Here is a 288,358-nt window from a genome sequence, read left to right as displayed (position 1 = left end):
GCCCCCTCTCCACTAATGGCATTATGTAGAAAACAGGCGACAATTAAAAAGTTTTAGAGGAAGACATAGTATTTGTTATTGGTTCAATTGTGTTCCCCCCAGAAAAAGATGTTGAAGTCCTACCCCCCGGTACCAAGGAATGGAGCTTCTTTGGCAAGTAGAGTTGTTGCAGCTGTAACTAGTTATGGTATGATCACACTCAAGCGGGGTGGGGCTCCTAGTCCAGGGTGACTTCCTCAGGTGGCCATGAAATACAAGGAGAATACCACGTGAGGATGACGGCAGAGACTGGATTAATAAAGCTACACACCAAGGAGCCCCAGGTTGCCAGCAAACCACCACAAGCTGGGAAGAGGCAAGGAAGGAATCCTTTACAGATTTCAGAGGGAGCATGGCCCTACTGAAACCTTGATTTTGGACTTCCAGCCTCAAACTGTCAAGACAGTAAGTTTCAGCTCCTTTAAGCTACCCACTTTGTGATGTTTTTATAGAAGCCTAGGAAACTAATACAATACTTCCCCTCCCCAGACTTTCAAAAATACATTGCTTCAGCGGCAGAAACTTTGATAAAATAAGGCAAGCAGGCAAACATATACAAACACACCAGACCATGAGAAAAATCACCTGTAGCCACACACTGCTTGTATCATAGTATCTCTCTTCTTAGATCCCTTGTCCTCCACCCAGTGCCACCTTGACATCTGCCAGGGCTGGACATGATGTGAGCAGTACACTCTCCATTCCATGGACTTCCTCACCCTTCAGCAAGCCCTTCCCAGGCCCCGGGGTGGGGGGAGTGGGGGCGGGGGGCAGAATCAGACTGCAGTTGGGAAACTGGCCCTCTTTGAGTGAGTCAACACACTTTCCAGCAACAATATCTGTCTAGTTTTCTACTTCTCTTTCCATCTAGTATTCAAATTCCGGAAACTGTGTATTTGTAGCATTCAACTCAGATATTACAAAAAGAAGTCACTTCTCTAAGTGACAATACTATCGCTCAAGCCCTGATATTTATTCCATTCACAAGACGATAACAAAGTGATGGGGCTCAATCCCCCTTTTCCTGCAGTGCTCCTGGGCTCCTAAGTACCAGCACCACTACTGTGTGTGGGCAAATTTCCCTTCCAGCCCCAATCAGAAGCTGAAACTCCTCCCATCTGTTTAATGGGTTATGTACATTAGTAGAAGAGAAAAGTACACTGCAAGGTACTTCTACTAAAAGTTGCTGATCAAAAAAAAAAAAAAAAAAAAACCACTAAATTAATTCCTTTAAGGAAATGCTATGGCTGGATACACCAAAACCTAGATTTCTTTTTAGAAAACCCAGCTAGGCTTCAAGATCTTCCAAATTCAACAAATATGTTAAGCATCTGCTCTGTACAAGGCTTTGTTGTATTCCCTGACTTAGGATGATAAAAAATGAATACGACACTGTATCATCAAGGAAACTACAATCTAGAACAGGAATAAGAAACACACAAGAACTATTATGTAATTGTCATAAGGAATTATCTTTCATAACACTATGGAGCCAGTACTTCGCTTACTTCACCAAGACTAACAGCTTACTCATCAAGGCCAGCTGCAAGATCTCACTGCCATATGCCCACAAAGTGCTGTGCCCAAAGCTCTCATATCATAAACTGCCCAGTCTCAAAATCTGCCTTAAGATCATCCAGCCCAGGCCTGAAAACCTGAAGTCCTCCTTCTGAGACATGGCTAAGACTCAAGGTGATGTCCCTCCCTCACTGCAGTAAGCATAAAGAGCTTAGCTCTGCTCAAGCAACAGATTGTTCAGATGATCTTTTCAGGATACAACAGTCGACACCCCTTTCTTCTGGCAGGAGGAACCCCTCTTATCTGGTATTCATCCATTAGCATGTGGTTGAGCCTGGAGATTTCCCTTCAAGCCCCCGGCAACGGTGGTTACCCTAGGGATGGACACATGACCTGAGCTGGTCCCAACAAAGTCCTGATAAAGAGTCTGGTACTTGGGATGGGATGTTCCAACTATCTAACACTGAAATACAGGACCAACTAAGTAAAAATGAGAGGCAGAATAGGTAGGATTCCCCATCATTATCCTTACGCGAGAAGCAAGGTAGCTGATGATACTGCTCTATCTTGGAACTCAAACCCTTCAAGCCAGTTCTTTGGGAGAAATGACAGAAACACATCAGGATCTTGGAATTTGTTAGCTACTTCTCAATAGCTTCAGTAGGTATTTTAAGAAGGGCATAAGCTGCTGGCCATGCCAGCCCATTTGAAGGTATATAGAAAACAGCCAACAGCTCTGGTAGTCGTAACAGCTCATCTTCACTGAGCACTTCACATGGATTTCCTCATTCAATTTGCACAATAATTCCACAGAGTAGAGACAGTGGTCATCCCTACTTTACAGTTAAAAAACAAGAACAAAAACAAAAAAAAGCCCCAAGGCCCAGGGAGACGCAGTTACCTGACCAAGGCTATACAGCTAGAAAGTGGCAGAACTGGGAAGCTGACTCAGCCAGTCTTCCTCTGTTGCCCAGGCTTTTCACCCTTCTGCCTGCAGCCAGGCAATGGCAAAGGGTCAGATAGTGTGTGCCTTGCAGAACTGCAAGAGCCAGAGCCTCTGTTTCCATCAAAGGTGCATGAACGAACAGGAAAATATAGCAGGACTGGGCCTTCGGAACAGGCAAAGAAACAGAGTGGGAATTCATGCCCAGAACCCCTCCCAAACACCTCCTGCCACAGAGAGGCAAGCATTTCTATGAAAGCAGCATTCCTTGGGATGCACCCTGGCAAGGGCAGACCCCTATTGTTGTAGGTTTTCCCAAAGCTGAGGAAGAGATTGGAGCCATTAAGCTAAGGGTAAAGAGTATGGGCAGGAAGACAGATACCACAAAGATGGGCTTCAAGGTTAAAAAACCAGGCCCCACTAGATCTGGGCCTTTAGCGCATGGAGTTGCCAGAGATCCAGATCAGCCAAGCTCTAACCGGGTTCTTAAAGGGGTTTTGTTGCCAAGGAAATGTTAGTGGCCTGCGAAGAGAGGATCCCCCAGCCTCTACAGAAATTCTCAGGTTCCCTCCACACATCACCCCTTCCAATAACCATTCCAATAGGAAGAGGGCTACCGCATGGGCAGGCCCCCGGAACATCCTGCTGCAAGGCAGAAGCAAGGGTTCCCAGATTAGCTGACCAGGCACCCACTCCACCTTTGGAGCAGGGCGCTCTTGCTAGCCCTTAACTGCAGGAAGAAGTATACAGTTTGGACCAGTGACTGCAGTTTTTCCTTCTCCCTTTTCCCAAATAGGAATGTGTGACCTGCAGTGCCTCAGGTTCCCCGATTGCAACATGGGATAATATTTGTATTTACCACATGGGATTGTTGTGAGGATGAAATCAGTTCAATTTTACAAATGCTTAAGAGTTCCTTACAGAGTAGGAGCTCAGTTCATGCTGAGTGTGGTTGTTTTCGTGTGTCTTGGGTGTGTAGGAAATAATCTGAATTATTCATGACAGATTGTCAGAACTGAGTGGTCACCCATGGGGGTTCCGGATGGACATCCCCTGACAACCCTGGACTTGGGATGCAGTGAGCTGTGATGTCACCTTTGGATGCAGTGGCTGGATCTGATTTTTGACTGCTTCCCTTGGTGTAAAGGTGGGTATGTCGGGTTTCTTATGAGGTAGCAGGGCTGTTTTAAGTTGGATCATTCTTAAAATTGTACATATAAGGAGGGCATGTGTGGGCAGGTGGGTTCCTGCATGTGGGGCAATCAAAGGATGGAAGGGAATGGACATCCATGGGATGTCATCTAGTAACTGAACCCCATTTTGTGATGCTGCCCTGAACCCCAGCTACTCCCCCTACTCAAAAGAAGTTGTGGGGCATCTGGATGGCACAGTTGGTGAAGCCTCCTACTCTTGGGTTTGGCTCAGGTTGTGATCTCAGGGTCATGAGACCAAGCCCCACATCGGGCTCTGCACTACGCAGGGAGTCTGCTTGGGATTCTCTCTCCTCTGTCCCTCTCTTCCCCCTCCCCCACTCTCTCAAACAAATAAATAAATCTTAAAAAAAAAAAAGGCAAGGAGTTGTGTGTTCCAGTTTTCCTGGAGTGAGGGGTGCTTAAAGGAAACAGTGGGAAACATTAGAAAACAGGGTGGAAGAGATCATGGTGGGCTGTAATTACTGAATGGCGGGATTGAGACTGCAGAATTCTAAGGATTCAGAGATCTTTGTCCCAGATCCCTCTCCTCCAAACCCTAAAGGCTCTGGCACCCTCTGCTACCCCATTTGGCCCATCTTCCAACAGGACTACCGCCTCTCTAGTTGGTTCCCAGATGCTAGTCCAGCCCTCCCAGTGAGTCAGGAGCCCCCCACCTGAGGGACCCATGTCCTCTCTGCTCTGGCACAGCCCTGACCACACAGCTGGTACATGGTACCTAACGGACAACAGTATGGATTGTTAAGATTTTGAACTATTTTATTTGAAGAGATTTTCTTCTATGGTTCTAGTTATAAACACAGAACAAATGCTATTTGAGTGAGTGCATCATAGGCATCATTGTATTTGAATGAATCATACCATAATGTTTACATTTTAAGCCACACTTGAAGACACAATACAACCTTTTTAACAAAGTGTCGGTCATAACAAAACATAATTGTTCATTCTACAGACTATCAAATTTCCTAAAATGACCACTAGATATGAAAACACTGTAGAGACATCTAAAGAACCCCCTAAGATTTTTCTTAGAAAAATGACACAATAATGCAAATTACATTTTCCTTTTCTTTACTAGTAATAAACTACGACATCCATTTGAGAAAGTACCAGCCAACACTACCAAAGTCATCTCAGTGGCCTTTTGCTCCTCAAAATTGACCATATTTTACATTTAATGTGTCCTAGAGGGATGGATAAAAATAGTTATGTCAGGTGCAGAAGTTAGCATTATGTCAACTGGTGGGTATTTTATATCGTGTTCCTAAATCAACACAAGAAAATGAAAAACAGCAAATATTCTTACATGAATGAAACATAAGAACAGGAAACCACCCTTTGATAGTGATCACACAGGCAACATCAACTGACTTTCAGTCAGGACTAGTGTCTTAATGACCATTTAGTAATGCTTTTTATGGAAGTGTTTTAAAGGCATAGGTACAAACACACACGTGAACAGCTCGCCTCTCCCCCAATACTCACCTCCCTGACTTTGCTCCTCCTTCTCACGGGATCAAGCTGCTGAGCCCTTAGCCAAATAGGCTGTGTGCCTAGTAATTATCTTTAAAGCAGATCACATATCATTTTTTTTGAAAGATGAAGTACAGAGAAGACTATGAAAAGTAGTGAGAAAAAAAGCATACCATTAAAACAGAAACATAGGTTGTGATGTTCAAATTTAGAGAAAAGCTGGTTCATTAGAATTGTTAGTAGATCATGAAGCAGTGGACAGATTGGGTCAGGACTGAAGAGACGGCCAGGCCAGAAAGCCCCAGTATGCCAAAGGTAGCATCTTTGAGGACATGGGTTATAATGATTACGGCAAACATTTTTACAAAGCTGTAAGCTCTTCCAGATCAGGGACATGGTTCATTTACGTCTATCTCCCTAGTTCTTAATATTGCCCTGCACACAACAGACTTTCAGTAAGTATTTCTGGGAACCAGGGAATGGAGCTGAATCAGCTCAGTGCTTTCAAAGCCATTCTGGGTGGTATCTACTCACCTAATTCATTCACTCTTCTGTCTAAGGCAGGATGAGAAAGAGACTTCATTCATCTCATTCTGATGGATGGGCAATGGATGCCCGGCAGCACTGATGACATGGACTGTGGGGCCAATTCCTAGCACAGAGGAAAGGAGTACTACTCATTCATGATGCCACCATCAGAGAATGGTGGCACACATGTTACATATTCCCCAGCCCTGGTCTAGGAAAAAGGCATCCCGACAACTCACCCATATTCCCTTCCTGTCACTATGCTGCCTCACGAGTGCTCTGCATTAAGCCACTGCTCATTAGATGTTGGTTGATCAAGAAGGCCAAGGGCCTTTCCACTCGATTTACCTGTGTGGCCAAACAGGTATGGTCATGACTTTACCTGGAAATCTGAAAACATGGTATTTACAATGCTCATTAAGTAAATCTTTACTGAAAGAAAACAAGCATTTCCTTCTAATTCCCTTCGGAGAGAAAGGGCTTTGTCCATCTCAGTACAACTTTAATTGACATCATTGACATCTAAGGCATTTGCAATTACTTGGGATTTTGGTTCAAAAAAACATGGCCAAGATCAATTCTCTTTGGCATTCATGCTTAATCTATTTGTTTCTTAATAGAATCCATAACCTTCTCAGTACTTCATTGTTATGACTTAACTCACACTGTCGAAATAATCAACTCCTACGCTTTCATCAGAAAAACTTTCAAGGATGCTAAGGGGAGAGGCCTCTGAAACCAAGGGTGTTAAGAAAGCCAGGAAGAATGACAGGGAGAACCAACCTCCCTCTACCAATCCACACTCAGGACTCACTCTGCCACTCAGACCATTCTTCGTAAAATAGGTTGCTTCTGGCAAGGTGGCTCCCCCTAGCAGGGGTCCTCCCACGAGCAGGGGTCCTCCCGTTAACTCCCCTCACCATAGTGAGAGATTGGCACTCCTCAGAAGCATGTCAGAAAAGAAGGATGAAGCATTTAGAGAAAGGAAGAAAACAGAGGGATATTATCAAAGAGTACTATATTATACACCTGAAACTAATATAACATTGTATGTTAACTATACTGGAATTAAAATACACACTTAATTGGGGAAAACAAAAAAAAAAAGCAAAGTCCTGGGGGATGACAGGGGATTTTCAAAACAACATTCCCTCATTATAGGTAGAGTCTTCACTACAACATTGGCACCAACATGAGAACACAGCTAAATTAAAATTATCCTCAAAATGCCAACATAGCTGATGTGCACAGCAGGAAGGATGATGACCCAAATCCACAGATCTGTTCCTATTGCACATTCTGCCTTGCCCAAGTACTGCTGGCAGTCCAGAGTAACAAAAACTTTGTTAGAAGTCTGTGTATCTTAGAGATATAATATGCCAGGATGCGCGTGCATGCACACGCACACACACTCACACACACACAGATAATAAGCACATACACACACATCAAACCCGGTTTATAAAAAGAGCTTTGTGGATCAGAGTATGCCTTCACTTGGTCCAAGAATCTAATTGTTGGCATGAGGAAAACAGACCCAAAGAATGTAATCAGGAAGAGAACTGGTAGGCAGCAACAATATTACATTTTATATGATGTGGTTATTTACAAGCTAAGGTCTAATTGTCCAGAACTAATTCAACTGGCTAGAATCTTCTGAATATACAAGGTTAAGCTTTAAAAAAAAGTTAAGATCTGTAGCAATAAAAGTTAACACTATCTAAAATAAATTAGATTTTTAAATATATGCAGTGAAATTATAGGTCACTGGAAATTCAATTCCATAATGAATATAAATTAATATAAATCTATTATTAAAGTACCATCCCCAAGAAGATTTCAGTTCAGAGTTTTAAAAAAAAAAAGGCTAAGTATTTGAGAATGAATGGTTATGGCTTAGAAACCCTTAAGTAGTGTAAGTAGAGTACTGATATGATTATTTGGTGACAAGATCCAAGAGCTGTCTCCAGGTGCACAATAAAGGCTTGCCTCAATTTACTTAATAGAAGTATTCCTGAAAAGTTGTGCAAATAGAATTTTTACAACCAGACCCTGAATTTCACTACTCGCAGGCCATGATTGTCAAGAAACCCTGTAGTGACCTTGTGAGAACCTGGGGAACTCCACTGAAGTGATCAACCCTCTGCACCACGTCTACGCAGCAAATGCCTACAGGAGGTACTGGATACTGTCTGCGGGACACACAGATTTGCCATGATCACTTTTTTTTGTTGTTGTTCTGCGGACGTTCTTAAAGTGAGGCTCACTGTAGCTGGAGTGTTAGAGCAGAAGGATGGACTCCAGCTCCCAGTTTCACTGATTCCATTACAAAAGATCAGAGAAGTTCAGAAAGAATAACATTTCTGTAAGTATACGTTTTTAAAGGGATGGAGCTAGGATTGGCAGAAGCTTTTTATTCATGTCAACTGACTTATTGACTACTGCTGGAACTGGGTTCCATCTGATTCAATGACCAAGACAAGTAGAGCACCTTACCAAATTTCAAAGATACCACCAGAGGCCATTCCTCTTCTAACGAGCTCCTTCCCTCTCCAGCACCAAAGTTCCACAGCTATCCTCACCTTCCCTCATAAAAGCAAAGCATGAATTAAAAGGCTAAGATTAAATTAGAAAGATGGCTGATCTAAAGGTGATAAAGTTATCTATTTTTACCTTATAAACAGAACTAAGTCAAATACATTCATTAAAAGTAACCTTAAAGGCAATTTTTGTTCTTATTTGGTCTTTCCTTCCCTTCTCATTTAAATCTAAGACTCGATTTAAAAAAAATATATATATATATCCATCCTTCTAAACAATATATCCTCTTTTAAACAATACGGAATGCCCAGCAATGCAACTTATCTGACCACATAAATTTGCAATCTGCCACCTAAATGAAATAAGAGGTTACATCTGTCTATTCAGTACACATAATTGCAAAAAAGTTTGGAAAAATAGCTGAGAATGTTTTTAAAAAAGGTTTTGGGAGGACTGGATTCTTGCAAGGACTCACTGTAGGGCTCCATCATTGTAAGTTTCCTGGAAAGCAGTGTGCAAATAAAATAATTAAACATAGAACCCTATTTTTAAACCACTGGAAGTATATGTGGGTATGAATAGGGGAGAAAAGGGGTGAATGACAGTGTTAATATACATGTTTGTCAAGTAAATGAATAACAACAATAAAAATCTCTCCCTTAAGGTATTAATGATATTTCAAGTGACCTAAATAAAACGGATTTTAAAATGATCTTTACCGTTCACGTCAACTATTGACTTTGGCCCTTTACTAAAGCAGACACAGTGAATCTTCTTTTTGATGATTAGTTTCAGTCACTGGCCCAAGGGTACCATATTTGGAAGAAAATATTATCATGGATTTGCTCCCATCATTTAAAAATCAATAATTAAAAAAATAATAAAGTTGGTCTCTTTTCTCCACAAGTTTTCAAGTAATTAGTTCAAGTAAGCTTATTTACAGCTATTGTACATGTGACCTACTTCAACCCACGTTTTCCTTTTAGAAATCGGCCTCCCTGGAAATGGGACACTACATTTTTTTTTCTTTTTCTGCCTTGAACCAGGTTTCTTTTAAATCCTAAGTCAGTTCAGTCATGTCTCTGCTTTATTGGGCAGATAAAGAGAGGAGACCAGCAAGTTGTGTCCAAAGGCTGGGAAACGCCTGAATGCTTCCCAACTGTCTGAGAAGATGTTGTACTTGAGGAAAACTCGATGTTCCAGGCTGGTGGACAGGGTCACGTCTCTGCTCATGATGTAGATGCCGTCGTTATGAAGCGCGCAAGTCAAGTTAAGACCTGATTTGGACGTGTTCTCTTTGAGGTAGAGCCACTGCCGCGTGACCGTGTTGTAGGACTGCACGGTGAGCATGTCCTCACTCTGGCTGCTCCTCCGGTTGGGCCCCAGTTCGTGCAGACAGCCGCCCACGATGTAGATGGTCTCCTCAACAGATACCATCTGCTGCTTACGAATGTGGACATCACAGGTTTCCAAGAGTGTCCAGATGTCGGCCGAGGGGCAGTACTGCAAAATGTTCATGTTGCGGTCTGAAAGGAAGAAAGAAGCCAAATGAGGACACGGCCACAAGGAATACCACTGCCCGTCTACGCTGTGATAAACATCTGCCCCCACCTGAATCTTCTGGTCACACAGAGGCAAAACTATTCCAGAGAAGCAGAGGTTGGGACAACAGTTTTCCAAATGGCTGGGAGGAGATCTGTTTAGAATCATCCCCCTTATCTGCATCAGGTGTGTCCCCTCCCTGGGAGGCCCTCGGAATCAAGAGGGCCAGGCCACGGTCCTCTGTGATTGGAGCATTTTAGAACCACCAGTCCAAGGGTAAAAAGAATCAGAGCCTTGGAAATCTCCTCAATAGCTCAGAATTACTGACTTCTTAATACAGATGACAGGCAGAGCCCCAAGGGGATCTACTCTTGACAACCAACTCTACTAAGTAAGACAAATGAGCCACGCAAGATCTTCAGGGGCTAGTCTAAAGGAAATAACACACAATTCCAAGTCAGGAGAAACCCCAGAAAGTCTCACCTGTGGCCTTCAAGCCGTGGAATCACTTGGCAATTCCATGTCCCAACTCTAACAGCAGAGACATACTCACAAAGGCCCTTCCCTCACCCCCTCTCCCCGTGCCTGCTTCCCAAGAGATGGCTAGTTCTTGTGTGAATAAAATCAGAAAGTCGATCAAAGCCTCCTTTAACATTATCTTGAATTCATAGCTGCTTTAAGGAAAAATATTGCCTACTCTCATTTTGAAAAAACACTTGGGAAATTTAAAATATCTAGTTTCATTTTTCCTTTTTTAATTGTTCTTTTTTATCCTCTTCTCCTCTAGGAAAGAATAAGTGGCATATTTTAGCCTCAGCAGAAGAAAAAAATGCTCTGAGTTATCAGAAAGAATGAACTTTCTGTTTGTTGCTGTTGTTTAAACAAACAACAAAATCCATCAGCATAAGAGACAAAGTTAGCTTGGGAACAGACATGGAACTAAAGGGAACAACGCTTCCTCCTGACACAAAAGGACCCACCCGAAGTTAGCAAGGCTGAAGGAGCTCCACCACCACCTCTGGTACCAAGTCAAGAGGGCACAGAAAGAACAGAAAGGAGACTGAACCCTGTGTGTGCACATGTCCCCGTGCCTGTAGAAATTTCAGAATTGCTACAGCTTTAGGAAACTGTCCCTCTCTTTTCCACCCACACTAATACCTCCCTGTATTTCTTTTTATTGTAGCTATTGTAATAAAACTCATTCCGGAGACAGTCCAAGGGAGTTTGGTTCCAGCTGATCAAAAAGTGCTCCTTAGTAACCCGGCTTCCCACCGCACGAATAAAGGACTTATTCTAGTGAGACTTCCCTGTATTTCTCAGTTCCAGGTCTGAAGGTCTTCCCAGGTCTTCTGTAAATGTTTTCTCTCCTCACCCAATAAGGGCTCAGACCATGATGAGGTGGTTTGAGTTGGTGGAATAACCTTTTTGCTTTTACGTTGAGAGGTGATTCTGAACTTTAACAAATCACCCTTCTTCCCTTGAGTGGTTACTATTGCTTTCTATTGAATTTCTTTTAATTTCCTCGTGCCTACTATGGAATTAATATAATCAAACAGCTACCATAAAAATCGTGAAGTATTACTTCCTAAATTTTTAAAAGTCTACCTAACTTAAGAAGTCAGCAGGCCAAGAACCCAATTTGAGCCCTGCATTTTGTTTTATGACAATTATGATTCCTTATTTTAAATCCAGGTAACTATTAGAAAGTGCTGGGAAGATCCCACGCAGAAGAAGAGGGGTGTTTCAGAGTACAAGGAACTGTCCCGCCCTCTCATCTCAGAAAACCCATTTTCAACCCTTACACAAACATCCATCCATCCACATCACCCAACCATCCCATCACAGGTATTTGGCTTGGGGAATCCAGGGCAGGAATCACCATGGGTGGCCCAAGTGAAGAAGGTACATTAGTAGTGGCTTGAGAAACTAGAAAACACACAAGCAAGGGTTTTCCAGGTCAAATCTAAAGAACATTTGCTCAGCCAGGGTCATGGAAAAACTAGGAAATCTACCAGCAGAGTACTCCTTGGGTTACAGTGCTGCCTGTCAGTGCTTCCCAGCCCCTGGTCACAAGAGAAGCCAAGGGATATGTGTGCATTATGTCAGCCCACAGGGTGCATTCTGTGTTACAAAATCGAGGGAGGAATCAGAATTCTTAGAAATGTTCAAAAGTAAATAACTGTATTTACTTTCCTAGGAGAAGAGGCACACAGACACACACAGAGGTACATATGCACACACAGGAATTCTCTGGGGGCTATGGTTTCATTAAGCACATGAAGTTGACCACTGTACCCAAACACCAAAGTTGAAGGTAAAAGAAATGGCTGCTAGATCTCTCTCTCTCTCTTTTTCAATTATTTGTCACCAAAAAAAGCTGGCAATTATCTTATCTTCAGTGGAAAGTCACTAGAGAGGGGCACTGGGAATAGCTCCACAGGGATGAAAACCTGAGGGTATTTTAAAAAAAAAAAAAGCTCACTGCTTCCCATGCACTCCTCCTGGTCACTGCCTCTCCTTAAATGCATAAACACAGCACCTGTACTGAGTTCAACAGTGGCCCCCCAAAAGATATATCTACCCCCTAACTCCAAAACCTTTGACTGTGACCTTACTTGGAAAAAGGGGCTTTGAAGATGACATGAAGTTAAGGATCTCAACATGAGATCACCCTAGATTACCCAGGTGGGCTCTAAAATCCAATGAGGAATGTGTCTTTATAAGAGACAGAAGCGGAAAAGACAGAGGAGAAGATGTGTGAAGATGGAGGCAGAGCCTGCAGTGATGCAGCCACCAGCCAAGGAGCACCTCGAGCCACCAAAGCTGGAAGAGGCAGGGAAGGATTGTCCCCCAGCGCCTTCAGATGGGATGTGACCTCCCACACCTTGATTTCAGACTTCTGGCTTCTAGAAATCTGAGAGAACACACTTATATTGTCTTAGGCCACCAAGCTGTAGTTGCTTGTTAAGTCGGCCACAGGAAGCTACAACACCACTCACCATCCTCTCCACCACAGCAATTGCTTAGAGATACTCTAAGAAGTGTTACTCAGAATCTTTTGCACACACAGTAAATTGGATGCTCATAAAACACTTGACATTTAACTTCTTCCTCTAACATAAATCCCCCAAACAAGACACCTTTGGGGAAAAGATTTTTTGGCACCTACACTCTATTAGCATGTGGATTTCTGTCCTTTACAAAGTTACATATCAGCATCCTTTCTCCATACTTATTGTCAGCGGGACAGTAGCTCTGTCCTCCCATGTTGTACCATAAAGGAGAGAGAGGTTATTTCACTATGTCAGATATAATGGTAACTCTACTACCTCAATGTGACTAAAAGTCCTAGGCGTCCTGTTATACCTTTTCTATAAGTTCTGGGCATTTTACAGTCAGATAAACCAAATTAAGAAATAAATTTCTTTGGCCAAGGGGGATCTGGGTGGCTCAGTCAGTTAAGCGTCTGCCTTCGGCTCAGGTCATGGTCCCAGGATCCTGGGATCGAGCCCCGCATCGGGCTCCCTGCTCAGCGGGAAGCGGGCTTCTCCCTCTGCCACTCCCCCTGCTTGTGTTCCCTCTCTCGCTGGGTCTCTCTCTGTCAAATAAAAAAATAAAATCTTTTTTAAAAATTAAAAGAATAAATTTCTTTGTTTAAGAGGTAACTTGGACACAAGTGGGGGAGAGAGATAAAAGGAAAGACACACCTCTTCCTGGTGGCCCACCCCTGCCTCTCTCAACACAACCAAGCTGTTTATTATCACTATCATGTGAGATGCTTCCTACCAAGAACAGCAGTATAAAACCTACTGGAGAAACTTATCTCCAAATTATTAATACGAAATACCCACCAAAAAAAGTAGTTTAATACATAACACAACCGCCTCCCACCTCTGGTCAGGAAAGAATTCTCTTACATTCATGTCTCTTATAAACCTCTTAGGATATGTGTACAACAGCCTCGAGGTGAGTTTCTGGAAACTGTCTGATATGTTTGTGCTCAAGAAGGAAGAAAGTGAAAACAAAGATCCACGAGGATGTCCTGGCCCTACATTCCATAGTGTTAAATGTGTTTGGGAGAAGGATGGCAGTTACCCAATCAAGTCACAAGACAGCTGGTCACAAGGCTGCATTTCCAGAGCAGAAAGAAAATACATATTCTCTTCATAGCATCCTCTACTCCGTTCGATTTTCATGCTCACACAAAGGCATCAAAGGTCCCTCCTGTCCAAACCACCCCTGTAATACACAACTCTCTTCCTTCCAGATATGTAAATATCCAGTATATAATGTATGAAATTACAATATGTACACCAGAGTGTTTCCTTGGCACCCTCCTGCCCTTCCCCAGGCTGCTGAAGCTCACATAGAAAAGGATCACTTACTTGGCCCCTTCACTTACCTCTGGTGGTATATCCTCCAATGACGTAAATTTTTCCCTTACACTCACACGCAGAGAACTCAGCCAAAGGATTTGGTAAGGGTGCCACAAAATTCCAGGCATCCTGCTCGGGATTGTAACACTCAACATTAGAAACGGCCTGCCCACCAATGGCATAGAGTTTTGAGTTAACAGCCACAAGTTTGAAGTTAGACCTGAAAGGGAGATACAAAGGCCCAGAGAGTCAGTTTTTTTAACTTGACTTTTTCTTGACTTGACATTGACTTGACATTTCTGACTTGACAAGAAGGCAATGGCATGAACTGCTAAAGCAGACTGAGGAATGTGCTGGATATCTAAAGAAAATTAGCTCTCCAAGTTGGGTGCCATTCTGCCTGGGGACAGAGGAATGACCAAATGATATCTCAAATTTTACTCCTACCCTAGAATTCACAAGAATGATGCATTTTCCAAATTTTAGCAATTGGAGATAAGCAATTCAATATAACCAAGAGTAGTCTTGCTTAGCCTTATGCCAAGAACCAAAGATATTTTGTATATAGTAGGCTTAATATTTCTTTCAGCAGTGGGAGCAAGTGCAAAGGGAAGAATGCATAACCACCTCCCTCCCTTGTCTCTCTACTCAGAATGCTTCCCATTCTTCCTACCTAGTGGGTAGGCTCTGTGTTAGGTACACACTAGCACCTCCTACACAGACAGGCATATGCTAAGGGTGGTTGCCAAAGGGTAGTTCAAAGACCCCTTTACCACAAGCATACCAGGCAGATCACTTGCCCCCCGCCCTCCCCTACTCCATAGGAGGGCATCTTTATATTGTTTCACAACATGTAACATACGGCTACATAAGCACTGAACTAAACATATTTTGATCCAGCACTCTTAGGGTGTCTACACATGTTAACTCAACAAATACTTAAATCAACAAATGCTCATTTATCATAATGGAAAATAACTTTAGGGGGCCTGGGTGGCTCAGTCTGTTGAGCGTCTGCCTTCAGCTCAGGTCATGATCCCAGGGTTCTGGGATGGAGCCCCATGTTAGACTCCCTGCTTAGCGGGGAGTCTGCTTCTCCCCCTCCTTCCCGCTCATGCTCTCTTTTGCTATCTCTGTCTCTTTCAAAAAAATAAAGAAAATAATTTTAAAAAGAGAATACACTGATTTTAAGCCCCATATTCAGTAATACAATTAAACACTGCTCATCAGCTTCAGATGCTAAAGTCTCATAACTTTTGAATTGAAAAGAAAAAATTAATTTGTTTCAATGTAGTGCACAGAGATTAATGGACTCCTTGAAGACTAGACAGGATACATGTTTAGGCCAGTCTCCCTGATCGGTGCAGCAGTCCCAAGTTTACAGGACTGTGAGCAGAGCACGATGCAACAGAAAGACCTGAAGCAGCTCTCTGACCCTAGCCCAAACACCCCCACTTTGCCATCGCTGGTATGGGGATAATAACCATCACAGGATGGTCAAGACAACTACAGCCAACAGTTTATGAGTAAGTACTACACTGAGATAAGATACTATCAAGATAATTTCTGAGTTTTCTAGTATTTGAAATAAAGAAAGTAGACCAGGGAAATTTTAGAGACCACATCCACTGCCAACACAACAATGTCTTCAAAAGTAACAATATCCTAAGAAAGAATGGGGGTAGAGGCCACATATGCACTTAAGAGGGTAGATAAGGAAGAAACAGGGAATGAGTCGTCCATGTGTGATCTCCTGACAGGTGTGTCTAATGAACACTGATGCACAGTGACGTAGGACATGCTGGGAATAGCCAGCTACTAAAACAGTAAGATGTTTTCAAAGGTGCCCGTAATGTGTACATTTAAATGAGTCTCAGTTTTGTTTTGTTTTTCCAATCAGAGAGTGAACAGAGCACTCTTCAACAAGAACCTCATATTGTCCATTAAACCTAGCCAGACATTCATATTTCATGCCAACAGACTTCGCTGGGGTGGCAGTTACTGGGGGGTCTCTGCTTCATGTTGCTTACTTTTCCTGCTGCCAATGGTCCTTAAAATCTGACCATGGTGCCCTCTCTGTGTGTGCAAATTTGGGGGAACCAAAGGAAATAAAACTTACAAATAAGCACTAAATTTTACCAGCCCGCTATTTGTTTTTGCTCCCCAAAGGTACAGATAGTAAATTTTGTAAGATCAAAACAGTTTTTAATATTCATCCAGCATAATCATTTGTCCTAAGTAAACATGTAAGGGCTGAATGAATAGGCAGTTAAAAGTAAACAATTCCATCTCTCCAGAGCCCAGCATGCTCAAATTCACTTGAAGAGAAGAAGCTTTTCAATATTGAGTTGAAGATGAAATTGCCACCCCAAAACAGACCACTTAGTGAAGAGGCATACTACTAAGGATTACGAGCCCAGGCTTATACAGGGAAATCTCAGCCTCACTACCCAACTGTTATGTGACCTTGGACAAGTCACTGAATCTCAGTTCATCTGAGGCTAAGTTTCCCGCTCTGTGAAGTGGGGAAAAGCACATATCACACAGAGTAAGAGTTGAAAAGCGGAACACTTGCAGAAAGGGGTCACGAGAGGGAATGCTTTTCTGTATGTCATAAGCCTAAGTTTCTTAACTCTGAGTCTGTCTCATTTGTTAACTGCAACAGTCACTGGCTAGAATGTATTCTGGAATTACATACGAAGTGCTCTCTCATCCATAAATTCTCACCATGTAGCACCTCATTTCCTACTCTCTGAACTCTTTCACTCTTCACCTCCTGAATGGTGAAAGTATCAATCCAAGCTATTGATTTTTTTAAAAAAATTATCATCTCTAGTGTTTTCTTGATATTGATCCCTGACATAATACCCTCAGGAGGGTAAAAAGAATTTTTAAACCAAATAATGATGTGTTGTAGCTATATCCTTGACTTACAGTAAATAGAAATAAAAGTGAGGGGGGAAAAAAGATGCTGATTTAATTACTACTTCAGTCCGAGGAAATAAAGAGCTCAGTAAATCCTTAAAAACCAAGTGACATGAAACATGCTGAGCACTGGTACACAGATTAAGCGTAGCTGTATACAATTGTAGGGTGGCAGGTGACACAGAGGTCTGAGTGGCTTCAAGTGCTGACCCTATAACTGTGCAAGCTTATGAAACTGAGCCTCTGTTTCCCCTTTGGGGTGATGGAGCCAATAATACTTATCCCAAAGAGATGTTGTGTGCATGAAATAGGAAGTGACATCTAGAACAGCGTCTACAACCTGCAGCCCAGAGTAAGAGCTCAAGAAATAGAAACCATTGTTACAGCTTGCTATATAGAAAAGTTTGTTGCCATTAGAGTAAACATCAGAGAGAAATGGCAAGATCTTTTCTCACATCTTTTCTCAACCACTCAGAAAAGGCTGGTAAGGTCTGTGGAGCACGGGGGTCTTTGTGTCCCCTCCTTCCCCTTCTGCTGCCTACCTTCTGCCCCTTCCCTATGGATTAACCTCCCTTGGGGACCAGTAGGTTGCTACCTACTAGGTGTCTGAGAGACTAGAGCACACAAAGCAACTACCGGCCAAAATCAGAGACAGTGCGGTGGTAGTGTGGGGGGGGCGCGGGGGGGGCGGGTAATGAATAGACACATAATTTTCTTTCCTTCACACTATTCTCTGGCTCCACTGCAACCTTAACCAGAAAGGACAAAAATCTCTCGAGGGTTCCATGACTCTAGAAATGCCCTAAAATACTAAACTTTGGCTCAGAGAAAAAGGGGACAGCTAAGGCTGACAACTGTAATTCCATCTCTGCCAGGAGACTTGTTTAACTCTCTCCCGGCTTTGCTGTATTCACACACAGAACAATTGCAGAGCAAAAGTGCCGGGCAATCAGAGAGACGAGAGACGTCAGAAATGGAAAAATTAATGAACGGATTGCTGCAATAGTGGCCAGTTCCTGCAAGTTATCACCAATTAAAGTGAGGAGGGAAGGCAAGCAATTTTGTGGGCACACAGGCTTCTACATGCGACGAGTTATGTCCTGACAACTCCCGAGATCAAATCCACATGCAGACCACTGGGCAGTGTTGCATCCCTGGACTTCAAAGCACCCTCTCAAAGACTGCTATGTACTCATACTGCTATTTTCAAGTGTGCGGGCAGAACACTAATATCTCTTTCTTCCCTTCTTTCTTTTGGAGGGTGGGGGAGAGCATTATTGGTCATATAGCACCATTTTTCTCCAGGGTGCAAAGGGCTTTACAGCATCTCTCAATCCTAGTGTTCCAGCCTGTCCCTTACTATTTAAGATTCTGAGATCAGCACCCGATTCAGTCACTGGGGAATGTGGGCTGCTCTGCATTTGACCACTTTGTCAAAGTAAAACAGTACAGGTACATCACAAAGGCAGTGAATCAAGGTAGATGTGAAATGCTGTGTAACCAGAGGCCCAAATCTGCTTTTCCTCAAGGTTCTAAGTCTCCTCTGGTGTTTCCAGAAACTGTGTTAGACACATTATCCGGGAACAATCCCATTCTAGGTTTCATTTTTACTTGTTTCATCATCTAAACTCAATTATAAACTCCTTGAGGACCAGAACCATGTCGTCTTTGTTGTTCGCCCAATAGTGACTAGAAAGATGCTAGACATAAAGGCTGTGGTGAAGTTGAAACACACATAATGAAATTTTAAAAAGCAGCACAGCACCACAAAGTATTTGCACTCCACTTCCCTAAAGAAAATAATTTTTAAGAAAATTTTAAAAGTGCACATGAAGATGGTCACTGCCAGTTTATAAGCCAAATTGTAAATACTCTAAATGGTTATATCTATTCGATGGATATTTACATTTTGGTTACTCTACTTATTACACGCCTTAGCAATTTGGTTAACTTTCTATGCCTCAGTTTCTGATTCTGTAAAATGAGAACCTGCCTGATATAGTCTTTGTGAAGAATAAGTGAGATAATACATGCAAAGCAGTAAGAACAGTACCTAGTACAGAGTAAATGTTCAATTAAATGTGACCTATTATTTTTCAGCTATTCTAAATAACTATAATGACTGTTACAAGATAAAAATATTCACGTTACATTTTTAAAAATAAAATCATATATTCACTTTTATTACAATAATGTATGATATATTCCATAATTCAAAACAGTGATGCATTTTAAGCATCTATTATTTACTGGACACCATGTTAGCAATAGGAGTATACAGAAGCACTGAGTTGGACCTGATTGGAAGAGAGAGAAACAAACATAAGCAGAAAATTTCAATTCAAGGTGGAGAGTGTGCTAGAGAAGCACAGAATTTGAATATTTAGTCCAATTGAGAGTTCAGGAAGGGACTCCCAGTTGAGTTGACGTCAAATCTGAGTCAAAGTACGAGAGAGATAAAGAAGGTTACAAATTCCAATATGGCATCCAATTTTAAAATTTGGTGGGTAAAAATATCTGTGTAGAAAAAAAAAAAAGTAACTCTGGGGTGCCTGGCTGGCTCAGTCAGTGGAGCATGCAACTCTTAATCTCAGGGTTGTGAGTTCAAGCCCCACCCTGGGCCTAGAACCTACTTAAAAATAAATAAATAAACAAAAGTTATTTAAAAAAAAAAGAAAAAGAAAATAACTAGAAAATACCTGAGAATAACTGCAATAAAAAATATACAGACTATAACAAAGATAATAAAATAAACTTTTCCTGAAGGACCAAAACACCTAAATACATGGGAAAACAAACCATTTTTCTAGCTGCAAAGTATTATGACACTATAAATCCTCCTCCAGTTTAATTGATAAATACAATGTAATCCCAATTAAAATTCCAACAGAACTTGACAAGCTGATTCTAAAGTTTTTTGGTTTTGTTTTTTTTTAAAGATTTTATTTATTTGACAGAAAGAGACACAGCAAGAGAGGGAACACAAGCAGGGGGAGTGGGAGAGGGAGAATCAGGCTTCCCGCGGAGCAGGGAGCCCGATGCAGGGCTCGATCCCAGGACCCTGGGATCATGACCTGAGCCAAAGGCAGACGCTTAACAACTGAGCCACCCAGGGGCCCCAAGCTGATTCTAAAGTTTATCTGAAGGGGAAAATGTACAAAGAACAGCTAAGAGAAGCAAAATAAAACAGAAAAAAAAAATGGGTCTCCGTTCCACGAGACAACAAAATAGCTTACCAAGCTACAATAATTTAAAAGTGTGCTATTGGTAAAGGAATGGCCAATCTGTCAATATGGAAACAGGAAAATTAGCATCTGATAACTGGTTGTACAAATCACAGTGAGGATTGAGGCCACCAGGACATTTAGAAAACATGTTATAACCTTACATTATACCTTACATAAAAATAAATCCCAAAACACATTCAGATATAAATGTAAAAAGGCAAAACCATAAAAGTAATATAGATTATAAGACAAATGAATATTTGTATATTCTTAACTTGTAGAAGCCTTTCCTGTGCAAGATTAAAATTAAAAGCTAACAGGATATACATGACAAATTTGACTCCAAAAACATTTAAATTTCTTCATGTAAGAATACATGATAACCCTGACGTCCAAAACTGGAGGTTCACAATGCCGGTGTTGTCCCACGATTTGTTCGGTCTGCAAGGTCTTTGTTATTGTTGATGTTGGTTTTTTCAATGCAGTAAGTTGCCAGCCTTTATAAATCAGGGCATCTGGCTGTCTGGCAATGCCCTTCCTCACTTCTAGGGGGCAGCAACGAGCTGTGGCTGAGAGAGGAGGGGCCCTCTTGTGGTGGGGGTGGTAGCTCTCTGGTTCATCATCACTCCAACCCACCCCTCTACTCATTGACTTCACCAGCCTGGTCACTTTAGGGATTTCATTTTTGAGGCCTTCCAGTAAAATAAAGGCAGGGGGGAAACAGTGCAACACTGCCTAAGAGACAAGAGATTAATTCTACATATGTAAATAGAATTTCTAAAAAAGAATATGAAAAAGATAAACCAATTTTCTTTTTCATCAGCAAAGGCCACTTATAAAATATATACAAAAAGGCCAAAAGACATCTGAGAGGAAAAATTTCTCTTCCAAGCAGAGTCACATCAGTGTTTGCCCATTGGATTGGTAAAAATAAAAAATGATGATAATATCTTGTCTTGGCAAGAGTACAGAAACTGGCAAGCTCAGACACTGTTGATAGGAGAGGAAATCTGAACAATGTTTTAATGGGCAATTTGGCAGGAGCTACCAAAATTTAAAATGTATATACACTTGGGCCCACCTATACAGGGATTCCAGGAATTTGCCATATAGGACTACTGATATATGCCTGCTAAGATAGGCACATATATGCCAAGACGTTCAATATGGCATTTTATTTTAAGATCTTATTTATTTGAGAGAGAGTGAGCGAGTGAGAGAGCATGAGTGGGGGGAGGGGCAGAGGGAAAGGGAGAAGCAGACTCCCTGCAGAGCAGGGAGCCTGACACAGGACTCGATCCCAGGACCCAGGGATCATGACCTGAGCCAACAGCAGATGCTTAACCGACTGAGCCACCCAGGCATCCCAATATAGCATTGTTAATAATGGCAAATAGGAGCAACTTAAATGCTTATTAATAAGGGAGGGGCTGATTACATTATGGTACAGCCATAGGCTGGAATACTATACAGCTCTTAATAAGAGTGAGACGGTTCTACATTTGTTGATATAGAAAAAACTCTCCAAGTGGAAACATTAATGGTCATAATAATCAGCACAGTCTAATCAACTCTAAGGTAAAAATACATATAAGATGCATACACACCCCTACATGTACATGCATACGTACATTTTTCCCAGCTAACAATTATCAACATACTTATGTTTATATAAGTGCACATTTACAACATATATTTACAAATGTATAATATATAAATATATATCAATAGATACACATATCTTTTACTCTGTGGTTTTTCATGTCATTCGCAATTTTTCTAAGCATGTATTCATGCATTACTTGGATACCTTTTTTTTTCCCCCGAGGACAGAAAGGATATTCCTATATAGAAAAAGAAAAAAGAAAAAAAGACTACCAAGGCTTTGTAAAGAAAGAAAAGGGGACACCTGGGTGGCTCAGTTGGTTAAGCATCTGACTCTTGATTTTGGCTCAGGTCATGATGTGTCGCGTCATGAGATGGAGCCCCGCAACAGGCTCTGTGCTGGACATGGAGCCTGCTTAAGATTCTCTCTTGATCTCTCCCTCTGCCCCTCCCTCCTTCTCTAAAAAGGAAAAAAAAAAAAAGAATTCTGTGAGGTGTTAGAGTTCAAGCTGGATGGGGGGCGGGGAGAGCCTATTGAGCACCAGTTGATACAGCTGGAGACGTGTGTAGAGGTGACAACCTGTTGGGCCTTCCACCCCCAATCTGAGTGCCATCCATAACCACTGAATGGTCTTTGTTACTTCAATTAAAGCTCTTAGAACTTGCTTTAAAAATAACACTTCTGATGCCAAATCTTAAACACAGTATCATCTCAGTGGTATAAATAATACACTAAAAAGGGCTTGGAAGAAAACATGCCAACCTGCACACGGCATTGCCTCTGTGAGGGAGGGAGTAGGAGTGATAGTCTGTTTCTTGATTCTTTTCCATTTTTCCACTTTTCTAGAATAATTATGTACCATTTTCATCATCAGAAAAAAAAAAAGAACACTTTCCTGAAGGAATTTTATGTTATCGTAGAAATAAGGCCACTGTTCCCCCCTGGCCTCGGGTACCCATAAGTCAAGTAAGTATGTGTAACGGTCTTCCTATTCCTGTTACGACCTTCTTTGCCTGGTGGTGAGTCCCCCAACTACTTGCTCCACACTTCAGAGTAGGGCCCATGTGGGGGTTGAGATGGATACAAGTGGACCAGGAGAAAGAGCAGTCTTGTCCTTCTGTGGGTCACACTGATTCTTCTCCCGACTTGGGTGTGAATGGCTCCAGGCCGTCTTGAGTCCTACCACCTTTCTTTCCTACCATATCTCCCTGTATCTGCTCTGCTCTTCCCCTTCCTTTTCCTTTCCTAGCTCCATTCCCTACTCTCCTTCCCCCTTTTCCTGTCTTCAAGTCACCCAAGGGCATGTTGGGAGGGATCTGAGGATGGGAAGGGAGAAGTCTGGGTGGACTGAAATGTTCTAATTCTGTAGGTGACCACTGCCAGGCTCAAATTTTGGATCAATGACGAAACTGGGAAGGAAGGGAGATGCAAAAGAGAGGACACAAAATAAGAAAGGCAATCCGATGTACAACTCTAATGGTTATCTCCTGAGCACAGATTGGGGCCCCAGTGTGGAAAGCTTCAAAGTCAATAACAACAACAAAATCTTCCCAAGACAACATTACAGGTCACCGCCCAGTGTGTCACTGTAATGAGGATTAGAGCCTAAAAAATAAAAAAGGTAAAAATGAAAGCAAACTTTAAAAAAAGTTTTCTTTTAACGTATCCTTTTAGGAAACCACAGACATCTTTTTTTTCCCCCACTGGGAGAGAGGCAAAATAAAATAAAATAATAAATAAAATAAAATAAAAGGCAGTTTGCCTCAAAGCACAATACCTGCAAGGAGACTACTCAGCTAGCTGACCTCACAGGGACCACTTCTTCCTCGCAAGTTCTCAGTTCCTTGGGACCTTTGCCAGAGTCAAGGCCAGCGACACTCCTGAAGATGTCATTCCCACCTCAGCACAACCTCCTGCGACTGCCCAGTAAGCATCAGGGGAATGAACTAATGAGCAAGTGAATGAATGGGAACGGGAAAGAAGCAGCACGGCTGGGTGCTTACCTCTTCTGGTTCATGGAGGCCACCTGGAGCCACTCGTTGGTGCTGGGGTTGTAGGAGTGCGCAGCCGAGATCTCCTGGCTAGTGATCCTATACCCGCCCACTATGAAGAGGTAGTTGTCCAGGATGGCGGACCCGTAACCCCTGACGTTCACCAGGTCGGGAGGAAGGTTGTTGGCCAGCGGAAACCAACGTTCAGTCATCTCCTCATACCTGAGCATGGACGGGGGCTCCCCTTGGTAGGGGTGAGGGGCCAGGGGCCCCCCCAAGAAATCCCCCAGGGCTACGAGGACGGGAGTCCCGGTCATCCGGGCCTCTCTCAGCCTCTGCTTCAGGCTGACATCCCCGGGGGCTTGAGGAGGAGCCCCCAGGAGGTGGAACTGGGGCTTGCACAGCACCTCGTGGAAGTGGACCACCATGAAGCGCAGGCAGGCCTCCTGCAGGTCGGGCAGCCCGTACACCTGCGCCAGGCGGTACAGCTCCAGGCAGTTGGTGAGCCGCACCTGGGACAGCAGCAGCTGCAGCAGAGACGTGACCTGAAGGAAGGAGGCCGCTTCCACCAGCTCCGCCAGCAGGCTCACCTCGTCCATCTCCTCTTCCTCCTCCACCCCACCGCCCTTCTCCGCCCGCGGGCCCAGGAGCCAGCCTTCGCGGGCCCCGCCGGCGTTGATGAAGTCCAGCACCAGGCGCAGGCCCGGGGCGCTGAGGCCGCGCAGCTGCTGCACCTCGGGGCCGCCGGCCTCCTGGCTCAGGGCCTCGCGCATGCCGGAGCGGTAGAGGGCGCGGAAGTAGTCGCTCTGTTCGATAAGCTTCCTCTTGCTCACCGGGTAGCAGCGGTCCTCCAGGCGGATCTGCACCATCTCCTCGGCCGACATGGCTGGGGGGCCGGGGGCCGCGGGGGTGCCCGCCAGCTCTGCGCGCTCGCCTCCCCGCCCCCACGCGCTCGCCGGGTTCCGGGTTGGGCGCGCCGAGGGATGGCGCCGCCGAGAAGGAGGGAGGCGACGGGCCGCCGCCCGCTCCCGCGTTCGCCCAGCCTATCTGGGTCGCGGCGGCGCCCCCGAGGCAGCCCCTCCTCCTGGTCCCGGGGGCGGCGGCTCAGCCTCGCTCCCCCAAAAGCGGCGGCCCTGCCCGTCTGCTCTCCCTCAGCGCCAAAAAAGGCCCGGCTGCCGCGCGCCGGGCGTCGGGAGGCGGCCGCCGTCCTCGCTCGGATTCTCGGGGCCGCGTCAGCCGCCGAGGGGATCCCAGCCCCCAGCCTGCAGCCTCCTCCCACGCCTCGCCTCTCACTTCCGCCCGCAGGACCCCTGCTGCCCGCCAGACCTGCGAGCGGGATCCGGCTTTCAGGGAGGGCGGGCTGCGGGCCCCGGCGCCCGGGCTGTGGCCGCGTCCGCGCAAGCCTCCCCCGCACGCCGGGCGCAGTGGCTCTGCGGCCTGCGGGGTCCGCGGCGATGCGCCGAGGGGGGCGGGGGGGACCGGAGACGAGGTGAAGCCAGTCTGCTCTTTCTTCCACGCTGCTTTACAAGCGGGAAGAGAGAGAGAAGAAGAAACAGGCGTGGGGGGACCGGGATGAAGGGAGTCTGGGGTCCTGGGAGTCAAAATCCACATCTGGGATCGCCCATCTAGCCCAATCCGGCATAGTGTCCCAGGGGGGCTGAGGCACCTAGGCCGTCTCTGCACACACGGGTGACACCCAGAGCTGATTCTTCGCCATGGTCATGGTGTAGGAGCCATCTTGCAGAAAGAGGGTCCAGGCAGATGGCAGCAGGTTCTGCAGGGCTCACTGGGGTGCACAGTACAGCAGATGAAAAGGGTCGGGAAGCAGAGGAGCTTGTATTTGCTGCTGGGGCCTGTTAATCCTCTTTATGCTATTAAAAGAAAGACAGGAGTGCAACTCAATTTAAGTTACTTCAGTTTCGTTGGGCCAGCCATGACCGAACGTGATCCTTTGGGCAGAAGGTCTGGCCGCTTTTGGTCATACTGGCCTACAGAGGTGGCTTTTCTTGCCACTCTGTGTTCCCCTGCCCATGCCCCCGGCCGGCTGAGGACGACTTAAGGAGGGACTACTTCTTCCCTATCTTCTCTCACTGAACGTTGCAAAGAAATGCATAGAAAGCGCACCCCAAATAATGAGGACCTCGTGTTGCTCATGCGATATGAATTAATCTTAGAAGGGGGTGAGGGGGATACGGTTAGTTTAGCTTTGGGTAGATGGAGGGATAAGGATTGGGAGGGAGCAGGCACTTATCCTACAAAAAAACCTTGAAAATTTTCCCAGACCAAGATTCTTCTATCATAGTCCTCAACTTGGGGAGAAGATGTGTTTGGGCTTTATTTTCATTATTACACGCTTCAGCTGTCTTCTTGAATGGCAAGTTGTTAAATGACACCTTCTTCATAAGTACATTTCCACTTTTTGAAACAAGATACCTCCTACAATGCTGATTAACGTTTTACTTTAGGAAGGGGGAAGGGTTAAAAACCAGAGAAGAAAGTCGTCTTGGTAAAGCATGAAATCCGTTCAGCACCTTTTTGGTTAATTTGTGCTTTTCACTAGGTAACTTAGCTGCCTTATTGTGAGGTGTTGTCCTCCATTATTTTCTTTATAAAACACCATGAATAAGGAACTAAAATTTTAAAGACATAGGAAAAAATCCTAGTAGATTCTGACCTCCCTGAGAAAAGGGAAGGAGACAAGGATGGATCTATGACCTGCTTCATTCATCTTTTTTTTTTTTAGCTCTGTGAACAACTTTTACCTTTTTGCCTTGTTTCACTTGGCCTTTAAATCATTACTGATAAAACTCCATTCTCAACCAGTTTCTCACACTTCTGTTTTCAATAAGGGTACAGTCAAGACATTCTAAAGTTCTTAGGTGGGGAGTGACCAAGAATTTAGCAACCTCTTTAGGAAAGTAGTACCACCTCCCGTATTAGGCCTTAAGCGGGGGAATTTTGTTGGAGGGCACACCCTCCATCAAAGAGGCTTGGACTTGGGATTTATTTGTACCTCCATTCGCAACAATGCCAGATTCAGTGGGTCAGCCAAGAACAGGCTCTTAGTCTCTTCTCTGTCCTTTTAGACTCTTTCACCAATGGATGCTTTTGTTTCCAAACATCATAGATATGCCTCAGGCTGGTATTTTCTTGCCTTCTAAAAACAGACCCGAAAAATCACACTCAAAGAACGATGCACATCAGAAAGGCAATTCACGCACATAATATTATCAGAGTAAGATTAGCTTAGGCAGGGAATCTGGGGTGTGAGTCTGACAATAGCGGGCACTGAACCTGTAAGCTCGTTTGGCCCTGATATGATAATAATGTCATTTAGGATCGGAAGTATCTTAAAAGATCAAATCACTTTTGTAACTCACATAGTAAGCTTTCTGTTCAGCTGGGAATGCAAAGTCAAAGCAATATAAACTCATTTACAAAAGATCTAAAGTATTATTTCTAAGCCTCATGAAAATATTGCTTATATATAACTGGTGGTATAATTTTATAGATCTGTTATTGACTGAACAATGAATAATAAAAACTGGCCTTTGTGGTACTATGACTCACTTCAGACACTTTATATTATGATCTTTCTACAAAAGACTACAGTAGGAGTCAGACATAGGCTGTTTCTTTAAGAATTTATGGAAAATACATCTTATGACGGAGAATGAAAAAAATATTTAAGTACAAGATGTTTATCACAGTGTTGCTTTTAATAATAAAAAAATGGAACACATAATGTCTAATAGTAATAGTAGCTAACATTTACTGAATGTTTATTATATGCCAGGCACCATTGGCAGTGCTTTTCATGGATTACAGTATTTTTTTATTCTGTTTTACAGCTGAGGAAGCTGAAGTGCAGAGTAAATTTTGGTACATGTGTAGAATGAAATACTGTAGAGCCATTACAACTTTGGATATACATGTAGATCTTTCTTTAGAAACCCTGAAAAATATAATTTTACACTGGATTTTTAAAAAACAGTTTCTGGAGGGGCATCTGGGTGGCACTGTCGGTTAAGCATCAGACTCTTGGTTTCAGGTCAGGTCGTGATCTCAGGGTCATGGGATCGAACCCCAAGTGGGTTCCGTGCTCAGTGTGGAGTCAGCTTGAGATTCTCTCTCCCTCTCCCTCTGCCCCTCCCACTCCTGTTCTCTGTCTCTAAAATAAATAAATAAATCTTTAAAAAACAGTTTCTGGAACAGTATGAATCCATGTATGTAAAATGGTATATATGTATCTATTTTTTACAGAGATGTCTAGAAGGATGTTAACGAAAGTGTTAAGACTATAGGACTGTAGGGGCCTCTGGGTGGCTCAGTCGTTAAGCATCTGCCTCCTGCTCAGGTCATGATCCCAGAGTCCTGGGATCAAACCCCATATCGGGCTCGGCAGGAAGCCTGCTTCTCCCTCTCCCACTCCCCCTACTTCTGTTCCGTCTCTCGCTGTGTTTCTGTCAAATAAATAAATAAAATCTTTAAAAAAAAAAGACTATAGGACTGTAGTTTTTATTTCTTTTTGTACTTTTCTGTACAGTTTGGATTTTTAAAGTGAAATATACATCAATTTAATAAAAAGCAAAACATTTTAAGAAAAATTATGTCCTTTCCAACAAGCAAAACTGAAATATTTTCCTTTCATGAAAGCATATGGGACAATTTAAATGAGTTTATAAAGTAGCACAGTTCTTTAAAAATGGCTCAGGGGCGCCTGGGTGGTTCTCAGTGGGTTGAACATCCAACTTTTGGCTTCAGCTCAGGTCATGATCTCTGGGTTGGGACAGGAGATCCAGCCTCCTTCCACTTTACACCCCCCCCAGGTCAGGCTCCCCGCTCAGCGGGGAGTCTGTTTTTCCTCTCCCTCTTTCTCCCACCCACCCCATGTGTGCATTCTCCCTCTCAAATAAATACATCTTTAAAAAAATTAAAATGGCTTATATTTAATTCAGATTGAGCATCTTCATGTAAGCAAAACTTCTATTTTTTTTCAGTCAGTGTTATGTCAGTGTTTTCCAAACATCTTAGTAAATCACCTGGGACAATTAGGAGAATTCTGGTTCCCACACTAGAGCAACTGATTCAGGCTCTTGGAAGAGAAGACAGATTTTTAAGGTAAGAATCCAATTTGTGAACCCCTCTCAAGAGCACCCAGTTGGAAATACGTACAATATATCACTGCATTGCAATAGTGTAACGGTTCTGAATATTTGATAAAATCTATACAAAGGCTATATAGCAATTTTTTATTCAGAGTTGGAATTGCTTTCTGGTTTCTGCAATTTCATCTCACTTGGACAAGTTTTGAGACTGGATATTTCTGGGCCACAAATCTCAGCCCATTGTGGATTCCTCCCTCTGCCCCTGCAGTCCAGTTTCTATCTCCCCTTTTCAGAATACTTGGCTCTAGGAAGTTCCTGGTTTCCAGACTGAATGTTTATGCAATCACCAAAAAAAAATTGTTTTAAAAATTTTAAAGCATGCTTTTACATCGGAACTTGGAGATTCTTTAAAGCGCAACTTTGATCTTTACTTGAACACCATTTGACAGCAAAAGGATTAAGCAATTGTGGGTTGTTCCATTATCCCTGCAGGATACATGAGAACTTCAAGGAATTATATATCACAGGAAAGAAACGCATTTACTGTGATTGAAAAACACGGAGGTTAGAAGGTTAGAAAGCCGACTTTCCGGTTTATGTCCGCAGGGCATGAACTAATTGCAATCTCTATGGAACCTCATTGAGAAACAGGGAGTAATCTTTTGTTCCTCACCTGTTGCTTGCTTTGCCATTAGGAAACCTCTCTTCCCTTTCCCCTTGGAAGATCGAATAGTCTGATTATTTGCAGGTAAGCAACTGAAACTTGCTTTCTATGAGAAGTTCAATAGAATAACATATTTATCATTTTTAGTGTATTTTATGTGGCTTATGCAAGGTTAGGAGTTAATCCATGTTATAATTTTTGCTTAGGAGAAAGTAAAATATTTTGTTTTTAAAGTTATTCAGCCTTTTGAATATTTTCTTCTTATTGATGATTAAATTATGTCTAAAAATCAAAGCATATGTGATAGGCTATTATTATGAAACAGGTGGGAAAATGAAAATTCAAAGAATTTTGAATTCAAAAAATGTTAACATTTTTGTGTCAAGTGAATGAGTCATTGTGCAAAAGGTATGAAAGAAACCCAGATCACAGGTTAGAAAAAACTTCATTTTTAAAATTTTTTTTTTTTGAAAAGAGCAGTTCAGCTGTACTCTATGCCAAAACCTGATTTTCACTTATGCTTGCTCTAAAAATGGGTACAAAAAAGCAACAGTTTCATGCTTTGAACTAATTTGTCATCTTGGACATCATCATGGGATATAGAAACGACAATCTTCACAAAAGTGAGAGGCCATTTTTGCTTCCTTTAGTATCTTTTCAAATGTTTTGGCATTGCAATTGAAGTGATTTTATTAATATTTAGAAATTTAAAACCATTTCATCATTTCTCTAATACACGTTTCTTAGCAACTATTTCTGCTTCAATCAGAGATACTATGCCTTTTTGTATACGCTTCACAAAGAAGTATCCTTTATAACTTGCAAACATGAATCTCAGAAAACAGATTAGATAGCACCCATTTTGAACTTCTTCACAATTTTCACTGTAATGCTTTTCATTTGCTGTGGCTGGCCTTTTGGGGCGGGGGGTCGGGGGGAAGAAAAATGCCTGGCTCCAAGAAGTGACCAGGATCCATATATCCACATTCAATGTTTTCAAAATCACTGCAAAATTAAAATTTAACTTTTTTTTCATTTTCAGTTTTCATTTACTTTCAAGGTTTTTTGTGGTTATTTTGTTCAGTTTAGTAAATACAAAAAATTTAAACTCGTGCACAGACTGGTTCTCTGGTGAATGTAAATACCAGAACTTAAATTCACAGGAAAAAAAAAAAAGACAATTTAAAAAAATCTGCAGTCACAGGTTCCTTTGAAACCATACATCAGCCCCTTACAAAACCATGTCTTGTTTCTGGTGAAATGGATCCTTCCTTTATCTGACGTCAAGTGACTAATTGTTTTCCTCAGAAAGACTCTTGGCTAGGGTTTCCACTTGTCTTTATATTTACTTAGTAAGAGGTGTCTGTGACTATTCACTTTCAGAAAAAGAAAAGAGGAGAGAATCCGTATCTTCAAGAGGATAAGGGACAGTGTATCAAAATGGCCTGGAAAATGTTCAACATTAACATCAGAAAGTCAAATGTTCACCTAGGGCTCAGCTGGGAAGAAACAAAAGAAAAATCACTATGCAGTCAAAGAATGGCTTCATTTTTCTAGAAGGTGACCCTCCAGGAGAGTCCCTTAGCAACAGTCTTGAAGTTCCAGAAACTGTCCTAAACCCTGATGGTCAGCTTCGGCGTCTGTCTGGAACTCGAACTTCTTGCCCGGTCTTTCTACCAGGGAAATGCATGTGGTGGTGGTGGCAACAGCCTTGATACTGCTCCTAAGCATGGGGCGGACCTCAGACTCTCTCTGCTCACCCACCATTTTTTACAGAGACTGTTGGATCCGTCGCTTCCCAGGGCTTCTGATTGACCTGGAGGAGTCTCAGAAGCTGGGAGCTCAGTTCCTGAAGTATTATTCTGAAAGCACCGGCCAGAAATGCAGCAGGAGCTGCTGCCTTAGGAAGGATGGTAAGTATTAATGATATGCCTGCGCAAAATCAGGAGAAACTTATAAAATGAAGACCTAAGTAAGGAGCCCTAGGCAGAGGTTCCAGTGAACAAACAGATGAACAGGACTAGGGAAGATGAGGGAGAGACATGGGGCTGGGGGAGAGCGGGAGAGAGATTGAGACTGACTTTGCGTTTGGATCAGTGCTGGCACAGTTTACAAATCTGGTAATGATCCAGAATGCCATGGAACCTACAAGTAACAGAGAATCTTCGTCTCTTCACTAAAGTGCTACCATTTCCTCGATGGTTAACTAACAATATTTCCATAGTCCCCAAATATGGCATATTTGATTTCAAAAATATTTATAATAATTTCCTTTTCAAAGTTCTTTTGGTGATATTGGTATTTCAAATTTTTGAAATGTGCTTGCTTGTGTTGAGCAAATGCGGTTGCACTGAGCAGGAATTTTGATTGTGACTGATGTTTTGAAAGACATAGGTAGATATATGTCAAATAGCAAAAAATAAAGAAAAGAAATATATATATTAAATATTCCAAATTTTTTTGTCCGAAATCCAGAACCAGAGCATCATCCATGTAATATGATCAAGGCTTATAATGAGGAAAACATTTCATTATTGCAGAATTTCCAGTTACAATTGTCTAAAGGCTTCTTTCATTTGTTTTTCATTTTTCCAAGATTTTAAAGCTACTTGGAAAGAAACAGAAAAAGCAACACAACACTTTAAAATAATTCTCTTGGTTCTTCCACACTTTCTTTCCATGGTTTGATACCAACTTATTAATTGCCAGTGCCTCCTATCCAAGTCTGCATGGAAGATTTCTGGGATGCAGATTGAGGCTACCGGAGGGTGTAAACCGACCACAGTGTGAGAAGCTGCCCCAGGCTAAGCCCTCAAAAATTAATCAGGCACACAAGAGAACAATTAATTTATTAAAGGGAAATTTTTTTTTAAGAATTTATTTATTTGAAAGAGAGAGCACAAGAGAGCACACAAGCAGGGGGAGTGGCAAAGGGAAAGGAGAAGCAGACTCCCCGTTGAGCAGGGAGCCCAATGTGGGGCTCGATCCCAGGACCCTGGGATCATGACCTGAGCCGAAGGCAGAGGCTTAACTGACTGAGCCACCCAGGTGCCCCTAAAGGGAAATCTTTTTGAAAAGGTTGCCAATCCAGATTTTCACCTTAGAGATGCTTCTAATTCCCATAAGCCTTGAGGAAGGTGGGTGAGGGGGGGATACCTTTCAGCATTTTCCCATGGCATCAATTTACCTGACTGTCCATCACAGGGAAACTTTTTTCTCTCGACTTCCAGGGATACTATAAGCATCCAGTAGAATTCCATGATTTTAGAGCCTCTGTAGCTTCCAAGTTGTGGTTTTCTTCCTCCAAAAGAAAGGGCACGAACACACGTCTTTGTTTTTAGCTGGAAGCCAGAACTTTAAAAAGCCACAGTCCTGCAATAGCTAACCTGTTCGGAACAGGAACTCTAAAGTATACACAAAGAGGAATATAAAACATCTTTTAAAATTGCTCTCTTTACAGCAACTATTTTCTTATCAAAAATTTAGATGTCTAAATTTGAATATTTTTTAGTCCTTTCCCTTGAACTTGACAGCCCAGTCTTTAGGGAAAGCATTTGTAATCTAAAATGTATTAGCAATGTATTATTAATTGAATTCTGCCCTCTTCTTTATTCTCCTGGATGCCCCAGAAGTAACGGGGCGGGGGGGAATGCAGCTCCCCACAGTTAACCTTACACAGAAGCAGCAAAGGTTTTGCCAACCACAATTCCACAACAGCTTTAGGCATACTCTGAGGTCTGGTAATTGTATGCTATTCCTCTGTAATCTTATTTTATTAAAGAAGTTGATACCTTTGGTCAATGGATATTTCCCAGCACATGGTCCCTGCTACACTGCAGCAGAAGGAAAGCCTGTTTTGCACTTTAGGGAGGACAGACTGAAGACTGGCACTCAGCAAATCACACTTCAGGTTTTCCAGAAATAACATAGTCCATTTTATGGAGCAAACTTATTTGGTAGAAGGGGGATGGCATCAGTGATGTACCCCTACCCATTAGAATTCCAAATGCTCACATCCTTGTCAGTAGACTCTCTTCCTCTTTAAAGGACACTGAATAGGCTTTTCATTGGATGTGTGATCTGCAACATGGGACTAGTGTTCCCCTATAATCAGGATCAGGGTAGTGTTCACCTGGCCTGCTGCCTTTCCACCATCTGGGCCTCTCCCAGTAATTGCAGTTTTTGCCTTCCCATGACTCCCTCTTTTGTTACAACATCTGTCACTTTATTTTCGTATTTCTTTCTCTGGTGAACTACAGTGCCTTAGCATTCTGAGAGGGCACTGCAACTATAAATCTGATAAGCCCGAGGGGCTTCTGTAGCCAATTGAACTTTTCATGAACATAAAATACTGGGATTGGAAAATGATTCCAGGTAATCCTGTGTGGAATGGAATGTGTGAAAGATTAGAGAAAAACAGTGGATAGTTTCTTTTAAAAGGGCATTTTCCATATTCAGGGAAACCAGTTACTGTAGTTCACAATGTTCTGTAAGATGTCTGAACATAGCCCTGCAATATACTGCTGTTAATCCAATGTTCTGGGGGAAAGAAATATAAGTTACTCAGAGCTCATCAAGCTGGGAGAAACCAAAACCATCTGCAGATGCACTTTTCCTTTTAGTTTCCTGTAACGTGGCTGTCTTCTACCATGATCCTATTCATGACAATGTCAACTGCCTCCATATTCACTGCCCCACGCTGGAGAGCTGCATATTAGAGCCCGGAACCAGTGCCATTTTATACAACATAACAGAAGGTAATGATTTAAGTATTTTGTATTTATGTTGAAGAATGTTGGTAATGCTCTAGTAGAGATGTATAACGCTAGAAACTGGCTGGCAACAACCTGAATCATTATTTTCCAGCGATCTCTATCTGGAAAAGGTTTGGGCATCCAGGGCAGAAAACTAAAAGTAAATTCGCTTTAGTTTGGCATGCTCGGCAATGATGAGTTCATTCCAGATGATAACAAATCGTATGTGATTGAAGAAGAGCTTAAGCATTACGTTTATTCCAGGAGCCCCCAGCAAGAGCCAAAAAAGGCATTTCTACTGCAGGGGCTAAGGGTGCTACCAGGAATAAAGAAAATGCTCAATGGAAGTTTTGAGGTCCATGGACACTGCATACAAGGATTCTACAAAGATGGATGTCAAGGACAAGGAAATGCACTTACAAACATACATTAGCATACCAATGGTCCCAAGATAACCAAGATATCCATTATTTTAGATAAATACACTCAAGTGTCCCTTGCCCATGTATATAAACTCAGGCTGCAAACTGGTAAACATGAAAGAATAGATTGTTTTTAAAGATTTTATTTATATATTTGACACAGAGTGAGACAGTGAGAGAGCGAAAACAAGAAGAGTGAGTGGGAAAGGGAGAAGCAGGCTTCCCGCCGAGCAGGGAGCCCGATGCAGGGCTCGATCCCAGGACCCTGGGATCATGACCCCAGCCGAAGGCAGTCGCTTAACCAACTGAGCCACCCAGGCGCACCGAAAGAATAGATTTTTGCCATCCAAATACAAAGGTGATAAATTTCGTTATCGATTTGTACTTCCTGAACATCTAATTCAGGCTGGGAGCAGCACTGCAGAAGATGGCAGCCATATCTCTGCCCTCGAATTTCTTACAATCTAGTTGCTGTGACAAATCTCACAATTAGTGTAGAATGTGTAATTGAATACCAAAGTGTGTGATACTGCCTCAAGTACAAGCACTCAAAAGAAGAGGAGACTAAAGAAAGCAAAATTCAGAGGCAGCTTTGTGGAAGAGGCCTGGCAGAGGCAAGATAAAGGAGTTCTGTGTCACACCGCTGGAAAGTAAGAAAACAGGTCTGGCTACAAAAGGGGCACTTTTGGGGTTGCAATGAAAATCTGGGTAAGATAGGGTAGGCCAGGTTACAAAAGGGCTTTGGACAGAGCAGTATTTTGGTTTGACTTTGTCAGCAATAGAGAACCAACAAAGGCATTTAATGAGAAAATGCCATCATTAAAGTGATGAGTGTGGTTGTCTTTAGTCTAGGAAAATTATATGTGGGATGCAAATTAGAATATCTAGTCAGGGAGGCATTAGATCTGGAGAAGGTGACCATAACTGCAAATGAAGAGGAGGGATGACTACCAGCACTTTGGGAGGGAACTGGATAGGACCTAGTTACTTCTTGGATGAAGGAAAAGAAGAGAGAGGAGTCAACGATTCCTCTGCACACATACAGATTCCAGCATGGATGAGGGAAATTGGTGAGGTCACTGAAAGAGACAGAGAGCCAGACAAAAGGATTTTGGCTTTGTGAATGTTCAGTGATGACATGAGATGTCAGGACCCTCAGGAGAGCACAGGAGAAATGAGACCGGAGACCAAGAAAGAGGAAATAACTGGTCATGTGGATTTCAGTGTCACCGATGTAGGTGGTGACAGTTGATGAGGATACTCATGTGTGTGTGGTGAATGGGTGAGATGAAGGGAAAATTCAGCAGAAGACAAAGGACTAAAGATTGTGGAAAGCACACAACCAGTCTGGATCAAGGAGAGAACGAGCTAAAGAAAGAAAAAAATGAGAAGCAGGCAGTCTGAGGTAAAGTGCCAAGAGAGTCTGTGTTCCAGGGAGTTACAGAGGGGGAATTTTAAGGAAAGGATGGCCAGTAGTACTGAGGATAAAAGAGAAGTCAAAGCAATGAGGCTGATCAGGAAATATGGAAACTACTGATTACCTCAGAAACATAATTCTGACAGAATATAGCAAGGATGGAACAAGATGGCAGAAAGCAAACAACAAAGAAAGGAAATGGATGTTGGTGTGTCTAGAAGGAGAGAAGGAGAGAGACAGAAACTGACAGGAGAGACAATTGAAAAGCTGTTGAGAGGTTTTTTCTTCCCCTTTACAGATGGAGCAATATCTGCACGTGTCTGAAGTCAGAGGGAAAGGAGTTCCTTTACAAGAGAGAAAATAGTGAAGACAAAGTCAGGACCCCCAGGGACTGGGAAGGGAGGAGACGGAGGGCTTTGCTCATGATTTTGAATACAGTTACACTTCTGTATTATTCATTTTTTAGAACTTTAAGATGCTATATATCTCAAATGGTTACTATCTTTTGCAATTCTTGCACTAACATTGGCTATTGTTACCCAAAGGCCCGGCGGACACAAAGAATCCTCTATGTTGTAGCCAAAGTTGTTTATAACAGAAAGTGTTCTAGAAAGTTAAGATAAGTTCAAATGTGGTCAGTATGTTTCTAAGCCTTTTTAGAAGTATGCAATAGAATTTGAACTTAAGCTTATTTCACTAACTCACTGGCAAACCCAAGACTTCTCCAATCTGTTAAGTTCTCTCCTTGAAATAAAAAATAAAATGAATGATGCCTTATTTATCTTTCAGGTATAGATCCAGATTTGCTGATTTTTGAACAATCACCTCCCACATATCTAAATACCCGTTCTTCATCTAACACATGGGACAGACTAAGGATTTTAAAAACTACACATTTAGATAAACAACAAACTACTGTGATAAACCAAATGCTACCATCAACAGAGGCACCATCATCAACCCCACATCAAGATTTGTTTGTCAACACAAACAATACCAGGTATTCCAAGGAATTAACCACAGATTCCTGGGCAAGACTCGTTTCCCTGAATGACTCCATTACCACAGAGTTAAATATGGTGTCACACAGCACTGATTTCATCAATAACCCAGATAACAAGACTATTTCTCCTTTCTTTGTTCCCATAGACACAAAACTTTTTCATAGGCCTATTCCATCCCAAGTCAACAGAAGCAAGCAATTACTAAACAAAACCAAGGGGTCCAACAGCAGAAACCACACATGTGAGAATGAAGACATGACACCTGAATGGGCATCTGTGACTTCAAAGATGTGGCTGGCTCCAGTGGCCCTCTGTACCTCTGTCATCTTTCTTTGCTGTTGTATAATCATCCTGGTGTCTGGATGCTGTAGAAAGCAGCAGGGCCAGTATAAGCCAGGACAGAGAAAGTCAGGATCCAGGCATATTAAAAAATTTAACACTCTAAAGGAGAACTCTTAATAGTAAAAGTTACAGGGAGATGGTAAGCTTTCAAGAGTATCATTTTTAGTTTTCTGTAAGACAAGGACTCTTTGGTTAAAAAAAAATAATTGCACAGGATGCTCACTCCTACCAATCTTTAAAAAAGGCCAAATGCTTGATAAACTTAAGTGCTTTTTTGGATTATTTCTGTTTTTTGAACAGTGTACCCTTTGCCAAATTTCCAAAATTCTGACCCCTGCAGTTATTTAGCACTGCATGAGAGATATGCTTCTAAGTGCTGTACATGTATTCACTCATGGATATAATTTTATGAATTAGGTATACTTTTATTGTACAGATGAGGAAAATGAGGAGAGGCTAAATATCTTCCCTAAAATCACACATCTAATAAGTAGTGAAGGCAGGACTTAATAGGTAATCTGGTTCAAAAGTTCATGCTTGAAATCAGTTAGATTAAAAGCTTTCATTTTCCCAAAAAGCATGGAAAAAAGATACAGAGAGGAAAACACCATTACATCATATTTATCTCCTGTCAAGGTCAAATTATTGTCATGTATGTTAATAAAATCTTCTGGTGGTTTGGACAGAAGAGCAATATTATTACAGTTACTAACCCATGTGCAAACGCTGCCTTTTTTTTATACAGTTTTAACGTTCAATTGATTAATTCCTTTTAATCCGAAACCATCTTCATTTTTTTAAAGCTGACATGGCTTTAAATAACTCTGGTACTGCAATCTTTGAATTTTGTGTTATCTCTGTTGAATAAAGCTTGGGAGTTTTAGTTTACATCCCTCACGCGTGTGCATTGTTTTCCTAAGTGCAAATATTAGTTGTAGGTATTTGAGCTCTGTCCACCCCCACCCTGAAGTGCAGACACTTTAATTCAGTCAAGTCTCCAGTGATTTTAAACTTTAGGCCCTTAATCTAATCCTTGAAACTTTTTAAATGTGAGGACAGATATTAAAAGACAGCAAATAAGCATGAAGAACAGATAAGAGGAAATCCTGTTATAGGATTAATAAAATAGGACTGTTCTCTCATATGTTAAAACAAATTGTCCGGTGGCTTAAGAGCTGTTTCTGTTTCTTTCCCTAGTGTTGATACTGTGTGGGGGAAATTTCTTTTTTTAATATAAGAAAGAAATACACAAAATATCAGTAGAATATTAGCCACAAATAAAAGTCTGAATTTAAAAATTTCATCAATTTACCCTTATTTGCTAGTCATGATATTAAGTATCATAAATTTTATCAGTTTCCTTCCTAATTCATTAGGGGGAAAATGCTCATACTATGTAGGGAGGATATAAAGATTTAAATTAACCTAAAATTATATTTAAGTAAATAATTCAGGAAGGAGTCTTTAAAAATTATTTGTACAGTCTTTTAAAAGATTATTTTTCTTTAAAATATATACAAGTTACTTAAAGGTTTCCCAAAAAACCAGGGCTGCTAGAAAAAGGCTTTTCTTCCTTGGGGTTTCTCAGAATTTGCTCATTTCCCAATATTGATAGTTTTATAGAAATGACCATAATTTGAGAAAACATATTTACCTTTGTAAGAAAACAAACTCATACTCCTCTTCTTCAGCCACTACCTGTGACCATCAGATAAACTGAGGACGTTTATTTGACTGTAGACACAACCAGACCAGAGTAAGCCAGGAAGCAAAAACTGCTGAGCCTAGAAACCATGTTCTTCCTGGAAGCCATAAGGACCAAAAGAGAACTTCTGAATAGAATTTAAAACTTTCTTAAGAAACAATCAGAGATTCTCAAGGCCCAGTCAACAACCAAGGCCAAAATTGTTACACTCAATTGCAAAGTAACCATGACACTGAAATCTTCCCAACATTGTAACTGGCCAGACCTCTTTTAAAAAGTGTAACTGTCCAGTATTATGAAATACTTACCAATGCTGGGAAGGCTATATGCAAAGAAAGAAAGAACTATAAAGCATGCCACAATTAAGGAAACAGACTTGTCCTATTTCTTAGTTGCCTACGTGTTTAAGCAACTTCTGAGTTTTGTAATTTTAAGAGTTTGACGTCAGCAGTGAATTTGTATCAGTGCAGCAAATATCCCTTAGACTCGTTATAAGGATAAATATGATCATGTTCATTGTATATATTGGCTCAATTAATAGTTTAACGGATAAAGATCTGATTAATGAAAACCAGGGCTGTTTATTGCTAAAATTACAATGATCGCAACTGCTTTCCATTTGAGACAGATCTGTATTATTCTCACAGCTCTTAAGATTTTGCCACTAGGTGTCAGGGCTACAGCCTGTCTTCAGGTCAGTTGCCTGGAGATAGCCAAACTGCAAAGACTAGAGGGTACAGTGCTCTACAAGACAAGACCCTGAGTATAAATCTAGAGCGGGGAGGTCTGTCTGAAAACCACCCTCAGGTCTGATAATTCACTAGAATAATTCGCAGAACTCAAGGAAAGCTGTTATACTCATGGTTATGGTTTATCACAGGGAAAGAATATGGATTAAAATCAGCCAAGCGAAGCACATAGGATGAAGTCACAGAGGGTTCCAAAGTCATAGCTTCTGGTGTCTTCTCCCCCTGGAGGCAAGATGTGTTACTTTTCCTGTACCAGTGTATGATAATATGCCTCGAGTATTGCCAACCAGGGAAACCCGCCCGAACTTCAGCATTCAAAGATTTTATAGAGGCTCTATTACACGGGTATGACTGAATGATTACCTGGGTGGTTGATCTCAGCTGCCAGGTGGACTGATCCCAGCTGACTCAGTGCCCCTTGCTCTAAATCATATGGTTTTTGTGGCATGGCTAAGACTGCCAGGTGTGGCCAGCCCCACCCTAAAATCCATTGTGACTGGCTCTCACCCTAAACAAAGATATTCCTATGAGGTATGACATAGATTACCTCCTAGAAGCTGCAGGCAAAGGCCAGACCTCTCTTTGGGCCAGGTCAGATTCTTTATTATATATCATTACTTCCTCTGCTTTCATCTGCACTGTAATATTACTACAGGACAGAAGACACTAATCTACCACCTATTTACATGTTCCTAAATGATCATTTCTCCTCAACCTCTATTTTCAAAATGTTCCCGTCTTCAATCCTGTTTCTGCATCTGAATTTCCCTAAACTCAATGAATTTCTAAAAAATACATTTCAACACACGTAAAGTATGCTTTAAACCTGATCTAAAAGTTACTTAACTTTGCTTTCCATTTACTATTTCTATGCAGTGGATTACAATGTATCTCTTTTTTCAATCAAGGTCATATTATTGTACTTAATAACATACAGATTCTTGGCCTTGCTAATACCAAATCATACCTTCATTTAATGTAAATCCTTTGGGTAATTGTTTTCAAATTCTTTCTGGCTTTATGTTCTCTGTTAGGCAAAATAAGAGACAAGTAACAAACTCAATAATTCCTCTATTTTAATTTAACTTAATCACAACTTTGGAAGTGGTAAGAAATAACATATACTTTAAAATACTGAATTGAGGGGCACCTGGGTGGCTCAGTCAGTTAAGCGACTGCCTTCGGCTCAGGTCATGATCCTGGAGTCCTGGGATTGAGTCCCACGTCAGTCCGGCTCCCTGCTCGGCGGGGAGTCTGCTTCTCCCTCTGACCTTCTTCCTTCTCGTGCTGTCTCTCATTCTTTCTTTCTCAAATAAATAAATAAAATCTTAAAAAAAAATACTGAATTGACAGCTAAATTGAATGGAATCTTTCATAGAACAGTTCTTCTTTCGTCATTTGCTCTAATTAATTTCAAGGTCCTTATACCTCATCTCTTTTCTGAGCTGCAGAAACTCTAACTGGGGAATCTAAAGAGATGAATACCAGTTAATCTCCATTTCCACTTTTGTGCAAGTGTGGGCTTGGAGAAATGAGCCCCAGAAAGCAGAAAGGAGGATGCTAAACAGAGTTGAATTAACATAAAGTGAAACCAAAAGAGAGGAATGGAGCAAACTTTTCAGGTTAGAAAATACTTCCAAGAACCTGTTTCTAATCAGAATTGGCATCTGTGAAAAATGCATTGGGTAGACAGCAGTTATGTAAAAAAGCACTGAACTATATTCAGGGGATTCTTCCCAAATAACCAAAGTCATTACAGCTGGTCCCGACTTAGGACTCAACTTATGATTTTTCAACTTTACAATGATGTGAAAGCAATAACACATTCTAAGGAAACCACACTTCAAATTTTGAATTTTTATCTTTTCCCAGACTAGTGATATGTGATGATACATTTTCATGATGCTGGGCAGCGGCAATCAAAGCTCCTATCCAGCCATGAGATCTAAAGGTAAACAACCGGTATACTGACCACCACTTTGTACCCATAAAACCATTCTTTCACTTTCAGTACAGTAGTCAGAAAATTATATGAGATATTCAACACTTCATTATAAAATAGGCTTTTTGTTAGATGATTCTGCCCAACTGCAGGCTAATGTGAAGTGTTCTAAGTATGTTTAAAGTAGGCTGGGCTAAGCTATGTTTGGTAGGTTAGGTGTATTAAATGTATTTTCAACTTACAATATTTTCATCTTAAAATGGACTTATTGGGACATAATCACATCATAAGTTGAGGAAGATCTGTATTCAGAGGCAACCAATAGGTGTTAATTTGTAGGGAAAGAAACAAAATAATAATATATATATATGAATATTAAAGTGACGGCAGAAATAAAAACTTTCAAACCAGAAGTAATCACACAGATCTTCTAATTAGTTCTACTGCCATATTGTACAAATAAGAAAACTGTTGAATAATCATTGCTATGATGCATTAATATGAAAAAATATTTTAAATGGGATGTGGCTTCTGGAGTTAACATGGCAGAGGAGGAGAGGACCCTATGTTTGTTTTGTCCTTGGAATTCAGCTAGATAATTATCAAATCATTCTGAACACTTGCAATATCAACTGGAGATGTGATAAAAGAAATGCTGCAATGCTACAAATAGAAAAGCAGCAACTTTTTGGAAGTATTGTTGTCTTTTCTCTCTCTTCTATTCTTTTCTGGACATAATGATGAGTCGGAGAAACTTAACAGGAGGTAGCACTCACTGCCAGGGATTTAATCAATATGGATATAAGTAACAGGTCTGAACTAGAACTTAAAATGATTATAAAGATACAAGCTGGGTTTGAAAAAAGCATGGAAGATAATAGAGAATCCCTTACTGTAGAAACAAAAGAACTAAAATACAATCAGGCCAAAATTAAAAATGCTATTACTGAGATGCAATAAAAAATGGAGGCTCTAACAGAGATGATAAACGAAGCAGAAGAGAGAGTCAGTGACATAGAAGACAAAATAATGGAAAATAAGGAAGCTGAAGAGAGAAAGACAACTACTGGATCATGAAGGAAGACTTCCAGAAATCAGTGATTCCATAAAGTGAAATAATATCCAGATAATAGGGGGGGGTCCCAGAAGGTTAAGGGGAAGGAGGTGCAGAATGTAGATTTGAACACATCACAGCCGAGAACTTCTCTAATCTGGGGAAGGAAACAGGCATTCAAGTCCAGGAGGGACAGAGATGCCCCCTCGAAATCAATAAAAAGAGGTCAACACCTTGACATACAATAGTGAAGCCTGCAAATTTCAGAGACAAAGAAAAAACCTGAAAGCAGCTCAGGACAAGAGATCTCTAACCTACAAGGGTAGAAACATAAGCTGGCAGCAGAACTGTCCACAGACACCTGGCAGGCCAGGAAGGACTGGCATGATATATTCAGGGTAACAAATGAGAAAAATATGCAACCAAGAATACTTTATCCAGCAAGGCTGTCATTCAGAATAGGCGAGATAAAGAGTGTCCAGGTTAAACAAATCTAAAGGAATTTGTGATCACTACACCAGCCCTGCAAGAAATATTAAAAGGAATCCTTCGAGGGAAGAGAGAGCCCAAAAGTAACAAACAGTAGAAAGGAACAGTGACAATCTACAGAAATAGTGACTTTACAGATAATACAATGGTAACTAACTTCATATCTTTCACTAATTACTTTGAATGTGAATGGACTAAATGTTCCCATCAAAAGACAGGATATCAGAGTGGATAAAAAAAAAGACCCATTGATATGCTGTCTACAAGAGACTCATTTCAGACCCAAAGACACCTCCAAATTGAGAGTGAGGGGGTGGAGCCCATTTATCATGATAACGGACATCAAAAGAAAGCTGGAGTAGCCATCCTTATATCAAACTAGATTTTAAACCAAAGACTGTAATAAGAGATGAAAAAGGACACTATATCATAATAAAAGGGTCTACCCAACAAGAAGATCTAACAATTGTAAATATTTATGCCCCTAACTTGGGAGCGGCCAATTATACAAACCAATTAATAACAAAATTAAAGAAACACATTGATAATAGTACAATAATAGTAGGGGACTTCAACACCCCCCTCACTGCAATGGGCAGATCATCTAAGCAGATCAACAAGGAAACAAGGTCTTTGAACACACCAGACCAGATGGACTTAATAGATATATTCAGAGCATTTCATCTTAAAGCAACAGAATACACATTCTTCTTGAGTGCACATGGAACATTCTCCAGAACAGATCACATACTGTGTCAAAAATCAGGTCTCAACTGGTACAGAAAGACGGAGATCATACCATGCATGTTTTCAGACCACAAGGTGTTAAAACTTGGAACTCAATCACAAGAGAAAATTTGGAAGGAACACAAATACATGTTGGTTAAAGAGCATCCTACTAAAGAATGAATGGGTCAATCAGGAAATTAAAGAATTCAAAAAATACATGGAAACAAATGAAAACAGGACAGTTCAGAACCTTTGGGATGCAGCAAAGGTGGTCCTAAGATGGAAGCATATAGCAACACAAGCCTTTCTCAAGAAACAAGAAAAGTCCCAAGTACACAACCTAACCCTACACTAAAGGAGCTGGAAAAAGAACAGCAAATAAAGCCTAAATCCAGCGAGAGAAGAGAAATAATATAGATTAGAGCAGAAATCAATGAAACAAATAAAAAAAAAAACAGATCAACAAAACTAGGAGCTGGTACTTTGAATTAAAAAGATCGATAAACCCTCTAGCCAGACAAAAAGAAAAGAGAAAGCACCCAATAGAATCATGAATGAAAAAGGAGTGATCACAACCAACACTGAAGAAATATAAGAGAATATTATGAACAACTATATGCCAACAAACCAGGCAATCTGGAAAAAATGGCTGCATTCCTAGAAACATATAAACTACCAAAGCTGAAACAGGAAGAAACAGAAAACCTGAATAGACCCATAACCAGTAAAGAAATTGAATCAGTAATCAAAAATCTCCCAACAAACAAAGAGTCCAGGGCCAGATGGCTTCCAGGGGAATTCTACCAAACACTTAAAGAAGAATTCATACCTATTTTTCTGAAACTGTTTTAAAAAATAGAAATGGAAGGAAAACTTCCAAACTCGTTCTATGAGGCCAGCATTACCTCGAACCCCAAATCAGACAAAGACCCCACCAAAAAGGAGAACTACAGACCAATATCCCTGATAAACATGGATGCAAAAATTCTCACCAAAATACTAGCCAATAGGACCCAACAGTACATTAAAAGGATTATTCACCACAAGGGTGGTTCAATCATCCACAAATCCATCAGTCAATCAATGTGATACACTACAAAAAAGACCGTCTCTTCAACAAATGGTGCTGGGAAAACTGGACAGCCACATGCAGAAGAATGAAACTGGACCATTTCCTTACACCATTCACAAAAATAGACTCAAAACAGGATGAAAGACCTAAATGTGAGATAGGAATCCATCAAAATCCTAGAGGAAAATACAGGCAGCAACCTCTTTCACCTCAGCTGCAACAACTTCTGCTAGACACGTCTCTAAAGGAAAGGGAAACAAAAGCAAAAATGTACTATTGAGACTTCATCAAGATAAAAAGCTTTTGCACAGCAGAGGAAACAGTAGACAAAGCCAAGACAACTGACAGAATGGGAGAAGATATTTGCAAATGTCTTATCAGATAAAGGGCTAGTATTCAAAATCTATAAAGAACTTACTAAACTCAACACCCAAAAAACAAAAAATCTGTCAAGAAATAGGCAGAAGACATGAACAGACATTACTCCAAAGAAGACATACAAACGGCCAACAGACACAGCATCAGGGAAATACAAATCAAAACCACAATGAGATACTACCTCACACCAGTCAACATGGCTAAAATTAACAAGTTAGGAACAACAGATGTTGGCGAAGATGCAGAGAAAGGGGAACCCTCTTACACTGTTGGTGGGAATGCAAACTGGTGCAGCCGCTGTGGAAAACAGTATGGAGGTTCCTCAAAAAGTTAAAATAGAACTACCCTATGACCCAGCAATTGCATTACTATTTATCCAAAGGATACAAACATAGTGATCTGAAGGGGCACATGTATCCTAATGTTTATAGCAGCAATGTCCACAACAGCCAAAATATGGAAAAAGCCCAGATGTCCACTGACAGATGAATGGATAAAGAAGATGCTAAGTGAAATAAGTCAGAGAAAGACAAATACCATATGATTTCATTCATATGTGGAATTTAAGAAATAAAACAGGTGAACATAGAGGAAGGAAAGGAAAAATAAAATAAGATGAAAATTGACAGGGAGGCAAACCATAAGAGACACTCAACTCTAGGAAACGAACCGAGGGTTGCTGGAGGGGAGGGGCATGGGGGAATAAAGTAACTGGGTAATGGGCATTAAGGAGGGCAACTGACGGAATGAACCCTGGGTGTTATATGCAACTGATGAATCACTAAACTCTACATCTGAAACTAATAAAAAAAATCTTAAACATGTGAAACAATGGTTTTTTTTAGCAAATTTATATAAAATGAGATAATGATTACAGATATATCATAAAATTAACAAATCAAGGAGATTTTTCTAAATAAATCACATTAGATTTAATAGTTTCTTCACTGATTCTTTGTACTGAGAAAGGGTATTTTCATTGTCCCCCTCGTTCTTAAGACTAACAACAGACTTTTTGTATTCTTCAACTTCTTTTGTAGCAAGGAGCTCTTCTTTATTTACTTCCAGATTTTTCTCAGCAGCTTTCATTTGGAGAAGTGTTTCCAGGATATTTTTTTCAGAGGAGCTATTGTTCCATACATACTCTTCCATGTCTGCTTCAGTCTTATCTTTCTCCCATTCTTCGGTTTTCTGAAAGGAAAAAAATGAGTTCTGAAATCTGAGAAATACTATCCAAAAAACAAAGTTTTGTTTTTGTTTTAGGGAAAGAGAATCTGCAAAACGTGGAGAGTCCCTGTCGACACTTTGCATGTAAACTTTGATTTCCCTCCCTTACAGCACTGCTATTCACCTGCACCAACTGTTTCAGGACCCCACACTCTACGATGTGACTACTCTGTTACCACTCACTAGTTCTGCCCACAGAATTTCTATCTTATCTGCCTTGCAAATTTCACTCACAACCAAAACTGTTTCCCAAAAGATACAGAAAACTCATTTTTGCAGCTTTCTAATCCCTAAACTCCAACACATCAACATTTCACATTTCTGAGGTTAAAAATAATTAAGAGTTGAGAAGAGACTGTATTTATCTTTGTAACATGCCTGTGGGGATGACAAGGAACACCAATTATTATAATAAAATAAAAAATATAAAATATATGTGTAATACATGATTTTTAGTCATAATGACTTCATATATTCTGGAATTTTATTTTGTTATTATCTTTATTTTCTGTTCCTTATAATGGAAACAGTTTTTGTTACTACTTGTTTTTTCTTACAAAAATTACTACTATGCTATTCTAGGGAACACTGTTAGGTTTTATAGTAATATAATTCAGATTTATGATTTAGTTGAAGATATAACATTCTATGAAAAATCAAGGAATGCAGCTAATAAATAATATGTCCTGGTTCAATGAAGTGCTGAATGCCAGACACATTCTTTCCGAACTAACACATAACACATTCTGAGCTATAAGCTATTATAGAATCATCCAATATTCCTAAAACTTTTGAAGGTGGTAAACCCCTCAAATTATAACATTTTTGAAGTATTAAAAGATTTGTAAGGCTGTCAAAAATATTTTCTCTCTGAAAACTCCTCTTGAAAGAGACCCCAACTTGAGTAGACAGAGCTCCAAGCCTGCTTAGAATTAAGTGAGACAGTGTCCGCTTCTGCCTCCCTCTCGTCCCCAACCTCACTGTTAGAGACCATGAAAAGAGAAAAAGCACTGGAAATTTGTCCCTCAACTGGTAAAGAGGAGCCCTGCCAACTGCAAACAGGCCACTGGGTGTGCCATGGACTCAGCTAACCCCATTCAGGGTCACTGGAGGCCAGGAAAGAGTCTCCTCCACCACAGAGAACCACAAGAAAAAGAAATCCTCTTTTAATCCTTCAAACTGAGTATCCTTTCCTTCAAGATAAACCAAAAGGATGTGGAGTGTTTCCCCTGACCCTCAAATTCCTTAGCCAAAGTGGGGTATCTGTACTCACAACTCCTTACATACTGTTTGCCCCACCTCCCGATCCTGAGTTTATGACTGAGGAAAATGTCTCAACTAATGTTCTAGAAATATATTATCTGGTTGAGAATCAACTCTATACCCCCCCTTTTTTTTAATCTGGTAGTGAGGCTATAGGCGTGGCTGGGGGTGGGGTGGGTGGATAATGTGAAACAACTTCTTGTGCCCTGTGTGTACAAGCCTGTTGCAAATAACTTTTAACGGCCAAACTCCGAATTTTACATTAAAAAGAAAACTGACAAAATTATCCTACCCCACCTAATTTTTCTGTAATATTTGGGGAAGAAATAAATGTCAGCCCCTTAAAAAAAAAATGCCCTAAATTAAATGTATCCTTGGTCCTATCTACTCTTGGTAGGGCTTTAAATGCTAAGACAGTATCATAGTTTCTTAATAATTCTGACAAATGAAGTATCTTTAAGACGCCAACAAATACATTATATAAGCATTAAGTAAAACAGTCAATCTACCTCATACTTTAAAAAAAATTCCTAATCTACTTCATTCTTGACTGCTAGAAGATAATTAAGAGAAGCAATTAAGAGATTAACTATTTAAAAAATTTTAACTTTCACCTAGGTTTTGTGGATTTTCTTACCTACTCTGAAATAGATACTTAAGAGAAAGAGGTAACCAAAGGAAATTCACTAGAAATTTCCAACATTTCATTTATCTTCTGCTTACATTTGGTATTTGCAATTCTAGACTGCTCTGCCAAAGCGTTACAGGTGCACCATGATATTGATTCCCTCAGCCCTCAGGCACCCAGATGAACCTGGAGGAGCACGAGCACCCTCCTCCTTCATTCATCTCAGTCAAGAATTTTCTGTGTAGTGACACAAAAAAGGTTAGGAAATCCTGCACTAAGGGATAACGTACATTTACAGGAGAAAATTACTACTGTTTCAAATAGTCAGTGGTAAGTGAAAGTAACTACATTCTGTAGAAGGCATGGCTTCCTACTAATCCTATACAGACACAAAGCAGTGTCAGGCTTCAACTGCAAGCTAAACAAAACCCATGTTTTCAACAATTCTAGTAACTTTAGTATCCAAACTCTGCACAGTTGAATATAAATTCCAAGATAATGATAGTAACAATACCAGTAAATTAAATACTTATATGCCATGGACCTTAAATGCTTACATACATTATTTCACATAATTCTTATTAAAACCTACTGGATTAGATGTTAACATCTCTACGGAAAGAAAATTAAGTATTATGGAAGTTAAGTAGGGGGCCACAGCCACCTGGGAATCTTTCAGATTTCAGAATTTTTTGTATTTTAGAAAATCAATACAGTGCATATACCATATATTTTGTGACATTTCCAGAGAAGATCTACCGCAGGACTCCCTAAATCAAATACATAACCATTTTTGCAGCAACGTGTATGCAGTCACACTAAATGGGATAAACAAAGGCTATAAATAATTTTTCATCCATTCAAGTCTCGTTTTGCCACCAAATAGGTTATGAAAAAACTAGCAATTTCCAAAGCTTTTTGGGTTTCAGAGTTAGGGGGTGTATATGTGTGTTATGCTTAGGATCACACAGGGAGGTGGTATGATACAATATTTAATATGGGCTTTGGTATTTTACGGAACTCAGTTTAGATACTAATGTCATCACTTACTACTATGTAGGCTTGCATTTCTGGAAGTGGCTCCAAGGGTTGTTCTGTGGATTGAAAGAGATAAGGAATATCCATGTACTTAGAGCACCTGGCTCATAGTAAACACTAAATAAAGGCTTGCTACTAATAACACAGCTTATTAAGATGAATGAAAGAGAGTGGGATTCAAATCCTTGTTAGCCTACCTACAAAATATGTTTCTATGTCAAGGACATCACTACCCCTATCAAAGAGTAAATTGAAACTCTCAACGTGAATATAAACACACACCAAACTGTCCAAATGTTCTGCAGTTATTCGCACTCATAAAATTGTATCCCTGATTTTTATAACGTTTAGCTAAAATAGTTACAGAAACAAGAGGTCTTTATTTATCACTGATATAAAGGTAATGTTTTTCATGATGCTTGTTACTTCATGTCTTTTTAATAAATGTTATCACTGATTAAATTTTCCCAGTTAATTGCCTGTTCTTAAAAATAACTAAGCTATCTCCAGTTTTCCTGCAGTCTCCTTTGGGTATAGGCTTTTTATGTCTAATCGTAGATTAGAAAACACACACACACACACACACACACACACACACACACACACAATAGCATTCCTGTCAAAAAAAAGAACAATTTAAAAAAGAAACTCATTTTTTTGAAGTCCTATGTTAAGAGTAAGAAAATATCTTTACAACATCTTTAGAATCTCTGTTTCAAGCAGGAAAAATAAAAACGAATTATTATTAATATATTTTTTTTGAGGGCAATCTTTTCTAGTCAATATATAAGTTTTCACAGATGAGTACCAACCAAATCTTGTCAGTGAAGAGAGAACGCTGGTCTATAAATGATATATTAGAAAGCTATTCTAAAACATCTTCTAATCTTTGTCAATGATATAAAAGCAGTAATACTGTCCACAGTGCTTGTCACGTTAGAATATTTTTCATTTCTGAGAGGTATAAATACGAAATTCTTGGGGCGCCTGGATGGCTCAGTCAGTTAAATCCAACTCTTGATTTCAGCTTAGGTCATGATTTCAGGGTCCTGGGATCAAGCCCTGAGTCGGGCTCCCTTCTCAGCGGGGAGTCTGCTTGGGATTCTCTCTGTTCCTCTCCTTCTGTCCCTCCCCCGCTCTCACTCTCTCCCTAAAATAATAAATAAATCTAAAAAAAAAAAAAGATATCAGACAGTTACAGAATCAGTGATGCCTAGATGAATGTGAATTCCAGGCTGCAAGGATATAAGGAGGATCCTTCTGAAAGTTCCCATTTTCTTTCCTGAGTGCATTTTCCAATTCTGTGTAGGACTGGCCACTTGGCTCATGCACGATTCTACTTGGGAAAAAGAGAAATAAGTGAAGTTTGAGCTGTTCCCCCGGGCTTTGTAAAACAGACTGGAACTGAAGAGCCCCAAACATGACTGGTTTTCATTCTGGGGTTATTTATGGGGAAGTTGGGGAGTCAGAATCAGGTCTCTAAAAAGCACAGTAAAATCCCCCATAATCTCATAGTGTTTAGGAGACAAAGTCCCACTAGAGGAAGTGTGTTTTAAATGTACAACCTATCTCCCTTTTAAAACCTGCCAGATTTTGCTGCAAGGTTAGAGTTACCAAGCTAAGCTCAAAATTTCTGAAGAGTACAAATGACTCTTCAGCAGATGTGGAAGCTGATTCATCAAGTTCCCAATCAAAATCCTTGAAGGTTAGGCCTAAGAAAAAGGAACAAATCAGAGCTGGACTAAATCTTACAAAAACTGCAGCCCAGCCCTGGTCTAGCTAAATCATGACTGGATTAAAATGCTAAATCCCTGAACCTCTCTGCCTAAGACAAAAAAAGAGGAAATTCTTTCTGATGGATGACAACAGGTGGAGCAACTGTGTAAGAGTTGTCCTCCCAAGATTTGTTGAAACTTGTTAAGTAGAATCCCTGGGAATCTTGGAGTTAATTAGTAAAATATAAAAAAGATTTCAGAATCTCATAGTTATAATCCCATAGTACAGATCTGATATATGTAACTATACAGTTTTGTGTTGCTCTGTTTTTGCATTTACTAATTCTGACTTCTGCTGTATCTAGACTGTTATTAATCCCAACCAATGATTTATTAATGTCTAGCATGCAAGAAAGTTACTAGACATCTGAAACATTTGAAAAGAAAAATGTAATTAATAACCAAGGGAAAACAAATAATAGCAGAACTCCAGATGATCCAGATAATGAAGTTAGCAGATAAGAACTTTAAAATAACTAAGAATAAATGTGTTAAAGAGGAAAAGATAATCAATATGAATTAAATAATGAAGAACTTCAACACAGAATTGGTATCCATAAAGAAACAGCAATTAAATGAACATGTGGAATTGAAAAACACAATATCTAAAATTAATAAATCACTGGATGAGATTAGTAAGTCTAGATACAGAAGTCAGAATTAGTAAATGTGAAAACAGAGCAACACAAAACTATATTGTTACATATATCAGATCTGTACTATGGGATTATAACTATGAGATTCTGAAATCTTTTTTATATTTTACTAATAAACTCCAAGATTCCCAGGGATTCTACTTAACAAGTTAAAACTAATCTTGGGAGGACAACTCTTACATATATCTTATAGACTGAACGCTTGGATCTCCCCACTCCCCCCCCTCCCCATTCTTGTTAGAATGAACTTCCAAAGTGGTGGCACTGAAGGTAGGGTCTTTGGGAGATGTTGAGGTCATGAGGTGAAGCCCTCATGAATAAGATTAATGCCCTTATGAAAGAGATTCCAGAGAAAGCCCTTGCCCCTTCTGCCATGTGAAGACACAGCAAGATGACAGTTGTTTATGAAACAGGGAGCCCTCACTAGGCACCAAATCTGCCAATGCCTTGATCTTAGATATCTCAGCCTTCAGAAAAGCAAGAAACATATTTCTGTTGTTTATAAACAGACCAGTCTATGGTATTGTGTTGTAGCAGCCTAAATGGGATAAGACAATGTCTTATACAAATAGAAATTAAAACTTATTTTTTAAGTTTGCAATAACAGATTTTGGGAAATTTAGTCTGGATAAATAAGTTTATTTAAAAACCTATAATTTTCACTATCAAAAATATAATTTTTCTATAACTTCTAACTTAAAAAAGTTATGGTGCTAAATTCACAAAAATCATCAGATACCATGTACTTCCCGGTAGAAGAACACAATACTAATTATGCAGTTTAAAAAAAATCAAAATAGAATTTGATTAAGCCTCTAGATCCAACTATCACTTTAAAAAATTACACTATGGTGATACAATCAGCAAAATTCAAATGATGGGAAAGCCAACAGCAAACAAAATCCCAAGATTTCTTCAACAAATAAATTGCAAGGAAAGAGCTCAACAGACAAAGCTCCCTTTTGGTTTGTGACTGTTCCTGGGTACTCTTTCAAAAAACATTTACTGAGAACCTACTATGTGCTAGGCAGTACTAGGAGAAACAGGATGTCTCTAGGTACCCTGGCTAAAAGCTAATGTTTTCATATCCAAATATTTTAGAAAAAGGGTACATATGCTTGATCGTATTAGCCATCTGCTGAAACTCCCCTTCAGATGAAATAAAAAACAGGGCTGGCAAAACCAAAAAATACCTCATTATTCAAATACAATAATACTGATAGTGGAACAAAATCCAATTTATAAGCTAATCCTTTTCTTTTTTCTGATCCAGCCTTCCTTCCTTCTTTCCTTCCCTCCCTCCCTTTCTTCCTTCCTTCCTTCCCTTCTTTCTTATAGAGAGAGAGAGGGCATGTGCTAGCAGGGGGAGGAGCAGAGGAAGAAGGACAAGCGGACTTAGTGCAGCACGGAGCCCAACTGGGGGCTCAATCCTATGACCCTGAGATCATGACCTGAGCCAAAATCAAGAGTCTAACACTCAACTGACTGAGCCACCCATGCACCCTAAGCTTATCATTTTCTATGAGGCTAAATACATTTTGTTTTTGTGATTTGAAGGAGTCTATTACAGAAAATTTCAAACACATACAAAAGAGAATAGCACTATATAAACTCTCATGTACTCATCAACCAGGCTCTCTCTCTTTTTTTTCAGAGATTTTATTTATTTATTCGAGCGAGGGAGCGAGAGAGAGCACGAGTGGGGTAAGGGGCAGAGGGAGAAGCAGACTCCCGGCTGAGCAGGGAAGCCAATTCAGGGCTTGATCTCGGGACTTCGGGATCATGACCTAAGCTGAAGGCAGACGCCTAACTGAGCCACCCAGGCACCCCAAGAGTTTCTTCTTTTGAAGTGTAGTTGCAATGTATTAATTTTAAAGTATTAATAATAGCATATTCAAATAACTGGGTGGCAATTAAAAATACCACTAAGCTCAAATTGATCACCATTTAGGCAAAGAGTTTGATTAACCTGTAGACTCCTATTTTAATACTTTAACCACTAAACATTTATAACTTTAGCATTTAATTGTAAGTGTGTGTATATAATATATACACATATGTCTGGGCTCTCTTTTCTTCCCTGCCTACAATGAGAGAACCTGCTCTGACTACAATCCTAGAGGAAGCAACCTTCTATTCCACATGATCTGTTTTCTTTTCTACAATTGGTTCAATTATTCATTCACTCAATAAATATTTATTGCACAACTGTGCCATCCTGGAACTGCCAGTCTAGTAGGAAACCTGGAGGTGAGTAGGAGCTAGTCAGATGGAAGACTGTGATCCCAGCAGAGAAAACAGCATCCACAAAGACCTGGATGTAGCAAAGAGCTCAGTACATTCAGGGAATCGAATGAAGGCCAAGGTGAGGGAAGTAGCATGGGATGAGTCTGAATAGCTATTAGAATACTTACTTTGGAATGCTATGTATGTCAGCACCTTACATACATTAATTCACTTAACTTCCACAACAACCCTATGAGGTAGTACTATTACTGTTTTACAGACCAAAAGACTGAAGCCCAGAGCAGTTAAATAATTTGCCCAAATCACACTGCTTGTTTGTGGTAGAACAACATATTCCAAGGAAGGGAAACACTGTAAAAAATATAAAGACCTGGGGCGCCTGGGTGGCTCAGTCGTTAAGCGTCTGCCTTCAGCTCAGGTCATGATCCCAGGGTCCTGGGATCAAGCCCCACATCGGGCTCCCTGCTCCGCGGGAAGCCTCCTTCTCCCTCTCCCACTCCCCCTGCTTGTGTTCCCTCTCTCGCTGTGTCTTTCTCTGTCAAATAAAATAAAATCTTAAAAAAAAAAAAAAGAATATAAAGACCAAAATAATTTAATTGAACCTATCACCTTCCCCCCCCCTTTTTTTAAGATTTTATTTATTTATTTAACAGAGAAAGAGACAGCAAAAGAGGGAACACAAGCAGGAGTAGTGGGAGAGGGAGAAGCAGGCCTCCCACGGAGCAGGGAGCCCGATGTGGGGCTCGATCCCAGGACCCTGGGATCATGACCTGAGCTGAAGACAGACGCTTAATGACTGAGCCACCCAGGCGCCCCTGGTCAGTGTATTCTGATGTAACAGAAGGCAAAGAAATAGCTGTTCCACTGAACACACAAAGTTGTCACCTTCTACCATCTTATTTACAGCTCCCTTTGCCTAGAACATGAATCATAGTAATATTCCACTTCTCATGATTACAAGTAAGGCATTGTGCTATATGAGGAAAAACAGTTTAACCATTAGAAAAAATCCAAGTTATTTGAAAAATCATAAAAAATAAGAAGAGAGGTAAATATCCATAATGGATTAAAAAAAAAAAACCCGCCAATTCTTTGTTACCACGGCCAAATGTTTAACTGAATATGTCAAGGAACTCAACTTAATTCAGATTGGTTTTTAAACAATTTACTGAGTGCTATCTGGCCAGACATTGTACTAGGGGTTGGGAATACAATGATAAATGAAATGTACAGGCCTTGCCCTCAGCAATCTCAGCAATCTCAGTCTGACAGGGTCAGCCAGACATGCATACGGACAATGAGCATGAAAGTAGTAAGAATGCTAACAGGAGGAGGGAAAAGGGTGCACAGGTAACTTCTAAGACAGGTTACATCTGAAATGTATTAAAGAGATTCCTATGAATTTGCAAGGCTGATCAATTTGAAAAAGGGATCATAAGCAGAAAGAACAGCATATGCAAAGTTATAAAAGAACACATTATGTTCATTATGGCTGAGATATAGAATATACAGCCTATATTTCCTGAGTAACTGGTAATGAGGTGGCAAACTGTTGTGAAGAGACAGGCTAAGTAGTTCAGATTTCATCCTGGGTAAGAGCGAACCACTCACTGAAGGATTTTATAAAGGACTAAGACACAACAGACTTGCTTTTTAGAAACAATTCCTTTAACAGCAATCCAGAGGACGGATGAGAGGGGAAAAATCAATAAGGCTATTACAGTTAAAAGATGATGAAGACTCCCATTAGGGTGGCAGCAGCAGCCACCAAGAGGAGAAAATAGTTTTAAAGGATGTAATATGACGTCCTGCCTGACAGCAAAGAGATGTAAGTGTCATCTTCATTGTACCACCATCCAAGAACCTAAAACACCTGCCTACTGCCTGAAACATCAAGTCAAAAAAATCTGTTTGTACCCAGACAAATTTTCTGGCCCTTCTCATTCTAATTCCCATCCTGCACCCTTAGCTCTGATACTAGGTACATATACAAAAACCGTCTTAAAAGAGATACACCAGTCTTCTAATTAGTTTCTTTATTAACAAGACCCAAAGACTGGGGAAATTATTCACAATCAGAACTTACATCAGACTCACTTGTGGAGAGTTTGAAACAAAACCCTCCCGAGTCTCACCACTAGAGATTTTAATTCTGTAGCGTTCACATATCTGTAGTTTAAAAAAAGCTTGCCAGGTGAGTCTAATGCAACCCCCAGCTGAAAACAGGTTACAGAGATAAATTTTCTTTCTTTCTTTTTTTAAGGATTTTATTTATTTATTTGACAGAGAGAGAGAGCACAAGCAGGGGGAGCGGCAGAGGGAGAGGGAGAAGCAGGCTCCCGCTGAGCAGGGAGCCTCATGTGGGGCTCAATCCGAGGACTCCGGGATCATGACCTCAGCTGAAGGCAGACACTTAACCGAATGAGCCACCCAGGTACCCCTGGAGATAAATTTTCAAATGTCAGTTGTTCAGTTTGAGAAGACAGTAAACTAGCAGCTAAAGTTCAGGTTTGATTTCATCTCTTATTTCATAATCTTTTTAATGGAAGTCAAAGTTGAACAACACTAAATATGATACCATGGGAAGAAAATGAAACTTTGAAGCTGCAGTTCAAGTCTTGGGTCCCTCAGCTAATAAACTCTGCAACCTTGAGCAAAGTACATATCTCTAAATCTTGATTTCTCAATTTATATCATGAAGAGGTTGTAACAGATAAATCTGATTCCTGACCTTCAAAGTCAGTACTAATTTAAAATGGGTGGACACATTAAACGCTTTTGTGTTCAGAAAAAAGACAGCATTTTAAAGCACTTTTTAAAAATGGAGCTTCTCCGCTGTGAATTGTGTAAGACTGATGAATCACAGACCTGTACCCCTGAAACAAATAATACATTACATGGTAATTAAAAAATAATAGCAAATTAATTAATTTAAAAAAAAATGGAGCTCCTCGGAGCACCTGGGTGGCTCAGTCAGCGAAGTGTCTGCCTGTGGCTCAGGTCATGATCCCAGGGTCCTGGGATTGAGCCCCAAGTCGGGTTCCCTGCTCAGTGGGGAGCCTGCTTCTCCCTCTCTCCCCTGCTCATGCTCTCTCTCAAATAAATAAATAAAATCTTTAAAAAAAAAAAAAATGGAGCTCCTCTCCCACCCCTCACCCTTTTTTTGGTTTCCTTTTTATTTTCATCCAAGGTGATCATTTGGAAAGCAGAGGTAAAAAAGAAAGTCAGAGACACAGGTGACTCTCAGAGCAACACTAAAAATTTCTTTTAAAACAAAGGCCAAGGGGAGCCTGGGTGACTCAGTCAGTTAAGTGTCTGACTCGTGATCCTGGCTCAGGTCATGATCTCAGAGTTGTGATATCAAGCCCTGCATCTGGTTTGGCGCTGGACGTGGAGCCTGCTTAAGATTCTTTCTCTCTCCCTCTGCCCCCTCTCTAAAAATAATAATGATGATGATAACAACAACAATAATAAAATAAATAAAACAAAGGCCAGATGTGCTATTTGGAATCAAGGAAAAGGTAGCAAGTAAGCACTCTTTATTGCTACTGGTCTATCACAAATGCTCATACTCATCATGGGAATTCAATTAATGTGTTTATTTTTTCTTTAATAAACACTGTAATATTAGTTTATGCATAGATTACACAGTTTATGCATAAATACATTTCACATGAAAGAGATGCACCCTGTTAGAGCAGCCATTATTTTTCTAGGATATAGAGGATATTGACATTGTCAAATAAAAATTAGCATCAGGAAATAAACTCATAGAGGGCACCTGGGTGGCTCAGTCGTTAAGTGTCTGCCTTCGGCTCAGGTCATGATCCCAGGGTCCTGGGATCAAGCCCTGCATCGGGCTCCCTGCTCTGCAGGAAGCCTGCTTCTCCCTCTCCCTCTGCCCCTGTTTCTGTTCCCTCTCTCGCTGTGTCTCTCTCTGTCATATAAATAAAATCTTTAAAAAAAAAAAAAAGGAAATCAACTCACAGAAGCAAACATTTGTGGAGAACTTCCAAAACAATGAAGAATTAAGAATACTTTTTAAGTATTTGAAAAAACATAATCAAATGAAAAACAAACCTACATAATAAATCATACATCCATGAAAATTAAGTATCTCAAACTGTTACAAAGATATTTTTATGAACTGGGCACAATTATGATTGTTGATTATTAATAATTTTATTAATAGAGAATTATTAATCTATACCAGTAAGCTAATTATTGCTAACATCTAACAAGTAGGCTACATTTTATATTACTAAAAAGGGAGTTGGTTACTTTGTCACCTTACTTTTGAAGATGAAAACCTACTTCAAAAGTCTATGGAAATCTAAAAGAATGAACAGCTGTTTTAAACATTTAGTGTTCTTATCTAGCAGTGACCTAGATACTCTGAAGAACAAAATAGAGTAAGATTGGATACATGCTAATGAGGACCTTATGATTAGTTAGAAGGACAAAACAAACATGGAACAACAAAAACACACATGGAAAACAGTCCATGGCACAACCATCTGTAGTCAAGGGCCGCAGTAACCAACATAGAAGAGTATAACTTGCTATTTATATGAAGTAGGAATTACACAAAGAATAAGAGGCTCTAATACACCTGTTGAGTTATTATCCAAAATATATAAAGAACTCATAACTCAAGCAGAAAAACAATTTAAAAATGAGAAGATCTGAATACCCATTTTTCCAAAGACATACAGATGGCCAAAAGACACATGAAAAGATGCTCCGTATCAGTCATCAGTGAAATGCAAATCAAAAGCACAATGAAAGAACACTTCATACCTGTTAAAATGGTTATTCTCAAAAAGACAAGAAATAACAAGTACTGATAAGGATGTAGAGAAAACGGAACCCTTGTGCACTGTTGGTGGGAATGTAAACTGGTGCAGCCACTGTGGAAAACAGTATGGAGGTTCCTCAAGAAATGAGAAATAGAACTATCATAAGATCTAGCAATTCCACTTCCGGGTATAATTCTGAAGAAAAGGAATATAATTCTGAAGAAAAGGAACATTAACCTGAAAAGATATCTGCACCCTCAAGTTCACTGCAACATTATTTACAATAGCCAAGACATGGAAACAATCTAAGTGTCCACTGATGGATAAATGGATAAAGGATTAAGTGTGTGTGTAAACATACATACATATACACTATGGACTATTATTCAGCCATAAAAAAGAAGGAACTCCTGCCATCTGTGACATCATGAATGTCTTGAAGGCATTATACTAAGTGAAAAAAGAGAAAGAAAAAAAAAAAGAGAAAGATAAATACCATATAATCTTATTTATCTGTGGAATCTAAAAAACCTAGACTCATAGAAACAGAACAAATTGGTAGTTGCCAGAGGTTGGGATTAAACAAAGTGAGTGAAGATGGTTAAAAGATACAAACTTCCAATTATAAAGTAAATCATGGGGATGTAATATACACCATGGTGACTGTAGTCACTAACACTATACTGTGTATTTAAAAGTTGCTAAGAGTAAATTTCAAGTTCTCATCACAAGAAAAAAACATTTGTAACTATACGTAGTGATGAATGTTAACTAGACATACTGTGATCATTTCACAATATATACGTATTGAAGCATTATGCTTTATACCTGAAACTAATATAATGTTATACACCAATTATTTCACAAAAAAACAGGCTCAAAGCAGGTATCAACTGAAGCCTTGAAGGATATTAAGTAGAAAAAATTAAAAATTAAATAATAAACTATACAAAAACACTTCTGTAATATTTACTACTAAACCTTATTTCTACTAGTGTTCCTCAATGGAAAAGACAAAGTCTTCCTCTCTATGTATTAATCCCCACATGCAACACCACCAAGCAAATAATAGGCAACCAGTAAATATTCACCCACCAATCAATAAACAGTTCATTTTAATGAAAGCACACCTGACACTTGCCATAGGGATGGTTTACTATTTCATAAACATTAAAAAAGTGAAAGAGGTACCTTTTCAAACAACTAGTAAAATGCTACCTCGGCTCAATTTTGCCCTCTGGATACAATTCTACACTCTGTAAATAAGCTATACAACCTGTTCACAATCTGGCTCTGACTTGTTTTTCTAGTCTCACCTCTGCCCTGTCAGTCTTACACCCCAGCCACACCAAACTTCTGCCTGCTCTCTACATCAACAAGGCAAGAGTCCTTCACCCACTTCTCTAATACATACTCCTACTTATCTTCCAAAACCAGTCACCACTTCTTGAGAAGCTTCCAGGGAGAATTAATCCTCAGTGGTGCCTCTCCCACCACTGTGTTCCTACCTTCGTTACTGAGTGAAACAGACTGTATTAGAACCATTGGTTCTCTCCAGAAATAAAGGTACCTAAAGGCAGAGGCTCTTTCATTTTCATAGTCCGAGCAATACCTATCACTGTACCTGGTACACAAGAACAAAATCATTGTTGAACGCAGGGAAGAGTAAACATTACAAACATCATTCAAGAGTTCTTTAATATAACCTGGAAATGTATGTGTACGTGAGCACACACAACACAATGAACTCATAAACCAACAAATTAAATGGTGATTATGGAGCTGCAAAAGGACTCTTCATTTTTATCAGATATATTTGCGATAAGGTCCCCTTTAAAAATGAACTCTTTGTTTAAAAAATTTTATTATTTGATAGAGAGAGAGGGAAAAGCAGGATCCCCACTGAGCAGGGAGCTTGACATGGGGCTCAGCCCCAGGATCCTGGGATCATGAACTGAGCCAAAGACAGACACTTAACCTACTGAGCCACCCAGGCACCCCTGAACTCTTTACTTTAAAATGAACTCTTACTGAGTATGAAATTATCTGACTCAGAAGTTTTTGTTACATGACTTTTAAGAACCTATTTATTACAACGCTAGATGTATTTTTTTTTTTTTAAGGCTTATTTATTTGACAGAGAGAGACACAGCGAGAGAGGGAACACAAGCAGGGGGAGTGGGAGAGGGAGAAGCAGGCTTCCCACGGAGCAGGGAGCCTGACGCGGGGCTCAATCCCAGGACCCTGGGATCATGACCTGAGCCAAAGGCAGACACTTAACGACTGAGCCACCCAGGCACCCCAAAGCTAGATGTATTTTTGACTGGCAATAAGACTATCATGGAATCCAAATAAGACAGTCGAATTCAAATTTAAAAAAGGAACTGTTAGTAATTAAATCTCAAAATCATTCAAAAACCCTTGGAATTTGATTTCAGATCTCTACATTTTCTAAAGTGCTTTTTTTCTTCCCCCAGTGTCTATCTTTTATGCAAATCATTTTGCAAAATGTTTCATGTGATCATTTCTTAACCAAATTACTTATGGAAGGTTTTAAAGAATATCATGCAACAATGTTAAAATTTAGGAAGTTTTGTTATTATCAGTCATATCAGAATGCTGAGTAGGATACCTGTTCTAAAAATTCAAATACAACAGGGCACAGATCTGATTACCTAAAATCTCTGTCAAGTTAAATGGGAATAAATGAATTTGAAATCTGAAGATAAATCTTTCTTCCTTTTAGTATTAACAATATTAATAGCCACCATTTACTGAGAGCCCACTACTTGCCAGAAATTTCATGCAAATTCTATCCAAAAACCCTTAGGAGAAAACTGAACCTCAGAGGCCAAATGGCTGGACAAAGTTACATAAGTAAGAAGTAATGGAATTCAAATCCATCATATCCATCCAGGTCTATCAGGTTCCACAGGATAAAGCTTAATTCACTTCTATGCTAACAACATGTCATACTGAAATACTGAAACAAATTTCTAAAACTCTCTTTGCTTTGAACTGCCGAAGGATAAATGGTCTAAAATATCTGTCTCTTACCACCTCCTAGCAGTGCCATAACCATTCTTTAACTCATTGCTTGAAGTCTATGGTATGTGAAATCTATGCTTTTTGAAGTCTACTTTGATACTTCCAAAGTTAAACTGTTTAGAATAGCATACAATAGTAAATTCCTTATCCTGAGGTCTAGATGAACATGTTTTCATACAAGTTTCCAAATTGTGTGATACATAAAACTACCAACTACTTTTCCCTCAACACTTAGAGGTAACCACCAAAAAAGGTTAAAAAGCCAGAAAATCAAGAGCAGCTTACATTTAGGTATTAAATACTCTGAAACTAGTTAAAAAATAAAGAAATGGATTAAAAGGGGGCTCTCAAAATATTTGATTAAATACCAGGTGGTAACATCAATTTCAAGTCTGAATTTCCAAGAAAGGAAAGTGAAGGAAAAAAGAACTTCAATTCAACAAAAATTCTGTTCCACCAACTCTGCAAAATTTCACGGCTCATCTGCATTCTCTTAAAGCTTCTACACTGATGGTACTTATTTAGAAAGGATCAAGAGCCAAGTTTAATATAGAAATTCTTTAACTATATCTGTTTAGGACAGATGTATGTGGCTACTTATTCTGGCATCAAAGTAATTAGCATTAAAGATCAAAGACTACTTGCGTGAATCCAAACTTGTTTGGAGTCTATGTCATGGAACCACAGAAAGAAACCAGTAAGTCAACTTTCACTGAATTTATTTATGCCTGTCATTTCCTTTGGGGCAAATTCATTTTACAGGCTTCTGGCAAAAGAGATTCAAAACTGGCTGGCTTTTATTGTTTGATATTAACTCTTTCAGGACCAGCCATAGAGCTGTAGCTAATTCAGCCATGTTGCTGGTTCAAAAGAGAACTTAATTATGTTAAGCCAAAAAGGCATTTATAAAATCAACTGACAGGAAAGAGAGATTAACTGCTATTATGATGTTGCTCCTGAAGCCAGGAACTAGAAAATCCGGATGAATTATGATAATTAGAATACCTCAGAAGAAGAGAAAAGCTACCAGCTACTTTTTGTTCTTTACTAACTTGGTAACAAAATTTTATTTTCTTTTATTTTCCACTTATGCTCTTGTGCTACAGTTTTTACTATTAATATGAAGGGAATGCTGTGAGCAGTCTGGAGAATGGTCGCATGTGTTCACTCAATTGTATTATCTCTGGGATGGCAGGAGATTCCCAAGGGCATCTAATCCAACTACCTATCCAAAGAGAGTGATCCTCTCACCATCATATCCCCACTAAGTACCCAATGGATGGAACGTTCTCTACCTATTAAAAGTAGCCCAAGGATGCCTGGGTGGCTCAATCGGTTAAGTGGCTGCCTTCAGCCCAGGTCATGATCACAGGGTCCTGGGACCGAGTCCCACATCGGGCTCCTTGCTTAGCAGGGAGCCTGCTTCTCCCTCTCTCTCCCTCTGCTTGTGCTCTGTCAAATAAACGAAATCTTAAAAAAAAAAAAAAAAAAGTAGCCCACTCCATCTTTAGAGGACTCTCTTAGAAAGTTTGTACTCAGTGAAAAAGTCTGTTTCCCTATTGCTTCTATTAAAACTCAATAAGCCCAGACACAAGACTATTTTTAATACTATTTAAATAATTAATTGCCCTTAACTGTCCCTAACGTATGTAGTGAAATGTTCATACAAAAGGCTATGTATTAACTAAAAATTTTAATAAATAATTAAAATACCTTTCTTTAAAGTTTTGGGGCTTTGTTATGCAGTTTATTTGAACAGCAGGATGCATTCTAAATTCTCAAGTTACACAGATGAACTCTCTTCCATAACTTTGATAACTTGCAGTCAAAGTCAAACAGAAGAAAAAAAAATAAAAAAATTTAAATCTTCCAACCAAATACAGAAACTGAATTTTAAAGGCATTTAGTCCTCTGATTTCTGTAAGGTCCAGAGATGGACTGTGTAATCTATTTCAAGGTCCTCACTTTCAATGTCAGTAGAAGTTATTTATAACATTTCATACATCCGTAGTTTAGTGGTTCATTAAACCCTCAACTGAGTACTTGCCACAGACTGTTTTGAAATGTTAACACCATCTAAATTACACCGACAAAATTATTAAACATTCACACACAATCACTTACCCAAGACTCATGGTATAAAACTGTTAGCAGATACATTGCATAATCATAATTCTGTCTCTTTAAAGGGCATCTGTAAGAGAAAGAGAGGGAAGTCAAAATTTTAAAAATTCAGTACATAAAATAATTTGCAAACTACACAAATACTAAATACAAAGGATAACTTATATTCAGGTATTCCCTATCTTCAGGGAATATCCTACCTTTAGGAAAATATTGTTCTTGGACTAAGAGGAGTCTACATCAGTCACACTTCAGGTTATTGAAAACTGGTGTTATTTTGTATGTATTTTTTTTAATTCTCTTTGCTTTCATCACTAATGGAGCTATATGTATCTGATAATAGTTTTATACTATTTTTAATATGACTGTGTTCAATCCAGGTGCCCTTTACAATCTCAGGGCTAACAGTCTGCTGGACAGCGTGAGTGTATCTACTGAGTTCATTTTAAAAACAGAGATAGACTGATGACAGATGCTAATCAAAATGCTCATCTTGATTTCTCCAGAGCCAAGTTTTTAAAAAATGAGCTACACTATTCAATGCTGTATTGAAGTTGTTGTATGTAAAATGGAATTAAAAGACCTAATATTAGATAATCTAACTTCTACATAAATATGAGATGGCAAGTTTAGCTTTTAGATTAATAAAATATAGAAAAGGAAATCATTAATTCCAATTTCTTTAAATATAAAATAAAACCATCATATGACAGGGGCACCTGGGTGGCTCAGAAGGTTAAGCGTCTGCTTTCAGCTCAGGTCATGGTCCCAGGGTCCTGGGATCGAGCCCCGCATTGGGCTCCCTGCTCCATGTAAAGCCTGCTTCTCCCTCTCCCACTCCCCCTGCTTGTGTTCCCTCTCTCCCTCTCTGTCAAATAAATAAATAAAACCTTAAAAAAAAAAACCATGCGACAAATGACTTTAATGTTACTCTTATTCTATACTTAGGTTTAATAGTTCTCTAAATAGTTGCTACTATAAAGCACACACACACTGACACTTGAAAACTTAGGGAAAAAAAATTGTCACATATTTATAGAATTTCAAAGAGCAACATTTTAAAGGTATTTTTAAGTCGCACAAACTAAAAAAGAATATTACTAATATATTTCAAATCTGTTTTCCCCCATACAGTAATAATCTGAAACCAGGGTTCCCAAGCTCTTTCCACCCCTACATTGTTGCCATCATTTATATATGCCATGCTTCTTCTTCCCACCACTAAGGAGGAGGATATAAAACCTAATTGATATTGACACCTCCAAATGCTTTGAAATTGGAATAGGAAGGGAGAGAAGATTGATCTCCCACTTGCTTTTCTCTAAAGGCAGGTCTTTATATTTTGACATAATTTAGAAACAGCCAAATATAAGATAGAAATAAAATAACCCTGGGGCACTTGGGTGGCTCAGTCAGTTAAGTGTCTGACTCTTGATTTTGCTCAGGTCATGATCTTGGGGTAATGAGATCAAGCCCCGTGTCAGGCTCCGTGCTAGGCATGGAGCCTGCTTAAGATTCTCTCTCTCCCTTTCCCCTCTGCCCTTCCCGCCTTCTACAAAAAGAAATAAAATAACCCTTTTGTAAAAACATACCAATAACCCATCTTCACCTCAAATGACCTAATTTATAAATTTAATACTGTCTTTATGAAGTAAATTCACTAAAATTCTTATTTACAAAATTGCCTAGGTAAATTAAATTTCCGTATTCAATCATTTAAATTTTGAACTGTAAGATCTTTGCCTTTGTAAAAACCTGTTTAAACCTTAATCACTAGGAAATCATACTTTTGTTCTCTTCTAACATCTTCCCTGGGTCTTACATGCATGGATATATTAGAATCAATACTGAAAAATAACAATAATTTAACAAGGCAGTTAGGCAAGTCTCTCCATGTCCATAAAGAGGATATCAACAGTAGACTAGTGTGAAGATATTAAACACATAAATTGGACAACTTCACTGACCTAATACGTTAATGAAAGTTGATATAAAAGGTTACCCCGATTTTCAATGTCATTTCTTAGGAAAAGGACTGCCAGAAGACAATAAAACAACACAATGACCAATCTGCTGAACTTTTTTTTTTTTTTAAGATTTTATTTATTTATTCGACAGACAGATAGAGAGCACAAGTAGGCAGAGTGGCAGGCAGAAGGAGAGGGAGAAGCAGGCTCTCCGCTGAGCAGGGAGCCGGACGTGGGGCTCGATCCCAGGACACCAGGATCATGACCTGAGCCAAAGGCAGCTGCTTAACCGACTGAGCCACCTAGGCACCCCTCTGCTGAACTTTTCTTTACCTGTCTGTTCTGATAGTAAGTACATCTGTAGTCTTGCAGTATCGCTCTCCCACAAGTTTAATAAGTTTCTTCTTTGCATGATCATCTAAATTCAAACTGGAAAGTTTAACCTTAAAAATACAAGAAAAAGTTATTTGAAAAGAATTATTTCAGATACTTTGTTTAGTGAAAAAAAAAAACCAGTAGCAATATTATTTATATTAGCGTGAAACCAACCAAAAAGAAACTTTTGCAACGCTGCAGCTGCACTCTTGTCTATATAGAGTTAGCAACTGGCATGCGTTATGAAGCCTTATCTTACTTATGGGAAAAAAAGAGAGGCGGAGTAAACTGTTTCAAGTTCTTCGTAAGTTTTGGGCATTAGCACCTTTCCTGAAAGAACCAATAACAAGTCTCTTAAATAAATGAAATTACAGCTTATGAGTAGCACTAAGAATTAAACTCAATTAGTATTAGTAAAGCTGGAATATAAGAATAAATGGATAAAACAAAAAGGCTTTAAGATATTTCCACCATGCACTTATGAGACCTTTCTCACTGCAACTAGTTTAGGGGTATTTATTTTAAAAGGTAGAGATATCTCATGGAAGCTGGAAAACAGCATTCATGAAGGATCAAAACATTTGAAATAATTCAGTTCAACATTTCTCAAAATGTTAATACTAGTCCCAGAGACTGCCAAGAAGAATTATTTCTCTAAAAAGTCTATTTTTGTTGAATACATTCAGAAAATATGGAGTTAAATTGGGTTCTTTATAGAAGGATTTCTTAGAAGAGGTAATATGCTAATGAGCATTCTGAAATTTCAAGATGCAGGGTTCTCATGTAACAATTCCCAAATTTATCTGACCCCATATTCTATTTGTCAAGGGACAGTTCATGGAATCAGTCTTCCCTAAAATATATTTTGGAAAATGCTGGACTATATGAACACACTTTTTAATTTGCAGAGAATTATGGCATGGGCTGAAGGTATCTAAAAGAGGACTTAAGTTAGGTACTAGAATACAGTTAGATAAGGTAAACCACAGACTGTTTTTCCATGGACAGCATTAAAGAATAAGAAAGATCCACAAGTATATGAAGAAAAAAAAAGGTTACTAAGATTTTAAAATCACATCCACTTCTCTCTAGCTTCAATAACCCTGCACTTCCCTCAAGATTTTATAGCATAAGAGCTTATTTTTCCATTTTTCCCACTAGACTGCAAGCCCTTGAGGATAAGAATGATATCTGTCCTATTTTTGGCAATGGCCTAGCACTTAAAGAACATACAACATGTATTTGTTGAATGAACAAATAAATAGAAAAAAGAAAGGATATTTTTTTTAAGCACCATGAATTTTTATTTGAACTACAGAAAATATAGGAAATAAATAAATAAATATAAATACACTTTTAAAGAACATATGCTGGAAAAACATTGACTCTTAAGTATCAACGCAACAGAATGGTCCTACATCCACGCAGCGCAAATTACCACAGTCCCCTGGAAAGAACATGTATCAACAACCAGGTTATCAGCTTGAGGGATAAAATAAGAATTTCTATAATTCTGATTATTAACAATAAGAATTACTTATAGGAAAAAAGTAAAATGAATCTACATTATAATTATAAAAATATTTGTACATATGCATGCATACAGATACAGTACAGAGAAAGAATAGTTCTTCCATTAGAATAAGAGAATGGAATGATTTTTTCCTTTTAAAACTCCCTTCAAGGTAATCGTGTTCAACAATAAATTTAAAAATTTACCATTTAAAAAATTTAAGTGTTCTAGTTTTTTATGTAAGTAGTCCAAAAAATGGCAGCAATGCTAATTAGTGTAACTGCTTTAAAACTTACATTCACATTAACATTTTAATGTTCAAAAATTATATAGAGTTTATGCCAGAAACTCAAATATTTTAGAAAGAGCTATGTGGTACACTCACGCCACCTGCTAGCACTGAAAGGCACTGCAAAATTGTAGTCTTTAACCTAAACTAATAGTCTGACTCTGAAGTTGAGCAGCATTCACTACCATTCTTTTCCCAGAATTCAAAAGAATCCTTGGACTTTTCTTTTTTCAAGTTGCTACATTTTAAAGAATCAATACTGTACTATTAACATTATCCCCAAAACAACACTGACATTTCAAATCATAGGAGGTCATGGTTATGTGTATTTTCAAACGCCCATATTTAAAATCTACATACACTGAGAAATGTCTAATTGTGTTAACTATCTTCTCTATTTAGAAGCACAGTACAGTTAAAGAACTATAGTTCTACACAAAAGACAAGACCTGTGTTTGATTTCTAGATTTGCTACTTTATTTGCTAAGTGATCTTAAACAAATCATTTGATCTTATTGTCTGTTTCCTTATTTACAAAACAGAAGGGACTCACAGGACTTTTGTCAGGAATAAATGAGAATAAACAGAAGAAAGCATTTTTAAAGAAGACTCCTACACAAATATTAAGTTGTTTTGAATTCTGAACTACCTTTGAGTATCAAGAAAAATATGATACCATCTTTCTTTTTCTGAATTTAAAAATTTGAGTATCTCTTTATATAATACTTTATAATATTTGACTGGCTTCACAATATTACTTTAAATCATGTCAGGGGGCGCCTGGTTAAGCGTCTGACTCTTGATTTTGGTCATGATCTTGGGGTCATGAGATCAAGCCTCACATTGGGCTCTGCACTGGGCATGGAGACTGCTTGGGATTCTCTCTCTCTCCCTCCCTACCCCCACCCCCACCCCCAAATAAATAAAAATTAAAAAAAGTCATGCCGGAATGCACATGCTTTAGTCCCACTGTTTTACCTACTTTTACCCTTGAACTACGTGACACCATTCAGGACACCACCACTGAGCTTTAACCATCAGTGGGGAGAGTGAAAAGAGTCCAAGAAGGGCAGACATGAGTCAGGGGAAAAGAACGCAAAGAAGTGATGAAGGTATCACATGGTAGCATAAGACAAAAAGGAGACAAGAGAGGATGGTGGCCTGATATGGTAAATGGTATCCTGTGGTATATATACTTCAAATAATGCAATTGGATTATTTTTATGTAAAATAAAATAAGCAAACAGAACAAGTAGGGACAGATGTCTATTCTGGTACTGAAGACTAAGGCCCACAAAAAGTAAGGCAAAAATCTAGATTTCCTGATTCTGAGTTCAGAGATCTTTTTATCACCTAACAGAGAGCTCAACAACAGTTGTTATTATTATCACTATTATTAAAAAGAGGGAACATTTACTAAGTTATTAAAAATATATCAGGTATTAATTATCCCAAAGTACTTAAAAAAAATTTTTTTTTTAATTTTTAGGTAATCTCTACACCCAAGGGGCTCAAACTCACATCCCTGAGATCAAGAGTCACACGCTCCTTTGACTGAATGAGCCCGGCACCTCACTCCCCAGATACTTTATATTAACCTGTGGGGTGTCGGCCAAGCAGAATATTAAGGTTTTTTTTTTTTTTACTTTTATCTAGATTTTCTAAAATTTATACAGTAAACATGTATTGTCTTTTGTGATTTTAAGTATTTTAAATTGCTCTAAACACATATATCACTATTTAAACTATTCTAGGGAATAAAAAAAGGCTGACAAGCTTCGTAAATTTATTTCATAAAGAAGGCACAATCCTGATACCAAAACCTAGCAAAGAAAGAAAATTACAAATCAAACACTGATGTATCCCTGAAAAATTCCTAGAAATTAAAGTTTGTCTATTTGTTACCTTATAGTGTAAAAATGGTTGCAGAGATTGTCAACATATTTTTACAGTCCACACGGAATGGTCCTTTTTTTTTTTTTTTTTTAAGATTTTACTTATTTGAGAAAGAGAGAGGGGGAGGGATGGATAGAGAGAGCACGCATGAGCAGAGGGAAAAGCAGGCTCCCCACTGAGCAAGGAGCCCGATGCAGAACTCGATCCCAGGACTCTGGGATCATGACCCTAGCTGAAGGCAGTCGCTTAACCAACTGAGCCACTCAAGCGCCCACACATGGACTGTTCTGATTTGAAATACAGACTACATGGAGTACAAAAACTAATCTTTTGAGGGTCCTGGAGGCATCTCAAAAAGGGGGCAGTCATCCTCCAGAATAGATGAATCAAAAGTACGTTAGTCAAGGCTCCCCAGAGAAATGGCTGATTCTAGGACTGGGATACGGAATGTGTATTTTAAGCCTGGAGCATTTTGTGGTACCAAAAAATAAAAAGTATTTAAAAAACAAATGATGGAGCACTGCAAAGTAACAGAGTAGCCAACTGAAAGTGTTATCAATGGCCAAAACTGGAACAATTTGAACAACAAAATAATGTATTATTGGATTATAATCCAAATGCTAAAATAAATAATCTATGAGTCCATACTGATATAAATGGTTGAATAAACGGATAAATGGAAAAAAACAGACGAATCTCCCATATGGAAGAATTACAAACAATTTATGTGGTATTTCTCCCTGCAGGAGGTGTAGCATAACTGCTAATTCCTCTGTAACTATGGGCTATGCGTAGTGACTTCCTTCTAAAGGGTACAGTTCAGAAAGAAAGAAAAAAAAGAGCACTTTTATAGTGAAGAAAACTTGCAAACAGTACCTCAGCCAGGTGATCAAGGCTTCATCATTAGTAATGGCATGTTAGGAGCCTCTACCCTTGCTATGATGTGATGAAAATGGTACTTTACTGGTGAGGTTTTCCTCCCCAAAATACATACCAGTCTAAGCATGAGAAGAACATCAAACAAATCTAAAGTGAAGTACATTCCATAGAATACATAACCAGTACTTCTCAAAACTGTCAAGGTCACCAAAAACAAGGAAATTCTGAGAAACCACCACAGCCAAGAGGTGCCTAAAGAAATCTGAATAGGGGCTCCTGGGTGGCTCAGTCCGTTAAGCATCTGCCTTTGACTCAGATCAGGATCCCAGGGTCCTGGGATAGAACCTGGTGTCAACAGGGCTCCCTGTTCAGTGGGGAGCCTGCCTCTCCCTCTCCCGTGCCCCTGCAACTCATGTTCTCTCTAGTGCATGCTCTCTCAAATAAATAAATAAAATCTTTAAGAAGAATATCTGAATGAAGTATGAACTTTATTAATATATCAATATTGGCTCAGTTGTAATAAATGTTACCACAATAATAAAGATGTTAACACAAGGGCGCCTGGGTGGCTCAGTTGGTTAAATGACTGCCTTCGGCTCAGGTCATGATCCTGGAGTCCCAGGATCAAGTCCCACATCGGGCTCCCTGCTCGGCAGGGAGTCTGCTCCTCCCTCTGACCCTCTTCCCTCTCGTGCTCTCTGTCTCTCATTCTCTTTCTCAAATAAATAAATAAAATCTTTAAAAAAAAAAAAAGATGTTAACACGAGAAATTTGGTGTGAACTATCCTTGAAACTTTTTTATAAATCTAAAACCTGTTTTAAAAAAAAAAAACCCATCAGGTAAAACGCTCTATGACTGCTCTGTGAGAAAGCTATGCCATGTGGCTCAAGACTCTTACCGGAGAAAACCAACAGTGGTTTCAAATACTAACTTGGAAGTTACTACAGCAAGACACCTGGGAGTGCAATGGTATGTGGCATGCTCTTGATGAGAAAGAGCGGAGATTTAATGTTTCTCCAAAGCAACATGAGATGAGGACAAACAATCCTAAATAAAATGCTAACAAAGCAAATCCACAGTAAAGTAAAAGAATGATATACTATGAAATAATCAGGGTTCAGAACGCTTCAGTAATTGAAAACCTAACAATATAATTCATTACTACAATAATTCAAAGGAGATCATTTCAAAAATGCTATAGAGACAGGACACATCATTAACATAGTAGAGGCTATTATCTCAAGCTGAATACCAATTTATACTTAAGAGGCTAAAAACCAGAGGCACACCCACTGAAGTATAGAACAGCATAAGGGACTACATAAACATTATTTTAGAAATCTCATCTAATGAAAAAGACAAAAAGAAAAGAAAAAACAAACTACAGATATTTAGAAAGGGGAATTAAAACCACTATTATTTATCATTTATTTCCTAAGAAATCTCTGAAAAGAGTGAAAAGTCCGAACTTTCAGATTTCAGTCTTACTATATATCAATGTTCACCCCCAACCTCAAACACTCTCTTAGCACAGAAGAGATCCTGATTTACATGTTATTCTATGTAGCCATTAAAAATAATATTAAAGAGGGACACCTGGCTGGCTCAGTCAGGAGAGCATGTGACTCTTGATCTCGGGGTTTTGAGTTCAAGCCTCACACTGGGTATGGAGATTACTTAAAAATAATTTTAAAAAATTAAAAGAATATTAAAGAGTGATAACTTTGTATGATGATAGATGGTAACTAAACTTATCATAGTGAGTATTTTGTAACGTAATTAATTGTCACTAGGTTGTACACCTGGAATTAATAATGTATGTCAACTAAACTTCAATAAAAAAATTAAAGAATGTTTAATAACCTTGGAAAATTTTTAATTCATATTGTTAAATAAAAAAGAGCAGATAACTAATCAAATATAGTTATCATCCTATATTAATAGGATGATAATAATACACAAAGGTAGACTATATATACTAAAATGAACTCCAGTCATCAAAGTTATTTATAAGTGGTAGAATTATAGGCAATTTTATTTAATATTTTAAAACTTTCATATTTCACAAATTTTCTATGATAATATCAGTTTTATAATCATACATACAAAATGCTATTTTGAAATAATGTATTATAATAATTCTTACTTTTTAAAAAATATTTCTTACCCTTAAGGTTACTACTCGTGCTTTGGGGTTTCGAATAGATGGTCCAGCTGAAACATAATCGGTTGTGTCAATTTCAATGGGAAAATGCCTCTCGCATTTCTCATCACTGTCCAGTGCAGCTGGCCACTCAGTGCAGAAATCTGAGAATTAAGAAAAATTATCTCAAGTATAGTTTTGCCCAGTAAATTCTCATTGCAATGTGTGCTACCAGACAAAATCAAATTATTGAGGGAGATGACTCTAGAGTTACATGAAATGAAAGAACAGACTCCCTTCTGCACTTCACAAACACATCATCATCCTTTATCCCTTTTCTTCTTAGACGAATCCTAATTAGGGAATGTAATTAAATGAATGATTTAGATAGCTTGAGTTTGGTGGGGAGCAGTAAGTTAGGTTAAAAAGGAACTATGACTTAATGGAAGCTTATTATAGCTTTGCACATACCCCATTATGGGACAGTTTAAGTCCCCCTCACCAACTGTAAGCAAACAGTTCATAGTGCTCAGAGCATTACTGTTTTTGAAAAAAGCATCAGTTAATAGTAATTAATTCCCAAATGAAAGTTACCAAAGGTCTACTGAGGGGAACTGAAAGAAGCTCTGAAAAAGCTCTCAGAACAAAGTGACATATGGTCTACATTCTCTCAGAAATTGAGTTGAATAGGGCCTCAAACTGAACAGGTACAAATGTCTAGGGCATTATTAAATAGATCCTTTCAGTAATTCATGTTTCCTCTATGTGACTTCTGTGCCAATGGGGCTCAATGTAAAGAGGAACAGACTTGTCCTCATATTCAGGCAACATGACTAGCCTAGAGGGGAGGCTGGACTGGCTCTGAGAACTGGGCCACAACAGGAAGTTCCAAGCACTGTGAACAAGAAAGTGGTGCATTATCTACCTCCACAGCACAGAGATATAAACTCAGGCCTCAAGTGGTGGGGAGTAGGGAAGATGGGACTTAAAAGGAAAAGAGCTCCTAGCATGTCCTACAGCTATCTGTATTGAGGGACTGCATAAGGTAGCTGATTTCATTCTGCCCTATTCCTATAACGTTAGTGTGGTAGAGGGCTCTCAGTTTGAGACGAAAATTTCTGGCACTATCGGGTCCCCACCATGGAAATTTCACTCGTTAAAAACCTTATTCTAAGGGGCGCCTGGGTGGCTCAGTTGGTTAAGTGACTGCCTTCGGCTCAGGTCATGATCCTGGAGTCCCGGGATCGAGTCCCGCATCGGGCTCCCTGCTCAGCAGGGAGTCTGCTTCTCCCTCTGACCCTCTTCCCTCTCATGCTCTCTACCATTCTCTCTCTCAAATAAATAAATAAAATCTTTTTTAAAAAAAACCTCATTCTAAGAATACCTAAAAGGAATTGGTTTCTTAGGTCAAACACATTAAACCTCATGGGGTCTGTGCTTTCTCCAAAAAGCACGACTGCAGGAGAGGCTGGTCACAGGCACAGGCACATGCGGGAACTCTTCCACGTGATGATGTAAGGGGCAGTGAAAGGTACTTTGTCAATAACACTTCCTAGAGATAACAATTTTCTTAAGCAGGTACTATATTTAGCTCTCTTTTAGGCTTTAATATCAGTCAGCAAAATGTCATTCTGGGTTACAGAGACTCTCCAAGATCTACAACTAAATATATGTTAGCAAATTAAGTATAGCTCACACCATTCCCTAAACACCTTGCTTAAGAGAGCAATACTCACTTTGAGGGGAAAGAAGTATCTCTGCAATTAAGAACATTCTGACATTTAAATAAAATGAAAAGGGCATGATTACTGAAGTTAAATTTTATTCCCATCATGGAATAATTCCAATATCCTGCACTCTAAGATGCAACACTGCCAAGCACTTTATGAGAGAGACTAGTTTGGAGAATTTTATGAGTTCTTGGGTTTGTACTGGGTCTTTTATTTTTTATAACTTTGAATAAGTCATTTCAATAACCAGATGATAATTACAACTTTTAAATTACCGGATTATATGTCTAAAAAATACAGCCAACTGGAAAGTACATAATAGACCCCTATTCATCCGATAGGTAGAGCAATAGACTAGACTTCGGAAGACCTTGGTTTTTACTTAACTTCTACCACTGATTATTAAAGTTTGGGTAAATTACCTAACTTTCCTGTGCTTCAGATTTTCCACTTGCAAGTTAGATATAAAATCTGAACTGACCTACTTTGAAAGAAAATTGAGAAGAAATAGTTTAAAAGCCTTTGAGTTATTTGGAAGATACAATCTAAATCTAGAGGCTGGCAAAAGTGTAAAGACAAAATTAAAAGAAAGATTAAAGCACTTACTTAAATTATAATGCTACTCTTCTGAATGTGCTATATGAAAGCCTTTAAGAATTATGAAGTATTTTAGAAATACCTCATTAAAAAACCCAGTTTCTAGATTATAAATGCACATTTAAAAATAATGTTTAAAAAGGAGAAAAATGAGATTTATCACAGTGTAATACATTCCTTAACTGGCTTCACAAAGGATCAAAAAGTGACACATGGCTTGTGCCAAACAGGGTACAAATTTGGAATAATGATCAGCGTCAGTCTATCACCAGGCACCAGTGAAAATAGAAACATACAATCTAAAAGGACAGAAATGCACCCTTCTATCCAAAAAGAAGACCACATACATGAAAGGAGATAGGAGAGATTGTTCTTCCCTCATTTGAAGAGTAAGGTCATTCTTCCTACATTTTAGGATTTTTTTATCTCTTCCTTATGTTTTTCAATAAAAGGCCCTTCCAAAAGCTCCAATTTCATCATAATCATGATCACTATACTATCTCTCCTTCTAGCATTATCAGGCTGCCTGTCAAGAGTTTTTAGATTTCATTTTCTTTCCTGAAAAGCCCTAACAAGTGTACTGAGCATTTATACATCTCCTTCTTAATTAGCATGAATTTAAGAATTCATCCAAAGGTACTAACTCTTGAATTAAACTACACAACCAATCACTAACAGCTGTGAACCTAAAACAATTCCAATGTCCTTCTTCTGCATGTAGTCCAATGCAAATTAGATCAGAAATTGAGTCAGAATATGTATACATATGAAAACACTCATAAAACCATGAAAAAAAAAGTTCTTTGCCTTTACCTCTGTGCATGTGGGAAGGAGAAAGAATAAGTGAGTGAGGGGTGTCTGGGTGGCAGTCAGTTAAGCATCCAACTCTTGGGTTTTTGGCTCAGGTCATGATCTCATGGTCATGAGATCCGAGCCCCCTGTGAGGCTTTGCACTCAGCGCAGTCAGCGTGAGTTTCTCTTGACCTCTCCCTCTCTCCCTCCCCTCTGATCTCTCTCTCTCAAATAAATAAATCTAAAAAGAAGGGAATAAGTGAGTGAAATCTGTTTATATCTAGGAATCAATAAATATGGTTCAAACTCAATAAATTTAGACCTGGAGATATAATCGTGGTCTGGTGATTACTTCCATCTTACACATGTATATGAAAAAATATATATACAATAGGTAGGGGGCGGAGCAAGATGGCGGAGGAGTAGGAGACCTGGATTTCATCTGGTCTCAGGAATTCAGCTGAATAGGGATCAAACCATTTCAACACCTATGAACTCAACAGGAGATTGAAGAGGAGAGTAGCAACAACTCTCTGAACAGAGAAGCGACCACTTACTGAAAGTCATCTTCCATCCCTTCATTGTATCAACCCTTATTCTGTACATATATGTCTTTCTTCCTTCAAAATTTTAGAAGGCACTTTTTTCTAACAGACCAAAATACGCCCAAAATCTAGTGTGAGGCATTGATCTATACACTACCCTGATCATATTTGATCATATTATGCTTTTTTGGTATTGTTCTGTTTTTGTTTTTATCTTTTCTTTTTTTTTTAAAGATTTTATTTATTTATTTGAGAGAGAGAATGAGAGAGAGAAAGAGAGCATGAGAGGGGGAAGGGTCAGAGGGAGAAGCAGACTCCCCGCCGAGCAGGGAGCCCGATGCGGGACTCGATCCTGGGACTCCAGGATCATGACATGAGCCGAAGGCAGTCGCTTAACCAACTGAGCCACGCAGGCGCCCCATGTTTTTATCTTTTTTTTTCTTTTTTCTTTTTTCCCTTTCTTTTCCCCTGGTTTCAGGTCTTTTCTGATTTGTATAAAGTATATTTGCTGGGGACGTTGTTACCCTGGTAGCATTTTGTTCTCTCATTCATCTATTCTCCTCTGGACAAAATGACAAGACGAAAAAAATCACCTCAGCAAAAAGAACAAGAGGTAGTACCGTCAGCCAGGGACCTACTCAATACAGACATTAGTACGATGTCGGACCTAGAGTTCAGAATCATGAGTTTAAAGATACTAGCTGGGCTTGAAAAAAGCGTGGAAGTTATTAGAGAAACCCTTTCTATGGAGAAATAAAAGAACTAAAATCTAACCAAGTCGAAATCAAAAAGGCTATTCATGAGGTGCAATCAAAAATGGGGGCACTAACTGCTAGGATAAATGAGGCAGAAGAGAGAATCAGCGATATAGAAGACCAAATGATGGAAAATAAAGAGGCTGAGAAAAAGAGAGAGAAACAACTACAGGATCACGAGGGCAGAATTCGAGAGAGAAGCGATACGATAAGACGAAACAACATTAGAATAATTGGGATCGGAGAAGAAGAAGAAAGAGAGAGAGGGGCAGAAGGTATATTGGAACAAATTATAGCAGAGAACTTCCCTAATGTGGGGAAGGAAACAGGCATCAAAATCCAGGAGGCACAGAGAACCCCTCTCAAAATCAATAGTAAGAGGTCAACACCCCGACATCTAATAGTAATACTTACGAGTCTCAGAGACAAAGAGAAAATCCTGAAAGCAGCTCGGGAGAAGAGATATGTAACCTACAATGGTAGAAATATTAGATTGGCAACAGACCTATCCACAGAGACCTGGCAGGCCAGAAAGGACTGGCAAGATATCTTCAGAGCACTAAACGAGAAATATATGCAGCCAAGAATACTATAATCCAGCTAGGCTGTCATTGAAAATAGAAGGACAGATAAAAATCTTCCAGGACAAACAAAAACTAAAGGAATTTGCAAACACGAAACCAGCCCTACAAGAAATATTGAAAGGGGTCCTCTAAGCAAAGAGAGAGCCTAAAAGCAGCATAGATCAGAAAGGAACACAGACAATATACAGTAACGGTCACCTTACCGGCAATACAATGGCACTAAAATCATATCTTTCAATAGTTACCCTGAAGGTAAATGGGCTCAATGCCCCAATCAAAAGACACAGGCTATCAGATTGGATTAAAAAACAAGACCCATCCATATGCTGTCTGCAAGAGACTCATTTTAGACCCAAAGACACCCCCAGATTGAAAGTGAGGGGGTGGAAAACCATTTACCATGCTAATGGACACCAAAAGAAAGCTGGGGTGGCAATCCTTATATCAGACAAATTAGATTTTAAAACAAAGACTGTAATAAGAGATGAAGAAGGACACTATATCCTACTTAAAGGGTCTATCCAACAAGAAGATCTAACAATTGTAAATATCTATGCCCCTAACATGGGAGCAGCCAATTATATAAAGCAATTAATAACAAAAGCGAAGAAACACATTGACAACAATACAATAATACTGGGGGACTTTAACACCCCCCTGACTGAAATGGACAGATCATCTAAGCAAAAGATTAACAAGGAAATAAAGACCTTAAATGACACACTGGACCAAATGGACTTCACAGACATATTCAGAACATTCCATCCCAAAGCAATGGAATACACATTCTTCTCTAGTGCCCATGGAACTTTCTCCAGAACTGACCACATCCTAGGTCACAAATCAGGTCTCAACCGGTACCAAAAGATTGGGATCATTCCCGGCATATTTTCAGACCACAATGCTTTGAAACTAGAACTCAATCACAAGAGGAAAGTCGGAAAGAACTCATACATGGAGGCTAAAGAGCATCCTCCTAAAGAATGAATGGGTCAACCAGGAAATTAAAGAAGAATTAAAAAAATTCATGGAAACCAATGAAAATGAAAACACAACTGTTCAAAATCTTTGGGATACAGCAAAGACAGTCCTGAGAGGAAAGTATATAGCACTACAAGCGTTTCTCAGGAAACAAGAAAGGTCTCAAATACACAACCTAACCCTACACCTAAAGGAGCTAGAGAAAGAACAGCAAATAAAGCCTAAACCCACCAGGAGAAGAGAAATAATAAAGATGAGAGCAGAAATCAATGAACTAGAAACCAAAAGAACAGTAGAACAGATCCACGAAACTAGGAGCTGGTTCTCTGAAAGAATTAACAAGGACTGATAAACCCCTGGCCAGACTTATCAAAAAGAAAAGAGAAATGACCCAAATCAACAAAATCATGAATGAAAGAGGAGAGATCACAACCAACACCAAAGAAATACAAACAGTTATAAGAACATATTATGAGCAACTCTATGCCAGCAAATTAGATAACCTGGAGGAAATGGGTGCATTCCTAGAGATGTATCAACTACCAAAATTGAACCAGGAAGAAACAGAAAACCTGAACAGACCTATAACCACTAAGGAAATTGAAGCAGTCATCAAAAATGTCCCAACAAACAAAAGCCCAGGGCCAGAGGGCTTCCCAGGGGAATTCTATCAGACATTTAAAGAAGAATTAATACCTATTCTCCTGAAACTGTTCCAAAAAATAGAAATGGAAGGAAAACTTCCAAACTCATTTTATGAGGCCACCATTACCTTGATCCCCAACCCAGACAAAGATCCCATCAAAAAGGAGAATTACAGACCAATATCCTTGATGAACATGGATGCAAAAATTCTCACCAAAATACTACCTAATAGGATCCAACAGTACATTAAAAGGATTATTCACCACGACAAAGTGGGATTTATCCCTGGGCTGCCAGGTTGGTTCAACATCCGCAAATCAATCAACGTGATACAATACATTAACAAAAGAAAGAACAAGAATCATATGATCCTCTCAGTAGATGCAGAGAAAGCATTTGACAAAGTACAGCATCCTTTCTTGATCAAAACTCTTCAGAGTACAGGGATAGAGGGTACATACCTCAATATCATAAAAGCCATCTATGAAAAACCTACAGCAAATATCATTCTCAATGGGGAAAAGCTGAGAGCTTTTCCCCTAAGGTCAGGAACGCGGCAGGGATGTCCACTATCACCACTGCTATTCAGCATAGTATTAGAAGTCCTAGCCATAGCAATCAGACAACAAAAAGAAATCAAAGGCGTCCAAATCCGCAAAGAGGAAGTCAAACTCTCACTCTTTGCAGATGATACGATACTGTATGTGGAAAATCCAAAAGACTCCACCCCAAAACTGCTAGAGCTCATACAGGAATTCAGTAAAGTGGCAGGATATAAAATCAATGCACAGAAATCAGTGGCATTCCTATACCCCAACAACAAGACAGAAGAGAGGGAAATTAGGGAGTCGATCCCATTTACAATTGCACCCAAAACCATAAGATACCTAGGAATAAATCTAACCAAAGAGGCAAAGGATGTGTACTCAGAAAACTATAAAATACTCATGAAAGAAATAGAGGAAGACACAAAGAAATGGAAAAACATTCCATGCTCATGGATTGGAAGAACAAACATTGTGAAGATGTCAATGCTACCTAGAGCAATCTACACATTCAATGCAATCCCCATCAAAATACCATCCACTTTTTTCAAAGAAATGGAACAAATAATCCTAAAATTTGTATGGAACCAGAAAAGACCCCGAATAGCCAGAGGAATGTTGAAAAAGAAAAGCAAAGCTGGTGGCATCACAATTCCGGACTTCCAGCTTTTATTACAAAGCTGTCATCATCAAGACAGCATGGTACTGGCACAAAGACAGACACATAGATCAATGGAACAGAATAGAGAGCCCAGAAATGGACCCTCAACTCTATGGTCAACTTATCTTTGACAAAGCAGGAAAGAATGTCCAATGGCAAAAAGACAGTCTCTTCAACAAATGGTGTTGGGAAAATTGGACAGCCACATGCAGAAGAATGAAACTGGACCATTTCCTTACACCACACACAAAAAGAGACTCCAAATGGTTGAAAGACCTAAACGTGAGACAGGAGTCCATCAAAATCTTAAAGGAGAACACAGGTAGCAACCTCTTCGACCTCAGCCGCAGCAACTTCTTCCTAGAAACATCGCCAAAGGCAAGGGAAGCCAGGGCAAAAATGAACTACTGGGATTTCATCAAGATAAAAAGCTTTTGCACACCAAAAGAAACAGTCCACAAAACCAAAAGACAAGTGACAGAATGGGAGAAAATATTGGCAAATGACATATCAGATAAAGGGCTGGTATCCAAAAATCTATAAAGAACTTATCAAACTCAACACCCAAAGAACAAATAATCCAATCAAGAAAGGGGCAGAAGACATGAGCAGACATTTTTCCAAAGAAGACATCCAAATGGCCAACAGACCCATGAAAAGGTGCTCAACATCACTCGGCATCAGGGAAATCCAAATCAAAACCTCAATGAGATACCACCTCACACCCATCAGAATGGCTAAAATTAACAAGTCAGGAAACGACAGATGTTGGCGGGGATGTGGAGAAAGGGGAAGCCTCCTACACTGTTGGTGGGAATGCAAGCTGCTGCAACCACTCTGGAAAACAGTATGGAGGTTCCTCAAACAGTTGAAAATAGAGCTACCATACGATCCAGCAATTGCACTACTGGGTATTTACCCCAAGGATACAAATGTAGGGATCCAAAGGGGTACGTGCACCCCGATGTTTATAGCAGCAATGTCCACAATAGCCAAACTGTGGAAAGAGCCAAGATGTCCATCAACAGATGAATGGATAAAGAAGATGTGGTATATATACACAATGGAATATTATGCAGCCATCAAAAGGAAGGAGATCTTGCCATCTGCAATGACATGGCTGGAACTGGAGGGTGTTATGTTGAGTGAAATAAGTCAATCAGAGAAAGACATGTATCATATGACCTCACTGATATGAGGAATTCTTAATCTCAGGAAACAAACTGAGGGTTGCTGGAGTGGTGGGGGTGGGAGGGATGGGGTGGATGGGTGACAGACATTGGGGAGGGTATGTACTATGGTGAGCGCTGTGAATTGTGCAAGACTGTTGAATCACAGATCTGTACTTCTGAAACAAATAATGCAACATATGTTAAGAAAAAAGAAGATAGCAGGAGGGGAAGAATGAAGGGGAGTAAGTCGGATGGGGAGACGAACCATGATAGACGATGGACTCTGAAAAACAAATGGAGGGTTCTAGAGGGGAGGGGGGTGGGGGGATGGGTTAGCCTGGTGACGGGTATTAAAGAGGGCACATTCTGCATGGAGCACTGGGTGTTATGCATAAACAATGAATCATGGAACACTACATGAAAAACTAATGATGTAATATATGGTGATTAACATAACAATAAAAAATTAAAAAATATATATATACAATATAACTATACATATATAAAATAGAGAGAAAGAATATAAATATTATATAGAAAGAGACTATATGGAAAAATAAGCAAATACACTCTCAGCAAGTAATTATCAGACCTAAACAATGATTAAAATAAAACACTTCTAAAACGAGGGGCCAGGTGGGAAAGGAGAAATACAAGATTATTGCTTTTCAACATCAGCTTTCTTCTACTTGATGTTACCACATCTATGTATCACTATGAAGTTCTTATTTTCAACAATTTCAAGATAACTCTCTGCAAAGTATCCCATTACTGACTATTCTACTGAGCATCTGTCTACATTATCTCCAGTTTGGATTATATTGATTTCTATCTACTGGCAATACTCTGCAATATTTTCTTCAGTCTTTTTTATGTATGTGCTATCTATAATGTAACAATGAAGTCCCTAACCTACCTGAACAAGGACTATGATTTCTGGTTCTATTTTTATTCATAGCCACTTGTAGAGTAGTCTGCAAAAAAAAAAAAAGAATTTGCAGATTTGACATCTTAACAATTCACTGAAAACTTGAAAATTTTTCTTAAAAAAAGGGGAAACTAGCAATGACTCAGAATATAAGGTGATTTAATATACTAAAAATGAGGTTTTGTTCCTCCATCTTTATTGAGATATACTTGACATAAAACATTGTGTAAGTTTAATATATACAATACGTTGATTAGATGCACTTATGTATATTGCAAAATGATTACAATCATAATACTAGCTAACACCAGTGTCATGTAATTACCCTTTCTTTCTGTGGTAAGAATATTTAAGATATATTCTCTTAGCAACTTTGTTATATAACACAGTATTAATAACTATAATCACTATTCTGTACGCTAGATCCCCAGAACTTATCATAAAACTGGACGTTTGAATTCTTTGACCAACATCTCCCTTCCCCCTCACTTCTCAGTCCCTACTGAGTTCAGCTTTTTTAGATTTCACGTGTAAGTGAAATCATAACCTAATTGTCTTTCTCTTATTTCATTTAGCATAACACCCTCAAGGCCCATCTATGTTGTCACAAATGGCAGGATGTCCTTCCTTCTCATAACTAAGTAATATTAAACACACACACCACTTCTTTATCCAATCACCAACTTAGGTTGTTTCCATTTCTTGGTTGTAGTAAATAATGCTGCAGTGAACACAGGAGTACAGATTATCTCTTCAATACCTTGTTTTCTTTTGTTTCTTTTTCTTAAAGAATTTATTTATTCATTTGAGAGAGCGAGAATGAGAGAGAGAGAGAGAGAGAGAGAGAGAGAGAGAGAGAGAGCACATATGAGAGGGAGGAGGGTCAGAGGGAGAAGCCGACTCCCTGCTTAGCAGGGAGCCCGATGTGGGACTCGATCCCGGGACTTCAGGATCATGACGTGAGCCGGCAGTCGCTTAACCAACTGAGCCACCCAGGCGCCCCTCTTTTGAATATATATATATCCCGTAGCTGCTATACCAATGTACATCTCTAGCGAACAGTACAAAAGGGTTTCCCTTTTCTCCACATCTTCACCAACACTTCGTATCTCTTGCCTTTTTGGTGATAGCCATTTCTAGCAGGTGAGAGGTAATAGCTCCTGTGGTTTTGATTTGCACTAATCTTTCCATGATTAGTGATGTTGATCCATCTTTTCATGTGTCCACTGATGATCTGTATGTCTTCCTTGGAAAGATGTCTATTCAGGTCCTCTGCCCATTTTTTAATCAAATTATTTGGGTTATCTGGTGTTGAGTTGTGTAAGTTCTTTATATATTTTATATACCCCTTATTAGATATATCATTTGCAAATACCTTCTCCCATTCAGTAGTTGCCTTTTAATTTTGTTGATGACTTCCTTCATTGTGCAAAAGATTATTTTGGTGGTCTCAAGTTTATTTTTGCTTTTGTTTCCCTTTCCAAGGAGACATATCAAGAAAAATATTCCTATGACCAATGTCAAAGAAATAACTGCCTGTTTTCTTTAAGCAGTTTTATGATTTCAGGTCCACATTTATGTTTTATGTATACTTTAATGCATTCTGAGTTTATTCTTGTGTGTGGCATAAGAAAGTGGTCCAGTTACATTCTTTTGCATATAGCTGTCCCATTTTCCCAGCATCATTTGTCAACGAAACTGTCTTTTCCTCATTGCATATTCTTGCCTCCTTTGTCATAGATGAATTGACTATTTAAGAGTGGGCTTATTTCTGGGCTCTCTCTATCTTGTTCCATTGACTTAGGTGTCTATTTTTGTGCTGGTATCATATTGTTTTGATTACTACAGCTTGTCGTATATCTTGAAATCTGAGACTGCGATGCCTTCGGCTTTGGTCTTTCTCAAGATTGGTTTGGCTATTCAGGAACTTTTGTGGTTCCATACAAATTTTAGGATTATTCCTTCTGGTTCTGTGAAAAATGATGTTGGTATTTTGATCCAGATTATATTCAATCTGTAGTTTGATTTGGATAGTATGAACATTTTAACAATAGTAATTCTTCCAATCCTCTGCTTATTTTTTTAATTGGATTGTCTGGGATTTTTTTGCTATTGAATTGCATGAATTCTTTCTATATAGAATTTCTATCTATATCAGATATTAACCTCTGACCTGAGGCTTGCAAGTATTTTCTCCCATTCTGTAGGTTGCCCTTTCGTCAATGGTTTTCTTTGCTTGCAGTAGCTTTATAGTCTGATGTAGTCCCACCTGTTTATTTTTACTTTTGTTGCCTTTGCTATTGGTATCAAATCCAAAAATCACTGCCAAGACCCATGTCAAGGAGGTTTCTGCCTATGTTTTCTTCTAATTTTGTTTTGTTAATGTGATATATCACACTGACTGATTTTCATGTTGGACCATCCTTGCATCCCTGAAATAAATCCCACTGATCTGACATGATCCTTTTAATGTTCCGTTGAATTTGGCTTAGTAATATTTTGTTGAGGATTTTTGTATCAATGTTAATAAAGGAATTTGGCCTGTAATACTTCTTATAGTATCCTTGTCTGGTTCTGGCCATCAGGGTAATGCTGGCTACCTAAAATGAGTTTGGAAGTGTTCCCTCCTCTTTTTTTTTTGGAAGAAGTTTTCTTTAAACAAGATTTTATTTATTGATCTGAGACAGAGAAGGAGAGAGCATGAGTGTGTGGGGGGGAACAGAGGGAGAGGAATAAGCAGACTCCCCACTGAGCAGGGAGCCCAGTGAAGGGCTTGATCCCAGGACCCCAGGATCGCGACCTGAGTGGAAGGCAGATGCTTAACTGACTGAGACACCCTTTTGGGGAAGAATTTGAGAAATACTGGTACTATCTCTTTAAATGATTAGAATTTGCAGGTTAAGCCATCTGATCTTGGATTTTTTTGTTGTTTTGGGGAGGTTCTCTTTTTTTCCTAAAGATTTTATTTGAGAGAGAGAGCAAGAGAGTACAGCAGGGGGGACAGCAGAGGGAGAGGGAGAAGCAGGCTCCCCACAAAGCAAGGAGCCGGATTCAAGGCTTGATCCCAGGACCCTGGGATCATGACCTGAGCTGAAGGCAGACGCTTAACCATATGAGCCACCCAGGCCCCCCTGTTGGGAGGTTCTTGATTACTGATTCAATCTTCTTACTAGTAACGGGTCTGTTCAGATTTTCTATTTCTTTTTTTTTAAGATTTTATTTACTTATTTGAGAGAGTGAGTGAGTGAGAGAGCACGAGACCAGGGTGAGGGACAGAGGGAGAAGCAGACTCCATGCTGAGCAAGGAGCCCAACGCAGGACTCAATCCTGGGACTCCAGGATCATGACCTGAGTGGAAGGCAGACACTTAACCAACTGAGCCACCCAGGCACCCCAGATTTTCTATTTCTTCATGATTCAGTCTTGGTCGGTTGTCTGTTTCTAGAAATTTATCCATTTCTTCTAGGTTGTCAAATTAGTTGGCATGTAATTGTTCACAGTAGTCTCTTATGATCCTCTGTATTTCTAAGGAATCAATTGTTAACGTCTCCTCTTTCATTTACAATTTTATTTGAGTCCTCTTTTTCCTGATGTGTCTACTTAAAGGTTTGTGTATATTGTTATCTCTTCAAAAAACCAGCTTTTAGTTTCATTCATCTTTTTTCTTCCCTTTTTAGTCTGTATTTCCATTCTAATCTTTATTTCCCTCCTTCTACTAACTTTGGGCTTCTTTTTCTAGTTCCTTCAGGTGTATACGGAGTTGTTTGAGATCTCTTTTTTCTTAGCGTACGTTATCAACTTCCCTCGTAGAACTGTTTTTGTTGCATCTCATAAGTTTTGGTATGTTGCTTCCATTTTTATTTGTCTCAAGATTTTTTTTTTTAACTTTTCTTTTGATTTTTTTCCTTGAACCAATGGGTTTAGGGACATGTTCAATCTTCATATATTTGTGAATTTTCCAGTTTTCTTCTTGTAATACATTTCTAGTTTTATACCATTATGAACAGAAAAGGTGCCTGGTATGACTTCAGTATGTTACAATTTGTTAAGACTTGTCTTTTGGCCTAACATATGATGTGTTCTGGAGAATGCTTCATGTGTGCTTGAGAAGAATCTGTACTCTGCTTCTTTTGGATGGAATGTTCTGTAAACATCTGTTAAACCCATCCAGTCTAACATATAGTTTACATCCAGTGTTTCCTTACTGATTTTCTGTCTGGATGATCTATTGTTGAAAATACTGTATTGAAGTCCCCTACTCTTGTATTGCCATCTCTTTCTTCCTTTAGTTCTGTTAGTCAATATTAAGTTCATATACTAAAACAACCACTTACCTTTAAGAGCTTCACAGTGCTTTTTAATCGCTACCGGAGTTAAATGCAGAAAATTGGGTATCTAAAATAGAGAAATTTAAAGGATAAATTAGCCTACTGTCTCAAAAACATAAAAAAGAGTTTTTCATAAAACTAAATCCTAGGCACAACAAACCTTATAAGTAAAATCTAGTTTTTACAATATTAATTTATGTCACATGTGTTATGAATTCAATAAATGAATTCCTTGAAATACAGATTCATGATGCTTCTTATGATGACCATAGTGGGGAAAAATAAATGCTGTTTTTAGAGTACTCTTCTAGCCACAAATCTATAGGTATACATATTTTCCTTATGAAACTGAAAGCACTTAAGGAGAGATTATTGTTTAATCATCCTAATTTTCCTGGGAAACAAAAAGAAATAAAAAGTATTCAAGGTCCTACAGTCCTAACACCTTCGTTAACATCCTTCTAGACATCTCTTTAAAAAATAGATATATGTGGAGGAGGGCGGAGCAAGATGGCGGAGAAGTAGGAGACCTGGATTTCGTCTGGTCTCAGGAATTCAGCTGAATAGGGATCAAACCATTCTGAACACCTACGAACTCAACAGGAGATCGAAGAAGAGAGTAGCAACAACTCTGAACAGAGAAGCGACCACTTCCTGGAATGTAGGATATGCGGAGAAGTGAATCCGAGGTGATATTCGGGAGGATAGACAGCAGGGGAGGGGCCTCCATTGGTCACTTCTGGCAAGTGACAGAGCCGCGGAGCACAAAATCGGAACTTTTAGAAGTTGGCTCCGCTGAGGGACGTCGCTCCAGTTGCTAAGCGGGGGCTGGAACCCTCGCGGGACAGTGTGGTCTCAGGACCCTCGGGGTCACAGAAAGACTCGGGGTGCCTGAGTGCGGCAGAGCTCCCGGGTATCAGAGCGGGGAAGCCAGCTGCAGAGACAGAGCTGAGGAGCTACCTCTCAGCCCAGGGTTGCCACAAACTGTGATCCGCAGCCCAGTTGGGCCACTGCTCCTCCAGCAGGGACCCAACAAGCGGCAGAGCTGGGGAGACTCCCCTTCCTCCCCTGGAAGGAGCGGCGCGGGAGTGCACCACAGGGATCTGCTGGGTTTGGAGACTCCACAGGGGCCGGGTGCCAGAGATAGAAACACTCGGTCACAGGCCAGGTGAGCACGGAGTGCGGCCAGAGACCGGGGAGACTGGAGTGACTGCTTTTCTCTGGGGGCACACTGAGGAGCGAGGCCCCGAGTTCTCTGCTCCTCCCGGCGGGGATTGGGAGGCCACCATTTTCACTCTGGTCCTCCAAAGCTGTACCGAGGGCTTGCAGGGAACAAAAGTTCCTGAGAGCAAACCCGAGCAGACTGCTTAGCCAGGACCGACAAGGGCAGGGCAATTCCACCTCCGGCAAAGACATTTGGGAACCACGGCAACAGGCCCCTCCCCCAGAAGATCAGCAAGAACAGCCAGCAAGCCAAGACCAAGTTTACCCATCAAGGAGAACGGGAGAACTCCAGCGTTAGGGGAATACTGCACATAGAATATATGGCTTTTTTACCATGATTCATTAGTTTCTCAAAGTTAATTTTTTTAACTTTTTTGTTGGAATTTTTCTTTTTCCCTTTTTCAACCAACATCTTACCAATCCCTTTTTTAAAAAAACATTTTTTATTTTTCATTTTTAGAGTCATATTTTATGCCTTCAAAGTAGTTACCCGTATTTTGGGGATATATATATAAGTTTTTCTCTCTTTAAAATTTTGAGATAAAATATACCCTAAATCACTAGTGTATGGCTTTATTCTAGTCTCCTGGCTCATCACATTCTCTCCTTTTTTTTTCTTTTTTTTAAATCTTTCTTTTTTCAAACAACTTCTTATCAATTCCTTTTATAAAATCTTTTATAATTTTCATCTTTACAGTCATCTTCCATCCCTTCATTGTATCAACCCTTATTTTGTACATATATAACTTTTTCTTCCCTTAAAATTTTACGAGGCACTTTCTTCTAACAGACCAAAATACGCCCAAAATCTGGTGTGTGGCACTGATCTATGCACTAGCCTGATCATATCTGATCATATTGGTTTTTTTTTGTTTTGTTCTGTTTTTGTTTGTTTTTATCTTTTTCTTTTTCTTTTCTCTTTCCTTTTTCTTTCTTTCCCTTTCTTTTCCCCTGGTTTCAGGTCTTTTCTGATTTGTATAAAGTATATTTGCTGGGGACGTTGTTACCCTGGTAGCATTTTGTTCTCTCATTCATCTATTCTCCTCTGGACAAAATGACAAGACGAAAAAAATCACCTCAGCAAAAAGAACAAGAGGTAGTACCGTCAGCCAGGGACCTACTCAATACAGACATTAGTACGATGTCGGACCTAGAGTTCAGAATCATGAGTTTAAAGATACTAGCTGGGCTTGAAAAAAGTGTGGAAGTTATTAGAGAAACCCTTTCTATGGAGAAATAAAAGAACTAAAATCTAACCAAGTCGAAATCAAAAAGGCTATTCATGAGGTGCAATCAAAAATGGGGGCACTAACTGCTAGGATAAATGAGGCAGAAGAGAGCATCAGCGATATAGAAGACCAAATGATGGAAAATAAAGAGGCTGAGAAAAAGAGAAACAACTACAGGATCACGAGGGCAGAATTCGAGAGAGAAGCGATACGATAAGACGAAACAACATTAGAATAATTGGGATCGGAGAAGAAGAAGAAAGAGAGAGAGGGGCAGAAGGTATATTGGAGCAAATAATAGCAGAGAACTTCCCTAATGTGGGGAAGGAAACAGGCATCAAAATCCAGGAGGCACAGAGAACCCCCTCTCAAAATCAATAAAAATAGGTCAACACCCTGACATCTAATAGTAAAACTTACGAGTCTCAGAGACAAAGAGAAAATCCTGAAAACAGCTTGGGAGAAGAGATATGTAACCTATAATGGTAGAAATATTAGATTGGCAACAGACCCATCCACAGAGACATGGCAGGCCAGAAAGGGATGGCATGATATCTTCAGAGCACTGAACGAGAAATATATGCAGCCAAGAACACTACATCCAGCTAGGTTGTCAATGAAAATAGGACAGATAAAAATCTTCCAGGACAAACAAAAACTAAAGGAATTTGCAAACACGAAACCAGCCCTACGAGAAATATTGAAAGGGGTCCTCTAAGCAAAGAGAGAGCCTAAAAGCAGCATAGATCAGAAAGGAACACAGACAATATACAGTAACGGTCACCTTACCGGCAATACAATGGCACTAAAATCATATCTTTCAATAGTTACCCTGAAGGTAAATGGGCTCAATGCCCCAATCAAAAGACACAGGCTATCAGATTGGATTAAAAAATAAGACCCATCAATATGCTGTCTGCAAGAGACTCATTTTAGACCCAAAGACACCCCCAGATTGAAAGTGAGGGGGTGGAAAACCATTTACCATGCTAATGGACACCAAAAGAAAGCTGGGGTGGCAATCCTTATATCAGACAAATTAGATTTTAAAACAAAGACTGTAATAAGAGATGAAGAAGGACACTATATCCTACTTAAAGGGTCTATCCAACAAGATCTAACAATTGTAAATATCTATGCCCCTAACATGGGAGCAGCCAATTATATAAGGCAATTAATAACAAAAGCGAAGAAACACATTGACAACAATACAATAATACTGGGGGACTTTAACACCCCCCTGACTGAAATGGACAGATCATCTAAGCAAAAGATTAACAAGGAAATAAAGACCTTAAATGACACACTGGACCAAATGGACTTCACAGACATATTCAGAACATTCCATCCCAAAGCAATGGAATACACATTCTTCTCTAGTGCCCATGGAACTTTCTCCAGAACTGACCACATCCTAGGTCACAAATCAGGTCTCAACCGGTACCAAAAGATTGGGATCATTCCTGGCATATTTTCAGACCACAATGCTTTGAAACTAGAACTCAATCACAAGAGGAAAGTCGGAAAGAACTCATACATGGAGGCTAAAGAGCATTCTACTAAAGAATGAATGGGTCAACCAGGAAATTAAAGAAGAATTAAAAAAATTCATGGAAACCAATGAAAATGAAAACACAACTGTTCAAAATCTTTGGGATACAGCAAAGGCAGTCCTGAGAGGAAAGTATATAGCACTACAAGCGTTTCTCAGGAAACAAGAAAGGTCTCAAATACACAACCTAACCCTACACCTAAAGGAGCTAGAGAAAGAACAGCAAATAAAGCCTAAACCCACCAGGAGAAGAGAAATAATAAAGATGAGAGCAGAAATCAATGAACTAGAAACCAAAAGAACAGTAGAACAGATCCACGAAACTAGGAGCTGGTTCTCTGAAAGAATTAACAAGGACTGATAAACCCCTGGCCAGACTTATCAAAAAGAAAAGAGAAATGACCCAAATCAACAAAATCATGAATGAAAGAGGGGAGATCACAACCAACACCAAAGAAATACAAATAATTATAAGAACATATTATGAGCAACTCTATGCCAGCAAATTAGATAACCTGGAGGAAATGGGTGCATTCCTAGAGATGTATCAACTACCAAAATTGAACCAGGAAGAAACAGAAAACCTGAACAGACCTATAACCACTAAGGAAATTGAAGCAGTCATCAGAAATCTCCCAACAAAAGCCCAGGGCAGGATGGCTTCCCAGGGGAAATCTATCAGACATTTAAAGAAGAATTAATACCTATTCTCCTGAAACTGTTCCAAAAAATAGAAATGGAAGAAAAACTTCCAAACTCATTTTATGAGGCCACCATTACCTTGATCCCCAACCCAGACAAAGACCCCATCAAAAAGGAGAATTACAGACCAATATCCTTGATGAACATGGATGCAAAAATTCTCACCAAAATACTACCTAATAGGATCCAACAGTACATCGAAAGGATTATTCACCATGACCAAGTGGGATTTATCCCTGGGCTGCAAGGTTGGTTCAACATCCGCAAATCAGTCAACGTGATACAATACATTAACAAAAGAAAGAACAAGAATCATATGATCCTCTCAGTAGATGCAGAGAAAGCATCTGACAAAGTACAGCACCCTTTCTTGATCAAAACTCTTCAGAGTACAGGGATAGAGGGTACCTACCTCAATATCATAAAAGCCATCTATGAAAAACCTACAGCAAATAACATTCTCAATGGGAAAAAACTGAGAGCTTTCCCCCTAAGGTCAGGAACGCGGCAGGGATGTCCCTATCACCACTGCTATTCAACATAGTATTAGAAGTCCTAGCCACAGCAATCAGACAACAAAAAGAAATCAAAGGCGTCCAAATCGGCAAGGAGGAAGTCAAACTCTTACTCTTTGCAGATGATATGATACTGTATGTGGAAAATCCAAAAGACTCCACCCCAAAACTGCCAGAACTCATACAGGAATTCAGTAAAGTGGCAGGATATAAAATCAATGCACAGAAATCAGTGGCATTCCTATACCCCAACAACAAGACAGAAGAGAGGGAAATTAGGGAGTCGATCCCATTTACAATTGCACCCAAAACCATAAGATACCTAGGAATAAATCTAACCAAAGAGGCAAAGGATGTGTACTCAGAAAACTATAAAATACTCATGAAAGAAATAGAGGAAGACACAAAGAAATGGAAAAACATTCCATGCTCATGGATTGGAAGAACAAACATTGTGAAGATGTCAATGCTACCTAGAGCAATCTACACATTCAATGCAATCCCCATCAAAATACCATCCACTTTTTTCAAAGAAATGGAACAAATAATCCTAAAATTTGTATGGAACCAGAAAAGACCCCGAATAGCCAGAGGAATGTTGAAAAAGAAAAGCAAAGCTGGTGGCATCACAATTCCGGACTTCCAGCTTTTATTACAAAGCTGTCATCATCAAGACAGCATGGTACTGGCACAAAGACAGACACATAGATCAATGGAACAGAATAGAGAGCCCAGAAATGGACCCTCAACTCTATGGTCAACTTATCTTTGACAAAGCAGGAAAGAATGTCCAATGGCAAAAAGACAGTCTCTTCAACAAATGTGTTGGGAAAATTGGACAGCCACATGCAGAAGAATGAAACTGGACCATTTCCTTACACCACACACAAAAAGAGACTCCAAATGGTTGAAAGACCTAAACGTGAGACAGGAGTCCATCAAAATCCTAAAGGAGAACACAGGTAGCAACCTCTTCGACCTCAGCCGCAGCAACTTCTTCCTAGAAACATCGCCAAAGGCAAGGGAAGCCAGGGCAAAAATGAACTACTGGGATTTCATCAAGATAAAAAGCTTTTGCACACCAAAAGAAACAGTCCACAAAACCAAAAGACAAGTGACAGAATGGGAGAAAATATTGGCAAATGACATATCAGATAAAGGGCTGGTATCCAAAATCTATAAAGAACTTATCAAACTCAACACCCAAAGAACAAATAATCCAATCAAGAAAGGGGCAGAAGACATGAGCAGACATTTTTCCAAAGAAGACATCCAAATGGCCAACAGACCCATGAAAAGGTGCTCAACATCGCTCGGCATCAGGGAAATCCAAATCAAAACCTCAATGAGATACCACCTCACACCCGTCAGAATGGCTAAAATTAACAAGTCAGGAAACAACAGATGTTGGCGGGGATGTGGAGAAAGGGGAAGCCTCCTACACTGTTGGTGGGAATGCAAGCTGCTGCAACCACTCTGGAAAACAGTATGGAGGTTCCTCAAAAAGTTGAAAACAGAGGTACTATACGATCCAGCAATTGCACTACTGGGTATTTACCCCAAAGATACAAATGTAGGGATCCGAAGGGGTATGTGCACCCCAATGCTTATAGCAGCAATGCCCATAATAGCCAAACTGTGGAAAGAGCCAAGATGTCCATCGACAGATGAATGGATAAAGAAGATGTGGTATATACACAATGGAATATTATGCAGCCATCAAAAGGAAGGAGATCTTGCCATTTGCAACGATGTGGCTGGAACTGGAGGGTGTTATGCTGAGTGAAATAAGTCAATCAGAGAAAGACATGTATCATATGACCTCATTGATATGAGAAGTTCTTAATCTCAGGAAACAAAACTGAGGGTTGCTGGAGTGGTGGAGGGTGGGAGGGAGGGGGTGGCTGGGTGATAGACATTGGGGAGGGTATGTAGTATGGTGAGCGCTGTGAATTGTGCAAGACTGTTGAATCCCAGATCTGTACCTCTGAAACAAATAATGCAATACATGTTAAAAAAAAAAAAAAAAAGATGGCAGGAGGGGAAGAATGAAGGGGGGAAATCGGAGGGGGAGACGAACCATGAGAGATGATGGACTCTGAAAATCAAACTGAGGGTTCTAGAGGGGAGGTGTTGGGGGGATGGGTTAGCCTGGGGATGGGTATTAAAGAGGGCACGTTCTGCGTGGAGCATTGGGTTTATGCACAAACAATGAATCATGGAACAGTACATTAAAAACTAATGGTGTAATGTATGGTGATTAACATAACAATAAAAATTAAAAAAAAAGAAAATACAGTCAATGATACTGTAATAGTGTTGTATGGTGAGAGATGGTAGCTACATTTGTGTTGAGTACAGCATAACACACAGGTTTGTGGAATCACTATGTTGTACACCTAAACTAATGTAAAATTGTGTGTTCACTATACTTCAATAAAAAAAGTGGAAAACTGTTTGTTTATGACAATTATACTTATATACGTATGTAACATGAACCACCTAAGATATGCATTCTCAGGCTAAGCATATTCATAGTTTCTTTAAAAAGCTTATAGTTCGGGCGCCTGGGTGGCTCAGTCAGTTAAGCGTCTGCCTTCGGCTCAGGTCATGATCCCGGGGTTCTGGGATCGAGTCCCGCATCGGGCTCCCTGCTCTGTGGGGAGCCTGCTTCTTCCTCTCCTCCCCACTTGTGCTCTCTCACTATCTCTGTCTCTCTCTCTCAAATAAATAAAATCGAAAAAAAAAATGTAAAAAAAAAAATAAAAAAAAAAAAGCTTATAGTTCACAGTGCCTGGATGGCTCAGTCGGTTAAGTGTCTGCCTTCAGCTCAGGTCATGATCCCTGAGTCCTGGGATCAAGCCCTGCATCCAGCTCCCTGCTCAGCAAGGAGCCTGCTTCTCCCTCTGCCCCTCCCTTCCCTGCGCCCCCGCCTCCCCCAGCCCCCACTCACTCACGATCTCTCTCGCAAAAATAAATAAATAAAATGGTTTTTTTTAAAGATTTATTTATTTATTTACTTGAAAGAGAGAGAGAGCACATGAGAGGGGGGAGGGTCAGAGGGAGAAGCAGACTCCCCGCTGAGCAGGGAGCCCGATGTGGGACTCGATCCCAGGACTCCAGGATCGTGACCTGAGCCGAAGGCGGTCACTTAACTAACTGAGCCACCCAGGCGCCCAAATAAATAAAATCTTAAGGAGAAAAAAGCTTATAGTTCATAAATCATTATAGATGCTACCAACTGAAGCATTTAATATGACATATTTTGCTTCAAGAAATAAAGAAGTTTAAGGGCTATAACAATATTAAATAATATTGTACTTTTCTGGATAGAAAGTTTCAAAATCTCTCTTTTAAAAGTAGATTTCAGGGACCCCTGGGTGGCTCAGTTGATTAAGCGTCTGCCTTTGGCTCAGTTCATGGGATCGAGCCCTGCACCCTCTGCCTCTCCCTGCCGTTGGTGCTCTCTTGCGCGTGTGCTTCCTCTCCCTCTCTCTCTCAAATAAATAAAATCTTTTTAAAAAAAAAAGTAAATTTCAGCCCCCAATTCTCAATCTCAAATTAGGTTATTTCATTTTTCCTAGTTCCACTCGAAAGATACAAGATAGAAAAAACACCATAGAAAATGAAAAACCAAAAGGGAAGCCATAGGACCAACTGATTATATTCTTAAATGCCCAGGACTCTTTGAGTCTTCTTTACCATGGACAATCAGAATATATCATCCATTACTACCCGAAAAAAAAAAAACTTAAACTAAAATCCAACAAGCTGCTGCTACATACTGAACCCTGAAGTACAAGGCAGGGTAGGAGTGGGAAGAGGATCAGCATTTATTTAGATATAAGTCTCAGCCAATGAATCAGCAATTTATCTTACCTTTAAAAGTTCTAGATTTCCCTCCTTTGCCATGGGCACCCCCCTTTTTACTGGATAACCCATTCGAATGGGAAGAGGTACAGCAGAGGGTTTAAATGGTGCTGCAACAGGATAAACACTAGGCCAATCTTGGTCAACAGTCATTTTCTCTGTCCTAGGAGGAAGTGCCTATGGAATATAAAATAGTTTAATATTTTAAATATGAACATGATCTTTAATTTTAAAGCAAAAAGAGCTACAATTAAAAGAAACAGAAGCAGAATTGCAACCTACATAAAATCTGACCTCTTATAAAGTTGTTGCTATTCAAATGAAAAAACACCAAACCTACGTTATATTTTTGCACTGTTTCTACAAACCCCCTGTTAAGAATCCCCTTTAACAGCACACTTCCTTCACTAAAAATTTCTGTGGATTTAGACTTTTAGCAAATTTTTTATATTTTGTGGAAGAGTAACAATGTATTTTGAAATACAGATCCTCCTCAACTTATGATGGGCTTATGTCCAAGTAACAACGTATTCTGAAATACAGATCTTCCTGAACTTACAATGGGTTTATTGGAACACCGAGTGTTTACATTGATTGAGTGTCCCAATAAACCCATCGTAAGTTGAAAACTCCCTAAGTCAAAAATGCTTTTAATACACCTAACCTACCAAACAGCATAGCTTAGCCTAACCTGCCTTAAATGTGCTCAGAACACTTACATTAGCTTACATTTGGGTAAAACCATCTAAAACAAAGCCTATTTTATAATAAAGTGTTGAATATATCATATAATTTACTGATTACTGTACTGAAAGTAAAAAAAAAAAAAAGAATGGTTATATGGGTACAGATTTGTCGTTAAGTGTATTGGTTATTTATCCTCATGATTGTGTGGCTGACTGGCAGCTATGCCTAACTGCCACTGCCAGGCATCGTGCAAGTTTCATACCACATAACGCTAGCCCAGGAAACGATGAAATTCAAAATTCCTAGTACGGTTTCTACTGAATGTGTACTGCTTTCTCACCACCATAAAGTCGAAAAATTGTAAGCTGAACCACTGTAAGCTAGAGACCGTCTTTAGTTTTTAGAACTTTTTTGATGGAAGTCAGTACATGAGGGGACACTGAAAATTTGGAAATAAAGGAAATAAGAAATAAGTAAATGAGTTAAACTAACTGAATACGTACATAATGAGAAATTATGTCTCCTAGTTCCAGAGAACAGCTATGTGACAGTTTAGTCAATCACATTAACATACACTTTTTTTTAAAAAAACTGTATTCATTAGAAGGGGATGGCCAGAATACAAAAGTAGGGCTTAAAGAAGCAAAATCTGGCAATGACCAACAATGTGATATCAAAACCAGTGTACTGTACGCCCTGGAAGAAGGTAATATTCGTGTGAGAATAACTACTCTAGATAATTATAATTTTGTACCATTTAACTTCCATCTAATAATTTGTCTCTGTTCTGACTCCATCCTCAACAAGTGACCTTAGGATTTGGATTCTTCCACTGACTTGCCTACAGTGTGAGACCAAACTAGTGAGATTAATACACACATCCCAGGCTTCATGATTATTAAAAGCATCATCAAAAATAATTCTAGGGGTGCCTGGGTTGCTCAGTCATTGAGCATCTGCCTTCGGCTCAGGTCATGATCCCAGGGTCCTGGGATCGAGCTCCGCATCGGGCTCCCTGCTTAGTGGGAAGCCTGCTTCTCCCTCTCCCATTCCCCCTGCTTGTGTTCCCTCTCTCGCTATGTCTCTCTCTGTCAAATAAATAAATAAAGTCTTAAAAAAAATTCTATATTCTAGTTTAATATACACTTATTTCCCAGGCGTGTGTGAGTGAGTCCATCTCTTAAAGATGATCCATTTTTTGGGGTACTGACAAAAACCAGTCAAAGACTAGAGCCAAGGCTCTGGCAGTCACCAAGTACACATCCCCTTGTGAAGCCTTCTTGGGCAGCGCTCTTCTGCCTGATCATGAATATCTGCCTCACTTTAGAACTTCAGACAACATTAAGATAGTATAGAGTACATTAATTGTTTACCTTTCTTCTCAGTGGTCTTTCATATCTGGATGTTCTGTCTGCTGTACCTAAAAGACAACACAGTAGGTAGAGAGAGCTGAATAATGTACAGTTGTTCAACACTGATCATGATCCCATAACTCTCAGATTGTTTCGGGTATTCAGTAATACAAAAATGAAACAATAATCCATTTTCTGTAAGCTCTGGGACTAAATCATCTTAATGAAAAGTCAGAAATAGTTAAAAGTCCAGAGTTATATAAATGTAAAGTGCAGGGATGCCTGGGTGGCTCAGGCGGTTAAGTGGCTGCCTTCAGCTCAGGTCATGATCTCGGGGTCCTGGGATCAAGCCCCACATAGGGCTCCTTGCTCAGCAGGGAGCCTGCTTCTCCCTCTGCCTGCAGCTCCCCCTGCTTGTACTCTCGCTCACTCTCTCCCACCCACGCTCTTTCTAGCAAATGGATAAATAAAATCTTTACAAAAATAAATTAATTAAAAAAATAAATGTAAAGTGCACTGTGATTGATGATATAGTGAATTTATCATCTAAAGAAATATTTCCAATGAATTTTAAGGTTCATAGTCAAACTCACTTTCCCAAATTAAAATATTTAGTTAGAAATAAGTATTTTACATCTTTAAAGATAACCGATTTGAAATATTTTAACTATAAATATACTTCTCATATTTGGTTCCACCAAAACAAAACCCTTGTTTCTCCTTCTGTATTGCATATTAGAACTGTCAATGCTACAATAATGCCAGTAATAACAAAAATCACTGCCATTCCTAATAAATCATATAACTATAGAAGAGAGTAAATTAGGGGCGCCTGGGTGGCTCAGTCGTTAAGCGTCTGTCTTTGGCTCAGGTCATGATCCCAGGGTCCTGGGATCGAGCCCTGCATCCGGCTCCCTGCTCCTCGGAAAGCCTGCTTCTCCCTCTCCCACTCCCCCTGCTTGTGTTCCCTCTCTCACTGTCTGTCAAATAAATAAATATCTTTAAAAAAGAGAGTAAATTATTTACATACAGTATATACCTTTCAAAATATTACCTTATGCCCGTTTTGCTACACTACAGTAACAATAGCTATAATTATTCAGCACTTTCACATGCCAGACACTGTGCTACGTGCTTTTCATTATCTGAATCTTATTGTTCACAATAACTGTAAGTACTATTTCCTTAGAGGCCATTTAGAGCCAAGAAAACTAAGAATCAAAGAGTTGGGGTGACAATAGCATTGCATATAGGACTCTTCACGCTCTGAACCACTTTTATCTCTAGCTTCATCTCCCTTCACAGTTAAACTTCCAGTACTAGAGCCTTTGGACTGTCTCCAAACTTACTGTTCTCTCTGCCTGGAATGTGCATCCCTTCTATCTGTCTGGCTTCTGTCCCCTTCCGCCTCCCCATCTCATTTCTTTATCTGACAAATTCTTATTCATCCCCTGATAGTAATTCATTTATTCACTCAAAAATCATTTGAGTGAGGGTGCCTGGGTGGCTCAGATAGTTAAGCATCTGCCTTTGGCTCAGGTCATGATCCCAGGGTCCTGGGATCGAATCCCGCATCAGGATCCCTGCTCGGAAAGGGGCCTGCTTCTTCCTCTCCCTCTGCTGCTCCCTCTGCTTGTGCTCTTTCGCTCTGTCAAATAAATAAATAAAATCTTTAAAAAAAAAAAATCATTTGAGTGATATTGTGTACCAGAAACAGAGAAGGCAGCAATGAGTAGGAGAAACACAGACCTTGCTTTCACAAAATGTAGTCTGTCAAATAAGATAACTATTTAACAAGTAATTTCAATAAAGAGTCGTAATATTAATGGCAACATATAGCAGGGGAACAAACTTAGTCAATTAGTTGGAGAAAATCTCCCTGAAGAACTGGACGTTAAGCCTAAACCTTAAGGATAAGCAAGAGGTAGCCCTGGGAACAAGCAAGTGAGAAAATTTCTACAGAGAAAAGGAGATGGAAAAATCAATGGGAACAGTTCAGTATGGCTGAAATTTAAGACTAGAACAGAAAGAACACTGAGAAAAGAGGTTGCAAATATTTAATAAGCATCTCAACTATAAAACATCCTTGATAGAGTTCTTGATATTCTTCTTCCAGTCTTCCTGATCCCTGTAAATGACACTGCTATTCATCCGATTACTCCGGATAAGAATCTAACCTGCTTCCGGAGACTTTTCCTCATGCCCCATATCAAATCCATCAGTAAGTCCTCCCACCTATACCTTTAAAATATATCCCATATCCAACCACGCCACCTTCTCTGCTATTACCTCAATCCAACTCACCATCATTTCATTTGGACTACTGCAAAAGCTTCCAAACTGATCTCCTGGATTCCACTCTTACCCCACTAAAGTTGGTTCTCCACACAGTAGTCAGTGATTTTTCAAAATATTTTATTTATTTATTTGACAGAGAGAGAGAGAGCACAAGCAGGGGGAGCAGCGGGCAGAGGGAGAAGCAGGCTCCCCACGGAGCAGGGGGCCCAATGCGGGCTCAATCCTAGGACCCCAGGATAATGACCCAAGCCTAAGGCGGCAGATGCTTAACCAAATGAGCCACCCAGGTGCCCCAGTGGTCAGTGATCTTTTAAAAGTATAAATCAGGGGCACCTGCATGGCTTAGTCGGTTAAGCATCTGACTCTTGATTTCAGCTTAGGTCATGATCTCAGGGTCATGGGATCAATCCCTGTGTCAGGCTCCATACTCAGCACAGTCCGCTTGTCCCTCTCCCTCTGCTCCTCCCCAACCTAATAATAAATAAATAATTTTTTAAAAAGTATAAATCACATTATATCACTTCCATGTTCAAAACCTTCCAGTATAATCCCAAACTTATAATAAAATCCAAGCCAAATGCCTAAAAGCCATTGTGAGATCTGATCATTACTTATCTTTCCAACACCTTAGACTACCACTCACCTATGTTCACTTACCTCCAAGTTGACTTTGTTTCTGTTCCTCGATCACCTCCCCAAGCTTGTTCTCACTTCTGGGCCTTTGCACTTGCAGATCCCTATGCCAACAATGCTCTTCCCCACCCCGCCCCCCCGATCTTGGCATGGTATATACCATGGGCTCTGCTCAAATGTCACTTCCCCAAGGAGGGCTTTCCTGACTACCCAATTTTTTCCTACTCTGTAGCCAGTACCCCTCCAATCCATCATTCTCAATACCTGCTTTATTCTTCTTCAAAGCACTAATCATCACCTGACACTGTACTGACATTGTTTTGTCTGACCTTCCCAAAAGATTGTAAACTTCAGGTGAGAGACCTTGCCATATCCCAGTATCTAGAACACTACCCAGCACACAGCAGGAGTTAAGTATTTACAAAATGAATAAAAAACTGACAAGATACAAGTGTTAAGACTACAAAGGGCCACTCTGACAAATTAAGGAATTTAGAAATTTATCCTATTTTAAAGCAATGAGAAATCATTCGTAGATTTTGAACAAAAGAGTGGCAAAGTAAGATTCGCTTTTTGAATACTTCAGTCTGGTTGTGAGAATTCAAGGCAGGAGAGCAAGAGCAGAAATAGGGACCAGTGAAGAAACTATCGTAGAAGTGAGAGATGGTGGCCTAGACTGAACTGTTTGCTAATACGAAGATTAGAGATGTTACAGAAGGTAGCATGGACAGCACCTGGTGAATGACTGGACACGCCCCCTCTTTAACGTGGCTTTCCCTGACTCCCATGGGCTCTTTCTCAATGTCCCTGTGTTACTCCATTCACGCTTCCCTTACAGCACCTCACACTGCATATAGTGTGACTCCGTTAACTCATCTGTCTTGTCCATAGACTCTTCCAAGGCAAGAAGAGCATCTCGAATGGAGCTCATCTCAATAATGCCTGTTGAATGAGGGTCATCCCATTTGGTGGCATAGCTAGGGCTGGAATTCAAAGCTGCAGTTTGTCCCAGGACAGCTGTATGCTTCTCTTAACGTTCGAGAAAACCCATGGTTTAACACCGCCCAACAAAAATGACCGGGCACCAGTAACTAGAGTGACCCCGTGCCAATGGCCGCGTAAGGGAGCACGAGAAAACACGGGTCACTGTAAGGGGGTGGGGGGAGCAAGCTCACCGCGCCCAGAGCACCCAGAAGCAGAAATCGGCAACTAGAAACCCGGTGACACGGGCGCAGAGAAGAGACCCACACCTGCGGCTTTCCTACCGGGAGGGCCAGCGACAGGCTGGCAGAGGACACCCCAGCTTCCCCCAGACGGTGCGGACTCCGCCACCGCGGCGGCCATCATGGATTCGGTATTCCGCCCTCTCACCTCCCCCAAAGCCCGGAGGCGACGCGACAGACACTCACGCGGCCTTGCTATCGCAGAGCGGGTGGCCAGAGACACGGAGGTACAGAAGGCACGCAGGGTCCTGGCCCCCGGCTGCAGGGCGAGGCACGCGGGCAGCGCGGCGGCCGCCATGGCGGCGAAGACGGCAAGCCGGACGGGACAAGCGCAGTCGGGAGTCAGGGGCGGGTCTGACGCCGCTACCGCGCACGTTCGCCCCGCCTTGCCCCGTCGCTAGGGCGGAGAAACAGGAAACAGGTGGGCCTGCAAAGTCAGCGCCGGAGGCAAACGTGCCAGAAGATAGCCCCCAAATAGAAAAAACTAATGAAAAGAAAACAAAAAGGTTAAAAAAAAAAAAATCGAAGCAGTGAGTCCAAAGAGGACCATAAGGGATGGGGGAAATGTGGCTTACAGAGGGCAAATGTGATCTGGGTGGGATTTCAGATGACCCAGGAGTCTGGCAGTTTGCCTTAGGGCCCTGCTCCTTCGCAACTGGGGCTTTTCCACACTTTCTCGGTTTAAAGAAGTCTTGAGCTGGTGCAAGTGATACACTCTAAGGGCGAGACAGTATCTGAGAGTAGTTCTAGCCGAACTACTTGTGTTTAAAACTTGACTTCATTTTTTCTTGCCTGGGTTGATCCTAATGAAGTAAATACAGAGTTCTGGGTGTACTATTAGCATGCAGGGAGCGCCCTGTGTGCATAGGGCTGTAACTGTTATTAATGCCTTGGTAGAGCAGGTTAGAATTACAAAAAGTCGGAACTCCTCAGGACCTCGAAAATAATGGTCATTCTTTAAATGATATCTCTTCTCTTCTACCCTACTCTATTTCTATAAAAAGGTGTAGATATTTGTGTCTGTGGAGGAGGTGAGTTCAAGGTCTTCCTACCTCAAGGTATCTTGGATTGGAACCTATTTTGACAACCTCTACGCTAGGATGAATTAACGTACAACCATTAATAAAGTTATCCTCAATTTTTTTAATAGGTACTATTAACCAAAGTACAAAATTGTAGTAACAAGAATAACCGGGAACAAACACGACTGACTCTTGGTAAGCATACCAAGTAGAGCAGGGGGATGCAGATGTTCCAGAGTGGTGTGTATGTATGCAAGCATTCGGTGTGCTATGGACATCAATCAGTATTGGGGGGCGGGGAGAAGATAACTGGCAGATAGGGACAAGTATTTGTGATAATCACCATTCTCATCTTTTCTGGCCTTTTACCATCCCATAATTGTTCCAAAGCAGAAGTACAGTGTGTTAGGTGTACTAGTTTCCTAGGACTGCTGTAACAAAGTACCACAAATTGAGTGACTTAACAATAAACATTTATTCTCTCACCCGTTCTAGATGCTAAAAAACCCAAATCCAGGTGTTAAAAGGGTTGGTTCTGTGAAAATCAGTAAAAGGAAGTATCATTTAAAATGAAGTCTAGAGGCCAGATGGGGGAGCTCTCACGTCCTACCACTAGCCAGCAAGTACAGACCCCAAAGGAACAGAGAGTACCTTGCAAGTCTTGCAAGTTGGATACCGCTGTACTAAGCCCAGGAGGAGAAGGAAGTTGTTCTCCTGCCGCAGCAACAGCCCAGCCAATAAGAGACTGTCACGATTCAGCCAATGAAAAGGCACCATGCCTCAAACTCCCAGTTTACTCCCCTGCATTTTTCATTGGTAACAGTCCCTCCCAACTCCCTTCTTTTCTCTGTAATAAAGCAGTCTTCTCCTTTGTTCTCCAGACTTGCCAATGCTTTGTCCTGAACTGCAATTCTCTGCTAATCCCTAGTAAACCATTTTTTGCTGGTAAAATAACTAACGGTTTTAAGTTTAACAGTTCCTTCTGGAAGTTCTGAGAGACAATCTGTATGTCTCCCTCCCTCCTCATTTCTGATGGTTTGCAGACAATCCTTAGCTTGTATCACATGACTCCAATCTCTGCTTCTGTCTTCACTCGGTGTTCTACCCTCTCCTCTATTTTTAAGATTAAAAGCACAGCCTTTTAGTCAGATGGATGTGGGGTTTGAATCCAGGCTGTTTCTTTGTATTCTGGGGAAAATCCACCTAACATCTCTGAGCTTCAGTTTCATGGAAAATGGGAACAATAATATCTTCCTCAGGCTGTAGTTATGTTGCAGAAGGCGGAATATAAATGGTGGCCATTGAAATTAAGCTCACGGGTCAATACAGAGTGATTTTTGCTCTCTCTGGTTTGTATATTTTAGTACGATGAAGTACAAGACTTATACCATACAAATTTAGGGACAAAAAGTACGAATCCTTATGGAATTAGTTTATATTCAGAGATTTCTTAATTCCTGAGCAAGAAGTTCAGACTTAGGTCCTCACCTTGCCTTCCTGTGTTGTCTTTTTGTCTCCCTAAGACATTAGTGGACAGATATAACCAGAGGAACTAGAGAAATACTTATTGTTTTCCCAGGCATCAAGTACAATAAGGTTCATTCTATATTAAAAGTTAACTCATTTGTAATGCTGTCAGCAGGCAATAATATGTTTCATGCAGTGTAAACAGTAAAGCATGTACCTAAGAGTCACTAAGAATTACAAGATTTTTCAATTGGAAAAGTTCTTAAAAGTGTAGTTGCTCACTTATGATAAACATCTTTTCTTCAATGTGGTATATATATACAATGGAATACTATGCAGCCATCAAAAAAACAATCTTGCCATTTGCAACAACATGGATGGAACTAGAGGGTATTATGCTAAGCGAAATAAGTCAATCGGAGAAAGACAAGTATCATATGATCTCACTGGTATGAGGAATTCTTAATCTCAGGAAACAAACTGAGAATTGCTGGAGTGGTGAGGGGTGGGAGGGATGGGGTGGTTGGTTGATGGACATTGGGGAGGGTATGTGCTATGGTGAGCGCTGTGAATTGTGTTAAGACTGATGAATCACACCTGTACCCCTGAAACAAATAATACATGTTAATAAAAAAAATTTTTAAAAAGCTTTAAAAAAAATCTTTTCTTCAGCTTTCATGACCAAATTATGGCCCAACAAAATTATGTAGCCAGTGCTGTGTGGAACAATTCTAAATATTAAGGGGTTTCATAATGGGTTTTTATTATATCTAAACCCAGATTGGTCCAGTGACTTTCTGTCAGAGAGCTACTTTTAGACAAAACTTTATAAAAAGTGAGTGAACAAAAAGAAAAAAAAATGTGAGTGAACAAAGTTTGTCTACTTACAGGCATGGCAAATAGACAATATCCAGGTATGTGAATGGACTTTGCAATCTAAATATCCATCAAAACAGTATGGCTTAAATATACTATGATGTATACATAAGACATACTACTTGGACACATGGAAACCTAATCCTGGTTGCAGGTTAGAATTATTACCTCAGGAGATTTAAGAAAAACGGTCCTGGCCCTCACTGTGAAATGTATTGAGTTTTTGTTTTTGCTTTTTTGCTCCCAAGTGAATCTAATCTGTAGGCAGGACTATGAACCATTGATGTCAGCCTTAAAGAGGATATAAATCTATTAGCATGGAATATTGTCTACAACATATAGTTGTTCTAAAAAAAATGCAGTTTGTGGATCATATGATTCCATTTGTGTAAAATATTCCTAATATGCAGTACACATTCTGTAAGGCAAACAGCAAACTGGACAGGATGGATATGGAGAGAGGAGCTGAGATTCCTGAGGCTTAACTTTCTATACTGTATTTTTTTACAGCAGAATGCAGATTTTTAAAAATACGGTATTTTTTAAATCAGCAAAAGCTTCACATTTTTATTTTCATGATAAAAAAAGACATGGTAAGTCTTTGATTTATATCTTCCATCTGCTTAGAACATGAATATTTACAATTTGTACTAGTCTTCACAATTTTCCTTAGCTTACAGTTTAGTATGAAAAATGTTATCACAAGCGTTGTCTCCTTCGTATTAGTTGAACTCATTCCCATTTACAGGTAAGAAGATGAAGAGTTAAGTCACCAGACTCTGCTCTTAAGATAATTCAACTCAAACCCACATCTGATTTCAAGCTGAATGTTGTTTTTACTATACTAACCACCTTCTTGATAGCTTCCTCTACACAGCATTGCCACAGATAGGGGTCCCTATTGGCCAAGGAAACATTAATTGGGTGTTTGGGTACCTTCCAGGCACATTCAAAGTGCGTGCCTTTATTTCTTCCCTTGCATCCTTAATATTTAAGACGTTCGGAAAGACAGCATTCTGTGATTTATCTCCTACACTTCATCCAATCATCAGCAAAAGCTGTTTGCTTTACCTTCAACTCTTCCTAGATCTGACCTCTTCACCCCTCCTCCTGTACCACTTTGATCCAGGCCACCCTTTTCTCTCTTATAATAGCTTCCCAGCTGCTCCCATGGGCTCTGATTTCACTCTTTCCTCCCTACAACCTAGTGGCCACCCAGCATTCAAGTGAGTTAACTCTAAGTCTGATCAAGGCCTATCAGTCCCTTTATCACTCACAATAAAATCGAGTCCTCACAAGTATGATCTGCTTGTTTTATTTGCTGGCTACTTCTATGATCTCGGCTCCTATCACTCTCCCCGTGGCTCACTCGGTTCCATTCACACCAGCCTCCTCTGCTATACATCATACACATCATTTCAGGCCCCTTTGTCTTTGCAGCTTTCTAAGCCTAGATCATTCTTTCCCAGATTTATCTGTACTAATGCTCTCCCTTTTCATTCAGATCTCTGGTCAATTATACCCTGATTCTCAGAGGTCTTCCTTACCCACCCCAAATAAAATAGCACCCCCTTCACCCTCTATCCCTTTATCCGTGCTTTATTTTCACATGACACCTCACATTTTTTAAGATGCATTTTAAATATATATTCATATATTTGTTTATTGTCAATCTTCCACCATTAAAAGAGAAACTGTCCAAGAGTAGGGACTTTGTTCTTTTTCCTGCTGGATTGGGAGGGTGTAGGGCCAGGCCTAACAAAATAAGCATTTACCAATCATGTGAATGAATCTTTCATTTACATTCTTAAGCACTTTTTGCTTCTATTAGTTTTCCTCCCTTACAGTACTATTATAATTCCAGCCAGGCTTTTAAGCAAAGATGGTTTTTATAAGTGAATACATTTTACTTACTGCAATTGCGAAACAAATGTTAATCATCATTACAAGGGTTTGCTATAGGGGCCACTGTGTTTGAAGCATAGGGAAAGCAGACACTCCAGCAAGTCCCAGAGTGAATCCTACCAAGAGTCTCTGTGCACAGAGAAATTGGCCGGGGAGGAGGTGGGAGCAAGGGCAGAACTTAGAGGAAGAGGGAGGAATGAGGTTTTGCTTGAGTTGAATTGAAACTGGCATTGTCAATGGAATTAAACCTGTTCTGTAGTCTCCCGTACCACCTTACCCCTACCTGCCTTCCACCCACAGCAGTAAAAATATTTTACACTTCCGGGTTCTAGACTTATAAAACAAAGACGCTTTTTTTTTTTTTTTTTTTTAGCAAATCAACTTCAAGGCTGACTTTATTATTCTCTCCTCCCATTTTTATTATTGAATAAATTTTCCCTGCACTATGGGCTGGGTTTTTTCCTCTCTGTCGTCACGACATTATATGGTTTGACCCAGGTGATCATTTTCTCTCAATGGAGGGTGGATAGAAAAAAAAAAATCTCGCACTGGGATGATGCAAGTGGATGAGCTTGCCGACTAAAATAAAATATTCTTCCTTTTTGCCTTTACAGGCCAGTCTCATTGGGCACATCCAGTTCAGAGGATGCTAATATAAACCTTGTCCACCTCTCTCAGCCCGTCTTTCTTACTCAGACAGTTTCCAAGCAGCTCTCTGATGGAGACACAATCTTCAGTTTCCAGGACAAACTGTGCCACGGCCTTCCGTCCTGGCAGCTGGCCCTGCATGGTCTCACCTTTGACACTGTCCAGGGCCACTCCCCTGATGTCTTTGGGCTTACCCGGCACCCCAAAGATGATAAACAGGCCCAGACAATCCTCTCCTATCAACTTACAGAATTCTTCCAGCTTATCAAATCTACTTCTCTTCCTGAAAGGCTCCTCTGCCCTGGATTCCGGAGGTGAGAAGTCACGGGGCTTAGATTCCATAGGAGGGAGAGAAGACATTTGCAGAGTTTGCACCGCCAGCTGGAGCCTGACCTGTTTCTCGGATCCCCAGAAGGTCCAAATCCAGTCTGCCCCAAACAGTACAGCTTGGTGCTTGGTCATCTTGGTGGTGGTGAGCCACTCGTCCACTCCCTTGTCTTGGCAGAAAGAGACAAAGTGGATTAAGAAGATCTCATTCAGAGTGTTGGAAGCCGGGCACAGATTGCTCAGAGGATCTTCAAATCCAAGATACTCCTTCACTTTCTGAGCTGCATGGACTATAGCCTCGCTGACGACCTCACAGATGCTGGAAACCTCTTTGCTGTCCTTCAGAGGCAACTGTTGTGATGAGTTTTGCCCCATTTTGTCTGCACCCAATCAATACTGCTTCCAGAGATCAAACATGTGAAGCTCATTCAGAATGACTTCTTCAGAGTAAAAGTTTTTACCACGAAGTCACGTCCGTTAATGCGGTCCCAGTTTACCGACTCAACGTTGACCAAACGAGTGGTGGAGCTGAGCACATATACACACAGCTAAACAAACATGTTAGGGGTCCCTGTTTGCCAATGAGGTGTGTTGTATTCATACAGATTTCCTGCTGGTTTATTAGAGATGATTAACTTGGACTGAAAACATCTGTTCTTCTCTAGTGATACTCACTCTACTTCTAATATTGGGCACTCTCTTCCAAGATAGGTTTCTGCTTTCAAAATTTTACTTAAATTAAAAATAGTATTGAGTTCTTTAAAGAACCATACACCTCCTTCTAAAACTAACTTCTTCAGCTTTGCTGGCGAGTCATTTCCCTTTGCTTTTCTAATAACCCCTCCGCCATGATTCCTTACCACACAGCCCAGCTGCTTGTTTCTTTTCATAGAGAAATTCCTCAGAGTCCTCAAATTTCTACCTGTTGACACATGCTATAACCCTCCCCCTAATAAATGTATGGGAGTTTGCAAATTATAAAGTATTTGTGTCACTGTTCTATATACCAGAAATAAAGCCAACTGGGTATTCTGAACAAAGGAAAATAAAGTAACAGACCATAAAAACAGGAGACAATTATCAATTGAGTTTATTTCTTTTCATATGGTAATACCAGCAGTGTACAATGTTTTGTAAATAAAATATATATCATCAAAAGAATTTTAACTTTATCACATATCATCAGTTATGTTACACTGCCCTGAATAAAGAATATTTGGCATCTATAACAGTCTCCTGGTATTTTTTTTAACCAGGTTTGAATAAGAAATTGTTTTTCAAATGGTGACATATGTTCACATTAAAATAAAACACTAATATGTAAGAGCCCAATATCGTTACCAAACGATGAATGGTAGGGAGCAAAAGACTATTATTAGCATCAGATCATTTTAGTCATGAATAAACAGTAATTTGGTATTACAGGCCCTTGTTGGAAAGCTTGGTAACCTGCTAATAGCTTGCAAGATCACACCACTGACATTTAAATATAATTTATAAGCAAATCCACTGGCACATACCGAACCGCCCATCCCCATGCCAATTTGTGAAAACCTGTCTTTATCAAGTTGGCTATCGTGGGAAGTGATGTAGTAGTGAATAAAAAATAGGATATTTTTTCAAATACCCCTAAAAAAAATGATAAACACAGTAAGTTTTTGCCACGGCTCTCTCCTTTAGAAATGCTGTCTGGGCCCTGCGCTATAGAAAAACATGAACTACATTTTCTCATCACAGTATAGCCATTCTAAAACTCATTTTGCAGCCTCAGCGTTACTGAACTCTGAGACAAAATGTTCAGATGAATGTTCAGCTTCTTAACAAAATCCCACTCATTGATAGCCTGAGAAATGTACAATCAATAACAGTAGGTAAATTGTTAGTATTTTGATGTATTGATATATTTAGCAAGAGGGAAAATAAGCAGCTTAATACTGTAAAGGTTTTTGTTTAGGTTTGGTTTCTTCAGAAATCATTTCTACAAATTTGGGGGGAACTTCTGAATGCATTCACGTTAATAGTATTTAAACGGCCCTGGCATTCTTCCTTTTGAGGTGAAAGGATCCAAGATGGAGGTTGAAACTTTTTTAACTCTTCAACATTGGGTGATGTGTCATCAAAGAAGGGGTATTTCATATATCTTAATCTAGTTGGGATGATCAATATTAATATCATTAAAATTCAGTTGTGGAGAAGGAGAGATCATCCCAACCTTTCCAAGGACCAGCTGGTATATGACCATTTTGATCACTGTATTTGCTTTTCACCATCTTCCGTATGTCACAAAATAAAAGTTCTATTTTCTATGTACTAAATATATACACGTATTTAGAAAAATATATAAAATAGGACAATAAGAGGCAAGTGGAGGTGCGGCTGGCATTTAGCGGGCACACTGAATGCGTGAAGAAATCCCACATACTGCTTTTGAAAGCATGTGATGTCCTGCTTTGACGGCCGCAGGGCTGTCACACAGACATGACAAGATCATCCACGCACTGCTTCCCGCTTCCCAAATCCTGCATACTGCTGAATGTGAACGTGAAACGCTAGGTAAAACACTCGTATTAAATGCAACACTTTAAATATATCACAGATTTTTACATTAAATAGAGGAAAGGCAATTATACTCTCATTCACCAGTGTCTCATTTTTCATGGCATCTTCAGAATAGGTACCCGCCCCCCCCCGCTTCCCGTTTCCACTTCTGAGAAGGTGGAATGATAAACCGTATACAATCTGCTGATTGTTAGATCTTCTGCGAGCTGTTTGAGAAATCAGGTGGAGAAAAGACGAGGGGCTCCTCATGCTCAACCAAGTGCTCGGCTTAAACGTTGGAGTCCTCGTCAGTAATGCTGGTGCTGGGGGAACAGGCGGCAAAATCTCGAAACATGTCGTCCTCCTTTAACATGTGCTGGAAAACACGGAGATGGGGGTCACGCACCCTGGGAGCCAGGAGCTTGGCACGACACATCCTCCACTAAACGTGCAGTCCTTTGGGGTTATTTTTATTTTTTATTTATTTATTTTTAAGATTTTATTATTTATTTGAGAGAGAGAGAATGAGATAGAGAGAGAGCACGAGAGGGAAGAGGGTCAGAGGGAGAAGCAGACTGCCCGCGGAGCAGGGAGCCCGATGCGGAACTCGATCCCGGGACTCCAGGATCATGACCTGAGCTGAAGGCAGTCGCTTAACCAACTGAGCCACCCAGGCGCCCCTTATTATTATTTTTAAAAGATTTTATTTTTAAGTAATCTCTACCCCCAACATGCGGCTGGAACTCACAACCCCAGGGATCAAGAGTCGCACGCTCCACCGACGGAGCCAGCCAGGCGCCCCTTTAGAATAACATTTTAACTTCGTTTTACAGACTTACTGTTAGATTGTTGATGCCTTCAGAGAACGCCCCTATCTGTCTCACCGTCCCTTCTGAATCCTCCATCTGCAAAGAACATACCACCACATGACCTATTCGTTTGCATAATTTCAAAGAAAGCACAGCAGAATGAGCAAAAGTCTAAGAGGAAATAATGCAAGTGATACTGAACGGGCTGGGAGCAACACAACACTTCTGATGATACCTCCTTTTGTTACAGCAACCAGATGCTCAAAATGGGACGAACAACACTTTACTGGCACATCTAGCCTAATGCTCTGATGTTGACAATGACATCAAAGGACTGGTGACTAAGGGACAATATTCAAACCCAGGACTTCACACTGAAAAGACTAAATGAGCTGTGTATTTCTGACTTGATTTAATACACAGATTTCCATAATACAGAGACGGTATAACATAGGTGAATAGCCACACTTTGGAGCCGGCCTGGCAGCTTGGAACCCCAGGTCTTCTAGCAGCTCTTCTATCTTGGGTAAGTTACTTAACCTCTCTGTGCCTCGGTTTCCTTCCCTCTAAAATGAGGATAACAACACTCTGTATGTTTTAGGGTCACCGTGAAAGCTGATATATGTTGAGTGCTGAGGATAGTGCCTGGGACATAGTAAGCAACCTGGAAGTTGTTCACTATTATTTTATTATTATATTTATTTTCAGGTATTTGAGGAAAAACTGATTAGTAGACACAGTGCACCAAGTTTCCATTTAGTGTTTCATTGCTGCAGGAACTTTATTTTTATTTTTTAAAGATTTTATTTATTTGACAGAGAGAGAGACAGCGAGAGAGGGAACACAAGCAGGGGGAGTGGGAGAGGGAGAAGCAGGCTCCCCACTGAGCAGGGAGCCCGATGCGGGGCTCAATCCCAGCACCCTGGGATCAGGACCTGAGCTGAAGGCAAACGCTTAATGACTGAGCCACCCAGGCGCCCCGCTGGAGGAACTTTAAATAGGTCTATCGTGTTGCCTTTACCTGCTCTAACCGGTCCAAATCATCTTCGTCATATAGGCGCATGTCCAATCCAGGTTGAAATCCTTTCTTAGAAGTACTTCCTGATGTCTGTCCCAATTCCATTGGACAAACATATTCTTCCCCATCTTCCTGTTTCTTCTTTCTCAGATTCCCAAAATTGCTGAAGGTAAGTTTCTTTGGCTTTAAACGAAGAGCAAATATCCAGGGATTTAATAAAATTCATATGGCAAAGGATTGATAACATGCATAATTCAATTATTCATTCCATCCACAGAGAAAATCAATTGGATAATTAAATTGGTGTGACAAAAATAAAAGCATCCTGGGTATATGATTGATGCACCCAAATGTAATAAATGATCCTTCTTATGAATCTCAGAAGATTAGGCTTGTTCTCCTTATTCACACCAATTAGCTGGGTAGTCACTGTGATAAGCAAAAAATGCCAAGAGCCTTAGTTTTGATTAAACAGAACTTAATGCAATGATATTTCTCAGAGATGATTCCAATTTTGCGAGGTTTCCCCATCTAAGATCAGGAAAAGAAAATGGTCCTGTGTTTTCTTTTTGGGTGAAGCTATGATTATCCATAACGTAACTGGCGGCAGCTAAAGGAATCCTCACTCGTTTGGAGAGAGAACTTGCAGTGAAACTTGCAAGAGAAACTCCATCTTTATCACTGAACAGTCCCTGAGACTATCTGTTAAGCAGATGGTGATCAGGCTGATGCTGAGAATTTAAGTAGAACAGTATCTCTCAGAAGTTTCAAATCTGGCACAGATTTTAAGGGAGCAAGGAAGCTAAAGAGAAAGTGTCAGGCAGGTATAGGTGGTTAAACAAAAATAAAAAATAAAAAGAGAAATGTATATGTATTTATGTATATAAAGAACTTGGTACAAATTTGTGGAGGAGCTGATAAACCCTAACTCCCCATTAAGTTGGTTGCGGTAACAGACTCAGAAGAGTTCAGAGAGAAATGATTTAAAAGAAGGAAAAGTAGACTCCCATCACTGAAGCCGAGCTCCTGAACATGGGTTCTTTCCTGTCCCAGCCTCTGCAGCCCATCAAGGTCCTTGCGCCTCCTGAGGCCACCAACTCTGCCGAGTCCCTGCCCCTCCCTGCACCTGGAGTGCTGACCTCTCCAGCGGAAGCCCCTCTATTTAATAACTGCTGGAGCTGTTGTGTGCTTTCAGGGGCGGGGCTGATAGGGGCGGGAGGGTACGTGTACTGGGTGGCACGGAAGCTCATGAAGCTGGGATACGCCCCTGGTCCAGGGACTATTACGCAGATAAGTCAACGGCATCAGCATTGCTTGTTGGGGTGTAGTCATCCTTTCAGACCCCAAAGGAAAGGTCTTTAGTGTTGACTGAAAGTACTACCTGTGAATTTGTCATCTTCTGTCCATGTCCCCAGAACACCAGAACAAGCATGGGACTTTTGGATGTTCTGGACAGACAAATGGACATTGACAGACTTCAGTTCTGAGGATACTACAAGACTGAAAAGACAAACGTGGGTTGTTATTCTTTGGCCATGAGTGTTGTGGCCGCCTTCTCAGGCTTCACAGGGAACAATAAATCCCTCAGAGAAGAGAACAAGTTCTGTGTCTTATCTGGTATAATAATAAAAAAAAGAAAGTTAAAAAATTTTTAATTAAAAAAAAGAGGAAATGATAAACCAAAAAAAAAAAAAGAGGGAAAAGTAATCTGAATTTGGTATGACCCACGAATCTGGGTAAATCTGGCGATAGCCATTCTCTGCTGGTCTATCTTGAATCGTTTCTTAAGTATCTTTTTCTAACTTGCAAGACTGGTCAGTTGTAAGCCAGACAAATTGAATCTGTCTGAGAAAAAATCCTCCTCTTATACTGTATTTATCCATAGAACAACTGCAATTAATATCTGAGCCCAAGTCATGGACTCTCTGCATTGGCAATATATTGACTGCATCCCAACATCATACTCTTCATTACTTGAAACTCTAATAAAATAAATGATTTGAGCAAAGATTGCCCCAGAAAGACACTTGCAAAAATGCATTTTCTTAATTACTCTTGAAGATGCACAGACCATTAACCCATCCACAAGACTCAGTAAACTCCAGAAAATGGGATAGTCAGGTCAAAATCAAATTGCAGCTTTAGTTTTTGCTTTAACCAATTATTAGAAGTCACAAGCTTGAACCAACCTTCACTTTGGCAGTGGCTGTTAGAAGTACATAATCTGGTAACTCCATGGCATCACGCTTTTGGTGCTGGGCCTCAGCACCGATCAGAAGGTTGAAGTGAGTAGCCAAATGTCTTCGCAAGAGGGTCTTACTTGGTGGGATGTTCAATAACTGAGCCATTGTTTCTACATTAAAACGAGGTTCTAGAACCTATAAAAAAATTACAGTTGTTTAAGGCACCATATATCATACATGTCTGCATTGTGCTTCATAATTTGCAAAACTCCTTCATTTAGTCAACACAAATGATCCTGCAATAGCCCAGTGAAACAGACGGCATGGACTTCAATCTTCAAGCTATATAGCTTTATTTTTCCTAAGCTAGTGAGAAGTAGAGCCATTCCTGACATCCACACATTCCCAAGTTAGGGCTTGTAGCTCTCTGAAGTGGGCCTTTGGAATGCCTTTGGAAGGCAACTCCTTATGTCAATATGCAGAAATATAATCTGTATGTTGCAGGTGTTTCAAAACAGGATCATATGAGAGCCAGGAGTCAGATGTCACACAAGATAAAAGACAATAAACGAGAGACGGTTTTAAATCTGATCTAGCCTTATGTGATACAAATAAAAAATATGGGAAAAAAATACTCAGAAAGTAAAGACTTACTAGAAATGGTACAGGAGGGTTCGGTTTGATGACACTAGGGTTATGACAAGCAAACTGATAATATCCTACTCATTGGACTAATGGAAACAAAATGATAAAAAGTCAGTTTTTAGATTAAAAGAGAGTTTTACCATGAGCCCACCATGGACACCACTGCCTCGGAGATTGGGGGCATATTCTGCCAAGTCCACGGAGCGTAGCCACTCCATCACACGATGGTTGGTCCACTGCTGAACTTCTGATGGGGTGATGCTGTTCTATGAGAACAAACAACCACCAAGAGCTTCAGTCATTGACTATGGGATTCCAAACACTAAAACTGCACGTTCTAAAAAGTCTGCCTTACAGAGCACACTTACTCGACATTCCACTAAGTGTTTACAGAAAGGGTGAAAAGGTGTTTGCTAATCTGAATTTTGTTTTGAGGCATCTATGTCACTGTCCCAAGCTTTTTTACAAACTCATAAAGCAGTGCTTTAGGAAAGCAAGTCTTCAGAGTGATATTTAACTCAGTGGCTTAAGGAGGCAGGAAAATAAAATACACCCAGGAAAGGAGGAAGGGAAATTAAAAAATAATCTTTGACTTTAGTTACACAGGTGGAACCATCATGGGGGTGGGGGGGATGGGAGGAATATAGGAAAATAAAGCTCAAGAAGGTAATGAGGCTGGATTTGAGGCTCTGAGGAAAGCAGAAGCTTTTCCTGCAGGCCCCACAAAGAAACGGGTGTTTGTTTTGCACACACAGCCAGTCACATGCACGGGGAGCGCATGCTGTGTAAATCTCAACCTCAGGTGCTACCTCGTCAGAGGGCCGCCTCCGCAGACAGTTGGGTTCAAAGTTATTGATCCTCAGGACCTGGATAGCCCTTTTGATACTGAGATGGTGTAGCACACTCACGACTTTCAAAGATAGTAAGTCATCCTGTAAAAAAAAACAAAAAACAAAAAACAAAAAAACAAAAACAGGAGCTCACTGAGCTAACCTTCTCAGGGAAATTTCAGAAAACACAAGTAAAAGTAGAAAAGCCCCTCTACCAACAGGCCTCAAGTGCTTGTGTTTTCAAACCCCTTATTTGGTAACAACCTTTTTCCTGTTCTAAACAAAATCTTCTCCAGGACCTCTCTCTTTCTCTCTCTCTCTCCCTCTCTCTCTCTCTCTCTCTCTCTCTATATTTATATATATATATATACACATATATATATATAAATGTTGTGCCAACAGAAGCCAAGTTTCACCTGTTTCTCTCTCTTCCAGACATTTTGCGATAGGATCGTGGTACCCCACAAGCTCTGTAGAACACAGTTTGAAAGGCACCTGCTGGGTCACTGCAAAAAGCGATCCCCTTTGATTTGATGTGATAAAGCAGAGAGCTAAGAGCACGTGATGTTCAGTGACAAGCAGAGCTGGGTTTTCTGAGCTAAGGCACATCACCATTTGGGGGAAAACCAGAAGAGTATCTCTGTTATACTATTCCCCAAGTCTCAAGAAATCTCTAGTCCTGGATTATTATGCTTTATCTAGCAGACACTGAGAACAAGTTTGGGAAAATTGTGTTGATCGATGCAAACTGATTGGTGAGAGAGTTAAAGAGAAAGGAGAAATGAAGAACTTGTAAGTAGCAACATGTATCACCATCAATTCCTCCAAGGTTTAACTTTCGCCAGTCTGTGGTTATTGGGAACATTTCAAACATACCGAACACACCAAAACAAATTATTTCAGAAGGTGATTTGGAGGGCGGTGTCAAGATAAGCACCAGTCTATTTCCAAACACACCCAGAAAATATAACAAGAAAAACATCCATTTTAGACACACCTTACTGATAACACATTTCTTGGCGGGGAGGGGGGGCGGGGAACGACACGACACAACACGGTGCTGGTGGTAATCTATTACAGAAATAGTTTTTAAATAAAAATATTAGACAATCAGCTTAAATTCTTCAAGCTACTGAGCGAAATTATTTCCTGAATTTTTTCTGGATCAATTTCTTAAAGGCAGTGCCCTATGATAAGTTAGAAGGCATTTAACATATTTTAATCTAAGATTGAGACACCCATTCAGAACATTTCCATGTGGGCTATTTTCAACTAAAGTCTATCAGATTAAAAAAATCTAAATATATAATGATTGCAATGTAAACGCAATGCAAATTATTTTAGCTTAAGAGATTTTAAAAGTAGGGGCTGTTTTCTTTTAAATCAAAACAGGTTTTTTTAGCTTTAAAAAAATCTTTTAAGTAATTTTAGATTTACCAAAGAGCCGCCAAAGATAGAAGATAGTCCCATATACCGTTTACTCAGTTTCCCCTAATGTTAACAGCTTCTGTAACAATGATATAGTCATCAAAACTAAGGAATTAACATAGACAACAAAAAAATGATAGCTCAGCTACAGACTTTACTCAAATTTTATGGGTTTTTCCCCTAGGTCCTTTCTCTGTTCCAGGATCCAGCCCAGGATACCACGTTCAAACAGGTTTTTTGTGACATAGAACTTCTAGGGGCAAACTTCCTAAGATGGTTTATTCTTTTATAGCCACAAAAGTTATACGCATTTTTTTTAAGCCTGAATCTTCTCATGTTCCTGCAGGAGCAAACCTATACCTAGACAGGTGGGCAAGTATTTACTGAATTTGTTCCAGGCTGAGCTAGTAAGAGCAGGAATCTGGAAACATCCTAGGTTCAAACACCCTGTGACTTTCGACTACTTTCTAGCTGTGGAAACTTGGTCAAGTTACCCAGTTTCTCAATTTTTTCATTCCCTCATCTAAATACTGGGGATAACAGGAATGCTACCTCAAGGCTTGCTGAGACTTGAGTATTAATAGGAGTACGGAGCTTGAAAGAGTGTCTGGCACAGAGTAAATGTGCAATGTGCCACACATTGGTGTTATTATAAGCAGGTTTACGCTATGTGCCCACCAAGGTATGGACTTTGGTTCAATAACAGAGAAGAAAACAAATCCCATGAGAGGAACCCCACATTTCTTTGACATTGGAAAATTAGCTGTTTGAAATTTTCAACTTATTTAAAGAAGATACTTATGGTAGTTGGTTCCAGAGCCTAGCCCACAAAAGCCTGTTTAAATAAAAACATCTAATGAGTAGTACACTAACAGGACTATGGAATCTAGAACAAGTTCTCCTGGAAACAAACCATCTCTCCCCACTGTTGTAAAGTCCTTCTACCTCTTGGATGGAAGGATAAAAATATGGAACAATAATGAAGGAATCAGAGTCTACCTCGCCCTACTTCTTCAGCTCTGTGACTCTTGCCCTAGCGGAATGGGGCTGAAGAGAGAAAGGAAGCAGGTTTCAGGTAACATTCTCAAGAGTGGAAAGGAGAGGAGACAAGTCTCTAGAAGTCAGGTCAAAAGGATGGTCTCTTCTGAGCAGTCACTGCATATAGGAATGTGTAACTCAAAAACTGCCAGGGCTTCAGAACTCTACATTCTATTTTTTAAACATCTTTAGGAGAGGAGGCGCCTGGGTGGCTCAGTCGGTTAAGCATCTGCCTTCTGCTCAGGTCATGATCCCAGGGTCCCAGGATCGAGCCCCGCATCAGGCTCCCTGCTCAGTGGGAGTCTGCTTCTCTCTCTGACCCTCCCCCTGCTTGTGCTCACTAATAAATAAATAAAGCCTAAAATAAAATAAACATCTTTAGGAGATACAATTCACATACTAGAAAATTTACCCAAAATGTGCATTTCAGTGTCTACATTGTTGAATATATATAAAACCATCTTCCTGGACAGCTGAGTTTAGATTAGGTTTCACACAGCTTAAATCAGTGCTTTCAATTTCCCACGGTATTGCAATCAGCATATCCTCTGACTTCAACTTAACAGAAAATATTCCTGTTCTTCTCAAGTTAAGGCAACACACTGAAACTCTGCTAGAATCATTGTGAAAACAATGTATTTTGCTCACTATTTCTGTGTTTTTCAGAGAAAAACAATTTGACACCCCTTCTCCCAATTCCCAGGAGTAAACCACTTACAACAGTCATGTAATGGAGCATTCGACCATCTACCCGTCCTTCGTCAAACTGGGTCTTGTACTGGGGGAGACCGATATCATCCAACCATCCTACAGGAGAGAAATCAGTGTTGTACTTGTGGTTAAAAAGAAAGAGCAGCTTTATTTATTCATTCATTCATTCATTCATGAGTGAGTGAATTTAAAACCTCTTACTAGTGACCCAGTTGAAATCCAGCTTTCCATGGTTGGTTTCTTCTTCGGACCCCAGGGCTTGCAGTGCCAGCTGGAGTTTCTTTCGATGAAGTGAATGCTTAATTCCAAGTTCCTGAAATAATAAGCAGAAATGCTGGCTTTACCATTCTGTCCATATGGGCTGGATGCCACTGGCAAAAGATGCCAATTCCCCCCAAATGAGGCTGGTGTTAAAGACCGGACAATCACATTAAATCAGCATACCGACTCAGGCTAGTAAAATGCAGCTGCACAAAAAGCCCCTAGCAAGCCAAGACTACTACTGCAACTAGTTTAGTGGTGTACTCTCTTCCCTAGCAGGCTCCTTCCTTGGTAAGACTGGAATGCTACTCTTTTTGTACAAAATGTTAAATAATTAGGAAAACTGTAAATAATTAGACGTAAGATAGAGGGCTCTTTCCTTTTCCTCTTTGCAAAGTAAACTTGAGTTGCATACATTAACACTGAGAAGTTGGGCCAATGAAAGCCACACAATGATTTTGAGAGATACGAGTTTAAGGTTTGTTATTATGCCTATACAATTATTTCTCACTACAATGACCAGTGGCTTACATGCTTCATAAGGAATCACTAAGACCCGGTCCTTCTTGTTAAGTCCATGAGATTTAAAAAAAAAAGAAAAAAAAAAAGCGTGAAACAGAAAACACACAGTTTTTCAAGAGTACTTACTGGCTCCACCCACTCCCCTTTCCAGAGTATAAAACAATCCTACATTCATATTCTCTTTCCCAGTATCCATTGTCTAAACAAAACAGAGAAGCAGTCACCTTCTCCAGATCTTGTTGAGAAGCCTGCAGAAGGGTTTGGCCAGATGCAATCCAGTGCTTGCCAGAATTCAGGTAGGACCCCAAGCCTTGTTCCACAAGCCAATTGCAAACCTGCTCCTTGGTCCATTTGGCAAATGGCATATCCAAGTCACTATAAGAAAACGAATAACTGCATGAAAAACAACTCACAGCCAACCCTGTGGCTTATCGAGGTTGACCAACTGTATACTGAATGGATACGGGAATCCCATGGTAACGCCCATTTGACCGTGAAAAGCTTACTTTTCCGTACATATTTGGAGGAGGAGGAGGTGGTCCTGGTGTTGGAAGTTACCTCGGAGGACCACGGCTTTCATTTCAAATGAAACCACAAAAGATGCGATGTGACTGAGCAAGAAACATGTCGTATGGATGAAAAGCAAATTGAACCAACAAGTCAAGTCACTGTGCTAGTTTCAATCAATGTGGTTTGAAGACTGAATTCCCAAACAGAAAACACTAGGTTAGATGGAAAGAAATCAAGTCTAACTTGAATTAACTGTAGCAGAATTATGGTTTCTCTCCAAATGGGTATCAATGAGAAGAGAGCAACATGCCATCATTGAGTATAGGAAAATGTAATCATAGCAAATTTCTGGTTTTTTACTTTGACACGTAAATTGTGTTCCTCTTTGGGGAAAAAAAATGTGTAGATAAACAAGACTTTTTTTTTTTTTTCCTTCTTCTTAAGCAGCACAAGGAGCTCCTCTTCTGTGTACAAAGAGAATATATGGCAACTGAGACTCTTCATGTGTTTGGAGAAAGCCAGTTTCCTCCTCGATGAAACCTATGCCCAGTCTTCTGCGAGGGTGGGAGGGACCATGTTCCAGAGATTTAGTGTCAGTGATTTCTGCTAGATGTTTGCCAACCCTACCCTTTTCATGCTTAGTAGGTCAGTACAGCAATTTCAAACCAGCCCTAAATTGTGATAAGGGTGTAGGAAAAGTTCCTAAGAGTCTTAACAGATAAGACATTACACAGTCCTGATAAATTTAGGAATTCTGATAGAATTTATGTCTGGAGGTACTTTCACAGAATCCATCAATCGTTAACCTTCATTGAACAGTTACTATTTCCCAGATACTTAACGTGTATTAACTCATTTAATCTTCATGATTACCTTTTGGGGGAATGGGCTAATTAATACCATGGGAAACAGAGGCACAGAGCATGGATGTAGTTGCTCAAAGGTCACCCAGGTTATAGGAAGTGGCAAGGCCAGGAATCAGATCCAAGCAGTCTGTCTCTGGAACTTATGTTCTCCCCCATCTCTCTAGAGCTATGCTTTAGAGTACTTAATGATTTTCTTGGTTATATTTAAGTCCAAGAATCATCCTAGCACAGATGTTGCTGACATTTTAGCTCTGGCTCCTCCCCGGGCTCACACAGCCTTCATCTTCTGCATGATTTTCACCAACCACTGCCAACATGCACTGCTCTAATAAGATGATGGACCCTTCCGCCCGGCACAGCAGTGAGCAATGGAGTCTCCCGTTTAGCCCAGGGACAATACTAACATTGCAGGTGCTCACAGCCTTGACACTTGGGTAGAGGCGTAAAAGTCCATTCGTTAGGTTGTTCTCACCTGTTAGATTGTCCCAAATCTCGAGACCAACCCAGTCGTGGTCCTGCAGTTGCCCTTGTCCCTCCTCTTTTGAATTCGGGCTCAGACATGTCATCTGGGTGGAATGTAGTTGACTGACTTCTCCTAAGCCTGAACAGAAGACACAACACCACATTGCCTTGTATGAGACCTGAGGAGGCCTTAGACTTTAAAGTTAATCAGAACACTGCTTATGTATGGTCAGAATAGACATCTGGATTTACACTTTAGCTGAGACCCAATGAGTTAGTGAATCCCAGATCACAATCTTCCTTCCATAAAAGGAACACCAAAGTCTTACAATTTCATACTCGTTTCCAGCCAATCTTCCATTTATTTCTACATTTGAGCAACATACAATACAAAGCTCACTCCATTTGTCTCCTCTGTTACTTACTTTCCAAAGAGTTTCATGATACCTCTGGATTTCTTTTTGGAATCTGGCGATGGTGGAGATATCTGGAAGGGACTGCTTCCCTGTGAATCTTTTGGCCGGGAAGATACACCAGCCAGATCTAGGTGCTCAGCTGTCTCCTTCTCTGTTTCAGCTATTCCAAGAACAGAATACATACTTGGTGAGTTTTAAATATGGAATGAACATGACTAGATGCTAACCTCCTTGGTTTTAGCAATGGTTAACAAATTCTTCCTCTGTTGGTTTGTAAAGCAGTAATTTACAAACAGCACCCTACAGATATTAAAAATGGAACACAAATTTATGTTCTGCTTTACAGTCTGTTGTGTATCAATTAACATTGTGTAGAATATCCTGTAGGATACTGTGCCTAAATGCATTAACTCACAAGTTACCACCTCTCTGAGATTCAAAGGTGGGATAGGATTGCCACATTCTTTCCTTGAGTGATTTGAATACATAATGAAATTATTCTCGATCTTCCTGTAGCACTTGGTGCTGCTGACTCCCTCCCACATTCTTCAAAATCATCATCTCCTTCGTCTGCTTGTTATGACACTCTCCCAGATCTGTCAGCTGATAGTTTCTTCTCTGCTATAGGACCTGTTTCTTCTTCCTCTTCCACTCTGAGATTCTGTACTAAGTTCCCCCCATAGGATCTCTGGACAAGCTCACCCACTCCACGTCTGACACTAAATGACGGCTTCCCTCATACATAAGCAGCTGGTAGCACAATCTCTGGACCTAATCTCTTTCCCCAGACTCAGGATCTGAATGTCTATGGATATTCACCATTTGGTGTGCCAGGAACATCTTGGACTCAGCAAATCCATCCAATTTTCCAGAGGCTTCTCTTAAATTTTATTTAATATTCCCTTAATACTAATATTCTTCCTGTTACTCCAGTTCATACGCTTTGTCATTTTCTTTTCACTCCCTCCTCTCCTTTGGCATTTACATCAAACCCCAGTTACCAAGTGCTGCCAATTCTTTTTTCAAGGGAGTTATTCCTATTTATAACTTGCTATGTCCTACTGAGAAAAATATGAACTGGATCTGCATAAATTTTTCTTTTGATATAAAACCAGTGCCTGTTGATTCTGCCTTGGAAGAGTAACACCCAAATTTGCCAAGCCCAGATCTCCCAGCATTAACTATCTTAATTCTTTTATCTGTCCCTTAATGCATGATCCCACGCTAACGGACACAACAAAGGGTACCGTTTCCTCAATGTGAGACAACACTTTTTAGGGAAAGTAAGAGTTGTACAAAAATCACAGAAATGGTGTTTCAGCAAGATATAAAAGGTTGACTTTTCTACAAAGCACAGCTGTGATTATAGGTTATAAAAAGCAGCACTTGGCTCTTAGCATTAACAATGTATTTCTTCTAAGAAAGATGCAAAAACATTTGAAAATAGGTGTCTGGATTTTATTTATCCCATGTGTCCACAAAGGGAGACAAGTCACCTGTGTTGACCCACATGAATAGGTATAGGGTATCTACATAAGATAATAAAATCCACAGGGAAAATCCAAAGGAACCTTTCCATCCAAACCCTAAAGCCATCATGGGTACAGGTGTACCAGAAAATGTTGCCTAACTCACCTTCATTTTAAAAGCATCCTATTTTCATTTTTTGTTTTGAGGATGTTTCTTCCCTCCTGTGCCCCACACTTTTAAAAAAGAAAACTGAGCTTCCCCTCTCCTAAAATCACTCTGGGGGCGACTCCTTGGATATCGCAGAAAGCTTCCTCTGGTGTCACTAAACGTCACCTCCATCTTCAAAGCAATAAATGTCAGAAGAATGTTCCCTTAAGAAAAGTCAGTCTAGGGGCACCTGGGTGGCTCAGTCGTTAAGTGTCTCCCTTCGGCTCAGGTCATGATCCCGGGGTCCTGGGATCGAGCCCCACATTGGGCTCTTTGCTCAGCGGGAAGCCTGCTTCTCCCTCTCCCACTCCCCCTGCTTGTGTTCCTGCTCTTGCTATCTCTCTCTCTGTCAAAGAAATAAATAAAAGATAATAAAAAGAAAAAGAAAAGTCAGTCTAAAACAATCATTTGCAATGTCTTCTACCGACTTCCCTATTTGGCTGAAAACATTTCTCTCTGGGGATAACAGAGACATGGAGAAGGAACCGCCAGGACCTGGGAGTTAGCGTGAGACAGGACGGACTGGAAGGGTGAGGAAGCTGGGGTGCACAAACGAGGCAGGAGAGTCCTGCCCTGGACTCCAAGGGTGCTGTGCACTTCTGGGGCCTCCCAGAGCTCCTCTCGAGGTGTCATTAGCAGGGGTTAAAACAGCAGTTAGGCTGGGAAGCAAAGGCTCCCCAGAGAGTCCATTTTAGCAGCAGGTGGAAGGAACTCTCTGGAGTAGAAGACAACATTTTCTGATCACGCCAGCCCGCTTTCTAGAGATCACGGATGCCAAGAGCAAGGATTAGCTCAGTCTGGAGGACAGCACTGGCGAGGGCCGGCATGCAGGGGTGCGATACCTAAGGTGGGTGCGCTGGCACTTCGTTTACGATCTTCCGAGGTCCCAACAACGCACACAATCACACGCAGCCCAATGGAGAGAACACAGGAGAATGACAAAATGAAACACAGATCAAACTCCTACTCACAAAATACACACAGTGGGAGGACAGGCAAGCACCGTGCTGTGCTTCCAACATCGCAGACTCCATTAGCAGGGTCAATATGGGGCCAATCTGCCTACTTTCAAAACAGGTGAGAAGCTGTTTACAGTGAAGTCAGAGAGGGTCACGGCTTTTGGTCTTTCCTCTACATTCCTGCTCCAACACGGAGGGCAGGGTGACAGCCTACACAGAGCTACCTTGACCACTGAATTAAACCCATGGGGGCAGTTTCTTGCGAACTTTCCCCCCAACTCATCCACCTCCGTTACTGAGAAAGAGAAACTCACAGGCCGAAGAACAAGGGAAGGGAAGAGATCGACCTTGTCCTCACTCTGAGCGAATTAAGGTGAAGGCACGTTGGCCATACGTACCCAAGTTTGGTGCACTCGCAGTCCTCTTGTTATTTTTTATTTTAAAAAAGCCACGCCCAAAGGAAGATCTAGCTTTCCGAGTGCCAAAAGGGTTGTCGTCCACGGAGGCATCATGCCCTGGAGCTTTCGGAGGGAGGCTCCCAAACGGGCTGCTTTCTACTGGAGCTTTATCCTGAGAGAGAAGTAATAATAAATGGAACACGGCACTGCTCTGCACGATTATGAGTACGTGCCGGGCGCAACACCTGCTATGTTACACATATGATTTCATTTAAAAGAATCATGGAACTAACAAGTTGATTATGAACATCTGGCGCCATATTAGAAGCCTAGAAAGTCAATTCTGAAAGCTAGTTAAGAAGCAATGGCAGCAGCAGCAACAAAAACATGCTCTTCACTGATCTATAACCTGTACATGTGCTTAGGACTTGAAATATTTAGGATATAGAAATTCTTAAGCTTGGGGCACCTGGGTGGCTCAGTCGTTAAGCATCTGCCTCTGGCTTAGGTCGTGATCCCAGGGTCCTGGGATCGAGCCCCCCATTGGGCTCCCTGCTCAGCAGGAAGCCTGCTTCTCCCTCTCCCACTCCCCCTGCTTGTGTTCCCTCTCTCGCTGTGTCTCTCTCTGTCAAATAAATAAATAAAATCTTAAAAAAAGAATTCTCAAGCTTTATTTGAATTTTATTTGCCTCATTCCCCCAAAGACATGGAAATAAGATATTACATAACCAGAATACCAGAAGACTTATTTTTCTAACAATTACGACACAGATTGGGCTATAATACAGTTTGCAGTCTTTGTACTGTAACTGCATCAGTAGAAGCCCAACATAATATAATCACTCTGCAAAGCAGGCATTAGCCCCAAGCTTCTACACCAACAGCAGAAAGAGATTCTACTCTAGTTATTTTAAATATTCTTCTCAAGGAATTAGTAGTCAAGTGAGGACACAACCAGTGACTGTTAAACATTTTTCTTTTTTGAAAGGGTGTTCTGAGATATTCATTATCTTGCCTGCAAGTTACCCAACACGGATCACCAATTTTCAAAGACTGTGATACATTCAGATACACTTACCATCAAAACTAAACTTGCTATAATTAAATTTTTCTTCGTTGATTCAGAAGACACTTTGGCTGTCTATAATATTTCAAGGTCTTTATTGAGAACCTTAACTGTAATTAAGTTATAGTTCTAAGTACTAAACTGTTTACTTTTTAGCTTTCTCGTTATTGGAGTTTGCAGTTACAGTAACCTGATCTATTATACTGTTTTAGTATGACCCAAAGATGCTTTTGCTTGCATGCTCTCATTCCTCTAACATCTCCTACCCTCTGTTTCTTTTTTTGCAGAGGTGGACAAAGGGGAGAGGGGGCACAGGCTTTTAAGGTGGTTATTTTATCCTACCTATTCATTGCTCATCATTAACTACAAGTTTATAGATGCCACAGTTTAGTGCTACTATTACCTACGTCTCAATCCAGATGTCAAAATCATTTAATCATTTATTGAACTGGCAAGACCAAAAAGGACAGGGCACGCCTGGAACTACAGCTGCGTGTACGGTCTGTGCCTCATCAGGGATACCTACATTATGACTCAAGGCATTCAGAGCCGACAGTTGAGGGAGAGCATCTGGAAGTAGCCTGTCTACCAGAACGTAGCCTTTACAAAGGTAATGGTTGAAAATCAGGGGAAAGAAGAACGAGAGCCATTCTTGATGAGGTCTTAAAAAAAACAAAACACCAAAATGTTTGCTGTATACAGACAGTGGTTATATTAAATAAATGTTTTCAGATGGGTGATCTAAGGACTTTTCGTGAGGTCTTAGGAAGCCCAAATATGATCACTAAGAACATCAGTAGACTGATTGAGAGTTGGGCTTTATTTTTCCCCCCAACAGTTTATTGAGGTGAAACATAAAAAGTAACTATTCTAAATTGAACAATTCAGTGACATTTAGTACATTCACAGTGGTGTGCATGTGCCACCTCCACCTAGTTCCAAAATGTTTCCAACGTTCTAAATAAAACCCCTTACCCAGGAAGCAGTTTCTCTCCATTCCTCCCTCTCTGTCTCTGGCAACCACCAAGCTGTGTTCTGTTCTACGGTTTTATCCACTCTGCATATTTCACATAAATGGAATCATGTACTATCTGATCTTTTGTGTCTGGCTTCTTTCATGTAACATGTTTTGGAGGTTCTGAGCTTGGGTTTTTTGGACACATTTAAGCAAATACATGTATCAGATGTCTCAAACATTTTTACATTATAATCTGGACATAAAAATTACCTCTGAAGGCTTCTGAACAGACTCCTTTTCCTGTTCAAAACAACAAAATTTCAGATTGTTACAGGAATGGCTTTATATATTCACACTCTGTCACATACAATTCCAGAAATTAAAATAAACTTACATCTACTTCTAAACTACACAATCTCAGTTCCATTTATTTCCAATAATGGTTGAAGTCTTCAGTTTTGATTGTATACACTACTTTCAACCCTTCATATTCATACTTCTTAATATTTACCATTAACCATGGTATCTAATAAATTTGCATTATAGAAACCACAAGCTCTTCTTAAGAGTTTTATTTTTAAGATGGGAAAATGTGAAGGTCCCTAAATATTTTCGTCTCAGGGTAACAGACAGAAAAAAACACAGGACCAACCCCGTCTGATGACTCTTTCTTCAGATTGCCCAGGCTGCTGGACTTGTGCAGACTTGAAATTCTAAAAATAACAATAATAGTAATTAGGATTAATGATAAGTGGCTCTGGTGCTGCTGTTTCTTAGGAGCATATCTTGGAAAGAAACTAAAACTGTGTGTGGGTTGAATCCTGGTCATAAAAGAAAATCTGGATTCAGGCACTCACTTATGTGCTTAACTAAATTATAACGTTGAGTTCTTTTAAAAGCAGAGGTGGTTAACTGTCCTGCCAATAACTCTGAATGTCTCGCACATGTTAGAATAGCTGGAAAAACACTTAGGACTCCCCTTGTGATGTCAATATTTGAAAATAAACCAGCGTTTTTCCATGGACTAGTGGTGCATCCCTTCATGTATACATTGAGACAAGGAACTTTTTTTTTTATTTTAATTTTTAATTTTTATTTAAATTTTAGTTACTATGCCAGGGAACTTCTAAAATACTCACATACTATTTCCATATAATCCTTGTAATTAAAATAAAGGGTGAAAGTGTTATTTTTTAATTCACAAAGGAATCCATTTTCTGAATCTGGCCAAGTACTTCATTTTATAGTTTTGATCAAGGCATACAAGAAAAATCCCTATTGCTGCCCATAATAATTCATTTGCTATCTTTGTAAAGGCAAAGTGACACCGTAAACTTCCAGAGATTCAAGTATATAGGGCTGGTCGTCTCTGAAGGCAGGAATAGGTGACCAGTTTAGAAAGAGAGAGGAAAAAGTAATATCTCTGCTCTAAGAAGTAGAATAACATACACATACAAACAAACCTTTAAAAGGCAATTCTCATGTACTTATATGTACATAGTTGCTAGACATGTCCAATACCAAATAAAAAGATAAGGTGAGAAAAGAAAAGATCCCATCTTTGAGTACTGCTCTAAAAATAGATTTTCCTAACTTAATACAGACTTGAACTTGAGTAAACATAGATATTGGGCCGGTTTACTAGACAGAGAGTGCAAAAAACCATTGCAGCCTCTCTAGCCATCACATCATTCTCTGTGACTCTTTTCTGCTAGAGTCAAAATGCAAGCCAGTGCAAACCTGAAATTCAAAGCATTGCACTTCACATGAAAACTGATGAAGGAAGGCTAAAGACGTGCCACACTTGGCACGAGATAATGGACAACGGTCGATAAGCAAGTATTTCTTTGTTAACTCACAACCCCCCCACCTCCCTCCACATCCAGCCATTACACCTGCATTAATGTATTCAGGCCTCAGTCATGCGCTTCTCATCGTGGTTATTGTTAGTGTAACAGAAGCTTCCTCTCTCCCAGGTATCAATGACATTTTTCACATTCAATAACATAACTTACGAAAGACTATCACAAGGCTCGGTTTCAACAGCAGCACCAAGGATTATTTTTCCATCCCTAAAAGGAAAAAAAAAAAAAAGGAATGTGTGTGCTTCACGAGTAAAAGGCCATATAAAAGACCTTATATATTCTAAGCAAACAGAACTGTCAAAAACAAAAAATCGTGCTAGGGAGCTATTTCTCTTTTAAAATATTCTCTCTCTCTCTCTCTTTTTTTTTAAGTAGGCTCCATGCCCAGCCTGGGGCTTGGACCCACAACCCTGAGATCAAGACCTGAGCTAAGGTCAAGAGTCAGCTGCTAAACCTACTGAGCCTTGTAGGTGCCCCTCTCTTTTAAAATATTCTATTTTCTTTTATTCGGTCTAATTGTAAGATTAAGTAATTGAGAATGTGTTCCCTCAAAATTCTACTTGTCAGTGGAGAAACTATTGTATCCCTGACCTGAATCCTTCTTCCAAACAGCCTCAGGCACAGGATTGTTGCTATGGGGCTTGAGCCCCAGTGACAGCCCCCACCCCCGCCCCGTGACTTAGGACATAAAACCCAAGTGCTCTAAAATCCCTCTCTAACCTGACCATCACACCTCCCCAGCCTCACCTCCTATGACTTCTTGCTTCACACCCTTTATTTCAATAATACAGAACTGACTGCAGTTATTGATTCACACTGGTCCCTTGGCACATGCCTTACTGTTTCTTGCCTCGGGGTAAAACCTATGTCTGTAAATAAATGCAATACACCCTGGTGTTTGCTTGATCTACTCTGTTGAACATTTATATTGCAATGTTGGGTCATAAATGACATACCTTTCTTCAAATGAAGTCTCTGGTTGAGGAGGCAATTTTGCTTTTTCAGAAGCTTCCAAGCCCTTAGATGCTGGCAATGATAAAGGGATTGAAACTTGCAAGATGCTGGTGTGGAACTGTAATGTAATTATAGAAAGTCAAAAATCCATCAAACAAGACATAAGTCACAGAGAAAAAAAAAACTGGTGAGACAATGACATGGTCTATCAATAAAATTTCATACACCTGTGTTTAGAACACTATTCTTATATTTATAAAATGGTCTCAGGATATAAACATCAACGAGTGTTCATCAGAGAAAACATTCTGGAGGAAGGTCATTTTTGAACTTGGTTCTGAATAAAACATAATAAATACCATCAAGTGAGTCAATAGCTGATCCTTGACAACTTTAAGCCCTGTTTAAAATCTTGGTTCTAACCTTAGGTAAGACACTTAACTGGGCACCAGTTTTCTCCTCTGTAAACTGAGAATGGCAATGCCTATCTTGCAGGGTTGTCATGATTTGAGATGAGATTTGGGTAAAGTGCTTTGTAAACACACTTCTGTTTTCACTTTGTTTTCTACCACTAGTCTAACATAGAATGTTGTTCAAACCAGTTCTTTGTGGATATCACTTAAGACACTTTGCTTAATAACAATATTGCAGCAGCAACAACAATAATGCCTAAGACATCTTCCCAAACAAATGCTTTGTGTATCCTACGGATGGAATCTATGAAAGAAATTTTATACTCTGGTGTTGAATAATTTCCGACGACCGCAGAGCAGTACAGTGTGAGAGCCCATCATAAACTAGTAAGTGAAACACTTAAAAAATATTGTGATAAAAAAATAAACAAAATTTACCTCAGTGAACTCACTTTGCCAGTCAACCGATTGGTGACTGCGCCTCCCTTCTGAAGTCAGACAGGAAGGGAGGGACTCACACCCGTGAACACATTTCTAGATGCCAATCAATCAACGACAGTCTCGCCTTTGTAATCACACATCCACAGCTGATGTCAACTCACTCCAGCCTCTTAGAGTCCATCAATCCCTGAGCTCCAAGCATCCCCCACTCCCCACATTTGATCAAAGAGACTGTCCTTGACCAACAAAGTTCACCTAGCTAACTAAATAAGCAATACATTTAGCTTTGTGATTTTTTGTTCCAGTTATTGAGTGGTGGTCTCATCCCTTGACACTAAGAGGTTATAACATGTGAAGTCTATTAAAATAATCTGACTGGGCCCAAGATGGAGTAGCTCGCATCAAGCTCCATGTCAGCAAACGCAAACTTAGCAAAGTTTCTGGGCTCAGCACTCCCAGAAAAGGCAGGCCTCGGTCAACCAGTCAGCACTTGCCTGCTCTGCGCAAGTTACCTGACCCCCCTCCAAGACTTCCCTTTGCTGCACATAAGGAAAGTAACCCAACTTTAACCAACCATTAATGCCTATAGCATGACCCCCTGCTCCTGCCTCCTTCTGCCTAAAAAAAAGCCTTTCATTTGCCTGATTCATAAACTGCTGAATAAAGCCAATAAGGTGTTTCAAATTTACTCTGTTGAATTTTGTTAACAAGTCCTATTATTGTAAAATAGGAGATTACTTCACTATGTTTTTTTTTTTTTTTTTTAATGTGAATCTTTATGATTAGTTCTGGGCAACTTACTGAGCCATCATCCCTGTGTTTTCAAGTTCACAGTAGCTCCCTGGGGTCCTAATCGTGGGGGAGGAAATGGCTCCACTAACAAACTCACGTGTTTTCTTGATTTCATTTTGAACTTTAGGGCTTTAACTCCAGCTCACATAGCAAAGACTTTTTTTTAAGGCTATGAGACTATCTGGGCATATCTTACATGTGACAGCTGCTGTTCTGTAAACAGGGAGCAAGCACACGCATTGGCTGTCAGATGTTATTTTTCCCTTCAGTATAAATAAAACAATCAGGGGATATTTTTTTTCCCCTTCTAAAATATTTCTTATTCCTTAACTAATCCCTTGCCTCTTTCTTCCAATTTTATTGAGATATCACTGACATGCAGTACTGTATAAATTAAAAAAAAAAAAGAGAACACATTTTTTTTTTTCCTTGCGATGAGAACTTTTCGGATCTACTCTCTCAGCAACTTTCCGACATACCAGACAGCAGGGTTAACTACAGTCATCATGTTGTACCTCACACCCCCAGCACTCGTTGGTCTAATAACTGGAAGTCTGTGCCTTTTCACCACCTCCCTCCAATTTCCCCTACCCACTGATTCCTTATGAATGACATCTTGTAGCCCTCTCCTACATTGAAGAGAGAAATGTTACTCGTTTCCTCCTTGAATTCATTTTCATTCAACTTTCATTTTCTCATTAGGTAATTAGCAGGAACAGATACAAAAAGGAAAGATGCCACTTGGTTCCCTCTCACCACGTAGAGTAAAATGTTAAAGAAAAGCTGAACAAAAGAGGAAATGGAAAACATAAGGGAGCCAAGATTGTTTAGTTAAAATACAAAAACAACCTTTCCCATTCCTCGTTTCTCTAGACAGCACACTGCACTAAAATTAAGAAACGTTTTTAGGGCAAAGAGGGAGGTGTGCCTTGGTTAAGACCTCAGGAAGACTTAAGGTAGTGCTGTCTCATTGAAACCTTCCAAAAGATCAACAACTCTAAAAGTAGAGGGATATCCCACGGCAGCGTTACAGAGACTTAAGACAGAGAAAGGCTTATTGTGAAGATATCTACGGGTATGCTTTACCTGGTGGAGTGGATTATAAATTAATTCATGAGAAATTCCAAATGAATAAGATATTACACCATATTAGACCAACAGGGACAGAGACAGCAGGAGGTAGAAGACCCTTGACCTGTACAGACACTTTTTACAGAAAACAACTCATCTGCAATTACAGGTTCCTCCTCCTGGAAATGAAAAGATGACTCACAAGGAAGAACCGAGATCCCAAAGGACTGGGCCCTGTCAAGGAGCTGGCCACATGGGCCTGGTTGGATTTGGAACTGCTATGGACTGATGACCCCTGTGTGTCTTCCATTTTCCCTCTTTTTTTTTTTTAATGGGAATGCCTAGCAGTTATTATGCCTATACCACCACTGTATGTCAGGTGCATAGGGGACAAACATGTCCTGCTTCTTCAAAAGGAATTGAGTGCTACTCAAGAAGTTGTGCCCGCGGAGCTGCACCTACATCTTGACCTGGTCTGGATGACAAGGTCCTGGGATGCTGATGCCTAACTGGAATGAGACTTTGAAGAGGGGATGAATATATTTTGCATGGGAGAGGGATGTAAATGATTGTAGCCACAGAGTGGAGGGGCAGATTGTACTATTGGAATATGGTTGCACGGGTATACGCCATCCCACGTGTTCTTCTTAAATGTGATACTGTTACTTGTCATCAAGAGGTAGGGTCTATGTTTCCTCTCTGTGAATGTGTGTGGATCTGTGACTACAGGAGAAGAGATGCTACATGACTTCCGAGTCATATCAAAAAGGTGATATAAATTTGCCCAGTCCTCTTCTTGGGATGTTCATCCTTAGGATTTAAACACTATGCTAGGAGAAAGCCAAGCAGTCATGTGTATTTCCAGTCAGGGCCCCAGCTGAGGTCCTGGCCAACAGTAGCCCCAACCATGCGATATACAAATGGGTAGCCTTCAAGTGACTCAAGCCCCCAGCCTTCACGCCATCCTGACTGATGCCCAGTAGAGCGAAGAAGAAATGTTCCTGCTGAGCCTTGCCCAAATCACAGATTTGTTAGCAAAATAAATGTTGTCATTCAAGGCACAAATTTTTGGGGTGGTTGTCAACAGATAATGGAAACAGATTTTGGCACCAGTATGATGTGAAAGAAAAGTAAAGGAGTTGAAGACTAAATATTCCTGTCCAGTTGCTTTTTTTCCCCATGTCTAAAGAAGTCAGGGAAATTTTACTCCAGCATTTTTCAGAGGCACTATCAGAAGTGACTAAAACCAACCTCTTTATATAATCTCACTTTATCTCCCTTCTTTTATTCTCTATTTATCCTTTAATAATAAAGATTATTATTATGGAGATTGTAATCTATTTAGGATGACATCTTTCTCCCATGTTTTTCCTGAATAATTTAAACAATTTTGACATTGCCCAAGGTATTTATTTATTAAAGAGAGGGTAAAAAAAACACACCTTTCACATAAAGTCCTATGAGACACTGAGTCTTGACACAAAAATTGCCAAGACTCAGTCAGTAGTCGCACTGAGAAAAGATCCTATGTCTTTCATGCTGTCAACAGCATTTTAACCTTCAATGACACAGTCTCTTCACTATGAAGATAATGTTGAGAGTCTATAAATACCTCTTCCGGAACACTTGTGTTAAATGGGTCACGACTGGGAGATCCCATGACTGGTGTAGGCGATAGACTTTTCTCCAGGTCACTAAAACCCTGCGCATCCAGCAAAGTGGAGATGGAACCGGAAGTGAGCAGATCTTCAAAGTCGCCATCTTGGCCTGGGTAAAGGCAAAGCAAAAGGAGGACAACGGCAGCTTTTCATTTACATTTCACTTTTGGAGGAAGAATACCAACTGAATATAAAAATTTTTCTCATCCTTAAAAATCATAGAGTCAGCTTCTCCTGAAATCCTTAGAAAAATAACAACAGGGACCCTAGGAAACAACATGTTAAATTATGAGCACCTGAGGCTCGGGGGTGGTATTAATAGATACCCATCACAGACTCACAGCATTGAAATTAGAAGTTAATTTGGGCCAACAACCCTCCCTAATTTTGTTTCAGAATTTGGGGCTTTATAAATTTCAGTTCAGAAATAACCAAGCTGGAGAATACCAGTGGTACAATAAACTAATTCTGAACAGCAACACAGTCACCATGAAACAACTCAATATTCACCACTACTGTGTTCTTAAAAAAAAAAAATAACAAAGAAAAGAGGAAAAGAAAAAAAAAGGCAATCTTTTGATTCCTTAAGATGATCCTTCTGTGCCATTTATTTTAAAGCAGAAAGAATAGCCTTATGGACAAATGTAACCACATATCCAGCAGAGCAGCCAACTTTGAGAATTTCTTTTACATCTCCAGCAATGAAAAGGATTAGGTGCTGAACAAACTGTGCCAGATATTCTTTTTTAAAACCAAAAAATGATGCTTAAAACACTATTCTCTGAATAATACAAAATGGCAAATCATATACTCATTTAAAACTATTAACTAGACTTAGCTTCTTAATTTAGATTTTATTATTTATTCTAATTTCATTAAAACGTAGGTATTATTAGCATTCTCTAAGGACTAAGTAAATATAAATCCTAGTGAGAAATCACTGTTTATAAACTCTTCATTAGAACAGGACATAATTTTCAATGGTGGTTAAAAACTACCTCTTTTTGCTACACGTTTTATATGCATTAAAAAAGATAAAAAAATACATGAGGGGTGCCTGGGTATCTCAGTTGGTTACGTGTCTGATTCTTTTTACTCTTTTTTTTTTAAGTTTTATTTATTTATTTGAGAGAGAGAGAGAGAGAGAGTGCATGCGTGCACAGGCCAGGGGCAGAGGGAGAGAATCTTCAAGTAGACTCCCAGCTGAGTGTGGAGCCAAGGCAAGGCTTGATCTCACGACCCGTAAGACCGAGACCTGAGGGGTACCTGGGTGGTTCAGTCAGTTAAGTGGCTGCCTTCGGCTCAGGTCATGATCCCAGAGTCCTGGGATCGAGCCACGCATCGGGCTCCCTGCTCAGTGGAGAGCCTGCTTCTCCCTCTCCCTCTGCCTGCCGCTCTGCCTATCTGTGCTCTCTATCTCTCTGTCAAATAAATAAATAAAATCTTAAAAAAAAAAAAAAAAAAGATCAGGACCTGAGCTCAAAACCAAGAGTCAGATGCTTAACCAACTGAGCCACCCAGGTGCCCCAAGTGTCCAACTCTTGATCTCAGCTCAGGTTTTGATCTCAGGGTCATGAGTTCAAGCCCCATGTTGGGCTCCACACTGGGCATGGAGTCTACTTTAAAACAAAAACAGAATAAACAAAAACCCTCCACGAAACTGACAAAAGTGATCACGCCAGTGCAATTATGAACAATACTTACCCCTTTTCTCTACCTTCTACATGTTTTATAATTACAGAAATTAATGTTTTCCCTTGATTTTTAAATATAAGAATTATAATGTTGAGATTCATAAAATCAAACACTGTTCTAAATGCTATGACTATGTAAAAATTAATTACTTGTGAATTTACAAAATTGTCTAAAAAGAGACACTCTCTTGAAGGTATAGAAAATGTTGAGTGATGGGAATTGCTGTAAGAACACTGGTAAAGGTTCATTTGCTTGCTCATTTGGGTATTTACAAAATCTTAACATATGCTGAACCCTGTGGACAATAAGATGAAGATCCATTTTTTTCCCCCTCAGAAATCCTCATCCAAAATAGGATTTTCTTTCTTTTTGAACTCATCAAAATTGAAATTCCAAAATCTGAGTATTTCATAAGTACCTTTGGAAAAGATTTATTACCAGTGCTTACTTTTAGAGCAAATAACCCCACCTATGCACTGCTAATGAACAAGAAGACTTTCAAACTTCTTAACACTTTTGTTTTAAATGACCCCCAGAGATTTTCCACATTTGAGGATGGCCAACCGGACCATGCATAGATAAAATAATAATACATCAAAAGGCATGACTATTTTTAAGTTTTTAATTCTAATTAAAATACAGTGTAATATTAGTTTCAGGCGTACACTAGAGTAATTCAACACTTCCAAACATCACCCTGTGCTCATCCCAACAAGTGCACTCCTCAATCCCCATCAGAGTGTGACTGTTTTTACTTAGATGGCTTATGGTTTTGCTTTTTTTTTTTTAACTTAACACATTCAAAGGTGAACACAATCCCCCCTTAACCATTTCAATGCTCCCTCACTAGGCTTCTCTATCTTGGTAAATGGAATCATCATCCACCTGGTTTGCTTTAGTCAAAAATGTCAATCTTTCTTGATTCATTCCTCTTCTTCATTCTCATCTAATTCATCACACCACTGTGTTAATTTGAACACCAAAATATATTTCCAATCAGTACCATCATATCATTCCACGTGGAATCCTGCGAGAGTCTCTTGATTGGCTTCTCTTCCTTCCAGTACTGCTCCCTTCTCCCATTATGGTCCATTTGTTACGAAGATGCCGTGGACTTGTGAAAACCCTTCAGTGGATCCCTCTGGGCTGACAGAGCTGAATGCCTCACATTGCCTGACCTGGCCAACACTAACTTCTAAAAGCTCTGCTCATCTCATCTCATTCTCTTCCTGCTCACTACCTTCCGGTCAGTCACAATGGTCTTTTTACTTCTTAAATACACCAAGCCCTTTTCCCCCATATGCTCTTTTTTTTAAAGGTTTTATTTATTTATTTTTGAGAGAGGGAGAGAAAGCATGAGCAGAAGGGAAGGGGAGAAGGAGAAGCAGACTCTCTGCTGGTCAGGGAGCCCGATGCGGGAATCTGGGATCATGACCTAAGCTAAAGGCAGACGCTTAACCAACTGAGCCACCCAGGCGCCCCTCCCCATAGTCTCTTGAACACACTGTTCTTTCTGTCTGGAATGCTATCTCATGAACTCCACACAGAGATTCTCCCTGACCAACCAATCTACAGTATTCTCATTGGCCTACACACCAAGAAAGTGTGTAGAGAACAGATGCCTAATGATACTGTTGAATGAATGAACGAATGAACTGTCTAATTTGGAATAATGGATATTCCAGGAAAATGAAACCAAATGTTAAAGTTCACAGCCACTTAAAATCAAGTAAAGTAGAAAAACCTATAGAGCTACACTACCTTTTTTACCTTGGGTCAGTACCACCGTATCTTGCATTTTCTTGTACCTATTCAGGCACTGTCGAAGATCTTCTATTTTTCGATCCTATTAATAAAATAAATTGTTATCTTTAAATTGTGACTTTAAACAGTAAAAGTAACTGCAACACAAAGAATAGGGAGACATGAATTATTTACATTATTCAAGGAATACTTCTAAACTTTAGTAGAACTGGTAATATCTAGAATAGTTTTCCTACGTACATCAGAGATAGAGAAAAAGTACCTCTAAATTTAGAGATCCTATCCTTCAGCTGCCATCTTTAAAAAACAAAAACAAAACAAGGTAATAAGATACAAAACAAAACAAAAAAACCAAGAAAAAAATCAACTTTAATTATTCTCCTCTCCAACTTATGGGTCAGGTCTTGAAAGAAAGATTTACACCTCTTTATCAGCTGTCATCAATCACAATCTGGTTTTTCTCTCCCCAAAACACTCAGCTAAAAGCTTCGTCAATTAGTCATCACAGACTTTCTATTTATTAAAAATAAAGAGAACTTTTCATCCTTTTTCAAATTTGACCTCTGGTACTTGATTGCCCCACTCTTTCCTTCTTTTCATTTTTCTTTCCACTCTTTGTTTTCTTCTATTTTGATATCTTAATTCCTTGACCAGATAGTCTACTTCCACTATACCCACTATCTACCCGGCCCAGACTATAAAATGTTAGTGCTTTAAGATTTTGTCCTTTACCCTCACTCTGGTGGATTCTAAAAATGGGTTCCCTAGCTCTCCCCTCACTGGTTTTGGGCATGGACATGTGACTTGCTTTAGCCAAAGAGATATCAACAAATGTGGTGCAAGTAAAGGCTTGAAAGGTCTTTGCACATTAGGGCTTGCTCTCTGTCTCTGCTCTAGGAAACCTTGTGAGCACTATGTGAAGCAGCGCAGACTACTAGAAGTCTACTAGAAGATGAGAGATCATTTGGAGAAGAGACGCCCCAGATGGGACCAACCTACGCAAGTCTGTTAATCACTAGACGCGCGAGTCACACCATCCTAGACCATCCAGCCCCATCCCACCCACCAGCTAACTGTAGAGATCAGCAAAGCCAGCCCAGACCAGAAGAACCACCTAGCCAACCATCAGAAGTATGAGAAATAATAAATGTGATTTGTCATGGAGCAAAAGCTAATTTATATATCAACTACAGTTTAGTCCCCAAAAATCTACAATTCTGTATTTCTCCTAAAATTGACGGGGTTCATTCCCTACCCAATCTATAATTATACATTAATCCCAAAATTTAGATTCACTTTCCAACTTTCTATGAGAAATCTCCTTTTAAATGTCCCATGAGCACATCGAAGTGAATGTCTCTAAAATTAAGCTCATTATTTGCCCCTGTTCCTTGAGCCTCTGCTTAGATTCCCTTAACTCTTTGAGGGCACTATCATTCACCTCGTTACTCAAACTAGAAACTTATCCTCAAATCCAAAAAAAAATTTTTTTTAAAGATTTTACTTATTTATTTGAGACAGAGAAAGAGTGAGAGAGAACGAGCAGGGGAAAGGGGCAGAGGGAGAGGGAGAAGCAGGCTCCCCGCTGAGCAGGGAGCCCGATGTGGGGCTCGATCCCAGGACCCCGGGATCATGACCTGAGCCGAAGGCAGATGCTTAACCATCTGAGCCACCCAGGAGCCCTCAAATCCAAAATTTTTAAAAAAAATCTTGTCAACCTCTGTAAATATCAGCTTCATATACCCCTCCACCTTATCTCATTCTGAACTTTCCCAGCATGCACTGGGCTGTTCCGAGCCTGGGTTTTTGAGACATGTTTTGGCTCGTAGATATTTTCCTTAGACGCTTTCATTTTCCTGATGAACAACTCTTGCTTTTCCTCAGATTTTGCTCAAATATGGCCTCTTCGAAGCCTTCTGGAACTACTAAAAACTTATGTCACCCTTGGTGCTCCTAAAGCCGTTTGAACGTCTAGTAAGCCCTTGGTCAACATTGGGAGATTTGTTTGTTATTGATGCTTTTTGAGACAGAGAAATTAAAACTAAATGAGTTTCAGTGATTATTTTTTAAAAAAGTAAAAGCTATGGGGGCACCTAGGGGGGTCAGTTACGCGTCTGCCTTCAGCCCAGGTCATGATCCCAGAGTCCTGGGATCAAGCCCTGCATCAGGCTCCCTACTCTCGGTCTCTCTCTCAAATAAATAAATAAATACATAAATAAAATCTTTAAAAAAAAAAGTAACAGCTACGTGGGCCCCTTGCTAATTAATAACTTTCCTTTTTTTATTCCACAGTGGGAAAGACTAGCAAAAAGAAACCTATATATGGGTAGGCGGATAGGACAATGAGTTTATTTCCTAATAAAGAGCAAATAAAGAGAATGAAAGGCAAAAATATATAGACAAGTAAAACAGAGAAGACAAGAATTAGAGAAAGAAACAGGAGAGAAAAAGATCAAGACAAAGTTCTTTGGCATTTGCTTTTTTTTTTTTTTTTTTACTTCCTTGAAATGACTCTTTTCTTGGGAAAATGCCTTCTTGTTCTATTCATTAAGTAACATGAGGTAGCAGTAGTTCTGATGACAGGAGCTGAACCCGACTGTTGATGCCAGCTGGATATAGGGCTGATCAGGTAGGCCGTGAAGAAACACCTTGCTTTAAAGGTCACTGTTTCCCTGCTCTAAGCAGAATGAAGCAACCAGAGTGAAGAACCTGGAGACCTTGGCATCTGGCCAATGTAGCTAAAACAGAGCTTAGGGCCATATGTGATTTCCCAGTGCCCGTGCCTCTGTTCTCCTAGCTCCCCTCTCAGGAGAACAGAGACAATGCCTGATGTGAAAGAATCCAGGAGTGTGAAGGAAATAATAGGACTAACATCAACCCCATCATGAAGCTGAAGTCGTCAAGGGCCACCCCTTTCAGAGTTCATGTTGGCCCAGAAAGGATGCCCTATGTACGGTATCCTTTCTCTCATTTCCTGCCTGAATATCAAGCAATGATCTGAGGGCTTGTACATTTTTCCAGATTCACAGGAAGGAGGGGGAGGCAGTTCTCAGTGGAGCCAGTGCTGCTGGTCCCCATTCTACACACAGTCACAGTGACAACTGCCACCACCGAGAGCGGGCACACGAGGGCAGAAAGGGAGAATGCTTGTCCCTCCACGTCAGTAGGGTGTAGGGTATGTTCTTCCAAACTGACATATCTCCAGAAAATGCAGGGAATGATCAAAATGGTGGTACACATCCACATAAATACTTTAATTTCATCTAGATACCTTTTCTTCATTTGCTGCCATCAAAGACTCCACAGCCTTTTTCATTTTTTGCACTTCAATATCTGAAAATACCACAACATCACATCAGAAGTCCGTTTCGTTAACATGTGTGACAATAACAAGAGGCTGAGTCTTCAGACTGAAATGTTTTAAGGAAACGTTTACCATCAATATCCTCTTTTGGGGGAAAATCTGAAAAATGAACACTTTCCATGTCACTTGAATGGTCATCACTCCAGAAAGTAAACAGTAAGGGAGAGAGCTAACTACCCTCTCTTGAAGCAACAGCAAAATCTTCATGAGAACACTGAAGGTGAAATTTCAGTGCTATAACCACGAAAACACGGACTTTTCAAAAAAAAGAAAAAGAAAAAGAAAAAGAAACAAAAAACCTAGAAAGCGGTGGGGGGGGAAAGCGACGAACAGTGTACATGATGACATAAGCAGAGAAAATGATGCTCAGTTTTAACCAAGATGGAGACATGAATGGCAAGAGCCTGGGAATGTGGCATTTATAGGAGTAGTCATGCTAAGAAGCTGGTTGTAGGTTCCATACAGAAGGATAATAAGTACTTTGCTTCATCTATAAACATCATTTCCAACACTATTTTAAAATGTAAAAGCCAAAGTAAGGTAAAATGTGATTTTTGCTTAAAATCTGACAGTCAAATACAAAAGCATGTTACTTTAATAATAAAAGAACCAATATTTTAAGATGAAACATCCAACCTAAAATGAAATCACAAATTTAAAAAACTCAAACAAGCTAAGGTTACCTGCTTCTGAGGGAAAACAAAACAAAACAAAACTACTACTTAAGATAATTTTTAAAAGAGTGGTGCATTGGTCACCGCTGATATAACATTTTCAATTAAGGTATATTCTATAGAAACTGCCTTTTTTTTTTTTTCTGATGCCAAATTCTCTTGACTTAAGAATTCAATATCTGGAGGAAAGAGCCTATTAATTAAGGATTTATCTTTATGATATTATATAATCTGGGTTCTGTTAATCAGCCTGGGTACAATCTCTTTTCTAACACTGAGAGGGTGTGTCTAATTCCTAATGTAGAGCTCAGTGAAAAAGTGGCTACAAGACATTGAAAAGTAACTTTCTCTTCTGACCTGCTGTCTCCTGAACTACAAAGAAAATGCTTCCTCACTTCCACTACTCTGAGTGCTCTGTTGTATCCTGTGGAGCAAAAGGGCTGAATCAGAAAAAGAAAATTAGCAAAATGACCTTTTACTCTTTGTTTTTATTGTTTGTTTATTAACCCTCTATTTTGTGCACTCTGAAGAAATGGAGCTTATCGATGAAGCAACTTCACATCTTTGGTGAGAGAAATGTTTTAAAACACATGCAAAAAACAGTCCAAGTAGTACTTTTGGTGAATGTAAAGGCTGATGGAAATACACCAAAACCTTACTTTTGTCTTTGAGCTTCTTTTTAAAATTTTCATCTGTGCAGGAAAACCCATCGAATTGGAAGTTAGTATATACTTACAACAATAAATATTTTAAAAGCAATATTATTTAGTCTTTAATCTAAAATAAAGAAACTCTAACCCTATAAAAACTGAATATTAAACACTATTTTGTGACTTTAGGAATAGTACTATAATACATAATGCTCTGTGTAAGGTTGGAAAGAGCATATCATTCATCCAAAGACCTAAATTTGAGTTCCTACCTCTGTCACTTCATCTTTGTGAACCTTGATTTTCTTGTATATTAAAATTAGGTCTATGGAGTACAAGCACTCTTTATGCTCTACATGGTGAAAATACCATTTGTGATGCTTTGGTTGTTGTTACATTTCTGTTACAGGTCAACACATGGCCCTCCTGAATGTGCCCAGCACACTGCTTATGACACATTAAACTCACCCCTCAAATTCAACGACACTGACACAGTCTATCCCCTGGTTCAATGAGATGAGTCCACTGATCACACAGTTAGATGTTTTGCCAACATCAGATTGCCATGAACTTTCTAAACATTGCTCTCGACCCTTGTATTTATCTGGCTGTGCGTTGGTGACAAGCAGTTCACAGACCAGTGTCCATCTTTGGGTACCACTAATCTAACACATCCTCTAGCCCACAAGTCCGATGATTCCATCTTATTCGTAAAACCCCAAAACATGACCTAACTGTGAATGTCCTTTAAAAACACACACTTCTAAGGGTGCCTGGCTGACTCAGTTGGTGCAGTATGTGATTTTTGATCTCGGGGTGGTGAGTTCAAGCCCCACGTTGAGTGTAGAGCTTACTTAAAAAACAAAAAAACGCACAACAACAATTCTATATATGCCAAAATATACAAAGGAAAAAAAATCCATTTCCTTCAAGGGTTGATGAGTTGAGCTTTCTAATCCATAGGGAATTGCAACTACAGGGATATAAAGCCAGGGTTTTCTAGAGCCAAGAAAGACATCACAGGTAACCTAATTCAACCCCTTCATTGTTCAGACCGTGAGGTTACCAACGTTCATATGATATATAAAAATGTACTAAAGCTACACTAAATGGAATTTTTTGTTTCAAAAGAGTCAGAAGCTGCTCTGGTAGCTTGCATGCCACAGTGATTTATAATAGCAAGGAAAGGTTAAACCGAACCTAGTGTTGTCAGGTGTTATGTGCATTTATATTTCCAAATATAACATAAAAAACACATTCAAGTTATTTTCTATCAAGTATAACGTACATTAAAAATTACATTCCACACAATATTCAAAACAAACCTCAATTACGAGAAAATTTTTTGATAAATCCACGTTTTCAAAAAAACAGAATTAGCCTATTTTTGCTTTCTATCAGGTCGAGGGCTCAATCCATTATAAGAAATTTTCATTGATTTTCCAAAGATGCAAAGTCTTCTCCTCTCTTCTCTCAAAAGGGTAGGAAAGGTTTCTAAATCTCTTTGTGCTATTTCAAGTTCAGTTCAGAGGGAAATAATCCTGGGATATAATAATAATGGTTCCTTTTAATGCTCTCTGTCACTCCCTGGTACCACAATCTGAACAAGAACTCTCTTGGGAGAATTTACAACTTAGTAATCTAAAATAAACACCCGATAAAGTACAGAGTTGCCCTTCTCCAGCTGCTGAAGAGGAAGCTAATAGATCCCCAGGCACAGGAAAGAGTCTCCAAGGAGTCCCTGCTGTCTTGGGCTTAGCTGGTGTCCGCTAGCCTTCCCCCTTCTCTGAAATGACATCTCACTAACACTGGGTTCTTTTGCAGGTGTAAAAGATGTAAAGGAGTAAGGGAGAGAGGGTTGCATAGGGAGGATTCTAACAAAGTAAGAGAACAAATGTCAAATGTATGTACCCACCTCGATCAAGAATTTCCACCCCCTCTCCTTTCATCTTGCACACCAATTTTTCTTGTAGCCTTTTTACTTCAGATTCCTTCTCCTCCAGTTTTTCTTTTAAAGATGTCAGTTCGTCCTACAAATGATAAATTCATTTCAAAACAGTAGATTATGACTAAAAGAGGCTATTCAGGGAGCATGTTAACTCTTAAATCAGTAATTAGTTTTTGGGAATGAAACAAAAAACGATAGGAATCTAGATGCAGACTTCAGAAACCAGACAGTGGCAATGGGAAGCAGGAAGCAAGACAATTAATGAAGGTCAATGTATAATAATTCTGGCATAGTGTTTCAAGTTTCTTTGTGACCGAATTAAAACAAAATCTTTTCAAGTATAATTCGGACCAGGGTAGCCCTAAGGTTTAAATCTTATGTTAAATAAATAAAAAAAAAAAATCTCCCCAAGTTAATCAAGGATGATAATCAAATTAGACACTTAGTGTCATAAAAGCAAAGTAAAACGCAAATTGGAAAATATATATTAAGACTTGACTGAGATTTATTTAGTATTTCGAGATGGCACCCATGTTCCCTGGACAAGGCAGAGCTTAATTAATGGGTAAGGTAGCAGGTGATGAACAATGTTAGGCAAATCATGGGACTAAGTAATTCATCCTTATCACCAAAATAAAAGAACAGAGTCTCCTACAAGAATGGAAAAAAAGATTTAACAAACAGATCTGAAACCCCCCCCTTCTTTTTTACTACATAGCTATTAAAGATTCCAAGTCCAATGTTCTATTTACTAATGTTTTAATTTTCAGTTTAATTTTGGTGAAGAATTAGCTTTAGCACTGAAATTTTGCTGGCTGTATTTACACAGAAAATAAAGCTACGCAGTGCTAATAAACGTACTTTTATATTTCATAAACATTTTATTTTCAGTCTCAAAATGTATGTATTATGGTTAGTACTATGAGAAGATCTCCAATGAAACAAGAAAGCTGGCCCTATACTTTTTACTTATGATAGGCGTGGATCCCAAGTACAAGGAATTTTCTTTCAGTAGCACTGGCAAGAAGCTTCTTTTAAGCAGTAATTTCAACTCACTGCCATGATATAGTTAAACTTTAAGAAAGTCCCAAAGGAAGAAGCAGTCTTTGCTACTGATGCAAGACAGATTTTTTTTCCCCCACAGGTGGCATTTTTGCAACTATTTTACCATATGTTTGGGTCTCGGATACTCTAAGAGGGTGAGATCTAACTTATTAATGAATACTTTTATTATTTTTCATTAATTATTTCATATGTTTCTGAAAACAACATGAGGGATCTCACTGTCCCTTTCATCAGCTTTAAATGTATTTTTAAAAAATAGATGACACACACACGATGAATGCACATGCTACTAAAAACACTATCACGGCAAAACAGCACAAGCCAGAAAGCAAACAGGCCCAGGACCCCAGTACCCAAAGTCTACTACACCTTCAGTGACTCCCATTTTTGCTCCATCCGCTGCTTTTCATACTGCATCTGACCCACCTTGATTTTCATGCTAGAAAGTTTGGCCATTAAAGACTGGTAGAGAGACAGAGGTGTGAAAGAAACCACAGATAGAAAAAGACAAGCCTAAATATCCAAGAAAATAGTATCGGTTTATAAAGGAGGTTAGCTTAACTAAGAGAAATAACAGGTTATATTTTACTAGATTAGTTAAAGCCCCGATTGTTATCCAGAATAATGGTGTTCCAAATTCAAGAAGGTCTCCAGCTTGGGGGAAAATTTCATTCACTTGTAAAATACCTTCTTTATCATCTACTGAGTTGAAAACTTATATTATTGATCGTAGATAAGTGAGTCTTGTGTTTACAAATTTTTGCCTTTGAGAAAACTTACTTTGGTTGATTTCAGCTTTTTTTCATACTGAAGTCTTTCATTGTCCATTTCACTGACTCTTAACCTCAAATCATTGATCTCTTGCATTAGCCCCTGTCAAAGAAGAAACAATGAAATGCGTTAGGAAAGTGGCAACACAGCTATCTTTGCCAAAATAGCAGCTTGGAGGTCTGAAGTCAACAGCGTCTGAGTTCAAGTGGTATGAATTGGATCAGACAAATGGAAATAAACATGTATCTCCTCGAGACCCAAAGCATCTTTCTAGTTAAAACACTAAATTCTCAATGCCTCTGGCCTACAATGATGGGATTATGGAAATAAAAGGTAATTTTTAAAAATTTAAATTAAATTAATTAACATATAATGTATTATTAGTTTCAGAGGTAGAGGTCAGTGATTCATCAGTCTTATGTAACACTCAGTGCTCATTACATCATATGCCCTCCTTAATGCCCATCACCCTATTACCCCATCCCCCCACCCACCAGCACCCCTCCAGCAACCCTCAGTTTGTTTCGTATGATTAAGAGTTAAAAGGTGACTTTCAATTTTGATTAAGAAAGGTAGCTAATCATGTACCATCAATCATCAGCTATTCCTGGACTAAAAATCACCATATAGATTCCATCTTTTTAAATTAACTAGAAAAATTTTCTTTAGTAAAGCCATCTACTTTTAGGGCCTTTCAGTGATATGTGGATTATTTATAAAAACATTTTTATAATTTCTTCTTTTGCCTAACAAAAATATAGATTGTTCATCAACCCAGTCTGGGAGAATAGAATGGAATTTCAATCTTTTTTTGTTTTTTTTTAAATGTGAATCTTTTAAACCAAGGATTCTCAACTTGAGGGTAGATGACGGCCCTGTAATTTACAAATACATTGTCATAATATAATGTTATATTTGGAATAGGAAAAAGCAAATAATCCTAAGGTTTTCATAATACAAATACAGCCAGACGCTTTTTCTACTTCCACTTAAAAAAAAAATAATAATTTGCTTGTAAAACTTGTCTAAGTGTTTTGAGAAACAGTAACATATTTTTGTCCAGAGCCCGGACAATAGGAAAAGGGAATCAGAATGCCACACAATACCAACTTCAATACTGTGGAGAGGATTTATTTTTTACTACAAGCCATCAAGACCCCACCAATGGTTAATGTGTTTTTATTCCTCATTTTTACAAGTCCTCTATTCCTGAGCCATAGCTTAACAGATGACAGAATTATACAAAAATGCCACAAAAAAGAAACAACACTAGAAGAAATAAACCTTTCTTACTAAACGTCTATGCATAATGATTCACACGTAGAGAAAGGGATGGCTTTCCTAATTATATAATTACTTAACAGTAGTGTATCATAATTACTCATTAGTTATTATAATTATTTTCTTTTTTTTCTAAAGAGCGCACACATGTGCACGCACATGGGGAGAGGCAGAAGGAGAGAATTTTCAAGCAGACTCCCCACTGAGCACGAAGCCTTAGGTGAGGCTCCATGAGCTCCTGATCTGAGCCAAAATGGAGTCAGAGACTTAACCGACTGGGCCATCCAGGCACCCCTATTATAATTGTTATTAACACAGTGTCTCAGTAAAGGAACGTCTATTTTCCTTTGAGGTCAGGCACTGTTTGACATCATTTAATAACATTTTAGACGTGTTCAGAATTCAAGTCTAAGGAAAAAGTCAGTTTCTCCCGTTTATTTACCTTCCATTTATTAATCATCCTTGCATACTATGAATTCTTAGTGACTTCCTTCATCTGCCTGGTCTTTTTAATATTTATCTTTCCACTTTCTCATGGTTAGCAGCTTTGAATTCCTATTTGGTATTGTTTTATTTTACCACTTCTTTTAGAAATAGTGACAATTTGCAAAAAAGAAGTAATTGAAGAAAACAGAATTATAAATTGAAATAATTTTTCTCTTAAAAAAAAAAAAAAAGCCCTACCCAAATATGCCTTGTGGCAACACTGTAACTATGAATATAAATCTCCAACCTGAAAAAAGTCCTGTCTTCCCATAATAACTCAAACTGGAAAATCTGAAAATAGCTCCTTGATATAAAACTTTAAAAAAATGGAATTCCAATTATTTCTAACTAATTTCTTATCAGAATTTCAGTTCTTTTTAAAAAGAAAATCCCTGTTACTGTTCCCTTTTCCCTCTCAGAGAAACTCAGGCTCTACAGAAAACTCAGTTTCTGGCATCTGTACTCTTACCAGAAGGGGGCACTGTTGAATAATGCTAAGCATCTCCTATCAGCCATTCCGGGGACAGGCAAGTCTTCAAAATTCCAGGATTTCAAGGTTTTTACCCCTAATCTTTAGGAAGTGCCTATATTTCTTCTCAAATATTGGAATCAATATTTTCTTAGAAATTAATCTCCAAATAATCTAAAGTTCTAAGACAAAGTTAAAGAATTTTGGATTCCTGAAACAGGCAGGGAACCTTTTTTTTTAAAGGAGGCTCCAGACCCAACAAGGGGCTTGAACTCATGACCCTGAGATCAAGAGTTGCATGCTCTACTGACTGAGCAAGGCAGGTGCCCCCCAAATATTTTATTTTTATTAAGGGAACAAGAATAGGAAAATGAGCATATTCAATTCAGTTTTAATTTTGAGGGCTATTTTATTTATTGTCATATGTAACAAAGTTGATCAGATTATAGTTCATAATCTCTCGGTATGCATATTATTTTTTACCAATAGTATTGAATATTTATTAGAAAATTATCAAGGATTGAGTTTACTGAAAGTTTGATGACAGGATCACTTTGCTTATGATTGAAAATGCATGAGTGAAGCAAGGAAGCACCAGAAAAAAAAGTTTTATAAAAAAAATGCAGACAGAGGTGCCTGGGTGGCTCAGTCAGTTAAGCCTCTGACTTGATCTTCGGCTCAGGGTCATGGGATAGAGTCCCAAGACAGGGTCCATGCTCAGCGCAGAGTCTCTTGAGATTCTCTCTCTCCTTCTCCCTCTGCCCATCCTCCCACTCACACGAGTGCGCTCTTTCTCTCTCTCTCAAATAAATTAATAAAATCTTTTTCAAAAACACAGACAAACTCAAGAGATGTAAATACTGCTCTGGAGTCTTACCAAAAAATCATAATGCATCCACTTCAATTTAGTCCTAACGTTTGGTTAACATCTCGGATCCAAATTAACCAGTCGTGCAGGTTAAGACTCCCCCTAAACTTTATGTATACAACAGAAAAGGCCAACTCTGGACCCGAATACTGTAACTTCTTTCCCTGCACCAGAGTAAGCTCCACAGCATGTTGTCCACCTGTTGACTGAATTCTATCGCAACTGTGGGGTCAGGGAACGACAGAGAGGAAAAAGAGGAAAATATCCAAACAGATTTTTCAAGAAAGCAAAAAAGGGACAATTTTAGAGAAATTGGGTAACTTTCTAAGTTCTGTTTTAAGAGCCCTAGTCTCAATCAAGTGAGAAACATGCTCATATAGGTGACTGACAAAGAGCTTTAGAAGATTAAACGTGAACTAAGTCGGGGATTTCCTTTCGCTGCTGAGGAAGTAATACATATGCTGAGACTTTCCATTAGAGTTCCATCTTTGGCAGAAAATTTAATTTTGAAAACAGCAATGGAGTAAACCTCACTAAATCCAGTCTATATAGGACTTGCATACAGTGGAGAACATACGTAATGTATCTCATATCATGATGGTACAGAGTTGGCTTGAAATGAAAATAGAGGGGGAAAAATACTTAAACGATTTCTTCTCCTCTCCCCTTCCCTGTACCCACATTCTAATCCAGTATGAGAACTCTCCATATGCCAACCGAGGAAACAAAAGAGAGAAAAAAGAAGAGATGCCCCTAGGAGATAACAAAGTCCTGCAGCTCTTCATATTTCTTTCCAAACAAACAGATTTCACATGGATATGCTCTCTTTCCCCAACAACAAATAATAAGCAAATAAAAAGACCCGGATTAACAATAGAACAGGACAAAGAACAAAGCATGGTTAACCACAAAAATGGGTACTTTTCACAAAAATATAGTGAGCTTTATTTATTTGGAATGATTTATGTGTGGAATAGACCAAAAGTAGAAGGCCAAATGAAATAAACTCTAAAAATCTGATTTTTATGATTATATAACGAAAGCATGTTCTCTGTATGTATTTTAAAACCTACTTATTATACAGCAAATAATCAGTATAAAGAGAGCTATTAGTAAAGTGATACACTTAAACCCATTATTTTCATAATGAAGAAAACCACTATAGATGGACAGAAGGACAGACAGATCAATAGAGAGAAGCTGCAAATGTCATAAAGTCGAAAGTTATTTCTAAAGACTAATGAAAGGATTAATATTTCACATCAACAGTCTCACAATAAATATTTCCATGAGCATTTAGTGATAGTCAATGTAAAAAAAAGTCAATATAATTAAAGATTATTCTTTAAAAAGAAGCACGGATGAACGAGAGAATGTAGTAATCAACTGCCTCTCCCTCATGCCTACAAGGAATTTCAACTTGCTCTGGAAATATGTGTATGACATATATACACACACACGCATATGTATATAAAGGGGGGGGTTATCACTTACCTCGGTGTCTCTGAACCTATCTTCATAATCCAATCTGTCCTTCTCTACAGCTGTCAGTTTTAGCTTCAAGTTAGATATTTCAGCCATCAGATCCAACTTCTGAGTTTCTAAGGATGTCCTACTCAGAAGCTCCTATTACAATTTAAGAGACACATTCAAAAGTTGTTTTATTATAAAGAGACACATATGGATGTGTCTCACAACTGCAAAGCAGTAACTATCAAGTCAGGAATGTGGTAAAGATTAATCACTAAACAGATAAAATTTGAAAAAATTATTTGCTTCAGTTAACCTTCATTGAGCAGAACTAAATGTACGCTTGCTTACTGGGGAGACGTACATTACGTAGATACACACACATATATAAACCTGAAATGCTGCTAAGCCTGAAGAGAACACTGACGATGACATGTTTTAAGTGGTTCAATCCTCAAAACAACCTTATAAAGTAGAAACTCCTAAAGATAACTCACGAATTATCCTTGTTCAACAAATGAGGAAGGTGAGGAACAGAGAGGTTAAGAACTTGCCAAAAGTCATACAGCAAGGAAATGGCAGAGTGAGTACTCAAATTGAAACAGTCTCCCTCCAGTGCGTGCCCTATCCACTATATTATAGGTCCTCTCGTCCACAAGCACTCTGTGTGTGTGTGTGTGTGTGTGTGTGTGTGTGTGTGTGTGTGTGTGTACATTACATTACAAGTTTGGGTTTTTTTTTCTTCCCAGAAGTCATATATGGTACTTATCTTTTTTCTTAATCATAAAATATATGCTCGTGTTTGGGGGTTAGGAAACCATATGAAAGTTTAAAGAAGAACATTAAAATTACCTACAGTCCTATCAATATTTTATTCCAGATTCTAATAACTTTCTATAGTGTGCATGTGTTTTGAGACCCTGCTACTCTAGGTTTTTGCTTAAAATATGCCAGTCTAGGTGAATCATGAACTTTATTCCTGCATCAGAGTGAACATGACATACAAATGCAGCACTTCAAACAGGTCAGCAAGAAAATCCCACCTCAGTGCGGGCTTCTGAACATACCTGCTGCAGCATTTCTTCTGTAGCATTCAGCTTTTCCCTGTGCTCTTCAAGACAAAACTCCAAATCTCGAATCTTCTCTCCTTGAGCCTCTACCTGGTCTGTTAACACACTTACCTGTATTAAGAGCAAAATACTGCAATAGAGTAGGAAGAATTTGGGTCCCACTACAAACTTTTAGTTCTCTAAATAGAACAAAAACTGGAATGTCACTCCCCATTTGGTTGTAAAGAAAAGAAATGCTGTGGGTAAGACAGCAGTCCTTCACAATCCTATTTAAGTGACACTTATGGATCTGAGGACTCCAATTTTTAAGGTGATTAGGGCTGATTGGGGATATGCAATACCTTGTATTTATAGGTTAACATCATTTCAACCATTATATGCAAGAGAGCATGTGAACAGATCATTCTTTTTGGGGAGAATGGGATGGGAGTGGGAGGTAGTATTAGAGATTAAGAGAGGAAATGGAGTTCTGTTTGAAAGAGAAGCTGTCAAGGACTATTCAACTCTGATACTTCACGAAGAATAAAGAAAAGGACCCAGGGAATTCAAATTCCATGAGATCTTTCCTGATTACATTGTCCACAAGTGTGTTCAAATCCAAGATGTAACTCAAAGATCCACAAGGAGACACTGGATTAGTCTTTTATCCTTGGTGCTTATTGAAAATGTGAGTCGGGGTGCCTGGGTGGCTCAGTCGTTAAGCATCTGCCTTTGGCTCAGGTCGTGATCCCAAGGTCCTGGGATCGAGCCCCGCATCGGGCTCCCCGCTCCGCAGAGAGCCTGGTTCTCCCTCCCTCTCCCCCTGCTTGTGTTCCCTCTCTCGCTGTCTCTCTGTGTCAAATAAATAAATAAAGTCTTAAAAAAAAAAAAAAAAGAAAATGTGAGTCTTTCCCCAATGATCACCAGTCTAGTAAATCTACTACAATTTATTTAGCTCAAAATACCAAAATAAAAATATTTGTCATGCATTTAAAAGATTACAAAGAAGAAAACTCAAATTTAGCCACTAAACCAGACTCCATTACTCACTTAGGTTCTGCTTGGCTCATGGTATCGTTTTTAAAGTTGAAAAATTAAATATATTCAGATTCAGAAATACGAAGATTTATGAATATCTATAGTATAAAATTGTAATTTGTGCTGTATATTAAAAAAATCAGATCAAATAAGATGACAGATCAGATCAGAAAATCAGCTTAGATGACACTGTGTCTGTCATCAGAGAGTCCGGGATGCTCCCTCTAGACAGGGTAAGCACACCCTTGTGCTGCCACAGTCGCCACCACTCCCTATTGTGTACAGATGGCCTATGCACTTATTTCTATTAGCAGTACGGCTCCTAGAAGCATCTGAATATGCCATCCCAATTTAAAATGGTCTTTGTGAATATGTCATGAAGAAAGAGCAGCATTTTAAAATCACTTGCCTGAAGAACGAGAGATTCTTTATCATTTTCTAAACGTGCCAGCCTTTCTTGATACACCTCTCCATTCCCGGGCAGGTGTCCGTTTGTCTGAAAAGATGAAGTAGTATGTGTAAGGCCTGACTCTCTTTAAAACTGAAACTACTGTGGGCAAATAAAATGGCATACTTTTTCCCCCCCCAGAATCTTGCAATGGATTTTCTTTTTTTTTTTTAATTTTATTATGTTATGTTAGTCACCATACAATACATCACTGCATCAAAAACTGGTGATGTATTGTATGATGGCATACGTTTTTAATCCAAGGAACCTGAATGGAATTCAGCACAGCTCTTGCTGCCACTAATCGAAAATATGAGCCTGCAACTTGGTTCATTTACCTCAAAATAGGTAAAAGAGGCATGCTAGGCATTTAGGCATGTTATCACCAAGCCAGACAACTTCTCATCAAGCAGAAAATCATGACCTAAAAGGAACAGTGGTTACTAACATTAATTGGCCGTGGACACATAGCCGGGTCATGCCAAGTTTTGCGAGTGTGTGCTCAGGCACAAAATCCCTAATTACCCCCTGAATGCTCAGTGCTACTAATTCTGAGTGGGGACAGTAGGAATGTCCTGGGGTGCCCTTCCGTCCCTCCCCTCTCCTCCCAAGTTTCAAATCCAGGACTGTAAATGCCTGCGTCGGAGATGTGGGGCAGCTCACACCAGCTTCTTCCCTGGACCAAATCACAGGGCAAGTCTTCCCTTTGTCTTTGAAGCCTTTCTTTCTTCCCCTGGAAGCTTAGGAATCAGTCCACAATGACATCCCCCCCCGCCCCCCCGCAGCACTGACTAGCCCTCGTCATGGGCACTTTATCAGTTCCCATCCTGACTTGACTAACTTCTTGTGAGTTTGCTCGATTCTATAATGTTATGCCAAGCTCCTGCACAGAGCCTGGAAACAGGTGTTGTCCTGCAACCACAGCACTGCCCCGGTGCTCTGCTTAGACTTGCGCTTGCTTTCTTCCCCTTCCTCTGGCCCCGCACCTTTTAACCAGATTCGGACATGTTTATGCACGGTAAAATACCGGAGGAAGCACAGATTGGGAAAGCAAGTCACTCTTTTTTTCCTCAGCTGTCTCATATATAAAAGTCATTAAGGAGACACACGAAAAGGCTCACAGAGAGCAGACAGCATAAAAACGTCATTTTGAAATATAGCAGTATATGTGATATATTCCTTGTTATCTCACTTGAATAGTTCATAATCATATAACGGGTAATCCCAATAGAATTTCCTGATTCCTCCTTCAAATACAACAGAAATAAAAGCCAGTGGAGCTCAAATTGGTTAGATGGGGCCATCCAGAGTTCAATCAAAAAAGCAAATAACTTCAGGGGTGCCTGGGTGGCTCAGTTGGTTAAGTGTCTGCCTTTGGCTCAGGTCATGATCCCAGGGTCCTGGGGTTGAGCCACATGTTGGGCTCCCTGCTCAGCGGTGAGCCTGCTTCTCCCTCTCCTCCCTGCTCATGCTCTCTCTTGCTATCTGTCTCTCTCTCTCAAATAAATAAAATCTTAAAAAAAAAAAAAAAAAGCAAATAACTTCAGGTTTTAAAGCCAGAGAAACACACTCATCCTTACCGCCCAGGACACAGCAGACGTGACATCTATTATTCCAGAATTAACTGGTATTATTCTACCTTTCCAAATAATGCAGTTTCCCATATAAATTCTGGGAATAACAAAAGGCCTGTGTTGAGAAGAAAACACACACACACACACACACACACACACACACACACACACACACACACACTCACGTGAGCTTTAACGCAAAAGGAAATTTCAGGATGTTGCTTCTAAAAATTCAGATGCACTGGATATATTCCCCATGAAGCCACAAAAGAATCAGAAGCTAATTGAGGAAGGAAGCCTGCAACGTGTATTTAGAGTGGATAAAGTTTTTAACATCAGCTGCTTGACCACATACCTGCGCATTTACCACAGCATAATTCTGTTCATATTGTAAACTGAAGTACCCAGAATTAAATTACAAGTACTAGGAGGAGTTGGATAGAGTGGCCTGAAAGACTTCCAACCCCGGGGACTACCATGAAAATGAAATTTATGTAACCTCTTGAGGACAGTTTTTTGGAACAGAGCCAGGATGTACATGTTCTCAATCTAAGGAAGTGCTCAGACTGGCCCTATACAGCTTTAAATTCCTCATTCTGATTATGAAGCTTAGCAGGCATCTGCTTTTAAAGCCCCACATAAGGGAAGTTTTATAAACAGATATATTTCATTAGGTAGAAAAAAAAAAAAGGTTTCTGTTCACTGAGGATAAAAAGCAAAAGTTGTTATTTCTTCTGACTGAAGGAAATTATAGAAAGATTAGAAGTGTTGCTATAGCAAGTTCTAGAAGGGTTTCACGAAGCTACTGCATATGATTTGGAAATCAGATGTTCCAAAATCAGTATCACAAAATGATCTTAAAATCAAAATACTAAAAATTGACTCACAATGAGCATACTCACACTTCTCAAGACTAGTGATATTTATGAGAGCTCATAATGCTTGAGTAAATTTTTTTTTTTTAAACACCACAGGTCACCATAGCAAAATAAAGCAAAAGTTAAGAGCCACCAACGGAGTAGTTACGTACTTTTAAAGTAGTGTGTTGACTTATTCAAGCAGGTAAAGGTCTAGTCTCCTCACACATTTATTTATATTTCTGCCAATTCTGTTACCTTTGCCTTAAAAATGTTAGCAAGAGGTAAATGACATTAGGCAAATACCCTACCATGTCTATTTTTCCTCCAACTCCCATGCTTTACCTACCAGACCACTCAAAACCTCCCCCGACATGGCATGCTCTCTGGAATTCTATTCCTTCTGCATGGACAGTATTTCCCGCCCTTTCTTCATCTTTCCTCATTCCTTGAAGTCCAGCTCAATCCGGGCTTGGTCTGTGAAGTCTTCCTTGAATTACCCGTTCATCACTCATATGCCAGCTAGAGATTCCGGATGAACGCTCATCACGGCAGGCATCACACTGAACGAATTAGGTTAGACTTGGCTACATATATATTCCTCCCATCCAACAAACTGTCTTCTTGGTGAGTAGGTTTGCCTTTGCATCTGACACACAGTGAGTTCGAACCAAAGGACTGCAGAATGAACAATGAATGATAAGTGTTCAATAAACGTTGGATGAACACAAGATGAATGCTTGGTTGTAACTTGGCCCTCTTGCTTCTCAGCGAGCCTTTTTTTATTCATGTTTTCCCTGCAACCTGACATGTACTCTGTGGTCAGCCTCAAGCCTGTAGTCTCCTCTTCCTACCATGTTCAGGAGGTGTTCTCAGAGCCTTTTTAATGGACTATACTTGAGACTATCTTGCATGAACTCCCTTATGTACCATCTTCTCCAAAGCATAGTATATATCGCCTCCGACATCTTCCTTTTCTTTCCTCCTGCCAATCTTGGGGAAATTGAGTCTTAACTCCTTCTAAAAGCTCATTATTCCATATAACCTTTGGAACCTTGGTTTCCTGCTTCCCTTATAAATTATCACCTCTACCCTTACCATTCTCAATTTCTTCCTCCTAATGAACTTTCTTCCATTCCCCTCTCCAAAATCTACTCCAAGGCTCTGTGTCCACCACTATACTCACCCCCCCCCATTCCTCCCTGCCTCTACAAATCCATTTTTCACAGCCAGTTCCCACCTTCTCGTTACTTGTGCCATATTCCCTTCTCCCCCTACACTGGCTTCCCTTCTGTGTCTTGTCTTGTCCCTCACCATTTAGCTTTTCATCATATTCTGCCATGGATGGCTTACTACTGATCTTATGAGAGCTGGTCACTTATTCTTCTTAATGGTCCCTCAGGGCAAAACTATCTTACATTTCTTTTGATTCTCCCAAGATTCTTATAACATCGTGGGCATAGAATTAAAAACACATTGAGTATCAACTCTTGAGTCGATGTGACATCCAAAGCACTGAACACCAGCCCAAATTACTCAAAATCCCAGAGATGCCTTCAAAATAACTCCTCCTACTTTAACTCATGATGCAACCCCTTATTGACCACATTTGATCCAACTGGAAGTTTAAGTCAAAACTGGCATCAACTTCGGGATTTTAATAGTATATAGCATCCAACTAACAGTGTGTGTGTGGACGGGGGTATGGGACACTAGGGAGGGAAAGGAAGGGCAAGGGATCCAGCTCGATGGTAACAGTGATACTTTAATTAAGGAACTCATCGTGTTTGCCAGATTTTCCTGGCATGAGAGGGGAAAATGTCTAAAAAGCTCTATTCCTTACAGAATTATAGAATCCTAAAGTTAGCCAGCAACCACACCTGGGAATATGAATTGCCTGAATTCACACAGCAGATGCTCCATACAATGTTAAAGGCACACTATACCTCACCCATTACCACCTAAATAGAAGCTCTTCTATTTATATTAATTTCCTTTTAATTACCAAGTATAAAGATGTAATAAATGTTAGCATCTTACCTTCTGTGCCTCCTTTTCAAAAAACAATTTATTATACAAAATTTCATTTTATATATACAAGTAGAGACCTTAGATACCCATCACACGGTATCAACAGTTATTACTTCAAGCCAGGCAGGAACATTTTGCCTGTTATTTTTACTTAAAGCATCATGCTATGTTTTCCTTTAATTTTCTTAGTTCTGTTGGTTTGCATTGGTCTCCAGCAGTCTCCCCTCTCTCCCCAACCTTCGTTTTGCTTTATCCTTCTTTCGTGAGCTCTGTTGTCCTGTCTAAATCCCAAATCAACCAACAAGCAGTGATTTGCCACAATTACACTTACTTCTGTTGTAAGACAGAACTCAGTTTGAATATAACATTCCCAAATCAGAGTGGTGAGTAGCTAAATTAAAACGGGGAAAAGAAAATTGGTTCAATTTTATAAGGACAACAAATGTTAAGAAATAGTCGGACTGGTGCTGTAACATATACACACGCACCGCCCCCCCCAACACACACACTCTCCACCGAAGTCAATATGCTTATTTTTAAAGTTAGTTTTAAAAGCTGCCGTCCAGTTTTTGATTTCATGATTACATTTTTCAAAATTCCATATCAAGAAAGAAAAAGGAAGGCGAAGCCTGCTAAAGCTCTTTTAATTAAATGTTCTCTCCAGCTACCTGAAGAACTCTCTCCTACAAGGGCCTCATGCATCCTAATCAGCATTACATCTCCACCACTGGGTGCAGAAATTTGTTGCCTGCTCTCTACTAGACACTGCAGTAGGAGGAGAGATGGAGAAAAACTGGAAAGCCATGAACATCACAGTCACATTTCACCGGGGTCTAACAGCACAAGAAGGAATCTCATACGCTACTGTCCAAAGAATCAACGAACGTGATTCTCAACAGTGCCGGAAATCAAGCCACCAGGCTGCAGACTCGGCTCCCCTGTCCTCTCACCAAGTGTGATGGAATCAGGGTGGTGAGGCTCTCTCCTGGTGCTGTATATAACTATCTCGGGGCAACACCACTACCACTGGGAGCCCCTGGAGCATCCCTTCTGGTTGGCTGGTGCCCCTATGTACTATCACACCTCTGCTTCCGTCAATCTTGAAACACCCCATTTATTTTTCCCTCTGAAATTTCTGTTACGGCTCTAAAAAATAAATACGAGACTAGGGCAACGGGGACAACCTTTTCAGGAAGTCCTCTATTTATTCCAAAATCTCAACATCTCCGCTCAAAAAGAAAACCAAAGGGAGAAATCAAGTTCATATACACTTCAACACACCCAAAAAGCCCAAGCGTGACGCTCTCCTAGAAAAAAATGCCCATTTATTCAGCGTCACCAGAAAGTGCATCAAAGCCCAAAGCTCGGGAGAAGCCTGAATATCTTCTGTACTTTCCAAGTCGAGATTGCAGACGTGGTCAAAATCAGACTATGGCTCTTATTTCTGGGTTTTAATATTCTCAGTGCTTGTTTTCCAGAAACAGAAAGCACCTTCTTCAATCAATAGCCAACAGGAGCAAAAACACGTGCTCTGGGGTGAGAAGGATCCCAGCAGCAGGCCAACTTCTAGGATGCACCATTCCACAAATGGAACTACATCCCAAAGGCCTGTAAGAGCCGCAGATGCCAAGTGCTTTCATCTGCCAGTCTCATTAGGAATATCTTGAGGGAGTGTCCCTGGTAGTATTTGGTTATCTGTTGGCAAGCTCCAGTGGCTAGCCCATGATCCAGCAGATGCACGCACACACCTTACTTGAGTAGGGGAGACGCGTTCTGGCCCTTCCTCACCTCATTTTCACGCACACCACCATGTTCCCTGAAGCTTCTGCAGGGCGGAGAAGGTACAAGTTGAGACTACGCTATCCTGGTCGCAGGGATACTCCCAAGCCCTCTGAGCTACAGAAGGATGAAGACTAGAAGAGCCCTAGAAGCTAAGGCCCAGCTCTATTCGAGTAGCTTACAATATTCATACGCTCACCCATTATTCCTTCGTTTCTGCAATATTTCCCGAAAGCCAGCGATGTGACAGGATGCAGATATAGCAAGAGAATCTTCTACTTTGAGAAGGGTAACACGAGATCAAGAAAAAAGGCTGTCCCTGTTTTTCTTGCCACTTAGCCTTTCTTGACTCACTTTCATGAAAGAACAGACACATCTCTCTCCATTCAGTCCTCACCAACACCGGTCACCAGGGATTTCATTAAAAGTGCATCTCTCACTTATCACACTGTGCTGGTTTCTCCCAAGAATTCCGCTGACTCGCTCCATTCGTTGCCTTGTATCTGTGGATGCTTTTCATGGGAGTTTACCAGAAGCCTGGTACCAGAAGGGGGGAAGCAGCCTTCATGTTAGCGAGGATGTCTCAGTGAGACACTGCATAACTCAGATAATTTGTGACCCCGTAGAGAATACAATCTTAAGATGTGCCTTGTTTGCCAAGGCTTGAACAAACACTCCCTGGAGGCACACATGAAAAGAGAGGCTGGGCAGAGAGCAGTGGGGGATCTGAGGACGGCGGGCCTGGAATGGGTCATGTGGAGGAGAGTCAGGGGCCTGGAGAAAAGGTTCCTCACTTCTGAACTCTTTAAATTATGGGTATTTATTTTTTTGAAACTTCTCTTAAGAAAATTTTTGAAAAAGATACACTTGCAACTGGTATCACTAATTTTTTAAATGAAGGAATAAGACAGAAAGGTATTGAGACTTATCCGGTCAGAAGCCAGGGAGGCACACTTCACTTTATCTCATCGGCCACGATGCCTGGCTTGGACTTCGGTCATTGCATTTCCACTCACTTTGTTGAAAACTGTACTTTTGTCATTTCTGCTGATTTTAAGAATGCCTCATATTAAAACCACCAAATAACAGGACACTTGTGGGATATTTCACGTCCTGCTCAAGGTCATGATCCTCAACTTCATCTACTGGGAAGAGCGCTGTATGAAGGTTCTAGGCAACTCACGGAGCTCGACCTAAAGCAAACGGAAACTGCTTGCTTGGCTCAAACAATTCGACATATTTTTCTATTTGCCCTCTTACACTTAGAGCTTGATAAAGCATGTAATTCTCCATCATTAGTATTTGTATTAACAGGATAACATTTCACAATCAAAACAAAGAATTCTACCTCAGTACTTGACCAAATACGGCATAGTCAATAGATTTTTTTTTTTTTTTTAACCACAGGAGAGGAACTTCTGAGTCTTAAACTTGTCGGTGTTTAGAAGGCTACAGCTATAACTACTTTATTAAAACAAATTCATTCTTATAGGATCTAATATCCCTTCTCCAGTAACAAACTACTAGTGTGACTATTTTCCTTCTTCTCACCCAGCTTCTGATCATGTGAAACAACAACACAGGCAGCAGAAATCAGTAGGGAAGGAAGACGCGACATCCGGCAGGAAACCAGGGGATCTCCCTGGCCCAGGCGAAGTAATTAGAACGGCAAATGCCCAGTTGCACTAATGAGAAGACCAGTATCAGTCTTAAGTACGTGGACTCCCAAATTGGCTATCATTAAACATAAATGAAATCTTAATTATGCCACTAGCAATAAGTCTTTCCAAAATATTGTGAAAGCTTCTCCATAGTCTGAAAAACGTCTGTACTCTTGTCAAAAAAGTGAATTACGTATGAGTAACGTGTAATTGGAGCCAACACTCTCTCTCCCTCTTTGCAAAGGAATCCCATGGCTTTCCCTCCACTCTCTACAATCTACTCTTCAGTGCATTAAGGTTTTGACTCACCCACCAGGCTCACCGACAAGCACTCACAAATTAGCTCACGGCACTCACAATCCCACGTGGCAGAAGCTACCGTCCCCACTTCACAAATGAGGAAACTTGAGACAAACAGCTTAAAACATTTCCCCCAAGCCATACAAGCTTCTAAGAGTCAGCGCCAAAATCAAAATTCAGGCCTACTGTCTCCAGCACCTGCATTGGTAAATGCCAAGATACAATCCAACCATCAATTTTATCACACTATTAATGTTCTCATTTTTGGTGGTGGTAATATACACACAGAAAATTTATCATTTTTACCATTCTTAAGTGTATTGTTCAGTGGCATTACTTGTATTACAGAATGAACACTTTTGCTATCTTCTTTGAATATTTTTCATGCCATTCTTTAGATTTTATTTGTTCTACACGTATGAAAACCATGGTATTTACCACTGTGTTCGGGGAAAGGGCAGATCTGCCACACCATCCATCTTTGAGACGGATGCCTAGAAAGGGGCCTCATTGTTCAATGAAGAAGAACGCCATTTAAAGCCCAATTCTACAGCTTCCCTCGCGCACTGCAACTGGCATGGCCCCCAGAAACCGCTAGATGGCACCTTATATCAAATACTGCTGCAGACCTCCGCGTCGCAGCTTTTGGAAGCGTCTATATTCACTGTACCTCATATTTGAATTGCTATTGGGTCCTTTTATACTAAACCTCCCAATAGTACTCAGAAAGCATTTATTACGTGCAAGGTTCTTTCCCTTACAGGACAATTTGTTTTAGGCCACAGCAGGTCATCCAAGCAAAATTTGAAAGCTAGTCAGTCCACCTTTACAGGCAAAACGAGGTGATGTGCTGGAACCCATGAAATGTACATTAACATCGTCCTTAAAGGAAACTGGGATGCATGAAGGGATAAAAATCACAGCAAACCTGTTGCCCTGTACTTTTTTTTTTTTTCTTGTTCTAATCAGCTACTCTATGTTCTAAATTCTGGAATAAGCAACAAAAGATTCACAGCATGGGATCTGTAACGTGCCGATACCTACCATTTGACTCTGAAGCCATTCAACAAGCGTTTCTGCTGTTGAATCTGGGATCTGGCATCTCAAACCTTCCTTTTCATCTGTGTCCATCATCTCCAACAAGCCACGCAGGTCTTCCACAAGGTGCAGAGCTCGAAGGCTTCCCATGAATGGGGAGGTGGGAGACTGGCAGTCAAAAATCCCATTGGAATATTCCAGGGCCTTAGAACCTGGGTTTAAAAAAAACAAAAACAAAATCACAGAGAGAGCAATAGGATTTATATTAGATAATATACTAAAGCTGAGGGTGGCAAGCAAGTCCAGTCACAGTGAGGAATTATCAAAACAAGCAAAAAGGAAAAGAAAATAATTCAATCATTTCCAAGTCATAGTGATTTGGTGCAAAAAATAAAACCCACATAATTGATGGTAAATATCAATCGCCAAATACCTAATTGGGAGGCCAACTACTACAACTGTGTAGTACAGTAAGAATATAATGAATGGGCTTTGGTGAAAGATACGCTGACCTCACGGAAATAAGGGCTAAGAAGGTAGCAGATCAGTTTGGATAGAGCCAAGTACTCCCAAAATATAAACTTAGGTACCATAAAGTTTTGAGAAATTCCTTTAAAAGAAGTTTGCACACTGAGGTGGAAATTGCATAACATAATGTCAAGGGTAACAGGACCAGCTCCCAGTTAATTTACCAAAATTTAATCTCTGGAGAAGTTCAATGAATTACATGTATACATTTGTGTATATACGAATGAGTGTGTATGTATTAACATTTTCTCCCATGATTTTATTTGCAGCATAGCATCAAATGCTCTTGCTAATATCAGCTTTAAAAAAAAGTTTTACAGTCATTTTTTTCCTATTACTTATAAAGGAAAGCATTCTGTGACTTAAATCTACCTAACTCACCCAGAGCCTGTTCAGAAAGCACTCATATATACCTCTTCATCTCTTTGATTTTTATTTTCTGGTCTGCCAAATATATATACTATTAATATATGTACTAACTTTATATTTAAGTGTCAATAATGTATGATATTTAGACTACCACCTCATTAATCTGAGGGTCTTATAATTGGAAGAAAACTGCAAACCGATGTGTAAATTCTCTCACCAGTTGGCCATACAGCTTGATCAATTCCAACCACGGGGAGAGGAATTTTCTTTCAGTTAGTCCATTCCACTGACCTTCCTTAAAACTGGACCAAATGATCTGGACCAAAATCTGCCAGACCATAATAATGGTAACCATTGATATGCTAGGCCCAATGCTAAATGCTTCACATAACCCTCTGCATCAATCCCCTCAGAAACCATGTAAGGCTGAGAGGAGAATCCCGAAAAACAGAAATTGAGGACAGTATGTTAGGGAAAGGGAAGACCAGAAGAGCACTAAAAACAAAGCAGACTATAATGTCCTATTCCAGCAGTTTTAAGCATTAGGATCAACGGATAATCCTATTAAAAATAGATGTGCCCACAATAACCTTCCACTCTGTTAAGTCTCCATCACAAAACAAAGTGGGGTATAGGGGAGAGATGTGTATTTAGAAAAACTCCTCAAATATTTGCAGTCATATCTCCCTCCTACCTTAGGTGGAGAGCAACTGATACTAATTTGAGAACATAAACCCAGGGCCTACCCATTAACCTACTGACCGACTCAGGGTGAGGTGGGACCCGAGAATTCTTGATTTTCTGAATAACTCTAATGTTGGTCCTGAAGCCCTACCAGGGGTAAGGGACAAATACACTCATCTAGTGGAGTATATAAAATGTCAACCCTCAACTACTGTCCAGAAATACCACTTCTCTTGACTAGAGTTTCACTAAGAGTTTGAGGTTATAACCTCTGATAATAGCTTAGACCTGGCTCTGGTTGTATTTTCTGAAACTATGACACAGTAAGTCCAATCTCTTTTCCACCTAACAGTCCTTCAACTGTGTGAAAGTATCTATCATGCCCTGAGCAAGAATATACTTTTCCAGGTTAAACTTAACCAGTTCCTTCCTTACCAGATGAGGTTGTTTTAAATTCTTCACCTTCATGTTCACCTCCTTTTAAGTTTTACCAATAACCTCTTTGAAATTGATATTCCAAGAACTGAATACAGTACACAAGATGTGATCTAATCTACAAAGGAGGTCAAATTAAAATCTGGTCTTGGGATATACAAGTATAACAAAGGAGGCCAAACTATGACATGCCATGTCCCTCAGTGGAAGAACCTCTGACAAGGAAAACCCCTGTGGTTTCTTCGAACCACTAAAACAGAATAGGGTCAAATTTATGACCAGAAAAGATAAGCAACAGGGGCCAGAATAGCTAGAATGGGGGAGTAATAGAGGCCAACAGCATCTTGACCCTGACCATCAGGTGGATGACAACCCCACCCACTAGCTCCTGCAATCCTCTCTTCATTACCATGGGTCCCTAAATACATAAAGGTACTCCTCCTGTGACAAAACACAAAATGTGACATGAGACCTTAGGAAGCCACTACCCCTGGGAGACCACAAGGGCCTGAAAGGGTTCACCTACTGGTCAGTCCCTTTGGTCATGATGAGAAAAACAAGGAGGTCATGGTCTACACTGTTTTTGCTCCACTTCCACAACACAGAATCGCTCGAGATTCTTAACAAGTGAGGAATATGGCCAGATCTGTGTCTCAGAAAGGAAATTCTGGTAGCCTAGAAAATGATGGAGTAGGATGGGAAAGCAAGAGTGTCAAAAACATCAAGGGAGAGGGTTGCCAGGACAAAGCAGGGCAGAGGTAAGCACAGACAGGACAGATTTTAGAGGGAATCAAAGAGAATGCTGAATTTAAAGGGAGACAGAAGTGATAAAACTTGACTAAGCAGGGACTATGAGGGACAAAGGTCTAGAGTGACTTAAATTTCTATTTAGGAAACTGCGTGGATGGAAGGTTATGAAATTAGACGAGATAAAGACTACCAGAGAGGCTTCTGAGGAAAGAAAATGAGCTCAAAGCTTTACCTGATGACACGGATGTGCATATAGGCTATTTCAAAGGAGATACCTGATTGGCAGTTAGAGACCCAAAGCTTAGCAGAGAATTGAGTAAGTAAATAGAAGTGAGAGTCATTGCTGGGAAAAGTAAATGTCAAATTCAAGGGAACAGATAAGAATATCCATGGGACACTGGGTAGAGCAGTATCCCTCAAAGTGTGGCCCACAGACTACCTGCACTGAAATCACATGAGATGCAGTTTATCCTTGAGTCAGAACCCTAGGATGGAAATGGAATTTGACATTTTAAAATAAAGTTTGAGAATAATACTGGTATAAAATGGAGAAGAGGGACCAAGGTGAAACCACACGGGATCTAAAGGCAGCCAATAAATGAAAATAAGAAAGTGGAAAGGTAATAAAAGAGTTGGAATGGAAAAGCCAAGAGCGCCGAGTAAATGTCCTGAGTCCAACCTTCAGAGGACACAGATTACCTGCTATAATCCCATCCATCTGCTCCAACGCCGCTGCCAACATGTCACTTGCGTCACTCATCATTTTGGTATCCGTCAAGGGCAAATTCCAACCTAGATCTGAAAAAACCATGATGTTACCATTATATCCTTTAAATGACACATGCTTCCTGGCAGGTGTGATAGCTCGACGTCAAATTACAACCCCACCTAGACATCTACCACTCTGCAGCAGTAGAGCTGAATTACCTGAGTCACTTAACACGCTGTGGCCGGCCATCTACCGTACTGCAAGACCACACGCTCTACCAGGTAATAAAATAAGTAAGTTTCAGTTATTGCACGCAAGGTGTTTAAAGTCCAGTAGAAGAGTTTCCATGATGCACTCTACAGAGCTCGAGGGCTCTGTGAAGGGCACCAGGGATGGCTGTGGAAACTTCCTGAGGGCCATTAGGAATGCTCAGTAGGTGAGATTTTTTTTTTCTTCCTGCACCAGCCCCACCCAATTTCTGCTCTTTCAATTTTGCCTTTTTTTCCCCCCTTGTATAAGGATTTACCATAGGAATTAGTTAAGAAAAGGGTTTACTAGCATATACACTAAACACACACACACAACCACTGGTATTTTGTAATATAACAACAGCTACCATGTACAAGTGTCTACAGTGGTCCCTCTACAGGTACATAAATTATTCATAATCCCTAATCATGACAACAGCCTAATAAAATGGATACACTTATCTCTATTAGATAGGTGATATCAAAGATGTTTGTTGGTTTTTGCATAGAAACACAGCACATAAATATATAGTAAAGACCAGGTTTTAACCTAGGTCTGTCTGACCTCCATTATAATACATATTAAATTTCTGTTTATCTCATCTTATCTGAAAAATAGGCTTATGCTGAAATTATGACACAATCTACTCATTCTTTTACCTGTTACAAATATACTGGAATTATTCTTGCAAAAAATTTAATTATGAACAGGAAAAACTCAAGGCTATGTGATTTCCAATATTAATTAATGCACTTCAAGTAGCAGACTAAGCACCTACGTAAATTCTCCCAAAAGGCCTAAATAAGACCTTAGCTACTTTGCAGATATTGTGGTGTAGCAAATATCTGGGAAATAAAAGGTATGCTGTTTAAAAGAAAACTTTGCCCACTGTTTCCAAGCGGCCAGATGTCACCACTTTACTTTTATAAACATATTTACAGCTCTGATAAACAGCTTCTTGGATCAGTTCTCTACTCTGCATTCATTCTGATAAAATGCCATATTAAAATTGTGAAACATTACTTTGATTTTACAGTTTTTAGAGATTTTGTCTCAGATTTCCCAGAACTTTACTCAACTTCAGAAGTTGTAAAATATCACATCATTTTATGTGGAAAACTACAGCACAAAAGTACTCAAGGCAGATGTTTACAGCCACGCAGAAGTAAGGGAGTTAACAAAGCAATGTTATGAACTTAGGTAGTTCTCAGATATTTACTTGAACAGTCCAGAGACATAGGGAGCAAATTTAATAATCACACTTCAGGATGAAAACTCAAAACTCAGTGATGACTGAGAATATAAAGGTTTAAGCAGAGACCATGCAGTCCCTGAGTTTCATATAGTGATGTGGCTGTTGCATTCCCTTTCATTTTAAAAGCTCTTCAAAGAGCTCTAGATACTATGATAAATATAAAAATAACACAAAGAGATACAAGCCAGGCTCAGCTATAACAATGGCTAATGCTCATATTAGAAAAACTCTCACCACCTCATTAAATTAGAAAAACAAATATTCATCTTTGTTAGCAACTGTATTTGTGTATAGCATGAACACTTTTTCACCTATGACAGGTAGTTATGGATTTCTTCTCATTCTGTTCAGTGAGGCTTTCAAACGTTCTGACATGGAGGTATGAGAACTTAGACTGTGGTTTTCAAAGCTGTTTTTTAATTTCCAATCCTTTAACAAACAACAATATTAAATTGCAATAAATGTTTATAAATGCTTATCTCAATCCCTATACTTATGTAGCAGCCTGCATGTAATAGAAAGGGGAAGACAGTAAAACAGTCAATAAAAATGTACTTAATATTGCAAAGGTGGAAGGTGTTAAAGGGGAAAAATGGAGTAGGAAAAGGGGGTCAAGAGTTTAGAAGGGTTCGCAAATCAAATAGGGTAGTGTGGGAGAATGACGGATTCAAAGGCCTAAGATCTGTTTAACAAATAAAAAGTAGTCAGTATAGGTGGTCTGGTTCAGTGGTATTCAAAGGATAGAATTCCTACAAATTGATTTAAAAAGGGGAGAGGTGAGGACATGAACAGAAGTATAATAGAAAATATCTTCGGCTGATAAACACATAGAGGCTTAATGTCATTAATACAAGGAATTTTAGACAACAATGCGATACCATTTTATACCTAGTCAACTGGTAAAAAAAAAAAAAAAAAATCGACATTACCCAGCATTACAGAGGATGTCGATTCACAGAATCTCTTACAGAATGGCGGTGGGAATGTAAAATGGGCTTAACCAGTTGGAATAAGTTTGGCATTGTCATCTAAAATTAAACATATTCATTTTCACTCTAACAATATTTACACCAAGGCACATAATCATGGACACACACAAATGTTCATAGTAGGACTCTCCGCAAGGCCAAAAACGTGGACACAAACCAAATGTCCAACACAAGAGAAGATTAATAAACTGGTGTATTTACACAATGGAATTACATACAGTCGTCAAGATAAACTAAAGCAATGTGTGTTATGAATAAATCCATGCAGTATAATAGCAAAGAAAAATAACTCTCCAATAAATTCAGTGAGACTTTTTAAAAGGTAAAACAATACAAATATAAATGTATTTTAGAAATACATACAGATTCAACATAACTATACAAACAGAAAAGAGGAAATAGTAACATGAAATTCAGAATGATGTCTACCTCAAGTCAGGGATATGGGGGGAGAGACTGAGAGGAAGAGTTACATAGTTAAATAAAGATTACTGTAAGGTTTTTGAGTTGGGTAATGGATTCAGAAGAGTGCTTAGTACATTATTAAAAAATGGCAAAATGAAAACTCCACTTCTGATAACGGTGGAGTAGATTTTATAGGACAAACTACCACACAAATAGCAATACAAAACACTGGATAAAATATAAAAACAGTTTTGAAGAAACTAGAGAGTGAACAAAAGCTGGTAGAAACGGGAGGGAATTCAGCTCTCGAGTAAAGGGAACCATAATGAGTGAGATTCGTGTTTATACATCTTTTACCTGTGGGCACTCCCCAGTCCATGGGATGGACAGTAGCTAGGATAATGAAGAATATCAAAATCTTATTGGCTCAAAAGGAAGAAAGGGGTAAACCTCTTACATTATAAGCAAAGATGTTTAATACTAACTCATGGTAGACTGTGATAAGTTAAGAATATACAATGTAATCCATTAAGATTACAAAATAAAGAGGTATTAGTAAAAAGCCAATTAGGTTAATGAAATGGAATACTAATGACATCCTCAATTCAAAAGGAGGCAATAATGGAACAATGAACAGATGGGAGAAACAGAAATCAAATGGCAAGATGGTAGATTTAAATTCAATCATATAAATAATTATATTAAATATAAACAGAATGAACACTATTAAAAGCCAGAGATTGCCAGACTGGCAAAAACAAAAACAAAAACAAAAACAAAAAAAACCCACCTAAGTATATGTTGTTAATAGAGGTATACTTTAAATATAAAGAAATATAAAAATAAAAGGATGCAAAATGAAATACCATATACATAGTAAGCCTAAGAAAGGAGTGGCTATATTCATATAAGAAAAACGGCTTTCAATTGAGAAGTATTACTAGAGAGAGATATTTTATAATGATCAGTTCATCAGGGAGTCATAACAACTGCAAATGTTTTTGCAACTAATAACAGAGTTTCCATATATATAAGGCAAAACCCAACATAATTAAAGGAGAATTACATAAATTAAGTCATTTATATTTGATGTAATTTTTGATATGGTTAGATTTAAGTGTATGGTCCTGTCTTTGTTTTGTTTTGTTTTGTCCCACCTGTCATTTTCAAACCTCTTTCGGAATAGCAAAGGTAGGTACAAGGTAGGAAAAAAATCCAGCAAGAACATAGACGATTTGAACAATAGCTTCAACCATCCTGACCTAATTTGATTTATATAAGAAAACACCCAAATGCAGAATATACATTCTTCTTAAGTCCACATGTTATATTCATCAGGATAGTCCATACATGCAAAGCAACAAAGTCTCAATAAATTCCAAATGGACTTCAAAAGACTACACAGAAGAACAAGAACAGCAAACTGAAGTGGTAAAGTACTAATATTAAAAACAGAATTTCCATATTTATTGTTTATTAAAATTCTGACTTGCCCATGCACTGAGTTATTTTAGAGGCAGCCTAATTTAATGAGCATCTGTGTTGATAAAACTATGTCAACTTTCATGGCTGGGTCAAAGTATTTTTTAAAAATAGAAAGGCTAAATGGAAAAACTTCAGAAAATCCTATGCTCTAAAAAGATTTTCCTATATCCCCAAAAACATTTCTGAGAGGAAGATTCCCCTGGACATCCCTACATACTTAATACAATATTACTCCAAATACAGTGAGAGGAATGTTACTCCACAATAGAAAAGACTGAACTACTGACACATGCAACATTATGCTGAGCAAAAGAAGCCAGACATAAACAATGATGTACTATAAAATCCCTTCTATATGAATCAAGAACAGGCAATCTATAGTGATAGAAAGTAGGAAAATAGTTACTTGCAGGAAGCGGCAAATGATCCCGGGGGACCTCCTCTTCAATATGCTGATTGAGTAGTTGGTTATACAAATTTATACATTTGTCAAAACTCATCAAACTGTACACTTAAGATGTGTGCATTTCACTATATGTAAATTTCATCTCAAATTTTAAAAATTAGGAATAAAGACTGCTATTAATTAAAAATGAAATTGTCATTTTAAAATGAACTAAATAAATGGATTAGTAATAAATATGAAATGCATGGACTTATAATGATGTCATAAATCAAGGCTAATGAATAACCCAATTATAGACTTGCGGTCCAAAATAAAAGACTCAGAATATCTAAGTCCCTTTGTTCTAATTCTTTGCTTACCCAGAAACCTGCTGATTATAATTTGGCCTTCCGGGTGCACAAACCATTTAGAAAATTAAACCTTCAACATCCAGTAATTCTCATATGATAGCAAATTCATTTCTGAATTCTAAACAGCTAATAATATACTTCTTTGAATGACTTGCTGAAGGGAAAAAGTACCAGAAAATACAACTACCACAACAAAGGAGTGGGGTTTGGGTTTAAGGTCATAGCTCAAATTTGAGAAAGCCCTATTTGTTGGGTAATTTAAACAGAGATCAGCTCTTTTTGCAGGAGTCCTCAGTCTGGTGGTTTCCGATTCCAGTGGCTCAATAAAAATAAGTTTAGAGAAGTCTTAGAAAAGCAATCTCCTGGGGAAAGAGTCATATATTATATGTTATAGTAAAGGATAAAAAGAAAGACCCAATAGAAGCATGTTTTGGGTATATTTCAAGCTTGGTCAGGACCCTTTGAACGGGATAAAATATTAAGGAAAGTTCCAACAATGGGCGTGGTAGCTAAAGAGTTGGCAAAAAACCACAATTTTTTTGCTGGGTTGCTGACTGACTGATGTTTTAGGGCAGGCTAGCTGCCTAGTCTCTCTGTGAAGAAAGAAAAAAAAATAAGGAAATTAGTAAGTTTCTTCTAAACTTGGGCAAAAATGACATCTGTCCTAGCTTTCTCAGCTTTTCTTAGCTAAAATGTTTAGGTTTGAAAGAGAACTTCTAATTTAGTGCCGAGACCAATACAACTCACTTAAAAGAAGAAATCCCTCCATTTGAGAGAATGTTTACAAACATTCCACTAGACTGGGTAGAGTGCCATATTATTATGTGGCCATTATGAAAATAATGTATTTTCACATAAATTAGCTACAGACTTCTCATCAATTTTCCCCCCAAGATGCTCATTAGGGGCATTCATCAATTATACAATGATTCCCAATGTATGCAGCAAAAAAATGGAAAGACCAAAAGAGAGAAGTTAGGACTATCAGTGGTTCTCAAGGTATGGTTCCTGGACCAGTAGCAACATCACCTGGAAGCTAGTTAGCATGCAAATCCTTGGGCCCCACCCAAAACTTACTGAATGAGAAACTCTAGGGGCAGGGCCCAGCAATCTGGGTTTTTTACAAGCTGTCCAGATGATCGTGGTGCCCACTCAATCACTGTGCTAGAGCATGAGAGGCCATCTTTCCTTTTAGGACAACAAGCTCCACCCAAGACAAGGTTGGAACTGGTTACCAAGGTAAACAAGGATAGAACTCCTCTCCCCACTCACTGTTTCTTTTTTTTTTTAATAATTTTTTATTGTTATGTTAATCACCATACATTACATCATTAGTTTTTGATGTAGTGTTCCATGATTCATTGTTTGTGCATAACACCCAGTGCTCCACGCAGAACGTGCCCTCCTTAATACCCATCACCAGGCTAACCCATCCCCCACTCCCCTCCCCTCTAGAACCCTCAGTTTGTTTTTCAGAGTCCAGCTCTGAATAAGCAATTCAGGTTTCAACCCGAAAACTCTGTCCCTTTAAACTTCAACTACTAAGTCCTTATGTCTGCAACATTTTACGATTCTTACACAATCCTCCTTGCTTTCTGGTTCTCTGCTATGTAGCTGTCATCACATACTTTCTCCTCTCTACTGTATTAGTTCAAATCCTTTTCACCTCCAATCCGCTCTAACATACCTAGAAAATTAATTCAGAATCACTTGCAAAGGCAAGTAAGAAGTGGAGGTCAAGGTGCACGGTTAGTGTTGAAAACAGAAGAGATTGGGGCTGTTGGTAGCAGGGGTGATAGCTAATGTTAAAAACATACATTTTAAAATCTGTGGAACTGTAAAGTAGGTGTAATATTGATACAACTGAAAGTTTGAACACTGATAATATTAGGGAATTATTTTAATTTTTAAGTTATAATAGTTATTTTTTAAGAGTTCTTACTTTTTTTTTTAGAGATTATTAGCAGAATATTCCCTGATAAAATGATACATCTGGAATTTGCTTTAAGATAATAAAGGGGAAGGGAATAAGGGTAAAGATATAGATGAAACAAGATTAGCCATGATTGTTGAAGGTGGGTAATAAGTATGTGGGGTAACATTATACCATTCTTTGTACACCTTTATATATTTGAGATTTTCCATAATCATTATGTATTTCCATAATCAAATATTTATATTTTTTCATCCGTATCTTTAGACAATAGGATTTTCAAACACTCTTGAACATGGTATGTTGTCTTAAATATTTTTTCTGTCATGACCTCAAGCACACCAAGGGCTCACCAAATATTTACAAAGCAAATAAGAAAATACTTATTTTAACCACCTGCATAAACAAAAACACATGCTCAGAAGCGGCCTCTCACAGAGAATTTGTAAAGCACAGCATAAAGAGCAAGTATTAATGACTTCACCTTAGTGAAAGTTACTTCTCTTGCTCACTAAAATGAAGAGCTACAAAAGATGATGGGGCCCAGTTGGTAAGTATTCAGATAAATGAAACATCCAGGGAAACAGGACAAGATAAAAGGAAATGAGCTTCTCAGCTCAAAGCCATTAATATTTAGGAATGATAACCTCAAGGGAATTGATAAAATTGTGCACACAATAAGCCAAGATCCTTTACTTCTTGAATAAAAGGACACTGCTGCTATTTGAAAAATGGATTGTATTAAATATCGGCAAATCTGAAGATCTTCTGAGAAAGTGAAAGAATGTCCCTTTCTCCTTATCTACTGTTATTAGCTATTATGACTGCAAGAAGAAGTTATGAATTTGTCCAAGGTCCTCAAGAAGTATGATTTAAGCCCCAAACCCATGTTGTTCTCTAAAGGTATTTATCAAACAGCTAGTCAGCCCTGATTAGGATCGCCAACCTTGACCCTTCTCATGAGCTTCTAACCCAAATTAATTACTGCCTCCAAGGCACCCATCCCTGCCTGTCATGCTGCACAACATACCCTTCCCTGAGCATGCAGCACCTGTTCTCTTCCCTCTGTGTGGTCACGAGAGCTGCTCCTTCCCTGCTTGGACCACCCTCAGATGCCCTGGGACACTTGCGTTTTTTTTTTTAAATAATTTTATTTAAATTCAATTAATTAACATATAGTATATTCTTAGTCTCAGAGGTAGAACTTAGTGATTCATCAGTTGCATATAATACCCAGTGCTCATTCCATGAAGTGCCCTCCTTAATGCCCATCATCCAGTTACCTCAACCCCAACCTGCGACACTTACTTTCAAGACTCAGTTCAGGCATCCTTGCCGCCAAGGCCTTGTTGCCCCTCTCAGAGCACCCTGGGCATGAGTCCATGAGAGCCCTGATTCTGTAGTATTCGTCTCCTTGACTAAGCTGTGAGCTCCGTGAAAACGGAGACTATGTCTGACGTCCGCAACCTCAGTAGCTCATGTGGTAGCATGCTCGCAGCATGGCGCGGTGTTTCAATGGCTCCTCGAATAGGCACACCTCTCACGGAATGATTCTAGCTCCCAGATTCCTATATATACTCTTTATATAGGAAGAGTATATAAACATAGTCTCCTACATGTTTCAGAGAATAGTGTGACCTTCCTCTTAGGTGCATATGTCAAAAACCTGTCTCCTTACCCTGACCTTAAGATAAATTTGGATGAAATGGATTGTTGCTATCACCTACAATCTAACAAAATGAATTTTCACACTCTTCAAAATGCAGGTAAACTAAATCCATTGTGATGATGTTATTTATAAGAGTTTGCAAACTTAGTTCCCAATAGAACGGAGGAGTATTAGGGGGTCTGAGCAGGTTTTAACTTCTGATTTTTCCATCTACTCTAACCTAACCTCCACCCATCTCTTCTTTCTAGCTCTTAAAGGACTCCTATGTCTCCTAGTCTCCTGGCAGGTCTACCAACCTAGCCTGAGCTGGTAAGAGGTCCGCAGTTCTGGGATCTGTGAGACCCAGATTGTCGCCTACAGAGGGCAGGGTGGGTCATAGCTACTCAGAGCTCTAAGAGGGAGGGAAAGGACAAGTTGTCTACTATATACATCCTCTAAAGGAATGTTTGATCAACTGTGGGCCATGCCCCTATGATTAGAAGGTAGTGAAATGAATTTAGCAGATTGCAATCAACGTTTATTTGAACAAAACAGAAAACATCAGAGAGTCTCACAAGAAGAGAAGGTTAAGTACTGTTTTGTGAAACACTTCATTCAGTTATTTACACACACATCTGCATGCAATAAATACCGATTGAAGGCCTACCACGTGCCAGGTACGGGAGACAGAACAGTGAAAACGACAAGGAAAAAAAAGAAAAATACCTCTGCCTTTAGGTAGCTGACATTCCCATGGTTTCACTGTAGTGGGGAGGAGGCAGGCATGCATATACATTGCATATTGATGTTAAAAAAAATATCTTTTTTTTTTTAAGATTTTTATTTATTTGAGAGAGAGAGAGCACACAAGCTGGGGAGGGATGGAGGGAGAGGGAGAAGCAGACTCTCCACTGAGCAAGGAGCCCGACCTGGGGCTTGATCCCAGGACCCTGGGATCATGATCTGAGCCAAAGGCAGATGTTTGACTGAGCCACCCAGGCACCCCAAGAAAGTGTTCCTTACACGGGGTCAAAACCATTTGAGAAAGACTGCTCTAAAGTAGTGTGATTTAAAATGTGGTCTGTGGGGGCACCTGGGTGGCTCAGTCGGTAAGCGTCTGCCTTCAGCTCGGGTTGTGGACTCCGGGTCCTGGGGATTCAGCCCCGCATGGGGCTTCCTGCTGATGCTTCCTGCTCAGCAGGGAGTCTGCATCTCTCTCTCTCTCTCTCTCTCTCTCTCTCTCTCTCGCTCTGACCCTTCCCACCGCTCTTTCTCTCTGTCTCTCAAAAAAATTAACAAAATCTTTAAAAATAAAATTTTTAAAAAATAAAATAAAATGTGGTCTGTGAACTGGTTCACTACTACTGGTCAACTATAAGTCAAGTAGAGAAATTATTTAGAAAATTTTGTAGCAACTTGGCCTTGTTATGATATCCAATTATGTGATCATTTTGCTGGCCCGCTCAATTTTTTTAAATTGGATTTTACAGAAAGAATCAATCCATGAAGAATTGGAAACAAGGGGGGAAAAACCTGGTCCTTTCCCAGAGGTGGCTGGAGAAGCACTGCTCTGGAGGTCACAAGGAGCAGGTGTCTTGGGAGTGTGAACACATTACTTTGATTGGAAACTGCAGCCATGGGTCATGGACAGAGAGGAGACAACACAAGGGAGCAAGAGAACCCTAACACCCGGGGAGTACGGGTCAGGTTCTCTCTGCACACACGTCCCATGATGAAAATAATTAAACAGCAAGTGGAAAACCATTAGCGCTGATGAGGACATACAGTTAAATTCAGAAGAAGTGAAACAAGAAACATTTTGGTTATATAAAATTCATATCAATGGCAGTCATATACTTGAACTTATATGCCTAATTACAATGCATCACAGCAGTAAAACACATAATTTCTGATCCACTTTGATTTCATTATAGCAATAAAGGCTTTGCAGTTCATGCTAACATGTCATAGTTTGTCACTCATACAACATGACTGAAAATGTACTGTATTTAAAAATGGAAGAATGCTGCCAGCATACCAAATTGATTGGGAAGAGTGGTAGAAATTGTGGGCTAGGGAACAGTTTTGTGGAGAAATAAGACTCTATAATAATTTTAACAACGAAACTGTCTAGCGGATAATTTCTGTTGGCTTCTATTTCGATTAGGAGTTAGTTACACTGTCGGCTGTTCGGTAAGTGGAATGTCCACTTGTTCACTAACAGCATTTATGTGTCTGGCCATTATCAGCAGTACAGATGTGTCCTCAGCTGTTGGAGAAAAAAAAATCAAAAACTGAAACCTGAAATGACACCATTGAAAGTACAAAATATATTCTTAGCAGTGTTATTCACTATTAAAATATTAAAAAGACATACAGAAATTTTGTACAGTTAACGAATACTGAGCCAAGTACTAATGGGTAATACAATGCTTTGCAAACTACTTCTATTTCAGTTCTGAATGACCAGCACTAAATGCTGCAGTGGGAGATGGCTTAGGGGAGGGGTAAAGGGAATGAGGAAAGCAAGACCAAGAATTATTTCCCAACCCAAGAGCTGGGAAACGGCAGCCCGTAAGCCAACTCTGGCCCCCTGCCTGTTTTTGTCAATAAAGTCGTTCGTTTATGTATCATCTGTGCTGCTTTATCGTCCAGCGGCAGATCTGAGTAGTTGTAACTCACAAAGCCTGAAGTATTTCCTATCTGGCCCTTTGCAGAAAAAGTGTGCGCCAACCCCTGCCCCAACCCATCCCATAGCCTCCTGAAAGTCCACAGAACCCTCTCCTATTTGCTCATTCACCCACTGACTGAATATTTAAGTACCTATTATATATCAGGCACAATTATAAGTAAGGAGGATATAGTAGTGAAGAAAAAGAAAAAAGAGTAGAAGAAAAGTTGTTCCTCCAATGGCAAGAAACCATACACAAATGGTTTAAATATATAGATGACATATGGGAAAAACAAAGCAAGGAAGGGGAATTAAGTTAACATTAACTTACTATGTACCAGGTACCGTTTTAAGTGCTCTTCATGTACTAATCCATCGAATCCTCTCCATAACCCTATTGGCACAATATTCATCCCCATTTTATAAGTGATAAAACTGAGCCACAGAAAGGTCACCCAAGTCATATAGCTTAGAAAAAGGATTTGGAGCCAGACAGCCTGACTCCAGAGCCCAAGCTCTGAATTACACACTGTGATGGCTCTTTGTGCAGAAAGGGAATGGCAGGGAGTCGCACTTTTAATATGATAATCAGGGAAGACCCCAATGATAAACTGATATTGGTCAAAGCCTGGTAAGAGGTGAGGGGGAAGGTCACGTGAATGTATAGGAAGAGCTTCCACGTGGGAACAACCAACGTGTAGAAACGTACAAAGGTCAAGAGTCTGTATTTGAGGGAGGGAAGGGGGGGGATTTACGCAGAATAAAATGCACAGGTCTTAACTGTGCAGTTTGAGGCGTTCTGATGAATGCAAACACCTACATAATACAACCCCAACAAGATAACAACACTTTTGGGCACCTGGGTGGCTCAGTTGGTTAAGCGGCTGCCTTAGGCTCAGGTCATGATCCCAGGGTTCTGGGATCAAGTCCTGCATCGGGCTCCTTGCTCAGCGGGGAGCCTGCTTCTCCCTCTCCCTCTGCCTGATGCTCCCCCTGCTTGTGCTCTCTCTCAAATAAATAAATAAAATATTCAAAAAAAAGATACCAACACTTTTATCATCTTGCGTATGCTTTGATGGAAAAGCTACCACAATTTGATACAGTGTTTGGGAAAAAGAAAGGAGTCAAGCGCTGTGGCCTACTCCAAAGAAGGATGGAGTGGCCATTTACAGAGGTGTCTATCCTGCCCACTCCCAAGCCTAAGCATGACAAGTACTTCCACTACCCACCAAAGGAAAGAAGCAAGAACTACAAAATCATCACCCATGGAGAGTCATCACCCGCTGTCCTTTACACTAAAGCCTAATGAAACACCCGGATCTTGCATATGAAAGTGGATTACCCAAGCAAAATTCAAGACCATGGCATCAAACACTCCTATGGCACTTTTTTTTTTTTTAAACCTCTATTACCAGGTACCATATAGAACCACTGGTTATGTCTACTAGATGCTATACTTGGCAGGCAGGCTCACTTAACTAAGTCTATGGAATGTTATCTCTACTGGACTGAGCTTTTTAAGAACTAAGGTCCCACCCTTAATCATTTTTACCAAGCTTAGCTCAGGTGCTCAAGTAAAGTTTGGATAAATAAACGAATAATCATTTATATCCATCAACACAAAATTATTCATGAGTCACCACCAAACATGCTGTAGAGTACTGCTCTGGGAAAGAAGGGTACATTAATGGACTTGTTCGGCCCTTTTGTGTCCTAGATCATCAACCCAGATTTGGTATTCACTTTAATAAAAGTTCTGGCAACTCACACCCGTCAAGAGAGAAAGAGCTATACGTTGAAGGACTAGGGCAGGGCTACCAAATGACCAATATAATCAGGATTTTTCATATTTTACTATATCAGGTAGAACTATTGCTTCAAAATTAGAAAGTAATATAGTATCAAAAATGTCTTTTTCCTTAGGAGATTCCTGGCTGTGTCGATTCAGCTGTAGCAATACTGCTAGTGGGCTGGTTCAGCTTCCAATGCCTGCTATCTCATCTTGACTGGGCACTTAGTGTTACTCAGCCATCATTAGTATTGTATTCATCATTAGTTCCCTCCTATCACATTCTTCATGATGGCTGTCTCTAAGAATCCCTACAAAACTCTCCCCTAATCTATTCCTATTGCTGCCCACGCTTCATCTCAGTAGATTACTTCATACCCTAACGTACAGAAACTCCTGGGGAGCTCTCCTCTACCTTACTTGCCTGTTGCTGCCTTCTGTCATAAGAAAACTTGCCACCTTGGGGTGACTGGGTGGCTCAGTCACTTGGGTATCTGACTTCAGCTCAGGTCATGATTGTGGGGTCCAGGGATTGAGCCCCCTGTTGGGCTCCCTGCTCAGCAGGGAGTCTGCTTCACCCTCTGCCCCAACCCCTGCTCGTGTTCACTCTGTCTCTCTCTCAAATCGATAAATAAAATCTTAAAAAAGAACTTGCCACCTTATTGATCTCATCCCAGCCTTTTAAACAAATGCTCCCTCCTTCTTTTCTATCTTCAATCTCTTCCATTCACCCATTCCCTTGTGCTCAGCCAATAAAATGTCGAAAATCTGGACCTAAAAATCCTAACCAAAACTAACAAGCAAAAAATTCCCAAATCCTTCCTTTACCCTTCATAAGTTACAGACCTAGCTCTGACTCTTCACGATTACATCCTTGAAACGAATGGTCCCCATCTACTGCTTCACCCCCTCTCCACTCCAGTTTGGCTGCCATCTACTCATCTCATAATTTAAAAAAAAATCCCCCAGGCAATAAAAGCAAAATTAAACCAGTGGGACTACATCAAACTAAAAAGCTTCCATGCAGAAAAGGTAACCTACAGAACAGGAGAAAATATTCGCAAACCATGTATCTGATAAGAGGTTAATATCCAAAATATATAATGTCATACAGGTGAATAACAAAAAGAAAAAATCTGATTTTAAAAATGGGCAGAAATTTTTCCAGAGAAGACATACAGATGGTCAGCAGGTGCATGAAAAGAAGCTCCACATCCCTGATCATCAGGGAAACGCAAATCAAAACCACAAAGAGATACCACCTTACACCTGTCAGAACGGCTAGAGTCAAAAAGACAAGAAATAACAAATTCTGGCGAGAATGTGGAGAAAAAAGGAACCCTTATGCACCTTTGCTGTGAATGCAAATTATTGCTGCCACTATGGAAAGCAGCATGGAGGTTCCTCAAAAAATGAAAAACAGAACTTCATAGGATCCAGCAATCCCACTTCTGTGTATTTATCCAAAGAAACCGAAAACATTAACACAAAAATACACATGCACACCCATGTTCACTGCAGTGTTATTTGAAACGGCCAAGACTGGGAAACTACCTGAGTGTCCATTAACAGGGGAATGGATAAAGAAAGCATGGTGTATATATACCTTCAGGGTATCATGCTAAGTGAAGTAAGTCAGACAGAGAAAGACAAATACCACATGATCTCACTTATATGTGGAACCCAACCCCCCCCAAAAAAACAAAACAAAACCAAGCTCATAGATACAGAGAACAGATTGGTGGTTGCCAGAGGCAAGGAGTTGAGGGGTAGGCGAAATGGGTCAAAAGGTACAAACCTCCAGTTACAAAATAAGTAAGTCATGGAAATGTAATGGCCAGCATGATGACTATAGTTAATAGTACTGTATTGCATACTGGAAAGCTATTAAGAGTTAATCATTTCACAATACATACAAATATTGAATTATTATGTTGCATACCTGAAACTAATATAATGTTGCGGTCAGTTATACCTCAATAAAAAAAAAAAAAGGCTGAAAACAAAGATGGAAAAACCACCTTTTATCAGAATATAAGAGAAATTCCATAGAATATGGGTGCAACACAACTAAACCGAAGAGTGGGGAGGAGAACCATCCCCAGAGGTCTAATAATATTGTGTTTCATGAAATAAAAGAATCCTACTGCTGCCGAAGGTGACAGAGTCGCATGTCCTCCCTTAATTTCTACCACGAGGGCACAGGCCTGCGATCTTTTTCAGTATAAAGCAGCAGCTCCTTGAGTTTGCACAGTTTAGAAAATGATTTGCGAAGATGTGTGTGACATGCCTTGTGCGTGGGCCTCATGCATTTTAAGGATTCAAATAAACAGTGCATATGTAACTACCATTTCTGCCCCTGCCAGGGATCTGCTGAAAACCTCTCGTGTATGCCCCTTCTGCTGATCTCATCTTTACAAAGAGCTCAGCACCCTTCGCTGGTTCCATAAATATTTTCTCACGACACACCCCCACCCCAGGAAAAATCTCCTACCTTACATATTATGCTTAAAAACCATGTAAATAAGAGTAAAGAAGGGAAGGAAGAATGAAAAGGAGAGGAAGGAGGAAAACAGGGAAGAAAAAGGAGAATGGAAAGCAGAAACTAACTTGTATTAAATGCTTGCCCAACTGTGACAACTGGAGCATTAGTGGCCGAGGACCCTGACAGTGAAAAGAGAGAGAAACCCGCCTCACAGCTAGAGCAGAACCAACCATTCACATGCCCCGGACTCTCATCTGTATATGAGCGCCACCGTTCAGGAGCTTCCTGAGTTTGTCTGCACTTGCCGGAGGCTCCAGTGTGCAGGCAAAAAGCTAAAGGAGGTTAGGAAGTCTTCCTACAGTGACAAGAGGGAAATAGAGGCCAGAGATAAATCTCTGCGAAAACATCTTACCAGGGACTAGAAAGAGAAATGAAACCTCAGCGGCCACTTGAAATATCTTAGACCTGTGGAGTGAGGTCTGAGTCACAGAGCTCTAACAAAGCTTGCAAAGAAGACGGGGTAGCTATTTACTCAAAGGAAGGAGCGGAAGTTAGTTTCATCGCCCCATTCCCTAAAAAGAGAGGAGGTCAGAGGGAGGTATAACTACCCAAGGACAATCTCTAAGCCAAAGTGGAAAACTAGCCCAGAGGACTGATGTCAAGGGCCAAAGGACCACTACCTGATACTACAGATCTCTAGGTGAAATATTTAAAACATCCTCGTCCCTGGAGAGTATTTTAGTCCCCTGGGACACTGGAATTCATGGGGGTCCCTTAGGCTTGTCTTCTTTGAAGAGGTCAAATGCCAGAACCATCAGGTTACCAGGCGGATGTTGGAAAGTTTGGGCTCCCTTCTGGAGCTTCTTGGGAGTCTCTGGGATTTCCTCCAATGGGAAGCCAGGCTTGGCAATCAGGAAGCATCATCCAATTGTAGCCACAAAGAAGTTCTGGTTCTTGGCACTCGAATGATCCAAATCTAGGACCCCTGGAGAGATGAGGTCCCAGGCCTTCCTTTGCATGGGTATGACATCAGCTCCAGGATCCACAAAGAAAAAGAAACCAGTCAGAGGGGCGCCTGAGTGGCTCAGTTGGTTAAGCAACTGCCTTCGGCTCAGGTCATCATCCTGGAGTCCCAGGATCGAGTCCCACATCGGGCTCCCTGCTCATCAGGGAGTCTGCTTCTCCCTCTGACCCTCCCCCCTCTCATGTTCTCTCTCTCTAATAAATAAATAAAATCTTTAAAATAAATAAATAAATAATAATAAAAAAAAAAGAACGAACCCAGTCAGAGACAAACTTCTATAATAGAAATCAACATTTTAAAGGCTGAGATGGTTGACATCCTTATTGCTTCTTGGTTTGGTTAAACATGTGGCCCATGGCATGGGGGTTGGGTAGCAAGTGGCAGAAAACCTGTTTCAGCCAAGAAACCCATCCCTCATGAGGATGGCAGAGAAAATGACTCTTTCATCAAATCTTTTCTTAACACCAAGAGGTCAGGTGGAGGAAAGATGCATATGTTTATTCCAATTCCACATGAGAATTCCCCAAGAGGTGCCTCTCTTAAAGAGACTTGGCAAAAACAGAGCAGGAATCCTTAAGCTGACCAAGGACCTTCACCTGTGAGAAACTCCCAGTTCAGAAGTTATTCACTCTTCAGGGAGCACAGGAAGGAAAAAGGGAGTGTCAGCTGTATAAAGAAAGAATAGAGAACTGATCTTTTATCTCAGGGAAATATATGTATTAGTATTTAGAAAAATTTTTATAATTTTCTACTTTACCTTGGGGCGCCTGGGTGGTTCAATCGGTTAAGCATCCACTTCTTGATTTTGGCTCAGGTCATGATGTCTGGGTTGTGAGATCGAGCCCCGCATCCCCGCGTCAGGCTCCACGCTCAGCGGGGATTCTGCTGGAGATTCTCTCTCCCTCTCCCTCTGCCGCCCCACTCCTCCACCCCTGTGCTTGCTCACTCTCTCTCTCTAAAATAAATAAATCTTTAAAAAAAATAATTTACTACTTCATCTTAATAGTGAAGATTACTAGAGACTTTCACATAGAGTCAGAACGGACCTTTGACCTTGGTGGCTTCCACACTGCTACAGGCTTATAGAAGTATGGGTACCAATGATGCCATGCAGTCTCCAACCAGCCCCAAATTCTGTTTCCTGCAGGATATGCAGTTTTACTAACAGACTGCTGGTATTTTATTTTATTTTTGAGATTTTATTTATTTATTTGACAGAGAGAGACACAGCGAGAGAAGGAACACAAGCAGGGGGAGCAGCAGAGGGAGAAGGAGAAGCAGGCTTCCCGCTGAGCAGGGAGCCCCATGCGGGGCTCGATCCCAGGACCCCGGGATCATGCCCTGAGCCGAAGGCAGATGCATAATGACTGAGCCACCCAGGCACCCCCAGACTGCTGGTATTTTAGAACAGACCTACAGGGAGACAAAATCTACCTCATTTAGTAGAAAAGGGAGACAAGTTCCTATCCATCCTGGTCTCTTAGGCCAGGAGAAATGAAGTATGGGTTATGATTCAAAGCCCAGAAGCCTAAGAAGGTACACGACAGTCACACTAACAAGACACGCCTGGGAACGGGGAAATGGGGAAAACCTAAAAATACAGATGGGGTAAACAAACATGACAGGGGCTGGGTGTCTGCGGAGACAGAGGCGTGGCAGAAGCCTTGATCTTCCAGAAACTGGGACAGGCCCAGAGGAGAAAAGGAAGACTTCCCTCAGCTCAAAAAACCTCCATCTCTGAAGTAATCACTGGATAGTATCACAATGACTTGCCAGAAAATTCAGCTGCAAGCTTTTGGAATAAACAGTCAGTCCAAAGCATTGGAGAGCTGTGAGTGTCAAAACCACTCAGCCAAACCAGGCTTATATGAAAACTAAAGGATATGCAAAGATGGTGTAATTAAAACAGGCGTCAACTAAAAACACACTACACATCAACGTGTTATATCTTAGATCCTCAGAACTTGGAACGGGTTAGACATTTTATAGGTCACGGATTCTGGTAGAAAGGGAGCAGCTGAAGCCCCCTTGCTTAAGATGTTGCTGTCATCTTGGTTTTCCTTTACCTAACACTTGGATGTAATGACTCCTGAAATGAACAGAAGGGAGAGCATCATGAACTACAGAACCTGCACCATCCACACTAAGGCACTCTTGCTGGATTGGAAAAAGAGGAGCTAAGATTTAGCAGTTTACAGATTTCTTTTGGTGATTTATAGAATATTCCACAATTAAGTGCAGCTAGATTTCTGAGGCTAATGTATATGGAGGCTCAAGTATAGGTGGTGTGATGGGTTGAAATGTGTCTCCCCCAAAACTCCTATGTTGAAGTCCCTAACCCCCAGGACCACGGGACATGACCTTATTTGGAGATAGGGTCTTTACAGAAATAATCAAGTTAAAATGGGATCATTAGAGCAGGTCGTATTCCAATATAACTGGTATCCCAATAAAAAAAGGAGGGGGGTATTTGAACACACAGACAAGCAGGGACAGAAGACGATATGAAAACATAAGAAGATGGCTGTCTACCAGCCAAGGAGAGAAGCTTGGAACAGCTCCTTCCCTCACAGCCCTCAGGAGGCTCCAACTTTGCCAACGCTTTGATTTTGGAGTTTCAGCCTCCGGAACTGTGAGAGAATAGATTTCCGTTGTTTAAGCCACCTCATTTGTGGTACCTTGTTTGGCAGCCCCAGCAGACGACCATGGGGAGCTGAGGCCTAACAAAAGCCACTGAGCTGTGGCAGCAGCAGGTTGGCCAACTGCCAGGGGTGAGATGACCCAGGATCACAAAGGCACAGTGCATCCCATGAGGCAGAGTTTAGAGTGCAACTGGCCTGGAAAATCCAGCTGCAGCTCTACCTTGAAGAATAAGTTTTCTAAGCAACAATGGGCTGGCCACATTCTATTCTTTTCAGCGACAACAGTGATCAACTGCCTTTATGACCCAGTAACAAATGTGATAAGCTAATTTGATTAGAGACAGCATATTTGCAATTTCAATATCATAGCAAATATTTACAGAGCAATTATTTGCTCCCAGATTCAAATTCTATTCCTACCGAGAGACCTGGCAATGACCTCTCTCAGAGAGAGCCCATCAGTGTTTGAAATGACAAGGTACTGAAGATACGTGATTGTTTTTCATACTTTCCCTCACGGCCCTCCCCCACCCCTTTAATATTTAGGCACTTCCATAATTCTGAAAAATGACCAAAAAAAAAAAATTCAACACCGAGTTAAAAAAAAAAAAAAGAAACAAAACTGCTCTCAAATCAAAGGCAAAATTATCATAATGATATTTATCCAGTGTTTGTTCAGAGAGGATTTATGCTAGGATCCCAGCAGAGGACGTGTGGATACCTAACGTGTACATCAATCTAGGATTGATGAATTGATGAATCTGTACCAACAATGAAACTGCTTAATAAAATGTTCAATTTAAATGTTTATAAGATGATTCATGCCTAGCAAGAACGAGGTCCCCTCCCACTTCTTCTCCTGCCAGGTCTCAAATACTTCAAGTAATTTTCACAAGAGCAAACATGCCATATGAAAGAATGTTGTGCTTCCCTGGTTAGCAGATAGAGACATTCTAGATTATAAATCACTCCTGACCTTCAACTGTGAGATACAGCTATGAGCAAGCAGCACAGATGCAGCCACGCCAGCTTGGGAAAACACATACATGTACCCTCGTCATGCAAACAACAATTTCTATAGCTTTCATGGTAAAAGTCTTCTCACATTTGCAATCACTACTAAATCATTAGGCTTTCAGGGATTTCCAGAAGTTGTCCAGGATTCTGCTTCTAAATAGGACAAACAGACCTATTTAAGTTTGGAAACAAACCAACTGACATCTTGAGTCAGGGTCACCATTCTGGCTGTGCAGGTTGTGATCTGCACAGGGTGCCCTGCCCTGGTGAGTGGAGGCTGAAATCTGGTCTATTCGGGCCCAGAGGCTGTATCTGCCTGCAGGGCCACCATTTTCTAATTACACAAAAGCTCTCTCAGGACTAGGGCCACATTCACCTTCTTCTCCGTGGATATCCTTGGGATATAGGTCCACAATCACCTGAGCAAAGGGCAATGCTTTTAAACATGTTTAGTTCAGGACGTGAAATAGTCAGTAGGACTGGAGTTTACAGAACAAAGAGGGCGTGACTCAAAATGAGGCTGGAGATGTTGACGGTGGCCATTTTGAGAATTTAAAGATGATCCTAAATACAGAGAAATGTCACTGAAGGGTCTTAACCACAGGGGTGACCTGAGGTGGTCTGTGTTTCTAGAAAGTTCTCTCTGGCTCCATGTAGACAATGAATCAGAATGGAGCGAGAGAGGATGTAGAAGGTACAGGAGAGCGTTGGTTGACAGACAAAGAGATGGCAATGGGGTGGACAAACCAGGACACGGAATCACCAGGGCTCTGTGAATGAAGGGACAGACGCAGAGCCGAAAGTGAGAGAGAGAAGGAATGATGTCCAGGAGGATTCCCAGCGTAGGCCATGAAAAACTGGGCAGATATGATGCTGTTAGTAAAGAACAACGGAGGAGAAGCAAGTTTGAGGGATTAAGCTCACGAGTTCAGTGTTAAGAGTCGAGACTTCCATAAAACAGCAAGTTACTATGTCTTCTAGTAAACACTGGTACTAAAGTATGATATACCATATGTTTTTGCTTTTTTTAAAATAAAATCATAGAAACACAATTTTAATCAGAGTTTAGAAGCACTCTGGCCATACTCAGACTAGGACCATAGTTCTCAAATTACTCTCCATGACCACATTCTTGTCCGTACGTTTAGAGTATTTCTGGTTTGGACCAGTTGCTCTGAGAGTAAATCTCAGAAGAAATGGGAGAAAAGATAGCCTATCTGGTAGGAGTTCTAGGTCACAAAATACTGTGGCTACCATCCCGTCCTCCACCTTGCCCCCACAATGTGTTCCAATCCTCATCTACAGGTTTTTGATAGAGTGTTACCAAATTCATTAAGAGCAGTGAGTCTCAGAGCATGGTCCCCAGAGGAAGCAGCCTGAGCAGAACTTGGGAATCTGTTAGAAATTAAAATTCTCGGGCCCTAACCCAGACCTACTGATTCAGAAATTCTGAGGGTGGGACTCAGCGCTCAGTGCTTTAACAAGTCCTCTGGGTGCACAACCAAGTTTAGGAACCACTATCAATTACATTTCCTTCACAACTGCTTCCTAATGCCCATAATCCTTTTTCCTGTTAAAATTTCCTCGGAACTCCAAGACAGCAGTCTGTGTCTACGTAAAGCTCCTTCCCCAGGTGACGTCGTTCCTCATTTGACTGCCACACTATCTCCTTCAAGGTGTCTGGACACCCAATTTCATCTCCTCTAATCTGAATCCTGCCTATATCATTGAGTCAATTGTCGATGGCCCTGCCCACCTGCTCTGAGTTCCTTCACTTCCTACCGGCTGCACCGCTTGGGATACCGCCTTGTATTGCAAGCTATAGCACGTCCCCAACAGGGACCTGCATTTTATTTGCACTCATCAGTATCTAATATACAGAGAAAACCTAATGAAAGTCTAAGTGGCTGGTCTAAATCAGTGTGTCTCAAGGTGGAGTCTACTGGAAGTACGTGGGAAGAGTACAGATACTGAGCCCCATTTCTAGTCTCAAACTAGAAATTTCTGGGCACAGGGCCATGCATTTTCAATGCACACTGAAGTTTGCTCAGTCCTGCTGTAGATGAATTGTTATCTTCAGAACTGCAGACTTAAATTAACTGCTTCTTGAGCACAGGACACTGAACTAAGTTGAAACAAAATGAGAAGAGCTTATTTGGTTCCTGACCCATGGTCCACTTCCTAAATGTATTCTATAGATTGTAAAGTTTTAAAGCAACAACATCACACTCCATGCTCTATATATACTATCAGTCTGTCTTTCCCAGCCTACTCTTACAGAATTTGCTTTTCAGACCTAATGAGTTTTAGCTTTTTTTTTTTAATCTTTTTATCTTGTTCAGCCCAGATATTGGAGCTTTGCACGGCCATTTAGAAGATATCCTTTTCACCTATTTCTCTTAGACTTACTCAACTGTAAATTGTGCATGTTTACATTAGCTTCAACAAAATTTAAACAGGGAATTTTAGGTGCAAAAAGAAAACACTAATATAGCTGCCAAATAACAAATGAAATTATTTATAACTACTGACACATTGTTGCACAGCCAAAAATATTTCCTGGCCTATAGTTATAAAAGTGAAACTTGCTCCCCCACAACCCACTGCCCCACAACCTCTTCCTCCCAAGTGTGTAGTGAGCTCCACCCCAACCCCCACACCCTAAAAATGCCTGCAGACAGATCCACAGTCAAAATTTAGTTACTACAAAGCACGTTATATAATAGAAGCAGAAAGGCATCCAGAGACAGGCGGTTTTTAATACCATTGCAAGAGAAGTAGCTATGAAACAGAAGGGAAAACAACAAGCTCTTTCCTAGAATTAGCATTGGGTCTTTCTCAAAACAATCTGTGCTCATCTTTTTTTTGTCAAACACATGCAAATCTGTTTTTAAAAATTGCAGCCCTGTCTAATTAAATTTTCACTCTTTCTAAACTTTGTAATGGAAAAACTGGCACATACACACACATACACATCTGAAATCTATGAGAAGTACTTGTCTTGGGTGGTTCTAATGTATGCTCTTCACTTTTATTTTTTAAAAAAATTGCCAAACTCTATTTCTGAGATTCATTTTAAGGGAATAATTTTAATAGATGCTCATGAAAGGAACCTGTGTGGCTCATTCTGCCTAACAGGAAAATGTCTGTTTTTTTTAATCGAGGTATAATTTATATACAGCAAAAGTCACCCTTTTTAGGTATACGATTTGATGATTTTTGATGAATGTACACAGTTGTGTGACCACCACCAAAACAGTGAACTGTGTTGCCCATTAGAGTTGCCACATGTGGCTACTGAGCCCCTGCAGTGTGGCTCCTCCAAAAATTAGAGGTACTGTAAGTGTAAAATACACACCAGACTTCAAAGACTTGGTTAAAAAAAAAAAAAAAGCAAAAGATCTTATTAATATATGGTGAAATTATATTTTACATATAGTGGGTTAAATATTAATATAGTTAAACTAATTTTACTGGTTTCTTTTTCCTTTTTTGATGTGCCTATTAGAAAATTAAAAGTTACTGCCTTGCCTTTGTAGCTCAAACTACATTTTTATTGGGCCATGTTTTAGAGATTATTTCTAGCCCCCAAAGAGCTCCCTCTCCTCCCCTTGCAATAGATATCATTTCTCCACTCCCAGCTCCTGGCAACCACTGATCTGATTTCTAACCCTGAAGTCTTTCTTTTGGTCGTCTCTAAAAAATATTTCTTCTTTTTGTCTTCTATCTTCTAATTTTCCATAATCATCTTGTGCTGTTCTAAAAATAGTTCTTTTTTTAACTTTGAAAGATCTGGAAATGCCTTGCCTGATCATTTCCTATAGTTTTCATTAACCAATGTCATTTTCATTAACCAGTTCCAATGCTGGTAGGACCACCACCACCAGTGGATTCTGGGTAACAAACTGTCTTCCAAAGGAAGCACGCACAAGTGGTTCATCATTGAATGGAGACCACTGTGCAAACACACAACAGCTCTACTCAAAGATGCTGCGGGAGGGGCGCCTGGGTGGCTCAGTCGTTGAGCGTCTGCCTTCTGCTCGGCTCGTGATCCCAGGGTCCTGGGATTGAGCCCTGCATCGGGCTCCCTGCTCAGCGAGAAGCCTGCTTCTCCCTCTCCCACTCCCCCTGCCTGTGTTCCCTCTCTCGCTGTGTCTCTCTCTGTCAAATAAATGAATGAAATCTTTAAAAAAAAAAAAAAAAAGATGCTGCGGGAGATCTGAGCCAGAGGTGGGGAACCTACTGTAGCTTAATTTTATTTAGCTTTAAGGAAGTGGAGAGAAAGCTTTATCTGTGCTGAGAAAAGGTTGGACAGACATATAAAAAGCATTTACAGGTAGGAGGGGGAGCAAGGGCAGGAAGCTTGGGCCCACGGGCAATGTCTGCCAGTGGGAGCTCTGTGATGACTAATGATAATGGCCAGAGAAAGGCAGCAAGACATCTAAACTGCATCTCCTCCAAGCCCCCACGCTAGGCTCACCTATTCCCATTCTTCTTTTCTCCTAATTCCCTTCTAATTAAAATGAAGTTAATCATTATTTGTAATAGGTAGTCACATTTTCTGCTTCTATCCACATTCACTCTTTATTCATTCTCCAGTTACGGCATACCATCTTTCTGATTTCCCAGAACTTAAGGAAAACAAGGTAGGCCACCTCCTATCCATATTTTCTCCCATTGGGTTAGTTTGGGAGCTGCATGCTAGTCTCTCTACCTCTGAGCTCTCGGGGTCCTTCTGGATTATCAACCTTGAGCACATTTCCCTAGATTTCTATACCTCATTCCCACCTCCCCCCACCCCCTTCCTTTGCAACGCCCAGAGAACCGGGACAAAATCTTTGCATTTTGAGCATTTTATTGCTAGTCTTTTAAGGAACTGTAGTAAAATGCCAACTAGGCTCTGCAGTAAAATGCCAACTAGTAAAATGCCAACAAACAGTTTGTTTCCTCTGAGATAACTAAAAGCACCTGCGAAGTAGTCTACATCCTCCACCCCAAAGATTTCTTGTGGAAAACTCTCTCCACCAAGAGAACCATCTACCCAATTCAGAATAATGGCAAAGGAAGAACTAAATGTCCAAATTGGATGGGATTCATTTTACCAGGCCTCTGCTTAGCCCCAAAAGGATCCCTTCCAGGCATTTCCACCCTGACTGGAAAATGTACTAGAAATGGAAGGTCTCCAGTGCAGTTCCCAAGTGAAACACCGAGAAAGGATGATAACTACGGTGGGTGCTTATGACCATCAGAATCCTGGAGGGGCTCACAGACCAGACACCAAGCTGATGGATGTAGAAACTGCCTGACAACCACAAGGATCCACCTTTCTCTTGTGGAAACTCCGGCCCGGGGGAAGGAGATGGTCAGATAATCATATAAACACGAGTATAGTTTATTAAATGCACACAGGATTCTGAGACACAGAGTTGGAAACAAGTCTATGTTTGAAATTTTTTTTAAAGATTTTATTTATTTATTTAAGAGAGAGGGCACACTGTATGAGCAGTGAGGGTAGGGACAGAGGGGGAGGAAGAGGGACAAGCACACTCCTCACTAAGCTCGGAGCCAGACTCAAGGGCCCAGTCTCCACAATCCTGAGATTATGACCTGAGCCAAAACCAAGAGCTGGACGCTTAACCAACTGTGTCACCCAGGCACCCCTATGTTTGAAATTTTAAAATAAAATAAAAACATTTTCTCCAGAGAAGCAGTGCCAATGAAAGAGGAAGTAGTTTCAATTTCCTTAACTATGGAATAAAAAAAAAAAACCAAAACCAACCATTTACCATGCATTCCACATATATAATCTCTAATCATTACCAAAACTCTACAAGAAAAGATTATCTCTAGTTTGTAGATGAAGCAGAGCCAAGTTAAAAATGGATCTGCTGCTGCTAGAAGTGACGTGGAATTTGATAGGCACCCAACTGGTAGGCACACAGTTGTTAAATTAATAAAAACTGGAAAAGTACAGGAAGTATTTTAACAGAGAGCTAGGAGAAGACTATGGATTCCCCACATTTGGTGTTGTGTGAGGCACTACCAATTTTGGCCCAAGGTAAGTACAAGCCCTGACATTAGGAAATAAAACAAGAAAGGCTATATGCCTATCTGTTTGGCAACTGTATAAATAATTTGCATTTAGTTCTCAAATAAAGAAGCAACCGTCTCCATCATGCAAGAGTCTGGCCACAGGCCCCTGGGGAATTAAAGCCAGACCCAAATGAAGTTAATATCAACAATGCCAAAGAGAAGGGCTGTTGTAAGGACTGAATGAGACAGAAATATACACAGGCTGTTAACAGTGCCTGCTATTTTTCAAAATACTTCAACCTAGGCACTTGTGACACAAAGGGGATTATTATTTTTAACCTACACTCTGGGGGCAGTTAGCATTTGAATGACTAATCAAAAGCTCATATAGGGGCGCCTGGGTGGCCTCAGCCAGTTAAGCAACCAACTCTTGATTCTGGCTCAGGTCATGATCCCAGGGTTGTGAGATCCAGCCCCACATAGGGCTCGGTGCTGGGTGTGGAGCCTGCTTAGGATTTTCTCTCCCTCTGCTCCTCCCCCCGACCACTCCACCTCTCTCTCTCTAGCCCTCTCTTAAAAAAAAAAAAAAAAAAAGCTCATGTAAACAGAAAATCAAGTCAATTATCTGCTGAACACCGGGGCGTTGTTGCTCAGTCTAATGGCTGCCACAAATGATTTTTCATCAATCAAATGGTGTTCATGGTGGGCTATAAGTATTGTACGGATATATTCTGTTTATGCTGAAGTGGGAATAAGAATCTATCCAACCCAGTTGTCTAAACTTTTCAAAATGGTGCCCTTGCTGAAGATTGACACCAGTCCTCTTTCTAGATGCTTTGGAGGAAATATTGTCACCCGATCCTGACAAGAAAGTCAAATCCTGATGCTAGACTATTGTCCCATCTGCCTCTAAGGAAACTTTTTGTTCAGAGTGTTACCCAAATACACAAAAGGACACAGTATAAAGACCTTCTAAGGCAGCTCTGTCCAACAGAACTTTGCTACAATGCTGGAAATGTTTTGTCTGCCCTGTGATAAGCTAGCCACTAGGTACAGGCAGTCACTGAGCACTTGAAATGTGGCTAGTGTGACTGAAGAACCAAATTATTAATTTAATTTTAATTTTAATTGCCACATATGGCTAGTAGCTGCTCTGTCGGATGGCACAGTTATGGAGCTTACAAAAGAAGGCTGTGTGCAGTTTTTGTGCCTGCTTGCTCTTGAATGCTTGCATATGGGAGACCTATAGCCCTCATCTACTGCCACTGTCCACCAGCTGTATAATCAGCTGGGGCTAGTTCTCAGCAGCCTACCTCCAGAGGGCCTCTGGACTCTGAAGGCAGATCTGGGTAATCTGAACTGTACAAGAAGTTAAGATTGGGATAAAAATACACAACTCAGGCAGTTGTCATGGAAATTAAATGACCAAGCATGTGAAAGCCCCCAGCAGAGTATGCAGCATCGGTAAAGGCTTAATAACATTTAACTTTGCTTTACACCAAAACACCATTCTCCTTGAATTAGGTACATGAACTTTGATAAGGTTTTGTCTGGGAATAAACCTGTAACTAGAGCGTAGGAAATTGTACAGTGTCCTCTCCCTACCCCCAAAAATAAACACTAAATATTTCAGCTAAGAATTTGGTTTGGAAGAAGGATGCCCTTGTCACAATAATTCTTATAAAACAAAACAAGCTACAGGAATAAAGGGACTTCCTGTTTTCTAAAGAACATCTCTTGTAGTCTATTTACACTGGGTTCCCTCACCCCAACTTTTTTTGTGTGTGTGGTAAAATACACACAATAAAAAATTTACCATCTTAACCATTTTTTAGTGTAAAGTTCAGTAGTATTAAAATTAAATTCATATTTACATCGGTTTTTGTCTCCAAAAATAATATATTAACATGTAAAGATGATATTAAAATACGTCTAAGGCGAATAAACATCAAATCCAAGAGAGTGATCATGGGAAAAATTGGGGAGAAGGGAAAAGGGAGGAATACAAAGGATCTTAAGTTTTATGTAGAATGTTTTGTTTCTTTAAAAAAATCAGGGGCGCCTGGGTGGCTCAGTTGGTTAAGCGTCTGCCTTTGGCTCAGGTCATGATCTCGGGGTCCTGGGATCGAGCCCCACATTGGGCTCCCTGCTCGGCAGGGAGCCTGCTTCTCTCTCTGTCTCTCCCCCAGCTATGCTCTCTCTCAAATAAATAAAATCTTAAAATAAATTTAAAAATTTTTTAAATTAAATATGGAAAAATGTTAAGACTTGACCGAACTGAGTTGTAAGTAGATAGGTGTTTCTTACATTATTTACTACATTTTTATGTACTCTTTAAAAAAATTTTTTTATTTTTGACCATGTTTTACAGTTACAGAGAAGTTGCAAACACAGTATCCATTCATCTCCCCACCCACTCCCTCTAATACCAATATCTTGTGCAACCAGGACAACGATGAGACAGGGAAATTAACTCTGATATAATACCATTATAAAACTATTAACTAAAATAAAGAACATATTGAAATCGCTCTACTTTTTCTATTAATGTCCTTTTCCTATTCTTGGATCCTACCCAGAATCCCTCAGTACTTTTTTCTTCTATTTATTTATTTACTTTGGAGGGGGGAGGGACAGAGGGACGGAGAGAGGGAGGGAGAAAGGGGGGGAGGGGGGGAGAGAGAGAGAGAGAGAGAGAGAGAGAGAGAGAATCTCAAGCAGACACCCCACTGGGTGCAGAGCCCACGGGTCTCCAGGCGGCTGGACCTCACAACCCGAGATCAGGACCTGAGCTGAAACCAAGAGTCAGACATTTAGCCAACGGCACCACCCAGGTGCTCCCCTCAGTACATTTGTAGTTGTTATTTCTCCTCGGTGTTCTGCAGTCTTTGACAGTTTTTCAGCCTTTCCTTTTATGACCTCAGCACTTGTCAGTTATTTTGTTGAATGGCTCACAATCAGGGCTTGTCTGATACTGTCTCATTCTTAGGCTGTGATAATGCATTATGGGCAAGACTACCACAGAAATGATGCTGTGTCCTTAGTGCATCATATCACAGAGTTTGTGATAATTTTTGTATTGTTAAACCAGTTCATAATTTCAAAAGATAAAAAAAAAGCAGCTATATCAGACTGGGTTCTCCAGAGAAACAGGACCAATAGTAAATATATGTATATGTGTATGCATACACACACACACAGGTTTATTATAAGGAATTGGCTCATGCATTTATGGAGACTGAAAAGTCCCAAGATCTGCCATCTGAAAGCTGGAGAGCCAGTGGTATAGTTCCAGTCCAAGGCCAGAGGCCTGAGAACCAGGGGAACTGATAGAATAAGCTCCAGTCTGAGTCCAAAGGCAGGGGAAGACCAATGTCCTCACTCAAAGACAGTCAGAACAAATTCTTCCTTACTCAGTTTTTTGTTCTAGTCAGGCCTTTAAAAGATTAGGTTGATGGCTACCCACACTGGGGAGAGCTATTTGCCTTACCCAGTCTACCCATTCAAATGTTAATCTCATTTAGAAACACCTCCACAAACACGCCCAGAAAAATATTTAATCAGATATCCGGGTACCCTGTGGTTTGGTGAAGACAACACACAAAATTAACCCTAACAGTAGCTTAACTTCTAAATTAGAAACTTCCTACTCCGTATATTTAGGTCCAAATTCTATCAAGCCAAGTGGATTTTAGGAAGTGTTCCAATTTTTAAAGTTACCATTATTACTAGCTTCAGGCCCAACATTGTAAATTCATGACATACTATCATTTAAAAAATCTTAGGGGCGCCTGGGTGGCTCAGTCGGTTAAGTGTCTGCCTTCAGCTCAGGTCATGATCCCAGGGTCCTGGATCGAGCCGTGGGTTGGATTCCCTGCTCAGTGAGGAGTCTGCGCTCCCTTTCCCCCACCTCCCTTTTGCTTTCAAATAAATAAAATCTTTTTAAAAAATAAAAAAATTTAAAAATCTCAGGAGGTTTTACTATGGATGATTTTACTTCAAGAGAAAAGGTGATGATGAGCCATGTTATATTTAGATTAACTGTGATCCAAGAGAAGCTTGACCAGCAAATCAAATCAAGGCCTTAAAGAAATTAATAAAAGCTAATTAAGAACCAAAAATCCCCTGATCTCTTACTACAGGTGAAAGCTGAGCCATCTTTTAGAATTGACTACACTGCTCATCATGGCATCCTAAAGAGGTTCTAGGTCACTGCTTCTTCGGAAAAAGGTTGGCTGAATGAAAAAAAAAATATATATATATATCAAACTATGCCCTTTTTTTCTGGGACAAGAGAAGGTGAGTTTCAGAGACTTTCACTATCACAGTTGTACATTAAAGTGAAATATATGTATGCATATGCACACATAGTTGACGCTTGAACAACATAGCTTTGAACTACACAGGTCCACTTATACATGGACTTTTTTTTTCCCAATACAATATAATATCTCTTAAGGCTATTAGTATTTTAAGTTTTGGGGAGCCAAAAGTTATGCTCAGATTTGCAACTGTGGGGGGGATGGTCAGTACCCTAACCCCTGTGTTGTTCAAGTATCAATTGCATATGTATATGTAAATACGGAAGAGAGAGAACAGTGTATAAATAAATAAACTTTCAAATCTTTTCTGAGGCTCCCCCCATTTGAAACTCTTTTATCTTCAGGATCACTCTAAATGTTGGTGGTTTAGGCTGGGAAATAATTTTTCCAACTTAAATGTTTATATTTAGTTCAAAGTGTTCCATTTCCATGGGTAACAGTAACACAAACGGCTTTTCCCTTACCTTCACGGAAAGAAAGCTACTCACAAATGCTTTTCTAGGTTCCCAGTGCTCTGGGAGGCAGTCACAGGGGTTTTTATAAAAAGCCAGAGCAGAGTGATCCAGGGCTCATTATACCAAAGAGGAAGTTGAACACCCATTTTAAATCTTTTGGCCCACCCCAAATGTGGATGCCATTGTTTTGGGCCAGTCCCACGTACCACACACACCTCCTGCATGTCTCTTAGAACACACAGCTCCACTCAAAGTGGTTTCTTTCAAGGAAACAGAACACGGGTTTGCTTCTGGGCTGGGTCAACTCTCCCAGGGATCTTCCAGGGAGGAGGGAGGCAGTCAGTCCCCTGAGAGACAAGACTGTGTAGAGGGTAAGAGTATGGGCTTTAGAGCCAGACTTCCTACGTTTAAATCCAGGGTCTAGGGTTTACGATCTTGGAATGTGAGCAAGTTACATAACTGCTCATGCCTTGGTTCCTTCATCTGTAAAATAGAACAAATAATGGCACTTAGCTGATGGGGCTGCTGTGAGGATTAAACAAACATATAAAGTGCTTAGCACAGGACCTGGGATGTAGTAAATGCTCAATAAAACCTAGGGAGTCTGTAGGTCCTGATTCCACCCCCCTGGGATTAACCTAGGTCCCCAGGCACTAATAGGAGTTGTGGTCACTCGCCAGCCATTGGGTAGAAGATAATGGTTTTTCTCCCCAACTCCATCACCTGAAACACAGTTGCCTAAAATCAATCTTATTTAACAGAACCTAAAATTTAAACCAGTACAACAGCGAAAAACCTGAGCCACAGCAAGCTTTAAATGTAATCTTGTTAGGGGCACTTGGGTGGCTCAGTCGGTTGAACGTCTGCCTTCGACTCAGCTGGTGATCCCGGGGTCCTGGGATCAAGCCCCCAGAGCCCCCCGCGTCGGGCTCCCTGCTCCGCGGCGAGCCTGCTTCTCCCTCTGCCCCTCCCCCTGTTTGTGCACGCTCTAATAAATAAAATCTTTAAAAAAATGTAATCTTGTTAAAAGGAAATAAAGAAAGAAAAATATTTGGAAAGGATATTAAGCAACTGATAGATTCCAATGAGTTGAGAGGTTCTTTTAAGTCAGACTTGTATTTCTTGGCTTTTTTTTGGTGTGTGTGTGTGTGTGTGTGTGTGTGTGTGTGTGTGTGTGTGTTTAAATCCATGCGTCTTTTTTGATAAATATAAAAACCTTATGGTTTCTCTTAACGCTATTTAAAACTTTTACAAAATGGACCAAAAGCAAATCTAAGCAATGTTAATTTAAGAATATACTTGTTCAAAGTACACATGGGCTTTATCTCTAAGAAACGGAGTAGGTGCCCTAGTCCCTTCCTGAAAATCACTGAATTGACCAAAAAGCAGTATCATATAGCCTCACAGTTTACACCAGACTGGAGGTTGCTATACCGAGTTTATCAAGATGATTTTGCTATAGAAAAGTTTTTTTGGTTTAGTCTATGCAACTGAGAGCCTTTAATCCTATAGGACCCACATTTGTCCTCAGAATTGCACATTTGGAAACAATGAAAGATTTACTACCTCCACCTATGGCTTACCCACTGAGAACACTATAGCAATGAAGGCAAAGTGACCAGATTGGATCACTGTGGAGCTATGATCTGACCAATTCCCAAATAATTTCATGATGCCATTGGAAAGGGAAGGGTTCACAACAGTGGTTAAGGGAAGAGCAGCCTGGGAAGTAGGAGGGCTTGGTAAACAGAAGGGATACTGCTTTCAATTTTAGAAGGACCAAGACACCTCATGTTACTGGAGGCAGTTAACAGAACTGGACAGAGATCTTTCCAGTTGACAGAATTGGGGTAGAATGCAGACTTAATCTTGCAATAAGACAAAAGCCTAGCTGGGAAACTCAAAGAAGAAAATGGAGGTCTTCAGCATTGCATTCTTACAAATTTCTCTATATCCATCCTCACTTTCTTCCTTCTAATATCAGGGAATAACCCATCCCTCTACCCATGCCAGGAATCCCACCCTTACTCTCTCCAAAAGCAGCAATCTCTTATATTTTGAAACTCTCCCCCCGGTATCGATTCCTTGCCCCTTTTATATTTGTGGAGTGCGTGCAGAAACTAACCTCGACTCTGCTTCCTTCTCTTACTTTCTCATTCAGACATTTCTAAAGTATAGTCCGTACTCACTTTCTCACATTCTTTCCTCTCATTCATTCCTCAGCCCCGTGCAAACCTACTGATCCTATTCTCATGAAAGTCAACCAATAAACATCCATGCTGCCGAGTCCATTGTAAGTTTTGTTTTAATCGTGCCAAGTATTTCAATATATTTTGAATTACCTGGAAGAATGCCTGATAAATGAATACCACCATCCTGACTACAGCCTTACAGGATAAAATCTAAGCTCCCTAACAGGGGTGGAAAGCCTTCCATGATCTCACCAACCCCCATTTACCTCATCATGCTTGATCTCCCCCACACAATCAGCTGTTTTCACCTGGGGGTCCCTGCTCAAGCTGTCCTCTCTGTCGGAAAGGCCCTCTCCGCCAACTCCTCTACCCACCCCCCAACCTTTTTAAGAAAGAGATAGCACGAGCAGGGGGAGGGGGAGAGGGAGAGAGAGAGAATCTTAAGCAGGCTCCACGCTCAGCGCAGAGCCCTACACAGGACTTGATCTCACAACCCGAGCCCAAATTAAGAGTCAGACACTTAACCGACTGAGCCACCCAGGCGCCCCTCTACCCCTTTTACTTCACTAACTTCTACTCCCTCATAAATACTCAGATCAGAAGTACTCTCCTCCAGGAGGCCTTTCCGGATATCACCACCCCAATCTCACCCTGGCTGCGTGAGGTACCGCCTTTCGTTCTCGCCTGACATTATTTTTACATCCTGTTGCTGCACTTACCATTCTGTCCTTAACAAGCTGCTTAGGTCCGCCTCAGCAAGCAGGCTCTAAACTCCCTTAAGACAGGAGCCATCTTCCACAGTCACGTGACGGGAGGGAAAGACCTGCCATCGCATTTGTTCTTCTGCCCTCAAGGGGGATCCTCTTTAGCCCAAGAGGGGATGAGCACAGAATAGTGTGCAAGCAAGGGGATGGCTCTTGTGGCTTTCTATCCTTTTTTTCTCTTCCCACATTTCTGACTCTAACTTGGGGCCTTGTGTTGCCATAGTAACCAACAGTCCCGGAACACAGACTTCTGGCAGTTGGACTTGTAGCCACTACGAGTCAGGACCTGAAGGATTTCTAACATCCCCAGTTTCGGGCTCAGGAGCCGGTGGCACCTTTTTCATGTGGGCAGTCACCAGAGCAGGGCATGACAGAGTGTGCGTACGCCTGTGTGTGTGTGTTATTCTTCCATCCCCACGTACCTACTGGGGCATCACGGAAAAAGCTGCACTAAAAAGTGCCAACAGATGGTGGGAGGATGGGCATCTAAATGGCTATAACCTTCCTGGAAAGCAATTTGATATCAACTCCAGTTTAATCTATCAGTGATCTTTGATCCATTAAAGCCACAGATATATAGAGGGAGACATGAGGATTTATTGATAAGGGGGTTTACTGAAGATTTATTAAAACAATAACAACCACTTACTGGTCATCAATAAGAAAGTCGTTAAAAATGACAAAATAGCCATATACATGTTTACTGTAGGGTATGCCACAAAATATAATAATCTTAGCTTCAATAGATGATGTGACATCCACATATATGTATATGTGTGTATGTATATGTACAAATACACGGGTACACATATATGTACATATAAAGAAAAAGAAAAGGAAATCCACCAAAATGTTTTCAGGGATGGTTATCCATATCTCTGGACAGGAGGATCATAAGCATATTTAATGTCCTCTTCATACTTTTCTGTATTTTTCAAATTTTATACAATGATCATTTTTTCTTTTAAAACGCAAGTTGTTTCAACTGCAGCAAGACAGATGACGAGCGGTGGCAGGTGCAGAGGATTAGTTGAGAGGGTTGCCATACAAAGAAAGACATTTCTTCAAGGGAGGGGGTGGCCTTTTTTGTCCTTCATTAAAGAATACAAAAATAGGAAGAACTTCTACCGGAACAGCATAGTTACAAATAGAAAAAGGAATGAATAATGTTACTGTTTAAGTACCATGACTTCCCTCTCCTCCACAATCCCACCTATTTTTTCCCTTCTTTCGAAGATTCCTGAGTTGAGGGAGACCTGAGATTCGAATTCCTGAACAACATGACACACTCACCCTGCAGCAACGACGGATCAGACGGCACAGCCTGCAGCTCTGAATCAAACCTGAGCCTCTCTGTGGGTTATTTCCCCTGGGACGACACCGTCTCTTATGAGAACGCCACCTCCTATGAACACGTGTCTCCCAAGGGTCCTTCAACCCTTGTCCCTCCTATCCAAGGGACGTGGAGGACTGAGAGTACAGACAGACTCCTGAGGAGACGAGACCAAATTCGGGACGACCCAAAGCAGTTCTGCAAACTCAGCATCACCCTGGCCTGGGATGTTGACATAGGCTCTAACAATTCAGACTCCACAGCTAGTTGGGACATAACTGGAAGGCATCAGTGGATAGACAAGTACCCTGAAGAGAACACACAACTGACTCTCAGCAAACTGGACAGTCTAGTGCAAAAGCTTGAGAAATTTCTAGAAAATCAGAAAGACGAGGAAGGTGGTGACTCTGCCTTCCCTGGATCTGCTCAGGAGGAAGATTTCCAGTTGTGCAGCAGCTCCCCTCCACACATAGCTCAGGTCAGTCATCAAGAACATGATAGTTGTCAGGACTTGCCCCACGCCTGCCAACATAAAGGGATCATCCAGTTTCCACAGATTCCTCCAAGACTTCGGGAACATGAACTTGCTGAGGTGAGCAGAGAGATGCCTCACAGGCAAAAAGGGGCTGGACCTGGTTGGGGGCGGGGGGCAGTTTGAAATGCATGGAGCATTACTCCCTGCTCTGAAGCAAGGCCAGCCTCCCTCAGTGTCTGACTCAGCCCGGAGAGGGAGAGAGAAGGCAAGGAAAGGGGTCAGGGTAGAGTTGAAGGGAAAATGCTGAGGAGCACTGAAGGAGGAAAGAGGGGAGGGAAGTTAAGAAAAGACTAACAGTTATGATACCCATCCCACCCCCGGCCCTGTGTGTTTTGTTGACGTATTAAAATTTTGCATTTATAGTTGGATTATTTTTGACAAGGATTTGAATTCGGTAAGTGGGTAAATATTGGCCCCATTGTTGTCTGGGTTATGCGTATTTAACTCCTTCATTTTCTTGGCAGATGATAAGCCAGACAACTGGCAGCCAAAGGACAAGCACTACAGAGACCTCCTCAGTCTCATCGGGCCAGCCGGAGGAGGAGGACGCTCATTCTAGCACACGGGCCCTCTCCTGTGTGAACTTCAGGGGGGTCTTCCGCTGGCTAAGGCAGCAAGTCCTCACCTCGCTTCTCAGGAGACCACACCCCGAGGAGGCCACTGAGAGCCCCCAACAGCTGGCACAAAAGAAAAGACTCTCTCACAGAGGCAAGAGAATCCAACCTCAAATGCCCTCGAGTTAAGACACCCTCTATCGCCAGATGTTTTAACCTTTTGATAGCCCCTATTCTACAATCCCCATGAGTTGTTTTCTAATAAATATAACACATACTCTTACTATCCATGTCTTCCTCTTCTAGCCCACCATCGTGACGCAGGCTGAAAGTCTGTATGTCGTCTAGAAGACTGACGAATATTCTCTGCGAATTTTAAGAAGTATTGTCCTTCCTAATTTGAAGGCATTCTTGCTCTCCTCCTCCCTTCTTACTGTATTTTACTCTATTTTTATATATTTTCATCTTAATATTAACCCAAATGCCCATTTTCAGAAGGCAGCAGTATAACCCATCAGATTCCCAAGATGGTAGTATGGTTTGGGTTGAACTTCTAGGGCTCGAACAACTGGCAGAGTCACTGAAGTGACAGAGTCACTTCCTGAGTCACTCAGGAAGCGGATTTCAGTTTGGCAGTGTTTCAGGAGTTCAGACGGCGGATCTGATGTTCCCAGGGGACCTGACTGGTTCGAGTGTGCGCTGCATTGGCTAGAATAAGTGGCTCGCTCAGGAAGTATGTGAGGATTGGGAGTCTACTTAACCACTCCAAGTCTAACCCTTCTCGTTCAGAAGATGGGGAAGATAATATGAACCTCACAGGGTTGTTGCGAGAACGAATGAGATAATGATAATTTCGTTGTTGCTGCCGCTATTCATTTTCCAGAGGATCTCCCCAGAAAACTCGATCCCAGGGGCATCCCAGAGTGAGAGCTTAAGAGTAATTCTCACTGAAATATCTCCCACACAGAAGCAATATTTACCCAAAGTTATGGGTATCTGCAGATCTTGACTCAAGCAATCCTCTCCCAGTCCATTCCCCACTGTGTCTTCTGAAATTCCTTTACAATTGGAGGTAAACTTTCCTCTAAATTTCAACTTCTTTAAGGAAGACTGCACTCATCTCTCACCCTTTTGCTCTGACCTCTCCCTTTTACTGAGATCAACTCCCTTTCCCACGACCACTACCACTCTCACTTATCCACCCACAGGCTTACCCAAGAGCCCTCCTTCTTCAGCTTTTGCTACCAGCCTACATGACCTGCAGAGTTCATGTGCCTAAAGCATGGGATTCTTTGGTCTCAAATTCCTCCCTTTCTTCAATTTCAATTCCCTTTTCTCCTTTCTTCTCTTTTTCCTTCCTTCCACAAATATTTAGCACATAGAAGTGCCAAGTACTTTTCCAACTTACAAAAACAAAGTCCATCCTTGGGGCTCAGGCAGCTCATTAGTCAAGAGATAAAGCCATGTAAACATATGACTAGAACAGGTTACAGGTGATAGTCTGTATGAGGTACACACTGAGTCCTAAAAAATAATCAATTCAACACGAGGAGGTGGATTGTTAAAAGTTTCGTGTCTGAGGTTGCTTGAGTTAAAGGTGGAGGACTTGAAGCTGCTGGATAAATTGGTGTGGTGTTAAATTGTGCAGTCCTGACTGGTTACGTGTGAGAGACAGTGGGGATGATATTTCCCAAGGAATGACAGTATGATGGGAGGGAAAAAAATCAAACAACAGGGCCTTCTTAGCAATATATGCTCATGGTCACGTCCTGAGCTTCTTCACAGACAGACTCCTCACTTTATCCAACTCTCTGAGAACAGCTTCCCATTTGACTGGCTCCCTCCAATGCCCTCCTCCACCTGCACTTCTCTTTGACTTCACCAAGACTTTGAGTCCCATTACCAGCCCCTGTTCATGAGTTTCGGTCCCTTCCCTCCAGATCCGACCCAGGCACCTCCTTCCCCAACTACAGCATATCCACCACATCTAGTAGCATTCACAAAGCCTTGCCCTTTCCAGATCTTCCTTTAATCTATACTCACCACATTCCCCAACAGTAAGGGCCAACACACGAAACACAGGGATTACTTTCTCCATTTTTGGAGAATTCCCCCCACTGCCTTTTCAAGTCCCCCCCCCCCCCCACACACACACACTCCCTGGGGAATTTTTCCTTAAAGACTCTACTCTGGAGTTACTATGAGGCCAAGAACTATCCTTCCAGCTAAAATTGACCACATCCTTCCTTAAGCCATCCCCCAGTCCCCATCCTGCCACCCTCACCCCGTGACTTGTACTTTTCAGTTTCTTCATGTAACTATTTTGCCTACAGACTAACTTCTTAGTGCCTTTTTACGGCAGGATCCTAACACAGTGTCTGGTATGGAGTGGTCTGGCTATATGAATTTTTAAAATGATTTTAATATATCTTATTTCTTTCAACTTTTTCCTATATAATTTTTTAAAAAGTGAAATACAACAGCTTAGATTTGCTATTCTTGAAGTTAAAAGTTAGGGCGGACAGAGTTAAGAGCAGGCGTGGGAGTAGAAAGAGGGGAGGCAGGAAGAAAACAGAAATCCATGGAAGGTCAAGAGAGGTGATGACCCACAGGCTGAGAAACATAACACCAGGGGAAGTTAGCGACTAATTTGAAATGTTAATTCAACAAACATACATGGAGCCTTAATGTTGCTGTAGACTAGATGTATGACATGCCTAAAAGATGACATCTCCTAACACCATGGCACTAGTAACCAGAGCTCTGTTATTTTAACTTTTTCCCTAATAATTAAGCCAAGCTCTAAGAAAAACTCAACCAAAATGAGCTACCTCAAAAGATGGCCCATGGTGAATAAGAAGCCCTGTTCATTAGCAAGATTTCTTACATAGCTGTGCTTATTTTTCAGTGTTATATAAACCTGCTTGATGGGTATGAGGTTTAGCTCTAAAGTTCAAACAATGTCTTTTATAAGCCTTTACAACAAATATTCTCTGTAAAGAATTAGAATTTGAAATTTCTTTAGGGTTATCATGCTACATCTCAGAAAGCAAGTCAAAGTGCTTAAAAATAGAAACTATTTCAATACCTCCTCATTCATTATTGTGTCAAATATGCTATGAGGCTATTAGCTACATGCTTAACTATGACCAGGTTCTCCGCTCTTTTTCCACATACATGGGGCTGGGGTTGGAGGAGGCCCACTATACATCAAAAGGACTGAGAGCAAAACGGAAGTGGTCACTGAAAGATCCTATCTTTGCTGTAACCTTAAGCATCGAATGCAAACACATGCAAATCGAATTAACCAATACATTCTGGGACTCCCATTATCTCAATACACAAAACTAAAACCATTCCTTCAAGTCAACTGCTCAACCTTGAAACCCATTAAAGCTCAGCTACTCGAACTAGCAAAGTATTACCTTAAATATTCATATTCTAGAATCTATAACATAATGAGCCAGAATACAGTGAAAACTTATCAAGCAAACGTAGAGAGTATTCACCTTTCTCCACACACAGAATCAGATAGACGAATGTAAATTTTAGAGCCCGCCCCATGTCAATTTCTTACTCAGTAGGATCTCAATGAGAGAAAAAAGTGTGTGTACCATACCAGCAAAACAAAGGCAAAATCATTTTCTTCAGACTTAACGTAATGTGAAAGTTCATGGCTCCCGAGGATACAGAGGTCTAGATCTACCTGGTCACAAAAACAGTGTCCAAAATCCTCTTATCAAACAATGAAAGGAAAAATGAAACAAATTATAAACAAATTCCTAAGACTGCCTGGTAGGGTTTCCACACCAAGAGTTAAGAATGGTTTTGTTTCGGCAGAAGGGATAGCTAACTGCTTCAAAAATAAGTCTTTTCATTATGAGTTGCAAGTGGAAGGTCTACTGCATGCAGTGTACTCTCTAATTTCAAGATGGATGAGGAGGCTTTATATTGCACTGCCTGGAGTCAAGCTTTTCCCGCTACCCCCTCACCCCCTCATCCCCCAACAAAGAGAACAACACCCTGCTTTCACAAAAGTGAAATAAGATCCTCATCAGATAACACCCAATCACTCAGCGAGCCAGTCATGAGTCAGGTGGGTACAAAAGCCTTAAGATGAATTCCCAAAAGGATTATAAACCTAGATCAAGAAATTCCCCTACCAAACAATTTGTTGACTAATCCACCTTTCAAAGGAATTCCATGGTTTTGATGCCCTTTGGATTTCAATCTACTATGCTTCCCAAGGAACTATTTCTGAGGCATTTTCAAATGGGAGGGTACACATCAAATATCTATTCAGATTATGGCTGCTTAATGAAAACTCATTACTGAATTCTCTTGGTCTAGAAGGAAATCACAATGGCAATTTAACTTCATTTGTCCTCATCTGTATCAATAAAGATTGATTATTTTAAGTGCAAATCCCCACAACTAAACAGATCTCCCTCTCCTCACAGAACTTTCCCATGCACCCACTCACAAAGGAAAACAACGACGAGTTCAAGTTCATCGTTAATACAGGCTTGGAAAGTTGTTTTTATGTTTCCCTTTCATCACCTCCACTGCCCCTCTGTCTTTGGGGCCTAGGTTTTACCCAAACAGGCATGGGATGAAAAGGAGAATTTTTCTCCAGCAAAGTGACCACAAATTAAGTTAGTACCCTATCACAACCACCACCATAACAACAGATGCACATAAGAATCAAAAAAGAATGCTAACCCACTTGCTGTGATGCGCACCGAGTGTTATGTGGAAGCGCTGAATCACTACATTGTACACCTGAAACTAATATTACCCTGTATGTTAACTAGAATTTAAATAACAACTTTAAAAAAATTAAATGCTAAAACCATTGGGTGAATGGGCTCTTAGAGAACAAGGCAAGTATATGGTCTCGGGGAACTACCCGGCAGACTATTTATTAGTTATCACAGGGATTAGGTACCTTTACAATGGAGAGAACTGGTGAACACCAGCTTAACTAACCAAATGATTCAATTCAGCCGAACCAACATCATGCATGTACCTTCTGTTAGCACTGTGTGTTTACCCTGAATCTCACCATGAGGAATCCAACAGTCAGATGAATCCAGAATATAAGAAATTCTTCTAGACAACCGCCTGAGACTTTTCAAACATGTTAACATCATGAAATACCAAGTAAGAGAAAAAAGTCAAGGAGACCAGACAATTCACAAAGGAGACCAAAGAGACATGACGACCAATTGCTATTGATAATCCTTCAATGAATCGTTCATCAAGTTCTCAAAACTATGATAAAAAAATTTTTAATAGGTGGACAAATCTGAATATGGACTGTATCTTAGATCATTTTATTGTGAATAGTAAGGCTATTATGGCTACGTAAAACAATGTCCTTGGTTCTTAGGAAATTAAGAGTGAAGCATCACGGTGTTGGTAACTTATTTTCAAATGGACCAGGAAAAAAATATAAAATAGAAAATGAGAAACAAAGATGGGAAAAATATTAAGAAAAACTCCGGTAAGCAGGGAATCCAGAACTTTGCTATGAAAATAAAATACTATATTTGCTATACTTGTGTGATAATAGTATCTTAAAGATGTACATATTTAAAGCATTAAAATCTTTAAATGAAACTTAGGTATTGAGTTCTCAAATGATATAGGCTAGGCAGTTCTCTAATCTGGATTCATTCATTCATACTGGCACCTGCCTTTCGATTCACCACAGGCTGCAAGGAATTTTCAGTCTCATGGGTTAATAAATATTCATCCCACAAGTCCCTCTACCTGTAAGTTGATCCAGTTGAAAGCAGACTAGCATATAGGCATTTTTTAAACACTTTCAGATTTCAGGAGTTTATTTAGCTTTTGTTGAAATTTAAAAGAATAACTTTTGCCAAATGGAGAGCTAGGCTCTCTTCTCGTTCAAGTTATCACAAAAGTCCCAAGGCCTGGATAGCTCATGTTTACCTTCAAAAAAGACCTTCTTGGACATTTTCTGTTTTTCACAAATCAAGGAACAGCCTGCCACTTTATAGTACTAATTCTTGCAGACTGTTTTCAACATTTCCTTTTATTTTCAGCAGTGAGAGAGTGTTTTGATTTTTCAAACCTAACAAGCAGCATAAGCATACAATCACCATATAATGCACTGAATATACCAGGGAACTTGTGAGAGCAAAACAGGGTGCTTCTAGAGTCCTTATTAACATTTTTTGGTGTAGTCCTCTTACAGGATTAAAGCTATAGATTTTCCTTAAACAAATCAGACATTCACATATATTAACACTTCGCAAATAATTCAGAAAGCTCAGAGACTCCTTGAATCCTATTCGTCAATACCAGGTTCAAAACCCAAATTTCTCAAATAAAACTTCCTGGCTTCAAGTCCCAGGTCTACCTCTTATTTGCTGTGGACGCTGGGAAGTTACTTAACCTCTCTGGGCTTTCCATTTTATCTATAAAATATGAGCCTAGTAGTACTAATCTCAAAGTGTTGTGGTGAGGGTTTAGAAAAAGTGCCTGGCATGCAATATGTGCTTACAAATTTTAGCTGCTGCTAGTTGCTGTCACATATTTCCTTTTTAAAATCTTCCTGTTAAAAATCTGCCACAGCTCCTTATGCCTACAGAATTAGGTCCAAGCAAACTGTCATTAAATCTCTCTAAAATCAAATCCCAATGTACTTTTCCAGTCTTATTTTTTTTTTTAAAGATTTTATTTATTTATTTGAGAGAGAGAGAGAATGAGAGATAGAGAGCACGAGAGGGAAGAGGGTCAGAGGGAGAAGGAGACTCCCCGCTGAGCAGGGAGCCCGATACGGGACTCGATCCCCGGACTCCAGGATCATGACCTGAGCCGAAGGTAGTCGCTTAACCGACTGAGCCACCCAGGCGCCCTTCCAGTCTTATTTTATAATGCTCTGCACTTGCGCCTCATACCTTGTACTTTTCTGCCCTAGTGCTTTGCTTATACTGTCCCCTCTCTTTGCAAATGCCCTAACCATGTTAGTCTGCCCTGCTACCTACCGACTCCTAAATGCACCCTTTCAAGGTTCATGTTAAATTCAAGCTCTTCGGGGCACCTGGGTGGCTCAGTTGGTTAAGCGACTGCCTTCGGCTCAGGTCATGATCCTGGAGTCCCGGGATCAAGTCCCACATCGGGCTCCCTGCTCAGCAGTGAGTCCGCTTCTCCCTCTGACCCTCCCCCACCTCATGCTCTCTCTCTCTCTCTCTCTCATTCTCTCTCTCAAATAAATAAATATTAAAATCTTTAAAAAAAATAAATTCAAGCTCTTCTACGGGAGTGAGCAGGCTAGAAATAATCTCACCTTCCTCTGTGCTACCACAGCACTCCCTGTAATACGTGTACGTTTTATCCTGTTTTACAGAAATGTGCTGCCCTGTCTTTCTCTCCCGCTAGACAAAAGCCCCTGTGTTCTTCTTATCTTATCTTTTCATGCTCCAAAGCCCCTGGCCCAGTTTCTTGGACATGGTAGCTCCATGAAATGGTGAAATGAATGGTTATCTGCAGGAAATAATTGAAACAGATAATATCTGAAATTGCATGCCATTTCCTCTCATATAAAATTTAACTAGCTTCTACTTTAATTAAGTCTAGTCCTTGGATATTTATATTGGGGGCCAGGGAGCGTGGCGTAGTGTAGATGTTTCCTGAGTGGAAAAGCTCAGTTTTGTATAACAGACAAAGCTAGTGAACGGTCACATCTTTCTATTTGTCTGAGTAGAAACTGATACTCTACCTTCCCTTTTTTCAAAAAGATTTTTTTTTAAGTCTTCATATTTCCAAATCCTCCAGATAATGTTTAGATTCGTTCACCCATTCAAATACATTTACGGAACATAACATGCTAGAGGCTGCGCACCAAGATGGTTGATAGACCCCTCCCTTGAAGGATTCGTACTTGTCGGGGGGATGGGCATCTTGCCAGACACAGCAAAGGGGAAGATCTGGGAGAAGGAGCAGACAACACGGGCAAAGGGAACAGCCTATGCAAAAGCGAAAGTCCTAAAAGGCATGCGTGGCAAACCGTGCAAAGTGCAGTTTTGCTTGAGCACAGGGTGGTAAGGGACAAAAATCGGAAGTGTGCCGGGATGGAAGCCAGATCACGAAGGAGTTCTGAATTGTATCTTCTGGGGAGAATGGGATTTTGAAGCAAGCTATTGAGATGATTAAATCCACGTTCTAGAAAGGTTTCTAATCACAGCAGTGTGGCAGTGGGCCTGAAGAGAAGTTGGCAGTAGGAGTAAGAGCAAAAAAGAAAAGAAAAAACGGCCAGCCAGGCTGCGTGGTGAGATGGAAGGACTAAAATGCAGTTTTAGTCCTTAAGCAGTTTTCTCAGTATGGTTGGCGGTCCTGCTGTTCCTCTCTCAGGCCAGCTGCAACACCCTCCGTGCTGCATCAGCTCCCAGACACTGTTTTCTCTGACAATTAGTAAGCATTTACATGAGTTAATTTAATAAACGCAGGAGACAGGACGTTATCTAAGCTGAAAAGATGCATCATACTCTTCAGGTGCCCTGAAGTAGACTATCAGGCATTACCAAGCAGACTTCTCCTTGCTCTTTCATTCATCCATTCATTTTAGTAGCCTTCCCTCACTGGGGTTCCACCATGTGCTGGCCATTATCACCTTCCAGGCCAAGGACAGGGGGATACACAAGACATTGTTCCTTTCCTCTAGGTGTTCAAAGCCTGGCAGAGGTGTTGTCATTTGCTCAACAACAGGAATGACCAACTGGGCAAGCTGTCCGTAATGGTCTTCATCTTACACGAGGCTGTTTAAAAATGTGTTCTGGATAATGGTCACAATACCAACTTGTAACTCAATTTTTTATCTTAAATGATTGGTTTGGTACATGAACTACAGAGCTGGACTGAAAAGGGTTCCTGCCGCAATAATTGGGATTACTTTGCTTATGTTACATAATAGGTATTTGTGGATGTGCCCACTCGCTAAAATTCATTTGCAACCCCAAAATCAGTATGAGCGGTGTTTTCAATGGACATTCACGGACATGCACAGAGCAGCAAAACATTTGAGTGGCCTGTGAGCATGGTCCCAGCTGAGGCGGAACAAAGCAATGCTCTGCCTTGTTTCAGATCAGCATTCATACTGTAAACACGTATTTCATACTATACTATAAACACGTTAGATAAGCTCTGTTCAGGCATGGGTTACAGCGCTGTTGATTGTGAGTTCAGTGCTAATGAATCAATGATATTAAATAAGGTGACTTAAAAAAACAGAAACAAGGCTATGCAGGGCGCCTGGGTGGCTCAGTCAGTTAAGCGTCTGCCTTCAGCTCAGGTCGTGATCCCAGGGTCCTGAGATCGAGTCCCACATCAGGCTCCCTGCTCAGCGGGGAGTCTGCTTCTCCCTCTACTCCTCCCCGCTGCTCATCATCTCTCTCTGTCTCTCTCTCAAATAAATAAGTAAAATCTTTAAAACAACAAGAAAAAAGATACAAGGCTATGTATTGATCAACTGAGAAAATGTTGTGACAGAGGCTCACAGGAACCTAAGCGTATATATCCCCTAGGGTCAATGGTTCAGTATTCACTAACTCAGTATTTGCGGTGACTTTATAGAATGTAACTACTACAAATAACAAGAATCGACTGTATTCTATCAAGTAAAGAGTACAACCAACCAACCACACATAACACACCGATTTTTTTCAGCGCCACCTTCTGAGGATTCAGGAGGGCCACAAAGGGAGGAAAAGGAAACCACATTCTGAATCCTACAACACTCGGGTAGAATTAGTGGGTATTTTCTGTCCCTCTAGAATCACTCGGACCGAGACTCCCAGAGAAGTGCTTGCTGCTCTGGCTAACAAGGGGAGACCAGAGAAAGGGCCAACAGGCTAGGGGCTGCTGTGGGTGGGTCAATGTAAATAGGTGTTTGGGGTGTCACTATTTTCTGCTGGGAGAAATCTTACATTTGAAGGTCTGCTACTCCTCGGAAGGCCATTTATTTCCTGCTTGACGGTCGTTTTTTTCACTATCCCAACAACACAAGAGGCTCCATCTGGGTGCAAGGTTTCAGAAAGGGGTGTTGTACACCAGACCTCACTCAGGACCCATTTCCACTATGAAGAACCAAAAAGCCCCCTTCTCTATGCAAATAATCCATTTTTTAATTTTAAAAAAATTTACAAATTGCAAGACACTATAAATCCCACAAATCATCCAAAACTTCTGCGAACGCCCCAGGATTCACGTTTCCCTTTGTAAAAGCTAATCCCCTCGAGCAGGAAACAACTTCTGGACACCGTCCTATTGGAAGCTGGCGACCCGGCTCCAGAAATTCCATGCATTAGAACCAGAAGCATTCGTGGAAAGTTCCATCCTGTGTTCCCCGCCTCCCCCCCCCCCCCCCCCCCCCGCCAAGGTTGACATCGTGTTTATTTGTTTAACAAAACAGTCATCCAAGTTCAGACCTATTGAAAAGCTTCCAAGCAAGATGAGAGGCCAAGGCAAGGAGGAGGAACAGCTAATCAGAAATCAAGGGCAGGAAAAGCTGGACCCAAAATAAATATAGGACAAAATGCCCAGAATAGCCCAGAAAGACAGCTGATGACCTTTTCTTCTAAAATCTCTTAATATCACAGTATCAAATAGCCTATGTATCTAAAACCAAGCACAGAACCACTACCACAAAGGTAAGGAATAAAGTAAAAACAAACATAAAAATAGGAAAAGTTGATGGTACAGTGACAATTTGTGTTTTGAAGTACAAACTAAAACACAGAAGATAAATATAATTAATGCATGGTATTGACAAATCAGTCGTTGGTGAGGGATTATACCTCAGTTCAAGGTAATGGTCGTAGGAAGTTGTCGAGGCTATTTCGAGCTCTGAAAGCTACCATAATCTCAGGAGATAACATGTTTTATTTTTTGCCTAAAGACTAATGGGTCCTGCTAGAATGGCTGTAAATTACCACACCCCTAGTTTAAGTCTCCTCTTGACTGAACAAGCTCTGGGCTGTACCTTGTCAAGCACAGGGCAGCATCTTGGCATTCAAGGAACACACAACACACCCTGGGGACACAGCCTCACCTCACTGATTATGATGCACAAAGCCTTGAGCTACTGCTACATTATAGATTTAAGAACTACTGAAATCCCTTCTCCCACGTCCTTGCTCCCTAAACCGTGGAGAGCCTTGGCTGATTGAAATTCTGGGGCCAGAACCATGCTTTTCAAAAAATGCCATAATATTAACCCACAGATCCACTACAGGGGAGTCAAAGTTCCCTCGGACCCTCTTCCTTCTTAAAAAGCTGCTGAGACTATATGCCTAAGTACTATCAGAAGTGCTAAGTGCTTCTAATTAAATACGTACATGCATAGCACTTGAATGAACAACACACCACCTGTCTCGTTATAGAGCCAAAGGCATGTGCGCACACACACCCTCCACATATTTTGATTATTTGCTAAATGTGTAAACATTTCCTTTTTCTCTGTCTACAGTTGCACCCTTGCATATCTGTATCAAGGAGGAAAAAAATCAAAGTCACTAACTGCCAGTTTCCTAAGGGGTGGGGAGAAAACAAAGCAACCGAGAATAAAAAGACGGCTGTGGCTTTGGCCCAGTCGAGCAAACAGCTTCAAGCCGCCCTCAAACTCCATCCACACCCTCACACACAAAGGAAGCATCTGCTTAAAGGCAGAGTTCTAAAAGCCCAACCACACCCCCCCTTGATTGTAAAGGAGATCCTAGATACTTGGTAGAAGAGGGAGAGATGACTAGAGGGGGGGGGAAATGGAAATAAAAAATCTTTTGTAAGTCTCATAATGGAAATTCATTTACATGATTGCCTCAAGTTATAATGAACCAATAAAGCTCAAGACAAAACACATATGTGACACGATTCCAAGTAAGATCACCAACCCCCAGCAGCACTTTGAGAATGTGTAGTAGGAATTTACCTAGAATAGGGAATGTTTGGTCCCCAAAAGGCAGTTGCGAGACAGAAAACTTTGACCCCCGTATGATGATTAAAGTGAAAAAGATTACCAGGGTATGGACAAAGACAGCCCAAAGGAACAGAGCTATGGGGGTTGCTTTTCTTTGGGACACCAAACGCCTGCTCAAAACCCACTACATGAGGGAGCCTGGGTGGCTCAGTCGGTGAAGCGTCTGCCTTCGGCTCAGGTCATGATCCCACCGTCCCGAGATCGAGCCCCGCGTCGGGCTCCCTGCTCAGTGGGGGGTCTGCTTCTCTCTCTCCTTCTATCCCTCCCCGTGCTTGTGCTCTCTCTCGATCTCGTTCTCTCTCTCAGGTAAATAAATAAAACCTAATACAAAACAAAACAAAATCCAAAAAAACCCACTACATGACAAGGTGGAGTGACGCCATAAGCAGGCCTAATGACCCAGAGAGTCCCACCGCCTTCCTCTGCCTGGAGAGGAGGCAGCAACAAAGCCAGACCAGAGGCCCCACCTCACTCTTGTGTCCACTCAGCCTCCAAAGCAGAACCAGACAGCTTTCGCCACCACCACCCGTGATCTCGAGAACCGTGACCACAACGGAGAGACAAGGGTGTCGCCTGTGCTCTGAGGCAAATGCTATTTCTTCTGTTTGCCAACTGCCAGAACATCTAAATGACTGGAAGTACAAACATCCCAACGTCTTTAGTTTAATCCTTCCCTATATGTCCTCCTGCATCAGCTTCATGTAGATACCCCTGCGTATAAGAGGACAGAGGTCAGAACTTAAAAGTAATAAGTAATAACATGATTTGCTAATTATTCTTATTCTATTAATCCAATGTCATTTCTATGACAATTATCAAGTGTTTTTAAATTAATGTTTGCTTTGATGTCCGGATCAACAAAACAAATCCAATTTTGGGGGGTGGGACACTCCCAACTGTGTCATGTGGGACGTGAGAATTTAAACAGAGATAGGAGAGAAGGCCAAGCACAGCTTTCGTAATCCAGCTATGCCATTTATTTAAATACATTTATTTATGCAGCTTATATGTAAATATACACACCCTTAAATGAACAGAACATGTGTATTAGAGCTCATTAAAGCAAATGTTGGGTGTGAAAATAAATCTAGATACACTCATATAGCCTTAAGTCAGTCACAAGACTTCGGTCATTTAATTTTTTATCTGCTGTGGATATTAACTATTTTGTGAACTTAGGTCATATCTTGAAACCACTCCTTCACCCACTTTCCTAAGTACCCAAATCTGAAGTCAAAGGAACTTCTGGCTTAGGATGAACCTGTGAAAGAATCTAGCACTTAGAAAAACACAAATACACCCAAAACTAGGTATTACATTTAGAGAATTCACAGAACCGCGCTCTGCCTCAAAATGCCAATCTAAACTAGCTTCCCAATTTGATAGACAAAGAAACTGAGGCCCAGGGTAAATGACAGAGTGGAGTGCCATAGCTAGTTAGTAGAAAAGTCGGAACTAGAATTTCAGAATGTTCTCTTTGCTCAAGTCACTCTAAAAGTTTTCTTTTCAGAACACTAGATTATTCACTCGTTTGATCATAATCTCACCAAGGGCAAAATTGAGCTTAATCTACACCATGTGCCCCAACAGCTAGCTCAGAATCACTAACAGGTGAATAGATTCACCAACCCCAACCAGTTAGGATGCGTCCCCTATACTGGGTGTGGTGGTGCATAGTAAATCACCCACAGAGGGCACCTGGGTGGCTCAGTCAGTTAAGCATCAGCCTTCGGCTCAGGTCATGATCCAAGGGTCCTGGGATCGAGTCCCGCATCGGGCTCCCTGCTCTGCGGGGAGTCTGCTTCTCCACTCTGCCCTCTTCCCACTCGTTCTCTCAGTCTCTCTCTCTCAAATAAAATCAAATCTTAAAAAAAAAAAAAAAAAAGTAAATCACCCACAGAGACTCCCACCAAAGCCCCCCAGTAACTTGTTTGCAAAATGCCTGGCAAGAATTAAGTCAGTTCTTCTCAAACAAAATTATGATTTTCCTTTGTGCAAAATGACCCGACTTCCCCATGACTCTCAGCTCCACTGGCCTCTTCTTGAACTAACCGAGTAAAGCAGTTCCAACAACCAAGAGTGTCTTCACTGACTCACCCTGGGGGGGGGGGGGCTGCCAAGAACCCATGGACAAACGTTTCCTTTCATCTTCCCTCTGATTTCAGCTTAAGGCGGGGCAAGTAGGAAAATATTTATTAGTTTCACCATACTTAAAAAAGAAACTAGTCTTATATTTTAAAAGAAATTACCTGAAAACTCCTATAAATACAGTCAAACAGGCAACATCCATAATAATAAGATTCAGAAAAATAGTAGGAATAATGACTATTATTTTTAGTGCTAGTGCAACACACCCAAAAGCACAGTGCTGATGCTACAGCAGCAAACTGTCTCAGCAAACCTATCAGATCGGCACATTAATATCCCTGTTTTACAGAGGAGAAGCTAATCCAGAGAGATCGTGGGAAAAGAAAGCAGTGGAGCTGTGACCTCAACACAGAATGGTCACATAGGAAGGCCCCCAGGCCCACACTCCATACTTGTTTGAAAATACATATTTTCTCCCCCCCAGTCTGGTAATTCTACTGATTAAGTCCATCTTGGCTCAAGATTCATACATTAGGGACTGGTTTTTCCAAGCTTCCTTAAAAGAAAATTAGACTTAAAAAGAAATTTGACAAAATCAGAGTAAATTTGTTCAGAAAATGCTTTGAGAGCTCCTTCTGAGATTCAGCCTGCCTGCCTGGATCAATATTTATTTCTTTATTCATCTCCACAAACTCTCTAGGTCTCACGGCCGAGATTCTTCCCCTGGGTTGTCAGTTTTCCAAGCTCTTGATCTGGCTGATGAGATATCCTAATGATTTCTAGGGTAGCCCAGACGTCTATCTCTTCTGGATCTAGTTTCTCTTCCTCTCTGTAACCCCTTTCTGTATCCATCCAGAGCCCTTGCTCCGAGGGGAGCAAGCCTCCCACACCACACACAGAGCAGAGAAGGTTCCACCTGGCCACACCCTCAAGAGCAATCTGAGAAAACATCTTCCTCTGTTCCTGACTAGCATGCTCAGACGATCAGGCTGAGGCAGACAAATCAGCTAGCTACCTAAAATCAATGTGTCTGCCTTCAAAGACATTTATTTCATCCAACATCCCTCCCTGGATCTTGCAGAATCTAAATTACTGAGTAGTCCCTGAACAAACAAAATACAATCATCACCAGAAGACAGGCACAAAAATATTCACTGAAGTGTTATTTGTTATTCATCCAAACTGGATAACTACCGAAATGTTCAGCAACTGTAAAACAGATACATAACTGAATACTGAGACAGCAAGGAGAGTGGAAAACAATACTGTAACTACTGTAGATAAATTTCACAAATATAATAAGAAAAATCAGCCAGACACAAAGGAATATATAGTATATGATTCTATTCACATGGATTTTTTTAAACAGGCAAAACTAATCAATCGGTTATTCCCAGGGGCACTAGAGGCGGCGGGTTCTGGGGTGCTGGCAATTTTCCATTAATCTGGGTGCTGTTACAAAGGTGTGTCCACTTTGTGACAATTATTCCATCAAGCCATTCACTTATGATTTGTGCACTTTCCTCCATAAAAAGCTGACTGAAAGAGACCTCAGAGAATTTCTGGTCTGCTCTCCTCAGTTGGCATAAATAAAAGTAATTGTTTCCCACGTACGTTAAATTATCTCAAGGACACACAGGAAATCCATGGAAGGGCTGGGACTGGACACTATATCTCTTAACTCCCCATCCAAGCACCAAAGCTACCTCTCAAATGTGGGAGGATGTTTCTCTAATTTCCTTCCTTGTTGTGACTACAGCCAAGGTTTAGAAGGATTAGGATCATATTCCTATTAAGAATACAACCCAGAAGGTTCCAGTCTCCCTACCAAAAGCAGGGCCAGGAAGAGCATTTTAAACACCACTTAGGATACGGCCAATGAGAAAAAGTCGGCGCCGTGGTCACACTCTAGGTTTTGCCACTTACCAGTTGTGTGACCGTCAGCATACTCCCTACCTTTCTCTGAACCTCAGGATCCTCAAGTAGATCCCTGAAATCTTAACTCCTACCTTGCAAGGTTGCCATGACAATAATACAAGGTGTCAGAGCAGTGCCTGGCACATTGCAGACACTCAGAAAAAATATTTGTTGAATAAATACTGATTGACTTGAAGGAGTCAAGTACTTGTCACTTAGCAGATGCTCAATAAATAGTTAAGTGCTATTATTATTACTGAACAAGAGTAGCAAGGAGGAAGGGAGTAAATAAGCTTATGTGAAAACATCTCATTTTTCTAAGCCTCTAGGGTCATTAACAGGTTGACTCAATTCTCATTGACTTCGATGTGGCACTGAAATGGTCTGAGGGACAAATAAAGGATTTGAGAAGAGGGTGGTGCTTTTCATGTGCTACCTAGTCTGTGTTTTTCTTCTCGATGCCAAATAGATTTGCCCCACTGACCGCCACAACACGTCTAAATTCTACAGTCACTTATGTTAGTCATAGCACTTCGAGAATTAAACTTTTCAAGAGGGGGGTGGGTCATCAATTCTCATAGACTTACTGAGTTGACCAACATAGTCAAGGAACTTTACTACTGGGAAAAAATTTACACACTGAATATACAGAAAGGTAACTGCAGGCTTCAAAGATGTCAGAAATAAACCATGGAAAGGAGAGAGTTTACTCACATTTTTAAAAGCAAGTCTAATGCTGATTTTTTTCTTCAGCTCTTCAAAACTTCCATGTACTTATTAGCCAACTGGTCCATAAAATTCTTTTATACTGAAAAGAAACAAATATAAAAAAGGTTAATTAAAACTAATTTCAAATTAGAGCACACCAGGAAAAAAAAAACAAAGCCTATAGATGATAAATTATTCTATAAGCAACAGAGAGCATCATACTAGGTAACGTATGTAATTACAAACAAGAAAATGTGGGGGCGCCTGAGTGGCTCAGTCGGTTAAGCGTCTGCCTTTGGCTCAGGTCATGATCCTGGGGTTCTGGGACTGAGCCCCATGTCTGGCTCCCTGCTCAGCTGGGGAAGTCTGCTTCTTCCCCTCCCTCTGCCTGCCGCTCCCCCTGCTTGTGCTCTCTCTCTCTCCCTCTTCTCTCTCAAATGAATAAAATCTTTAAAAATTAAAAAATTAAAAAAGAAAAAGACAATGTGTTAGGGACTAACAGATTTAACTAACTTTCTTCTAGTTATCCTTCTTTCCTTCTTCCCCCTTCTTCTCCTCCCCCCTCCCCCCAGCACGCCCTTCTTCTATTTCTTCCTTAGTTCCCAGTTGCTGGACAACCTCAAATATTCCTTGAAGCCTGAGTTTCAGGAGAAAACCACCATCATTTCTTTTTCTAGCTCAAAGTACCTGCCCCATGTTAGGCACTCTATGAATGTCTGTTGAGTAAATAAACGAACCACAATTTTATAATATTTAGTTATTAAGGTCAAAAAAAAATCAATCAATCAAAAGGAAGGGGGAAATCAATCAATAAAAGAATCAATATGCAGACAATATGGTAGAGATTCATACACTCCATGTTCTAGACTTACAACTAGACTTGATTTCCTTACCTCTTGTAAATAACATATACTCAGGGGAAAAAAAAAAATCCCAGTACTATATGTATGGGCATGTATATCCTCCCCATTACAGTAATAAAATATATTTTGGTAGAAAGGAATATTTAGGAATAGAAATTCCTTTTGAGGTGCTCACTATTCAAATACCTCATAACTACCTCCACCTAAATAAGAAAGCAAAGTACCTTCAAGTTAAATACTAGAGATGCTACCTCATATGGGGTTATCAAATGTGTATATAGTCAGAGCCAGTCCCAGACAAAATTATGATGTAGCAGTGTAACTCCTTCCTTCTCTCTCTACCCCTTTGAGGAGTCGGTGACCCCAGATGTTTAATTATGTAGGGAAACAATAGGATCAGTGCTAAGGTTCAAGTGGCTTAATGGCTATCTTTCCCAAGGACATTTTCCTTCGAAAAAAGAGCTTCAAAAGAAGCAGGTGCTTAACACAGAAATAAAATGCATTACTGACAATGGAATTGCAGGCATGAATGGGCGATAGAGGCTGTCTTAAATCTCTAGACTCAGGTAAGCAACTGTCCACTCGGTTGCCCCTAAAGCTGGCTTCATATGTAACCCATACAGACGCACCCGTCCAAGTGAACCTTAAGCAATTAATGGTATACACAGGCAAGCCCAATTTTAAGACTAGCGTGTGCTCCAAAAATAAAGAGTTATGTTCATCAAGAGTTTTCAAAGTGAGTGGTAGGAACCCTACTCCATAGGTGCTTCTGAGAACGGAGGCAGGAGGAGTGACGTGGGACAGCCGGCACAGAAACTTCACTCTTGTCTTAGACTTAGATCCGAGATTTGGTTGGAGAAATGGTTTCCTTGAGCGCTCATAAAAGGGTTGAAATTAACGATTACAGTAACAGCACAGAAAATTCCAGTAGGTTTGTCACATAACTAATCTAGGACAATAATCACAGCACAATCCAACCACCATTTCTAGCAGGGCCTTTGTGGGGGAATGTGAGTTCTAGCCAGGGTTCCAGAGCACAGGTCAACCTCGGTCTGCGTAGGCAGGAGCCTAGCCTGTGCCTTCATCTCTTGCCCTGGAGCGAAGAGCAGAAGGAAGGATGCCCACATTGCCAGGAGGAAGGGACCAAGAGTGAGGGGACAAGACTAGGATGGGGAGAGCCTGAGGATATTCCAGAGCTGGGGAAACAGGGACCTCCACAGGGATCGAGACACGGCGCATTTCTGTGAGTCAGTTACATCCCCGGGGCCCCTTTCCAATCCCCATCAGCCTCCTTGCTAGAAATCACATGTGCGAGGTTTAGATGTCACACAGGTCAGGGCCTACAGGATACAGATGAGGATGGAGAAAATCCGTGGAATGGTTTAGAGAGAAGAAAAAATATATACCTGTATTCTATAAAACCCAATTCTAAACATGTGCAATAAAAAAGGTTAAAGACTTGTAAGAAAGTGTTGCCTGAACTTGCTCCAGAGGAATCCATTCAACTGAGAAACACTGAGTATTTTCAATCCCTCCCTTAGCACAGAGCTCTGATTATTTGGCCCGACCAAGACTGAATACATAAAAACATTTTTATAAACATGAACCATTAGATTTTTTGAGTTTCCATCATGAGCCTTGTTTGAGTAAGTCAAAGATGTCCTTTGTTACACAGTTTTGATCGAATGCAAGAGACTTTAGTCATTTCCTCAGAAACAGACGTAAGCTATAAATATGAACTAACCAACACAGCCACTCACAAAAAGGTTCGCTGACAAGTTTAATTTAAAAAGAACATTTTATTAAACTGAAAAGTAAGCCACAAAAAATCCAAACCCATTCAAACAACATTCCTAGCAGAAAAACCTGTTGTGTAATGACAAGGATAATCACAAATAGCCTGTTACTTGACTCACACATTTTTCCTACACAAAAATTAACAACAACAAAAAAGTCTGTATTTCTGTGTTTTATTTTATTTTATTTATTTGACAGAAAAGAGAGAGCCAGAGAGCACAAGCAGGGGAAACAGCAGAGGGAGCAGAAGCAGACTCCCCACGGGGCAGGGAGCCCAATGTGGGACTCAATCCCAGGACCCTGAGATCATGACCTGAGCCAAAGGCAGACGCTTAACCGACTGAGCCACCCAGGCGCCGCTATTTGTGTCCATTTAATAAAACAATCCTTAGCATCTTGCCCAAATCAGATTTCAAATTCTAAGAATAATCCTCCAAACCATTAAGTGACTTCTGTATATCCCTTTGAGATGGGAAAACATATTTACTACTATTGCTTATTTTCTAAATCCCTTTGGTCTTTTAAAGCATGACCATCATAAGTGAGAATAACATGTTAGACGTAATCATTTGGAGGTGAAAGTATTGTTTATTATAATAACACCTATTTCATACTTTAAAACTAAATGGAATCCAGGGCACCTGGGTGGCTCAGTCGGTTGGGCGTCTGGGTGTCTGCCTTAGGCTCAGGTCATGTTCCTGGGGTCCCGGGATCAAGCCCCATGTCCAGCTCTCCGCTCAGCAGGGAGTCTGCTTCTCCCTCTCCCCCGCCCCTCCCCCCTGCTCATGCTCTGGGGCACTCGTGAGTGCACACTCGTTCTCGCTCTCTAACGAATAAATAAAAAAATCTTAAAAAAAAAAAAAAACTAAACTAAATGGAATCCAAAGTCTCTACTCAGGTATGACTGAAGTATCTGAAGCAGAGGTCTGCAAAAAACAGCAACCTGTTTTTGTAAATAAAGTTTTACTGGAACACACCCATACCTATTCATTTATATATTGTCTATAGCTGCTTCTACAGGACGTAATGAGAGTTGAGTAGCTGCAGAAGAGACTCTAAGTCCTGCAAAGTATAAAATATTTATTAACTGATTTGTCCCTTTAAGAAAAAGTTTCCTGATCTGTACCTCTGAAACAAATAATGCAATATATGTTAAGAAAAAAAAAAAAAAAGAAGAAGATAGCAGGAGGGGAAGAATGAAGGGGGCATAAATCAGTGGGGGAGACGAACCATGAGAGACGATGGACTCTGTGAAACAAACTGAGGGTTCTAGAGGGGAGGGGGGTGGGAGATGGGTTAGTCTGGTGGTGGGTATTAAAGAGGGTACGTTCTGTGTGGCGCACTGGGTGTTATACACAATGAATCATGGAACACTACATCAAAAACTAATGATGTAATATATGGTGATTAACATAACAATAAAAAATTTAAAAAAAAATAATGATGCAATGTATGGTGATTAACTAACAATAAAAAAATTTAAAGAAAAAGTTTCCTGACCTCTGGTCTCTACGTCAGTATAGCACAGCGGACCAGTTAAATACACTCACGGTTGACTAAATGTTGAAATAAACACTAATCCTGGTTTAGCCATCTTGTTGGATAACTTCCGAAGTCACTTAACCTGTAGCTGCTTTAATTTTCTCATTTATAATACAATAGATAATATTTATTGGGAACTTATGTACCAGGAACTATTCTAACAGTTCTACTTTTAAATAAATGAACAACGCATTCATCTAATTCTGGTAAAAATGCAGTAAGGAAAGTAAATAATTATCCCCATATTACAGATGAAGAAATGGAGGCAGAGTAGTTAAATAATTGCCCAAGGTCACACTGCTATTAAGTGGAAAAATCAGGATCAGAACTCAGGAAATCTGGGTGCAAAGCTCGTATTATTAATCTCCATGCTATCCTAATAACACTTTTAATTTTATAAAAGTTACATATGATAAAAAGAAATCTCAAAAGGTTTGTAGGTTAGGAATGTCAAGTAGAGGTAGTAAGGTATACCTCTGCACAGTTAAAGACAAAGTACCTAAAATAAGAATATAAATGGACTTCCAAAGACTTGTAAGACTCTCCTGATTCTAAAATTAGAGCTTTCCCTGGAGTATGAGGAACATAAACGTCCACAATACTCTTTTTCACCAAAGTAATCAAAGAACCAAACTAACTAACCAATGCTTATCTTTCCCTTGGTAAGTTAAGGCCACTTCAGGACCCTCAGAAAGCCTTCAGGAAAAAGACTTATCAGGGACCCCAAATCTTCCAAATTTGTTCCCATCTAGCCTTATCCTCTGCCTGGATTCCATCTGGGAAAAGGCTGAGTGAGCATCCACATAAATTATGGAAAGACATCTTCACAGCCTGGCAAGAATAACTCTATCCAAATACCGATCGCTGCATGGTTCAGGAAGACGTCCCCTGCTGAATCATCCCCACCACTTCCTGAAGTTCTCCAGGATGTCTGGAGGAAATGTGTCACCCAAATGTGACCCAGTACTCTTTTGGACTGAAAGGCAGGTTTATACAATCCAAATAAAATAAGGGGAAAATATACTGCTAAGTTACTCATCACCAACTTCCCATTTCGATAGAGATGGTCTTAACCTTTTTTTCAGTCAAGCTAGTCTTTCATTGGCTTGTAATGTCTGCAGAGTCAAGTCCAAATCCTTGACTTTGACATTTAACACCTTCCTCTTCTTATCCCTTAGCTACTTTTCCAATCTTACCTCCTTTTATTTTTGGTCTTTCATGTAACAAGGACAGTCTGTTTCTCCTTCACACATCACCTCTACTCCTGCTTCTGAACCACACTCATTCTTTACTCCATTTTCTCTTCTACTCCCAACACCACATCCAGTGTACAGGCCAAATTTCTGTGCTCAATAGTATGGGATATAATTTGTACTTCCTGTGAGGACTGGATCCTCACAATCCCTCAGGGGAAAGAGGTACACAAAAGACTAAATAAAGTTGTATAATTAAAGATGTGAAAGTGCTACAGGACGTAGATTACAGGATCTAAAAAGATGTTAGAGAGAGGCCATCACTGAGTTGGACCTTGAAGGAAGGGGGAAGCTGACAGAATGGTTGAGTTTATAAAGTTGGAGGGGTAACCATATGGGATAAAGGTTTACATCACACACCTCAGGGCCAGATAGGCCTGAGTCCAAAATCCTGGCTCCCTCAGACTGTAAACAGAGCGTGTAGGAGTTACGATCAAGTAAATTAGGTTGACGCCTAACCATGCTCAAAACCATATTTGTATCCAGTTCTCATGTCTTGCTCAAATAATTAAACCTTTCGTGTTATGTCCCTACGGAGTCTTCCCCTTCTCTCATTGCCAACAAGATTTAGTGTTTCAACTTATTCATTCATTTGGGCATTTAATCACATATTGATTATCACTGTTCAAATATTCCAGAAGTATGTTTTGCCTCCTCAATAAGACTTTGTTATCAAAGAATGGATTCTTTCAAATAGACCCTTGGCATTTTCAAATTTTAGGTTCAAGGTCGCTGACAAGTAGTGCTAGTTGAGCTGAGAAGCAATTTAAATTATAAGTGTGGGCTGTCTGGTGAGTTACATGGGGCCCAGCCAACCACAAACATCGGTCTTCTGACACGGCTTCATGTTCTGCCTAATACAGGAACTCATATGAACAGACTTAAAACTTACTTCTTTCTGGAATGGTCAGAAAAAAGCTCACGGCTTAGGGCTAATGATAGAAGTAAAGATCAAGTTAAGCAGTACAAGACAGTGAAGGCTCTTAGCCAAAAAAACAGACATTAGAGAGTTGAAGAAATTACATGTTATAGTACATTTGCAAATCTGAGGTTGGACAAATGGCTTGGAATTCATCTCTTATGCTTGAAAAGGGTTCAGTGCACCGCATACAGTGTTCTCACAATACCAAGCACCATAAGATAAATACTAGCTGAAAGGATAATCTTATAATCTCTGATGTCCCAAAGTCCTCAGTGAACCCATTTTCTAGGCCAAAATCAAATTCAGTGTAGTCAAATTTCCCTCAAGGTTCCAAAATCTTAGTATTTGCAATGTCTACTGACATATTACATCAAATAAAGCCCACATGGCTTTAACATGTTGCTTCACAATCATATTTGTAGTGTTTGGTAATGGCTTGGTTTTCTTTTTTTCTTTTTAACTTTAACATTTTCATGCACAGCTTTCTTTGCCAATGCTGGCAAATTATTTTTTTTATTTCCCAAAGAAAGATTCTAATTCAAAGATTCTAAGCAATTTTGGGATTTAAAAGTTGTTATTCTTTCAAAGTTTTGACTGAATTAACTGAAATGATTAAGGCTTGTTGTAAAGTTTTATATAAAAATAAACATGCACAGTTGTGTGTGACATAAGACAGTAGGGTGGGGGGAGGGAATGAACATGGCTCAGTTTCCTAACACACCAATTTCCTTTGTGGCAAATACTTCATGGGCTATCATGAAAATTTTATAGAACAATGTATTCAAACTTTATATAACAAATATTATGAGCTACAATGTAAAATTTACCTAAGAATGTTTTAAACAGTTGATTTCAATTAAATTTTGGGCAGGAACTTTAGACATTCCCATTATTTACACATTTCTTGGAGCACAGGCATAGTTTTGTAGAAATTGGAGATTGCTGACTACAGTCGTTTATGTTCTCAGAGGGAAAAACTATTCTATAATTGTTCTGAAATATGTTCTATCCCTATTGAAAGTGTAGGAGAAACAATTGCACCAGCCCTAAAATCTTGGCTTTCATACCCAAGAAATCTTGTAGAACCAAGTCCTTCCACCTATATCATTAGCTAATGTGTTACTGCAAATATCACTCAAAAAATACGAAGCCAAACCACTCTGATCCCACAAGCATTCTGAAAGAGCATTCTGAACTAATGTGAAATTTGTATAGTAATTGTTTGAATACAAACAATGACTTTAGTCCATTGGCATGTAATGCTTTATCATGGCAATTGAACTCTGTGAACCAACATACCCCACAGAGCTCATCATAGCTCTGGAAAGTGGGTTGGCTTATTATAAACTCGGTCATTGCTGACCCAGCAGAACAGCAAGGACTCTTTCCCTTAAACTGTCCCACATAGAATAAATTTATTTTCACTGTGAGACTAGGACCATGATCTCTGCATCATGTGTGTTTTAGAAAGAAATACATGTGGGCTGACTGACTGACTTCCTAAGAATTAAGCTAGCGAATTATAAGAAATTATTAAAAAAAAAAAAATCCTTCTCTCCTCTCTCTCTCTCTCTCCTCCTTGCCCCTCTTTCTTATTTTAACAGGGCCAAATGGGAAGATGCTTTCTTCAAGGGTAGAATGGCACTGGCAATGATCATCAAAAGCCCTAAAAATCTAAAAGCTTTGACCCAGCATTCCACATTAATTAAGCTAAATAATTGGACAAATAAGTAAATGATACATATATATAACTTTCACAATGTTATTTACAAGACCAACAATCTAAATGTCTAACAATAGTGCCACTGAGGTCTATCCCTTAGGCAGATTAAGCAGGCCAGTGTTGCCGAGGTGAGTACCAATGGTTAATAACACAGAAGGACATTCATGATCTATTAATTGATCCCCTTTTTGTAAATATATACATAAGGTAAAAAGTCTCCGGTTCTGAACACTTTCTTCTTCATCACTGAGCCGACAGCAGTCTACCAGTCCACATCTTTAATTAGATAGGGATGAAGGAAGAGGTATATACACATTTACCCTTCTCTCACTCCCAGGGTCTGTGTCAGGGTCTCCTGCCCTCCTCTGAGATATGTGATTATACTCCAACATGCTCACAGTGGTATTCTCTGTATGGCGGAATTTCGCATGAATGTGGTTTTATTTTCCTTTTTGCTTATCTGTATCTTATAATTTTACAATAAAGATTATTTTGCCAAAGGGAGCAGAGCATGAAGACTAAGGGTATAGAATATGGGACAGATAAGCCTGAGTTTTAACATTACAAGTCCATAAATTTTTGGCTATATGATCAAGTTACTTAAGTTTCCCATCCAACAAATGGGCAAAATAATATTATAGCCATCTTTTTATTAAAGAAGTTAACAGGGGTGCCTGGGTGGCTCAGTCGTTAAGCGTCTGCCTTCGGCTCAGGTCATGATCCAAGGGTCCTGGGATCGAGGCCCGTATCAGGATCCCTGCTCCACAGGAAGCCTGCTTCTCCCTCTCCCTCTCCCACTCCCCCTGCTTGTGTTCTCTCTCTCTCTCTCTCTCTCTCTCTCGCTATGTCGCTCTCTGTTAAATAAATAAATAATTTAGACGAACCATGAGAGACTGTGGACTCTGAGAAACAAACTGAGGGTTTTAGAGGGGAGGGGGGGTGGGGGGATGTGTTAGCCTGGTGACGGGTATTAAGGAGGGCATGTATTGCATGGAGCACTGGGTGTTATACGCAAACCAATGAATCATGGAACACTACATCAAAAACTAATGACGTACTGTATGGTGACTAACATAATAAAATAAAATTAAATAAATAAAATCTTTAAAAAAATATAAAAGAAGTTAACAGAAACTCCAGGATAAAGGAAATGATTATTATGTACTATGTAAAACACAAACTTAAGTGTTTAAACTTTTTTTTTTTTTTTTAAGGATTTGAGAGTACACACGCCTACGTGCAGAGGGAGGGGCAGAGGGAGAGAGAAAGAAAATGTCAAGCAGACTCCCTGCTGAGCACAGAACCCCAAGCAGGGCTCAATCCCACAACCCCAACACCATGACCAGAGCAGAAATCAAGTATCAGACACTCAACCAACTGCCTCCACCCAGGTGCCCTAAAGTTTTTATACTTTTAAGAAAAACAAATCCAAACCCCAGTCTCACAGAAAAAAACATGGGAAAAATTTTCTTTGCAATGGTAACAAAATTCACATTTAGCAGCCCTGAGTTACCATTTTACGTATACCAAAACAAACAGAAAGCCACAACACAGTTTCAATGTTGTAGTGAAATTGCTGATCTTCCATTGTTAGCAGCACTGTATTTCATATGAATCTTTTAGGAAAGCATTTAAGCTTTATTAGAGTAAGAGTTAGTAATTCCTCCAATGAATTTATCTGCAGGAAATAATGTGCCTAAAGCAAAAAATAATATGCAAAAAGGTGTTCATGACAGAATCCTAAATAACAGTAACTAACTGGAAATACTTGAATATCCACTGTTAGAGGAATGGTGGAATGGTTTAATTCATCTTGGCATGTCAAAGCAACAAAAATAGGAAACCATCCAGATTGTCATACTGAAGACCATGGAGAAACAAAATAGTCTGATACATTTTCAAGTGAAAACAACAGAATTCAAAATATCTATACTCTATCCCTATATAAAATATATAGACCTACACATAGGAATAACAGAGGAGGAGAAACGTGTGGGGAATACGGAGGAGAGGCTTCTAGACCGAGAAGCAGTGAGTTCAAGAGCAGAGTGATGGCCCAACATGGCACCCTCAGCAGTTGGACCGGAAGATGTGGTTGGTCAGCCATGCCAACTATTTCCATTGCATGGTAGATAATACCAGACTTCCTATTTCTAAAGAAGGAAGGAAGACCAAATTTTACCAGTATTTCATGAATGGATTGCCAGTGACATCCTCTCTCAGTCCAGATGGCAGCTAGTCACACAAAAGAAGTCTCTGAAGGCAGCCTGGGAGCTCCATTGCCATGAGGCAACCCTCCATTCCTTGTGTCCTTCCAACGACTGCAAAGTATTACAGCTTACATGTGCCCACATAAATGGATGGATGGATGATGTTATCATTATAATAAAACCAAACTGACCCCCATGAAATGGACAAGTGGTTTACGGGAACCACAGCTGGATGAGAACATCAAAAACGTAAGCACAAGTGAGCATACACTCGTGAATCTGACACCTCTACTTGTTCAAACTACATAACCATACAGCAGCCCTTGTTCCTCTAAAGTAAAGAGGACACTGTCATAGTGAGAAAGGTTTCTGAAAGAAACATTTTGAAAATAGAAGTTTGAAAATATTTCCATCCTTATGTCATTTCCTCCAAATAATATCACATCCATAAAAACTTTCCTATCTGTACTCTCTAAAAAAATGTAGATGTAGAAGTTTCTAATCTGCCTTAAAATTTACAAAATTAAGAGCCTTAGTTTTTGAAGTCCTATTAAAAGTAGGAAAATGCGGCATGTTCCCATTCTTTCTTAAAGAGGAAAATAATAGCTACCACTTATTGAGGGCTTGCTGCTTATGGATCAGGCACTGTTCTCAGTGCTCAATATGTGTTAATCACTCAATCTTCACCACTATCCCTGATGGAGAGACTGTAATAATCACCTCACTTCATAATACAGAAACTGAGACAGAGAGATTAAGCAAATTATCCAATCTAGTAAATAAGCAAGACAGGATTCTAATCTAGACAACAGAACCATGGAAGGTCTGTTCTTACCCACTCTGAATACTATACTAGATTACAATTTACTGGCTGATTTCAACTGAACCTTTGTGCAGCTGGTGGATAAAAATGAACAAGCAGTGAACACTGCATGTCTCCCCTTGGGATCTGCATATACTTAAGATTAACTTCTTCAGTGATAACAACAACAAAAAAATAAGTATATAAATAAACTGAACCTCAACACAGACCTTAAAATTAGTGTATCACAAAATGGAAATAGATTTTTAAAAATAAGGAAGCAAATGCAATCATATTATTCTCCGCAAAATTATCATTGACTTGGGGAAAAAAATGCCAAAAACTAAAGGACTGAATATTAATGAATATAAAATTATTTTTAAAACATTACTTTTATGTCCTTTTAATTCCTACTTTTGTGTTTACAATATGTAATACATTAGTGCAGTAAATGTGTATGTTACTTATAATATATATACACATACTGAAGGAGATGCTCACAAATTTCATGACAGCAGTACCCTGCTCAAAAGTTTAGAATATTGCAGAAGGCTTTAAAGCAGGAGAAAACAATCACATTTGCATGTCAAGAAGCTCTTTTTGAGCAATATCAGGGGATGAATTTGGAAAAGGGGCGCAGCTATGATTCCTGAAGGCGTGAACTAGCAGAGATGAGGGAGGGACGGGAAAGCTGAGAAAAGCATTTAGGACACTTATCAGACATGAAGGAGCAGAAATCAACAATGATGCGATAGTTTCTGACTTGTGGCGACAGGGAATTCAGAAGAGAACAGAAAACAAAACACATGTGTGGGGGGGGATGATAATTAAACTCTGATCCATTGAGAGCACAATGCCCTGGAACCACAGGGTAAATGCATACAAGGTAATTGGGAAAACAGGTCTGGAAAGTTCAGCAAAGAGCCTGGGCTCAGTCATGGCTGAGCTTCTTCATCTGTTTACAAGTGGTCACTTACAAGCTGAGTTTTGATAAGTGCACTGGGGAATTGAATACCTGATAAAGACTGATTGATGGGAAGGGCACTAGCATTAACAGAATAGGTCGTGGGAGCAAAGCCATTAAAGAAGTCTGGGAAGGAAGGAAGAGTCTGAGAGATGGGAGAGGCTCAGGAGAGGGTGGAATGAGGAGGCTGAGGAATTGCGACATGCCAAAGGCTGGCAAGGCAAAGGCTACACGGCTAAGGGACCAACCAGGTGCACATGCCATCAGTGATACCAGGACATCTGGGCATCACATCTACTTCCAAAGCAAAATGAGGCCCCTCTGCTACCCTTACCCTTACAATTTAAGAGGTTGACAAGAGATGAGCTTGCTAATGAGCAGATGAGCAGCCTTATATCCTACAGAAATGAGAGAATAAGCATAATCACGTCATGATTAAGCCATCGTACACAATACATCATGTCGTTACTAGAAAAAGTACTTTTTCCCTAAAAACCTTGATTTTATATAGTCATCTAATAAAAAGAACGTAAAAGTGCTTTCTGAGATTAAGAACAAAACCTCCCTAGGATGCAGAAAACACGAAGAAATATCTTCCAATGTTACTCTTGCTACATCTGTTTAATTGCCTGGCCAACACTGATGATTCCTCTTTCCCATCAGAACCCAATGCCCTCCGTCATGACGTAAAGAGGGGCTTTGGCGTTTTGAGGCAACTGTGGATCTGTTCAATGTCTTCTCCTAAGGGGATATAAAAGCTAGACTAAAGCCAAGTGTTACTGTTTCTAATGCCCTTAAAATTTTTTTATAATGTGGAATTTCTCCATAATGATAAAGGGATATAAACTTTATCTTGGGTCTCGGTGTCCTGACCATATCTACTGAATATCTATATCTATGGTCAGGGTTCTGACCATATCTATCTGAATACTGAGCCAGGATTTTAGCCCCAAGGAGGCTAAACAACCCACCTCGGACTTAAAAATAGCTTTTTTTTCCCCCAAAAGTTTTTATTATGGAAAATTTTAAAGGTATACAAACATAAGTGGATTAACACAATGAATGCCATGCACCTATCACCGGCTTCAATAATCAATCCTTATGGCCAATCTTGTTCTATCTGAATTCTCTCCCACCCAAACCCCCCGTATTACCTTGAAGCAAGTCCCAGAAACGATATCATTTCTTCCATGAATATTTCAGTATGTCTCTACAAGAGAACATAACTGTAAGACTATTATCATAAAATGAGTAATAATTCTTACTGTTAGGAAGAGGAATTTCTATTTCAATACCATCACATTTCCAGTCAATCAATGATCACATTTCCAAAGGTCTTATAAAAGTCATATTTTAAAAAACCATTTGCTTGTTTGCATTAGGCTCTCAACAGGGTTCACCACTGTGGTTGGCTGATAGTTCTGTTAAGAATTTTTTAATCTGGGGCACCTGGGTGGCTCAGTTGGTTAAACGTCTGCCTTCAGCCCAGGTCATGATCCCAGAGTCCTGGGATCGAGTCCCACATCGGGCTCCCTGCTCAGCAGGAAGCCTGCTTCTCCCTCTCCCTCTGCCCCTTCCCCCTGCTTGTGCTCTTTCGCTCTCTCTCTCTCAAATAAACAAAGTATTTAAAAAAAATTTTTTTAAACAATTTTTTAATCTATAGGTTTCCCCCTTCATTTCTTTTCTTTCTCCTTGCAAATTACTAGGTTGAAGAAACTGGGTTGTTTGTCGCGCAGAGTATCCCACAGTCTGGCTGCATTGGCAGGTACAATTTAACATGTTTTAGTTCACCTTTAAAATTCAGGTGGCTAAATTTTTTCCTGCCCCTTGTTGATAGATATAGATATCCTGCAGTGCGCTGAACAAAACCAGGATGCTTTTCTATTCCGCTGGCCTTCAGTAATATGGAAAACAAACTGAGAGACAAGTTCTAAGGATGCTCTAAAATTATCTTTGGGACAGGAACAGAAGTTGGGGCCTGGGCTTATAAAGTAGTATTTAGGTCACAGGAACAGGCATAGGTAACAAATGTTCCGGACCTTCCCTTTCCAACTCCCCTTGATACTATAAAGAGGTTAGGGTGGGCTCCAGAGCAAGCAGGTTGGGGTGAATCCCAGCCCCACCACTCTCCAGCTGCGTGGTCTTCAATCACCTTCCTTAACTTTTCTGTGCTTCAAAGTCCTTATCCATAAAATGGACATAACATACTCCATTCCTACTGTGTGAGAATCCAACATAAATTCAGAGAAAGAGCTTGATACACAACTAAGCTCTCAAAAAAAAAAAGATTGTCATTGTTTTTAAATTATTATCCCTAATTAAAAGTGAAACTCTCCTTCTCAAAACTAAAGCTCAACTTTGAGGTACTGCCTTTTTTCTTCCCCCATTAAGTGACGACTCTAAATTGAGTTTTACGCTAAAGACTTTTTGCTTTAGCTGTGCTCTTGACAACTTCTGTCTATAATCTATAATGGTACTTCAGAACAAAAACTACCCCTGCTGTGTGATAATATGTCATCCATATTTTGCAAACAGCAGGAGAATCAGCTGTCCTTGAACAGTCACAGAACTAAACTTCGTGGCTGTTTAAAAAGCATTCAAGTGAGAGATTTTTTTTTTCCTTATACTAAGGGCCTACCATGTACCAAACCTGGCATTTAGCACCAGCAACTTCATGAATTCTAATCTAGTGGGGTTTAAGGCGGGGGGGGGGGGATCCAATGGTTTTATGTTTTAATTATTAATAACCTGAGTTTTTTTTTTTAAAGATTTCATTTTATTTGAAGGAGGGAGAGTGCGAGCGAGAGAGCACCAGTGGTGGGGAGGAACAGAGGCAGAGGGAGAAGCAGACTCCCCACCAAGCAGGGTGCCTGATGCGGGGCTCGATCCCAGGACTCCAAAATCATGACCTGAACCAAAAACAGATGTTTAACCAACTGAGCCACCCAGGCATCCCAAGAGTTTTCAATTTGAAGTATGTATTCAGTGCCTACCACTGGGCCACATGCTCGGGGGCGGGGGGTATGAAAAATTAGTAATAGGGCACAGTCTCTGGAAAAAAAAACTCTGCAGTCCATTAAGAGAGAAGAGAGGTGGGACACCTGGGTGGCTTAGTCATTAAGTGTCTGCCTTCGGCTCAGGTCATGATCCCAGGGTCCTGGGATTGAGTCCCGCATCGGGCTCCCTGCTCGGCGGGAAGCCTGCTTCTTCCTCTCCCACTCCCCCTGCTTGTGCTCTCGTTATCTCTCTGTCAAATAAATAAATAAAATCTTGGGCACCTGGGTGGCTCAGTTGGTTAAGCAACTGCCTTCAGCTCAGGTCATGACCCTGGAGTCTGGGGATCGAGTCCCACATCGGGCTCCCTGCTCGGCAGGGAGTCTGCTTCTCCCTCTGACCCTCTTTCCTCTCGTGCTCTCTATCTCTCATTCTCTCTCTCTCAAATAAATAAAAAATCTTTAAAAATAAATAAAATCTTTAAAAAAAAGAGAAGAGAGGTTTACTAATGATCATAATGTAATATAACATAATATAATGATAAGTGTCCCATGAGAGGGTCAAATGAAATGCTAGGAAAAAAATCAGGTGAGAAAAATAACTTAAAGTAAATAAGGGGCGCTGTTTAAAAAGGAGGTAATAGGTAAGATGAAAGACTGGACAATGTGTAGGGTTTCCACGTGCCAGGGGAAGAAGGGTTGGGAGAAGCAAAAAGAGAATTTCAGACAAAGGAAACAGGAGCAGGGGGACCAAAGTGTGGGGGTGTTTAGGGAAGGGCAGTAGCTCTCACTCAAGCGTAGGATAGAGGAAGGGACAGTGAGAAAGGAGGCTAGAACGATCCAGTGGGGCTAGATCCTAAAAGCCCTTGATGAGTCATGGTAAGGAGGCTGGACTAGATTTGGTAAGTAATTGAGAGGTTTTGAGGTTTTTCTGAACCAGTGAGTGGCACAGTCAGAGCCATGTTTTATATAAATTAATATGCATGCACGGAGGTGAAGGGAGACAAGGGGCCCACCTGTTTGCTGATTCAGAAGTCAAGGACCTCTGAGTCAAGTCCAGAAGAAAGCACGCTATGAATACCAGCTCTATTGTGGATGGAGAGAATATGACTTGGTGACTGAAATGATAGAAGTGAGAAAAGAATTCAAAGTCAGCTCCAGCGTTTGGAGCCTAAAGGTCTGGAAAAATAGTGGCACCATTAACAAAACTAAGTCGGTTCAAAGAGCTGGGTTGGAAGAGAGGTGACACAATGAATCCTCTCTGAATATGTTCACTTTGATGTCCCAGCAGCACACACACAGCAGGCTACCATCACCAACAGGAAGAGTATGGAGAAAGGGCCAGTGAGAGAATCTTGGAGAAGTAGTACGTGTAGGATGCAGCAAGTGCAAATAGATGGAGAAGTAGTGTTCAGAGAAAACTATTCAGGGTAGGACAAATCATAGGATCCAAAGCATGAAAGAGCTTCTCAGGAGTCAGGAAGGCAAAAGATAGATTGTGGAGGTTAAAGGAATGAGTGAAGAAGTGAAGGCAATGAATATAGACCCCTTATTTAATAACTCAATATAAAAGAATAAAGAAAAGAGGGGGTGTAGGCAGGAGCACTGAAGAAAGAGTTGCATACAGTAGTCTCGCCTTAGCAACCATTTAGCTTTCCATGGTTTCAGTTACCACCGATCACCAGTGGTCCAGAAGCAGGTGATGCTCCTGACGTATGATCAGAAAGTCAACAGTAGACCAACACTACGTCACGACGCACAGAGCCTTCAGCTCACTTCATCTCATCACACAGGCATTTTATCATCTCACATCATCACAAGAAGGGGGACTACAGTTTAATAAGATACTTTGAGACCACAGCCATGTAACTTCTATTACAGCATATTGTCGTAATTGTCCTGTTTTATTATTAGTTATTATTCTTTTTTAGAGAGAGAGTGCAGCATCAGTGCGGGGAGGGGCAGGGGGACAGAGAGAATCTTCAACAGACTCCCCGCTGAGCATGGAGCTCGACTCAGACTCAGGGCCCGACTCAGACTCAGGGCTCCAGCTCATCTCAGACTCAGGGTTCCATCTCACGACCCTGAGATCTTGACCTGAGCTCAAATTGCGGTCAGACACTTAACTGACTGAGCCATCCAGGCACTCAAATTATTAGCTATTATTATTAATCTCTTACTGTGCCTAGCTTATGAATTATACTGTGACCATAGGTATGTATGCATATAGAAAACATCGCATATACAGGTTTCGGTACTATCGTGGTTTCAGGCATCCACTGGCGGTCTTGGGATGTATGCCTGGGGATGAGTGGGCACTACTGTACCCATTATTTTTAGGAAAGGACAGTCTGAATATTTTTATGCAAATAAAAGGGAGTGGGGAGGAAACAAGTGAACATCCGAGGCAAGAAAGAAAAGGGCTAACCCTGGAGACTCTTTGTCTCTTCACTGGTGGCCAGCGAAAATACCAAAAACATGAGGGTGAAAAAAGAAAGCAAACCTTGAAAAATTAAGATGAGTAGCTGTCAGATCGGTTTTGTTGGCCTACAGAGAGTTTCAAAAAAGGTGATTTGAGCTTGTATAGATTTCACTGAGAAAACCAGAGATTTGATCATTCTGGGGAACACAGAAGACGGGCAACACCTGGCCCAGCTTCGACAGGACAACCACAGCTGCTGCCCACACCCGAGGCGTGGCTGGCCCCCTGCAGCGTACCACCGCCCCCGCCGGTGGCCACACAAACTGTGGTAATTTTAATGGCACCTCTTGGCAGTGGAGTTTGTGACCCCCGACCCAGATCTTTTCAATAAAATGCAGCGATGATGTCATCCTTAGAGAGTAAGTGGGGACTACAGATGGAGACTTGGAAACTGTAAAAAAATATTGTAACACTCACGGAAGGAAATGGTTAGGAAGTCAGCGGGAGATGAATAATCAAAGGATTGTTATCTATTAGTCTGATGGAGGGAGCTGTGATTCGTCACTTTGCCTGGCAGTGCCCTACAGCCTGGAAGCAGAGGTCACCAGGCAGTCATGGCAGGAGACAGGAAGACAGAGGTTCTAAGGTGCTGGGGGGGGGGAGGGGCTGGGTAAGGAGACCGAAGGTGCTGGTGGCCTGGGAGACATCCCAGGAGCCAAGAGCAGATGAGGAGGGAAAGACCTATATAAACACATTAGAGGAGAGACACACATCAGAGGCTAAGTGGAAGGGCTGAGAGACTTGGGGAGGAAAGTAAAAGCAAGTAGGATTAGTACAAAAGGGAAAAGTTAGCCCTGCAAAAATTGACCATTAGTATTTCTTCATCTCCCTGCTATTCAACTCTTAGAAATAACCTAGAATAGATTTTTCTTTTATGGAAAGAAAAAAAGAAAACACAAAAACAAAAACGAGGACACAGGACTAGACTTCATAAATCATAATGAAATAGGTTCACAGAATTATATTTTTGTGCAATGAGCCATGTGAATGTTGAGGAAGACCATTTTTTAAACTACACACGACTTCCCTTCAAACATCCTTAGTTATGATTTGGAAGATAAAAAGTACACTCCTTATATGCAGAGGACTGTACACATTGTCTCGAGGTTTGAAGAAGGAAGGAGATCAAAAGTTCAAAGTTTAGCAAATTCTCAGTGTCTCACACAGCAAATGCGAGTAATAAGGGAAGGAAGAAAGCCAGTGTTCATGGCCTGCTTGCCCAGTGCCTGAACCTTTGGGTTCCCTAAGTGCCTGAGTCCCTAAGTCCCTTTGGGTTCCCTAAGTCCCTCCCCAAAGGGCCCTCCCTAAGTCCTTTTGTGTTTAAATGAAACACCCACACAAAACAAAATGCATTAAACGCAGAGAATAATTCTACACGGCTACACCCAGATTGATAACCTGGACGCTCTCAGGAGAGAACAGTAAGGGCTGAATGATGGGGGAAACTTGGAGCTTCATCTGCAATGCTTGAGTGACGTACTTTACAGTGAGAATGCATTTATAATTCTTTTTTTATTTTTTAAACTTTAATAAAATGAAGCTAAAGCAACCTTTCTAAGAATCAAAGAAATGTAAATCAAAATGAGACCCTTTATTTCACATACCACAAAGCCTACAACACAATATCTGCAAAGGTGTGGGAAAACAGAAAGTCTCACAGTGTTGTTGGGTTGTTCTCATACAGATAACACCAAGCTCAGGGCACAAAACTTAAAAGGTGCAAAGAAGCTGTTCTCAAAATTAAGTCTCCTTCCCTCTCCTATGCCCCCAGACACCCAGTTCCTCTCCTTGCAACCAGCTACCTGTGAGAGTTTCCAGATTGTTATTCAGAGAATCCACTAAATCATAGGAAGGAGTGCAAAATTGATACACTTTATTGAGTGACAGTTCGGCAGCATCTATCAACATTTAAATACACATACCATGTTGCCCAGCAACTCCACTTGTAAGACTATAAAAAACAATCTATGTACCTAGATGCACACTGCAACATTTTAGAGGTAGCAATTGGAAACCATTTAAATATAAATAAAGTACAGCCACCCAGTGGAAAACTATGTTGTCATTATAAAACATTAGAGGGGAACAAAAGAAAGCTGCCCCCCCCAAAAAAAATTCAGTATGAAAACATTTTCATAAGCCAACAAAAATTTCTGGATATACCTATGTGTGTGTGTATGATCACTGGCATGTCTGGGAGGATAATCAAACCATTTCTAATTTATGTTCATTACAGACCATTAGAAATGAGAAAGGAGTGAGGGAAAAGAGATTTTCATTTTTTAATACTATGGTGTTATGTGAATGTCACAATGAGCACAAACTGCTTTGGTGACTTAAGAGTTTTAAGAATTAAGTTAAAAAAATAGCTAACAGAAATCAATATTACATGGATGAAGCTAGAATCTGTAAAAACATTTTGCATGACAGCTATTAAAAAGCCAAAGGTATGGGGCGCCTGGGTGGCTCAGTAGGTTAAGCGTCTGCCTTCAGCTCAGGTCATGATCCCGGAGTCCTGGGATCGAGCCCCGCATCGGGCTCCCTGCTCTGCGGGGAGCCTGCTTCTCCTTCTGCCTCCCTCCCTCTCTCTCTCTGTCTTTCATGAATAAATAAATAAAATCTTAAAAAAAAAAAAGCCAAAGGTATGGTGGGTACAGACCTGAAGATACAAGATCTGCCCCAAAGGCCCAGGCATGAACTAACGCATGACTATATCAAAGGCTGAATGGGAATCTTGTGTGCTGAGGGCTGCAGGGGTCCCCGAGCTGGTGAGGGAAGCCAGAATGGCCCAGCTATCCACAACATGCAAGTTTCTTTCTCTTCTTATAGACCCAAACTCAACTTCTATGAAGTGACTGAAAATACTGTGTGTAGACAAAGAAAGGTGATGGGCAGGGCAAGAAAGACATCTAATAAAGGTGTTCCTTGGGGCACCGGTCTCGCTCAGTCGGTAGAGCATGCAACTCTCGCTCTCGAGATTGTAAGCTCAAGCCGCATGTAGGGTGCAGAGATTCCTCAAAAACAAAATCTTAAAAAAAAAAAAAAAGGGTATTCCTGAACACAGGAATTCCAGATCTCCAGCAATATTCCTAAGGTCCACTTTCTAAATGTCAGCCAGAAGCCAAACTTCCTTCCTGAAAAGGTGGACATCAAGTGTAGACGATAAACTTTAATCCAAGAACATGTAGTACATTTGTCAAGAGGAAGTGCAAAGATGAAAAAGCTGCTGACCAAGCAGAGTTAGACTATTAGACGCATCAGTGTCCCTCTATCTCCAGCACTGATGCATTCACTGATTCCATGGAAGTTTCCCAGTCTTGCCAGCAGATGAACCCCTGAGAAGAATGCCCTCCGAGGCAATGTTTATTCAGGACCGGCTGAAGGTCGTTAAATGTCTTTCCCCGCAGCTATGCCCAAATGCCCTTCCAATATTGGTCTTATTTCTCAAACTCCCTGCATTAGTTTTCTGTTGCTGCCACAACAGATGAACACAGACATGGCTGCCTAAGATACCGCTTATTTGTTATCTCACAGTTTCATTGGGTCAGGAGTCTGGGCGCAGCTGGGTCCCTGCTCCAGGCTTCAGAGGCCGAAATCAACGTGGCGGCAGGGCTGTGTTCCCTTCTGGAGTCTCTGGAGATGAGCTCATTTGGATTGTTGGCAGCATTAATCCCATGTGGCTCTAAGATTGAGGTCCCCACTCCCTTGCTGGCTGGGGACTGGTCTAGAGACCACGTGGCTTGCAGCCTCCTTCAAAGTCAGCAGTGGTGAGTGAGTTCCCCTCATGCTCTAGTCTCTCGGCCTCCCTCCACTGCCTCCCTCTCTGCCCCATCTCTCTGACTGAATCTTCCACTTTTAAAGGCTTGTTAATTACTTACCTCAGGCCCACCTGGATAATCAAGGCTACCCTCTCGATCTGAAGGTCAGCTCATTACTGACCTTAATTCCATCAGCAAAGCTCCTTCAGAGCAGTACCTAACGTTTGACTGAACAACCAGAAGACAGGCATCTTTCGAAAGATGCCTGCCACATCCATTTGTATTCTGAGGTGGAAAACAAGAGCTGACCCAAAGATTCTAATCTACCTGGATTTTTCAGAGTATGACAATGAACTGGCACTGCTTTTACAAGAGTTATTTTGATCAAACCTGCAAATAACTGCTGAATAAATATTATAACCACCTTCATAATCAACAAAACTATGGCTCAGAAGTTAACTAGCCTGGGAACACAAGAGCTGGAAGTTGGAGAATCAGAATGAAATCTGGTTTCAGCAATCTTAAAAAGCCCATTTCCTTTGATATTTCTGAAAGCACGGCACAATTATGACTTTTAAAAAAAGAGTGGTTTTGGTGGTAGTAATAGGAATAAGGAATAATGATGTTTAAAGAAGAACAGAAGGAAACCCAACAGGATTTAGCAACTAATTGATTCTGTAAATTAAAGGTGAAGGACAACATAAAATCAAACCCAACTACCACTTAAAAGACAAACTGAGGTTTTAAAACATTAAAACTTAATTTTATTAATTTAAAACTTTAAAAATTACAAAATAGCAATATCATGGGATTACAAGTCCTAATGCTAAGCAGGCAGCAAAATACCACATCAAAGAATGTGCATGTATGTGTGTGCTCAGGAGTGTACATGTTCACACACACGTGCTTTCACTTATTTCTTTTACTCAACAACTATTTACAAAGCATCTGCTATGTACCAGACACTTGTCTAGTTGCTGGGCATAAAGCAATAAACGGAACAAAGTCCCTGCCTAGAAACGGCAGATAAATAAACAAGTGAAAATATAAGAGACAGTGAAAATACCATGGAGAGAATGAAGCAGAGTGAAGAAAGAGGGAGCTCAGAGAGGAGGGATGTTACTTTATATATAAGCTGGTCGGGGAAAGGTGAGTTGACGTAGTGCCATCAGAACACAGTCCTGAAGAAAATGAGAGAGAGAGAGAGAGAGAGAGAGAGAGAGAGAGAGGCAATTCTCTGGGGGAAAGCATTCCAAGCAGAACGCATGGAAAGACTTTGGATGGGATTTCCTTCTGGGGGAGATGAAAAGCCATCAGAGTTCTGCGTAAAAGAAAAACAGCACTGTTTATCCATAAATAGAGAACTGAAGTTCAAAACACCAAATCTAGGAATAATCACTTCTTCCTGATGAGGTGATTATAAATTTCCATTTTCTAGTTTTACTTATTATTTTAAAAAGAAAAGGTTCAGTGCATAGGATATCAAGTTGGTTTTTAAGTGCATCAAAGTGACCCTAAGGGTGGTTCTCTTGGGACAAATGGTTAGGTTGTCTGGCTCTGGATCAGGAGGGCTGGATTTAGTTTTTGATTTTGCATGCATTCAAGTTGCCTGATACCTGTCCACCTCCATACATTTACCTTCAGTGGAGGTACACTAGTACCCACCTCATCTGGCTGTCTGGATACAAGTAAAACAGTCAATACTCAGCTCAGCTCATAGTAAGAGCACCCCAGCCCAGAGTGGTCTCTGCCCATATTACCGCCAAGCACAGACCAACCAAATATGCTTTAAGGAACAGCTAATATGTGCAAGTAAGCCATAACATGCACTGGATGTGGCTCATGTGTTAACCTGGGCTGTTTCCTTTCATCTACCCTCTGCGAGTCGCTCTCAAGGAGAATACCAGGCTAATGTAGCTTAACTACCAAAACCCAAACTGACAGGATCCACTTGTCAGTAAAGAACACCAAATCCAAACCACCAAAACAGACTAACTTTGCATTTAATTCATCCCTGAGATTTTATGAACTCACCTCTCAGACAAACCTTTTTATTCCTTTAAACCTTTTCTTCCTCTTTAGTCGTGATCTAAAACAGCCAAAATTTTGAACTTAAAATGCAGGCTGACAGCTACTTGTGAATTGAGGGGAAAAATCCTGGATTTGCAAAGATTAAAAAAAATAATATATTTTACACAAGAACAAACTTCTGACTACAAAGTTTGAAAACATTCAAATACCTAGAACTTTCCGTGTGTAATATTTACCTATCATGTCAATACAAATTCTCTCGGCAGAGAAGAATATTACACAGACTTCATTTAATCATTAAGGGAAGCCTCAGCGGCTTTCGTTTGACATTCTAGTTTAAAGGACAATTTTTCTGCCTTGTTTTCTGAGGAGGAGGAATAAAAGAACTTACCATCTCCTGGCCGATGCGTCCTCTCTAGCGAATGTCAGCTTGGCCCCATTACATTTATTTTTCGTGTAGAGAAATGGCAGGGTTTGTTCCACACCGTGGCTGTGTGTGTGCACAGAAATTTCACCATTTAATTTTCATGTCTGGGAGGAAAGGAGCTTATAATTATGCTGGGAGGTATAACTATGATTAGGTTTTCAAATACCATAGGTATCCCTATGATCCAATTTAAAATAACAGAGAGTTCTGGTACTGTATTATTGGGTGGGTTTTTTTTTTTTTCCCCCTTGAACCATCACATTCCTCAAACCTCAGGAATCATGAGAAATATCTTAGAGTTTAAAAAGTGTTTTTAATTAAAAAAAAAAAAAACTAAGCTAACACAAACTGTTATTAGTATTTAGCACCAATAAGGTTTTCATACATACTTGTAGATGCTTAAAAATCATTGTTATGGCTATGAGTTACATCCAGCAAAACAGGTTAATGGCAAGTTGAGATTAATCAGCTTAACCTTATTACCTCTAGGGATGCTAATAAGATTTTACAATAACACAGCTTCCTTACTGTGAGGCCACACAGTGTACTCTACACATGATCCTTTACACTTAAGCTTTGCAGAAGATGAAACACATATACATTTTATAGGTCATATTCAAGTCTGAGCAGCATGTTTGTGTTTGTGTGTGGTGTTTGTGTGTGGGGGTGGGAGGCAGGGCAAGGAGTACATACTCAAATGCTTTCCCCCAACCACCCTCAAAAAGTAAGATAGTTCTTGACCTACATACGATAGTGAGACATAACATGCAAATATTCTGCTTAACTACACATATTCCCACTTTTCTGTACTGCTCCCATTCTGGGAAGGAGAGAGATAAAATGAAAATAAACACTCCCAATACTTGGTTGTACGATCTAATTACTGGAAGTAGCACTGTTCATTTAAAAATCACAGTTACGGGGCACCTGGGTGGCTCAGTCGTTAAGCGTCTGCCTTCGGCTCAGGTCATGATCCCAGGGTCCTGGGATCGAGCCCCAAATCGGGCTCCCTGCTCCGCGGGAAACCTGCTTCTCCCTCTCCCACTCCCCCTGCTTGTGTTCCCTCTCTCGCTGTCTCTGTCAAATAAATAAAATCTTTAAAAAAATAATAAAAATAAAATAAAAAATAAAAATCACAGTTACTGGTTCTAAACACCAAATAATCTTGGAAACACCAGGAAAGTGTTTAGGAAAAAGACAAATCTATGAGAAACAGAGTAGGTACACATGCTAATCAAGCATTTGTAAAGTATAAAATGCCTAATAATTTTATTCCAAAATATTCCAAGAGCCAAGTTCCACTCAAACATACCCACTGCATTACAAAAATCCCATGAATGTATATGTTGTACACAAATACCCCAAAGTCATATGGAGCATGGTAAGGCCATGTTGATGCAAAACACTGACTCCAGGAAATAAAGGAATAGAGCTTCAACATAAAATGGAATCCTATAAACAACTGAGTAATTCTCAGCACACAGGATTATCCCAAAACAGACAAAATTAGAGAACCTATTTGGAAATCTGTAGGGGAGAGAGAACTTTCCTGAGCACTTAGAAATAGAAGAAGGCAGTTCACATTCCAGTAATTCCAGGTTTGTCTCCAATAAATTTGCACTACTCATTTTTCATATAAAACATATAGGAGGGCATTTAGCACTTAGACAAAATGTAATATGTCTACAGTGTTGGAAACTTTTTGTGAACTGACCTAACCATAAAAGTAATATGAGTATTCAAAAGAAAGAGCTCTTATAAGTAGCAAATATACCCATGTAAAAATCTACATCAAGTAATTCTACAGACGTTTTAGGTACTGGGTTACCACCTTCATGTTTTATTTTTTCAGATGATTCCCTTTCCTTGTATTTCCTTATATTACCTTACTTGTAAAAGTATTGTTACCATGATGTTACTCCTCAAAACTTTAGTTTGACTTTACAAAAAAGCTCAGCAAGAGGAGAAAATATTTTCCTTCATTAATTTAAAAATAACTTAAGCTATGAGATGTCTAAAGCAGGCTGCTTTTTCTCTTTCCTAAAAATACATATTAAGTCAGTCATGGAGGATTATCAAATAACATGACTTGATGCAATTTCAGATTCTGAGATTAAACAAAATCCAAGCCACTTGGCCAAGTCAGTAAACACTCGGACAAAGTTGAGTTTTCGGGGAGGGAGTATGTTACCTAAATGGGGCCTTTGAGCTTTTAAGACTCTTGACCCCTCTCTCACCCCTTCCTCCAAATATATATTCCAGAGGAAATGTAAAATAATCACTTTTCTTAGAAATGCAGGCCTACACACATTAATTTATTAGCCTCCAACAATCCAACAATTCCAAGAAGTAACAAGTTTGAGATACAAAGCAGAGAGGTCAGGTGGTTTATCAGTTATTCTGTGACTGGCTTTCTCCTGGTCAGGGCTAGATGTCAGGGCTGCGTTTGCCTAAGAGTGGCAGGCAAGAAGAAAACTCTTCCAAAACAATACAAATCTAGACAGAATGGAAGGTTCCTGTTCCTTCAGTAAATGACAACGATTTCTATTGTGGACAACATTCAATTCTTGGGAGAAAGAAACAATCAACAGAAGACTTCATTTTGAATTCCTAACTCCTGTAAACCTAACCTCCTCCAAATCTTTCACAAAATCTGTGTAACCAGTCATGCAAGCGAAGCCCACAACAGCTAGTCTGGTACCAATGTTCTAGAGATTGCCAGCAAAGTTTGTTTGGGGGATATCCCAAAACTGGTTTTTCACTCTGTTATAACAAATGTTACCATTGGCAGAGAATGGAAACACGGTTAAAGATTAGTCTCATACAACATTTGTTCCAGTATTTAGGTCTTTCATTAAAATACAGAAATGAAAGTTAATGCTTTCTGTCACTCCCAGATGGCCATGGGGATGTCCATATCAGCCTTCTGTAGGTCAGAAACCTTACAGTTAGGCATGCAGGAAATAAAAACCTGTACCAGACCTTTCATTTCTCCAGCAGAAACTAGCATATCAACCACAACAAAATGACTCAAAACCAGCATGGTATTATGCCAAAAAATACTCCAAAAGTAACAGATATATTCAGGAAGCAGTTTTATTCAGTGGCCTAATCGCTAATTTCAAAATATTCTGTATTCATTACTCATAATTCAACTTAAGTCTCACAATTTAAGTTCTAAACACTAAATGTAAGTTTATTTATTTTGAAGTTTTACTTATTTCAGTAACCTCTACCCCCAACGTGGGGCTCAAACTCACGATTGTGAGATCAGGAGTCACACCCTCCACCGACTGAGCCAGCCAGGCACCCCAACACTAAATGTAAGTTTAACATGGACAAAATTTTTTTTCCCAATGCACAGCCTCTTTCAAGCATAAGGCTATTTACATAATCTTATGTAAAATGGTGCTGAAAATGCTTAAAAGAATAAATACACAGGAGTCAGGAGATAGAGATCAGGACAATTAACATAAAACAGGTGTTTCCCCCCCCCAAAATAGTATTTCTTAAAAAGAGTGAGTCAGTGAAAATACAAGCTTGCCAAAAGGCAAAAAGGTTTAATTCTGTCTTTGCAGTGCTATCTCATAGTCAAGCGACTGTTACTCCTTAGAGAAAGGGGGAAGACTTGGGTTAAAATATCTTTTGCCTTCAATCCTGATTTATGATTTCCTCCACAGAAAAGCACAATTTCTGCTGAGCAGAGGAACACAAGGCTTAGCTTGCCCATGGGGGGGGGGAGGGGGAACCAGTAGCAATCTTTTGTGCATAAATTAGTCACTTTTATGTAGCCCACCCATGTAAAACACAAAACAAAACAAAGGCATAAGGGATCTATAGTCCTGACAGGATCTGCAAAAATAAGGAATGAGAAAAGCCATGTTAAGAGACATTTCCAGAGCTTTCTCAGTTCTCATCAGAAACAAGCAGTTGTTGCACTTTCTATAACCTATGCCATGGAAGAGGGATGACTTTCTTCCACCTGAATAAAGCAATTTTTTAAAAGAACCGGAAGGAACCAGCTATTTTACAAAATCATAGAACCTTATCAAAGTCTAGATATTTTCTGACGCATCTCAATGAATCCTCTCACCCCCTTGAAATGGCTAGACCCCTTCAGTTACTGGAAGGGCCTGCCTTCCCTGAGTCATTTTGCCCACCCCATCCCAGCCTCATCTCCAATGAGGACTGTCCTCAGGGATAAAACAATACTTCTGCATGGTAAGCTGACAAAAGTTTTATAGCCGCAGCCCTGTCTCCCTTAACTTCCCAGGACTTCAAACTCCAGTCCTTCAAACCACTCTGATTAGGTCACAATTTTCAGACCTCTGGTCGTACTATCTCCCCACCCTAACACTGGCAACCTTCCAACTTGGCAACATTCCTTAAAACGGAGTGTATGGAGTCTAGCACAAGAATCTCCAACACGGGGGCGCCTGGGTGGCTCAGTCGTTAAGCGTCTGCCTTCGGCTCAGGTCATGATCCCGGGGTCCTGGGATCGAGTCCCGCATCGGGCTTCCTGCTCCACGGGAAGCCTGCTTCTCCCTTCTCCCTCTCCCACTCCTCCTACTGTGTTCCCTCTCTCGCCTTCTCTCTGTCAAGTAAATAAAATAAAATATTAAAAAAAAAAAAGAATCTCCAACACGGAGCACAAAGGGAATGTTCTCTCCAGGAAAATGGACACTAACTTCCATTAAATCTGCTAAACATGGTAAGGTTAACTTTCCTTAACTCTCTGTTAGCAGAACATCACACATTTGTGCTCAACGACAACCCCCAGGAAGGATTTGTCCAACGAAGTCATCTTCACTTTTAGTTACGTTTTTAAATGTAAATTCACAACATAACATATAGCCCTGTTAATTAAAATAGTTATCCACTTCACTTCACCATGTCCTCTCATAAGGGTTATTTTCTGAATTCTGTCACCAGTGGTCTCTTCCAGCTTTGTTTCAACCACAACTCCCAATCTCTGATAAAAATGCTGAGTATGAACTCTGTGGTGAGCACTTCGAAATTCCAAATCATTTCCTCCTAATGCACATCTTTTTTTTTTTAAACCAAAGAAAATACCAGTTTTCGTAAAGCAATCATTTTAAGCAGAGACTGAGAAATCTGAATGACAATATGTAAGAAAGGAATAATTCATTTAAAACTGTTTTGTTGGGGGTGTCTGGGTGGCTCAGTTGGTTAAGCGTCTGCCTCTGCCTTTGGCTCAGGTCATGATCCCAGGGTCCTGGGATGGAGCCCTGCATCAGGCTCCCTGCTTGGTGAGGAGCCTGCTTCTCCCTCTCCCGCTCCCCCTGTTTGTGCTCGCTCTCTCTCACAAATAAAATCTTTTTAATTAATGAATTAATTCATTAATTTAAAAACCTGTTTTGTTGAGGGACACATGGGTGGCTCAGTCGGTTAAGGGACCAACTCTTGGTTTCAAGTCGGGTCATGATTTCAGGGTCATGAGATGAAGCCCTGTTGTCAGGGTCTGGGCTTAGCTTGGAGTCGGCTTAAGATTCTCTCTCCCTCTCCTTCTGCTCCTCCCCACTGTTTGCTCTCTCTCTCTCCCCCTCCACCACCTCTAAAATAAATAAATCTTAAAAAACAAACAAACACACACACACACACACACACACAACTGTTTTGTTGGACCGAGCATGACCACTACCTCTACCAGCATTGATATCTCTACTTCAGTTGTCTTGATTGTACATGGCTATGTGTTATCTTCAGAATATAACAGAAGTCTTAACAGGACTGCCAGCTTATATCTACAAGTTGCCAGTTTTAAGTAATTTACCATTAATACACATCTAAGCACTGAATGTTAACCAGACGGGAATTGTTAAGCACCCTTGGTATCAAAATTGTGGAAACACTGGTATTCCCAAAAGTCACCTCTTTGTGTCCTATTCAGTTCTGTAAGACAGCAGGTTTATCCAAGGCACAAGCAAGAGTTGCTTATCAAGTGCCTCTTCCATCATTTGTTTAGATAACACATAGAATTCAGAAAGTATTCTCTCGTTGTTCAATTTGAAGACCTGGAGGAGAGAACAGAAGTAGGAACTACTCGATTATTGGCCTCAGCCAGCTCTATCTCCCTGTCCTAATAGAGGATCTCCCCAAAAATGTTCTCAAAAGGTATGGAGAATGACTAAGGGAATCCAATGAAGGCCAGCAAGAAGAATGATGTGAATGGTACTCTCTAGACTTGTGCATGTTGAGTTTCTGAGCCTAAGGCCCAAAGTGATCAATGTATTTTCTTAGGGACCTTTCTCCTTATCACAGACAAACTCTGCAGACAATAATGGTTTTTTATTCAGTTCACAGATCACCAATTCACAGAAATCCATTACCCCGAGAGAGTTAGCCACAGAACATGAAGGCTCGTTGGTGAGAACTCATCAAGCTCCAGAGGCTTTCCCAATACATGTTCTACAGTATTTTGGGTCACATTCACAGAAAGCTTTCCTGAGCACCCCTGGGTTTCTGCAGGCCGACCCATGAGGTCAGCTCATACAAGCAGATGGGTTCTCCAGCAGGGCAGCCAACGGCCTTCAGCCTCTGGACAGTTAAGAGAGCAGTAAGCCAGAAAAGGCTGTGGAAGGACACTACACAACAGGGCACAAAACAGCATTCACCCAGGGCCCCGCTGAGCACAATCCCCAACCCAGCTGGACTCAGCGATGATAGAGGCAGCATTATGGAGGGCGAGCTCAGACTTGTCAGTCATCCACTTGAAGAAGTTCTGCTCTCTTCATAGCACTGTAAATCCACTGTAGGCCCCACCCAGGGCAGTGACCAGGGCCGGGCCACAGCGGATTAAATTCAGTGTTACCAGACAGCTCTGAGCCAGAGGAAAGAAGACCCTTTTTCCCCTGTGAGACATGGACTGGGAACCACAGCTAGAATCCCACTGCTGGTTCAGTGAGCTGGATAGGAATACACTTTTCCTCCCCCATCCTCAGCCTCATCTGAGCCTTAGTCCCAGCCTCGATGTCCACAGCTCCACGGCTGGGCCTCTCTCAAAGCAACCCAAACAGTTGTTCTCTGCTCCAGGCATCCCCTTCAGTAAACCTATACACAGTGTCAGTGTTCTGACCACAGTTCAGAACCACTCAGTGAGACACTGACTCTGGGCTTGACTGTCAGGGATTAAGGCAGCAGAATGGCACCATGACCCAAAACCTACCACAGTTCAATTCTCTTCATTATCAGTAAGTCTGTCTATTTAAAAGACGTGCAAGGAAAATGTCCACAACACTTTCCCATTGGGGGCGCCTGTGTTGCTCAGTCAGTTAAGTATCTGCCTTTGGCTCAGGGCATGACCCAAGGTCCTGGGATCGAGCCCTGAGTCGGGCTCCTAAGGCTCCCTGCTCAGCGGGGAGCCTGCTTCTCCCTCTCCCTCTGCCTGCCACTCCCCCTGCTTGTGCGCAAGTGCGCTCTCTCTCACTCGCGCACGCAAATAAAAAAATAAAATCTTAAAAAAAAAACTTTCCCTTTGAAATGCAATCCACAGGTGATCCAAATTGAAAATACACCACTCATTTCGATTCATTCAGCAGAAGTCAGAGACCAAAAATTCAACATTTGGCATTAGAGGCGGGCACCCTGGTGATTTAGTCAGAACAAAAGCCATGCTAGGATTAGAAATGTACGAGTCAAAAGAATTTTAGAGACATGTGGGAATATCTTACCTACCCCTTTTTTCTAAAGATAAGGAAACCGTGGGTCAGCCAGTCCTGAGAAAGCAAACACACACCTGGAATGCAGTCTGCTACTCAGCAATTAGGATTCCACGTTCTGCAGGCTCCTTCACTGTCTTCTAACACCTGTCTACTTAGGCGCCAGATTCTGTCAAAATTTATTCTTAAATGACAGAAAAACTATCCACTTAAAAATATTCTGCCTTATTTCTAGATGGCAGCTTGATACACAATCTTCATATCTTTTAGCAACACAGCAACTTGAGATAAAAATCACTAATTCCATAAAAGGAATTAGAGACAAATGGAAAGCCAAGTAGTTGAGTTGCCACAGACATTTTGGCCAGCCAGCATATGAGCACAGATGGGGCTCTCCCATGGCCTGAGAAGGCAGAACATGACATAAAAACTGTAAAAAGAATACTTGGCTGTTCATCTGTAAGTGACTTCAAATACAAAAGTCATCAAAGAGTATTTCCCCCCCGATTTTTTTGGATTTCCAAGATCATCCATGCAGCCATCCTCCTAGGCCCCAAACAACTGTCTGATTTACAACGTTCCTCTAAACCACGTCAGGTGCTCTTTGGAACTTTATGTATAAACTCAGTTCCCTCTCGCCAGTGCCAGTTCAGAAAGATGGTACTAGCAGGGGTCCCTAACCTAGGGTGACCACGATTATTTTTAGCATCACAGCAGCTAGGGATGGAGAGAAAAAACATTCCCATTTTCTTTCAGGTGCCACTCACTGTCTTTGGGAATTCCTCCTGACTGCAGGTCTGGGTCAGATGCTCCTAGAGGACAATGAGCAGCCTTCTATCAGATTATACTCTTCTGGAACCTTAACCAGATCTGTCATGATTATAGATAAACTTGAACTCTTAAGTACCGTGTTACAGAATTTATTTTTAGAACTAGCCGTGTGACCTTGGGACATTTTCTGTGTGTCAGTTTTCTCATTTGAATGGGAATAAGAGTACCTATCTCCGTTGCCTTGTTTGTGAGAAAGGGACTATAACAGTATCCACCCCAGAGTAATTGTAAAGAGCACCACGCTCTTATGAATTAGAGCACATAAAAGCACTGCCACATCATAAGTAGTCAATAAACACCAACTATTATACTGTTGCCCTTTCGAGTCCTAACACATTAGGTGTCCTCTCATCTGTGCTCGTTTGATTTTCGCCAACTAGATCGACCGCAAGTTCTTGTGTGTGACACAAGCTTTGCAATTAGGCAGGAATGAACATCTAGGTTCTTCTATTTACTACCTTTCATTGATTGGAAGATATTTTTTCACATTCCAACACTGCTGAAATTGGAACATGTCTTACATTTAGTGAAACTGAGTATTATCTCTGATCTTGAGCAAGTTATTTAATCCCTGGAAAACTGGCAATATCGCCTTCCTCTCTTAGTGCTGTGGGAAGGCACAATAACATAATCATGCAAACCCCTAACACACAGCAGGCAGCCCCAATATACTACTTCATCCTGCGCCCTTATGGGCCCAGTGTCTTGTGTACAAAAGATGCTTAGGAGGTGAATATTTACATATATTTAACAGAGCAACCCATTATCCATGGAGATTTAAAAATAGTGCCCAGACCCATTCCAAGCCAACGTGTGTGGTTGTCCTTGTTGGAGAAAAGATCAAGGCTCTAGAAGAGATCAAGGGGTTTAAGCACTCAGGAAGGGCAACGTATGGACACGCAGAGCCCTTGGCAAGGACCCTGCCGCTGCTCTTAATAACCCAGCAGAGCCCTGATAGTGTCTAACTCCCTGCGGAGACCAAGCTCAGGATCAAAGCGTGACAGTGGGGCCAGAGAGTGTAGGAAGGTGCCTTTTACAAATCCCATAACAACTCCTGGCAGGTAACACTTACCTCGTTTTAAGCACTTACTTCATTATGTTCCGCTAAACCTTTCGCCATAACCCCATGAAATACAACCAGTTTCATCTGCATGCCTGTTTTCTGAGTCCCCAGGTTGAAGTCACACCTAAGTGGCAAAAGTCTGTGTGGTTCCCAGGCCTGTGCCCTTAATCACTGTGTCCTCTCTCAGGCTGGTGATGCCACATCAGCTCGAGAAGGAAGCAAGACACCCCCACACTTCGAGGTCTGGCCTTCAAAATGACCAAACAGCATCCTCTCCAGGAGTGTGTCAGACTCTTTTGCTCCAGGTGAACAGAGGCAAAAGCAGGTAGATGCGCGGGGTGGTTTTCTGTGCAGTGCACTTCCAAGGCCCTTGGTGCTGCTTTGGTCCTCAGACTCGGGGCAGCCCTAACAGGCAATGTTTTCTTTTCTTTTCTTTTTAAGATTTTTTATTTTTTTATCAGACAGGGAGAGAGTACAAGCAGGGGGAGCAGCAGGCAGAGGGAGAAGGAGAAACAGGCTCCCTGCTCAGCAGGGAGCCCGATGAGGGGCTCGATCCCAGGACCTCAGGATCATGACCTGAGCTGAAGGCAGATGCTTAACGGTCTGAGCCACCCAGGCGCCCCCAGGCAATGTTTTCTGTTTGACTTTCGTCTGTTTCTCTTATTCCTGACTTATTTCCCACAGCTCCAGGCAACACCCTCCAGATCACCCCACGGTTTTCCCTTTTCTTGATAGGCTTCCTCCATCTTTTTCCTTTTTTAAAATTCTGGTTCTTCGAAGTTGAGTTACTTCTCCCTACATAGTACCACACTTCTTGGCAAAGAAACTCTTCTTGATTCATCCCTTGCAGATGTGAGTCACAATGAAAAGTCGTGGTTGGAGATTCCCCGTCTGAACTTTCCAGAATGCCAGTGCACATGTGTAGGCATGTTAGAAAGATAGACAAGCCGGAGGAAGACACGAACCACATTATGGCTTGCCTTGCCGGCTCCTTGCGCTATCAGATCACCTGACACTCGAGGGATCACACCGAGAAAGACCATCCAGTGGAGAGTTCAAGAAGACACGGAGCACGTGTTCGACAAACTCACCTCAGCCCATCCTCTGCGGCAGAGTCACTATGCTACATTAACTTCCTTCTCATCTGAGGAAACCTTGAAAGCTTATTTTATGCCATCTCCCATTTTCCAGGCAATACAATCAACCGGCTGGCAGATCACCTCCTTCACGTGCAATCACCAAATCGCCACAACCCTCCGAGAGGTGATACGGGTGTCTAATACAGAACCTACCATGAAGGCAGCTGGAGCTATTCAGTTTCTGAGTAAGGAACAGTGACCTATTTATCTCTCCACTACACTTGGAATACAAACAGGTTAGTAACATCTTGCATGACTTGGCATTTCGGAGCTCCTGAGTGGCAAGGCAAAAAATACAAGAGTTACGTAGCAGTGAACGGGGAGTCTCTGGGAAGGGAGGTCCACTGGTCAGAATGCACACCTTTGCTCTGTGCCAGGCCCAAATCATCAGACATCCCTACCTCCGGGCCCCACAACACACTTGGACTACTGAGATGATGGGTCAGCAGAACCCACTGCCTCCTTCACTCACTAGAAAGGCAGAAATTGAGGAAGAACTGTGTTTGCTATTGCAGATATGACTTAATCTGAGGTTGGAAAAGATGTAGGGTGGCTTTGGCCTTGTTTACCCATCCCACTTACACCACAGACCATTTCAGACAGTTTCAGACATTTGCTGAGTACAACTGGCTTTTGGAAATGCCAGAAAACTGGTTCACTTTTTTCAAAGCACATTAACTTACCCTCTGGCAATATAACTCCTAAATTATTATCCTCAACCATATTAAAATGCCCTATCAGGTGACTGGAACTTCAACAGAGGCTAGAACTCTCCCATATTTGCCCTCCAGCCGCAGGGTCCCCTGGAAAGTTCTGGGGTTGATGGTTTGTGTGCCTTAACCTGCTTTGCCTGACTTCTGTGGTGGTGACCCACCAATCCTATAAATTCAACGTGAGTTTGAATATTCCAGAAACAAATGCATTTCTGTACACACAGGTTTAACATTCTAAACTTGCAGTAATTCATACTTAGGCAAAAATCACTCAATTACAGGCCAGCCATTTCACACATACAGAAGCTGGCCCCAGCTACGCCACAATCAGGTGTAAATATTACCCAAGTATCTCATAAATTTCTGAAAGGCTAGAGATCTGTTTATCATTAACAGAAAGGTATGACCTCTTCCTTCAGTTTTGCTAAGGGATCCAAACTTTCTGACTTTGCAGATAAAGAGACCACATATGCCACTATTTTGGTGCCATCTATTACTGTTTGTTTCTTTTTTAAGGGGTTACCTTCTTTGGGACAGGGGAGTAGACATTGGTGTGCTTCACCCAAACCCCATTTTTGGAGCCAGCTGCACTCATCCTGGCTGCTGACAGCTCAAGGGGAAGGCCCCCAGCCAGCTGCAGGACACTGTGTCATCAAGGTTAAGCCACCAGAGGGGGTGGCCAGTTGCCAGCAATGGGCTGATTCAGGAATACAAAGGTCCAGTCCCTTGCCTCCACTGGGGCCATCCCAACCCCAAAGCTCCCCATAAGGGCAGCTGGGGCCTCTGCTGCAACTGCATTGCTGGTCAGCTTCTCCTCCACTGAATCCTACTACCTTTTCCTCAGCCCTAAAATCCCTCAGCACCCAATTCCTGGTCTCAGGACGCGTCCAGTGTACCTCATCAAAGATAGGCTGTTTGCTGTTTTCTAAGTGTAGAAAGTTATTTTTTTCAATTCTACTGAGGAAGTTATAGGCCCTGGACATGTTCTATCACGACATACTATCAGAGGTCCTAGGAAGGCCGAAAACAATCTTTGAAAAATAGTTATGACTCGGTTTAATAATTACACGTTTTTGATAGCCCAGATCACTTTCTGAATACCAACCCAAGGCAATCAACAGGGACAGGAGTTAAACAATGCCCAGGAATATCACAGGTTCACAAGCAAGGAAGGTGAGACATTGCCAGGCTAGTGAGGTGCCCGTCACAACATCACGTGGCACTGAAAACTGACACCGGATCACGGGATGCCGGGTCTGATGTTTTCAAGCTTAGCCAATGAAGCCTGCCCCTCCCCACATGAGGCATACTTGCTTCAGGACCTCAAATACTAGGAAATCAGTCTCAAGCTACTTACACAGCTCTACATAGAAGTAGGAAACGAAGTCTTGAACACTTTATCCCCAGCATCTCAAACTTTCAATAAGAGGGAACAATTCGTGGAGCTGACAGGTTATTGATGACTTTGCAGTATTATTGCATCCCCAAGAAAGCAGATGGCAGACGGGCCTGAGCAAGAATCAAGAGCCACTGCTACAGCATTGCCCAGGAGGCAGTACCACTTTCCAGGAACCCTTGAGGATCCATCAACCAGTCATTCAGGCTCTAGCCCAGTTGAGGGCCCAGGATAGACTGAGGGATGTCACAAAAGTAGAAGTCCAAGCAATAGCAGGTATTTGCACAGTGTCTGTATCTTATTACCAAAGGTTTGGGTTCAGAATGTTAAAAATGCAGATAATATACTCCATATGAAAAACTCAACTTAAAAATCACACTCCTGCTTAACGTTTTATCGCTTTTTACACAATGTCTCATTGGACCCTCACAGCTCTCCCTCTGAGGGCAGGGCTGGTATTATTAGCTCACTTTCATGCCCAGGATCACACACCTAATCAATGTTGGGATCAGATTGCCAGATTCTTGGTTCAGGGTTCTTTCCTATAAAATCCGCCAATTTGCAGTTTTTCGATATATTTCTCCAGGATTGTGTACAAAGCCTCAAGACTGTCTGCTTCCTCCATGTGCCTTCTGGCCCCCAGCTTCATAACTACAGATCTGTATTTCAGAGGAACAAGGACTATCCACGGCTGGTGGTCCTGAACAGGGCCACAAACCACCCTCAGAGCTCTCTCTTTCTCAAAGACTTGAAACAACCCAGACACTCTGTTGATACCACAACTTCTGAACTACAGCTGACAAGAAGCAAAAGAGATCAAGTTAGAGGACCACCAGAGTTCAGTATCTCTGAACGAACCTGGTTCGTGTCAGTCAAACACACAAGAAGCGGGGCGGGGGTGGGGGGTGGGGGAAGGCTGTCTAAGGCTCACCGATTTCTTAGACACAGTCATTGCTCTTAGGAAAGCCTTCCACCCTGGTCAGTAGGATTTGCTACTGTCATTTGAGACACTTGGTGGATTTTATTCTTGCCAAGTTGGCATTCTGTTTCTGCAGTGCAAAAATGCTCAGACCGAAGAGATCAGATGGGGATTTTCACATTTTCAGGAACAGAAGCAAGCGTCTCTTCGCCTCAGGTGGATGCATTACAGCTTGTGGGAGTGCTAATGAGAGCTAATTACTCTATTTACTCCATAAGCCAACCAGCCAGCAACAAGAAATGCCTGGTAAAACTCTCTGCATTCTCAGGCTTTGTTTCAGAGGGCTGGTGCCAAAACGATCTGGCTGAAGTGATGGGCTCAGGGGGCCCAACTAGATTGCTATCTCGAGATCACAAAGCACAGACAGTCTTTAGGCCTTTGTATCCTGTAAATTAATAGTCATATCAGCATTGATTATATTCTTCCATGCTTAATCTACTCTCTTCACCATTATCAACACTCCCACCTCTGCCCCCAAATGTCCACTTTGGCTGCAAATTAAGAAATCAAACATTAGGCCTGAATTTTAGGAAAACAACTGCCTACCTACCATTAAAACTGGGTGTAGCATTTTACACCCAGTTTTACACCCAGTCCTACACTCACTTTACAATAGTCACAAGATTTTGCCAACAGTTCATTCACTTTGATCCTTGAACTCTAGACACAAGGAACTTAGAAATCACGTAAATTTCACTTAATCATTGATACTTAACTGTATCCATGTGTTATGTAAAGCATATACATATGGCATGAATTATATAAAAATGCAACTAATTTATGACTCTAACTTATGTAACTTCTATAAATTACATTAAAAAGAGACTTTCCCATCTTTGTCTCTCCATTCCTACCACCATGTCTCCTCCATTCCATGGGAGATGGAAAAACCGTGGGCAAAAGACCAAATTTCCCAGAATAAGAACAAGGAGGTTAGTTATTAACCCAATAAAGCCCCACTCACATTAACCTTTCCCCATTCCAATACTAAGATGGTGTATTGTTGAAAATGCAACCATGGCTTCAGGGACAAAAGAAAGAAGACTTAAGACACATTTTAAAGAAGATTGACAAAGGGCATTATCTTTAACTCCGTAGAAACAAGGCTGCATTGGATTATAAGAGAACTCTAAGTTAACATTTATAATTACTTGGCTCAATTTATTAAAGTGAAGAAAATCTGAATAAACACAATAGAAGTTAAATGGCAAGACCATCCTCATGTTGAAATTCTTTAGGCAGAATTTCATATTAGTGGAGGCTTTTTATGTGGATGACAAAATCTAGCATAAGGACCAATCAGATCCAACTCAATTTATATATGGTATGAAAAATGGAAATTTAAGTAACAACTGTTCTCCTGAGTTACTTAAGCAACTTTCTCTTCGCTCATGATTTTCTACAAGTTTTTCTTTTTTAAGAGAGCGAGCGAGCGAGCACGAGCACACAAGCAGGGGGAGGAGCAGGCAGAGGGAGAAGCAGACTGTCTACTGCGCAAGGAGCCCAATGCAGGACTCAATCCCAGGACCCTGGGATCATGACCTGAGCCAAGGACTTGATCCCAGGACCCTGGGACCATGACCTGAGCTGAAGGCAGACGCTTAAATGACTGAGCCACCCAGGCGTCCCTACAACTTCCTTTTTAAGAATGCTTTGTTACCTGAATGTTTATGATACATGGGGCAAGTAAGAAGTAACACGAATGATGCCAAAAATCTCAACTATGTGTAAAGGAATGACTAGGTTATGGCCCTCCCAAAAAACTGCCTGTGCTTTTTTACATAAACATGTAGACAAAACATGTTTTATTTTGGCTGTGAGTACAGTCCTAGGCAGAGGATTCACCACAAAGTTCTCCAAGCAGAAGGATTTCAGAGTAGGAGTTGACATCCATAACAGAAAACAAAATCATCTACTCAAAAGGATAATAAATAGGCCAGATAAATGTTTCTTGCACTGAAATATAAGTAATATTTACTAAAATTTCACAAGTCTGAGCAGGTTTGCCAGTTATTCTGAAAATTTTTTTTAACAAAAAAGAACAGAAGCATTTTTAGCTTTAAGACTAGGCAGCAATCATTACTGAGCTCCTGCAATGAGTAAGCCAGGTGCTGTGCTAGGCATCTTGTATATATAACTTCAGTTTAATCTTTCTCATATCCCTGCAAGGTAGGCACTGTTGTTTCCATTTACAAACAAGAAAACCACGGCTCAGGCTGGACGAGTCACAAAGTCACAATCTTAAGACAGGACTCTATTGGGATTCCATCCAAGATATGCCTGACTCCAAAACCCAAAGTTGCCGCTACCTCCTGCCCAGTAGTACCACCAAGAAATTACAATCAGAAATTACAACGACGGAATTGTTTCCTAAGTACAGAGGATCAGCTCTGGGGTCTGAAGCTCTAGATTTTAATTATGCTTCTATTGAGTGGTGGTTTCCTCCAAATTAATGGAGATGAAAATAGTATTTAACCTCCTAAGGTTGAGGGGAGAAGCATATAAAAAAGCTGTACTCGAAGCACTTTGCAAAACAAGTAAGCACTATTTGTATTTGCTATTACTACCTTTCTCTTCAAGCTTCAGCTGGTGAATGGCACCAGGGGAAACCCACCCACATGGCAGTGAATTACCTTAATGAGGCCTGAGCAACACCGAGTCTGGAGCCCAAGAGAATGAAACTTAAGGGGTAAGGACTGGAGGGGACTTGGCCACAGTCTCTACTCAGTGAACCTTCTCCGGCACTAGAGAAATAAAAGAATGGTCATGGCCAGCTCCGTGCCAGGCACTGCCATAGTTCGCTAGGCAAGCTGCTGGTCCCAGTTACTCAGGCCTGTAAGAACAGATAGAAGCCCCTGCCTTCAGGGAAGCTCACATCTACCCTGTGGGAAAGGAAATTAAGACCAAACAAGCCATGACCCAATAGGAGCCCCACCCTTTCTCATCAACTTTCCCTACTCGCTCATGCCCGCCCACACACACCCCCACCACACACACACAAATGGGGAGGTTTTTTCATGGTACAAAGTGGGTGCCCAGATTCAATCAGGCACTCGAGGCCCATTTATCCTCATTGGGAAACTATATCGTGGTGCAGAGTGGGGGCAGAATTTTAAACATTGACAATTCAGTATAGTGACCTCCAGAACAGAAAAGGGTTCATTTCAGTAAACACAAAGCAAGGTTGAAGACCATGAAGAAGAAAAATCAAGATCTGACTACATAAAAATTTTATACTTCTATACGACTAAAAACAAAATTGAAAGACAAACCGAATAGAAAATTAGAGGAAAAAAAAAACTAGGTCAAAATATGTGAGAGAAGGTTAATAAGGGTTAATAACATAGTCTATGACAAATGAGAAAAATATGAATCCCCAATAATAAATAAATGGGCAAAGTTCATGAACAGTTTGTTAAACGGGAAATGCAGTCAACAGTCATATAAACATATTTGATCTCATTAATATCAAATAAACAAAAAAGAAAAGTGAAATATCTTTTCCCCTAGAAAATTGTCAAATATTATTAAAATGAGACTATCACTCTGCTGCTGGTGGCAAAAATCAGTATACACGTTTTTGGCAACCATTAGCAATATCAATCAAGATATCCATACGCATGCCCATCCTTTTGTTCTACTTCTGGTCATCTATGATAAAAATAAAAATGATCTGAAAGAAAATGCTGACGGCATAAGATGTTCATCAAATACTGAAAACAGGCTCCGCAATCGGATTAATCATGAAACATCCCTAGATGGAATATTTTACAGTCCTTAGAAATAGTAGTTATTTTTGTAGTGTGGGGAAAGACAAATAAAATAATAAGTAAAATAAAAAGGGGGAAACAAATCATAGACTCAGAGTATTTCAAATATGGAAACAATGTATAAATTTTAAAAATGGACAGAAACACAGCAACGTAGTTGTACCTTTGTGTGGTAGGATTATTGATAACTTTTTTTTTTACTACATCTTTATGGTTTTTCTATACTACTAAAATCGTCTATAAAGTGCATATTACTTTTATAATTACAAAAAAATTTAAATAACAATCTCCCCTGCAAACCCAACAAAGAATAGATGGAAATCCAACAGCTCTCCAAACCACTCCCACAAATACCCAAATGGGTGCAGCTGGCAGGTAAGGCAGTAAACTGAGGGGAGAGAGGCTTTGTTTTAAATCTAGGGCTAGAAAAACATGAAGTGTCTTGATGTGAAAACAAAAAACTTTTCATCTCCCACTTGTCAAAATATATTTTGGAAATTCATTAACCAAAACATTTTCCATCAGAGGATTTAAACCCACACACCAAAATTATCTCCACAGAACAAACCGGTTAAGCAAGCAGGAAGTTTACCAGGAACACCCTAAAAATTAACAATTGTTTTTACAGCTCCCATAAATCCAGCCAGCTAATGTTAGTACACAATGTAACACAAACAGTCTCTCCAGTGAGTCCTCTAAACAGGAGAGTGCAAAATCCTTATCATAAAGGGTTTTCCTTAGCAAGAATCACAGATGCCACGGAAATTGAGCCTTTTGGGGGTCACCCCCCTAAAAGCTGATTTTACAATCTTTTGAGATGGCATCCATTAACTGCCTTCATCTTCACAAACCAACGAGGCAGGGTTTCTCAACTTCAGCACTCCTGTCAGTGTAATTCTTTGTAATTTCTTGTTCTGTCCCCTGCACTGCAGGGCGTTCAGCGGCATCCCTGGACTCTACTCACTAAATGCCGGTCCTCCCTCCATCCCCAGTTGTAACATAAAGATTTCCTGACATCGCCAAATGACTCCCACAGGGCAAAAATCACCCCAGCTGAAAACCACTGCTGCAAATTACATGCTCTCCTTACCCGCATTTTACAAAGGAGGAGACAGACAGAGCGAGGCCCATCTAACTTCAGAGCTCGAGATCCAGAACTCGGTACTGTATCTGTGCACAGGTAGGAGGCCTATCTTCCAGTATAACTTATGAGACACACCCATCTTTTCGACTTGAGTCTCCTTTGCACCCACCCCCATGGAGCCTCGTCAAGTCGGCCTTGGCGCACACTGGTCGAGTAAACCATTTCTCTCAGCACGTAAACATTTACGGATGATGACCGATAACAGAGTCTGGCAAAAACACAGTCGTGGCCTTTGACAAGTACACAATCTATCTGAAGAAATAAGACACAGGTGTGGAAAGCTATCTGGAGTGCCAGTTTTGAAGAAAACGGTTTCCTCATCTGTAAAATGGAGACTGATGCTAGTGTTGCCCTTATAATGTGCACTGAGAGGGTGCGAATCAAGTTCCTTTCACGAAATACGATTTCAAAAAAAAGAGCTAGATACCAAATGCCTGGCAATATATAGGCACTGGCACTGCACAGACTAGAACATCTCAAAATCATCAGGCTGGAATGAACCTTCAAGAACACCCTGAACTCACCACCTACTTGGTACTTGAGCATCTCAAAATCCAAAAATTTCATTACCTGCCTCCAGCACAGTTTGCACGCTGAGCTCTGACAGAGGCTCTCAGCAAAGGTTTCCTGAACTGCTTCAAGTGGGCCTGGAGGAAAGAGAAGGAATGGTTCAAACAAAGAGAAGAGCCAACAGGAGTGGGAGAAAAGGCGGGATTGACTTAAAGCACTCCAGAGGGGCAGAGCCGCGGTCCCAGCCCAGCAGGGCAGGGGAAGACAAGCGTGGGAAAAAAGGTCAAGACCAGATGAGGTCACAAGGTGACCTCCAGGTGACCTGTGATGACGCTGACCAGGTGAGACCTGAGAAATATGTCTCCTAAAAAAGTAACCAAGGGCTGCTACGAAGGATACATTCCATTATGAAGGTGGAGAACTTAACTTCTCAGACTGAAAGATCAGCATTCCCTGAGGACAACAGGCAGATGCTTGCTTTAAATTTACATAAGTGAAAGTGATGATTTTGCCAGAACAATGAGTCAATCTGCCCTAAAAGTAAATCCAAATGTCTTCTTTCCCAAGTCCACAGGTCCTCCTGTTCTCTACGGGCATCAGCCCAACACAAGGAAACAAGAGCCCAGAGTAGCCAGATTTCCTGTTTTTAAAATCTGGATTTCAATTAGGTGAAATCTCCCAAACTTTAAGTATTGGCTTAAATTTCTTTAAATACTGTGTAGGTCAAGCCAAACCTATCGCCCTGCAGTCTCCATCCCAGGACCACCAGTATAAAAACCCCACCGTTAGCCATAGCCCACAGGAGGTCAAGTAAAGCTTTTGGGGGCAGGCAGAGTAGCCTCATACCCAATATATTTGGAAGATTTGTCTGGCAATGTGTCGTAGAATACAGGGAAGAAGCTAACTGCAGGGTGTGTAGGGACTGCTTTTAGGCAACAGGCTTGAGCAATGGAATATAGAAAGGGCCCACAGCGCCCCCGCTGGTTGAATACAAACAGGCCCTCAGGTGACCCACCTCAAAACACCCATTGGCCTGGGGCACCCGGGTGACTCGGTCGGTTAAGCGCCTGACTCACGGGTCCTGAGATCCGGCCCCACGTCGGGCTCTGCGCTCAGCGAGGAGTCGGCTTGGGGATTCTCTCCCTCTGCTCCCGTCCCCAGCCGCCCCCCACCCTGCCCCACTCACTCTCTCAAACTCTCTAATAAATAAATCAATCTTTAAAAATATATATGTATCCATCAGCCCTAACTGACCAATGGGCTACTTACAATTAGGCACAGTTGCCAAAAATGGGAGAATTCCATACAGCACCATACCTCCTCATCTCCCCACTTTAAAAACAGCCTCCACCCACTGCCTCATTGCTGACAGTCTCTCTCCTCTACTGTCCTGGCCGCCCCAACCCCCTGCAGTATATTCAATAAACTTCTATCTCCTTTGTTCTGCCTCAGGTGAATTCTTGCACCACTGGCTTTGACCCAATCATCACCCCACATTTGGGGGCCCTCATTTGATCGGGAGAGACACCCCACGTAGACACCACAGGATCTACATAAGAGCTGACAGGGATGTGAACCAAGGCAATGGCAGAGATAATAGAGAGTGATTCAAAAAATGTATGAAAGGCAAAAATAACAGTGCTGATGGCCAGGAGAGGGTCCCTGGGATGCCAGACACAAACCTGACCCATTGCCAACTTTGATAATGAAGGGGAGTCTTTAGGACCAGAGGGAAACAGGCTTAAAAGTGTGCTCTTTGACCTCTGAGAACAGGGCAATCTTCAAGGACTTGTGACCTGTGTCATCACACAGAACCCCATGCTCAGAAATGCTCCATGCTTGGTTTAATGCTGTGCTGTCATCACTCTGAGATTCTTAATTTAACTCTGAACTTGTGGTTTGTAAGTGAGGTCTAATGGGGAAATGGAGCATGCGTGTGAGCAGAGGAAATCCTGTTTAGTATGTGTGGCCACCATTCTTACAGTGTTTGCCATGACCCAAGAGCACAGAATTTCTGTGGATTCATGATGCATGGGAGTCCAGGAAGATTAGTTCAAGGTAAGTGTGTTACAAAGACAACTGAGCAGGTGGTTGGGTGCTGACAGCTCCCAGAAGCCATGCTTTCCATGGAAAGGAACCACAACTCGCTTTGCATACGTAGAAACAAAGCAATGTCTTTCTAAGAAACACCACCAACCAAGGAATCTTATCATACACTCTTCCTCCTATTACTTCCCTGTATTAGCTGACCATGGACAGTGACAATAATGGCACAGGAGGAAAAGGAAAGACAGGGCAACCCATGGTTCTTTTTCTTTTCTTTTCAGTCCGTCCTTTGAGCCAGCCCTTCCTTCTGTAAGACAAAGACTAAGAGAATGCAGGTATCAAGAACTGAATAAAAGTAGTTAGTTTTGGTCAGTGTTTTCACGTTCTGGTAAGAACAATACACATATGCACATACAAATTACAAAATACGAAGTGTGTGATTTCAGTAATTCTGCAGATGTGTCAAATGCTCTTATGTTCGCATTTAACACTGGTCTCGCACAGTATATAAACAGTACAAATCATGCTAGTTACTTAAATTTTTAATTTCTCTTCACTTAGAACGATATGAATAGCAGACATGAGGACAAGTCAAGGGAGAGAATATAGAAGGAGAAACTTTTTATGTTAGTACCTTTAACATTGCTTTTTTCCTGCTTTTTGAACAAGGGAGCCACACATTTTCTTTTTACACAGGGCTCTACAAGTTCTGTGGCCAGCCCACTGAGAACCACTGAAGTCAAGAACATCATGTCTCTCTAAAATGCTACACACGGGGCACCTGGGTCGCACAGTCGGTTGAGGGTCCAATTCTTGGTTTCAGCTCAGCTCCTGAGCTCTGTGTAGTGAGACCAAGCCCTGTGACAGGCTCCACACTGGGTGTGGGGCCTGGTTGGGATTCTCTCTTACCTCTCCCTCTGCCCCTCTAGTCCCCCACCCCCGCCCACCATTGCTCATGCACAGTCTCTCTCAAATCATAAAATCTCTAAAAAAAATAAAATAAAATACTACACACACCTGGATAAGTTCCTCCTGATGTCTTTCAAAGCAACCCCCCAAAAGACCCACCGATGGACTGATGGGGGTGCTGATTTTTTAGTTCCATGCTCTTAATTACTGAATCACTTTAGTCCTTTTCCCCCAGGCCTCTCACATCGTTACAACACATCTGCTGAAATAGCGCAAGCCGATGTCTTTCCAACTAAAGATGGCTCTAGAGACAGTTAAACTGAAGACTGCACAAGACCTTACCCAGAGTAGCATCTAAGGCAGAAACCTCCCTGCTGGACATCTCCCTTTTTTTACAGAGTGCTTCCCCCGAGCTTTGGCGGTGCAGTTTTAACCAAACTCAAACCGTTTCTCACCACTCAGAGTGCTCAGGTTTCCCCTGGGAAGTGGTTCTGTGAACCACTAAGTCTGGCTGTCTAAAAAGGCCTCCTTCAAATACAGTCAAGTTTTCCTTTGTCTCATTTCATTCTCCTCTTCTGTTTTGTACCACCACTTTCCACTTCAATAAATTAATTTCCTGCCTGGAGACACATCCCGGCAAATGTGTCAATTTGTATTGTTTAGATGAGAGACTTCTGTCATTCTTTCAAATTTTTCCTCTGCACCAATAATCCTGACAGCCAGCCTCTCAGGAGCCTGAGTGGCTTGTCTGTGAATTTCCTTTCACTGCCTCCTATTCGACTGAAAAAATGCAGACTGCCTGCGGTGAACTTACTCAACTCTTAACCCTTCCGATCACATCTGTTTCTATTTCCCCATCCTTTCTTCTAGCCCATCTGAAGAAGGGCTCTTACGGAGTTCGGGCTAATGGGCCACTCTCCACCTGATTGTTCATGCTGCTTTCACATCACCCCCCCCCGCACACCTGTGCCTGCTTCACACCAATCTATCGCAGCATGCTTCTCCTGGGTTGAGTCCTTGAAAGGCTGGGCTACAGGGCCACCTGCGGTGCATTCCTCCCTTGCAATCCTCAGTTTTTTGCACTCTGAATTGCATAGACTGCGCTCTCCAAGTTCATGAATGACCTGGCGGCTGGACCAGGGGTAGTTTCTCAGACCCATCCTTCTAACGGGTCTGTTGCGCTGGACGGCGAGCACAGTCCATGTGTGTTGGTCTGCCTCTCCCCCTTTGCTACCACCATCTTCCCCTTCTCTGGTCGCTCCCGCTCTTCCTCCTTTAATAAGTTTCTTTAGCCTCATCAGGTCTAAATGTCAAGAGTTCCCTGAAGGTTGTATATTTGTTTCTCTTTTTATTCTGCATCTTCTTCAAAAGAGGTGGAGGGGATTAAGAGATACAAACCTCCAGGGGTAAAATAAGTCACAGAGATTAGAATCACAGCAAAAGGAATGTGGTCAACAATATTGGAATAACACTGTTTGGTGACAGATGGTAACTACACCTATTGTGGTGAGCACCGCAGAATGGACAGAATTGCTACGGCGTGCCCCTGAAAATAATATAACGTTGTATGTCAACTTTCAATAAAAAATTTAATAAAACTAAAACTGGGAATATTTGATATATTGTACACAGCATAACAGAAAATAACTAAATTTTCAATTTTGCTTTTTTAGTTTCTAAAGTATCTTATGGTTTGCTGTGTTTCTGCAGATTATGGGCATTTCTCTAAGATTTCCAGAAGTAAATCAAATGAAAGATAAGCTGTACTTATTACTTATCCATAACAGGACATCTTTTTTTTTTTAAGATTTTTATTTATTTATTTGACAGAGAGAGACACAGCAAGAGAGGGAACACAAGCAGGGGGAGTGGGAGAGGGAAAAGCAGACTTTCCGCGGAGGAGGGAGCCTGACATGGGGCTCGATCCCAGGACCCCGGGATCATGACCGGAGCCGAAGGCAGACGCTTAACGACTGAGCCACCTAGGCGCCCCAGGACATCTTTTCTTGATATTAAACACTTTCATGGCCTACAAATAACTGATCAACATTAGATTCAAATAATCTTCAGAATGCCATGTTCTGTCATGTCTCCTTGCCCCATATTTTCTAGTCTTTTAAAAATATTTGATTATAAGAATGTTAATAAATATATGTAATGTGTAAAAAAAAAAAAGAGTTCCCTGAAGGCTCTATACTTGCTTCTCTTTTTATTTGACATCTTCTTTAGTGAGTTCATCTATCTTACTCGTTATATAAAAGCTCCATGGAAATCATTCATCAAACTAGGATTTTGCCTAAACTCTAAACATAAACTCCAAATTTTTTTTTAAAGATTTTATTTATTTATTTGACAGAGAGTGGCAGAGAGAGTGGGAGAGTGAGAGAAAGCACAAGCAGAGGGAGCAGCAGAAGGAGAGGGAGAAGCAGACTCCCCGGCTGAGCAGGGAGCCCAATGTGGGACTTGATCCCAAGACCCCGGGATCACTACCTGAGCCACCCAGGTGCCCCCAAATCTCAAATTCTTAACATCTTCATGTGGATAAAATCAACTAACAGATAGATCTTAATAGCTTTTAACATGCCAAATACAGAAGTAAGCCAGAGGCAGTAATAGGAAGTGGTTGAAGATACTGACCCTAGAGACTGTACCTACCTGCATTTAAATATTGACTCCAACAGACGACACTCCAAGATGGCAGAGGAATAGGAGACCCTAGTTTCATCTGGTCCCAGGAATTCAGCTAGATAGCTATCAAATTATTCTAAACACCTGTGAACTCAACAGGACCGCTAAGAAAAGTTGCAACTCTACAAATAGAAAAGCGACCACTTTCTGCAAGAATGACAAGACAGAAAAACATCAAAAAAAAAGAGGGAACAAGAGGCAGTATGGACTGCCAGGGACCTAATCAGTATGGATATAAGTAAGATGTTGGAACTACAGTTCAGAGTAATGATTATAAACATACTAGCTGGGCTTGAAAAAAGCATAGAAGACACTAAAGAATCCCTTTCTGGAGAAATAAAAGAACTAAAATCTAATCAAGTCAAAATTTAAAAGGCTATTAATGAGATGCAATAAAAAACGGAGGCTCTAACTGCTAGGATAATGAGGCAGAAGATTGAATTAGATATAGAAGACAAAATGATGGAGAATAAAGAAGCTGAGAAAAAGAGATAAACAACTACTGGATCATGAAGGGAGAATTCAAGAGATAACTGATACCATAAAGTGAAACAATATTAGAATAACTGGGATCCCAGAAGAAGAGGAAAGGTGGGGGGGAGAAGGTATACTGGAGCAAATTATAGCTGAGAACTTCCCTAATCTGGGGAAAGAAACAGGCACTGAAGTCCAGGAGGCACACAGAACCCCCCAAAAATCAGTAAAAATAGGTCCCAACACCCTGACATATAATAGTGAAACTTGCAAATCTCAGAGACAAAGAGAAAATCTTGAAAGCAGCTCAGGACAAAAGGTCTATAACCTACAAGGGTAAAAACATTAGACGGGCAGCAGACCTATCCACCAAGACCTGGCAGGCCAAAAACGACTTGGCATGATATATTCAGGGTGCTAAATGAGCAAACTATGCAGCCAAGAACACTTTATCCAGCTAGGATATCATTCAAAATAGAAGTGATAAAAAGCTTCCAGGACAAGCAAAAACTGAAAGAATTTGTGACCACGAAACCAGCCCTGCAAGAAATAATAAAAGGGATCCTTTAATCGAAGAGAGAGCCCCAAAGTAACATAGACCAGAAAGGAAGAGAGACATTATACAGAAACAGTGACTTTACATGTAATACAATGGCACTAAATTCATATCTTTCAATAGTTACTCTGAATATAAATACACTAAATGCTCCAATCAAAACACACAGGGAATCAGATTGGATTAAAAAAAAGCAAGACCCATGGATATGCTGTCTCCTAGAGACTCATTTTAGACCAAAAGTCACCTCCAGATTGAAAGTGAGGGGGTGGAAAATTATCATGCTAATGGACATCAAAAGAAAGTTGGGGTAGCAATCCTTTTATCAGACAAATTAGATTTTATATCAAAGACTGTAATAAGAGATGAGGAAGGAATAATACAATAATAGTGGGGGACTTTTAACACCCCACTCATTGAAATGGACAGATCATCTAAGCAGAAGATCAACAGGGAAACAAGGGCTATGAAAGACACACTGAACTACATGGACTTCACAGATATAGTCAGAGCATTCCATCCTAAAGCAACAGAATGCACATTCTTCTTCAGTGCACATGAAACGTTCTCCAGAATAGATCACATACTGGATCACCGATCAGGTTTCAACCGGTACCAAAAGATTGGGATCATTCCCTGCATATTTTTGGATCACAATGCTTTGAAACTGGAACTCAGTCACAAGAGGAAATTTGGAAAGAACTCAAATACTTGGGGGCTAAAGAGCATCCTACTAAAGAATGAATGGGTCAACCAGGAAATTGAAGAATTTTTAAAATTCATGGAAATAAATGAAAATGAAAACACAACTGTTCAAAACCTTTGGGATGCAGCAAAGGCAGTCCCAAGAAAGAAGTATATAGTAATACAAGCCTTTCTCATGAAACGAGAAAGACCTCAAATATACAACCTAACCTTACACCTAAAGGAGCTGGAGAAAGAACAGTAAATAAACCCTAAATCCAGCAGAAGAGAAATAATAAAGATTAGAGTAGAAATCAATGAAATAGAAACCAAAAGAGCAGTAGAACAAGTCAACGAAACTAGGAGCTGGTTCTTTGAAAGAATAAGATCGATAACCCCCTAGCCAGACTTATCAAAAAAGAAAAGAGTAAGGACCGGAATAAAATCATGAATGAAAAAAGAGAGATGGAAACCAACACCAAAGAAATACAAGTACATATTATGAGCAACTATATGCCAACAAATCAGGAAATCTGGAAGAAATGGATGCATTCCTAGAGACATATAAACTATCAAAACTGAAATAGGAAGAAATAGAAAACCTGAACAGACCTATAACCAGCAAGGAAATTGAGGCAGTAAGCAAAAAATCTCACAACAAACAAGAGTTCAGGCCTTGATGGCTTCCCAGCAGAATTCTACCAGACGTTTTAAAAAGAATACCTATTCTTCTGAAACTTGTTTCAAAAAAGAGAAATGGAAGGAAGACTTCCAAACTGTTTTTATGAGGCTAGCGTTACTTTGATCCCAAAACCAAAGACCCCACCAAAAAGGACAATTACAGACCAATATCCCTGATGAACAGGGATGCAAAAATGCTCACCAAGATACTAGCTAATAGGATCCAACAGTACATTAAAGGGATTATTCACCACGACCAAGTGGGATTTACTCCTGGGCTGCAAGGGTGGTTCAACATCCACAAATCAATTAGTGTGATACATCATATTGATAAAAGAAAGGACAAGAACCATATGATCCTCTCCACAGATGCAGAAAGAGCATGTGACAAATTACAACATCCTTTCTGGATAAAAATTCTGCAGTGTAGGGATAGAGGAAACATACCTCAATATCATAAAAGCCATATACAAAAAACCCACAGTGAATATCATCCTCAATGAGAAAAAACTGAGAGCTTTTCTCCTAAGGTCAGGAACATGGCAGGGATGTCCACTATCACCCACTGCTATTCAACATAGTACTAGAAGTCCTAACCGCAGCAATCAAACAAAAAGAAATAAAAGGCATCCAAATTGGCAAGGAAGAAGTCAAACTCTCACTCTTCACAGATGACATGATATTCTCTGTAGAAAACCTAAAAAACTCCACCCCAAAATTGCTAGAACTGATACAGGAATTCAGCAGGATATAAAAAAATCAATGCACAGAAGTCAGTTACATTTCTATACAGCAACAATGAGACAAAAGAGAAACTAAGTAGTCAATCCCATTTACAATTGCACCAAAAACCATAAGATACCTAGAAATAAACCTAACCAAAGAGGTAAAAGGGTCTGTAATCTGAAAACTATAGAACATTTATGAAAGAAATTGAGGAAGACACAAAGAAATGGAAAAACATTCCATGCTCATGGATTAGAATATTGTTAAAATGTCTACGCTACCTAGAGCAATCTATACATTCAATGCAATCCCTACCAAAATACCATCAACTTTTTTTCACAGAGCTGGAACAAACAAACCTAAAATTTGTATGGAACCAGAAAAGACCCCAAATAGCCAGAGGAATGCTGAAAAAGAAAAGCAAAGCTGGTGGCATCACAATTCCAGACTTTAAACTCTGTTACAAAGCTGTAATCATCAAGACAGTGTGGTACTGGCACAAAAACAGGCACATAGATCAATGAACAGAATAGAGAACTCAGAAATGGACCCTCAACTCTATGGTCAACTAATCTCTGACAAAACAGGAAATAACCAATGGAAAAAAGTCTCTTCAATAAATGGTACTAGGAAAATTGGTCAGCCACATGCAGAAGAATGAAACTGGACCATTTTCTTACACCACACACAAAAATAGACTCAAAATGGATGAAAGACTTAAATGTGAGACAGGAATCCATCAAAATGCTAGAGAACACAGGCAGCAACCTCTGTGACCTTGGCTGCAGCCACTTCTTGCTAGACATGTTTCCAAAGGCAAAAATGAACTACTGGGACTTCATCAAGATAAAAAACGTTTGCACAGCAAAGGAAACAGTAGACGAAGCCAAGACAACTGACAGAATGGGAGAAGATATTTGCAAATGTCTTATCAAATAAAGGACTATATCCAAAATCTATAAAGAACTTATCGAACTCAACACCCAAAGAATGAAAAAATCCAGGCAAGAAATAGGCAGAAGACATGAACAGACATTTCTCTAAAGAACACATACCGTAAATAAAATTTAAAAAAAAAAAAAAAAGAACACATACCAATGGCCAACGGGCACATGAAAAAATGCTCAACATCACTCAGCATCAGGGAAATACAAATCAAAACCACGAGATACCACCTCACACCAGTCAACATGGATAAAATTAACAAGTCAGGAACAACAGATGTTGGCGAAGAAGCAGAGGAAGGGGAACCCTCTTACACTGTTGTTGGGAATGCAAACTGGTGCAGCCGCTGTGGAAAACAGTATGGAGGTTCCTCAAAAAATTGAAAACAGAGCCACCCTGTGACTGAGCAATTGCACTACTGGGTATTTACCCCAAACATACAAATGCAGTGATCCAAAGGGGCAACTAGACCCCAATGTTTATAGCAGCAATGTCCACAATAGCCAAACTATGGAAAGAGCCCAGATGTCCATCCACAGATGAATGGAAGAAGAAGATGTGGTGTGTATATATATACATATATATATATACACGTGTGTGTGTGTGTATACACACACACACAATGGAATACTACTCAGCCAACAAAAAGAATGAAACCTTGTCATTTACAACAATGTGGACAGAACTAGAGAGTATTATGCTAAGCGAAATAAGTCAATCAGAGAAAGACAATTATCATATGATCTCACTCATATCTGGAATTTAAGAAACAAAACAGAGGAGCATAGGGGAAGAGAGGAAAAAATAAAACAAGACAAAATCAGAGAGGAAGACAAACCATGAGACCCTTAATCACAGGAAACAAACTGAGGGTTGTTGGAGGGGAGGTGGGTAGAGGGATGCGGTAATTGGGTGATGGGCATTAAGGAGGTCACATGATGTAATGAGCACTGGGTACTATATAAGACTGATGAATCACTGACCTCTAGCTCTGAAACTAATACATTATATGTTAATTAACTGAATTTAAATTAAAAAAATAATTGAATTTAAATTTTAAAAAATACTGAGTCCAACATGCACAATCTAGGGAAATTCATCTAGCCTCTCGGTGCCTCAGATTCCTCCTCTGTAGTATAGGAATAATAACAATACCTTTTCTTAGGGCTGATGTAGGGATTAAATCTAAGTTAAAATATGTAAGGTGCTTAGAATAGTGCTTGGTACGTGCCAAGTGCTGTCTAAGCATTAGCTATTACTTTATTCTAAAAACCTAATAAGACAGATACTATTATTTTACCCATTTATATAATGGAATGAAGACAAAGGTAAGTTATTGTGGGTCATGATGGAATCTCAAACTCCGGGTGTTCAATTCTTAATCCTTCCTATTTCCCAATAAAATTCAACTTTCACTTGTGTGCCATTTTTCTTAAGATTTTATTTATTTATTTTATTTGAGAGAGCGCGCACGCACAACTTGAGTAGGGGGGAGGGGCAGAGGGAGAGGGAGAGAATCCCAAGCAGACTCTGCACTGAGCACACAGCCCAACACGGGGCTCAATCTCAGAGTCCTGAGATCATGACCTGAGCCAAAATCAAGAGTCGGATGCTTAACTGACTGAGCCATCCATGTACCCTGATGCCTTTCTTGATTAAAGATGTTTTGCCCCTCTCCCCACCCCTCATCACTTATATTCCAATAACATCCAACATACTATTCCCGAAGTCATCTTTATAACATAATTCTCATAATTCTCCCCACCTTTAAAAAAAAAAAATCGCATGTTAAAGCATAATCTTGTCACTCTCTTAAAAACCATCTAAGGGCTGGCTCCATTACATCCTCCTTCTCTTAATATTGATCTCTGTATCTTATCTTTCTCTAAAATTAATCTCACTACCTTCTACATTTCCCACAAAAGCCCAGCATGCTCATCTCCCCCCGCTGCCTCAAAATCTCCTACTCCTTCCAGACCCATTCAAATCCCACCTCCTCCAGGGATCCCACCAAACCCAACCCTTCCTTGGAGTGACTCATCTAGCTCATCCGATCTTCCCACACCTACCTCCCAAAGACCCAACAAATCGATTTTTTGAACTTTAATTCTTTTTATATTTCAGAACTAATGCATGAATGTTGTAAAATAAACATTAATACGCTTTTTAAAAAAATTAAACCCCCTTTCATCTTCCCTGCCATGTTAATCTACCTCCCATAAATCACCCCATTTAATCGTTTTTCATGCATTAACAAGTATAAACTATACATAACTGCTTGGCAGTTTTTCTTAATATATAACAGACATATGTATAAATCAACATGGTTTTTTTCCCAACCATTTTAACAGCTAAACAGAAGTCTAAATCTGTTTTTTATTATGGTTTTGTGTAAGGAGAGCCATCTCCTTTCTGCCCCCATCTCCCATATGTGAATATTCTCAAGGGTAAAGGCCATGTTTTGTTCTTACATCTTCAAGAGGACCTCATACCAAGGCCAAACATTCCTTAAACACATACATTATCGTACTGAGTCCTCATAACCAACCATTCCCATTTCACAGAAAACAAAAGCACACAGCCAGTAAGGACAAGGGATTCTAATCTACATTCCTCTGACTCTACAGTCCACACCCTTCCTCCCCAGGCTATAGTTAATAAATTTTTCATAAGGACATCCTTTGCTTTTTCAACCAAAGTTGAAAGACAAAAGAGCTCCAAGTATTCTGGTGTTTGTAGGTGAGGCTGAGGCTAAGAGATGCGCACTGGCCCAATGGCGAGTACACGCAGGTGAGCGGTTGCAGCTGTAAAGCTACTCTACCATTCAGTCCTTCAGTCTGTTTACTGAGAACCTACCAGAAGTTGAACTACTTGCCTCTTCCTCTACAGGCTCCCCGTTACACTCTCCCTCAGGAGTAGTTGCCACCATTTGTTGAAAATCTCTGTGCCTAATGTGCCGTTATTATTTCTATTAATAATTTCTAATTATTTTGAAATTATTTCTAAAAATTCTATGAAACAAATATCATCACCACCATTTTAAAGATGGGAACACCAAGACGCGGAGAAGTTAGATTATGTGCCAATACTAGACTATAATAAATAACGAAACCAGGGTAACTGAGGCGCCTGGGTGGCTCAGTCGTTAAGCGTCTGCCTTCGGCTCAGGTCATGATCCCAGGGTCCTGGGATCGAGCCCCGCATCAGGCTCCCTGCTCTGCGGGAAGCCTGCTTCTCCCTCTCCCGCTCCCCCTGCTTGTGTTCCCTCTCTCGCTGTGTCTCTCTCTGTCAAATAAATAAGTAAAATCTTTAAAAATAAAATAAAATAAATAACGAAGCCAGGATTCAAGCCGAGGGTCTGCGTGGCTCCAGACTGACTACTCTTTTGTTGTACAGAATACCGCCTTTCAATTCTTACAGAAAAGATGAACTATGACTTTTTAAAATTTAGACTCAGGATTACATCTGGCTACAAGTAACAGACCCAACTCCTGTGGTCTAACCAAATAGAGATTTTCTTTCTCTCCCAGAAAGTCAAGAAATGGGCAGACAAGGTCTGGTATAGGAGTTCCAAAATGCCATCAGCTTCTCAGCTTGCTTAACCCTTAAGCTTCTTGTCTTTGGTCACAAGATGGCTTCTCCAGTTAGAAAACAGCTTTCAGGGGCGCCTGGGTGGCTCAGTCAGTTAAGCGTCTGCCTTCGGCTCAGGTCATGATCCCACGATCCTGGGATAGAGCCCCATGTCGGGCTCCTTGCTCAGTGGGGAGTCTGCTTCTCCCTCTCCCTCCGCCTCTTCCCCCCTGCTCATGCTCTGTCTTTCTCTCTCAAATAAAGGAATAAAATCTTTAAAAAAAAGAAAAAAAAGAAAGAAAGAAAACAGCCTTCATGTTCCAAGGAGAAAAAAGTACAAAGGGCAAAAGGTGAGCTCAGAGAGGCCATCCCCTTATAAGAGCTTTTGAAAGTGGGGAGGGAGCCCAACCCACCTACTTCCATCTCACTGGCCAAGACTATAGCACTTAGACACCCTGCAGGGGATTCTGGAAAAATTAAGTTTTTTGTTTTTGTTTTAAACCAGCCATGGTGTAAATTAAACAAAATGGGGTTAGCTGTAGGGAAGATATGGGTGGGATGGATTCTGGTTGGCATCTAGCTGGGTCTGCCCCAGACAGTGATGTAGAGCACAAGTCACCCTAGAGAATCAAGGTACTCTGGGGAGGAAAAAAAAAGCAATGAAAGAACCTTAACTCCCTATTTAGAAACTTTCTCGTTGTGCAAAGTCACAAACTGATGGGGGGGGGGGGGGGGGGCTGGAAGAATGTGAACGCATCCATAGCAGCTGATCCAGAGGAAAAACACTGAGAGCCAGGTGACTTCACACAAATTATTCTGGCCAACTCACAGGTTCAACGGGAGTGTTCCCTCAGAGTCCTCCACTGTTCCCCTTCCTCCCACTCACTCACTTCCCAGTTAATATAGATGAGACCCTACAGGCTCACTGGACTCTTCTATCATTCATCAGTAGTGGAGAGTGTCCAAATTCTGGTTCAAACAAAATAAAACTCTCTACTATGTGTTGTTATAAGCAGCAGCATCTTTAGACACAGATAATGGTTGCAGAAACATGACTTATGCAACCACTGTAGCCACACTAACAAGTTAGAATATTAAGTAGGCCATCGAGTTCTAGCCTTGTTTTCACTTTCTCCCAAATAAACTCCATAAACTGTCCTCACAAAAACCTCATAAAACTCTATGGTGGCAAGATGACATTTGTGCAAGGACCGTAGAGAGAAAGGTGACAAACAGCCAGCAAAAAAGGACTAGATTCCGTGAGCTAGATCCTACATACAGAGATACAAGAGAACGTAGGCATATTTAGTGATATGGTAGAGTATTACGTGCATAGCATGAAAGAATGAATACACTTCCCAGTGGGCCTCGTACTTCTTCCCAAGAACTCCCTTGCCTGCCTAAAGAATTTGGCCACTCCTTTATGAATGGGCTTGCCAATGAAAACAGCATCTTTACTCTCTCCTACCAGGTAAAATTGTTTGCCCTTGTTAACACACACACACACACACACACACACACACACACTAGGAATCAGTCCACCTGCTCTCTTGAATTTGCATCTGTTTTTATGTCAAATGCTTGATTTCCCTAAATTAAAAGGGATGTGAAAACACCTAGCCTTCCTCTGAAGTTCAGGGGGTGTCCATAAAATCTACAGCTAGCCCCAGACGTTACAGTACTTGATCTTCTTCCTCCAGGATTCATAGTCAAGCCATGAGCATTTGCCAGAATGACTGATATCAACTACAATTCGAGTTGGTACAATTCCTTCAGTCATGGATATTGTTATGTACACCGCTGGACAGAAACCACCAAATGATCTTTCTATTCTGAACTCATTTATGCTTGCCAACGAAAACACGGATTTGCATGGGGGCCAGTCAAAATGTGAGTCACAGCAAGTTCTAGGGAGACACAAAACCCAAGTCCAGTCACAAATTGTGACACCACACCCACCAGGACCACACTCAGGGTCCAAAGCCACATTTCAGAAATAGAAGCTCTTTAACGGGTATACACCACTACACATTTCACTCAGACCCTCCCCTCCCCAACAAAAGTGCTTAACAAGGGTGCAAACTTGAAACTCCTGGGAGAGCCCATTTTTTTAATCTAAAATCTAGTTGTCTGGCATTTTAGATCCTTCAAAATGGAAAAAAATATTGCAGCAAAAGTCATGACTTGGCCTTTTGAAACATTGTCCACTTACGCCAAACTGGCATCAATAATGACTAGATTTAAAATAAACAGCGTAAAAGAAATAGAAGAGTCTTTGTATTTTTTGTAGGGTGGGTTGGTTCAGTTTAGTTTTTTAAGCCATTACCTCCAATTAATAAAACATCAGTCTTTGTGGCTGTAATGTATGTGACAAAAGCTGTCGGCTTTTTGACTAGGAAAAAGGTTCTGACATGCACGGTGAGGAGTTTGAGGAAAAAATGGAATACACCACAGATGAAGCAACCGCACAAGCCCAGAGCAGTTTTTGGACAGTTTGATGACTGATTTAACTGTGAAATTATCAACCTTTAGTTGAAGGGAACAGAAGACAGACACTTTGTTCCATTTATCCCCAAACAACACCCAGTGTCACTGATCTTAACAGCTTTGCATCTCATACTTATACCCATCTGTTCAACCATGGGTAAAAAATAATAATTTTCAGCTCCCTGAAATATTTCACGATTGGCTGCTCAACTGTGACTTTTTCTTAATTTCAGAACTAATATGGCTTTCTAGGGAAATCTCTGGGAATAAAAAGGCCATCATTATCTCTTGGCTGGGTCTCCACTTTGAAGCAGTATTTCTTTAATAAAGAATCAAGACACACACCCAAATGTGAATGAATAGTCATTATTTCACTCACTGTTTTGAAAAGATAATTCAAATCAGGTCAGAAACATGTAATAGTATCTTTGAAAAGACAGAATCAGATGAATGAGGTCTTCTTTCAGTTAAGAGTTTGAACAATGTGCTGTTTGGGATTTGGGAACCTTTTTTGAGAGAGCGAGCGAGCACAGGTGGAGGGGGGGTAGAGGGAGAGAGAGAATACCAAGCAGACTCCCCACTGAGTGGGGAGCCCAATGCAGGGCTCGATCCCAGGACCCCGAGACTATGACGTGAACCGAAACCAAGAGTCAAACCCTCAACCAACTAAGCCACCCAGGCAAACATTTTTAAATGGAAGATTTAAAACTCAAAAAGTTAATTTTAATGTAACAAATTACCAACATAATTGAAATTAACTATAAAAATACAAATAGTTCCTGAATATGAAAGGCACATGTTTAACAAGGAGTCAGCTAGTCAGTAACAGGGAAAAAGTGACCTTGTTCTGATTTATCTCATGCTGGTACAGTGAGTGACAAAAAGACTAAACAGTTAAGCTCTCCCTCACTGAACTTGTTTCCAAAAAATGTCTATGATGTCCTTGAAATTAGGTACTATTGATCTGGAACTACACTGTTCCCTGCATTTCAAGTCAACATCTATCTGCCCACAAAGGCCAGATTATCCTATTTTTTTAAAGTAGCTATCGGAAGTAGGATAGTTGTTGGTTAAAGAGAATTTAACTAAAACCTGATCCTACACATCTCAATAACTCAAATATCTTTCAAATTTTGTCCTTTAAAAGTACTTTGTTTTATTATGCCCTACCTGCCTTATAAACACAGGGAAAGAGAAATAAATTGGTCAAAACTAAGTACATAAAATAAGTGTTATTACTCAAACTGTGAATGAAATTTAAAACACTGGCATATTCAAGTCCCTAAGCCAGGACTAGTTTCCCGGAAAGAAAGCATAAATTGGAATTTGGCACATCAGGACAACGTCATAAAGATGCTCTTTACTTGACTGGTTATTACAAACTGCAGTTTGAACACTCTATCAACCAAGGCTCCAGTGAGCTCACTTTAGCACACAGGAATTCCACATTACCTTCTCTTTCCCACTGAAAAAGTACACTGGAAAATACAGTATGTTTTACATACTTCCCACAGAACATAAATAGAAAAGACCCATTCACCACTATTTCAGAGCCAGTAAGCAATTGTTATTTCTTAGCACCAAAACACAAACCAAAATTAAAATGTTCTGACCTTTTCAGTAAAACGCACCTTCCCTTTGCAAAAAGCCTGCTCCTTATCCACTCTGTACTAATTTTTTCAAGAAGAATAATACAGACCCAGGTGTTTTATAAACAACAGCAAAACAAAACACTTCTTTCTAGCTCTGAAATCTGATTGTCATCAGCTAGAAAGACGGAGAACCCCATCTACGAAGTCCTGTGTTCCCTATTTCCCTCCATGGGGTTTATAAGATGTAATGTGGCTTTTCTTTCTTTCCTCACCTCCTGGAAATGCCCTTTCATTCAAGGCACCTGGGACGCAGCTTTTGCCTCACAATGAAGTTCACACCTGACCTGGCAACAGAAGGATCTTCACTGCTGAGGAACAGTGGTGAATGAAAAGGGAAACTTGACTCCCAAGTCTCAGCTCATGTGTTTTTTGTTTTTTTTTTCCTTCTCCAAAAGAAAGAGCCTCAAGCACTGATAAGTGAGGGTTCTGAATCAGTTTATGGAGTTAATTCTTTTCCCAAGAAAGTCAATCACCACCAATTAGTGACCTGGGCACACAAGATCTCCAAACAGGAAAAAGGGTTTCAAACAGGAAATAAACAAAAACCAGAATTCTACACCTCCACTTCTCAAAATATCTTTTCCTCCCAACAGCCAATTGCTTTTTCCTAACTTCCAAACTTGGACACTAAATCAAGTTCTTCTTCTATTGCTCTTTGCACTTCTTGTTGAAAGGAAGGATTGTTTTGGTCCCACATGTTGAAAAAGCCATGTTCCTATAATTAAGAGTTCGTATGCCACGCCTTCCACCCCATTTCCCTGTGAAAACTCTCTTCTCCAAAAATAATCCCGGAAAACCCAACTACCAGTCCTCATCCTTTCCTCAAGCAGCCACAGGGAACAGATCTGAGGATTCTCAGCAGCTTTCCTAACCTCTCCAGATCACAAAGTTGGCAATGAAAGGGATTCTGTTAAAATGTCAGAGTGAAAAGGAGTTGGAGTTTTAGAAGTGTGCCCCCAAGAGACGATTTTTTCCCACAGCTCATAATTAATACACCCCAGATGAATTTCTCACATCCTGACTGGACCATATAAAAGGATTTTTTACGTTAATATATAAGAATATTAAGAATAACAATGATATTCTTTCATTTAAATCAACATGTAACAGGCCACAGGGAAACTAAAAATACAAACCTTTCGTTCTCTCTCAAAGGGCATAAATTTTGAGTCGAAACTTGCGACATCTTTAAATACCGCCCCCCAACACACACACAGTTCTCTAATTGGGGTTCTCAAGTATTACTGGGAGACCAGGGTGTGGGGGTCTAAGGACACAGACAATACCTTACCTGTCCTTCCTGGAGGTACTTTTCACATATAAGCTAGTTGGGAGCCCCAGGAGTTAAGCCCTACCCCCCCCAAAAAAAAGTTCCCGTTCCCCCTGGGACGTTTCCCCCTGGGAAACAGGAGTGAGTTGGAAAGGAAATAGAGCCGGGGAAAAGGAGGAGCAGCTGCAACACCCAGCTGCAACCACACAACGGTGCAACTTCCCTCTGGTCTCCGAGAGCAGCCAAACGCCCTTACCTGGGGGGTGGAGAGCCGCCGGCACTACTTCCAAAAGTTCTGGTTCACCTTCCGTCCGAGTTCAAAGCCCCGGCAAGGCTGCCCCGCCGCAGGCTCCCAGCCCGAGCCCTTTCCCGTCCGGCTCCCGCCTTCCCCACCCTCTCAGCCCTGCACCATGTCAGGAATCCGAGCAGGCACCGAGCTGGGAGCTGACATCACTCCCAGTTCCAGGTACCTCCCCCTCCCACCTCCCACTCGCCTTCTCTCCTCCCTCCCTGCGGGAATTAGCCAAAGAGAGTTCGCAAGGGGGTGGGGTCGGCCGCGCCCGGGCGCCCGCTGATTGGGTCCGGGGGCCGTCACTCAGAGGAGTCAACTAATTTTATACATTCCTCGCCGAGCGAGACCAGGGCTGGGAGTGGGTGGTGGTGGTGGTAGAAAAAGGAAAAAATGCTGCCTTTCCTGCTATCTCTAAGAAATGGAGGTGATGGTATGGGGAAGAGCCTTGCGGGTCGTGTTTTGAACTTCTCTTGGCGCATTTACTACATCCCAGATCGGAAACGAAACTAACCCACCCCGGCCCCCTTTCTAAGGAAAAACAATTGCCTCTGTGTCACGGGCAAGTACGAGTCCGGCGGCGCGTGGAGCAGAAAATGGCTAGCTTTTAAGTCATGCAAATAAAGGAAACCGCCAGCTCGCTCTTCTACCCTTTTATCTTGGGGCGGCTGGGTGTTTCTTTAGATGGGGAATTTAGAACTTCAAAAGCTCCGGAAAGGTTGGGAAGAGAATCCTAGAAACCGCGACCCAGCTCTGAATTGTTAACTGGTGGCGTTATCAGCCATGTGCTGTTTTTGCTTTGAGCGGTGAAAATCACACCCCACGAGCTTCCGGGCAAATAAAATTGAATCTCCGAAGTAAGAAAAATTACTATTTACCTTTTTAAGTACCTTAAGGCTGTTGCTTTCCTTGCGCCCCTGAAAGCGGGGGGGGGGGGGCGGGGGGAGAATCTCACAATTGAGTTCAACAAGCCACATGAGAATGGTTACTGTTGAATGGAGCCAATTGCAGTGGCTGAGCTATCAATTAAGAATTAACTAACATTTACCCCTGACGGATATCATGCTGTATAATCCCCTTGGCTAACAGAACAGAATGATTCTCAGGAGACGGTTCTTTCAGTTTGCCTAATACCTGATACAAGACAGAACTGAATGGTGAACCGTGGCTCTATTTATATGAGCTATAGATAGCATATTATCCATTATCTTCTGGAAGTACAATGAATTAAGTATTGGCATTCTTTTGGTTTGTATTGTTTGTTTGATGACAACATCTCCTACATTTCACCAGTCTGCCAAAAATTATAGACAGATGCACAGAGTCAAACACTGTGTCTCACTTGATCCTCACAACCATCCCATAAAGTGTTACTAGCCCCACTTTAACATAAGGAATCAAAGGCTCAGCCAGATAATGTAAGTAAATTACTCCAGAACATCCAGAAACGGGGTTGAAACCAAGATCCATTTGACCCCCGCCCCCCCAACCATTGTTTCTCTTTACAGTGGCGATTGCTCACAATGAACACTCAAATACTATAATGCTGAAAAAAATCCATAGACCCAGGCCTCTGCTCTCACAGATCTACTTTCTATTATCACCATTATGCTGTGTGTCAGACCTATGCTATGCCAACGTCCTAACTTATTTCTCATTTCATTTTTCCCCAGCTCTAAGTCTTTCTATGCATCACCACCAAATGAGTTTTCTAAAACACTTTGCTTTTGGGCGCCTGGGTGGCTCAGTTGGTTAAGCGATTGCCTTCGGCTCAGGTCATGATCCTGGAGTCCCGGGATCGAGTCCCGCATCGGGCTCCCTGCTCGGCGGGGAGTCTGCTTCTCCCTCTGACCCTCCCCCCTCTCATGTGCTCTCTCTCTCTCATTCTGCCTCAAATAAATAAATAAAATCTTTAAAAAAAATAAAAATAAAACACTTTGCTTTTGCCATCGACATCTTCCCCTCTAAATTAGGTCCCCTTTCCCTACAATTCTTAGCTAGCCACTTAAAACCCTCCCTAACCTGGTCTCTATTTATCTTTCCCACCTTAATCTCCTACTTCACTCCCGGGAAACCCTCTGCGATAGTCAAACTGGTCTGTCACAGATCCCTGCTTGACTCCACCTTCTGGCCTCTCTGGAATCCCCGCTCTTCAGTGTGTTAAGTCTTGCCCTTCTCTCAAAGCCTAACTAAGACCTAGTCCTCCGAAAAAGGGCTTGGGGTCCATTGCCCAGTTCTAGCACTTAATTGCTGTATAACTGGCAAGTCACTAAAACTTTCCACATCAGAAACCTCGATCACCTCCTTTATAAAATGGGGCTGATAATACACCAAAGGTAATTGTAAGGGTTACAGAGATTGCCCAGAGGTACAAACATATGGTTAAATACATCCAGTTTTATATATTTCCTTATCTTCGCACAGGATTAAGCAAGCTCCATGCTCAATCCTCTTTGTATTCCTTATACCCAATTCACTAAAAATATAGGACTACAGAAAAATGGATCATCATATCACCCCTGACCCCCCTCCATTCCTGAATGCACCCAGAACCCAAATAATCTCACCATAACACACAGCTGCACACCCTCTCTCTCATACATTGGCCAGATCCTTCCCTTTTCCCACTCTTTCATCATCCATGCAACAATCCTTAACTCATTTTCTGCACAAACCACTTAACCTGCCTCTTAGCCACTCATCCTTCCCTCCCTCAGTCAGGGACACAATTGTCAGTAGTGCCTGTTGCCTGCTTTGCTCCCCAAATGCCTTGGAACAGTGGCCGGATGGCTACCAGTCAGTCATTCATCCAGCCCCAGTCATAGGAAGGCTGTATCCAGGCTCACATTCTACAACCAGCAGCAGATGGGGGAGGGACTGTCCCACCCCCATAGGGATGGCAGGATAGAATAACAGGAAGTTGCCTCCCATCCCCTTTGCAGCTGGAATGATAACAGCTGGCCTCAGAGTCTAGAAAACAAAAGAGACAAGAGGAGAGCTGAAAACAGGCAGGGGCTGGAACAGTAGTGTTCAAACCAGGGGTTCCAGAGTGGGTGAGAAGGAACCAGTGGGCAAGATTTCAGCCTGCTTCCTCCCCCCGCCCCCGCTCCCCCTTAATGGGAGTTAGAGCTTCTCTCTGTTCTATGTTGCGGCTTCAGCATAAGGCTTCATTTTTTTTTTTAAAGAGTGTGTGTGTGTGTGTGTGTGTGTGTGTATATTATGTATATAATATATATATATATATATATATATATGCTTTGAGAAGCCCCAAAGGATTGGAACAATGTAGCAGAAGCAAAATAGGTTTCCTGGTGAGCAGACACCCAGAGTTTACCCACTATCCTGGATTCTAGCCGACTTAATGGAAAATCCATTTACAACTCTTGTGGTTTCAACACTAATTAGCTCTGTAGGTCTAGATATCTATTTTCTGCCTAGTTATTCCTATGGTTAGCCTTACCTTTAGTACCTATGAGTGGTGCCAGATGCTAACACTATGGGGTGTGGGTGGGGAGAGGAACATTTTGAAAGCAGGAGAAAACCTGCAGAGAGTAACAAAAATAGAACTTGAAATAGCCCCCAAAGGTCATCTGATACAACCCCCTATTGGATGCAAGGAGCCCTTCTATAGCATTCTCGACAAGTAGCCTCCTTGTAAGCCCTGCTTGGATTCACCAGGAGCATACAAACTCAGAGAGCAGCCCACCACTCAAGATCTTTCTCCTAGTAAGCAGATACTGCCTTTCTGACTTTCTCCTCCAAAGACCTCAGCCTTGTGTCTCATTTAATCCTCATAACCACTCATTAAGGTGAGTGTTATTATCCCCCTTTTAACATAAGGAATCAAAGACTCAGCAAGGTTATGTAAGTAAATTGCTCCAGAATACTCAGAACTGGAATTGAAACCAAGGTCTCTGACTTCAAGCCATTTTTTCTTTATACGTCTAAAGCCTTGCTTGTCCACCATTTACCCTTTTTCAGTTCTATCCTCCCAAATAACAGGGAACAGGCTGACTTTTTGTTCCTGCATCCCCAAGCCTGTGCAGACGTGAGGACACATCCCACACTTAGTTTATTTAGATGCAGATACCAAGAGAGGTTCACCTGACTCATCAAGGTCACATCACATGCCTGTCTGGTCTTTACAGGCTTCCCGCAGCCACTCTCTAAAGCACTCTTGATCACTCTTGACTTCTTTCAAAACACTTCGTGCCTTTCCCAGGGAACAAAGCCCAAACTCTCTTTGGGCATCAAAAGGACCTTACATCCCTTACATCCTGGTCTCCAATTTACCTTTCTGCATTTAGTGATCCACTTTTCTTCGTATTCGCATGCTGTGCAAACTGAGTGACTTTGCACCCATATTCCCTAATAATGTTTCTTCTTCAGTTAAAGATGATTTTTGCCCACTTCTAGTAAAATCTACCTCACAGGGTTGTTGTGAGGATTTGAGGAGACATCATGTACAAGGTGACAGAGCACATTGCCTGACACATAAGACATCAGTAAACATATTTTCCTTTTTCTTATGCCACAAAACAATTGTACTATTATTTTTAGAGAGGGCTTATGTCCCTCACTGACTAAGTTCCTGAGGACAGGATGCCAATTTGTGTTATCTTTATGTTCTTTAGGGAATCTAAAGCCCTGCTTCATCCTATAGACATTCAATAGAAATTCACTGAATGAATGAATGAATGAATGAATGCTGTCTTTTACTTAAAACTTCTAACCTGCCAGGAGCTACCTCTTTAAAAGCTCAGGAAGAACTGGACCAGAGTTGTCTTAAAGGATCTGGGTGCCTCAGACTGTTCTTATCCCGATCACACTGCTAAACACAGAGTGAGTTGGACACATGGTATAAATCATGAACCCAAATTCAAATGAAACAAGCTTAGCTTTAAAATTCTAAAGGAAATTGCCGCTTATTCCATCTGATTCTAAGCATGGCATCGGTGATAACCCAGGCATCATTTTAATATCCTTTAGCTGGATAATAAGCCACGACTCAGCTATCACCACTGACATCATCTATGAACACAACATTCCTCCCTATTCCCTTCCTGCCCATGGAGACAGGTTAGAAATAGGACCAGTATCTCCCTTCAAGCAGGGTCTTATTTCAATCACTCTTCCCTTGCAACCGGATTGCCCTCGTTATTCTCTGGTTACCTGCCAGACAAATTCAAAAACCTGGCTACATTCAATTACCCATTTCATTATTCTATTTATAAATGGAAAACAACTTTAATTAAAAATAGAGACTATTGCTTTTCCTGGTCTTTGATTAATGTTCAATTAATGGCTAAACTAAACAAATTGAATTCCCTTAAACAGTTAAGCCCATTTACAAACATAGTTAATTGAATTTCCTAAAAAGCATGTCTGGCTCCTATACTCTGAGAGAGGCCAAGAAGATGGCTAGTCGGTCCTTTCAGTACACAACAACGATTCCTCTCTTCCATTCCATGCAGATGTTCTTC

At 40.5% G+C, this 288,358-nt stretch overlaps 6 protein-coding genes and 1 pseudogene across 15 annotated transcripts; 3 read left to right on the top strand and 4 right to left on the bottom strand.

The window, feature by feature from the left end:
• Positions 1-4,525: 4,525 nt before the first annotated feature.
• KLHL42 (kelch like family member 42) lies at positions 4,526-25,136 on the bottom strand. Of its 5 annotated transcripts, none has more exons than XR_015768836.1 (4): positions 23,936-25,136; positions 14,201-14,394; positions 5,955-9,782; positions 4,526-5,839 (listed from the first exon to the last, which is right to left on the bottom strand). XR_015768836.1 is itself a non-coding variant. In XM_088025992.1 (3 exons), exons 1-3 carry the CDS (start codon positions 24,805-24,807, stop codon positions 9,331-9,333), a joined length of 1,518 nt encoding a protein of 505 aa, XP_087882118.1. In that variant the 5' UTR covers positions 24,808-25,136; the 3' UTR covers positions 4,526-9,330. The 5 variants fall into 5 exon arrangements, 1 of the variants encoding a protein (XP_087882118.1); XR_015768838.1 differs by having other exon boundaries at positions 4,526-6,063; positions 8,212-9,782; XR_015768837.1 differs by having other exon boundaries at positions 4,526-6,105; positions 8,976-9,782.
• Positions 25,137-31,379: 6,243 nt separating this feature from the next.
• Positions 31,380-37,751, top strand: MANSC4 (MANSC domain containing 4). The gene is made up of 3 exons (XM_028113164.2): positions 31,380-31,608; positions 34,318-34,452; positions 37,078-37,751. Exons 1-3 carry the CDS (start codon positions 31,380-31,382, stop codon positions 37,749-37,751), a joined length of 1,038 nt encoding a protein of 345 aa, XP_027968965.2.
• Positions 37,752-46,619: 8,868 nt separating this feature from the next.
• On the bottom strand, positions 46,620-103,489 carry MRPS35 (mitochondrial ribosomal protein S35). The gene is made up of 8 exons (XM_088025576.1): positions 103,355-103,489; positions 99,036-99,082; positions 96,985-97,152; positions 87,890-87,950; positions 73,645-73,784; positions 66,858-66,967; positions 64,558-64,627; positions 46,620-46,943 (listed from the first exon to the last, which is right to left on the bottom strand). Exons 1-8 carry the CDS (start codon positions 103,464-103,466, stop codon positions 46,674-46,676), a joined length of 978 nt encoding a protein of 325 aa, XP_087881702.1. The 5' UTR covers positions 103,467-103,489; the 3' UTR covers positions 46,620-46,673.
• Positions 103,490-109,077: 5,588 nt separating this feature from the next.
• On the bottom strand, positions 109,078-109,788 carry REP15 (RAB15 effector protein). Its single transcript, XM_028113163.2, has one exon. The coding sequence runs from the start codon at positions 109,786-109,788 to the stop codon at positions 109,078-109,080; it is 711 nt and encodes a 236-aa protein (XP_027968964.1).
• A 747-nt stretch (positions 109,789-110,535) lies between these two features.
• Positions 110,536-283,036, bottom strand: PPFIBP1 (PPFIB scaffold protein 1). Of its 6 annotated transcripts, none has more exons than XM_088025987.1 (29): positions 282,843-283,036; positions 244,639-244,778; positions 220,914-221,007; positions 167,648-167,746; positions 164,189-164,394; positions 154,904-154,990; positions 153,475-153,588; positions 152,432-152,563; positions 147,843-147,935; positions 145,965-146,079; positions 142,633-142,694; positions 139,359-139,443; positions 135,857-136,011; positions 131,530-131,645; positions 130,724-130,780; positions 129,361-129,421; positions 128,979-129,008; positions 126,685-126,856; positions 123,660-123,810; positions 123,245-123,373; positions 121,621-121,771; positions 120,815-120,926; positions 120,621-120,709; positions 117,416-117,538; positions 116,747-116,872; positions 115,968-116,156; positions 113,782-113,961; positions 112,791-112,856; positions 110,536-112,327 (listed from the first exon to the last, which is right to left on the bottom strand). In XM_088025987.1, exons 4-29 carry the CDS (start codon positions 167,709-167,711, stop codon positions 112,241-112,243), a joined length of 2,952 nt encoding a protein of 983 aa, XP_087882113.1. In that variant the 5' UTR covers positions 167,712-167,746; positions 220,914-221,007; positions 244,639-244,778; positions 282,843-283,036; the 3' UTR covers positions 110,536-112,240. The 6 variants fall into 6 exon arrangements, with proteins under 6 accessions (XP_087882113.1, XP_087882116.1, XP_027969097.1 ...); XM_088025990.1 differs by having other exon boundaries at positions 139,368-139,443; XM_028113296.2 differs by having other exon boundaries at positions 244,639-244,737.
• Positions 114,811-115,150, top strand: LOC148163725 (distal membrane-arm assembly complex protein 1 pseudogene; annotated as a pseudogene).
• CUNH12orf71 (chromosome unknown C12orf71 homolog) lies at positions 203,052-204,417 on the top strand. Its single transcript, XM_028113300.2, is given in 3 exon segments — positions 203,052-203,582; positions 204,104-204,365; positions 204,368-204,417. Coding segments are annotated over 3 exon segments (843 nt in total).
• Positions 283,037-288,358: the final 5,322 nt, after the last annotated feature.

The sequence above is a fragment of the Eumetopias jubatus genome, unplaced genomic scaffold, assembly GCF_037043125.1.
Source record: "Eumetopias jubatus isolate StellerSeaLion01/CBP00866 unplaced genomic scaffold, mEumJub1_p1.0 scaffold_8, whole genome shotgun sequence".
NCBI lineage: Eukaryota > Metazoa > Chordata > Mammalia > Carnivora > Otariidae > Eumetopias > Eumetopias jubatus.
Note: the sequence above shows the minus strand (reverse complement) of the source record. Positions and strands in the feature narration are given on the sequence as shown.

Coding starts and splice junctions, on each gene's coding strand:
- KLHL42 (XM_088025992.1), bottom strand. CDS start 24,807: ATGTCGGCCGAGGAGATGGTGCAGATCCGCCTGGAGGACCGCTGCTAC. Junction 14,395..23,935: donor GCCTCCATGAACCAGAAGAG/GTAAGCACCCAG, acceptor TCTCCCTTTCAG/GTCTAACTTCAAACTTGTGG. Junction 9,783..14,200: donor TGGAGGATATACCACCAGAG/GTAAGTGAAGGG, acceptor TCTTCCTTTCAG/ACCGCAACATGAACATTTTG.
- MANSC4 (XM_028113164.2), top strand. CDS start 31,380: ATGCATGTGGTGGTGGTGGCAACAGCCTTGATACTGCTCCTAAGCATG. Junction 31,609..34,317: donor CTGCTGCCTTAGGAAGGATG/GTAAGTATTAAT, acceptor TTTTCCTTTTAG/TTTCCTGTAACGTGGCTGTC. Junction 34,453..37,077: donor TTTATACAACATAACAGAAG/GTAATGATTTAA, acceptor TTTATCTTTCAG/GTATAGATCCAGATTTGCTG.
- MRPS35 (XM_088025576.1), bottom strand. CDS start 103,466: ATGGCGGCCGCCGCGCTGCCCGCGTGCCTCGCCCTGCAGCCGGGGGCC. Junction 99,083..103,354: donor CTCTGCGATAGCAAGGCCGC/GTGAGTGTCTGT, acceptor GTTGTCTTTTAG/GTACAGCAGACAGAACATCC. Junction 87,951..96,984: donor GAAATCTAGAACTTTTAAAG/GTAAGATAAATT, acceptor TCTCTATTTTAG/ATACCCAATTTTCTGCATTT.
- REP15 (XM_028113163.2), bottom strand. CDS start 109,788: ATGGGGCAAAACTCATCACAACAGTTGCCTCTGAAGGACAGCAAAGAG.
- PPFIBP1 (XM_088025987.1), bottom strand. CDS start 167,711: ATGATGAGTGACGCAAGTGACATGTTGGCAGCGGCGTTGGAGCAGATG. Junction 146,080..147,842: donor AAAAGCTGAAATCAACCAAA/GTAAGTTTTCTC, acceptor TATCATTTGTAG/GACGAACTGACATCTTTAAA. Junction 112,857..113,781: donor ATTTGGACCGGTTAGAGCAG/GTAAAGGCAACA, acceptor TGTTCTTTGCAG/ATGGAGGATTCAGAAGGGAC.